This window comes from Artibeus jamaicensis, unplaced genomic scaffold (assembly GCF_021234435.1).
Source record: "Artibeus jamaicensis isolate MK-2021 breed Jamaican fruit bat unplaced genomic scaffold, CSHL_Jam_final scaffold_1689, whole genome shotgun sequence".
Classification (NCBI taxonomy): domain Eukaryota; kingdom Metazoa; phylum Chordata; class Mammalia; order Chiroptera; family Phyllostomidae; genus Artibeus; species Artibeus jamaicensis.
This window is the reverse complement of record NW_026522029.1, coordinates 2,298,200-2,586,557: the sequence shown is the minus strand read 5'-3', so window position 1 is coordinate 2,586,557 and position 288,358 is coordinate 2,298,200. Positions and strand designations below refer to the sequence as shown.

Sequence of the window (288,358 nt, the reverse complement as noted above, 5' to 3'; positions counted from 1 at the left end):
TAATATACGTTTAGAAATTAGCTCTTAACTATTATATATAAGTAGTATCTAGCTTCAGAGACATGATCTTATAATGTGTATAAAGCTCAAATATCTTGCAGCTCAGTTTTTGACAATGTCACGGTCAAAGGAATATCAATCCGACTCCCGGCCAAGATGGAGGCATAATTAGATGCACTGTGCCTCCTCACACAAGCAAAAGAAGGACAACAACAAAAACAACCAGAAATACCAGAAAATCAAACTGTATGGAAGTCCAACAACCAAAGAGTTAAAGAAGAAATATTCATCCAGACTGATAGGAGGTGTGGAGATGGGCAGCCAGGCCAGGATGGAGAGGATGCACTGCATGGCAGCAGCTGGACGAGCAGCTGGAGGACCAGACGGTCCCACATTTTCACACAGATAAACCAGGAGGAACAACTGGGGAGCAAGACTGACCATGAAACTGACCAAGACTGACCAGGGTTCGAGCATGGAAAACTAAAGCCTCAAAATTTCTGGCTATGAAAACCTGTGGGAGTTGCAGCAGTGAGAGAAACGTCTAGTCTCACAGAAGAGTCTGTTAATGGGACCCATGGGGTCCTAGAATGTATACAAACCCACCCACCTGGGAATCAGCACCAGAAGGGCCCAATTCGCTTGTGGTAGTGGGGGAAGTGACTAAAAGTGGGGTGAGAGCCAAGTGGCATTGTTTCCTCTTGGACTCCTCTCCCACATACAGTGCCACAGCAACAACATGGGTTGCCCTGCCCTGGAGAATACCTAAGGCTCCACCCCTTACAATGTAACAGGCACACTGAGACAAAGAAATATGGCCCAAATGAAAGAACAGATGAAAACTCAAGAAAAACAACTAAGTGATGAAGAGATAGCCAACCTATCAGATGCAGAGTTTAAACCACTGGTAATTAGGATGCTCACAGAAATGATTGTGTATGGTTTCAGAATAGAGGGAAAACTAAAGGCTATGTAAAGTGAAATAAAGAAAAATATACAGGGAACCAACAGTGAAGGGAAGGAAACCAGGACTCAAATCAACAATTTGGAACAGAGGAAGAAATAAACATTCAACCAGAACAGAATGAAGAAACAAGAATTCAAAACAATCAGGAGAGGCTTAGGAACCTCCAGGACAACTTTAAACATTTCAACAGCCGAATCATAGGGATGCCAGAAGGAGAAGAGGAAGAGCAAGACATTGAAGACTTATTTGAAAAAATAATGGAAAACTTCCCCAACCTGGCAAAGGAAATAGATTTCCAGGAAGTCCAGGAAGTTCGGAGAGTCCCAAGGAAGTTGGACCCAAGGAAGCACATACCAAGGAACATTATAATTACATTACCCATGGTTAAAGATAAGGAGAGAATCTTAAAAACTACAAAAGGAGACAATTACCTACAAAGGAGTTTCCATAAGACTATCTATCAGCTGATTTCTCAAAAGAAACCTTGCAAGAAAGAAGGGCCTGGAAAGAAGTATTCAAAGTCATGAAAAGCAAGGACCTACATCTGAGATTACTTTATCCAGCAAAGCTATCATGCAGAATGGAAAGGCAGATAAAGTACTTCCCAGATAAGGTAAAGTTAAATATGTTCCTCATCAGCAAGCCCTTATTATATTAAATGTTAAAGGGACTTAACTAAGAAAAATATGATCAAAACTGTGAGTAGTAAAATGACAACAAACTCACGATGAACAATAACTGAACAAAACCAAACCAAAACAAAGCCCCAAACAAAAATGAACTAAGCAAACAACTAGAACAGGAACAGAATCACAGAAATGGAGATCACATGGAGGGTTATCAGCAGGGAGGAGGATGGGGGAGAATGGGGTTAAAGATATATGGAATAAGAAGCATAAATTGTAGGTACAGAATAGACAGGGAGAGGTTAAGAATGGCATAGAAAATGGAGAAGCCAAAGAACTTATATGTACGACCCATGGACATGAACTAAGGAGGGGTGGGGAATGCAGGTGGGAGGGGGGTGCAAGGTGGAGAGAAAAAAGAGGAGAAAAAAATGGGGCAACTGTAATAGCATAATCAATAAAATATACTTTAAAAACAGAAATGTCAATCCAACAGAAAATTTTAAGTAAAACCAATGGATATCTAGGAAAACTTCACAACTTTTAAAAAAACTCTTTCCCAACTTCTCTACTTCTTATTAACTCCCCAAACTTTCTCCTTCTTGCAATTTCCTCAAAATTCTCTCAGAAACCCACTCGCTAGTCTCTTCTCCCTCACACCCAGAAATCTACTGTCAAAACCAACTGCCCTCTCTTCTTTCTCTTACACCCCTCCAGTCGCATTTGCATGGTTTACTCCGCTGAATTCGTAATTGTGAATTGGAGGGTGGAGAGACTTAGCAGAAACCACGAAGATTTTCCCTATGAGTTTGGTGGAGAAAGAAGACGATGTGAATGTCTCACTGCTTTTCCCTGTCACTCCAGAAAAGGGAGGCTTGGCTAAAGGCAGCTTTAGAAGTAGGAGGAAAACTGGCTTCTGTTTTACCACCTCTGGACTTTCTCCACCCCACATTTACCCTCACCTTTAGCTTTAGTAAGTGAAACTCTGTAAATAAGAACTTTATTCCTTTGATTTTGTTCCTGATTAAAATATATAGTATAATATTTTATGTTGTTAGTCATTGATACTCGGTATAAATGAGCGTGTTAGTTACTTTACTGAGGGTGTTGAACAGTAAATTAATAAGGAGGCTAAGACATTAGAAAACCTCGAAAATGGGAAAAAGTGGGAGGGTTAGACATAAAATATGTTGCCCCCCCCCCCAAATCTTGGCAGGAGCTGGTGCTGGTCCTGGAAAAAGGCTTACAGAGACACGGTTACTTCGGGAGTTTAGACGGCTGGGAGGGGAGTGAGGCGGTGCAGCCTTAGGGTGCGGAGGGGAAACTGGCCCCAGGTGGTGCTCAGCGTGCCACACTGGGAGTGTGTGTTTTCTTAGCTGTCTCCCCTTCTACTCCACACTCTCAGTGATTGTAGGCCCAGTAACTTGTGTGTGACTGTAACCCTAAGATCTGTGGTGTCGGGCACACAGTAGGTGCTTGATAAATATTTGCTAAATGAATAATAACTTGCAGAAGTATAATGGCACATGGGAGGAACCCAGCACCAGGGACCACAGTTTTGCTGTTAAGGGACTGGTGAGGTGATCCCATGAGAAAGCCAACCCCAGAACTGACGTAAGATGTTGGCTGAGAGATCCACAACGTCAGCCTACATCATGATATATGAGACTCTGGGAGCTGAACCCAAAGGAAATGAACAATGGGCATGTAAGACCATGATTTTCAATACTTCTATTTTAAGGTCCAGGGTGTGTGGGGCTTGGTGCATGTTTAAAGCTACCTTACTCCCGTAGGCAAGGCAGCTGCTCCGTGTGAGATGCAGACGTGTCAGCTAATGCACGAGAGCTCTGTTGCCATCGATGTCCCCGGCCTGCTCACCTTTTGCAACTTGCCAGTCACCTTGGTCCTCAAGGCAGTGCTGGGAGGTCCCTTTATTGTCCTTGCTTAATGTGACTGGCATGGGGTTGCATACAGGTGTGGAGAGGAAAGTCAAGGGTATCATGCTGCTGTAAAGAAGTAGCAGCCAGTGTCCAAGTCCCTTCCCTCTCCACTGCTCTCAGGGTGGGCAAAAGCAGAGTTGTGGGTGTGCGAAACAGAGTTAACAAAGCTACTGTAATAATCACAACCTGCAGTCTCTTACCACACAGACAACTGTAAACCTATGTCTGCCCACCCCTGTATTTCTAAGACAAATATTTGACTTTTATGGATAGAGGACAAATCGCATGTTTGTAGTGATGCATCTGAGAGGTCAAGGGTGTCTTTTGTCAGCATGCTCACTCTGAGCAGTGCCTTCTGCCACAAGGCACAAAACTTCCAGGGTCCCACTTGGTGTCGTTTAAACTCCACCCAGTTTTAATGAACAACTTTGATTAAGTCAACTCTGTGCTCTCGTGGGAAGCAACATTCTACCTTTCAACTCCTATCTTCCACTTCCCCAGAGTGTTGGATAATTCCCCAGAGTATTGGATAATTCCTGCCTACACCTGAGACCTGCTAGAATGATGGGAGGTGCGGAGTGATGTTGAAATGCCTGTCACTCCACAGAGAGTCAGTTACACTGATGGCCATTAAGTAGCACGTGAATGACAGATGACTCTGTGCAGGGCTCTGGCATGGGAAGGATTCCGGAGAGTGGAGGGCAGTGTGTGCGTGGTGGGGCAGGGTTGAGGAGGGGAGGCACCGAGGATTCAGTCCTGGTCCAGACACTGTCTCGCTGTACTCTACCCGAATCCACCCTGTCTAACAGTTCCAGTTTCACTCTTGGACATTCGGCTCTAGTGCCTGGAGAACAACAAATCCGAATCTGGCTCTATGTCCATGTTCCTCATGGAGCGTGAGACACTCCCTTAGGCCCCGGCAGCCAGGGCGAGTCTCCTCCCCGCACCCAGATTCGCTTAACTCACCTCTCAGTTGCAAGCAAGTTAGATTAACACCTATAACTAAAATGACAATATTACCCTGAAAAGATGAACTAATTAATAATTATAATAATGAAAGGGCAGGTGTAATAATACCCGTTATTTAGTACCTGTCATTTGAGGAATATGGGGTGAACTGTTGATGTCACCTCGTGAAACCTCGCGACACTTTTCTAAGAGAGGGAAGGGCTGAGGTCAGTTACAAAAAAGCCTGTTCGGAGGCAGGTTGATCAGGGAGGAATTACTGCGGAAGGGGAAGCTCTGAAACATACGCCTTTGGGTATCAAAGGTGAGTGGGCAGTGCCGGGAAGGAAAGGACCACCCGCCTTTTCTCTCCTGGGCCTTCGCTCAGCCCCAGATACTGCTCTGGGCTCCCACATGAATGCGCTTTTCTTCTGTTCACAACTTCTTTTGTAATTACGCCAGCCCCTAGTTTTTAAAAGGATGTCCTGACATATATTAATAAGTATTTTTTAAAGGAGTACATTTTCATAACACTGGGGCAATCACCATCAAATAGATCTCTTTAACTTTAAGACTTTACTCTGCTTGTTGCATAGTGAATGTCCCATAGGAGTATAGACTAGATCAAACCATGTGAAATAATCATTTTTGTAGGTTAAAGTCAACTGAATGTTGGAAGTTTCATATGGTCCAGTGTAGTACTGTTCAGGACTGCCAGCCTTGCTTGAGTACTGAACTCTGCTGGAGAAAATTCTGCTGCGGTGGCAGTGTCTGCCAAACTGCCCATCTTATATGCTTAAACACAAACCGTTAGGTGCTTGAATCATGCATGTCGGTTGGAGCCCATGATGTTTAGAGAAACAGGATCATGGGAGGCAGGCAGAGGAGGAACTCTGCCAGGCCATGGGGCTTATGTTCCAGGCAGCATGGCCCAATATGGAGTAAAAGTACAGAGATACATGCTATAGTATAAACCGTATTGCAGTATTAAGACACGAAGATTTTTCTTTTAGCTGTAAAATTCAAACTTTTAGTTTAGTACACCTAAGTTCAATGGCAAAAGCAAAATGTAGAAGGATATATACTCTATCAGTAACTACATAAAAATTATTTGCAGTTGGCTTTGAAAAGGGCAAAAAGAAAAAGAAAACAGTCATTTGCTTATTTGGAAATTTCCTTAGATGTTCTTATACTGTCTCACAGTAAAAAAAAACAAACCAAAAAAACCCAAAACCTGTTTCTCCTTAAGCTTTGAGTCCACACCAGAATATCCTCTGGGAAAATCCAGTGTAAGCCTCCTCATTCTCTGCAGGTGGGATAATAGTGTCAAGGAGCAGATGGGCTCCCAGCCAGGACTTTGGTAAATTATGTTGCCCTGGCCACCGTGTTGAGCTGGGTGGGGTCAAATACCTAAGAGGTGGGCAGAGCATTACCTCCTGAATGGTCCCTCCACCTGCCCTTCCAGATGAAGGACCAGCCGCCCACTTAGATCCCCAAATCTATAGGCATTTCCAGCCCCCGGTGAATATTTTCTAAAGTCTGCATTTAAGTTGGTTATGTAAACGTTAGTTGGTTATGTGAACAGGATCCTGCAGCGGTGCTATTTATAAATGATGACTTGATTTCCAGCAAGGCCTCAAAAACCTGTTCATCCCCAATGTTGGAGAAATAGCATACATTTATGATGGGAAAGGAAAGCAGCAGAAAACACTGCTATTATAAGCATGCCATAACAGCGGAGAATGAACTACATAGACTTTTGTGGGCTAACCTGGGAATCTAGCTCTCACTTATAAAGCTATGTCCATGGGAAAGTGTCTCCCTCATCTTGCTGAAGATGCCACCCCTATGGTCCTTCGGCAGCTGGAGGTTGAGGGTCAGGCTGTCATTTGCGGGGGATTCTTGAGGTAGAACCTGGCCAGCAGGTTTGTGGAGCTGCTACTGCTCCCCCCAGGGCTTGGTGGGGCACCCCTCTGAAGTCCTGCTTCTTCTTCACCAAGGAGCAGGGAGGGGAAAATCAGGACGGCGTTGTGTCAGGGAAACCAAGAGAAGACAGTGTTTTAAGAAGGAGGGAGTGGGGCATCTGTGTTGAATGCTGTTTCGAAAATAAGAACAGAGAAGTCAGCATCAGATTTGACACTGACAGGAGTGATATCCCAGTATGGTGGGGACAAGATCCAACTCGAGTAAATGGAGGAGAGAATCACGGCAGAAGAATACAGGGCTTACAATGAGTGTCTGATAAAGTCCCTTATATGTATTAACCCACATAATTCTTCTACTCTTATGATGGAAATGCTGAGATCGTTCCCATTGTACAGATGAGAAACACGGGACAGAAAGTGGCAGAGCTGAGCCTGCACCCTGGCAGTGGGGCCCCAGTCTGAGCTGGGAACCCCTCACCTTCCCTCTTCCATGCTCCGTAAGGTCCGAACTCCAGACAACTGTCAACAGGTTTGCTGAGAAAGGAGAAGAGTGATGGGGAGGGGGCTGGGGAGCTTGTGAGGCCAAGAGAGGGTTTTTCTTTGAAGATGGAAAACATTGACATATGGGCTGCGTGCTGACCAGCATCACAGGGCAGCAGAGAGAGACTGAGGACACTGGCTGCTGGGAAGGTGAGCTGGGATGGACCCAGGGTGCAGAGGGCTTGCCCTTGGATAGGAGCGAGGCTCATCCTCTGGCGCCAACGAGGGAGGCAGAGAAAAAGGGCACTGATGACAGTGGCAGGTAGTTTTGGGAAAAGATGGAGGAGCCCCTGTCTGCAGGTCTCTATGTTCTCAGTGAAGGATAAAGCAAGACAATCATCTGAGACTGAAGAGAAGAGAGGTGTGAAACAGCCCATAGGAGCGAAAAGAGACAATTCAAGTCCCCTGAATTTTATGGATGCTGTCTCTGTTTCTGAAATATTTCATGGTTTTTATTCTCCGAAATTTTTCACTCTAAATCTGCAGAAAAAGAAAGAGGAAAAGGGCTTGCCGTTTCTCCTGTGCTGGGAGCAGGAGGAAGGCGTTTGGAAGTGATGTGCGAGTAAATCTGACACATTCCAGGGATCGGGGAAAGCTAATACAAAGAGAAATACAACCTGGATTTCTTACCTGCAGGAACTTCATGTTTTTTCCTTTGTTTCCACCAAGGCCCATCAGTTCCCTCTTTAGCACATTTCTTGAGAAATGCGGAATGATAAATGATCCCAGGAGAGACTTTTCTCTGTATGAATGAAATCCTTATGATTCCCCTGAGGAGTCAAGGAGCCCAGAGAGATCACTAATGCAGCTGACCCCGCGCCCCCAGTTTCCGGTTCAGTGGGTCTGGAGGACAGGCCTGGGAATTGGCATTTCTACCAGGCTCAGGTGATGCTCCTGCAGCCGGTCAGGAGACAGTACTTTGAGCTTGTTTGTTTGTTTGTTTTTCCTCTTTCAACTCACTTTGGTTTGCAGGAACACAAAGCACTTGGAGTTTTGAGTGAGTGTTGCCACCTCAGTCAGCCAAGGATTTTCCCATCTCCACAGAACAAGGACTAGAAAAGTCCACTGAAATCCCTGAATTCGGACACAGGGGTCCCCTAAACCCAGCCACTCCTGTTGGACTTCTCATTGCTCTCCCTCCTGCCAAGTCGCTTTGTTATTCTGTCAACACAGTGGAAGGGAACAACTGAATAACCCAGAAAGGCAAATGATGTATGTACGCAGTACTGCTCTGAACTCGTTACATGTGTTACCTCGTTTAGCTGTCACGACAACTCTGTGAGGTGGGCACTATCACCAACCACAATTTACTGTGGAGGAAATGAAGACACAGAGGTTAAGTGGCTTCCTCGAGGTTGGGCAGCTGGGAAGTGAGAGCTGGGATATGAACACAGGTCACTCTAACTCCAGTGTCCACATTATTCCCACTTCTTCCTATGTCAGAAGTAAATGGGGATGAAGCTTCAGTCTCTCAGAGTTAGGAATCCTTCATGTTTGGGTAATTCATGGTCAGCTGGGGCCCAACAGTTTTTTGCTAGGATCATGGGCAATGTAAGATCATTGAAAGGGCTCTGTTCTACCTATTTTTAATGGATGGCCCTTGAGCAAGTTGCACGACTTATTTTATATTATCCCAGTGATGAGTTGGTGTACTGACTTCCTGAATTTTTAAGCTCTGAAAACATAGTTTCACTGAGTGTCAGTTACTTCTTACTCCTACACTCACTCGTCTGGAGCAGCTACCTGAAGCAGCAGATGGGCTGGTAACTCAGGGGCTCAGCCCCTGCTTGGCCCTGGCAGTCACTGGTCCCGGAGGAAGGGAGTTTTGCCAGTGATGAGATGGGTCCTGCTTTGAGTGGCAGGCTGTGAAGGAGAGCTGATTGGAAAGATAATTTTCTCATACAAGTCAGTTCAAGACCTAGGTAGGAACTTGTTGGTTCCTGCTTTGGGCTGGCTGGGAGACACTGAGCAGCAAAAACATTTGCATCTATGAAATGGGGATAATTAGGAGCATGAGGCAGTTTAGCTAATTAACTGTTATCCAGTGCTTGGTCATAGCTGCATAGCTCCTACTGCCCCTTAACACTGGCTCTTGATGTCAGGAAGGCCCCATCAGGAAGATGTGGACACTGAGCTCATATACGCAAGGACCTGGCAGGCTCACTCGCCAGCCTTAATGCACCACGCCAGCAGAGCCAGACCTTTATTCTGACCCCAGTCACTGGCAGGTTTAGAGAAAGAGTGTCTGAGATGCATACAGAACAAAAGGTGGGGTGGGCTTGATTTAGTTTCAAAACATGAATCTGGAGAGCTCTGGGAATATTCTCCAGGGAGTTGCTAAGGGTTAACTCCCTTGAAGGGGCCCCAGTGGCACTTTATCCAGAGCATGTTCTTACTAAAACATCTATTTCAGGGGCAGCACAGTTTATGGAGTCATGGAGTTGACGTTAACAAATTGCTATGGAGAACCAGGCCTTGTCAAGGGAGTTGCAAATAAAGACTCTAGCAATAGCTCTGAGTCTTTAGAGCATATAATCGCCAAGCACGTAATTGCCATAGCTCATCACAAGACCCTGGGATCAGGTTCTGTTATCAGACTCATCTTGTTGGCAGGGAAATTGAGGCTCATGGAGGTTGAGTGTTCACAGTGACATGAGGATCTGAACCTCTGATGCAGTCTGGTTCCAGGTCCCAGATACACAGCCCTGGTGCTACACCGTCTCCCTACAATAAGGAACATGATGAAGGCCAGACCCTCCTAACCCCCCTGAGGGAAAAGGCACAGGGCACAGATAGATAGTCATCAACCTGGCCAGCTGCAAACACAAAAGGAGCAATTAATGGCAACTAGAAAGATCCAGGAAGACTTCCAAGTGGAAATGGCATTTGGGCGAACGGTGAAAGAAATGGGTAGTGTCACTACAGGTGAAGACAGGAAAAGAGACCCATGCTCAGAAGATAGTGTACTCCTGATGGGACAGGAACACAGTGCCACCTGTTTAAGTGTTGCTTCCAATGTGCAATTGATCTCATTGTCCATCTTTCTGTCCTATTCATGGGAATGGGCTCCAAAGGTCCTGAAGCCTCAGATTTTATAGGTTTAAAGAGTCTGAAAGCTGGGCCCGTCTTCTATCTCAGTGTGGTTCCAAGTGTCAACATGGCCTGTGCTGAGATCTCCCTTTGGAGATAAGATTTTCTCACCAGGTCAACTTTTATTGGGTTGCCAAGCACCCTTGTCTCTGGCCACCAAGGTCTGGTCCAGGTACCAGCTTAAAAGCTCAAGGCAATGGGAAACCAAGATTCCCAAGTGAGCAAAGCTCCTTGAGCCTCCCTTGTTCTAGCCTTCCTCATTCTCTTTCATCCACCTTTCTCTGGTAGAAGGATTCCTCATTCTCCACCCTTCCTTTGACATGTTTTCATCAATCCCATTGTCATGGGTCGTTTCCCCCAATTTTAAATGCTCCAAAGACCTCTCTTCAGACAGAAGAGCCAGAGTGGGACAGATGAAGAATCCAGGGAAAAGGAAGGGAGGAAGGAAATAAGGCAGGGGAAGATGGGAGGAAGGAAGGATGGCAGAGTAGCAATTTGAAATCCATGCCGACTGGGCCTCACTTCTGCTTGAACTTGTAGCTCTGCTTTCTGGAAGCAGAGCTACGAGTTGTTACAGCTACCTGGTATTCTTTGCAACTGTGTGTGCTCAATGTAACCATGAGCCCTCCTTCAGCCTACACTTAGAGGATCTTTGTTCCTTCTTGGCCTCATTTGGGTGCAGGGACTACTTGGTAGCATGTCTTTCTCACATTGTGGGCAAAGCCACATGAGTTCTGTTTAAATGCTGCATAGGCCGTGGTTGTGTCTGGACTGGATCTCCCCATCAGTGCCAGGATGGACTGGGCCTATATTACACTCCCACCAGCTCTGTGAGCCCCATGAAACTCTGCTCTATTGAGGTCCATGAGACTTTTCCTGATCTCTTCTTACCTTCCCACCATTTACTCCCAACTCTTTCTTTGTCCCTGCGTCATCTGCCTGCCATTAAATGTTAGTGTTCTTTAGTTTCCCATCCCAGGCCCTTCTCCTTTCCTTAGAAAACACCCCAGATCATCGACCCCCAGATTGGTATCTCCAGGCCTGCCCTCTCCTTGTCTCATCCTCAAACCTTCCCATGCCCGCTGAGCATCTCCACCGGGAAGTCCCAGGGGAACCTCAGAGTCAGCATGTGCCAAAGTTAACTCTCATCTCTCTTCTTCTTCCCCAACTCACTCTGCCCGATCTGGAAACACGGGGGTCTTCCAGGTTCCACCCTATGCCTCATTCTCTGCTGCCTGCCACTCCATTCATTCATCAAATATCACCAATATCACCTCCATTCATTTTATCAAATACCAACATTTATCCTCAATGTTTCTTAAATAGGTTGTCTCCCTCTGGGTCCCTGCTGTCACTCTCAGCTTCAGGTCCTTCTCATTCCTTCTATTTGTGGCTGCAGCTGTTTTCCTGCTGTTCTCCTTGCTTCATGGCTCCCACATAGCCATCCTCCATGCTGCCTCTGGGGTAACCCACCGAAGAGGAAAACCAGAAGGATTCCCCTGCTTGACAGCCCTCAAGCGTTCCTGACCCGTAAGTCTGGTCGGTAGGGACCAGCACCACCTGGCTCGGCTTCTTCAGCCTCATTTCAGCTCCCCCCTTCCTGAGACTTCATGCTCTGATGATGACAGAGTAGCTCATAGCTTACCAGCCCGGGTGGTAGTTCATGAGTTTTGTTCTGTTATCCCGGCCTATGCTAGTCTACCCAGTTCTATCCTATTCTATCCAATTTCTTTGCCTAGAGTGTCCTTCCCACTCTTCTTTACCTGGATCATGCCAACTCAATCTTCAAGACTTAGCACTGTCACCAACCCCCTAAAAAACTAAGTCCAGCCATCACCTGGCTCAGGAAACCTTCCCCTGGGCCTCCAGTTAGGGAAGCGCACCCTGCCCTGATTGTCTCATGGTTTATGAACGACTATGGAATTATTGTTCCATAACCCACTATTTAGTAGCCTCTCTCCCTGTTGGCCTACAATCTGTCAGTGTCTGAGTCATCTTTGCCATAGTACAATGGTGCAATGCCCAGCACATAGTAAGTGCCCAGTTAATGTTGTTGACCAGAACATGATTGTTGCAGAGCAGGGATCCTGACGTTTCCATCCTTAGACTCTTAGCAAACACTCAGCAAATGTTCCATGGGTGAGGGCTGTGCCCACTGACTGCCATGATGGGAAAGGGGAGTGGAGTTTTGACCACACAGCTCGTAAATGTCCCAGAAAGGCTAGGCACAGTGGAACCTGCACTCCAGCCTTCTCTCCCTTTGGGGCATGCATTTGAGCATGAGATTTGAAGGTTGTAAGCTCCCTGGTAATTATTTAGGAGACTAATCCCCTGGGTCCACAGAGCACGGCAGGCCCTCCCACGAGCTCCCCTACTCCACTGATGGCCACGATCACTTCACTACAGTGTTGTTATGAATGAAGGAATTATGGCGAAGACAGGGTTGTTTAGGGCCAAGTGTGGACACCAGGTTCCCCCAGGTGGGCTCCCCCTGCTTCCCTGGGACGCGCTCTCCAGCCCCTGCTTCCCAACAAGCCTGCCCATTAACCCTCTTCCTGGTGGCCCCTTTGTACAAAGGATCTGCTGCCCCTGTGGATTATCACTGCGTTGGCAACTGTAGAGCGTGAAATGCTAATCTAGGGCCAAGAACAGGAGCCTCTGTGAACTCCAACGGGTCTCTGAAGCGCAGGGGACCCACATTTTGAACACCCACCTCCTGCTAATCCTCCTGCAAAACCAGTGAGGCTGGTTGTAATGTATCATTAGAAACCCACATATTGGGGACAACAGAACCATTTGTTGCATGGGGACTTTCACATCTATGGGACCAAGGTATGGAAGAGGGGGCTGGAGGAGCTGGGATGGCCAGGGAGCGGGTCGAGCAAAGTGCCAGAGGGAGAGCTTGGGTTTCAGAGGCAGGTGGAGGGGATGTGAATGCTGCCCTGCTTCTTACAGGCTGTGTGGCCTTGAGCACTTGACCTAAGTTCTCTGAGGTGACAATGAACCCTCACAGGCTGCTGCGAGGATTAAAGGAGGCCACTGTACAGCATAGCCTAGCCCAGGGCAGGGAGATGGAAGGCACTGGCAAAGCACCAGTTCCACTGACGTAGGTGTTTGGGGGACATTCTTGCAGGGTGGAGGAGTCCAGACGAAAGCCTCCCCCACCCACTCCCCCTCACCCCCACACACCTGCTGCCTTTCCAGTGGCAGAGTGCCCTTGTGGGGCACGGGCAGCGGAGCACTGCCAGACAGCCCTGAGCGTCACACAGCGACGTCCCCACCCCCACGCCACCCCAGCTCCTGCTGCAGGCCGGGCCATTGCAGGTGGACACAGGGAGGGAGCTGACATTGTGTTTTAGGAAGAGAATTTTCTAGGCTGTTGCTGGGAAGTAATGTTCTCTCAGTCTCTTCACAGACTTTTCTGTTAAGCTGAGGTTTTCTCTCCTCTCTCTTTCTTCCTCTCACTGGAAGAGACACAAACCACTCAGTCTTCCTACACCCTGTCAGGAGTTGTGACAACATCCAATCAACAACCATTTCAGGAGAACCCTTCCTTCACTTTCCACCTCTTTCCTTCCAGAGAGGTAAGCGGTGTCCTGAGGGAAAGAAGCAACCAGAGGAAGCTCAGTGAGAGGAGCAGTAGGCGGGGTGGGACTCGGGGGGGTTCTGCTGGTCCCAGCGCCCCTCCTGTCAGCGGGGCTCTCCACCTCTCAGCTCTGCTCATCCGCCTGCTCAACAGCACTTCACACAGCCCACTCCGGTTGTTTCTTTGTCTGTCTCTCCCTAACTCCCCCACCAGCCCCCAGGTGGGCTGCCTCTGGCCTCCTGCAAAGGCCCATTTTCTCAGCTGCAGCAGCAGCAGGAGTCTCCTCTCCAAGGAGCCCCAAGAAGACGAGAGACCCCACCCTGGGGCTGGGGGGTGGGACGGGGTGTTAGAGTGAATTACCCAGCAGTACAGAGACATGGCCCCCACGGAGAAGTGTCAAAGCCTACACAGCCCCCTCCTTCCTCCTGGGGCTATTTAGAATGTTCCCCTGCATCCTACCCATCCTCAGTCACCGATTCCCTTCCCCCCTACCAAGCATCCATGCCACCCTGCTCGGTGCCCCCACAAGAGCCTTGTGTCTAAGTGCAGCCCCCCAGTCGGGCACCCTCACTCCTTGGTCCAGAGCTGTCCCAGCAGGTGTCAGCCCTCCACAACAGAAAGCCAACCTAACCCTGAACAGGTGCCCCAAGTGGCTGGGGTGTCAGTTAGGTTCTTGTCTGGCCAGGCTCCTGCCAGCCCAATGCTGGATCAAATAAGAATCCAGGTAGGGAGCTATGGGCCAGCCCAGCAGTCTCAACACCCCCAAGACCCACCCCCGTGCCCTTCACCTGCAAGGAGAGAGAAGTGTGCATTACCTCCAGAAGATGATCTGCCCCAGGGATGCCATGGCGAGGGGAGGGGTCCCTTCCCACGTGCTCGGGGAGCCGGGTGAGCTGCGCTGCCTCTGCCCTGCTGGTGCTGTGACTCACGGCCAGCTCCTCTGGTGTGCTGGTCTTAAATAATGAGCCCCGGCCGGGAGTGGTGCGTGCGCTGTGGACGGCTCAGGTATGAGGAAACGCATGGCTGTGCAGACGCCCCTGCAGGCACAGGGGAGGCCTGCTCCCAGCCGGCCAGGGACCAGGCACGCAGAGCCGCCTTTCCAAGCCCTGACCTGGTGAGACAGTGACACAGAGAAGCTTCCCAGGCCCCTGCTTCAGGGCTGGTATTCAGTGCACGTCTGGCCCTCCTGACTCTGTGGAAGGGGCACCAGGGATGGAGATCCCATCTCCAAATAAGAAGGGCCTGGGACAGCTCAAAGTGTCAGGGCCATGCCCAGAAGCGGGAGGCTGCGAGTCCCCTTGCCTGCTGGCTGCTGACGCTCAGGCTGGCTGAGCACTAGTGGTGTCTCTCGTGCAGGACAGTCATGCTGAGGGGCCTCAGAAAGGCTGAGGGAGTCTCGGACACTGGAGGAGAGTGCCAAGTTTGTCCCTCAAGACCGCCCTCGCCGCAGGCGCCGAGACTGCCCAGCTGGGTGGACACAGCTCTTCTGTTTCATTTCAGTGACAGGGGGGACGGCCTGCCTGGCCACCTCGCAATTATTTGAGACTCTAAAAAAAACCACCGAATGTGCATTCCATAGGCTATTGCTGTCGGGTGAGTGGGTTTGAGAGAAAAGCTCATCTGCAACATTTCACCCCGGGCTCAGGTTCCCAACAGGACAGGATATTCTTAAGGCATAAAGCTCACTCTCTTCGCAGTGTTTCTGGCATTCCCCCCATAGCCTGGAGGAGGAGGACCCTGGATAGTAACCCCCACTAATGGGCTGACTGGTTCACAGGGTGCCGGCCGAATGACAGCTTATTTCTGGATAAAGGACTGAGGCAGGATGATTCCAGGGTTGATGCATGCGCTGCTGGAGTCAGCATGGCGCACTCCATGCGGGGAAAGGACGGGACGGGAGGACTAGGTGCTTGGAGCAGACAGCAGAGGAGAAGGTCATGCAGCAGCAGCAGGATCTTTAGTCAGCCAGAGCCAGGCCCAAGGCCTGGGTCCTTCATTCCTCATGTGACTCTGGGGAACGTACCTTTCTTTGTGGCGCCTCTCCCTGAGTTGGACGGGAGCAGATGACAGGGGTCCACGTGCCTTCCCTTTCCCCAGAGTAAGTAAAAGGGTGGCGCCTGGAACCTACAAAGCGCCCGTGCTAACTGGATTCTCCCCAGTCTGGGCGGCTGGGGAAGGGAGAGCAGTGATTTCAGTAACTTCTGTACAGGGCCCCCTCCCTACAGACACAGGGTTTCCGCCCAGCTCCTCAACGTGCCCTAAACAGAGCAGCCTCTCCTCACACACCCCAGAGCAGGGTCACTGAGCCTCCTCCATTTACCCATCGTCATCAGGGGCGGGCTAAGGGGAGCCCTGGGGGATAAACAAGACAACCCACCAAGATGCCCCTGAGTGAGTGGTAAAGTGACCGACCGGGGGTCGCTTCTGTCAGGAGGAGCTTACCCACCAGGAGGGACATCGCTCTGGATCTGACCCTGAAAGCAGAAGATCAGTGAACATAAAATAATGGGACAATTCATTGCAAAGGAACAACCGACACTGCAAAATGGCATAGTAACATAAACGTGTGTGTGAGTGTGTGTGTGTGTGTGAGTGTGAGAGAGTGTATGTGAGAGGGAGAAGAGAGACTTTGAAACATGATCTCTCCAGGTTTTGAGAACCTCTATTTTCGTTCTTTTCTTTTTATTGTTTATTTCTCCCCTTCCCCACCTCCACCCAGCCCCACCCTCTCCCCTCCCTAAATCAGTCCCTGAATCTGTCTCGGTCCAGGGGTTGTGCATAAAGGTTCTTTAGTTAATCCCTTCACCGTCTTTCATCCCGTCCCCTTCCTCCCCCAAGAGCCTGTCCTGACACTTTCTTCTCTGAAAAATGCCTAATGCTTCCCACTGTGCCGGGCTGTTCTTTCACCTCTCCCGCCAGTGATGGGGTTCTCAGGGGCTCAGCCCTCTGCCTCCTCACAGTGCCGATGTCCCCAGTGGCCTTGCCCACTCCTCTGCTTCAACTGCCCTTACGTCTGAAGATCTCCATGTCCCCGGGCCATACCTCCTGACTGAGCCCCACCCCACACGTCCAGCTGCTTGGGCGTCTCCGCCTGTGGCCCTACACGGACCCAGAACTGAACATGTCTGAGCTGCAGCACACCATCTCTCATTTGTGACCCCCGGCTCTCCCTGGGCCAACCCTCCTGGAACACGGCTGCACCCCGTGCCAGATCGCCCAAGTCAGAGACCTGAACGTCACCCTCTGCTCTCTCTTCCCCATGGTCCCCAAGCCTCCCGATTCGTCCTCCTCGTGTTAGTTTGCTCTGGTTCCCATAACAGTGCCACAGACCCCGTGTCTTAAATGACAGAAACGTATTTCCTCACAATTCTGGAGGCTGGAAGTCCAAGATCACAGCATCAGCAGGGTCAGTTTCTTTTTTTTTTTTTGGATTGTATACTTTGTTATTTTTTTCTTTTCTTTTCTTTTCATTATTGATTGGTTGATTATGCCATTACAGTTGTTCTATTCCCCCCTTCATTCCCCTCCACCCTACCCCCCGTCCCCACCATTACCCCCCTTTAGTTTATGACCATGTGTCTCAAGTTCTTTAGATTCTATATTTCCCATCCTATTCTTGCCCCCCCATCTATTTTCTATCTACTGTCTATGCTACTTATTTTCTGTACCTTTGCCCCCCTTCTCCTCCTCCCACTCCCCTGTTGCTAACCCTCCTTGAGATCTTCATTTCTATGTTTCCACTCCTGATCTAGCTGTCCTTTTAGTTTGCTTTTGTTTTAGGTGTGGTTGTTAATAACTGTGAGTTTGCTGTCCTTTCACTGTTCATGTTTTTTTAACTTCTTTTTCTTAGGTAAGTCCCTTTAACATTTCATATAATAAGGGCTCGGTGATGATGAACTCCTTGAATTTGATCTTATCTGAGAAGCACTTTATCAGTCCTTCCATTCTAAATGAAAACTTTGCTGGATAGAGCAATCTTGGTTGTAGGTCTTTGGATTTCATGACTTGGAATTCCTCTTTCCAGCCCCTTCTTGCCCGTAAGGTCTGAGGCCTCTCTCATTGGCTGGTCCATGGTCATCTTCTCCCAGCGTTGTCACCTGGTCTTCCTGCTGTATGCCTCTGTGTCCAAGTCTTACAAGCAAAGCAGTCCTCTGGGATCAGAGGTTACCCTGCGGACCTTGACCGTAATCACCTCTGTAAAGACTCTGTCTCCAAACACAGCCCCATTCTGAGGTACAGGGGTTAGGACTGTACCTCCAAACGTTATCGACATAACGTTTTTTTCAGAGGAAGACACAATTCACTCCTTTATGCCTTCCAAGGCCACCTCCTCTCTATCCCCGATAATATCACCTGAATTCGATCCCTCATTATTTCCCATTTGAAGAGAACTGTCAAACAGTCTCCAGGTTCATTGTCTTGCTCCCAGGGTGCCCCTATATGTGCCAATCCACCCACTGCTGCTGGAATGATCTTTCTGGAATGCAGGTCCGATCAGACCGCTTCCCAGGTTGGAGTGACCCTGGTTCTCCAGCGCCTGCATCCTGGCCTCTGCCTGCCGCTCCAGGCTGTGCTTTCACTTGTCCCCTCACTGGTGCACCAGGCGTGCTGAGCTGCTTTGGGTTTCTCGAAGGCATCACGCTTCCCAAGCCACTGTGCCTTTCTGCATGTTTCCCCTTCTGCCTGAAACCATCGCTCAGCCTTCTCGTGTTTTATACACATTCTGTAGGAAACTTTCCTCCACCGCTCAGTCTAACAGGAACCATACTCTCGGCCCCCATGGGAACCTCGTGCCGACTTCTATGTCCTAAATTGTGATTGCTGACCTATCCACCTCCTTCTCTAGAGACTCCTTAAAAATAGAAAGACATTTTGTTGTCCTGGCCGGGTGGCTCAGTTGGTTGGAGCACCATCTCATACACCACCAAAAGGTTGCTGGTTTAATTCTCAGTCAGGGCACGCACCAAGGTTGTGGGTTTGATCCCCACTCAGGGCACGTATAAGAAGCAGGTGACTGGTGTTTCCCTGTCACACTGATCTCTTTCTCTCTCTCTCTCTCCCTTCTACTCTGTCTAAAAACTAGTAAACATATCCTTGGATGAGGATTAATTTAAAAAAATACAAAGACATTTTATTCATTTCTGTATTGTACCAGCATAAGACATGCACAGGGTAAGGGATTATTAACGTGTTTGTTGAATAGATGCACGGTTTTTTTCACAGCGCCCACTAATAGCACCATTTCCTGTTTATGCATCTGTCTCGTCACTAGCCTGTGAGTTCCTAGAGGAGGAAAGCTCCGCCTCATTCACCTTCCTGTCGCCAGGCCCTTGCACCACGCCAGATACATAAAAATGACTTGGTAACATTGGATGGATGGGGGAGCTGGGATCAACCCGGAGTGTAATCCATTAAATACTCATCAGCCGAGATGTCTTAAAGTGGTTGAGGCTATTAGGAGCAAGAGAGGACAGGTTGCATACGAGATAGAGAAACCATTTAGGGTTAGAACAGAAGGTAAAGCAGATACACAATCTGTTTTCTCCTTGCTGGTCTTGGGGAGAGAGACAAACAGAGACCAAGGCTAACTTCAAATTATCTGGAACCAGAAGATCATCTCGTGAAGTTTTTAAAAAACGCTTTAAACAGCACTAGCTGGGTCGGTCAGCTGGGTGGCTCAGCTGGTTGCAGCGTTGTCCCAAACACCAACAAGGTTGCCGGTTCAGTCTCCCTTCAGGGCACTACCCTGGGGGTGGGTTCGATCCCTGGTCGGGGCACGTACAGGGGGCAAGTGACCAATCTTTCTCTCTGATGTCGATGTTTCTCTCTCTCTCCCTTTCTTTCTCTCAAAAATCAATAAAAATATATCCTTCTGTGAGGATTTTTAAAATAATAAATAAACAAATAAATACATGAATTTCTGCATTAAAAAAAGAGTTAAACAGCCCACTCATCCCGAACTCTTATTTTCCCGTTGACTGAACATTTTCCTGGGCGCCGGTATAAAGTTTCCCCGTGGCTTCTCCTGGCTGACGGAGGAGCGTCTGTTTATATGTGTGCAACTTTGGGCTTTTCACAAAAGGCCGGGGGAGCTCACGTGATCCTCACCATAACCCCCCGGGAAACTGAGTCTCAGAGTTCAAGGTTACTGATGTGAGTTTCCTCAGGCCTCCTTGGCTGCGTGTGCAGGTGGGATCAAGTAATGAAAGTACCGAAGACTTCACCTCGCTCTTGAACCTGCCTCCAAAGGAAGCACTTCAGCTGTTCACCAGTTTCACCTGTGAGAGTCTCAGAACAGGTCACAGAGGTTCTCAGAAAGGCAAACTGTGGGGTATTCTTACACTGAAGGCACCCAAAGAATCCTGCCTTTGTGTATCTAAGCCTTTGTGCAGTCCACTCCCACACTGACTCTGGGCTTAGCCTTGGGACATTAGCAAGGGGCATGTAAACAGAGGCCTGAGAAGAGCTTGTGCATTTTTGGGCTAGCCCTGCCGGCTGCTGAGGACTCTCCCACCCCCTCCTGATAAAGCCTGTGGGACAGAGATGGGTCAGCCCAGCTGAGGTCCCCTGTATCAGCCAGGCTCTTGGCCACCTGATAGCTATCTGCAGCCACCTGAATGACCTCAGGTGGATGGAAGAATCACCCCGCTGAGCCCAGGCCAAATTACGGACCCACATAATCATGATCAAATGAAATCATTGTTGTTTTGAGCCACTACTTTTGGGATGTTGGTTGCACAGACAATAGATACACTGTCTTCATTTCACTCTGCTCTGAGTTTCCTGCTGAAGGTCACTGCCTCTGAAGTCACTTCAGATGGCATCTCACCATTACTACTACTGCAGGGAGCCTGCTAAGCTAACCCTAATGCCTACAGCAGTGGTGCTATCCTGCTTCCCAATTGGAATGGTGTTCTATGGAGCACCCGGCATGCTAAAACCTTTACACAAACATATATACACACCTGTATGCATGCGCACACACTAGAGTTTATAATGAAAAAGTTTGTTGTTGAATCTGCCAGCAGGAAGGAAATAAAGAGAGGCCCTCACCTGCCAAAAGCAACTACCACACCCACAACTCCGCACCTTTTCGTCAATATTTCAGCCTTTGTCTTATACACTAACACATTCTGAGACCTGCTCTGGAAAATGCCTCGTAGTTAGCAAGGTTTTGGAATCATGATACTCTGCTAGAGGTGAAGAAATCTCATGATACTCAGCAGAGCTGGAAAGAGCAGACCTGTGGTCTTAACACAACAAACTTCAAAAAGGCTAATTGAAAGGGAAGTTGACATCTAGTAAAATATTAAGGAGCTGTCATTTCATTCGAGACTTGGACATTCCTTTAGCAATTGCTAGTGCTCTGTTCTTAGGGAGGGGCTGGCTGCTTTATCACCAGCTCTCCGTTCTGCCCTCTGTCCTTGCTGTCCATTTCCCTTCCTGCACCCTTCAACGAGGCCCTCAGGCGTGGACTCCTGGCAGCCCCAACCATCAGTTCGCCGGTTCACAAGTTTGCGCGACCCCTGCTGCCATCATGAAGTCACAATGTGCTGGAGCCTGGGTGCATGATCTGGTTGGTTGACTCTAAATTTAATGCTGTTCTGCACCCCCCATTCATGGACAACCTTACCAGTTGATCGTGGGTCTCTTTCCTGCTAGCCTGGTATGGATCTAGAAACCCTGTCAAAAGAGCATCCAGACAGTCCCTAGTAAGCAACTGGAGATGTTCACTGTGTTAGTTTGCTACATAAGCACAGCCATAACAAAGTACCACAGACTGGGTGGCTTAGGCAACAGGCATTTACTGTCTCACAGCTCTGGAGGCTGGTCGTCAGCCATCGAAGTGTTGACAGGGTTAGTTCCTTTGAGGGCTGTGAGGGAAGGGTCTGTCTCACGCCTCCCTCGTTGACTTACAGATGGCCATCTTTCCCTGTGTCTTCTTATCATCTTCCCCTTTTTACAAGAATACCAGTCATATTGGATCAGAACTCATTCTAATGACCTCATTTTAACTTAATTACCTCTGCGAAGACCCTGTCTCCAAGCCAGGAAACATTCTGAAGTACTGGGGGCTACAATATGTCTTTTTGGGAAGACACGATTCAACCTATAAGAGTCTGCAGATAAGGCCCACTCTTCCTTCCTTTCTACACTCTGCTGTTCCAAACTACACACATGCCTTCTGCTCTGAGCAGAATACCTGCAAGGTTTGGGGAGAAAGGCTGGGGGTGGGGCTGCCCGGCTCCAGGGATGATGTTCCAGGCCCACCTGGTGAGGTGAGTCCCCAGCCTGCTTCAGGCTCCACGTGTGTCCTTTCCCAAAGCTGCACCTGAACAGGAAGGACAATGATGGAGGATTGAAATGTTGGTGCTGAATATTCGTTGTTCCTCCTCAGAGGAGGGTTATACTTCTCTGTCCCTCTGGAGGTTGGTAGAACCTCCACTGAGAGCCAGTCAACCACTAGGCCTATGAGCGAGGCCACCAACCACCAGCCGACTTTAACGTTTATTGTCAGAGTTTTGGGCCTTCCTCTCTTATTTCCTCTACATGCTTTTAAGTGTATTAAGGCCTGTGATCAGACTTTGTACAGTTTCACACATGGGCTTGTTGTCTCTTCCTAATCACATCATTTCCCATCAAGTTTCTGACTGCAGCAGGTCAAACAGAGCTGTGACCAGTGTCGGTGCCCAGTCCCATCTTTGTCCCCGGTCTGGTCACAAGATATCCCACACATTCCAACCTAAAGACTGAGATTGCCATGGAACAAAGGGATCTAGTTACATAAGAAATAGTGGATCCATTTATAGTATTAGGAGGGGAAGGGAAGACTGTTTTAGAAGCATATGAGGAAGTTGCTATTCAGGTTGTGATTAGACTATGCAAACAGAAATTGGTCAGCTGTCGGGAAAACACAAGGCCAAGTTGGAGTCTCAAGCTGAAACCATGGTTTCAAGTGACTGTTTTTGGTCTCTGAAATCACAACCTTGTTTTCTGCACTTGGTCAGAGCCAGGGCCAGTGATCCCTGCCACAACCTTGTGAATCATGTCCTTACCCAGCAGTACAACCCACAGTCTGTTTCTCAGCTCGAGTTTGTGAACTACGGGAACACAGATTCCAGGCTAACTCAGCCGATGTCTGTCATTCTTCTTTGCAGTGGTCACAGTTAGGTGAGAACTGCCACTTGACTAAGCAAATGGGTTGGCCGGTGGCTCCTACTGCTATTAACAAGGGGGGAAGCAGGCATTGTGTGAGGGGCCCTGGCCAAAGATCTCGGTGGTCATATAAGGAGCCGGGGACTGTGAGTTCACTGTTGGGCTTTACCTCTGACACTGGTCTGTCGTGTGACCTTGGGGAGGGCCCTTCATCTTTCTGTGCTCAGTTTTCTCATCCATAAGGTTATACTAGTGAAGGTCTTTACACCTATTTATTTGATCCTAAACTTTTTGAAACCAGGGCCTGAGCTACCCGCCCCACCAGTTTCTCGTCAGAAGGGTATGGTTTTTTTTTATATAGTCCACTCTGTTTCTCAAACACAATGGGCTGTGTAGTGGTTCAGATGATTGGCTGGTTACAGTTCTAAAAATAGAACCAGTCACTTAGAACCTCTGCTAATTGCCCCCCTGAGGGGACACCTTCTCCTCTTTTAGATTTAACTGGAAATGCACATATTGTGTGGCATCTGAGGGATTCATGAGCAACAAAGCTGGAGGATTTAGAGGAGAGAGGACTGTCGACCATGTGGCCCAAGGTTTCTTACAGAGGAGCCCTTGGTCTAGTCCTATTAGCTTGCCAGCTGCCTCCACCTGCTCGGCTCAGCAAAACCTTGTTGCTCTTCCAAGGCTTCTGAAGCATCTCCCACATGGCCTTCCTCAGTCCTTCTCATTCTCCTGGAGAAGGGGTCCCCTTCCTCTTCTCTCTCTGTAAGCATCACTTTGTTGTGACATGCTGCTTTGCCCCATGGATGTCTGTGCCTGTGCTCAGTTACATGGTCTGAACATCACATCCCATAGAGCACCCACATACAGCCGGTAAATGGAGGATTCACTCAGCTGGGTCTCATTTCCTTCTTCTGTTGCATGTCATGAGTCCTCACCCCATCTGTTCTGTTCTCCAGTCTCAGTAAGTACATTTCTCAACCATTTTCTTAAGTGCTATGGAGGGCACTGTGAGGGGCCTCCCTGATCTCCATGCAGAAATGGAGGAATTGTTTCTCCAGCTCCTGGGAGTGCAGTGAGGGCTCAGCCATCAGTGCACCGCACAACTGCCTAGCTACAGGGAACCCCTCCTTGAAGGTCATGCTCCTGTCCTACAGCAAACCCCGTGAGTGACTGAACTATAGGAGTTTACATGGGCTTCCCACCCCAATTTGATATAACTGCAAAAGGCCCTTAGAGATTCCTGTGAGATCAGTTGAGGCCTTCATTAAGACTGTATCACCACCCAAGTTCTCTGTCTGCTCTTCCCTGTTATCGCTATTGATCCCAAGAGCACCCCTAATAGAAGTCATGCGCACCAACTCCAACTCAGAGCCTGCTTCCCAAGTACCTACTGCGCACCAGACACTATTCCAGGTTGTGGGGTTAGAGTGGTGAACGAGAGCAGGTCCCTGCCCCGATAGAACATTATTCTCTTGGGAGGAGACGGACAATAAACAAATGCACATATCAGACAAATAAGGGAGTGAGAAAGTGACTCAGGAAGTAGAAGAGAAAGGATATATATATATATATATATATATATATATATCATATCTTGTCATGTATAATGTGGTTTATTTTTGCCCACATTTTTGAGGGTAAAGTAAGGATACATGGTATGTATACATGGATATAATGATTACATACCATGGGTATAATAATGAGCATAATAATTCCATGTATAATGTACACAAAAATGCACACATATACATGGGAAAATACAGTATATATTTTTTAACACCAGCCAATTTGTGCTTTGTTGACTGTGTACTTCTGCAGTGGGTATAGCTGCTCCTTCCACTGCTGCTTCTTGGTCTTCAGGTTCTGATACAGGGTGCAGCCAAGGGGCGGGGGCCCCAAAATTTGGAATGGTGTCCAGAATTCAAAGTGTATAGGAATATTGGAGAGACATATAAGATGTCCTCACACCTCCCCCCAGGGGGAAGAAACGAATGGAGCAGGGCCATTGAGAACTGTTTTGCATAGCAATAGTTTTGCAGCTAACCTCTGGAATGATTATTTAACATATCTATAACCTTTAACTGGTTTCATAGATATGTTAAATAGCTGTGGCCAAGTTTGGAGCCAGGGAGAAGGGAGTAAGCTGGGACTCAGGATGTAACCAGGGGCTGCGCTCCTGAGGGAAGGGCCTGTGTGAAAGCTTGGAAAAAATGGGCTCCAGGACATGAGGCCATAACTGCCCAGGTGAAAGGGAAAACCACGCAGTTTTGCCAGAATGGAGATCCCTGCAGCCAGGTGAAGAAGAAAGCCACATGCTTTTGGTGGAGTGCAGACCCCTGCAGCTTTGGTAGAAGAGGCCCACACGGCTTTGGGGTGCCCCCTTGGGCTGCGTGGCCTGGAAAGCAAGAGAGACTTTGACTGGAACTGGGTACAAAGAACTCTTGCCAGTGGACCATGAGAAGGTGCCACATGACTGGATTAACTCAAGAGATCCTGCATACACGGTGATACAGCTGATGGTGCCAGCGGCCTGAAACACAGACGTGTGTTCCTTTCCTGATTTACGGTACCCGGAGTTGGGACAGTGGGAGAAGGGAGCTGTGTGGGTGTAGGTGTATACCCTAAAGGACTTTGATATTTTAGTGGCGGCATTAAGCCTGAATAGCATTAAATAAAGATTTTGTTTCCTTTTTACAAATCTCTGGCATTGAGAGATGTCTTTTCAATTGGCGGCGGACAGAAGAACCCAGTAGATACTAGTATTCTGTCCTTGGGAGGGGCCCCTGTTGTATAGCAGTTTTCGGCCTCCCTAGGTGAGCCGAATATTGTATTACCCCTCCCTCGGACCTCTTGTTCGATAACAGTTCCTCTTTGTGCTTGTTGAGCCAGTGGCACCCGGCTCGTGTTTTCTTGGGCCTCATATCCAGGGGCACGTGCTTCTTGCCTTTGTAGAATTTCCTGAGGTTCTCTTTCTGAGTCTGGTTAATGATGTTGAGAACATGGGCAGTGAAGGTGCAAACCACTTGGATCTTGGAGAGCTGGGAGACACCGCCTGTCACTGGTGATGCACAGCTGGGACAGCTTCGCTTTCAGGTCATCCAGCTGCTGCAGCAGCCACTTGGTGCCAGGAAGGTCTCCAGCCTTATTGAGTGTTAGTCAATTGCTTGAGGGCAATGCTGAATGGTCAGTGTAGGGAAAGAAAAACTTTTCCTCTATCCTTTTAGATTTAGTTCCAGGAGACAAAAGACAGATTAACAGGAGCAAGTTTTATTTGCATACATATGAGGGCTTCACTGAAAAGAAGTGAAAACACACAGAGGGGGTTAGACCCAGGGGGTTAGGTACCACTTCAACAAAGGGTGGTAAAATCATAGAGAAGCGACTGGACAACGGAAATACTGGGATGGTTTGGGCTTTTAGGGCCATTCATTTGTGGGAAGGTGACCAGGAAATGTGTGGTAAAGAAAGGTTGCTCACTAAGGTTTGTTATGCAGACGCCAGTTAATGACGTCTTCAGGGGTAAGAGTCACCTCCCTTGATTAAAAGCGGTCTCTGCTTTTGGTGCTGGAGAGGTGTTGGGAACCACCCTGCCTGGTTTCAGGAACTGTAACTGCCTCCCATGGCTAAGGGAGCGACCTCCGGGATGCGGGCCCCAGGAGACAAAGCTTGTCTCTGGCAGCAAGTGCGATTTTGCTTCTTCCCTGCCCCCAAAGCTTGGTCGATGTCCATGGTGGGTACGACCCCTCAGAGAGGGGCAACCTAGGCCAGACACGATCATTGGAAGGACTCAGGGGGCTGTGACAAAGAGGGAGCGATGGACCCTCATCTCCCTGGCTATTGTGACAGAGCCTGAGTCCCCATTTCTGTCTGGCAGAAGTGCTGCCTGGCTCTAATCCACTTAAGCCTAAAAACCTATGATGGGGAACGTGGTGCAGCCCTGTGCTGGAAAGGGTGGGTATCTGGGTACATCAGGCATAACAAAGAATATGTAAAAATTCTGTGAAACCAGCTTTGTTTAGAATGCTTTCAGGTAAATGATAAGGGTCCAAGCAAGAAGCTTGTTCCTCAAAGTTTTATGGCTTGTTAGCTATCTGACCGTGACTGAGAATAAGCCCTCATAGTTCTTTGAATGCTATCTATGTTTGATCCTTACCTGTATTCTTGGGCAAACGAACCCAATAAAAGTCCCTTGAACAGGGAGCTCTGGGCCCTTTTCCTTTGAGGGATCAGCCACCTTTCCTCCCCAAGCAGATCATGTCTTGGTAGTGTTTACTTTCATCCGTGGTGGACCGGGGAGACTTTTGGGGCAAAAATGCCTCCACAGAGAGGGAGATGCCTTTACAAGGGAAATGTGTGCCCTGCTTTTAGGTGGTAAGAGGGAGGACAGACAGTTGCTCCCATGCATATTTCCTAACTGCCTTCACCTCAAAGTAATGCTTAAATCCAAGCGGCATATTTTGGAGTAGCCTATCCTGACCCCCTCTGTCAGCTAAGGAGGTCCTGATCTCCAACACAGCAGTGTCTAGAAAATATGAAGTAGAAATAGTAAATCAAACAGAAAAACCAGCACGTTATAGTGCCTGTCTAAAACTAGAGAAAACCCAACTTTATTTGTAAATCCACCTCCTACCCCGCCCTTTATATACCCTGCTGACACTGCTCTAGTTCAGGCTCTCAGTTCTCAGCTGGACTTCCCAGGAGCCTCCGAACTAGTTCTCTCTTCCATTATTTTTCTCTGGAAGCCTGTCTATAGACCCGGTTAGATTACGTATTCGTAACTGTCAGTGTGTCACTGGCCCACTCAGAATCCCAGTTTTTCAGTCCCTGCGAGATAAAGTCTAAACTAATTTTTATTTTCAACACTTTTCAGTCTGGCCCCCAGTTTACCCATGGCACTCGTGTATCCCCATCTTCCCTTACCGGAACATCCTGCTCCACTGAGACTCATTCACTCGACCGTCCTTAACCTCCGCATGCTCTTGAACCGCATCCTGCTCCGTACTTAGAACACTGCAGCCTCTCTTCCTGTCTGAGGTACTTCACATGGACTGCTCAGGCAGCACCTCTTCTTACCCCTTCTCCATCCCCAATACCACCCATCGTTTATATTACTCCTTTAGCTCTTACATATCTCTAAACTGATAATTATCTTTTATGCGTCTATTTCTTGCCTCCCTAGCTAGATTTTAAGCTTTTAGCAAGGAAAAGTTATGCCTTTTACTTCTTTGTCTGACCCTCAGCAGTTTTGCGCTTGGAAAGTCAACCCTTTTTCAGCAGTTAATGTTGTGTGCTGACTTAGAGACAAAAAACATTCCGCCAGGGAGCCCTCATGCGACACTGATTGGTGGTTCCAATTACAGGAAGCGCACAGGGGAAGCCACCTCCCATTTGTTTTCACTCCATTAGGAAATTCTTTGTGTTAATTCAACATTTTGTCCTATGACCCATTAAGTAAAGCTTCTTTGAAAGCAATTCAATTAAAACCCCGTGACTTTTGCAAGATTGCCAACAATTCTAAACTCTCTAGGCAAAACTAGGGCGCATAAAACGCGAGTTTTCAGACATCACCGTGGCAGTGGAGGGGCGCTGCAGCTCAGGCTTATGTGGGGTGAAGTTCTGACAAGTTCCTCCCACACGGCTGAGGTCACTTGGCTGGTAAATAGATTTCCTGGATGTAGCTTACTGTCCAAAAGCTGCAGCGACAGCCAGTGGGAGTGGGGAGCGGTTGGGGGTAGAAGGATTGAGTGAAAAACAAAAGGGACTCATGGAGAACAGTGTGGTGATTGCTGGGGGGAAGTGGGGCATGAGGGGACTAAAAGGTAATGTAAAAATGCAACAATGATTTCCAAAAAAGCTGCAGCACAGGTCCTGGCCAGGTAGCCCGGTTGGTTAGAGTGTCCCCCTGATACATTGAGGTCATGGGTTTGATCCCCGGTCAGGGCACGAAGAAGGACAATGAGTACAGTGAGTACATGAGGACAGTTACGTGCAATGAGCACTTAAGTACGTGGAGCAACAAATCACTCTCTCTCTCTTTCTCCTGTCTTTGCGCTCTCTCAAATCATTTCTTTAAAGCTGCGGGATAAGAAATGCAGACTGCTCCAGTTCAGTGTGAACCCCAAACATGTACATACACACTCTTCTTTTGCCTAAGTAAGTATACTAGCAACCTGGGTGTGTCGACACAGCCCCAGCCACCAAAGTTAAAAACCACAGTCACCACTTTATAGTATCTCAAGTTCTTCATTCCCCAAGTGAAAGGTCACCTTCTCTGAAGCTGTCTTTTCTGCACTGAGAATTGCCATGTTCCCAGCAAAGATTTATTGATAGTTTACAATCCACCAAATTGCAATAAACAATACAAAGAAAAATAATGGCTGAGTTCTTTCCTCGAGTTAACAATCTACTAATAGGTGGCAGATAATATAAGGTTATTAAGTTCAAGTTCAGGTGCCAGGAGAGATGTATACATTGGAAGGGGTGGTAATACATAGAAGGTGGGATACCTTGGGTGGAAGGGAAAGGACAGGTCAAAAAAGACTTCAGAGAGGATGTCTTAAAAGATGCTCACTTGGTTGGCAGTTCCTCAATAAGCTAAACATGAAACAAACATATGACTCAGTAATTCCACTCCTGGGTGTGTATCCCCCAAATGGAAACAGGTACAAATAAGAACTTTGTCCACAAACATTCACAGCAGCACTATTTAGGAAAGCAAAAAAGTTGAAACAACCCAAATGTTTATGAATGGATGAATGGATAAGCAAAATAAAGTATATCCATATAATGGAATATTATTTATCCATAATGCACCAGTTAAATGCTGTGCTAATGTGCTACAACATGAATGAACCTTGAAAACATTATGCTAAGTGAACGAAGCCAGACACAAAGGCCACAGATTGCTTGATTCTGTCTATATAAAATGTCTAGAATAAACAAATCCATAAGACAGCAGATTAGTCATTGCCAGAAGATTTGGGGAGGTGGTGGACATGGGGAGTAAGTGCTTAATAGTTATAGGGTTTCCTTTTGGGACGTTGAAAATGTTCTGGAATGAGGTATGTTGAGAGTGAAGACAGCACCAGGTGTCAGACCAGAGGAGTCAGACTGGACCTTGTTGGATCAGCAACCTCGGGACTTGAGTTCTGGCTAAGAAAGAACTCAGAGCCAAGTGCAAACTGTAAGAGAAAGTTTATTTAGAAAGTCACAGTGATTTGCTTTGAGCTGTAGGAGAAGTGGACTCAGGAAATAAGGTACAGAGGCCAAAGAACAGTGCTTGGAACTGAGAAGACAGAGAGAAGTAAGGAGAAGGTACCTTGGGGAAGGGGGTGGGGAAAGGCTCTGGCAAACTCTGTAGGGAGAGCCACCACGCTGGGTCCCTTATCTTGAAGTCTCAGAGGAGTATTCCAATAGAATATTCATCAGCTTTCCAAGTGTGTCCTGTCAGAGTTGTGGTCCCTGCTGATTGGTCGGGGCCAGAGCAGGGGGTCATTAGTCAGTGCAGCTGGTATCAGCCATTAGTGAGGTCAGCCATGGCGTCTCTTGTCTGGGGGGCTGCTTTTCTGGGCCTGGAGCTGAAACATTCCTGAGGTCTGGATGTATTTGATGTGGGTCAGAACCTCATTGTCCTGGGGGCTCAACAATGCTCAGGGCTCTTCAGCCCTCTTGCCCTTTCTCTATCTGAGAGGTCTAATCACATGACCAGCAATGACCATGACTATGGAGGAAAGGTCAGGGGAGGGTCTGAGCTGCATGACCAGGATATGAAAGGCCCGGGGGTCTAAACTGTGTGCCCAGTGATACACTAGGGGAGGCAAGGTCACCCTGGGTCCAGGTCACCCAGTTTTGCCCCTTGCTAGGTACTCACGGCTTTCTGCCCCGGTGACCTTCTGTACCTGCTCCATCATCCTTGCTCTGCTCGTGCCTGTCTAACTGCTCACCATAGGTAGTGATAGCGTTGCTCAGTGAGTGAATGTACTACATGTCACTGAATTGCCAAACTGTACCTTTAAACAAGTTAAATGGTAAATTTTACATTATGTGTATATAATAATAACAACAACTATAATAAACACACACACAATTGACACAGGGGGACGGAATATTATGGGAAGAGGGAACGAATCCATGTGGACCGGAAACTACCCGGTGGGTGGCTTTAAGAGATTTGATGTGACCGGTGCCCATAGCATCTTCTAATCACTGTGGCAACCCCATGCCTTCCCAAACACCCCCAAGGGGTAGTGTCCCTAGCTGAGAACTGCTTACTTAGACATCAGGTGGTTTCCAAATTAAATGAAAACATGCCCTTTGTGATTACCAGCGTATTTAAATTAGAACTCATTTCCAAGAGAGGATCTCAGCTCATTGATTCAAGGTCATCGACACAGGAGAGGCACTACTCTGGCATGGTGTTATTGTGATGTTGTAAATCTTCACAGAATAGGCAGATCCTTTGATTAATTAAAACTTATTGCTCCATTAGGTATGACATGTACTGAAATTCAGGAAATTGTATTAAAATATGGGCAGGAAGATAGTTTTGTGTCAAGACAAAAAGTCTTTATGATATTTTATTTAAAGGTGATTTCATGGCAACACAGACTTGGAACATGGCCTTGCTTTATGAGACACTTAAAAATAATGTGGTGGGCCACTCTGAAAAGATTAAGTGTTATCGGTATTGAACTGCTTCTTTAGGACTCTGTCCATTAAGTGATACTGGATGCTATTGACCGGGTGGGGGTAAGCCTTTTGAGGCCACATTTTCTGACCGAAATAGTTTAAAAGGGACACAAACAGAAGGGAAACCCAAGTTTACTTTTGCTTCGAAACACCCTTCCAGGAAAGGCAGTCTGCTAGCACATCCATTAAAAAGCAAACTCATCACTAGGTCAGCTTGCAAATGACACCCACCTCCATTTGTCTCTGGGCCTTGGTCAGGTATGGCTTTGGTCAGAATTCCTTTGTTCCCTCTCTGATTGCTAGGACATCTAAATGAGAACCTTGTTACAAGGGAGAATCTTAGCCTATTGAGTCGAGGTCTTTAAAAATGGGTGGCAAAGAATGGAATGGAGGGAAGGGGAGAAGGAAGAAGACAAAAAGCTTAAGTGACTACAATTCACCTGCACAAATATATACCCCAGTAGATACAAACAGCATTTCTTTTTAACAAACATTCCTGTCATGGACCTAAACCCCCACAAATGTGTAAGTGCAAACACTTATCTACACATATAGATGCACACACACATCCCTGTAAGAGATTGAAAAAGAATAATTTAGCACATAATTATGGTGCTTCTTTTAGGTATCAGACCTTATTCAATTGTCTTAGTGCCACCCTGGACACCAGCTCGTCCCTTCTGTCACCTGCACCAGTGCAACCACACCAAAGTCCATTCTCCTGACCTTCCCCATTGCCTCTGCACCCTGTTACCTTCTGGCATAAAAACACAACTTCCTTTAGGTCCCTGACCTGGGTGTTAACACCACCCTCCACCTCACCTCCCAGCAATCTCTTAATTGTACCATCAAATGGCTTTTCCCACTCCTCGACTTCTTAGATGTTTTGCAGCACTGAGTCTTTCAATAATTCACCTGAGAAATGTTTGTTGTGAGCTTCCTGTGCACCATTGTGGTTCCAGGCATTAGGAATACAGATAAGACGGATAAGATCCCAAAACCCTCTTTTCCTTAGTCTCCAGTGTGCAGAGGGAAGAGTTTCCCTTCTTTCCCCTCTTAGTGCTTCTGCATGGCCTCGGAGTTCAACTGACATGAGACAGCTTAACAGGAGAAAATAGGCAACCTTATTACGTGTGCACGTAATGGGGGTCCTTTAAGGATGTGGGACCCTGGGGACAAATTGGGCAGTTGATGCATATATGTTATTGGAGAGAGGGGTGGTGGTTTGAACTTCAAAGAGGAGGAAGGCGATTCACAGGTAGCTGAAAAAGAGCAAACGTGTAGTGAGCAAATTCTTGCTGGGCTGCCAGAAACAGTGGGACCCAGAGGGGAGTCTACCAAACAGGCTTTGCTAGATATTAATTCATGTAGCCAAGGTGATTAGGCTGAGATGAATTGCTAAGAAGAATAGTTCCTTTTCTTAAGTAGGTTTTTCTCTCTGAATTCCTTCAGGAAGGGAAGAGGGGGGCAAAGGTTCTGGTCTTTTGTTTCTTAAAAATAAGCAGCTTAAAATAATTAATATCCCAAAAGGCATATTTTGGTGTAGAAAAACTTTGATCCCCCTCATGGTTCACGACAGTCTCCTATGGTTCAAGCACCTCAATTTCATTTGAATCAATACAATTGTTATTGAGCTAGTATCTGTCTGCTGTCTAAATCACGCAGCTAACTCCTGTCACTTTTCCTAAAGTCATTGTTACTAGACTAAAGGTGTTCATTTGCCTGAATGCAGCAAAGCTCAGTCAAACTCGAACAGGCGTTTGCAGCCAAGAATGTAAGGTTTTACTATTTCAGGAGATGATGCTAAGCTTGGCATTGCAGGTAAGGTAGTGTGCTTCAAGACCTGGCTCCCTGCTGGCTTCTAGGGGATGGGTTTTGTAGGGGACAAGGGTGTTAGGGTCATGGTGAGGATTGTGGCCCCATTGAAGACTGGTCAGCGCGAGGGTAGGGGATGGTTTGTCTCTGCAGCCGGCCCTGATGTTGGCCATGGCATCACCTCACCCGGTTTTTCAAGGTTGTGGGCAGTGGGGTCATCCTGGAGCTGAAACACAACTGAGGCCTAGATGTTATTCTAGTTTGACTGAAACTCCGCCTCTGTGGTGAACAGACCCAAGCCTTTGCTCCTAAGATCATTTGACACCATCCAGAACCTCATGGTCCCCAGGGCTTAATGACTAACGGAGTGGACAGGAAAGGGAAGGGGAGCCAGGTAAGTCAGGGTGCTCTGGACAAGGCCAGCTCGAATCCAAAGGAAAGCTGGAGAAAAGGTCATATTAAAGAAACGAAGTTTCTGCTTGGTTACACCACCAGTGGTTTTCCACTCCCTTCTATCACTGTCGGTCTGCCTCTCGAACAGGGATCAGTGTGAGCACAAACTGCTCAGGAAACTTCTCCTGTCTCTTCCTCTTTTGTTGCCCAAGGAACTCTCATCTCTTTCAGCACTTACTCACCTTACCGTTGGTAGAGTTATTTATTTGTATGTTTTATTTCATGTAATTCATGACTTCCATGAGTGCAGGAAATTTTTATTCATCTTTGTGTACTTCATAGGACTATTCAGCTGAGTAGTTGGTACTCAATAAATGTTTGTTGAGTGAATGATTGATCTCCTGTTTGGTTCAAAATACACTTCATCATTCTGCGTTTCTTTTTTCTCTCCCAGTAGTTCAAAACAAAACCCACAAGACATTAATTCAAAAAATGTGGATCATTTATTTCTCCGAAAAGGGAAAATATAACCAAGTACTGACATCTACTTGTGATAATGATCAATTTAGAAATTATATTGAAATTTGAAAACAAATTAATTATAATCAAGAAACATAAAACCATTCACTAATTATAGCAAAGAGTGAAATAACCTTGGAGTCCTCAATCATGGTCAAAAAACAGGATTCTAAATTAATTCAAAGGTAGGCAGTCCTTTGTGAATAGTTTGATTTATAGAATAACTTAAACAAGAATGGGAAAGTTGACATTCAGAACTCCACTCTTCAAGGCAACTTTTCCTTGCTCCCCAGCTGGGAGCAGTTTTGCCTTCTCTTGGGCAGATACACAGCTTGTGTGAGTAGCAGATAGCTGGGAACCTCTGTCACAACTGTCCCCAGTTTGGGACAACTGTCCCCAGTCTGATAGACACAGGCTGCAGGTCTGTGGGGACAGTGGGCTGAGGGAGATATGTTCGCAGCATTGCAGCAGGAAACACGAAGTAGATTTTTTATCCAAAAAAGAGATGCTACAAATTAGGCTAAATATATCAAAATAAAGCTCTTAATGATCCTCTTATATTATATTTTGAGCTAAATGGGTCTTGGAATCAGGCCTGGTAACCTAACCATGAAACCTTAATGGTTTCGGCAATTGCGTCTTGAATTTCTACCAGCAAACCAGCTTCTGAAACCCCCTCTTCCAGTACATTGTTTTAGCAGCTGGGAAAGCTCTCTCTTGTTCTTCCATAGTCCTACTGACCTTGTAACAGGACTTGAGGTTTCGTGGCCTCTGTCTGGGGTCTGGAAGGTTTCAGATGTAGACATACCATTTGCTGAATCACAGTTGAAACCCCATGCCAGTGGCATCTCTTAGAAAGTAAGAAAAATAACACAAAAATGAAACTGTACAAGAAATGAGGCATTGAGGATGATTCTTGAAATGTTCTTTCTGAAATTTATTGCCATTAGATTTTATTCATTTGTGCAGAGAACAATTTATTTTCTCATATAATTTACCTGAAACCTGTGATATGTTCTCATCTGCTCTGAAATCATAAACTCACAAGGTTGGAGGGGCCCTTGGAGATCATTTGGTCCAGTGCCCTCATTTTTCCTGCAAATACAGTGAAATTGCTTCAGTTTTATCTTCATCATAAATTCTACATGCCACAAGTTAGTGTGAATACTTCCTCCGGGTTCCCAGTGTAGCCAACTAGGTTTTATATTTATAAAACTGTGGGGAGAATTAATACAAGATGGAAGAAAACAATATCAGAATCGAGTCTATAAAGTGAAACTCTGGAAAATGATCACAGATTCAAACTTTTAAATGAAAACTCTGCACACAGGAAGAAGACCAGAAAGAAGCCAACAGCAGTGGCTTACATAACTCCCTGACTCCTCGGCACCTTGGTGATGCACTTATTCTTTCATCTAACTTTTTGGAAACTGGCTTGGTAATTTGAGCAAACAGCTGGAGGCCCCTTTATAAAAACTGTCTTCCTGGGCAGGGATGTCTTTGTCCAAAAACTTTTTTCTGTCTCAGTCGAGTCTTTCTTAGGACACAGGAAAGCTGTGAGCAGGAATGCCTGGTAAAACAGGGGAGTTGTCTTTTTGGGTCTTTTGTGATCCAGGAGGGTCTTGCATACTTGTAGAGAGAGAGAGTGGAGTCCTTATCGGGTGGTGAAGAAGACCAGGAAACGGAGGAAGGTGGCATAAGGGCACATCTTTTAAACCCAGGTGCAGGTAGAAAGAAAACTGTTGCAAACCAGAATAAAATAGCCTGTGGATCAAACCCTTTTTACTCTTCAGCTGGATTGGTTCCACCTGCATCTGCATTACATCCTGAGATTTCTTGTGACATTTTCTTTTATTAAGGGGTGTTCAAAAAAGACTTAACAACTATTGATCGATTTTGATTCCCCTCAATTTAAATCAATGAAAAGACATTAATTAAGCGTCTGCTACATTTTATGAGTTATAGTGTTTCTGGATTTATGAAATTGAATTAAGACATATTTCCTGCTATTCAGAAGTTTATCATCTTATAGGAAAGACAGACTCATCTATCACCACAACGGAGATGATAAGAGCTATGGCAACACGGATGAAGAAGCAATTAATTCAGCCCGAGACAGCCAAATAAAGCTATAAAAAGGTAATGTGTGAGTTAGATTTAAATGTGTTAGAAGAATGTCAGGCGGACAAATAGGACGGGTTTACTCAGGAGCAAGCATGCCTGGCGTGGTTGGAGTTAGGTGGCCCCCAGGGTAGTGGGGAATGTGGGAGGGCTCTGCAGAGGGGTGCCGGGGCCAGGCTGTGAGGTGCAGTGAGGGACGTGGGGAGTGGCCACTGGTCATTGATATTATTGTTTTCAGAAGGGGGATGAAAGGATCAGACCTATACTTTCAGTAGGTGACCTTGGAAACAATGTGGAGGGTGCAAGAGGGAGGGGAACCCAGGTGGGAGGCCTGAAAAGAGTCTAATCCGAGGAGGATGAGCAGCGGGAGTCCAGCAGGTCTGGATAGGGGAGAAACATGCACGAAATGTCTGCAGGTGGAATTGGTTGTATTTGCTGATAAACTGCATGTGAGAGGCATGGAAGAAAAGGAGCCAAATGGAACCTTGGAGCTATATCTTGGGAAGGGGGTGGATATGGTCGTATCATTATCTCCAAAAGATAGACTCTCAGCTTGGGCAAAGTGGTAAATATATCATCCTGAGAATCTAAGTTTGGGTTAAGAAAGCGAACTGGAGATGCAGCTGAACATCTAGACACGGTCTAAAATTATTCTTTTTCTAGGTAGTGTCTAGAACAAGAGATCAAGACACTGTGTAAAATCATTCTTTTTCTTGTTTTCCCCCTCTCCTAAACATCCACTTCTAGTTTCAGCTTCTTCCCATATTAATTTTCCCCCCTCACATTTGCTTTTTAAAAAAACAGCTGCGTTGAGGTATCGATGACATAAAATGAACTTTATATATTTAAAGTATACATTTTGTTAAGTTTTGCAATAGAACTATCATTGCAATCAGGATAGTGGACGTATCCATCACACCCAGATTTTCCCTGTGCCTGTTCGCAATTCCTCTCTCCAGCCCTGCTCTGCCTCTCCTCCCGATCCTTCTCTTCCCAGCATTACCCATTTGCTTCCTGTCCCTGCTGAGCAGTTTGTGTTTTCAAGAGTGCTGTGTAAATGGAATCACGTAATAAGTATGTGTTTTTGTCTAGATTCTTTCACTCAGATTGATTCATGTCGTTGTGTGTATGTCATTCATTCCTGTTGATTGCTGAGTAGTTCCATCACTCTACCTTTTTCTGTGTTAGTTTCCTTCTTTCATGGCTGCCTGGCTATTTCCTGTGAAGGGAAGTCTGGCCCGTGGATGTCCCAAGATTTAGTATTTATGGCTGCCTTTACCAAGAACGGGTTCTCAATCTGATCCTAAGTTCGAAAATTCCTGAGACGGGATCTACTGACCTGCTGTGGGTCAGACACCCATGCTGGGGCCACAGGACTGTGGACACGAGAGCACAGCAGAACCATGAGAATCTTACAATGCCAGCCGTCAGCCTACACAGGAACGTCCCTCTGACCTTGACCTGCTCTTCAGATTCATGCTGAAATGGTGAAGTGTTATCGTTCTGGGATGCATTCCAAACGTATCACATATTAAATGTAAAAAATAAATCCTAAAAGGCTAGTTTCTCTGTAAGTTCAGAGTATAGAAGACCTTTCTAACTATGATACAAAATCTAGAAGTCATAAAGTAAAAGATTTAAAATTAAGTTCCATGAAAATAAAAATCCTTGCTTGCCAAAAAAGCTCCTTGAGCAAAGTGAAAAGACAAATGGCAAATTCGGAGCAAGTTGTTGGTAACTCATTTCACACACGAAGTTTAATGTCCTTAATATTTTAAGAGCTCCTAGAGGTCAATAAGAAAAAGTTCCATTACCCAGAAGAAAATTGGGTAAAAATGTGAAGAGACAGTTGACAGAAAAAAAAAAATACAAACAGCTCTTAAACATATGAAGAGGCAACCTCCCTTATATCAAGGGAACACAAATTCAAACTACAATGAGATACCATTTTCCCTTCAAATCAGTAAAAACCTACGTGCATTAACGCACGGTGCTGGTAAGGAAGGGAGAAATGGGCGTTCTGCCACACCGCTGTTAGAAGTGTCAACTGGTGCCCCCTTAGGAGAAAAATGTAAAAACAACCATGAGAATTGGTTATTCCTTGCAGCAGTGTTCGCTGTGACAAGACACCAGCAACAGCTCACACGTCCACCACCACAGAACTGTTACACGCTATCTGGTGCATCCATGCCACAGAACCCTGGAAGCTGTAAAAAGAGAACGAGGGCACTTCAATGAATCGGTGTGGGAGAGTTCCAAGATGGAGTAGGAAGTGAAGATAAAAGCAAGAGGCAGAACGGCATGCAAAGCATGCTCTCATTTCTGTAGAGAGGGAGAGACTGCATTTTAAATGTGTATCTGCTGCTCTGTGTGTTTAAAGTCTGTGGAATGATTCACAGGAAATGTTAACACGGTTACCAGTTTGGGAACAGCGAAGTGAAAAGTGAGCACAGTGGAGCACGGGTAGAAAACGGACCTTCATGTCTGTTTAATTAATTAATTAATTAATTATTTTTTCAATCATGTATCTGCTTAAAAATCAAATGACTTTTAAAAATTTATATTGCTGGTCTTAGATTGAACCAAGCCATTTTCTTCTGAATATTGATTCAGATTTTCAGGTTTGCTTTTGCCAAGCCAGCATGCTTCCTCTCAGTTTGGTGTCATGATTTGGCTCCAGCATCTGACGCCTATGAATCTAGATCACACAATACACACACTCACACGCACACCGGGGAAAACACACAGACGCGTGCGAACACTCACCTAAGTCAGCACGAGCTCTACATGGAGGACTAGGTGCGCACACGACTCAGAAATAGAGTTGAGTGTGCATCCCTAAAGAGCAAGAATGCTGGGGGTGAGGAAGTGTGATTTGGAGCCACGACTGGAGGGGAAAAGAGAAAGTGAATGAGGGGAATGGAGGTGGGATCAACAGGAAGAGGAAGTTCTTCTGCTGCAGTTCCTAGGGGTCCCCGCAAGGAGATAACCAGCTCTGACTCAGCAGATCTCAGTGCTGAGCCACCTTATCCTACAGCACCGTGTGGGCTGATCCAAGAAATAATTTTGGGACTGTATAACTGTGTAACTGCTCCTTTACCGTTAAGGAGTTGAAATTACATTCGACCCTGTGAAGGCAACTGTGAGGCTCATGTGGCCCTCAGTGAAAATAAGTTTGACACCCCTGCTCTAGAGGGAAGGTTTGCTGGCTTGAAGGCCTTACAGGATAGAATTCTGTTTCCTGGCTCAGGTACAGGGTGTATCTCCTTGACCAGCTCATGTTCTGAAACAGCTCCCTGATGTCACCGCTGGGAAGTGTTCTCAGCCGGCTGCTCCGCTTGCCCTGGAGTGTGATCTGCAAAGCCTGACATGAAAGACTCCAATGGGCAGGCCTTTGAGTCAGTCTTCTGTCCCTCATAACAGAGCTCTTAGGTGAAGTAGGGTATTAATCATTGCGAACATTTATCCAGCACTTAGTGTTTGCTAAAAAACTTACATACATTATTTGATTGATTTTTCACAACTACCTCATACACTTGACTGTTATCATCCCATTTTACAGGTGAAGAAACTGAGCTTTGAGGTTAACTGCCTTCTCATGTTTGCAAAGTTGGTGAGAAGCAAGCCAGTATTTGAACTAAGATTTGAATGAGCCTAGAGGTTTGACTCTTAAGGACAGGTCTTCCCCCCAGAACGTGCTTGTAAAAACCCTTTGTGAAGTGAGGTTCTGCACATCACTTGTTGTTACTATGGAACATGGTAATAGCTAGCAGTTACTGAGCACTTATGATGTGCCATGGATGGCATGTATATCATCTCATTTTATCTTAACAATAACCCTTCGAATGTGTTACTGTCCACGAAAGAGTCCTTGTCCAGGGCAGCACAGCTGATGAATTTGGAACGCTGGCACTCTGACACCAATGCTCCCCCCACACTATGCTGTCTTCCCAAGACTCAGAGGTTCCTGAAAGATTTCAGTGAGGTGTTAGTGTTTCTGATTGCAACTGAGAATTCCAATATCTCTGGTATATGGCAGCGTGGAAGTTCAGTTCCTGCGCAGATCCACTTAGAGAAAAACAGAAAAGTGTGAGTGGTCCAATCCGTCCAAGAGCCTTTCTAACTCCACCACAGTTTTATGTCTCTGTTACTTAGTGCTCCATGCCCTTTCTATTGAGATCATTAAGGAGCAAGTAGCCAGCACGGTTTTTAATTTAAGCTCTCCTCTCCTTTCTCCCTGTTCCACATAGATCATTTGTCTTATCAAATAGGCTATATATCTTTTTCTTGTGGGGTTTTCTTCTGATTTCCCATGAAAGAGTGCTTATCTGCAAACCTACCCTTAACTCTGCACAGATAAACCAAACCCCTCTCTGCTAGGAAACCACACTTAGTTGTCCCAGGGGAGTGATTCTGTTTGTTTGCTAAAATTCAGTTTAGGCATGCATGTATGAGGTCTGTCCAGAAAGTATCCAGCCACGTACAATGAAAAATAGAGGCATTTATTAAAGGAGATACAAGATACAATGTACATAGGACACTGACACCTCAGCCCCCTTCCAAGTAGGCACCTTGGGACCACACACAGTTCTCCCAATCGCCATCAGCTGTCACATCACATTTTCCAGAATCTCATCAATCGCCCGAAATTTCTTTCCTTTCAAAGGTGATTTTAGCTTTGGGAAAAGCCAGAAGTCACAGGGCACCAAATCTGCACTGTAGCAGGGCTGAGTCACCTGGGCGGTTTGATGTTTCACCAAAAAACTCTGCACAAGACATGATGCATGAGTGGGTGTGTTGTGATGAAGCTGCCAATCACCAGTTGCCCATAGCTGCAACTATTTTAATTGTATTGCATCTCTCAACCAACAAAGAACATTGAGGTGGTATTCTTATTAATTGTTTGGCTTGGAGGGGCGTACTCATGTTGCACAACACCTTCCCAATCAAAGAAACACAGTTAACATGGTCTTGATCTTGCTGTGACTTCTTTGGGTGTGGAGAACCAAGCGACTTCCATTGGCATGACTGGGCCTTTGTTTCCAGATCATGGCTGTAGACCCACAATTCATCCCTGGTCACAGTCTTCTTGGGGAAATCTGGTTCATTGGTAGCAGTTTGAATCAAGTCATTAGCAACTGCAGCACAATATTCCTTCTGTTCTGATAGCACAGGCCACTGAACAAATTTTGCAATGACACATTTCATGCCAAGATCCTGCATCAAAATCTCTGACACAGTAGTTTTTGAAATCCCCAGATCAGCTTCTAGTTCTCACACTATGAGTTGCTGATCTTTGTTGATCGCAGCTGTACAAGTTGCACATTCTGAGGTGCCCTGCTGGTTGCAGGCCTTTCCAGAGCGTGGATCACTGTCAGCAGATTCTCCACCATCTTCGAAGCCTTCATACCACACTTTTGTTTGCACTGCACTCATTGTGTCGTCCCTGAAAGCCTTCTGAATCATCCAAACAGTTCCCGTGGAGGAGTGTTCAAGCTTAATGCAAAGTTTGATGAGCTCTACTTGCTCAGTCATTTTGAATGGGACAGCCACACAGGGCACATGCTCACTCAGTGGCGTCTACCACCCCTACTGACTAGTACAGTGAAGTCATCGTTGTTCACACATGTGCGTTCCAGTCCACTCTCCTTGGTTTCCTGTTACATTAATGTCAGGCAAACCATTCTCATTACATTAAAGATGGCTGGACTTTTTTTGGACAGACCTTGTACATTTCATAAACCCCCAAAATCCCTCCTAAGCAATCTTTAAGATTACAGAACAGAGAGAGAGAAAGAGAGGCTGCTTTTTCTTGACTTCAAATTTATAAAATTTTTTTCCTCCTTCTAAAGGCACGGTGCCAACATAGTGTGTATGTGCCTCGGATTCTACTGTAAGCTTCTTGAAGACTGGGACTATTTTGTATTCACCTGTATCTCTCATAGTGCCTTGTGCATAGAATGTGCTTAGTATCTATTTGCTGAGTGTTATTCGTAGATTTAAAAAGCACTGTTTCAATCAAGGAGTCTTTATTATTATTACTATTTATTGTTGTTCTTAGCCTCTTTACCATCACGATTTCTATTGATCTGACAGTGCTGATGGACAGTTCTATGTAAAGCTCCTACTGTGTGCCAGGCAATCTGCCAGATCCTGAGGATACAAATAGGATGAAATCTACTTTCTCCGCTTCAGGAACTCATGTCTACACTTTAGCCTTTTTCCCTGAGGGGAGAGTGCCATCAGTCTTTTAAAGAATAGAGATGTTTCAAGAATACAGAAATTTTCCTACAGCCCCAGATGTGAGCGCAAGCTGCAAAACGAGGCAGCTTGGAAAGGAAAAGACAGCCCGTCACGCTTGTGCTCACGGCGCTCTTGTTATTGTTCCAGGTGGAAGGCAGAAGACAGAGGAGCAGAGAAATGGCAGATGAAGCCTTTTAATTTGCTGGCAATTAATTCTTTCACTTATTTTAAATTAAAATGTTCAGCCCTTTCCCCATCACTCATCGACAACTGTTAACATCAGTGTCTTTTCAGCATTTGGAAGGCTCTGAGTATAAACAGCCCATTACCTGGCAATGAAAGACACATTGTGGAATCTTGATTAAGCAGAATCCTCCGGGAACTAGCTTCATCGGCCCATTGATTCTTCTACTTATTGGAGATTTAGCAAGAAAAGTTTATTAGCATTTGTTCGTCCCATTAATTAATCAACACAACGTGGTACGGTGGTTAGGAGCGGTCTCCGGAGCCAGGCTGCCTGGATTCAATCACAGCTCCATCACTTTGTTACCCTGGGCAGCTTGCTTGCCTCTCTGGGCCTCTGTCTCCTCTTCCGTGAAATGGAGCTGACAATGGTCTTTATTTCATAGGATATTTGTGAAAAATTATACAGATGAACATATATAAAGTCCAAAGGCCAGTCCTAGAATGCGGTAGGTGCTATATAACTTACTGTTATTATTGTTTCTCCCTCTTATTATCTATCCATGAAAAGACAATGAGCAGGATAAGCATGATCTCTCCTCCCAGTGAATTCCTGCTGTTATAAAAACACTTGAACAACACAGAATCATATAGAGTAAAATAAAAAGATATACTCCATCTCTCCTAGTTCTACTCCTAGGAGGTAACAATTATTAATAATTCTATGTGTAGTCTTCCAAACTATTTCTCTAGGCATATGAAAATATATACATAGATATCAGTTGTTCACTTTTACAGTAAATATAATGTTGCTAAAATATGTCAGTACATTTTTACAGGTCATTCCATACACATCTACCTCCTTTGATGTGGCTGCCTTTGCCTTCTATGAGAAGCCAAATTTTTAAATTCAATCTTCTTAATTAAAAAAAAAACCTCACCCAGAGATATGTATTTTGATTTGGGAGAGAGAGAGAGAGTGGGAGAGACATCTATGCTCCCCCTGTAGGCACCCCAACCAGGGGTTGAACCTGCAGTCTGTTAGTGTACGGCACAGTGCTCCAGGTAACTGAGCCACTTGGCCAAGGCTAATCTTCCTTTTGATGTGTGTTAGTTGGTTTCAGATTTTTAAATAGTGCAAACAATGCCAAAATGAACATCCTGTACAGTTAGCTTTACACATTTGTAGACTCCTTTTTAGCAGAGGTTCCCTAAAATGGACACTGTTTTTCACAATGGACTGTCCATAGCATTTTAGCATTGTCTCTTACAGTGGACATTCTGTTTATATGTTTATATGAACATGTTCGGTTGACAAAGCAGGACTGAGACAGGATTGGAAAGACAGCCTCACGGCCATTATGACAACCCCCATCCCATCACACCTGGCTGTGGAGAGGAGTCAACTGGGCTGAAACAGCTTGTTTTGTTGCAGTTTTCTTCCTTTGAAAGATGTGGTAGAAACATTCTCATTACGAGCTGTGATTAACCGAGTTCCAGGTAATTAAGGCTTTCATCTTCGCCTCAGAATCTCATTCACCTCCCCTTTCTCTTCTAGTCCACTCTCCCCAGGACATCGTGACCTGGCACAAAAAACAAAAACACATGAATCCATGACTTCCGTTCTTCTCCAAATATTTAAAGCATCTGGACAGTGAAAGAAGGAGCAAGTGAGCAGAGAAAGAGGTAAAAGAAATGACAGCCAGGTGGGGACCATGATATGTTTATACTGGAAAATTGCTCAAGAGCATCCTCATGCTGTAACTACACACGAGTTATGACAAATCGGGTAAAGCATCTGTGGTCCTGAACTAAGCCAAAGACAGGCCAAAAGGTGGATCCTGGATGCAGGAGTTAGGGTACAGGCTTGACAGTACTGCAAAGAGGCCAGAGGGTTCAGTGGCCCCAGACAAAAGCTCAGTTCTCCCTCTTGGAGGGCAGGCTGCAGGTCCAGAGCAGACGTGCAGGCTGCTCCTTAAGGTCGTCTGAGAGACAGGCACCAGGGCGGCTCTTCCTCCCTCAGCAGTGGCTCCCGCCTGGGTCTAAGGTGGCTGCTGCAGTCGCTGCCATTTCCACACAGCAGGAAACAGAAGAGGGAGCCCAAGCCCCTTCCTCTGTCAACAACGTGGTACTGATGTTCACATCGCTTCTGCTCACATTCCGATGGTGGGAATGTAGCCACACGTCCCTCCCAGTTACCATAACAAAGTACCACAAACTGAGCAGCTTAAAATAACAAAAATTTATTGACACATAGTTCTGGAGGCCAGAAGTTCAAAATCAAGGTGTTGGCAAGTGCTGTGCTCCTTGCAAACCATGTAGAAAACAATCCTGCTTTGCCTCTTATGGCTTTCATTTTTTTTCTGGCCACCTTGGCATTTCTTGGCTTATCCATGCATCCAATCTCTGCCACCATCATCACATGCCATCTTCTCCCTGTGTATCTCCTTGTCTTCACATGGTCATCATTGATAAGGACTTTTGTCATATTGGACTAGGGCCCACCCTAATGACTTCATCTTAACTTGATTAAATCCACAAACACTATTTCCAAATAAGGTCACATTCACGAGTATGGGAGATTAGGACTTCAGTGTATCTTTTGGGGAGGGACACAATTCAACCAATAACGACGTATGTTAACTATGGCTTTCAAACTCTAGCATGTAGCAGAATCATCTAGATTTGTTAGAACACAGATTGCTGGGCCACATTTCCAGACTTTGTGATTCAGTAGGTCTGGGGCGAGGCCTAAGATTTGCATTTCTCTTCTTTCTTTTTCTTTTTAAAAAATCCTTGCCCAAAGATATGATTATTGATTTTAGAGAGAGAGGAATGGAGAAAGAGAGAGAGAGAGAGGCATCAATATGAGAGAAAAACATTGATCAATTGCCTCACCTATGCATCCCAACTGGGGATTGAACCTGCAACCTAGCTATGTTTTCTGACTAAGGGTTGAACCTGCAGCCTTTGGTTCAACCCTTAGGAGTACAGGACAATGCTCCAACCAACTAAGCCACCCAGCCGGGGCAGATTTGCATTTCTGATAAGTCCCCAGGTGATGCTGTAGCTGCTGTTATTGATGGAATACTTTAAGAACCACTAGCGTAGGGCCTTGCAACTCAAAGTGCAATCCCTGGACCAGCGGCACGGACATCATCATCCCTGTTAGAAACACAGACTGTCTTTCGGCCCATACCCCAAACCTACTGAACCAAATCCTCACTTAGCAGGTGATGTGTATGTGTATTAAAGTTTGAGAAGCCTGTTCTAGGAGACCCACTGTTCCAGCACAAGCTGGAAAGTCAGCAATCTCCAGATACAGATGCAAGGTTTTATTAGATCAACCCAGTAGGCTCAGTCCAGGCCATATTGGCCTCCTCACAGAGGCCTCTAAGAGCCTTGGGTGGTGTCTGGCTCTCAGAAGAAGCCACATCTCTCCCAGAGGTCCCCACACCCACCTTCACACCTGCCCACGCTTGGGGGGGGGATCCTGGGAAATCACACCTGAAATCAGTTTTCAGACAAGTCACTGAACCTCATTGTGCAAACACCACATTTGCCAAAGAGAAAAAAGGGCTACTCTAAGAAGCCGGTGAAGCTTACAGTCACCGATGGTGCTAGGCCACAGGGAAGTGGGAGACCCACAGATGGACGAAAGAGTATATAAGGAAAATGGTTATGGGGTTTTTTCATGGACCTGTGCTTGCTCTCTTGACTCATCTTGATTTCTTTTAGTGCAGTCTTGGGGATAACTATTTATTTTTGTGGCTACCCTAGTTTGAGAAGCAGGTTCCCTTTTCTCTGACACGGTTTGTGCTCTAAAGGGAGAGCGGGAAACAGCACAGTCCCTGTGTGTTCCTCTGAAGGCACTGGGAGTTGTGCAACTCTCTCTGATGTAGTTCCCAGCGATATTGTTTGCGGTGAGATGTTTGCTCTGGCAAGAAACGTTTTCAGTGGTCATTGTTACGGTTTTCTAAATAAGGAGCCTGGCCAGACCTGACCTTGCACTAAAGCAAAGAAAAGCTTTGGCATCTGAGACTTGCTGCAGTGACTCAGGCCACGCCTCTGCTTGCCGGGCTGGGTCTATGGCCTCTCCGCTGCTCTGAACTTGAGACAGCCAAAGTCGTTTGCTCCTTGCCTGTTCGTTTGTACCCACTGAAGGCAATTTACAGACTTTCCCACCTCTGGAAAATATGCTTCCAAAGGGGGTCCCCCCATGTAAAAACCTGACTCAGAAACAGTAGCATGGAAGTGTTTGAGCTGACATCTGCCTCAATCTCTTCACCAACTTCAACCTCTCCCTTCTGTATGTGCAGAGAGGAAAAGTGACTCAACGTGGCTCACACGACTAGCCCAAGGCAGAACCTGGAGTGAATTCCCAGTGCTTACCATGTTGCCCCTTCACCATGCTATTCCCCTGGGAGGTGAACTGACTTTGGTGTCAACCATAAACTAATTACCTGCCATGTTGCTCCAAACCATCCCCAGTTTACACTTGCATTCTCTGTTCCTAACCAACTAGATACATGAGTGTTAGCCCAGAATTCTGTTTCCAGGGCAGTGCAGGTCAGGGATATACCTACCACCCCAAAGTCATGGAATGGTAGTCTGTATAGTAGGGCAAGGCCATTCGGGAGCACATGGGAGTCACACAGGTGGTGAACAGAACCAGCCTGCTCTGCTAGAATCTATGGAAACCGGGCATGACACACCCCATCTAATGAGGTGTCTGATACCCACCTCCAGTAAACGGAAGTCTTTGAGATTGGAGATCAGGTGATGGCAGACCTATCCGTTTTTTAAGAGACACTAGAATTTTGTATGTGTTTATAAGGGAAATCTCTTGCATTTTAAATATTGGCTCACATGTTTAAATGTCTTTTAAAACACTGGCAGGCCAAGCACAATCCAGCCCATGGGCTGCCAATACAGCCTCTGCAGCACAGCACTGGGTCTAGAAAAAAAGGGGATGCCAGGCACTGCATAAATATTGAACCCTTCTTCACCTGTTGTCTTCCATGTCCATGAAAAGAACTGGAAATAGACCAAGAAACATTTCTCAATATTCAGATATATGCCTGGAATTTACAAAATATTCAGGATAGTGGGGTCCACAGAAAATAGGCCTTATCTATTGCTCAAAAGGGAGGGATCTGTTTGTAATTTCAATAACCTCTTTGGTTTATACAGACAGTGTTAGGCAAAAAAAATTTGAGTGTATTGTTTTTTTTTTAAACCTCTTAAAAAAGAGGTAATTCTCTCAAGGCCATTTTCGATGTTTTAGTCCCTTCTGCGCAGCCCCACTCACTTCCTCAGCTGTTCAGTCTGCTGAAGAAATCCACTCTGACCCTTCAGTAAGGGAAGCAAATTTGCCTGCATTTCAACAAGAGCGCAAGGGCCCCTTACCCCATGGGTAAGCACCGTGGTCAAGTTAGCACCTTTCATTCTCAATTCCTTTCCATCCTTGCTGGGAATTCAACACCCAACGCCCCAGTTGGGCAGCATTCCAAAGAGTTTTCAACCTCATGTTAACACTCACGTCCCCCTACCAGGCACTGCAGGCCAGATCCCAATCTCAGCCTCTCATTCATCTGTGCCTGACTTAGCTAAGACAGAACAGAGCAAAACTCTTGGGTCATGGGCCACATTCTTCTATCAGACCATCCGAGCTGTTGCTGGAAGGGCGTTCATCCCCTAGACCAAATACCTCGTGATAAAAGCCATGCCTTCCTCTGTGTGTGCTCACGGCCCCCTATCAGGCCCCGGCACCTCCAAAACTCTCTGGCGTGGTTTGCACAGCCTGCTGTGTTTGCTCTCTTTGTCTGTCCAGCCCCATAGAGACAGACCATGGGGAATGACCTGCCAGGGTGCTGTGCTAACACCGAATACTCAGCAGGGACTGCGGGCCACGGGACAATTTTGCAGAAGTTGGCAGCGAGGACTGATGAGAGCTGGCTCTGCTTTAGAGAGCTTCCTGGGGGGGGCTCTAGGACCTTCAGGTCTTCATGATGCGGTGTTGTAATCACAGCAGTGCTAACTTTTATTGGGTATCGATTATGTGCCTGGCAGCGTTCTAAATGCTTCACCTGCATTATGTCACTTAATCTTCCCAAGAATGCTCTGAGAAGACCAATATTATCTTCATTTTGTGGATGGGGAAACTGAAGGTTAGAGAGTTTCCTTGTTCAAGGTCACAGAGAGGGGCTCGGCCAGGATTCACACCAGTCTGTCTGGGTTAGCACCCACCCATTTTTTGGGAAAATCCAAGTCTCTTCTCGGTGTTCACGTGAGTCAGCTGTTTACAGGAAGCACAGGGAAGCAGCCTCAGCATGGTTTTAAGAGGTGGCAGTGTGGTGTTGTTCATGTGTTGGGGTCAGAACTGAATTTCAGACTTGACCCCACCACTTCCTAGATGTGAACTTGGGCAAATTACTTAACCTTCCTAACCTTCGTTTCCCACAGCTATAGAGTGAAACTAAATTAGTATCTCTCTACCTCAGAAGATAATTCTCTGAAACAAATGAGCTAATGGATATAAAGCGCTTACCAGGATCTGACACATATTAAGTGCTAAATTGATTGTAGCTGTTATTAAAATTTCCCTTCAATTTTAGCTCTTTAAGAAATGCATATTTTCAAAAACGGTGGTTCCTTTAAGTGAGGTCTCTGTATTACTAAGAGGTTCCTAAGATGGAGAACAAACGTTGAAGAAATACCTGATCCCCTCTGTGCTCCCAGTTCGTGGTGCTAGTGGGCGCCCCCAGGGCAGTCTGGGCGGTCTCAGCAAAGGCCCCAGAAGGCTCCTCCATGAGTTCTGGGCCTAGCTGACCTTCAGGGTATCCTGCATTGGAACAGAATGACAAGGCCTTAATACCTTCTACTGATCAGTCACGGGGTGTGAGCCACCCTGAGACTGAGGCCAGCCCGGGCTAGAAGGCTGCCTGCGGCTGAGGGTCATCAGCCCACAGCTCTCTGCAGCTGGGACAGCCAACCCTTGACTGAAAGGGAAGGGGCATCTCATGGCAGATCACAGTTTTCAGTTGTACTGTTTTGTCTTTTTTTTATTTTTAACTACCTTTTTCTTCCTAACAGCTCCCAACACTTCACAAGGGAGCCCATTTTTCTCATTCACTTGCAAAAGGTTTTTAGGCAGCGAAGCGCTCCCCTGCCTGCTCATGCCTATTTTTCACACAATGAAAAGTGATATATGGCAAGTCAGTGACAGTGACAGGGAATCACACCAGGTCTTCTGCCATCCAGGCCAGGTTCTGCCTCTACAATATTGCTTACTTCTTACTTCGCCACCATCTCCAGGTTCTGTGCAGCCAGACCTGAACACTGCATTTGGTTTTGTTTCATGGAGAACGCTGGCTTCTCAGGGCCCTGCCCCACCACGAGAGCATCATGAGCTTTCTCCATCGTATTCCACTCCCACGTCTCAGTACCGGGGCCGGGACTGGGTGGGAGTGGCCCAGGATGTCCCAAACCACCGCTGACCACACCAAGCAGAGGAGCCTGGAGAAAAAGAACCCTTGTCCAGCACGCAGGCCTTCGTGTTCCTTATGCCTCATCCTGGCTCCCTTCCTAAGCTTAGGAAGCTGTACGGCTGTCTCGAATCACAGTCAGTGCCAGGGACTTCTTCAAAAAAGGGCAGTTACATAGTCCAGGGTGAATCCCAATTATGGCCACTTTGGTGACAGTCTTGATGGGCATTGTAGGATATTTCGAAACTTGTTGACAGGTATGCAGTTCCTGGTCCAGTAAAGTTGTAATTTCAGCACTCCTGAAGGTTTCACCTATAGATCCTCTTTTATTTCCTGTAAGAGAGGCATTTGAAATATACAGTGTATTAAATCCCCCTTTGAATTCACCTGGCCCTCTGGGTGTTGTTTTAACTGTTTGCTGTACATGAGGACAGGGGCTCCTGGACCCATCACAGCTCCAGGCCAGAGGTCCCCAGAGTCTCTCTTCAGGCGAACACACATGCACACTCATGCCGAAGAGCTGGGGGGTGGCTTATTTCAGACACACAGAATTCATGTAAGGAAGCTTAAATGGGTCAAAGAAAAACATTTTATACAGAACAAAGGCATAATCCACAATACAGTCGTAACAGCTGGAACTTTCTGTGGCAACAACAGCTGTGTTAGAAATGTAAGAAAAAGAATGCTTGAAATACAATATTTGTGAAACACGCATCTCAAACTTTGACAGCTGAAATAAACAAAAATTGTCAAAAACACAGAAAATCTGAATCATAAATAAAATTCTTTTACAAAGAGAAAAATATCATCTTTTTCAGCTTGGTGGAACATTTACAAAAGGTGATCTTATGATAAGCTACAAAGATGAACTCTAAGTTTTTTTAAAAAATATTTTATTTATTTATGTTTCAAGAGAGGGGCAGAGAAGGAAAAAGAGTGGGAGAGAAATATCAATGTATGGTTGCCTCTTATGCGTCCCCTGCTGGGAACTGGCCTGCAACCCAGGCATGTGCCCTGACTGGGAATCAAACCGTGATACTCTGGTTCACAGGCCCGCGCTCAATCCACTGAGCTACGCCAGCCAGGGCTGAACTCTAAGTTTTAAAACATAAAATTTATATGAGCCATTTTATCATATCACAAGGTAATAGAACTGGAAATTAAACAAACAAATAGACCGTCCACTTGAGGTGAAGGCAAACTTCCAGGTAGTTATTATGACAAAATGAAATAAAAATTATATAGTTTGTTTTTATTTCATCCTCACCCAAAGACATCTATTTTCCTTGCTTTTAGAGAGAGAGGAAGGGAGAGAAAGAAATATCGATGCTGGAGAGAAGCATCGATTGGTTGCCTTCCATAGGTACCCGGACCAGGGGATCATATGGACCGGACCAGGGATTCAACCCTCAACCTTTCAATTATGGGAGGCTGCTCCAAGCAACTGAGCCACACCAGCCAGGACAGGCTATTTTTAAAACAGTGAAATTGAGAACACTTTTCATGTATTTGTGTAATGATCACTTATTGATCACTGCTAGACGATAGCCATTGTTCTAAAAACATGATATACAACACTGAAAAGATAAAGTTCGTCTTTCTGAGCTTATGTTCCTACTAGACTGGGAGAAAATAGCTAGTAAAGAAGGACATGAATAAAACAAGAAAATATCAGGAGTGATACTCGCTTTAATAAAAATAAAACAGGCCCTGACTGGCGTAACTTCACTGGCTGGGCATAGTCCCACAAACCAAAAGATAGTTGGTCCGATACCTGGTCAGGGCACATGCCTGGGTTGTGGGCCAGGCCCCCGGTTGGGGGCACATGAGAGACAACCCATTGATGTTTCTCTCCCCTCTTTCTCCCTCCCTTCCCCTCTGTGTAAAAATAAATAAATAAAATCTTTAACAAAATAAAGTAAAACACAATGATGTGACTGAGAATTCCTGGCATGGGGGTGGTACTACTCTTGTCTGGGAAGGTCTCTCCAAGGGCACATACACTGAGCTCTGGACAGAAGGAAGCATTTGTGGGCTGAGGACCTGGGAACGCGCACTGTGGCAGAGAGGACTTGCAGCGTGTGTCCGAGTCAGAGGCCGGCACGGCACGTGAACAACTTAAGGACTCCGAGTGTCCTCATTACTGAAGAAAGAATGAAAATAACTGAAGTGTTCATTTAATTCAAGAACTTAGAATAAGGATTAAAAAGTCTTTAAAAAGAAGAAACAGTAAACAACCAAAATAAATTAATACAAAAACAAAAAGAGAACAGGATTTGAAAATTCAGGTCTAGTTGTTTGGGAGGAAAGGTATAAAAAACAAGCATTTAATCAAACATTTAAAAAACACATACAAAAATAAATGTAGAAGGCAACCAAAATTTTTAAACAGAACTCAGATAATTCCAGCACCAAATCTGACAAACACATACAAAGAGAGAGAGAGAGAGAGAGAGAGAGAGAGAGAGAGAGAGAGAGAAAAGCATGTCAAACTTTAAATCAATCTTATTTATGCCTCTGGACTCATAAACTTACTAAATTGAGTTCATAGTATATGAAATAACTCGTGGGTCACACCCAAGAAAGTTTCATTCCAGAAATGCCAGGATAACTTAAAATTCAAGAAAAAAATAACATGATTTTTTCCTCAGTAAGACCTATTTTATAATCACAATGGATGAATACAGGCTTTTGATAAAATTCAACCCTTTTTTTGGTTCAGAGTTACTCTGGCAACTTGGAAGATTAAGCTAACTTGGACCCCTTGCTTCATGCAACACAGAGAAATGGTAGGTGACATATGATGTACACAATTTAAATAATAGCTGGGCTCCTAAGAAAGAAAGAAAGAAACTAGTTACATAAACAGTGAAGGAATCTAAAGCCAGAATTAAAAGCTGATGTAAAGATAACTCAGGGAATGCGGGGGGGGGGTATCAAACCCCAATACTGGCTCTAATAACCAACAATCAGCTTGATTTTCTGGGGGTCCATTAAGGTATAAGATCAATGGTTTGGGGTCTGCATAAAGTGGGAAGCTGTTACTAAGATTATTTTATAAAATTGGGATGCCGAGAAGTGAACTGGGAGCAAGAAACATGCCATTCCCTGGAACAGAAAAGAGACAAGGAAACTTGAATCTTAGCGTTTTCTCTAATTAGAGAAACACCTCTTCCTGCAGAAACCAAAACCTCGAGCTTGTGCTTTGCGTGAGCGTGAAGCCAAATGTCCACTCCCAGGTGGTGGAGGCATCTCCAAGTAAAACAGATGAAAGTAGAACTGGTTTGGCACTAGCAAGTCCCTAGGACCCGCTCCCATGGTCTATTTTTGCACAACCTGTGTTGAGAACGGTTTTTTCATTTTCAAAGGGTGGTAGGAGAGGCAGAGGAGAATATGAAGAAGAGATAGAGGCTGGATGACTGGGTGCGGCCTGGAAAGATTGAGATATTTACCTCCTGGCTTTGCTGAGAAAGAGAAGCTTGCGGACACTGATTAAGAGCAAGGACAGCCCGAAGGACAAAGATATCACCCATTAAAGAGACCTTATAAGCAAAAATCACTACATGACAAAATAATCCACTGGTTAGGATTCACGATCTGCAGAAACTGTAAAAATAAGTATTTTTAAATGATTATATGATAAAAGGAGGTAGATGGTAAAAATACTGAAATTAAAATTGAAAGGGAAAATTAAATAGCAGATTTAAACACCATATAAGAAGGTATATCTGAGAAAACTAGAATATAACAACAGTGTAAAAGGGGAGAGAGCATGACAAAGAAACCAAGAGTCAGAAAGATAGACTGAGAAGGAGCAAGTAGTTTTAGTTCCAAAAGAAAAGGTGAAAGGAAATAACATAAAATATTTTAAAGTTATTATGATGTTTTCAGAATTGATAAAACCATAAATCCTTAGGTTCAAGAAACACACTAAGTCTTCAGCAGGATCAAAAATTAACTCTACAACTAGATATATTTGTTAAGTTAAAACACACACAGAGAAAAGAGAGAAAATTAAAAGTAAGTAGAGAGAAACTACAAATTCCATTGTTGCAAAGGTTGCTATATGTCCACCCAATATAGTCTAAATCTTCTGAAAAAATTCAGTTTTAATTGGGCATATGGATGCTAATGATAGAATTCTATAAATAAAGCATGACTTCCAGATTTGACTTTAGAATCCTGTAATATTTTACATAATTATGAAAAAATTAAAAATTTAAAAAGCAACTCCTACAAGTAAAAAGTGGAAGAAAACAACCAGAACTGGTATTTAAATGGTGGATAACCACATGGAAAGAAACTAGTCAAAGTGACGAACACACAGTAATTTAACTATATATCTCTGGTAGCATATACTCTGAAGGACAAAATTAATTACAGAATTTTAAAAAACTATTCATAGTAATCATAGTCTTAGTGGGTAGCAGTGGTATTACTGTGTGTGCATTTGGGACAAAGCAAACGAGTAACTATGACACAGAGATAGTCCACTGGGGCTGCCATGACAAACTATCACAGACCAGGTGGCTGAACAACAGAAATTTTCTCACAGTTCCAAGGCTACAAAGTCCAAGATCAAGGTGCCATGAGGGTTGGTTTCTGGTGAGGCACCTATTCCTGCCTCACAGACAGCGGCTGGGCCCTCCATGGCCTTTCCTCTGAGTGTCTCACACACACAGATTTCTCAAGTCTCTTACTCTTAAGGACACTAGTCCTGTCAGATTAGGGTGCCACTCTTATGACCTCTTTTAACCATAATTACCTCCCTAAAGGTCCTATCTTCCAGTACAGTCCCACTGGGTGAGAGCTTATCTTATATAAATTTGGGCAGACACGTTTCAGTGAGAATTGTCAGGTGTCGGCTCAGCTGTCGATTGTCATCTGCTGTTGCCCCTTGCCTTGCACAGAACTCCCTTGGGAAACTAAGGGCAAGAAGGGGCACGTGGCAGGGCAGAGCTCAGGTATTCCTGGGTTCCCTGGGTGGAGGGAGAAGAGAGGACACACCATCTAGTAACACTCAAACCCCTCAATCTGACAGGACCACCAAGAGATAGCAGGCGGAAAGTACAAGAGAACACATGTGGGGACTGAGGTTTCAACACAGTGACCCTCAAGCTTATTACCAGGGGCTCTGACAGGTGAGAATAGGATAGAAAGGAGAGGAGGAGGCAGGTGGGAGGGGAAAGATGGAGGAGGAAGAAAATGTCCTCCTCTATGATCCTCACTACATTTTCCTGACCTCACCCTGCTCTTTAGTCCCCACCTACACATCTAAGGCAGAGAGAGATAAAAAGGGTAATGAGGATGAGTCAAGTTCCAAGATATTTTATTGGCCACAGCATTCTCCTGGATGTACATGTCTGGGGAATGTCTTTTTCGTACCTCTGGCGTGCTAAGCAGGGCTGCAGTCAGTGGCTTATGCCATCTCTATTCTGGATAAACTCATTTTTCTTTTCTTTCCTTAGCATGCTTGGATCATCTTTTCTTGCCATCAGAAAGTTAAAATATAGAAGCCCAAGAAAGAGGTATGACTTATGGGAGAAGGTGTCAAGGAGGTTACTTGTTCTACATATAATGTTGAGTTTTGCCTTCAAATGTAAGGAAAAAAGTCCTTCGTTGCTTACTATAGCCTCTCAGTGACCTAGAGTAGTGTCTGGGGCCAAAGTACCATAATAAAATGGATGCATCTGTTTGTCCCTGTCCCCTGAGTGTGGTGTCTCTCTTGTGGACTTCATGGGCAAAGGCATAACTCTGGCAAGGAGGGCTCTGGTGCCCAGAACCCGGGGCCCAAGCCCAACATTACCCCAAAAGGATACCATCTCACCCCAAATGAGCAACATAGATGGTCAGATCTGCCATGTTAAGACCTCTGCGGCTAATGCCTTGGCAGGGGACCCCTCTGCTCTGAGCCCAACTGAGCTGTGGGCTCACAGGGATCAGAGGGACCAAATGCGCAACTGTGAGGAAGACCCAGTTCTTGAGAAATGGTTGCTGTGCCTTCCACGTCTGCTCCTTTGCTGGCTGTGTCTCACGGTTTTCTGCTGTCTGTCTCCCTTGGGCTCTTCCTGAAGGATCTCACGGTGCTCCCCAACCATACAGAAACCCATGAAGCTCTCGGAAATATGTAATGGTGTGAGGTGATGGTCTCCAGCAATGGGGCCTCACTTTGTGCAGTTGACGTGGTTGACCTGTGAATGGCTCACTCTAAGTGGGAGGTGAACCGCAGTCAAGGCAAGCTCCAAGACTGCTGCTACCTTATCTTAGGTTTGTTCCCAAGTCGCAACCGGGGCCTCAGTTGCCATCCCAGATCCTCTGCTTCCCTCTTCTGGTCAGTGAGGAGAATCTTCATAACCACTAGAGCTCAGGGGAAGGAGTAATACGATGCTACCTGGTAATAAAACAAAATCCTAATCTCCACACGATCACCATTCAGTCCACACACAGCTACATCCAGGAAGCTGGACAATTAAAGATAATATCATCACATTTCAGATGCACTCACATGAAGGCCGTCATGGCATCTACTCTACTGGAGACCCAGTGGGAAGAGGGTAAACCAGCAGTTCCAGTGTAGGCTGTCGACACATGTTTTTGCAAAGAGAGAGAGAGTTCCGTGACCAAATAAGTTTGGAAAATCTTAGGGTGACGTAAGTTACACAGGTTTCTCTACAAACATTTCTCATAGCCTTTATATTGTCAGTATGCATTGCGAGTCCCTGAGGGGGTTAGAACATACAGTTTTTGATCAATGATTCCTTTATTGAGGAGCATTCCAAGGGCTAGTGTTTCATCCTGCAGAACACCAAAGGGCATGGGGGAGTGGGTGGGAGCAGTGAGACAGTAGACATTGAAGAGGTGAAAGAGAGATCTATCTCCACACTATGAAATGACAGGTGTTGTCTCCTGCAAGCTAGCACAAAGACCAATGAAGCAAATGACCACCAGTATCTCTTGAGTTAATATTAAACTAAATTTTAGTGACCAACTCAGAGTTGGAGAGGATACTAAAGGTCTAAACATCCCTTTCAATTTTTAGAGAAGACTGAGACTCAGAGAGCTATAAAGAATAGTCTTGAAACCCAGTGCAGAAATATAACCACAGTATCTATTGGTGGGAGTCCAGGACTCATGACCATTTTGCCCAGAGGAGCTACGCAGAGTCCTCATTTTGACATATTGGGTCAGCAGGTAGAAAAATAAAAACCTTAGTATAGGAGAGTATATATCAGGCCACCCCCTTCACTGGGAAGAGGTGCAGCATCTGACCAAACAAGATCAGACTTACTATTGATTTATAAACCCACAGTGGGCACTTTCATAAACTCATCATCTTCATTCATACACCAAATGGAAAGTCAGGAAATACAGTTTGTGTTAAACTCCAGAGAGCTTTGATGCTTTGGGAGAGCACCACAGCCTTCTGCATTTGCTAAGACTATTCTGGTTGCTAGCGACTAGAACCCTGATTGAACTAGCTTAGGCAGAATGCAAAGGAGGGCAGGGAGCCATGTATTGGAAAGTTCTTATAACAAAAGGAAGAAGAGAGAGAGAGAGTGACAAAGACACCAGGATTCTTCCCCTTTCTGCCTTGTGTGCTTTTCTCTCTGCCAGCCAGGTTCACTCTCTTCCACTGCAGATTCCATCTGCCACCCCATGGGTTATGGCCCTGTGGGGCTCATAACCTTACAATGTCTCCTAGCAGAAAGGAATAGTCTCAAGTTCAAAAGTTCGAGAGAAGAGCTCTAACTGGCCTTGCTTATTGAGCTTTTTTTCTGAGACAAGGGATAGAGGGTCTTAGGAGAGGCAGACAGCATGATGGATAAGAGGTTCAAGCACTGACTCCCCTGCCTGCTAGCTCTATGACCTTGGGCAAGCCACACTCTGTTAACACAGTTTCCTTATCTGTAAAATGGGGATTCTAATGGTATCTGCTTTATAGGTTTTATATGATGGTTAAATGAGATAAAACACATAAAGAATTTTATGTGGTACCTAAAACAAGGTAAGCAACCAAAAATCACTAGCTATTATCATTACTGGTTCAGCTGGGAGCCTTGAACATCTTGTAAGGTGGTTTCAAGGAATAAATGATATGATAAATGTCAAGCATTTAGCATCTTGTCTGCCACACAGCAGGTATGCAACAGAAGTTATCATTGTTATTATCATTAAGGCTGTGTAGGTGGGCTGTGGGAAAAATGATAGCTCTGATGTGAAGGAGGATTTCATTCATTCATTCATGCAACAAGTATGTGCTGAGTGGGCTGTGCTGGGCACTGTGTGCTGGGCACTGGGCCAAATGTGAAGAACACAGAGCAACGAACAAGACCAACAAGGCGCTGACCTCACAAAGCAAACTTCTAGTAAGGCTTTTAGAGGGGGGCCTCTTGTTCTGTCCCGGAAACACAGTAGGTGCCCACTGTGCCTACCAAATGTCAGACCCCTGCCTTCCCTGTCACTAACCAGTCCTGCAGATTTTCTGTCTTCTGCTTTTTCTTAAAACACTGTCACTGTCACCACTATATTCTTCTATCTCCTTGTAAAAGGATATCTTTTTCTAGTCTTTTAAAAAGATTTTGTGTATTTATTTTTAGAGCGTGGGGAAGGGAAGGAGAGAGGGGGAGAAACATCATTGTGCGGTTGCCCCTCGAGCGCCCCCTACTGGGGACCGGGCCTGCATCCAGGCTTGTGCCCTGACTAGGAATTGAACTGGCAATCCTTTGGTTCCCAGGCTGGTGCTCAATCCACTGAGCCACACCAGCCAGGGCCCTTTTTCTGTTCTTGATAAATGATAATCATTGTCATTTTTTCTACGTATGTATGTATTACATGTACAAGTATATTATATGTATAAATTCTTTTGGCATTTTATATATTTTTAAGATGGTAAATTTTGTGTTATGTAAATTTTGTCATAATTAAAAATTAAAATGAAGAATCTCAGGCCTCACCGAGACACACTGCACTTCAGCATCAGCACTTTAACAAGATGCCAGGCGATTTGTTTAAATTTTGAGAAACCCTGTATGTTGACATATACTCTTAAGATAAAAATTCCCATCATTTATCACCATTCCTAATTGAGACATATATTTTATTTTCTCCCTCTTTACCTTTTTTCTCTTGGAATCCTTCATTTGTAGGAAGAAGGGAGAAATCACCGTGGCAGCTGGCAGGCTCCAAGGACAGTATGATGCCATGGCAACTGCTTCCATCAGTAACTTAATTTCATCTCTGCTTTTACATCTTTCTCTCCTTAATCCGGAAGTTGGGAATTTCTAAAAGATTATATTTTATTGATTACACTATTGCAGTTGCCCTGGTTTTTCCCCCATACCCCCTCCACCGAGCACCCCCACTCCCTCAGGCAATCCACCCACAACTGTTCACGTCCATGGGTCCTTTCTGTCAGTTCTTTGGCTCCTCCCTTTCTTATACTGGACTTTATGTCCCCATGGCTATTTGTAACTACCTTTTTGTAGTTCTTAATCTCCTCACATCTATACTCATCCCTCCACATCTGCTCCCACCTGGCAACCACCAAAATGCTCTCTGTATCCATGAGCCTGTCTCTGTTCTTCTTAGTGTTTTTATTTTTAGATTCGATAGTTGATATATTTGTATTTTTTCCATTTTATTGTTCATAGTTTTAATTTTCTTTTTCTTAAATAAGTCCCTTTAACATTTTGTATAAAAATAATTTGGTGATGATAATAAGCTCCTTGAGTTTTTTTTCTTGTCTGGGAAGCTCTTTATGTGACCTTCGATTTTTAAATGATAGCTTCACTAGGTAGAGTAATCTTGGCTGTAGATCCCCGCTTTTCATGATTTTGAATATTTCCTGTTAATCTTGTCTAGCCTGCAAAGTTTCTTTTGAGAAATCAGCTGACAGTCTTATGGGAACTCCTTTGTAGGTAACTAACTTCCTTTCTCTTGCTGGTTTTAAGATTCTCTCTTTATCTTTAACCTTTGGCATTTTAATTATTGTGTGTCTTGAAGTGGGCCTTTTTGCATCCATCTTGTTTGGGTTTCTCTGTGCTTCCTGGATTTGCATGTCTATTTCCTTCACCAAGTTAAAAAAGTTTTCTTTCATTATTTTTTTCAAGTAGATTTCCAATTTCTTGTTCTTTCTCTTCTTCTGGCAACCCTATTATGTGAACGTTAGGTCTCTTGAAATTGTCCCACAGGCTGTTCAGACTATCCTCATTTTTTTGGATTCTATTTTCTTCTTGTTGTTCTGATTGGTTGTTTTTTTTTTTTTGCTTCCTTATGTTACATATTATTCATTTGATTCTCAGCTTCATTCACTCTACTATTGTTTCCCTGTAAATTGTTCTTTATTTCAATTAGTGTATCCTTAGTTTCTGACTGGGTCCTTTTGATGCTGTTGAGGTCCTCACTGAGTTCCTTGAGCATCCTTGTAATCAGTGCTTTGAACTCTGCATCTGGTAGATTGCTTATCTCCATTTTGTTTAACTCTCTTTCTGGAGTTTTGGTCTGTTCTTTCATTTGGGCCATTTTCTTTGCTTGTTTTGGTGGCCTCTCAGTGTTTGTTTCTGTGTATTAGGTAGAGCTGCTTTGACTCTGTGTCTTGGTCATGTGGCCTAATGTAGTAGGTGCCCTGTGGGGTTTAGAGGCACAGCCTCCCCTATCACCCAAGCTGGGTACTCAAGGCATCCTTTGTGTGGGATGAGTACACCCTTCTGTTATAGTTGAGCCTTGGTTGCTGTTGGCAGATCAATGGTAGAGATTACCCAGGCCAGTCAGCTGCAGGGATTGGCTGTGACCACTTACCACCAACCTCTGCCCTCTGTAGAGAATCAGCTGTGCAGGAGGATGATGGTGGTGTTCCAGCGTGGTCTGTAGCTATCTACTGGGTGCGCTGACCCTAGGGTTTCCCAGTGGTGCAGGCCAAGGTCAGCCCTCACCTGTGTTCTGCCTGGGGCCACCCTGTATGAGCTATAAAGCAATCTGAGATGGCTGCTACTTGTGCTGGGCTTGGGGGTGGGGGGTGGAGGGGGTGGAGGGGGGGTCACTGAGGCCAGCTGTTGCTTGTTTCATAGGATTTAGGAAGTTGTGAAGCAGAAGCCAGGACCAGCCATTCATACGGAAAAGCAGCTTGGGTGGGTCTGTAAGTTGAGTGGGATGAAGTCTCTGGAGATCTCCAAGGCGGGTCAAACAGTGTTAGCCACATTGGTGGAGTCTCAGGTATGGCACCAGTTTATCAGCACTGTGGGGGGAAGATTTAGCAAAGGACAATGGCCTCCGCTCGCCTTGATGCTGGACACTTCAGTTTCTCCCTATATACTACTGGTGCCTTTCCTGCTGCTACCCCGATGCTGGAGTTCAGAGGGAGTGAGTCTGAGTGAGTTCGTGTGTGGGTTCTTTAAGAGGAACAGTTCAGGGTTCCAGAAGTTTCTTCTCTCAACTCAATCCTCGCTGGTTTTTGCAGCCAGAAATTATGGGGCCTTATCTTCCTGGCAATAGAGCCCTGGGCTTGGGAGCCTGGTGTGGGGCAGGAATTCCTTGCTCCCAAGATATCCCTCCTGAATTTTTATCTTCCCCATATGAGTGAGAGACCAACCTGTTCTGTGTCTGCACTTCTCCTACCAGTCTGGATGAATGTGATTTCTTTAATTCTATAGTTAGACTTCCATTCAACTCGATTTCTGACAGTTCTGAGTGATGGTTGTTCTATATTTTAGTTGTAATTTTGATGTGGTTGTGTGAAGAGGCAAGCCACGTCTGCCTACGCTGACATCTTGACTGGCAGTCTCTCTTGGTATTTTAACGAACTATAGAAATGATCCCTGAAAGTACAGTCTTTCTTTTGAACACCTAGTAGATCACTGCTTCGTCTGGGTATTTTTTAGACTTGCCACCTTGATTAATTTCAAATCTAGGGCATATAGAATGAAAGATGCAAAAGCTCAACTTCATCAAAAATAGAAGAATCCTTTAAAAATTAATCAATAAAATCTTACAGTGCACTATGTACGGAAATCATTTCCAGGTGGTCAAATGGGAAAAGCAAGTCAATAAAGCTTCTAACAGACAATGTAGGAGACTAGCTTTATGAATTCTGGATCAGGAAAGATTTCTCAAACAAGCACTTGCCATTAAAAAAAATTTGAAAAAGGTGACTCTGTCCAAATTTGGGACCTATTTTCATTAAAGTTTACCCTGAAAAGAGAGAAAAGACAAGATTCAGAGTGGGAACAACATTTCACAAAGAGTCTGAACAACAAGGGGAATGTATCAGGACTACCCAAAGAAGTCCCAGAAACCATAAATCAAAAAGAAAACAAAAACAAACAGCATAATAAAAAATGGACAGCAAATTTGGATAGGTGTCTCATGAAAAGGAAACCCAAGCAGACAATAAGAAAGGTGCTCAGCCTCAGTAGTTAGCAGGGAAATGTACACTAAAATCACACTGATAAACACTTGCCAGAGAGCCAACACCAAGATCTCTGATACTCAATGGGCGCGAGTGTAAATTGGCACAATTACTATGGAAAGCAGATCGACATCATCCAGTAAACTACACGAAGTACATAATTTACAACCCAGCAATTCCCCTTCAAGGCATATGTCCCCATAAAACATATGCTTATGGGCAGCAAGATACATATTTAAGAATGTTCCTAGCAGTATTGAATAGCAGCTGCAAACCAGAAACAGCCTAAATGTTTGTCAAGAGTGGTGTAAGTAACAAATGATGGCATTTGCAGACTATGAAGTGATGTACCGTGAGAAATAGGAGGGGAAAAGTACAGCTCTGTGACATGGAGAAGATGAATCTTAAAGACATAATATTGAGTGAAAAGAGCCAATAGAACAGTGTACATTACTATATGATATAATTTACACTAAAATTTTTTAAAGGCAAAATTAAACAATTTTTAGGACTTAAACTGTAAAGAAAAGTAAGGAAGTCAATACTATAAAAATCAAGAGAGTATTAACCTATAGGGGAGGGAAGGCTTATAAATCAGAAAAGGTTTTCAGGGTGTTAGTAAAGTTCTGTGTCTTTACACAGGTAGGTTACACATGGGGTTGTTTTACAAATTGTTAAGTCATATCTTTATTTTTAAAATCTTTCAGTACGTTTGTTATATTATATACACAGCACTGATTATACTGCGCATGCCTACTGGATAGAGATAGAAATTAATACAGTGGGATAAGGAATAGCATTCAAGTTCAAAGTCACAGCTCTCTAAGAGGGTGCTGAAGGTCACCAGTTTAAGGATGATCACCAGAGCAAGCACTGATGCAATTTGCTGCTAAATGGGTCAAGTGGTGCCTTGCCCAGCCACGTTGTACATTCCATTAGAATAACTTATAGGACGAGATTGTTGTAGAGAAAACATATGGTAAACATTAAATCCATAGTTTACAACTCATCAGGGCTAAATGTCTCTCAGAACCCCTATCTCTGAGTGAATGTGTAGCTCCACAGATTTACACTTGGTAGAGCAGAAACTCACGGGATGGATGGAGAGTGCCAGCTGTCAGAGCCTGTGCCACTGGGACACCCTCTATTCCTAGCATGCCCCCAATTTACTGGTCCCTGAGCTCCTGACTAGTTGCTCAGCTGCAACAGATGCACCAGCAGGAGCTGTAACCGTTTCTGTGCTGCACCAGCACATTCCACACCCTGTGATGCTGCCATTGTGCAACTATCTGGCAACTGTCTCACTGAGATTCTTGTTACCTTCTAAAGCCAAAGAAGATTTTCTCTGTTGGGAAAGACTAAGGTGTGTTCTACTGACTTAGGAACATATCAACTACACAGCTGCTTCTCCAGAAGCTGTCCTAGACTCACAGGAGAGTGGAGAGGACACCTGACTGGCCAGGGCCTGATTCCAGACTTGCACTGTGTGCCCATGACCATCACAGAGGTCCTGTGTCCATGGGACTCATCCCTTCACGTGACTGGGACTTGAGAGGTGGCTGTACAGAAAAGATGTGCATCAGTGTTCTAGTTCTGGCTTCGATTTCGTCCTCCACCTTCTGAGCCAAAAAGAACCACAAACCACCTTCCCACTTCCTCTTTTACTTGGTTACCTCAATCTCTTTTCCATTCATTCTTTTGGGGATCGCTCCAGTAGGTGGCACCAGTTAAAGTGATAATTCAGTGAGTCCAAGCCTGGGGAAGCCTGGGAAAGTTTCTAACTTGCAACATATGTAAGTTTTCCTTCTCCCGGAGTGGAACATCTGGTATGAGGTTTGTCTGAGTTCGCACAGGCTTATCTTTTGGATTTCTGGGGTTCACATCAATAGAGGTTTGATTCGATTAAAGATGCATTTATAAAGCTCCCGTTGTGCGTACACAACAACATGGGACACATAAAAAGAAGCATGTGTACAAGGCTGAATAATGTCCCCCAAGGACAGCAGGTCCTCCCCCCTAGAACCTGTACTATTGCCTTATTTGGAAAAAGCATCTTTGCAGCTGTGGGTACGTAGAGGACCTGGAAAGGAAGAGAGCATCTTGGGTTCGCTGGGCAGGCCCTAAATGCAACCTCATGTATCCTTTTACATGGACATCCCCATACAGGCAGGATGAGGAGACTTAGACATACCCAGAGGAGAAGGCGTTGTGAAGGCAGCACGGAGAGACCTGAAGGTGCTGGCCGTGAAAACGGAAAAGATGCAGCCACAAGCCAGGGAATGCTGGAAGCCACCAAAAGCTGGAGGAGGTAAGGAACAGATTCTTCCCTAGAGCCTCAGAAGAGAGTGTAGCTCTGCTCATTCCTTGATTTTGGCCCAGTGGCCTGATTTCAGACTTCTGGCTGCAGAACTGTAGGGGAATAAACTGCTGTTGCTTTAAGTGAACAAATTTGTAGTAACTTGTTACAGTAGCTCCAGAAAACTAACACGGTCTGTAACAGTTTGGAAACAGCCCCAATCTCCGGTAAGGGGGCGAGGACAGGGTTGTGCTTACTTACACACACACACAAGTAAAGCAAACAACACAGGGCGACGGGGTGACATTGGCATTGACGTGCATGCCGTCCAGCAGCAGCACCACGCAGTGTGAATGGCCTAGTTCATGTAGAGTCACTGGTGCTCATTTGACGCCTCGCACGCAGCACTTGCTGACGGGCTCACCTCACACACACCACCCCTCATGGTGACCAGGCCTGGCACGAGGACCAAGCAGAACCTTAAGCTCAACAAAGACAAGAGCTGTGTTGGAGCGCTGGGAAGGAAGCCACGCTCGGAAAGACTGTTGGGGTTGGAGACCTTGCTGGGAGTGAGTAGAAAAGGAATGGAGCCGACTTCTCATTTGAAAACCCCGCTGGACAATGTGCAGATCCAGAGTCCAGGGTCTCATTGCCAGGCTGTCCTTGGAAGGAGCCGGAGCTTGCCCAGCAGTGGAGAGGCAAGTGGGCTCCCCAGGACCGCCCTGGGGACAGAGGAGCCCTGGGGAATGCCGACAGGTTGTAGACTCCGGGACAGTTACCAGCAGAGCCCCGAGGAGAGAGATGATTTAGTTCACCTCTAAGTGGTCAGTGTTATTTGACCTCAGAAAGGAAAGACCTCATTTAATTTTGCTGACGCCATCAATAAGTGCGTGAGAACTGCTACGCTAGGTTGTGAGAACGGATGAGCCCTCTCAGCATCACAGACTGCGGTGGCCGGTGGAGGAATGGGTAGGCTCCGCGGGTGGGCCCTCTCCAAAGGCTACAAATGCCTATGCGCCCCCAAACACCTCTGGCCCCCCTCAAGTGGAATCCATTAACACCATCATAGCCATCAGTCTCGTGGTCCTCTGGTTTGAGGAGTGAGGGCAAGGACCCCGGCCATTGTACTTTCTGCTCAGACGTTGGAAAAGGCAAGACTTGGATTCATAATCGAGAATGGGCAGTGGTGCCTTCAGGAGGCCCTTACCGAGTGGCCCGGGTCAAGGTTCCTGTCGGCACAAGCTTTCCCCAGGCGACGACAGCTCATCCCTCGTCGCCTCCGCTGCCGTGAACAGTGTGCGCTCGCCCAGTGACCAGCATGTCCCGTGCCGCCGCCGACTGTAGCAGTGCCGCCGCCGACTGTAGCAGTGCAGCCTGAATTCGCCTCCCTGTGGTTTAGAAGCTGGCAGGCCTGAGTTTCATCACAGATACGATTTCCACGCTCCTCTGCTCCGCTGGGTGCAGGGATTCACTTGGAGGGCCGTTGTCATTACTATGCAGATTGCTTCCCTGTCATTTGATTGAACACCTAGGAAGAAGAGGTTATTAATGTACCTTCTCCCTCAATTGCTCAGTGTGGGAAATCTGGCCACAGAGCCAGGTGCCATTCGACCCCCAGAGCCACTCTCTGCAGAGAGTGTCACAGGTTCTGAGACGGATGGTAGCCACAGAGTCAGAGGAGTTCTCAGAATAAGCTCGCCGAGTGCGGCCGGGTCCACCGCTGCTCCCCGAGGTCTGCCTTCCTCACCCGCTGCTCTGGCGGCGTTGCCTGCTCTGGCGTCTGTCCAGTGGTGTAGGGGGGGGCTGTCTCCCTCCCATGGCTGGGGTGAGGCTGGGCACCGCGGGGGAGCTCAGGAGTCACCCTGTGGGTCTCTTTAGAAAAGGACCTGCCTGCTTTGGGAGGCAGACTCACGAGAAACAAGATGCGCGCTTTTCCCCCAACACACTACCCCTTAGTCTGCCCTCATAGCCCACCCACCAGCGTCAGCCACTATCCGTAAGTCAAGTTTGTGGAAGGCAGGGTTTGTCGGGCCGGCTTCCCCACCGTGGCTTTTGGGCCACAGTGCCCTGAAGTGGACATAGCACCGTGATTTCATTTCATTCTCTTTACCCAATCAATACACCAAGAGAGAGAATGGACATTTTCTGGAGTACCAAAACAGTAAGAGATCAGAATCCAAGTACCCAGTAACAAAAGGCTGCTTAAAAAAAAAAAACCGGAGTGAATCTATGTAATGGGATACCCTGTAGCCAGTAAAACAGAAAAGAGTTGGTTAACATACATATGAAATTAGTTTAAAATATATTAAGTGAAAAAAAGGTGCAGAACATGTATATAACAGGACACTTTGTGTAAATTCAAAATATGTGAATATGTGTATATCTTTTAGTACATTTATAAAATTTTTTAGAATGTTCAAGAAAGTATTAAAAGTGGTTGCTTTGGGGGTAGAGGTGGTTATTTTCTTTCTTTCTATATATTTTTAATGCTACATGTATATTGCCCTTAATTTTATTTTTATAACATTTTCCCACAGTTTCCAAGGCCACTGCTCAGAGGGTCTTTCCAAGGCCTTCCTCTTGTCTCCAGAGCAACCTTCTTGGGCTGTGCAGGCTGTGCCCTGAACAAAGGGCTCAGCTCGGGGCACAGGCGCGGCTGAAATCCAGGCTGTGGTGTGTGAGCCCAGCCGTGCACCGGGCACAGGTTGCAAACACTCAGAAGCACATCTTTTTCTAAGTCCCAACATGCTGTGTGCACCACCCTTCATTTTACCTGTCACTGCTGGCAGCCCTTTATTTCCGGCACGGTTGGATGGGGTTCTCTCTCCTTAGCTTTCCCCCACCCCCACCAACCTACCTCTCAGACCGTCTTTCCCACCCTGGCCCCCACCTCTAGTCTAGGGCTCAGTCAAACTCCAGACCCACCCGCCACCACAACCAGCCCAGGTCTGCACTCCCTTGACCCGCCTGCCTGACCAGAAGTGAAGTCAGGTGGACTTTTATGCGTCCCCAGCTTGTCTGCCTGTGTGTGCGCCAATGTTTATCAGGCGCAGTTTGTGGACAGTCAGCTCTCAGTCACACAGATGGCAGTGCATTTCGGCACGTGTCATTTAAAGTCGCAGATGATCACAATGGAGGGCTTTGGATGGTTGTTCTGGGAATGTAATTGGTGATTTTTTAAACCAGACATTTTCCACCATAGATTTGCTTGAATTGAAGTAACCTGTGCTCTTCATCTACTCAAAGTAGGAGACTGAAGGAAGGCAGAGCAAATCCACCGAGACTGAATCAGCCAGAGATTAAAGATTTGCTCTGGACAGTCTGCACAGAGGGGCCAAGTTCACTGGGTTCATTGGACAGTCTGCACAGAGGGCCTGAGTTCACTGGGTTCATTGGACGTCTGCACATGCCCTTTAGAAAGGCTTACTGTGTTGTCATCGCTACAAACATAATGGTATCTCACAGTTTGACTACTCATTTTCATGATTAGGGCACCAGGAGAGTGGTGTGTATGTGCATTTATTCACCTTCTGTGTTGGTTGGACCTGACCTAGACCGTCGGCAGTTTTATCAGAGGAACATATAAGCACAGAGCAACACTGCTCCTCACGTGACGGAATCAGGCTCACAGATCGGGAATGGAACCATCCATATGACCCTCTAAGGTACGAAGCAGATCGATCGCTAACGGAAGCAACTCGGATCAGTGAGAAGCGGCGGGTCTTGTTTCTGCCTCCTTTTCTCCCCACGGCCCCACAGCCTGCATACAAGTGACCCCGGAGACCGGATCTGAGAAAGGGGCAGGAAGAATTGCCCTGGCTCACCAGACGAGTTTGTCAGGGTAGAAATGTCAATTTGAGAGGATGTGTTTTCTGTTTTAATAAAACAATTTAGACAGACAATGGTTGTCCTAGTGCAGGAGTGTCAGTGAGAGTTTTGAACTCAGCAGGGAATGAACCAGGAGGTACACACACAGGCAAGGAATGAGAAAGGCATTTTGTAATTTTGCAAGAAACTGATGCCGCCCCTCATCCTCTATCGTGAAGATTTTGAAAAAGCACTCACAGTAGCTAGAGGTGCTGACAGCGATGCCAGACAGAGGCCAGCAGAGCGGTTCTGTGATTAGCGGATCCCGGCAGACCACCGGCTTACTGCCTCACATTCGAGGGCAAGAGAGGCCCAGGCCGGTTCAGTGGGGTTTGGCGCCAGCCTCTGCCTCTTCCCAAGGTCACTGTGTGACCTTGGACAAGAAGCCCACTTCCTTCCCTGTGAAATGGGGCTGGTGACAGTGCCTCTAACAAGGTAACCAAGGGGATTATGACCAGTGATACCTGCAAAGGGCTTGGCGCAGCGCCTGGCACGGAGTAAGTGCTCAATAAAAATGTCCTTATCGTTATGCTCATGTATTTGAAAACAGTATATCCCTCTTAAGGAGGCTAATAATCCACCTGGACTATTTTTCAACAAATGCTTTCTTCATAGACTATATGCAGCAAGTAGGCTCCAATCACGCCGAGGTGAAATGATCATGAATTCCAAATTGATGGTGGCTTACATAAATGCCCTGTCGCTGTTTCCGTGGCCCGTGTTAATACTCCCCTCCATTTGTACAGAAAACTAAGAGCTGAAGGAAGTCAAAATAAAATGTGAGAGCTGTAATGCCCAAGTGGAACTTATTTAAGGAGTGATTATGGCTAGAAAATGGTCCATAAAAATAGCTCTCATCCTTACATCACCTCACTTGTTCCCAGCGGTGCTTTCAAGACTTCCTGAAAACAGGCCTGCCCCCTGCGGACCCAGGATTCTGTTCTGCCTCACACATCCCCAGCACACTGCCAGCTGAGTTCTAATTGCAGTAGCTTCATTACCAGGGATGATTGAAACTATAAAAAGAGCCCAGCTGAATTTTTCACATCCTGCTGGGTGAGCACAAGGACCGGCTCCTGTTCCCGTCCCCTCCACCCCTTAGCAATTATACGAAAAATTATACCTGCATGGTCCGGCTTCTGCAGGAAGCTCTGAGCAATTGATAGATGTTACCCCCCTCCTCGCCCATGAGGGACAGGACTGGTCTTCCTTGACAGCTGCAGGGAAGAAAGCTTCATTTCTTAACCTCCCCAACTAAGTATCTGCCTAAAGTCACCTAGAAATGTGTGACAGGAGAGAGGTAACTGACGTTTCTTCTGGCCCTTAGGCCTTTGTGACAACCTGTTGGTAACTGTATCTGCAAAGGGGCCTGTCTTGGTCACACCCATTGTATTTTGCCATCCACAGCACCTGCTAAGGGCTCGGCACTACGTTAATTGCAGTGGGGGGAGATACCCAGAAGGGAGAGGCCGCCAAGGAATTTAAACTTGAATTGGAAGACAAACTAGAGAGGACTGCTCCCGCTTTGATAGCTAATAACTTTCAGGATCAAGGGAGTGATTTATGCAAATTTTATATAAAATCAAGCAAAACATTTTTGCCTTTTTCTGTGAGAGAGAGAGAGCGAGCGAGAGAGGGAACATGTATTTGTATATCTAAAAAGAGAGAGAAATGTCTGGAAGCATGTTCACCAAAAAAGTTGACGGTTGCCATCTCTCAGACCCATGTAGCCAAATGATGGAGAGTGTAGTCCGAAGACACAGCATAGACTTAAACCCCAATTCTGCCACTGTGTTACCTCGTCTTTGTTATGTTTAGCCTCTCCAAGTTTCGGTTTTCTTAAAATGGGATAGTAATTGTAGGATCTCATAGGGTTCTTGGCAGGTTCCCCTAGGATACTATACGTAGAACATTTTGCTGGGCCTGGCAGTTAAATATAAGTGGTCAACAAATGTAATTGTTCACAGAGATGAGATGTGGAAAGCAGAGAGAATAGGAAGGGAAGTCTTGGAAAAGGCAGGACTTGAACTGGTCCCTGGAGAATGGTGAAGATTTGGAAAGCTAGAGGGGAGGGCTGGGATGGGCTAGGGAAAGATTCTCGGCAGAGATGGAAGCAGGAAGGAGCCCCATCTTTTCTCCAAGATAGAGAAGGTTGTATGTGAAGTGAGAAACGAGGCTGCATCAGCAGGGGCCCCAAATTGGTGGTGGGGGGGTCTCAGGGATTTTGGTTGAATCTCATCAGCTGAGCTGATGAGATTACAGAAAATTGCTGTGTCGATAAGGTGTTTTTTTTTTTTTTAATGGAGCTAGAAGGAGAATGGAGGCAAGGTGGTGGTTACAACTGTGTGGTTTTTAGTGTCCCTGATGCCCCCAACAAAAATAGAGACAACAACTCGCACAGCAAAATCAGCCGACGAGAAGAAAGCCACCAGACTAAAAGGCTACAGAGGGAGGACCGAGGACATACGACAGTGCTGACAGCCAGAGAACTCAACTACCAACAAGTATTTCCCTCAAAAGGAGGGCGTCTCACAGACGTGTGGAGGCTGAGCACGTGAGGGGTCTTCTCAGGCTCTGGATGGTTTATGGCAGCATCTGGCCTTCTCCCCCTCAGAGGGAGAGTCAAAGGTGAAGGAAACTTTTTAAAAGATTTAGAAAGAAAAGTGCTCTGGATGGGTCGCTGCCCGCCCCAACAGTGTTGAGAGACAGGGAGGCAGACCCCAGGCCAGCAGGGTTGCTGTGTTAGTGCTGTGTGAGTCTACATGCCTGTGAGCGGGGCTAAACCGAAAGCTGCAAAAGCAGACATCAGAGTGTCTCTTCTCACCGATTCTTGTCAAGGAAGTAAAGCCCCTAAAAATTTTTTAAAAGAAAATGGTGCTGAAGACCAAAGCTGGAATGCCTAGGCTTCTGTCTCCACGAGGGCTTTCATCCTCAAGAAGCTGGACTAGGTTTCCTCACGTGGTCACAGAAGTTTGCCCAAGTGCTTAAGTCTCTGCTCAGTTCAAATTCAGTTACTGATGTAACCTGAGTCAAAGTGAGTCACGTGATCATAAGTGTACAGGAACGGACTCCATCTCTGATGTGCCATTGGTCAAAGTAAGGCACGTGATCCAGCCCAGTGCCTGACTCCTCCTCCTGAGGGGCGCCCTGCTGGGGTGGGGGGGGGCACAGCTGTTGTGGCCCACATTGTCCTTCTGGGATGCTTGTGTGTGGATGTTGACGTTCCTATGCCTGGCTTTCATTGCTTTTACCATTTCAAGTACATTTTTCTTTTTTTATTTCTTCCTGATGCCTTGTGAGATAGTCCTCAACCTAATCTTTTGTTCACTAATTCAAATTTGTATGTATCTATTCTGTGATCTCTTCAACTGAGTTCCTTAATTAAACTATTCTATTTTTCCTAGCTGGTATTTTTACTTGATGTTTTTTTAAAAATTGCGATATTTTATTCACTTCAGTTAACAATATCCCCTGGTAGTATTACACTTATTTCAAGTTTTTTATCTGTCTATCTTATGTAGGGTGAATAATTGAGTTTATTACCATTCTGTTATTTTCAGTGGCATTCCTCAGCTTTCTGGGTACTTTCATCTCTGATTTTTTTTTCTTTTTGCCTTATAGTTGTCCACTATTTGTTTATGTGCCTTTACTGGGGAGAAGTCAAATCTCAGCCTCTCATCTGTGTCATTACTGCTGCTTCAGAGGGACATGGGGGGGGTCACCCCAGGGAAGGGAATCAACAGCTCAGAGTCTGGTGTGGCCATCTCTGGTTGCTGCCTTCTCATAAGACGACCTTGTCCCTATAGCCCAAGCAATTCGAAATGTAGGTCTGGAACTTCAGAGAGAGGATAGGGTGAGGATGGAGACTCACCAGAGTTTGGGGAAGTGATTGAAGCCATGGATATGCAGATTATTCCACAGAAAATGAGTATAGAAGGTAATGTCAGGCAGTCAAGTTCCACAGGAGTCTGCGGTCCAAAGGGAGAATCCAGTTCCGCCTTTGAGAGGTGCAGGGAATGCTGGGAAAAATGAGAGCTATGTTTTGGTACCTGTCAGACCACATCTGTTTTCTGTGCTGTGGTTTCTCCCTTGACTGACAATCAAAATGCATAAATAAGTATGACACTTCAAACAGACAAATCCGCTCTGTGCAGATCTGCCTAAATATTTAGACATAACCACGCAGTGACAGAAATGATGGAGAAGTTGGAATTCCAGTCACTAAAGGTGACCCGTCAGAGAGAACAGGTCTCATCATTGCACCCTGGCTGTCATCATCATCGTCAGCCTGGGCGGATTGTATCTTCTGGAATGGGGTTAGGGCAGCTCAGCAAATGTGGAGGGTGCCCTCTCTAGTTAACTGCCCACATCCCTGACTCCTGAATTGTCCTTTGGGGAATTTTCTTCTCATGGCTTCCAATGCGAGAGGACAGACTGGGGACATGAGCGAAGGTCAGGGTTTACACAGAGTTAAAAGAACATTCTGTCTAGCATCAGAAAATCAAGTTCAAGTCCCAGCCCCACTGGTCACAGCCTGTGTGACACAGCCTCCCTGAACCTGCTCTTATCTGTAAAGTGAGGCTGTAGATCCCTGACCCCCCTGCCTCCTGGAGCACGTGAGAGTCAGAGCTCAAGGATGTCAGCGGTTTTCTAATTGTGTTCCTTGGGCTCCAGATGCTCACAGCAGTTGCTCAGGAGCCGCAGCTACAGGGGGAAGGAGGGTAGGAGCACCCGGGGGCTCTGCTCCCCCCACACTGCACCAGGGAAGCTCTTTTATCTGCTTTATGTACTGAGGTTCCAAACGACGTTTTGTTTGAAACCACGTGTCTGCTGTTGCAAACCACTGGTGTGTATGAAAGGGCCGTGCAGACACCTTACCAAGGTGCAATGGACATATTTAGCATTTTACCAGTTTCAGGGGTGCAGCACGATGATTTGACATTTGCATACACTGTGAAAGAGTCACCACCATAGGTCTAGTTACCACCCGTCACCACGCAGAGTTACCAAAATTTTTTGTTCATGTGATAACAAGCAATAATTAGTATTATCACCAGAGAATAAGTTCATTGCCCTGGGTAAATGTTGGATGAAAAAGAATATACATCTGAAATGAGCTTTTTGGATTATCTGTGCTCTGCTATTTCTGGTGTCCTCTCTTGAACTTCGTTATCAGCTAATTAAGAATTCATTGTATGGGAATTTCTATAATGATAATTATAACTCGGCTCCAAGTATTGCACCAAATTATAATCTCCTCCTGTGAGTCCACAGACTTACTTGGGTGCACCCATGGACTGGGGGCTGAGCAGCCCCGACCAGTCCGCTTTTTAAGCATGATTTCCCACCCTGGGCCCAGGGGAGCAGTTTGGCAGGGATGGGGCCCAAGTGGTCCCCGCTGCAGAGACTCCATCAGGGGAGTGAAGAGCCCCTTAGCCCCGAGAGCCCATGGGAGAATTCACCTTCCTTCCCAGCTTCCACACATGGTTTCACCATTAGACAAGGCCCTGTCACTAAGGAGCATCCTGGGGCTGAGAGGTAGGACTCAGAATTCTGATGGCAGGTCAGTAATGACCTGGCTCTGGTCATAGCAGGATTCCTAGGAGCTTGGGATTTGAATGGTCTGTAGTGCTAGTCTTGCAAGCAAAGGGAGATGGGTGAACAAAGGAAGCATTTCAGACCTGCTCCGGTTGGGATAAATCCTATCAGGTGTAGTAACCATCGGAGCTGGAGGTAGTTAATTTTCATTCATGTAGAAGAATATCATGTGTTAGCCATAAGTTCCTCCTTTTCAGCAACAGCACCCAGGAAATGCCAGTCAGAAATAAAGCAAACATTTAATTGAACAAAGCTCTCAAATTCTTCATTGTCTTTGCCTCTCACAACTGCAGGCCCTTCCATCAGCGTCTTTCCAGGAAGCAGCTTCTGGAGGCAACTTGCTTTTTCTGAAGTCTGCTTCCTCCTTCTCTGTGACACACAGCAGCCTGTCTCTCTTCAAACATTGTTCTCTCTAATGCCACCCGGCCACCCACTCGGGACACTGGGAGGAAACATGGCTGATTTTTTTCATTTCATCTCGATCAGGGAAAAGGGAGGATTGGACTGGTGTTTCTTAAAGTCATGGTCAAGGCCCAGGTGACCTCTGTCATGGTAGGAAAATGAGAAAATTGGGGGGGTCTCTAAATGGAAAGCAGCAAGATCTTATGTAGGGACTGAAGGAAAATTCCAGAATCCTTCATTTGTCCCAAGCAGAAGGAGCCCAGCCCTTCTGGCTCCAAGGAGAGCCGTGGGCTCCAGGCTCCCATCAGCTTACATCACAGAGCTTCGGACGGAGGACTGTCACACTGAAGGGCAGGCCCAAAGAACATGGTTCGTATCGGTGGCCCTCATTTTAGAAATTTTCAGAACCTCACGAGAAGCTCCTAGTTGCTTCCGCAGAGAGTTTAAGAACATAAGAATTGCCCTGTGACCCCCAAATGTGATCTGCCCAGCCCAGAAGTTGCTTTATCATGAAAACTCTGGAGATGTCTTATGGGAGGGCATGCTGCCCCTCAAACCCAAATGTTCTTAGCATCCAGTATCTTTAACAGTGAAGTCTCCATAATTCAGAATAGCACGTGAGCGGTATGGCCGCTTTTATTACTCTCCTGCTTAGAAGCTTTTCATGACTCTGACACTCACAGGACAAAGACCGAACTCCTCTGTGCGACTGAAGCCCTCCTTGGCCTGGTTCCGCCAGCCTCTCTGGTCTCTTCATTGGCCACATCGATTCTAATATGCATGCTATGCTCTCTGGCAACTCTCCAACCTGCCATGCTGTTTCATGCCTTGGTACAGAGGGTTTCCTGGACGGTGATGCCCCTACTGCGCACTCTGGATTGTCCTGGTGAGGACGTCACTCTCCTTTATGTCCCAACTCAGAACAGCACCTTCTCTGCAGAGCTTGCTCTGAGACTTGCAGGCTTGGAAGCTCCGCGCCCAAGGCAATGCCCTGTGAACAGGTCCTGTAGAGCGTGGTCCCAACCTTTTTGCTACCACTAACCTGTTCCGTGGAAGAGGGGTTGGAGGTGGTAGGTGGGGAAGTAACAGGAGGCGGAGCTCAGGCGATCTTTGCTTGCAGCCTAGGTCCTAATGGGCTGCGGACCACCACCAGTCTGGGCCCGCGAGCCGGGGGACCCTGCTTTTGAGCAGTGAGGACTTTACATCAGAGTTGGCTCTTTAAGGGTGTATGTGTAGCCTCACCAGACTCAGCTTTCTCTGGACAGGGATCGTGTCTCTTTTACCCCTTTACTCCTGAGGTGTAGGATACTGTGTGGCCCACAGTAGGGGCTCAGTAAGAATTTGTTGAATAAAATCAGTGAATTAATTGAGTGAAATTTTTAAAAACTCATTGAATGAAAGAAATGAATAAGTGAAATTTTAAAAAAAGGTATCTGACTCAAGCTACACTAATAAAAGAATCTTGAATCATTGCTAGAATGTTAAAATTTCTGTTGTAAACGTAAAAGGAACAAGAAAAGTAATTATAGAATAAACTTGATATGTAAAATTTGAATTTAAAACAGAAGTAATGTTACTCATTTCAGTTTTCGGAAAGTACACACGGAACTGAGATAAATTATATTTACACAGTGTTTCATAGTTTCCAAAGCATACTTATGTACTCCATTTCATTTGAACTTCGCAGCAGCCCAGCGGGGTAAGGTAGAGGAGATATTTGTTATTCCCATTTTTCAGGTGAGGCAGCTAAGGATTGCAGAGGTTAGAGAGCCACCCTGGAAGTCACACAGAGGCAGAGGCGGACCCCCAGCATTCTGAGGGGAAGTTCAGCATTCTTTCCACTCCACCAGGTGACCTCTGGTAGGAGTTTCAATCATCCCACTGACAGTGGGAAGCTACTCCACACTGCGACGTCCCAGTTTAACACTCTGCACGGGCTTCTCAGCTGCCTTTCTGACAATACACAGCCGGGTCCCAGGCAGCTCCAGGCATCTCATCAGGGCCCCAGGCTGCTTAAGACCTAAGGCAGGTAAACTTCGGAGTCATACCTCCACTCCCTCAGTCTTCCTACCCACAGCTGACACTCCGATGGACGTGGCTGCTCCACTGTCTCATGCTTCAGACTTATTTCTCTGAAGACTGCAGCCAGGGAGGGAAGGTAGGGTAAGGGCAAAGGCAAGGGCAAGGGCAAGGGCAAGGGCAAGGGCAAGGGCAAGGGCAAGGGCAAGGGCAAGGGCAAGGCAAGGGTGGGAACAGAGAGGCAATGGAGGGGAGCAGGAAGCAGCAGACAAACCTAGGGTCAAATCTAGTCCTGCCTGCTTACTTTCCCATCTAGATAGCCAGTTGCTCCAGTACCATTTGTGGGAAACACTTTTCTTTCCCCATTGAATTATTTTAGTGCCTTTGTGGAAAATCGGTTGCCTGCATGTGTTAATGGTCTATTCTTGGGCACTCTATTCTGTTTCACTGACTCACTTACTTGTCTCTCCTAACACCACGCTGTCTTGGTTAGCAGAACTTCATAGGAAGCCTTGAAGCCAATTTAAATCCTCCCACCCTGGTCTTTTTCAGCATTTCTTTGTGCAATCTAAGTTCTTTGCGTATGAATGTGAGATTCACCTTGAGAATTTCTGCGAAAACCCTGGTGGGATTATGATTAGAATTGCTTTGAATCTCTAGGTCAATGTGAGGAGAATTTACTTAGGAATATTGAGTCTTCCCACTTATAAACAAGGTTTATCTATCCATTTATTTAGGTCTTTTCAATTTTCTCTTAGGAATGTTTCCCAGTGGTGAGGTCTTGCACATATTCTGTTAAATTTACTCCCGAGTATCACATGTTTTGCTGTTGTTGAAAATGGAGTTAAAATGTTGAAGATTAATGTTCTTTTCCGATTCTATCTACTAACAGTAACTGGAGTTAGTAGGCCTACATTTCAGAGTCCTCCTTTGCAAAGAGCCTTTGCAAGACCTTTGGAGGTACCCTGGCAGTTTTAGCTATCCTAGTTTTAGATAGTTTTTCTTAAACTGGTTTCCCTGAATTGTAAAAAATTCAGACCACACAAAATTGACATCCATCCATCTGATAACAATGTTCTTGATCTGTCTTAGAGCCTCGGTCTTTTTCTTTGTAAAGTTGGGATACCTACCTCTTGGGATTATATTTTTATTGTGATAAAATACACATGACAAAGTTTACCATTGTAATCATTTGAAAGCCCATGATTCAGTGTGCTGTGGGCGCACAATATTGTACCACCATCACCTCCATGTAGTTCCAGGACTTTGTTGCTCCAAAAGGAAACCCTGTGCCCATTAGGCAATTGCTCCTTATTCTCCCCTCCCCCAGCTGCTGACAACCACGAATCGGCTTTCTGTCTCGGCGGATTTGCCTATCTATTCTGGGTATTTTATATAAATAGAATCCTGTATCTCTGGCCTTTCGAGACTGAGTCCTTTCACTCAGCGCAGCGATTTCAAGATTTACCCCTGTTGTGTCTGTGCCAGTACCTCTCTTCCTTCCTCAGGCTGTGAAATGACATTGTAATGCACCACATTTTATTTACCTGTTCATTGGTCGGGGTGCATTTGGGTTGTTCCCATCATTTAGCTGTTGTAAACAGTGTTGCTATGAACGTCAATGTACAAGTTTTTGTTTCAACACGTGTTTGCAGGTCTTTTGGGCATATTCCTGGGAGTGGGATGGCTGGGTCAGATGGTAATTCCAAGTTCAACATAATGAGGAAATGCCTAACTGTTTTCCCTCTTCGGGTTATTTCAGGATCAAAGGAGCTAACACGGGTAAAGCTTTTAATATAGTGCCTGGCACAAAGGACTTAAATCATTGCTAAACGATAACATTTAAATTACTTACAAAGTACTGGCAATAGATAACACCTATTGTAAAATATGTCATATACTGAAGGGAACAATTAGTCTCCACTCCCCATTGTTTGGTGTGGAGGGAGCACCCTTAGAATAACATTCCGAGACCCTTTCCCTCCCACTTCCGGGAAAAGAGGAGCGACTTTCTGCCTGAAAGACCCAACAGGGTGTGCTTGGGTCAGCCCCCTTCACTCTTCCCTAAGACCTCCATGCCTGCAGGGGGCACACGCTCAGTCTCCTCTACCCTGCCCGGAGCAGGCCTGAGCCTGCTCAGCTCTGACTCAGGCTGCAGAGCAGGATGGCGGGTAAGGGGAATCTGGGCCAGGCTGCGAGCAAGCACAATCGCCCACAGATCTGAGCCACCTTCTCCGAACACCTTCCTCATGAGCAATAAAGACTGTATTTTTGCTTTACATCTGCCTGACCTCTGTGTGCCTCACGTGGCTGGTTCTGTCTGTGGGAAGGACAAGAATATGATATACTGCCTACCCCCCATTCTCTGCCCCCTACAAAACCCTGAGCAGATCCAGAAAATTTAAGAAGCCTGCTTTTAATTCCCAAGTTCTTCTACATCAACTATAGGTACTTTACGTTGAAATCAAATATCATGAGTGACTATTTGTGCTTTTCAGAGAGTTTTTTTATTCTTTGATCTTGGAAAAGTTGGAATTCAAACAAAAAGCTTTGGACTATTCTATGGTATTGTTATAGCAAACCCTGATACAGAGAACGCTTTGTAAACAATTCTCCACCGTGGAGAGAATTCGTTCCGGTGTTCCCACGTTCTTTCTTGTTGTTGTCATTGACACTGTTACAGATGTCCCAATAGTCTCAAATTGCCAACCTAGAGATGGCATTTGTTTCTATTTTTGCACTTTTAGAGCGTGGCATCGCACTCCTGCTTTCCTCTCCTGGGGTGAGGGTAGAATTGATGAGCAGTGTGTGTTTCTTTTTAGTTTAATTCAATAAGCATTTAGCGAGTATTTCCTATGTGCCGGGCACTGTGCCTGGCATTTTGCAGGAGACTGAGATGAATAACCTTCAGTTTCCTATAAAGGAATCTTTAGTTCGGTGGCAAATGAAGGAAGATATTACATAAGCAAGTACACAGCAAAATTTAGCTGATCTGGCTTCAAATAGGTTTCAGCCATTTGGTTTAGATAATTAAAATCTAATACATCTCACGAAAGGAAATTGCATTCAGAATTTTTATTTCATTACTATTCCCACGTTGGTTATCCTCCCTTCTGTCAAACTAAATTCCTCTTTCCCTTTGGAAAACAACATGTTTTCCAACATATCATGGCCCGTTCAATAAACAGTTTATTTTATCATTATGGACCAATCCTTTAAGTAACTTCTTCATTTAGGGTTTTTTTTCCCCTGCTACTTCTTAACCATGTAACAGGAAACATCAGGCTAAAGAATGAATGAACTGATGAATAAATAGAGTCCTAGACTGAGACTCAGAAAACCAGAATTTTAATTTTATCAATCATTAGGGATGTCCAACCTTTTGGCCTCTCAGGGAAGAAGCATTGTCTTGGGCCACACATTAAATACACAAACACTAACAAAAACTGATGAGCAAAAAAGAGACTTTAAGTAAGTTTACAATTTTGTGTTGGGCCACTTTCATAGCCATCCTGGGCCACATGTGGCCCACAGGCCACAGGTTGGACAACCCCAAAGCCACTTCCCAGGGTCCCAGCTCACACTCTTTTATATGACATGTAGATTCAAAGGATTAAAAAACGACAACATCCAGGGCATCTTTGTCCACGCAAACCTAGGTATGAATGTATCGTGAAGGACACATATGGGTACATTCAAGGCCCAAATGACAGGCAGCTGTTACTAAATAATTCAGGATGGGACTTTGAGTCACTGCTCACTTCTTTCCCCTATTAGCTGTGTGACCTTGAGCAAGTCACTTAACCTCTCTGGGCCTTAGTTTCAAACGTTCCATGGGGATACTAATAGTTCCAACCTAGTTGGTACTGTGAGGTCAGGGAGTATGTGTTTTAATCAAGGGGTTTCAGGATATCAGTTTGCATGTTAAAGCATTTTATAAACTTCAAAAGAACTCACCCCCATACATATTAGGGATTATTATATGGCATGCCAAGTTTATTTAGTATTTTTCATTTAGAGAGTGATATGGCCTAAACACTTTCTTTTCCTCTTCATCCAAATGGCTTTAAAACTAATTGAGAATCTCGGTCAGTGGAGAGATTTCATAGCTTCTCTGCCTCCTCTCTGTGGGCTGACTTCCTAGCTAATTCTCTCCCTCTGGATAGCTGTAAAAGCAAGAATTACTGCCAGGACAGCTCTTATCAAAATATTTTAGCACTTCTGCATCTGGTTCTGGCCATAAAATAGACGTGAAGAAACACTTACGTAAAGCTTTCGGAGCTGTGAAGGAAAAAGAGAGCTCTTATTTTATTGGCTCCCATTCATATATCACCAGGACAAGAAGGGGGGGGAAAAATCACTAAAAGATTTGAACCAAAAAGGCATTCAGTGAAAGAAACTTCAAGATATGACATGAGTCACAGCAACTAAGGCAAACAAGAGAGCAAAAAAAAAAAAATGAATGTTGTAGAGTGAGTTATCCTTCCCCTGGGCTCTGTTTAGCTCTGTGTACCAAGTACACTAATGAGCTGAGCCAGTGGGAGAACTCAATGATCCATATGCTAACAGATCAGCTTTCCACGCAGTCCTTCCCACCCTTGCCCAACTGCTGTGCTGATGGCCCACATCCTTACCAGCTGGTCTCCCCAGCTCCAAACCCCTTCCTACCATTTTTTTCTGTGGCCCAGTTCTTTCTGTCCCAGCCCTCCTCATGGTTAAATACAAACTGGGTAAGAAAGACGGCATTCACCAGGTTACGAGGACTAAGCTAGGATCTGGGCAGGAGGATAAGACAAAAGCCCAGCCCTGGAGGAGTGTTGGGAAAGCTGTGCTGCAGAGCTCACTTGGGGGATGCCCTGGGACCACCGATGAGGGTGTGTCACTCTCTCTGAGGACCACGGAAAGACAAAAGCTTTAACTTGGCATTTCTTATATCCTTTATATCCATTGCCTCATATTGACTCATGGTATCCCTTAGGAGGGAGGCATTATTTTTATCACTCTATAGATTGGGAAACCAGGGCTCAACGTAATTGCATAAATAACTCAAGGTCGCAAGTGACCAAATCTAACTGACTGCAGAGCCTCTATTTTTTCCAGTGACCTTGTGTTGTTGGCATTGGACAGGAAGATAAGGCTGGTGAGAGTCAGAGGAAAGGAGAAAGGGTCATGGGTTGGAAAGCCGAGGTGGATTGTGGGTGCTACGTGGCAGAGAGACAGACCTCAAGTGGCAGTGAGAGAAATGGGAGGAGTGAGGAGAGAGATTCTGTGGAGAAACAGAGGGAAGCAACGGTGTGCTAAAAACTGCCCTTACTACCCCCAGATTTGGGGATTTTCTACCTGGTTGTCACACTGTTGGTAGCAAAACCTGCCATGGTGAAAGAATTTATAGAACAGAAATTGCTAAATGTTGCAGATCAGCACCCCACCCCTCTGGGAAAAAAAAAAAGCCAGGTCACCAGGGAGAGTATGGATGGCCAGCAAAGCATTTACAAATAATAAATTCCTTTGTGGTGGTTGTTGGGGGTGGGGGTCTGAAGTCCCAGCAATACACACCCCATCCATTTCCATGCCTCTGTATCTCGTGGTAAAGGGGAGTTCTGCGCGTGTCAGCATTAACTGACTTTTCTTTCCCTTTTTCACATGCTGTCACAGTCAGACTTCTTTGGATTTCGGATTGCGAGTGACAGAAACCAAACTCAAACTCCCTTGAGCAAAAAGGGGCATTGTTTGATCAGGCGCTCTAAGCAGGAAGTTGTAGGAAGGAGTTGGCCTCAGGGATCCCTGAGAGTCAGGAAGGGCTGTCAGCTGCCAGCTCCGGATCTCGTCTCCCTCTTTGTTTTTCCACTTGTTTCTAGGTGTTTGCCTATTCTTTCCAGTTTCACAGAGGGTTTCTATGCAGAGCAGGTGGAAGTAGGTGAACCTATAGTGGGAAAGGGAGGAAAAGGCCACAGAGATTGTCAAGCCGTATCTTTGCAGTGCCCCCGGAAGAGACGGCTTCTCCTTTCGGGTATCCAACTCTTGTTCCATGAAACAACTGTGACAGTTCTGGCTTTAGTCATATGCCCATGTGTTGGCCAATTGCTGTGGCCAGAACAATGGGATGTTCTGCCTTCCTAAACCTAGGCCACGTGCATACCCCTGAGGCCAGGGAGAGCAAGGTTCTGTTTGGCTGATATATGTGGTTTGGAGTAGGATAAGTGGGTACCAGAAGAAATGGGAAAGGTAAGTTAAGTGAACCAAACCAAAAGGTGCCCCCTGTATCTGCAAATCTTATTTTCAGAAGCATTAACATCCTGGATCTTTAGATTATTTAAATAAGGCACTTAAGCTACCTGGGACAAGGACACAGTCATTTGAATTCAGGATTATTTCCCTACCAAGTTGATTTTTCACTGGACTTAGAATAAAATTTAAAATCCTTGTAAGGCTCTATGAGATCTGGCCCCCTGCTTACATTCAATTCTCTAATTTCTTTCTCTGTCACTCCCTGGCTACCTAGTTTTCCCTTCATTCATTCCACTCTAGTCACACTGGCTTCCTTTCTGTGTCTAGAGGAGGTCAAGTTCATTCCCATCTTCTGGCTCTCCAACTGCTGTTCTCTCTGCCACAAATGCTCAGCCCTGGGTTCTCCCATGGCTGACTCCTTCTCATAACTCACCTCAAATATCCCCCTTCAGAAGGACCTCCCTTAGCTACGACAAAGTAGCTTTTCTCCCAACTCTAAACAACTTCTATCTCATCAGTGGCACGTTTCACTTGCATCTACCATCATCTCATATTTGTTTTTTCCTTGATGATTTTTAACAATTGTTATTATCCTGGCTGACCCTACAGTGGAAACATGGATTAATTTCTCTTCTTCTCCTTTGCAGAAAGAAATGCACTCAAGTATCAATGCCCCTCCACACAGGGCATTTTAATTTGGAAGTTTAAAAACATGTTTAAGGACTTAACACAGTGCCATGCATGTTGTAAGTGCTCGATAATGTGTCGTAAATGAATGGGTGAATTTCTGAAAATCCTCTCAAGTCTTCTCAGCTCATTTTTAACCTCTGTCCACATGATGACACAGCTCTCTTCCCCAACAGACACTGACCTCCTCGGGGCAAAGGATGTTCACTCACATTCACCTTTTTATTCATTATTTTTGTATTCCTATCCCCCTCCACCCCTGATTTTTGACAAACCATCAGCTTGTTCTCCATATCTGTAGGTCTGCTTCCTTTTTGTTTGTTTATTCATTTTTTTTGTATCTGTAGATTCTGAATATAAGTGAAATAATACAGTATTTGTCTTTCTCTTTCTGATTTATCTCACTTAGCATGATGCTCTTTAGGTCCATGCATGTGTTTGCAGCTGGCAAGATTTTGTTCTTTTTTATTGCTCAATAATATCGCAACATCAATAATATGATATCACGTCTTTTTTATCCATTCATCTGTTCAAGGACATCTAGGTCGCTTCTATATCTTGGCTGTTACTAGTAATGCTGCAATAAACATAGGGTGCATATATCTTTTTGAAGTAGTGCTTTTGTTTTGTTTGAATAAACAGCCAGAAGTGGACTTGCTGGATTGTAGAGCAGCTCTACCTTTAGTTTTTTGAGGAATCTACATACTATTTTTCACAATGGCTGTGCTAATTCACAATACCATCAATAGTGTATGATGGGATTCATACACTATTCATACTCTCTGTATTCATTTCTCCTAGGTTGTTGAATTTGTTGGTATATATTTGTCACAGTATTCTTTAATGATTCCTTGTATTTCTGTGGTGTTTCATTATACCTTCTCTTTCATTTATGATTTTATTTGGGGGGGGCTTGCTTTTATCTTTCTTGATGAATTTGGCTAATGTTTTAGCAATTTTGTTTCTTTTCAGAGAACCAGCTCTTAGTTTTATTAATCTTTCCTATTGTTTTTTAAATTTGTATTTTGTTTTTCTTCTTTTTTTTAACATTTTTTATTGATTATGCCATTACAGTTGTTCTATTCTCCCCCTCCGTTCCCCTCCACCCTGCATACCCCTCCCCCACCATTCCCCCCCTTTAGTTCATGAACATGTGTCTCAAGTTCTTTAGATTCTGTATTTCCCATACTATTCTTACCCTCCCCCCTATCTATTTTCTATCTACTGTCTATGCTACTTATTTTCTGTACCTTTTCCCCCCTTCTCCTTCTCCCACTCCCCTGTTGCTAATCCTCCACATGATCTTCATTTCTATGGTTCACTCCTGATCTAGCTGTCCTCTTGGTTGGCTTTTGTTTTAGGTGTGGTTGTTGATAACTGTGGGTTTGCTGTCCTTTCACTGTTCATCTTTTTTATCATCTTTTTCTTAGGTAAGTCCCTTTAACATTTCATATAATAAGGGCTTGGTGATGATGAACTCCTTGAATTTGATCTTATCTGAGAAGCACTTTATCTGTCCTTCAATACTAAATGAAAACTTTGCCGGATAGAGCAATCTTGGTTGTAGGTCTTTGGTTTTCATGACTTGGAATTCCTCTTTCCAGCCCCTTCTTGCCTGTAAGGTCTCTTTTGAGAAATCCGCTGATAGTCTGATGGGAACTCCTTTGTAGGTGACAGTCCCCTTATCTCTTGCTGCTTCTAGGATTCTCTCCTTCATTTTAATCTTGGCTAATGTAATGATGATGTGCCTTGGTGTGTTCCTTCTTGGGTCCAACTTCTTTGGGACTCTCTGAGCTTCCTGGATTTCCTGGAAGTCTATTTCCTTTGCCAGTATGGGGAAGTTCTCTTTTATTATTTGTTCAAATAAGGTTTCCACTCGTGACTGTTCCTCTTCCCCTTCTGGTACCCCTATAATTCAGATGTTGGAACATTTAAAGATGTCCTGGAGGTTCCTAAGCCTCTCCTCATTTTTCTGAATTCTTGTTTCTTCATTCTTTTCTGTTTGGTCATTTTTTCCTTCCTTCTAGTCTACTCCCTTGATTTGAGTCCCAGTCTCCTTTCCATTACTATTGGTTTCCTGTGATTACCATTCATTTCAATTAGTTTAGCTTTATTATGTTTCTCTAGTTTGTGACTAAAATCAACCAGTTCTGTGAGGATCCTGATCACCAGTGTTTTGAACTGTGCATCTGAAAGTTTGGCTATTTCTTAGATGCTTAGATTTATGGGCTCTGGGGCTCTGAGTTGTTCTTGAGCCATTTTTAGTCTGTTCGCGCTGTTAAGTATGAGGAGCAGAGCCTTAGTTATTTACCAGGGTGGGGCCACCCAGGTCGCTGATTTGTGACACTGTATGTGGGGGCAGGGTCAGAGAGGGAGCAATGGCGGTCCAGTCCTCTCCGCTGGCCCAGTCCGTCCCACCACTCGCCCCCACCTGTTTTTCTGAGTGGAAATGTGCGAGCCTGCCGCCCTGCGCTGCGCAGTCTCAATGCTCGCCTCTTCACTGGTTTATCTGCATGCAAATGCTCGACTGACTGAAGACAGCCAGCCGTGCCTCTTCCCTGTGTCTGCCTGTAGCTAGCCCGCACCTGGGATCCGGGCCCTTGGCTGCCTGCACACCATCCCAGTCGGGGATCTTTTCGGCCAACCCGCTCCACTACTGGCTTCACCCCTCTCACCGGTTTAGCTGAGCATTTCGTTGTTTTCAGACTCCGTATTGTCGATTTTCTGTGTGGTTTGGTTGCGTTTATTGTTGTTAAAACTTTGTTGTTTTTAGATTTGGTTGTGCGAGGACGCAAGATGTTTCCACCTATGCCTCCTTCTTGGCGGAAGTCTGTTTTTCTTCTTTAATCTTACCTATTTCCTTCCTTCGGTTTACTTTGGGTTTTGTTTGTTCTTCTTTTTCTAGTTCCTTAAGGTGTAGAGTTAGATGGTTTATTTGGGGTTTTTCTTATTTCTTTAAGTAAGCCTGTAAAGCTACCAACTTTCCTTCTTGGAATTGCTATTGCTGCATCCCACACATTTAAAAAAATGTATTTTCATATTTATTTGTTTTAAGATAGCTTTTGATTTCTTGTTTGTTTTCCTCTTTGATCCATTGGTTGTTTAGTAATGGTTGTTTAGTTTCCATGTGTTTGGATTTTTTTTTCAGTTTTCTTCCTGTACGTTTCAGGTTTTATGCCACTGTGGTTGGAAAAGATGCTGTATGTGATTTCAATCTTCTTGACTTTACTGAGACTTGTTTTGTGGCCTAATATGTGGTCTATCCCAGAGAATATTCCATGTGCACTTGAAAAAAATGTGTGTTTTGCAGTTTGGGGATGAAATGTCCTATAAATGTCTAGTAAGTAGATCTGGTCTAATGTGATATTTAAGGCCAGTATTTCCTTATTAATTTTTTGCTGGATGATCTATCCATTCATATGAGTGGGATATTATCTCCCCTACTGTTACTGTATTACTGTGGATTTCTCCCTTTGTTGGGTGTATAGATATTTGTAATTGTTATATCCTCATCTTAAACTGAACTCTTTGTAATTATGTAATGTCCTTCTTTGTCTTTTTTTTTACATTTTTTTGTTTTAAAGTCTGTTTTGTCTGATGTAAGAATTGCTTCCCCACCTTTTTTTTTTCTAGCTGCACGGAATATGTCTTTTCATCCATTTACTTTCAATCTGTATGTGTCTCCCAATTTGAAGTGAGTCTCTCATAAGCAGTGTATAGATGGATCATGTTTTTAGGTCTATTCTGCCACTCTGTACGTTTTGATTGGAACATTTAGTCCATTTACATGAAAAGAAATTATGGAAAAGTTTGTACTTATTGCCATTTTTGTTCATTGATTCTTGGTGATTTTTATAGTTCTCTGTTCATTTCTTCTTGTCTTGATCTCTTTACTTGTGGTTTGCTCTATTTATTTAGTGTTTTGTTTAAGTTCCTTTCTCTTTGTTTTTTGTATCTTGTGTAGGTTTTTGGTTTGTGACTACTGTGAGGTTCATAGATCTCATTCTACATCTATAGCAGTCTATTTTAAGCTAATCGGTCTTTAAGATTAAATATATTCTATAGGGACTATATTTTTACTCTCCCCTCAATGCTTTATGTTATTGATGTCATATTTTAGATCTTTTTGTGTTGTACTTCTCCTAAGTACTTATTGTAGTTCAAGTTGAGTTTGATACTTTTTTCTTTTGGCTTTCATAGTAGCTCTTTAAGTGTCTGATTAGCTGTATTTATTAGATATTTGCCTTTACCTATGAGAGTTTTTCTTTCCCATATTTTCTTATTTCTGGTTATGGGATTTCCTTTTCTGCTTAAAAAGAAAAAGATGTGAACATTTCTTGTAAAGCTAGTTTAATAGAGATGAATTCCTTTAGTTTTTGTTTGTCCAGAAAAATTTTTCTCCTGCAATTCTGAATAGTAAACTTGCTGGATAAATTATTCTAGGTTATAGATTCCTTCCTTTCAGCTTTTTAAAGTTGTCCTGCCATTGCCTCTGGCCCATAAAGTAGCTGATAGGCTTATGGAATTTTTTGGTATGCAATTCATTGTTTTCCTCTTGCTTTCTTCAAAATGGTCTCTTTAACTTCTGTTGCTTTAATTACAATATGTCTTGGTGTGGGTCTCTTTGGCTTCATCTTGTCTGAAACTCTCTGTGCTTCTGGGGTCCAGACATCTATTTCCTTTCCCAGGTTAGGAAAGTTTTCAGCCATTATTTCTTTGAATGAAGTTTCTGTCCCTTTCTCTCTTTCTTCTCCTTCTGGGATCTCTATAATGTGAATGTTTGAGTACTTGCTGTTATTCCACGAGTACCTTAAGCTATCCTCATTTTTAAAAATTCTTTTTTCCTTTTGCTGTTCTGGTTGGTTCATTTCTACTAGTCTGTCTTCAGGTCACTGACTCATTCTCTTGTCTTAGCTAATCTGTTGTTGATTTCTTCTAATTGTTTCCATTTCAGTTCATGTATTTTTTAGGTCCGCTTGGTTCTTTATTATACTTTCTCTTTGTTAAAGTTCTCCTTAAGTTCCTCTGTTACTCTCACAAGTTTGATGAGCATTCTTATGACCATTCTTTGAATTCTTTTTTTTTTAAATATTTTATTTATTTATTTTTCGAGAGAGGGGAAGGGAAGGAGAAAGAGTGGGAGAGAAAGATCAATGTATGGTTGCCTCTCATGCGTCCTCTGCTGGGAACTGGCCTGCAACCCAGGCATGTGCCCTGACTGGGAATCGAACCGCGGTACTCTGGTTCGCAGGCCCGCGCTCAATCTACTGAGCTATGCCAGCCAGGGCCCATTCTTTGAATTCTTTATAAGGCAAATTATAGATCTCTATTTCCTTAGAATTTTTTTGTGGGGATTTTTCTTGTTCTTTTATTTGGGAGATATTTTTCTGTCTTTTTATTTTCTTTGACTTTCTATGTTTGTTTACATGAACTAGGCAAAACAGCTCTCTCTCCTAGTCTTGGAAAAGCAACCTTATGTAGAAGAATCTCTGTGAAGCCTGTGTGCTGGGTGGTGTTGGCCAGCCAGTAGGAGTTGAGCAGTTGCCCAAGATACCCAGTGCACTGGCCTCCCCACTTGGAATTGCTCCAGGTAGGGAGGCCAGTTGTGTGTCCTGCTGAACCTGTTTGCTCTCCTTGTTTAGAGCCAGGCTCAGGTGATGTATCTGGGAAGGTACTGCAAAGACCTTACAGGTAAGCTGGAGTGTCTGGCCTGAGCTCCCACATGGAGGTGGAGGGGGATGTAAACAGTGTTGCTCACTGGCCCCATAGACCCCTGCCACTTCCACTGCTGCGTCCACTGTTGGATCCCTCTCTCTGTGGCAAGGTCCTGAGAGAGGGTGTAAGACTTTAAGGAAGCATTTTCCAACCTGGTGGACGCGGCATGGAAGGCCCTGCAATACCTATTGTGATTGTGCTTGCTTTGGGGATCATGACCTTTTCTGCTTTAATCATTATGAATACCCTTGCAGTGATTCAGATAGTGCGCTTAGACCTTTCCCGGCTCAATGAACAGAATAGTGATATCATACTAGAAACGTCAGGGAATGTAGGTACAAAGAAACAACCAGAACATTCTGAGAATTTAAGCTTAATCAGTAACAGATCATTGGAAAAACACCCAAGATAAGTTAGAAAACTCTAGGAAATCAGGAGATGATCTCACTGCTTTCTTAGAGGGAATCAAAGTACGAAACATGTCTATAGAAGAACTCCTAGAGAAACTTAAAAGAAGTACCCTTGAAAGCCCCCTGCAACGTAGGAATAGCCCCTCCTTTACCTTGAATAAGGATATGTATCAACTAGACAGGCAAAGAAATAACAAAAGCTGGCTTGTTATTACAGACTAAACAGTTACTTAAGAGTCAGAATTTATAGTACACAGAGAAACATTTTAGACAGAAAAAGATAGATAGCTAAGTTAGACATCACAAGGGCCTTATAATAAATTTCCTATTATTTCTACTCAATCTAGCATATCCTTTTGCCCTATGACAAATTCTGAGAAACTTTAATATACAACAAGATACTTCTAATTGTCTGATTAATAGCTCTCCTGGTCAAAATAATCTTTGTTTATTATAACTAAATCTATGGGAACTTTCGTACTTTTACTGATTACCTTTGTATTAATTTTTTCTACTTAAATGATCATGTTATACTGCAAATGTTAATCACTACCTGAAATGAAAATATAAAAACCTGCTTGTACTTGCAATAAACGGAACAGAGCTTCACTGTCCTTTGAGGCATGTTGTCGTCTGTTACCCAGCGCCGACGCCTACCCTCACCTGTGGGACCCCTTGACCCGCTGCGGCCGGACCGCGGCAGACCCCCAAGAATTCCCACTGCCCCCTGAGAGCTCCTATCGCTCCCAGATTTCTCTGTACAGTCTTTCTCTTGTTTGTTGTATAAAAAGTGATCTTCCATGGAAGCAACCTCTTAGTTGGCTTTATGTGCCAGGTAGTTTGGGGAAGCTAGCTGGAGCCAGGCAGGTGCTTGTGGCACCTGGGGCACTGGGCTTGGCTGGAGTGACTCTGGCAGGGCCGTCAGGTGCAGGTGGTAACAGCCTGTTGTTCCTGCTCCCTTTGTTCAGAGACAAAAGGCCCAGGCAATGTGACTGTGAATGCACTGCTGCGATCTTGCACGTAGGCCAAAGCACCTGAATAGAGCTCCCACTGCCCTGTTGAAATGGAGGGGGACGTAAACAATGGCAATTGCTGGCTTCTCTGGCCCAGAGTATTCCCACAGCTCCCAAAGGGCTCCCTGGCTTCCCAGCCTTCTCTACTTAGTCTCTTTTTCTTGTTTATTGTTCAGAAACCATTCGTTCAGCCCTCAGTAGTCTGGCAGGAGTAACTGCTCTCTATATATGTGTATGTTTGAGTTTGCTCAAAGAGAGGATAGGTTCAGCATCCTCCTGTGCACCGCCATCTCGGACCTCCCAATGATTTGTTTTCTTATTAGCTGGCTGTATCTTTCTTCTAGAGTATAGCGTGATCAGAGCTGGAACCATGTCTCTCACTCACTGCTATGTTCCCCTGCCCTGGCACAGTGCTCATAATAAATAGTGCTGAATAAATACCTGTGGAACTAGAAAATGCACACAATTAAATTTAGTGTTCTACTCTAATCAGCAGAATAAACTTGGGGCAAAAGAGGAGGTTCAGGCTTTCTGTGATGTTAACTTAATTTCATTGGTGCAATCCATCTGTCTTCTGTCCTCATTTCTGCTCCACTTAAACTGCTCAGAAGTAAATGATGTTCCCTTTCTGGCCAAATCTAATAACGTCTCCTTGATTCACTCTATCTTGACCTTCCTGCTGCCTGTGGCTCTATCACCCCACCACTCACTTGATTTTTCTCTTTCTGATTTCAAGTTCCACAGCTCTGTTACCTTTCTCCCCCTTCCGACCTCTTCTTCCCTTCTTCATCTCTTCTTTGCCAGCTCCAAGTTTACCCATTAATCCCGGTGTCCATCAAATCTCAGTGTGTTTTGTTTGCATATTTATGATCATGTGAACATAGCCAAAAAGAAACTTCTAGAAGCCATAAGATTTATGGAAACCAAAGCTAATTAACCAACCGAGAGTAGAAGTCAGAATTCACTAGTGTTATTGGCATAGCCTATAAAGATTTTTTCCAGGAATTTTAGCATCTAAATAATTTATATACTGACTAGAAGAGAGGTTGGAGTATTTCTAAGGAAGTCTCAATCTATTCACAAAATCTTATGTCAGACATATTAACACAAAGAAAAAGTCAGAGACCAGGGCAAGTACTTGTGTCTAAAGTTCTTTATCAGGGTTTTATTCAAAGTAAGAAAGTACTTGTGAGAAAGCCAGTGTTCAATAAAAGAAGAAAAAATAAATATACCTTTAAAAATTATGATTTTTGCTTTGGCCAGTGTGAGTCAGTTGGTTGGAGTGTTGTCCTGTAAACCAAAAGGTTGCACGTTCAATTCCCAGTCTAGGCACATGCCTAAGCTGTGGGTTTGGTCCCCAGTCAGGGTGCATAGAGAGACTGATGTTTCTCCCTCACATTGATGTTTCTCCAATCCTCTCTCTCCCTCTCTTCCCATCTCTCTAAAATCAATAACCATGTCCTTGCTGAGGATAAAAAAATAAAAATAACATAAAAATAAAAATCATTATTCTATAAAATAATTCTGCTATATTATTGAGTGAATAATGAAGGACAAAAAATGTAAATATATACATGCATATATATATTATATATATGTATACACAAAGAGAGAGAACAACCAAGGATAGTTTTATTTATGAATGATCGTCCATTATGGTATCAGATGTTTTCATACTTTTAAAATATTTTCTAAACTATCTACTGTGAGTATGATTTTATGATACCATTAATTTTAAAAAGAACATATGACTTTGCTTTACTATAAGTACCTTAGATACATTTTTGCCTATATGATGTATTTCACACTGTCATTCTTTGAAAACATGACTCTGGATTATTTGCAAAGACAGCATTTTTGTAGCTTTTAAAAAGATAAAGTACACATATCGTTCTGCGTAAAGGAGGTCGGGGGGTTGTCAGTCCCAATACAGACAGAGTGGAATAACTAGGCTTGCACTGCAGTGTGTCACCCACCCAGGGTGTAAGAGGCGGTGGCAGCGTGAATCAGCTTTTTCAGTTTCTGCCAGTAAAGTATGGCCTTGATTAATTAAAGAAGGACACTGTTCGTCGATAGTGGTTCCCTGAGTTTTACAGGCAAGCCTCCCAATGAAAAAGCAACTGAAATTGGACATGAAGGGGTGAATGCTTAGTGGACAAGAAGGGCCAGTATGTCAAAAATGGAATGCCAATTTATAAGTTGAAATACATAATTTAATTGATTAGCGGTAATCAGGAAATCTTTATATACACTAATGGAACAAAATACAAATTACATAGCCAGCACAATTCAGAGCCTACCAGCTATAAGGATAATGTAAAACAATAAAGAACACCGGCTAATGGACCATTCCCAGTTTTATTAATTGGAGAACTATATGGTAATCACTTAAATTAGAAAGAACCATATTTTATGGATGATACATTGAACCAGACCAGATATCTTTTTGGGTAACATATACTTTCATCCTGTTGCTATATTATTTTTATTATTGAGACTGTTAATATTAAAAGCCCAAACAGCACGCAACCCTTCTGGGCCTTCATTTCCTCATCTGTATAATATGGGTGTTGGAATGCTGGTTCTCATACTCATTATACAGCAGTGGAGTTGCAGGGTTTCACAAACGTTCTATCCTGTGTCGTGGAAGTAGATATGGATGTAGGAGTGCAATTACCATCCATATCCTCGGAGTTCAAGGTGTCTTAATCAAACAGCCTTAATCATCATGTCAAGTTTTATAGCATGCAAATATTATACATTTGATCTTATAAAATAAGTTTACTCTGATGTTTTGCTCATTGGGTAGAGCTCCATTTAAGATTTTGTTGGAATGGGGGTGGACACGATTTTACTGCTAAAACAATGACAACAATAAAGAGTTTGAGGACTGATGAGCTGAAGGCGCTTCGAGGTTGTGCCCAGTCTCTGACTCTGAGATGGCGAACCACTGGTATTTCCAAGCCTCTCAGTCCCGGAACGATTAGACCCGGGCCTTCCCCTAACCTAGCTCATCACCTTGAACTATACCCTCCAAGGACCAAGATCCATTCCCCACACTACTTTTCACTCTTGAAAAATCACTTAAAGGATCTAATGGTTTCTTTGCACTTTTCAAACTGTCACACAAGGGAAGAAGTTCATGCTATAGTAATAAATTTTTTAAAAAAAGGCTACAAAGAAATATCAGTACTTCCTCCCACTGTATATGTATAGCTGGGTCTAGATAAATGCTAGATAGATATAGGTAATATTACTCTTATAGATCTTACTATGCACCATTACTAGTTGACAGAATTTGTGTATATTAACTTATATTTTGCCCCAATCACTCTATGAGGTAGATGTTATTATGTATTACCTTCATTTTACAGATGAGGAAGATGATACACAACAATTAATTTCATAACTTACCTGAGGTTATACAAATGTACAAAAAAAAATTTCTGGCAGTATCTGCTTCAAAAGTTTTTGTTCTAAAAGACTATGGAATGATGTTTGTTCTTTTGCCATGTGTAATTTCTTTAAAAAAAAAAGATTTTTAAAAACTTAGGTAACACAATGAAAGGAGAGGCTTGTCAGAGTCTCCACGCTCATTTTTCCTGAGAAGGGTCTTATTTGGAGTCCGAGAGGCCTCCAGGATCAGAGACCCTGCTCCATTTTGGAATAGGGCAATGATTGACTAGGATTCAGCGACAATTTTGTCGTATGATGTGGGACAGTAGCAATTTGGCTGGAGGGAAGAAATGGTTATGATAAAATGTTCTTGCAAAGAACCCTTGCCCTTACAGGGTGCCTCCCTTTTACTAAAGGTGAATCTTCAACCTGTCCTACTAGGCTATCCGCACCCTGCCCCAGATAAGCCAAGATTGCAAAAATTTCACTTGGCTCTACCAGAGTCAAAGATCTGGCACCAGATCATGCCAGTATTTATGAACTGGTTACTTTCAATTTGTGTTACTTCTCTGCTTCAAGTCTCTCTGTTTAATTATCCCAGTGAGACTGTAAACTCCTGGATGGTACTGACACTCTGGGAAGTACTCTCTTTCATTTCCCAGCATGCATTGGGCACAGAAAGTGTTTGAGGACTGGTAGCTGAATAGAATGGAATCAAGTCTGTATGTAATGGTAGATTTCGGCGATTTGGACTATGTATTTTCTGTTTTGGACCGATGTGCAGCACACGGATAATTAAATCCATCGTGTCAAGGTAGTGTCCCATTGAAAAAAGATCACTTAGATCTATGTTCTAAGAAAACGACATCCAATGGCCCAGTTGCACTGCCTGGGTTATGCTAGGTTATACTGCAGTGACAACCCACACTACAAAGCTGGACCCCACTGATGCACGCGAAACAAACCAAGAACAGAGGGGTCTTCTCCTTCTGTTCCCTTCCCTTCCTCTTTCCTTCTGCTTTCTGAACAGTTCAGCCCTAAGGCCATTATACGGGTCAGAGCAAGGTGCACCTCTCCTCAGAGAGGCAGGCTGGCATTCGGCCTCAGAGCCCAAGCAGGATGAGGGTGGCGACGCTCTGTTCAGGGAAGGGGGCCGTGGCAATGCTAGGAAACGGGCTGCACACAGGGGACTCGGTCGAATAAATAAATGTATTAAAAATAATGAGATCCGAATTTCTCACTGTTGTATAAGAGAGTTAGAAATAAGGCAAGGGGGGAATGAGAATGAACACGGTGGTGTTAAATTGATATTGGAGGTACCAGTGTAAGCTTACAGGTACGTGTGTGTGTGTATATATATAAATTTAGATGTAAATATGTTCATGTATATCTCTGTCTACATATATATCTACATATATGCATGTGTGTGTACTTACATACATGCATATGCTTTCCCTAAATATTTCTCTTTCTAGTATTTGCAGTTTCACATTTACCTCATCTGGCATGTGCTTTTGTGTTCAGCATGAGAAGAGACACCACGTATTTTTTTTTTTACCAAATAGTCAGCCAATTACCCCAACACTGTTTATCGAATAATTTATCTCTTCCCATTGATCTGAGGTGCTGCCATTTCCATATATTATGTTGACTGCAAACATCTTAGAAAAGCAGCCTTGATTGTCTGATTGTCTCATTAATGATGGGGAAATGTTGACGTATCTCTGCTGCTTCTCCTCTGACATCTTGCTGGGCATCAGCAGCCTGTCTCCAACTGTACCCCTAAAGCATCCTTAAGCTCAACTCTCCCCAAATGGACCTGACCCTGTGTGTCCCCGTGTACTCCCGACCTCAGGGAACATCAGCAGCAACCTAACAGCCCAGCAGCGGGTCCCGCCGCGCCTGCCCCTGCACTTCACTCTCACTGTGAAGTCTCTCCCTGCTCTTCCGTTCGCTCCTCCTCGGCTCTTCAGTTCAGGCGGTCACGGCTTTCCCCCTGCGCTGTTGCAACAGCTTTTTAATGCTCGCTCCTTCTCATTCATCCTTCATACTGATCTCTGAATAATGCATATAACTAATAAATAAATAACACATGATATCAATAATAATCTGAGCCTGGCCCTTTGACTGCGGTTCAAAAACTCTCCAGTTTGTGCAATGTCTTAAACAGCATAGCAGAACACTCAAGGTCACTGTAATTGACCTTGCAGCTGCTCTTCTTATGCCTTTCCTCTCCCTCACTCTCAGCTCCAGACCTGGAATATGCCAAATGCTCCCCGATTTTATTCTTTTTTTTTTTTTTTTGGTCCAGCCTGGAAAGTCTGTTCTTTATTTTAAGAACATCTATTCTTTCGAGGTCCAGCTTTAACACAGCTCCCTTCTGTGAAATGTTTCCCTAATCCTCCAGTTAGAACGTATGTATTGCTTCCCACTTGTCCCCAAAGTGCTTTGTGTCTTACACTACACCACAGGTGGCAAACACAAGGCCTGTGGGCCAAATCTGGCTCTCTACCCTGTTTTATTCAGGGTAGAGCCAAGATCCTTGGCCCTAGTTAAGGAGTAGTTACATTTATACAGTCCTAAAATTACATTTGGCTTTTTGTAATTGGCAACTGTGAGGCTGATGTGGCCCCCAGTGAAAATGAATTCCACACCCCTGTTCTACACATTTCATTGTGCCTGTGTGTACGTGCTATACACCTGAGCTTTCAGGTCTGGATTCTGACCCCTGAAGGCAGGACCACGTCTTGGTTATGGCTGACCTCTGGCTGTGGCTCACAGCTCACTAATGTCCTTCCTTCCTTCCTTCCTTCCTTCCTTCCTTCCTTCCTTCCTTCCTTCCTTCCTTCCTTCCTTCCTTCCTTCCTTCCTTCCTTCCTTCCACACTGATCTACTGTACGGCAACTGTATACCAGGCACTATTCTAACACTGAGGACATTGTGATGAGCAAGACAAGTCTCTTGTCCTCATGGAACTTGTGTTCTTTGAGGAGTCTTGTTTCATCTCAGTAAGACTTTATGACATAGAAGCTGTTCCCCTCTCTCTTTAAGCTATCCCTTAAGAAGGGTCATATATTGGATAAGTGGTGGCCCTGGAATTCAGATTTGCATGATACTGGCAACACTGTGCCTTGAAGAAATATTTGTGAAACTGAAAAGGAGAGAGAAAAACAATTGCATGTCACTATTTAAGAAGCCACGCCCACTTTGCTATGCTCAGAGTCTCACACCCAAGTTGGATCTTTCCTCTGGGCCCACGTTGCTTTATGACAGAAAATTGAGCAGAAAGAACCTTGCATTTATCAAGGTAGACATATCTACACACTTTGCCTTTTCAGATCTTCACAAGACCACTGAAAACAAAACATACAATAAAAAGAATAATAAATAATAAAACATGCAAAGAAAAAAGAACACTGGGCGGTAGATACTGTTGACTCCGTCTCTATAGGTGGAGAAACAGACTCGGAAAAAGGTTTGTTCAAACACTGTCCCCGATCACATGGCCATCTGTCCCATCATCTTCTAAATAGAACTTTTATCAGCACATGTATAGAACTTACCTACATTAAATTATATTTAAAATGTACATGGGGAAGTTGCTATTGAATGGACTCCTATAAAAGGTAGATTATTTATAAACAGTAATTGGATTTACTGATTTGCTATTTTGGATGAAAAAGACAAGTAAACTGGATTCAGATATCACTTCTGATGCCAAAATAAGTTCCAGGTGCATCGAAGATTTACATATAAAACATGACATCACAGATGTCCTTGAAGAACATATGGATGTATATATTTATCATCTTAGAATGGGCAAGACTTTGAAAAATATTTTTACCAGATGGGGACTGAGCCCACAGCAGGTCTGCCTCGGGCCGGCCTGTAGTGTGTGGGTTCTATTTATTTTTAAAGATTTTATTTAGTTTTGGAGAGAGTGAAAGGGAAGGAGAAAGAGAGGGAGAGAAACTTTGATATGGAAGAGAAACATTGATCAGTTGCCTCTCACATGCCCCCAAATGGGGACCTGGCCCAGAACCCAGGTACATGCCCTAACTTGGAATTGAACCAGCAACCTTTTGGTTCACAGGCCAGCACTCAATCCATTGAGCCATACCACTCAGGAAAGTGCATGGGTTCTTGATTTTGTTCAGGAACGATTTCACAACAGGAGTCCAGGGTATTTTAAGAATATGTTTATTAAATCTGAGGACAGCAAAACAAAGGAAGGGCTTAAGGTAAAAGAAGTACCTGGAGAGAGGCTCACTGAGAAACAAAAGTCACAGTGACGAAGGGAGCCAAGGCGGGGCTGCTCAGTTCACTGGGAAGTCAGAGACCAAGGGTGTCTTGGGGCCCTGGCTGGTGTAGCTCAGTCGGCTGGAGTGTCGTTCTGCAGGTGGGAGCATCATGGGATTGATTCCTGGTCAATGAAACTTCCTGGGTTGCAGGTTTGGCTTCAGTGGGGGGGGGGGGCATGTGCCAGAGAAACCCGTCAATGTTTCTCTCTCACATCTATGCTTCTCTCCCTCTATCTCTCCCTCCCTTCCCCTTTCTCTAAAATCAATGAGCATGTTCTTGGGTGGGGAAAGAATAAAAAATAAAAAGGGGGCCTTGGAGACAGATTCAAGGAGGCTGAGCTGCCACTGCCCTCTGGTCCTGTGGTTGCCAGTCTCCTGGTGACCCTTGGAGTTTAGGAGGAAGAGAGCCGAGACACAAGGTGAGAGCTCACCATGGGTCCTTTGTCTTGAGGCTTTTTATCTTTCTTTGGCTGCTGAGGGTCCTAGGGGAGGTCTCAGGGAAGAGCCTTAACAGAATATTCATTAGCTCCCCAGGTGTGTCCTTTGATATGTTGACTCATCAAACTGTGTGTATAGAGGGCTCAGCGTTCTTTTCTGGTTAGTTTTATTTTTAAGGAACATTCTTGAAGAGGGACCAGGACCTAGGCTAGTCTCTCCCACAGTATCCTGGAATGTGTAAACCATTTGCCCCTAAGTGTCCTTGGTTAGTGAAAATAAAGCCCTGTGATTCATTAGCTGGCTATAAATTGCTTGAATTGTTTGCCGTTGTTTAATTATTTTCTTTCAGCTTCCCTTATTCCACCTGTCAAGGAATTTCCCTAGCTTCTTGCTATCTTGCTTCAATATAACACAAAATCCAGAAGTCATAAAGAAAAAGATTGATAAATTTGATCACATAAAATTTAGAGTTTTATAAGGCAAACTTCAATCTTTTAAAACTAAAAGATAGTCCTGGCTGGTGTGGCTCAGCACAGTCAGGACCATCCGTTGGGTTGTAGAAGGGGTGGGCTGAGCACAGGCCTGTGAACTGAAAGGTCACCGGTTCAATTCCCAGTCAGGGCACATGCCTGGGTTACGGGCTCACCCCAGTCCAGGTGCATGCAACCCCGGGTCCGGTCCAGACGTGTACGATCTTGGTCCCAGCGTGGATGCCTGGTCTGGGTGCAGACAAGTGCAACCAATCAATGTTTCTCCCTCTCTCTCCCTCCTCTCTCTCTCTCTCTGAAACAAACAAACAAATGAAAATGTCCTCAGGTGAGGATAGAAAAAAAAGAGAGAGAGAAAAGAAATTTAGTTAAAGGGAAGCCCTGATTGAATTTATGTGAATTCTCTTAGAAAAATTATGTCATGTACTAGTTTAGAAAACATTAGGAGCTGGGTTTGTGTTACATTTAAATTTTCTAAGTGCATATCTTCCATGAAGCTATTTGTTAGACATGACAAACCTGAGCTTATTGGGGATGACTAATAGACCTTTTTTTTTTTCTGTAGAGCTGTGTTTTTATTTTCCACAGTCATTTCACTTATTTTCTAATGACTTTGAAAAATGCTGAAGCTTTACAATAGGCAGATAGGCATTGAAGAAGGTGACTGACTCTCCCAGGCTAGTCATTCTGCTTTGTAAATGGAACCCCAGTGTCTGGGGGGTGGTGTTTGTACAACAATTGAAGGAGCAGCACAATGAAAGAGCTGTAGCACTTCCGGGCCCAGACAGTTTTGTCACGACCCTGGAAATGTGGCTGAGGAAATCTCCTTTCTGGTTCAGAAAAGATTACTGAGCTGTCCCAGAGCCTCACAGAGTCTTAAGAATGAGACAGGAGACAAGGAGGTGACATGGAGATCAAGGTGGGGAGAGAGAGTCCCAAGGTGGGCAGTTCCAGAGAGCCAGCTTCATTAGCAAGCTGGAGAGCTTGTGTGCAAATATTCACAGACATTCGTGGCATCGGTTAAAGAGAGACCCAGGGAAGACTGGACTCCATAGCATGTCAATCAGGAGGGAAGGAGGGGGCGAGGGCAGGGGGGGGCACTCGGAGACACTGCAATCTGGGTATAAATGCCCAGGAGGCCTCGCAGGCTAGTGAAGTCTGAATAGTGTTACATTTTAGAGTTCCTTCCAGGATTTTTGTGAATCCTGGTCATATAGACATGCTCGTATGTAGCCAGGACTACTATTCCGAGAGTTAGAGTCAATGGAATTTGGAAATGGCAGTGACATTATAGGAGGCCTAAAGCATTTACGAATGGGTGTGGATCCTGGTTGGTTGGTGAGTGCCAGTGAACAGTGAGGAACCTGAAGTTGGAAACTCCCGATTGGCTTCTTTAAAGACCTGGAGAAGGATAATGTGCTTGGCAAGTTTTTCTGAAAGGAAGACAAAGCAAATGTCGCCTTACTGAAACTTAATTACTTTGCATCCCCTGGTGAAATAAATATTGGGAAAGGAGTTTTTCATCCCTGCCCCACCCCCTCAAACACTGAACTTCTGTAGGGACTGAAGCCTCTTCCCAGATCAAGACAGGCAGTGAATGCCCCACGGGACAGCATCCCTGCGTCAGTGACCAGTGGGTTCACGCCTCTGCAAGCTGCTCGCTGTGTGCGTGAGAGTTCACGTTCTGGGACAGAGCAGTGGAAACCATGGGGGCTGGGGGCAAAAGCTGGTGTGTTCATGAGAACATGACCATCACACTGAGGAAAACACACTGGAACTCTGGCTGGGGAAAACCATTTCAACGCTGCAAAAATAGCAGGTACCAGAAGTAAAGTAATAACAGTACTGCACACAGCAATGACAGCAGTTCACATTTACTGATTGCTTGCTCGGAGTCGGGCATTGTGCAAAGCACCTTACAAACATCATCTCATTTGGGAAGCTGAAGGAGGTGAAGGGAGAGCCTTAGAGGCTTGCCATTTGAGGTCATCCGTGCCCTATGTCATGGGGGACTCAGCGAGAGCGGCCAACTGAGGACTCTTGAGCAGATATTTCGGAGTGTTATCAACTGTAGCACATACAGGCAAAATTGCTGAATCATCGGCGGGCTGAAAAATAAATCAGGAAGCTTACTTATTAAAACTGCAGACCCTAGGATGGTGGAGAGGAAAATATAGGTCAGGCTCGCTGACAGCAGGCTGCCTTGGGCAGAACACTTCAATTAAAACTCCAGCTGCCAGTCTAAGAACAGGCTCCTAATTCCTTCCAGCTGCTTCCATGAGGGCCGGGAAGCTGGAGTCACTCAAACCACAGGGACAGCCATTACTGACCTGCTAGGAAGGCGAGGGCCTCACCTCAGATCCAGGGCTTCTGAGAAGACCCACAGGTGTCCTCTTTCCAGTCCCAAGGCTGTCTTCCAAGAAAGAGTGTGCAGAGCAGTGCCCAGAAAACTGTGAGACAAAACTGCCCTTTAATGGGTTATCAAGGCTGCATGCAAAAGGACAGTGATGAGGAAGAAAACGCTTGCTTAGTATTCCCAAGGCACAACACAGAGAGTCAGGCATGGCCAAGTGGCCCAAGACATAAATTGGCTCTGTCTCTCACAATAGCAGTCACGAGGCATGTGGAGATTTGAGGACATCGGAGTGGCGCAGGCCAGCGGGTCACATGCAATTACTACTTCCAATCTCTACGTGACCTACCGCAACCCACCACCTCCCTTTACAAGGGTGGAGAGGATTATGTGGTTTTGGCATAAAGGCTTTACCCCTCCCCACGGTGGAACCGTGAGTGCCAGGCTGGAGTTTTTCTGAAGGAAAGGAAGAGGTGGTTGTGGCTGGTGGTGGCTGTGCACCTGAGCCAGACAGGCAGGAACGAAGAGACGCTGCGTGGGGAAGAACCTGCTCTCGTTTATTCGAAATGCTTGGTTCATACTGTGGGCTGCAGGCTGGGACAGAGATCTAGAACTTTCCTGCAGCCTCACCTTGTGCAGACTGAAGCCTAGAAGATAGATGTGGGAAGGAGCCAAAGACTTCTTACTCCTGAGGATGTTCCACCTGGATCCCCAAGAAGAAACTTAACAACCTTAGAGGGTTCCAGGTAAAGAGAGGCTGCAGAGCACGTCACTCCCTGGGACCGAGTTCCCCCTTTCCCTGTGCATGGGCCTGAGTAGTCTTTGGGAAAACAGCAGGGGAGAGAGCTGCAAACCCCTTTCCCTTTAGGGGGAAGTTTGCAAAGATTGTCTTGCTTGGGATTCATGAGATGATCTTGAAGAAAGCCTAATTAATAAATGTCAAAGTCTTGGGGGTCCCCATGGCTTGTATGCTTCCTCATGGCAGAGGCAGGGAAAACGGGTTTCATAAAAGGTGTAGATTTTAGCTCCCTGAATAGACTAATTACACCAGAACACTGTTTACAACACCTGCTCCACCAGCCTGCTGGAACATTCAGGACTTGCTGAATCTGTCTGAGGTTCTGAGGAGAGCATTGGCCAAACACTGTGACTGAAACGAAGGGAGTGAGACCATGAAATGATCTGTGAAATTTCGGAGAAGAATGACTTGTGTCTGGATGACTTGTGTCTAGGCTTAGATGATATTAACAAGTATACTTTCAAAACTGACATATGATGTTATAAAGCAATAAGAGAATAACCAAGGGAATGGCTGCACAGAGCCTTGGAAGACCCTCCCCTCCTGCTCCAAGCCTGCCTGCACACTGGGCACCCTTTCCCAAGTTCAGGTGTCTCATGGGCCCACTGCAAACTCTCCTCGCGGCCCAGGTGCCAGAGCAGGGTACAAGCTGCTCCCACCAGAATCGTGGTGGGACAGGCATTTAGAAAGTTTTTCCCTCTCTTTGACTAAGTGTCAGTTCAAAGGAGTGATGAGAAACTGTAACCAAAGGAGGCATTATGCTTCCAGAAAAATCTCAAGGAGAAGTATTGCAAGCAAGAGCATAGCTGTTGGATCTGGCTCCAAAGGAAAGGGTAGAAAGATTCAACCCACTGGCGTGAAAGTTGGAGATCAAGTTTTTGTTCCAGAATAGGGAGACACCAAAGTGGTTCTAGATGACAGGGATTCTTTCTTATTTAGAGATGGGGACATTCTTGGAAAGTATGTAGACTGAAGTAAATCTCTATTGAAATAGCATCACATGAGACTGCCCGTTCCACTGAAGTTCTGAAATCTTTCATCATGTAAATAATTTCCATGTCTTTTTTTATGACAAACAAATGATATTTTTAAAAAGAGAAAGAAAAGAAAAGAGAAACAAGAAAAAGAAAATAACAAAGTTTGACGCTGTGTATCCAGGCTGACATTTTCTTAACTTCCATCATTCCCATGCCATCACCTTCAACATTTGGACCCTTTCTTTGCACTTAATGTTTTTCTTCAAGCCGATATGCTCTTTGTGCTTACACACACCCTTTTAAAGAAGAAACCTTTATATCACAGCTCTAAAAATAAAAACCATATTACTTGGCATTAATAGGAGGTAACAATAAAAACAAGTATTTGTGTAAGGAAACCCAAAATAATTTGGTAAAACATTAGCTAGATACTATTACATGCCAAAGTGTAAAAGGGGGTTAGCAAGGGGTAGACCTGAGAAGGAACTGGAAAGGGGACGGCTCCCTCACTGTGGGACCTAGTGCTGTGTAAAGTCAGGGTCTCGGCACCCGTGACAATAGCCATCTTCAGTTCCACTGATGCTCCAGTCGTGCTTTGTATGCTGTACATTTTGGGGGAGCACAGCTTCTGACCCTCCTAAGGTGATGTCAACCTCACCCACCCTGAATGGAGTAGAAATAAGGTGGGGGAAGGAAACATTCAAAAACATGTAAAAAAGCAGATTGGAAAGATTATGAGGCAGAAACAAAGTGGGAGCAAAACATGAAAGGAGCTGAGAGGATGAGCCATGTCTGAATGCGAACAAAGAGCACTGATAAAAGGAAAAAGCAAAGCTCTTTAGAGACTGAGGTGGCTACGGAGTGATGTCACGGCCAGTGAGGATCGGCAGGAGCAGAAATGTGCAAAGTTGTCCAGATAAGCATGTGGGCGAACTGCAGGCCATGGCCACTGTGATGGCCACTGTGATGTACAGAAGGGGAAATGGAGGAGAGAGGTGGCCGGCAGACCCCTCTGGTGGCCGCAGACCCCTCTGGTGGCCCACCGCTGGCTCGTCATGTGATAGGCCCAGTTGGCTGAAGTAGCAGGATCTGCTGCTGAGTCAGGTATTTCAGCTACTTGAACACAGACACACTCTTCCTCCCTCTCCCTCTTCCCCACCCACCCACCCACCCAGGAAAAAAATGGGAATTTGTCTAGCTGAGTTTTGCTTCTCAGACAGCTGTTTTGCATGTAGGATGTAAATTGCCCATCACTTAATTTGTTTTTCTAGAAGGAAATAAAAAAGGTGATTTATGTAGGTTCAGTGGCCAGTGAGTGATAAAATTCCCAACCCAAAGCATTGGTATTCAGTGACTTCAGCCGTTCTGCTATCTCATCTAGTTTACAGCGAAGCAAAGAGGGGTCGCTTGGAGCTCCTGCCGTTACCATTTATACCTCCAAAAATAATTTCTAATGATGGGGGCGGGGGAGACACCTGGCTCCAGGTAAAAGCTACATGTGGATCATGTCAGAAGCTACACATTTGTTAACAAACAAAACTGTGTTTAGTTGCTTTAAAAGTTCCACCATGTGGGTTACCACAGTGACTCAACACGGTGAACATAAACATACAATGGTATCCTTCATTTATACACAATATACCAATATGTACATATATACTGTGTCCGGCAGAAGTAAGGCCTGCTTGAGTGTGGTTGGTAGGGTGATAATATGGGTGTAACGATTTACAGTTCTAATGTGAACATTTCACCTAAAATGCCACGTGGTGTGCCTGAGTGTGATACTGTTGTTGTGTCACAGAATTAGATGCTTATGATTTTATAATAAGAAATTTCATTTTTATGCCAGACCCTGTATATTTAAGCATCAAAATGGTATTTCTCAAGTACTGTTTCAAATGTGATTTTTCTGAATTTTCAAAAACCCCTCCAATTTTGGGGTCTTCACATTGACAGAATGAAGCAGAATGATAAACTTCCCGGATTTTAATGTAAGGTTTTAAAAAAGAATAGATAACATTTACATAGTGCATTGCAGTCTGTGGAAAGGAGGCGGTTTACTCATGAAGAGATTAATCAACCTGCCGAGAGTCACATGAGTGTGGGAGGCAGCCTTCAAACCCAGGTCTCTGCTTTCAAGGCTCTTGGAACTTCTGGGAGGAAATGAGTAGCGATTATATGGGACGATGCTGATGGGGAGGAGGAAGAGGCGGGAGAGGACTGGAGACTGAGAAACCGAGGAAGGAAAAGGTGAGGGGGAGGGAGAGGGGGAACTGGAGAAGTGGGACTAAGAAGGAAGAGAGAGAGGGAGGGGATCGATCTGGAAAGAAAGGGATAAGGCAGGGGAAGAGACGGAGAGGAGCGGGGTAGGTAGGATGTAGCCTCTAAGAAACAAATCTCCCCACTTCCTAGGGCTCTTCGCAGAAACTCAAATGTGAGCAAATGGCAGGGTGGGGTGGGGGCAACACTGCCCTGCCCAGTCTGCGCTGCCCTGGGGGGCAAGGCTATTTAACCTTCTAAGGGCAGAGGTGGGGGGGAGACCCAGGCAGGCATTGTAGCCCAGCTCGTGCCTGCGTGCTGACCTCCTTGCCACTTTCCAGGGGCTAATCTGCCATGTGGGGATTTGCACAGCAACCTGTTACAGGAAGCGGGTTCTAACCGGTGCCACTGTGAAGTGATTGCCCTGAGTCACTAGACCACTGACTTGGGGTTCTGGCCCCGCTGGTTCTTCTCAACTTCAACATATCAGTTAAACTCTCTGAGCCTCAACTTCCCCATTTGTAAAATGGAACTAAAACTACTGGCTCTACTTTTCTTAAAATAGCTAATATTTCTGAAGCATTTACCAGGTGCCTGCACTAAGCACAGTGCTCTCTCTATAGGCACCATGGTTTTTCTTTTTAATTTTTATTTACTTATATATTTTTAGAGAGAGGGGAAGGGAGGTAGAAAGAGAAGGAGAGAAACATCGATGTGCAAGAGATGCATTGATCAGTTGCCCCCAACTGGGGACCTGGCCCTCAACCCAGGCGTGTGCCCTGACTGGGAATCAAACCAGCGACCTTCCCATTTAAAGGCCAGCACTCAATCTACTGAGCCACATCAGTGAGGGTGACACCATTGTTTTTAATACTTATAACAATCTTGTGATTCATAAAATAAATTATGATTACACTTATTTTATAAATGATTACAATGAGGCCCAAAAAGACTAAGCATCTTGCCCAAGGTGGTCTTAGGATACTTTTGTTATAAAAAATCTCAAAGATTTAAAAAGTTTAAAAAAATCCCTTTTTAAAAAAAGTTTTTGACTCCAGGTGTAACTTTTTTTTTTTTTAAATCCTAGTCCTGGGACCAGCGGAAGCTCCTGAGGAGGAAAGCATCTGTTTGATCTCATTTCCAAGCAGCGCCTCCCCAGAGGGTGTCCTCACACTGGAGCCGGAAGTCCGTTGCTCTGAATTAGAGCAGCAAAGGAGGGCGAATGGGGACAACTTCCCCATGTAGGTCGGGGCTGCGAGCTGGAGAGGAGCGGACCTGTGCAGGGATGGAAAGCACCATGAAGGGCCGGGATGGAAAGCCCCTGGACCGGCAGCGTCAGTGAATGTATTTACATCAGGAGAGTGCTTCACACGGCTCTGAAGGCACTTCAGGGCTTTCCCAAGACACGTCAGGGCTTTTCCCAGGTCAGACCTTTCCCACCAAAGGTCACGCTCTCTAGAGGTGCCTTGCCCGGTGGAGACGGCTGCCAGACAGGCAGTGATGCAGGTCTTGCATTGGAAGTTTTCAAAAACCTCCAAATTCTTTTTTTAAGAGTGACGTAAATACCTCGTTACTGATGTAGAATTTGATGAGCAGTAATAGGGGCCCCTAATCCCCTCTCCTTCTCTAATTTTATAGCTTCCACGTGATTTTTTAGAGGGTTAAAGGTATCATCTCTTTAGGACCCTGTAGATTTTAATTACCAAAGCAGCTACATCAGTTATCACCAAACGCAGAGAGACCTTATTTTATCATTGATACAAAACTGGAAGCTTGGGCCCAGCAGCAGGCAGTTAATAGGTCATTCCATAAAGATTTATGTATACTTTGGGGACAGATGAGAATTTCAAATAGGGTGAGTCGCACTATGACCTCACTTATCTTTAATCACTTTAGGCAAGTTAGGATTTACTTCCGGTGTAGGCTGCATCCTCATGAAATGGGGTTGGTTTTCATGAAGGTTCCAGAAAGCACTGCCCTTAAACAACTCTGAGAATAGTAAATTCAGCAACTCATTTTAATCTACCTGCAGGGCAAACAAACACATCCACCAGGTTTTCTTTTGTTTCCAAGCGAAGGTAGCTCCCCGGTGGGACCCGAGAAGCAGTCAGCGTTTCATAATTGCCTTTATGCACCTGACATATGGAAATACTACACCAAAAATGAAAGCAAAAATCTGGGACAGAAATAGCTGCGTGTTGGAAGGAGGGGGGATGTGTGCGGGAGAGGGTGTGGGTCCCGCTTCTTTTGCCTCTTAGATTTAGTGACAGTAGCAACCCAGCTTCTAGCCCACTTTGCTGCTGTGAAATGCTTGAGAAAAAAAATCTGCAATTAAAATTCCCAATCTCTACATCCCTAGTCCACACCCACTGCCCTCTTCCCTCAAAAACATCTGTTGCCAGTGCCTTTGTCATGATCCTTTCTTATGGGGGGGTTTCTTTCCAGAATCACAGCAACATCAGGAAAATGTCGTGACCGCAGCTCACTGCTTCCGGGACCATCGCGAGGCCGGCTGGGGCCCGCAGGCTCAGACCCCGGCCGAGGGCCGCGGAGGCGACTGCTCAGAGAAGCCGCTTCTCCGGCCACCATTAACTTCATGCAGAAACCTGGAAACGGGAAATGCAGTGATATTTTATTCCATTTGCTGCTCCTCATTCTAGAAAATAGAACCAAGGCAACATATGATTAGAACAAAACAAGGTTATTCTTAGCAAATAAACATTCCACATACAGAATCAGTACAAAATGTGGTTTGGAGAGTATTCCGAAGAAAGCATTCGGTGGCCATTCTTCATCTTCCTATCAGTGAGGGGGGCTGGGGTTGGGGCGCAGGGGTGGAAACTGATTGCCGTTTAGAGAATAGACCTCATTATTCTTGTTTTTGAAAGTAGCCTTCACATGTACGTAAGCTTTACAAATAAGCTTGTCGTCACAGAGAGAAGTGTCCTTTCAGCATGGGTGAGGTGGAGGCAGATGTGGTTGTGAGGAGGCGCGGGGACATCTAAGTCAAGGCCACTAGAGTTTTCTGCAAATAGGATGTCCTCCGCCTGCAGTCCGAAGCCCTGAGCACCTTCGCTCTTGGGGAGGGAGATCAGGAGGGGCCAGGCCTCAAAGTGAGGAAGACACCAGGCACAATGGAATAGAAGCGACAAGCAGATGTGACTCGTATATCTTGGCCCTGACACAGTAAATACATGTCTGCAATCACCTGCCTTATTCCCGGCTCTCTTTCCCCTCAAAGCCCTGCTCTCCGTTAATGGTCTCTTGCATCTGTCTAGTGGCTGAGTCCCCTCAGTGGGGGAGCTCACTGGGGCTGGCTTGCCTAGAGGAGCAGAGAGGAGTACCCTGGTGTGCTCCTGCCATTAAGTCAGATGGTTCTCTTCACTGTGCGAGAGGCGAGGGCCAGGCTCCCTACAGTTCAGATGTCACGTGAACGAGCACTATCACCCAGCTTCGTCACACTAAGACAGATGCTGCTTAGCTCAGGGACTGGAAGAGCTCAGCCTCAGAGGACCAGACTTCAGCACGAGACGGGAGTCAGGATGGGGAGCAGGCCTGCCCGGCCACTCGGCGGGAGGCCGGCATCTGAGGGGGCAGCTCAGTGCCATGGGTGCGAGTCCAGGCTGTGGGGTCAGGCAGTCTGGCTCCTACTAACCAATCAGGCACATTTCTAAATCGACAGTTTCAAAGGCAGCATTGAGTTTCAAAAGTGGAAAAACTCTGTTCTGATAATTGCAAGAGATAATGTGCAAATTGCCTGGCATGTAGCAAGCGCTCAACAAATGTTAGATTTTTATCACCAAAAACAGAACAGATTCACAATATCTGTAAGTCACACCATTATGCAGTATATCTTAAGCTGATATAGCAATGTGTATCAATTTATCTCAATAAAACTGGAAACATTGAATAAAGCAAATATAAAAATAATAACAATATAGTAATTATTTTAAAAAGAGTAAACAGACACAGATTTTTCCAGTGGTATCTGATGTGTGACTGATGGTTCTTTTGTCCCTGAGCCTGGGTTCTCCGATGGGCAAGCGGAGGGGCACGTGCGGCCGGGCTTTAAATTGGCCCTTTCACTCCAGTCCCACCGATATTGATCTTGTGTGGGACTGATTTCTGTCCCACAGAGGAGCTGGCGTGAACGCAGGCTGAGCTCTCTCAGTTGTCCATTTTCCCTTTCTGCTCTACCTGGTCTCTACAAGCCGTCTAATGAATATTAATGAAGCAGTATTAATGAATGTCTACCTGAGAGAATTGCAGCGTGGTAACACCCTCTGACCTTTCATCCTGTCTCCCCTGTTTGCTGGGGTTTCGAGAGTGACAATTATGCTGGTAACATCAATTTTTATTAAATAAGGGAAGAGATGAAATTATGAAAATGAAAGGCTTGGGTGCAGTTGGCTGTGGTGCTTTTTAAAAAATGTGCATTAACTATTAACATTAACTTTGTTCCGGGCACCGCGCCAGCCACTTTCCTTGTGCTCTGCCCTTCAGTCATTGGAAGCCCCACGTGGAAGTCATCACAACTCGGCTTTCCTGAGGATCAGAGAAGTCAAGTGACCTGCTCTGGGTTACACGGCTGCAGTGGCGGAGTCCTAACCCATCGGTAGCTGCATGTAACTACTCATTTGCTTGTTAAATATTGTTGGAGTGCCTCCTACATGTTACTCACTGTTCTAGGTGTGGGGGACATAATGGGGAGCCAGATAGGCCTGGTCTTGGTCCTCATGGCCTCCTGAGGACAGTAGACAAATAAAGAGGCGATTGTAATTTGTTACAACACAGAGTGTGGGGTAGTAAAGGCACTCCAGGCAGGACAAACAGCCTCTGCCAAGGCCCAGGGGCCAAACGAACAAGGCTCTTTCGGGGAAGTGCAAGGAATCCACTGAGTTATTTGGTGTCATATAAATGATGGCACAGGCTGTGGGCTCTCAGGGAAGGGGCTGCCGTCTCTGCTCAAGGAGAGGCCGGCTGGCTTTGAGTTTATCTGACACATTGTGCCATCTGACTCCGTGATGTTTTCCAAAGCAGTAATAGGGTCTCTGAGGGTGACTAGTTCTCCGACCACCACCGCCTGAAAGATCGGGACCGGAGGTTTCTCCAGGGTCGTTCCATGCTCCTGTACCTCCATGGGGGAGAGGGGCAGCTCTGACCGGGCACAGCCCCTCAGATTCACCAGGAAGTCACCAGAACAAGACACAGCATGTGCACACAGGCCCCGTGCAAGGTCCCCCTGTCCCAGCGGGGCAAACATCGTTCCGCATAGCATCACTTGACCTTGACCACCTAAGGTCACGGTGTGCCAGGCTGTGTTCTCGTGCTGCACAGACACCCACTCAGTAAGTCTTCATCACAACCTTCTGAGGCGGAGCAATTACTCCTAATGCTTCAGATGGGGAAACTGAGGCCCAGAGAACTTAAGTAAGACACTGATGCTTTCGCACAAATGGGTGCCAGAACCAGTACTTAAGCCCAGGGCAGGAGGATGTCAGAAGCATATTCAAACTGCTAAAGGTTCATGAAATCATCTATGTAAATGGCGAGGCATGAGCCAGAGTCCCACTCTCTGGCAGTACAGGCATGAAACCATCCATGGGCGATCTCGTGGATAAATCCACCACCTCCCACGCTCGCCCCCGTGCTTGACTCACCGCCACTCCTTCGCCAAACAACCAGATGTTGCCTCATTGCTTTCAGTGGAGCAGCGAGCAATGGCATCACGTGTAGACTCGGCTCCACGAGGTGGAGGCACAGCCTGTAGGTGGGTGTTTTTTTCTGAATTCTGGCTCCTCCTCAGATTGTTCCAGAAAAGCTCTGCCTAAGGTAGGTGGCAGTGACATGGTGGCAGTCTTTTGTTCCTAGAGAAGCACCTCAGGGTTCGTGACATGATCGCGTCCCACTCCAGGAGAGTCTGATTTAGTGGCTCAGGGGGCGGGCTGGGGTATGCAGATTAAAAAAAATAAACTCCATGGGTAATTATGATATAATGATGAAGCTAACTGAGAACCATTGGAACTGGTCAATCAGAGGGGGTCATTAATAGGTCCGGTTAAGAATGGCTGACACCCATGATGTTGATGATGAGGATGATGATGACTGAATTAATGAAGTAATGTTTCCATGAAACCTTGGGATTCTAATGCTCCCAGACTGTTTGGCTATTTCATTAGAAATAAACAGAGCTCCCTGGCTTTGCTGTGCCACAGTCTTGTCAAGAGACCCATCTCTTTTACGGAAAGCTACAAGAGATGACCTCCTTTCTCATCATCAGCGTGCAGCTCCGTGCCTCTTGGTCCATCTTCCCTCCAGGTTTTATTCAGGTTGCTCCCCGGGGTTCCTTCTCCTGTGTTCATGCAGCGGTTAGTTTGCATGCTCGCCTTGAGGTCTGTGGTCACTCCCCGGCTCTGCTTTTATCTGTGTAGGAATTTCTGCTTCTCTTGTTACATTAGCCTGTGAGGACCTGATGCTCAGGAGATGCTGTGACTACCCTTTTGCTCGAGGCCTATCAGAATCACTGGTGGAAGAGGAAGGAAGTGCAGGAGATGCAGAGACCAGCTCTGTTCATTTTCCCCAAAGTCATAAAAATAATATAGCCAGCGTCTCATGGGGACACTTAATTCTGAGAAATAAAACACAGCACTAAAGACTTCTCCAGGTTCCTTGTTATTACATTATCATAATGATTAACACTGTTACTGTGGAAATGATACAATTAACTTTCTTCCTGATGGGTGCTGATTCTATCTCCCCAAATTGAGATGAATCTGTGCAGTGCGAATAAATCTTGAGCATTGTTCACATCTGCTGGTATATCGGTTCCTTCTTTCCTTCCTTCCTTCCTTCCTTCCTTCCTTCCTTCCTTCCTTCCTTCCTTCCTTCCTTCCTTCCTTCCATGCATATATATTTTCTGAAAGCACAAAGACTCGAAGAAAAAAGCTACCCCCAAACACAGAAAATCTTCAAGTTTAAGATATATGTGGTTCAGCTGGAACTAGAAGGAACTATAAGGAACTATAATTTTATTGCCATGGCCTAATTTTGTTCATGCTGTTTAAAACTAACAAATTATAATTTTGAAAAATATCAGGAAAGCAAAGTGCATCGGTTCTCTCATCTTACTTTGGAGGGAAGACACACCTCAAGCAGCAGCAGGCCTGTGACTTGAGCATCTATCTCTCCACTGACGGAGCCCTGTCTGCAGAGTGCGGCGGCACCTAGATCACGCGTTAGGTTGAGTGACATAGCAGCTGGCCTGAAAGGAGAAGCCCACTCGCTATTTCGCTTGCACTGCCTGAATGCAGAGGGCTGCAGTCGAAGAAGCAAGATGGTCTGAAGTGAAATTATACAACAATGGCTTGTAATAAACAACGGCCTCCATGTGTGAAATTTAATGCAATATTAACTCTCAAATAAGTGTTAACTTTAAAAAATCAGACAGAAAAAAATGACTTTGTCTTTTCAAAACACATCCTTGCCATTATTTAAGAAGCAATGCTAGAGTCACACATTTCACTGAGATTCTTTTCCTGCCAGGAAACTTCCAGCTTGCAGACGCCCAGTCAGATGCCCTCCAAGGTTCCCAGGGGTTTCTTGGCCACCAGGGCTGTTCTGGGTTCCAGGCTCGAACTCTAGCAGGTGCGACAGAATATTCGGCTGAAATTGCGTGGTCTGCCCGGACTTTAGAACTAAATCTCGTCTGCGTTTTGGAATAGCTATAAAATAAATACGAAAACTGAAAATTCATAATTGGAAATCTGTAATCCCTTTCTACCCTCTTCATGCTTGAAGCTACTAAATAAAGTGCTCTTGGAAAAATAGCTCCTTAATTTTCAGCACTTACAAGTGACCTCAGTTTGGCTGTAAAATACATACCCTGTTGGCAACTTCAGTCAATGCAAAAATCATTGTGGAAAGATAAACACACATTGGAAATTTAAACAGTAGTTGAAGGTGATTAATAACAAGCAGGGAAAGAAAAGAAGTTACATGCTATAAAGTCTATGACTGTGTAAGAATTCACAGGTCACCACATGGGATCTACATGTTCTTAATATGAGCTGTGCCCTCAGAAAAGCCATGAGCACTGCATGACTTCGGTAGTTAGGCATGTCGGTGTGTTCGAAAATGCGTTCTGTATAGAAAAGTATAAAAATATGCCATAAAATAGAAATAATCTGAAAGGACTATTGTTATTAAGTGGAAATGATTATTTAAAATAGATAGACATTTGGGGGGTATTTTTAAAGTATAATATTCCCTCAGATTACTGAAACATCCACTAAGCACTAAAAGTTTAAAATAGAATTTTTAAAAAAGATTTTATTTATTTCTTTTTAGAGAAAGAGGGAAGGAGGGAGAAAGAGAGGGAGAGAAGCATGATGTGTGAGGAACAGCAATCGGTTGCCTGTCTCATACCCCCAGATGGGGACCTGGCCTGCGAACCAGGCATGTGCCCCGACTGGGAATCGAACCGGCGAACTTTCAGTCTGCAGGCCAGTGTTCAGTCCACTGAGCCACACCAGCCAGGGCTAAAATAGAATTTTTGAGTGTTCGTTTTGTTGAACTTTGGGGAGACATCTTTTTAAATTGATTTGCATTGTGTATTGAATATAATTTAACTTTTTAATGAACCAGCTTGAATGTCAAAATGGAGGGGCTAAGAGAGAAGTAAAATCAGAAACAAGGAAACAATATCCTCTTCCCCCCCCACCCCCCCGAAGGCCTGCTCTTCCCGTTCGATGCCATGCATCAGGTTTTCTAGGGCAGAAATACTGGTACTGTCTTCGATCCTGTCCCCTGTCATCCAATCAACTGTTCTAGCTAAATGGCTCTTGAAATGCCTACTCTTCTCCACCAACGATACAGTTCCTGGGATTCGTATCTCTTGGCTAGATGGTAGAGAGGTTTTCAAACTGGCGTCCGGCGTCTATGTAGTCTGACCTCCTTGAAGTCCATTCTCCATTTTATAGCCAGAGCGATCCTTCTAAAAATGCACGTCTGATCGAATCATTCCTCTGCTTAAAACCCTTTAATGGCTTCCGGTTGCTCTTGGAATAAAACTCGACTCCTTAATGTGGCCTCCTTAGAGGGCCCTTCATGATCCAATCTCTATTAGCTCTGCTTTTTGTCCGCTTGAGCTAGCTGTGTCTGATAGATTGTTAAATCCTCCCACTCGGAGGGTGGGCTTGTCAGTTTCTCTCTGTAATTTTGGTGGGTTTGCTTTCTGTAAATTGGAAGCAATGTTATTAGGAACATTTCATTTCTTGGTAATAACCCTGTTTATTTCTATTAGCAAATTTGTTTGAAGAGATTTTTTTGTCTGATAACAATGCTTCATCAATTTCCTTTCTGGTGATATTTTGATAACGTTTTATCCCTTTATGTCCAGTACTTCTGTGGTTCAGCTTTGTGTGTCTCGTGTTAGCGTTATATACCTGAGTATTATTTCACACTAACCTGATAATCTGTCTTTTATAAATAAGTACTTTAAATTTGTTCAGTTTTGTGCTTGCTGGTATATTTGGACTTAATTCTGCTATTCTCTTGTGTGTGTATTGTGTTTGACATGCTTTTCTTTTTTCTCTTCTCCTTTTCCGCCTTCTACTGAATCATCAGTTTTTTTAAATATCAAATCTTCCTAACCGTTGGCCACATTTTTCTCGCTTCACTTGGAAGCTCTAGATCAGCTTTTTATTAACATAAATTTTTGTGTAAAGTATTTAGACAAAGTCATTATTTTGCTTTCACTACCCGTTATGTATTTTCTTCCTTCTTGTTATTTTTTAACACTAGAGTAGTTGTTTTTAATTCTACCATCATATTTTATTAATTTCTCTCCTCATCAGTATCTCTTGTACCCTATGCCTTCCCTCTGAAGGTGTATTTTCAAGATTTCCATTAGTTCTTTTTCATATTTACCTGCTCTCAGTTCAGCCTGTATCTGTTTCTTTATTTCTTGTCCTTTTAAAATGAGTGCTCATTTTTTTTAGGGGAAGTACGTTCTTCAGTAGTTCCTTTGGTGTAGGGCTGTGAGTGTTAAACTCTCTTAGTCTTTTGTGATTGAAGTGTCTTTGTTTCGCCCTCTCCCTTAAATGACCGGTTTATCTGGAAATCAAATTCTCGGTTGAGAGTGCTCTGTTCAATACTTCTAAGACATTGTCTTGTTTCTGTTGTTGCTTTTCAGCACTGTAGTCATAGTCCTTTTGTAGATAATCAATGTTTTCCCTTTTGGTAACCTGAGATTTTATCTTTTTCCTTATTGCTCTGTGGTTCCGCTATAATGTGACAAAAGCATCAGTTTACTTTTATTTATCTTGCTCATTACACATGGTGTTCTGATACTTTGATTAGAAAACCTTCGTCATTTCTTCCTGTTTTAAAAGTATCGCTTCTCTGCTCTTCCCTTCAGTTTTCGGTTTTTCTGTCTGGAACGCCTGTGAGACGTATGTCGGTCGGTGCCCCTCAACAGAACCCCGTGAATCTGAACCTTTTCCACATTTTAAAATCTCTGTTGTTCTCTGCTGTGTCCTGAGTGAATTCTTCAGTGTATCTGTCTCTTTCATTTGTCACTTTTTCTCTTCAACTTTGGCTGGCTCCCTAGTTAACTCCAGCTATTGACTTTTTCATTCCAATGATCACATTCTTATTTTTAAGATTTCTATTAGTTCTTTTTCACATTTACCTGCTCGCAGTTCAGCTTGTATCTGTCTCTCCATTTCTTGTCCTTTTAAAATGAGTGCTATGCCTTCATCTGTGACTTTGAAAATGTAAAAATATCGATTTAAAAAATCTCTGTTAGCCCTGACTGGTGCGGCTCAGTTGGTTGGGTGTTGAGCCTCAGAGCAAAAGGTTGCTAGTTCAATTCCCTGTCAGGGCACATACCTGGGTTGCAGGCCCCATCCCCTGATTTGAATAAGTTGCCTATCCATGTTTCTCTCGCTTTTTTTCTCCCTCCCTTCCCCGATCTCTCAAAATAAATAAATAACATCTTTTAAAAAAGATCTTTGTCAAAGATTCCACAGAGTTCATTTTATCTGGTGTAAATTCATGTTCTGGTTGTTCATTCTGTTGGCCCTCTCTCTGAACATCAGATATTTCCATGTGTTTGGAACTTGCTGGTCACACTCATATTGAATGGAAAGTTTTTATTTGCTTTTTTCTGCTTTGGTTGGTTTAGCGTTGTTCTTTTCCTCTCGCCCTCTCTGTGCTCACCCTTCAATGTTCAGAGATTTTTGACCCGAGGTCCCGCCTCCCCGGACCTCTGTTCTAGAATAGGATGTAATGTTGGCATTTTGATGCTCCGACCCCAGAGCGATGTAACGATGTTGCAGAACCCATCACATGGCCGGCTGCTTGGCTTGGCTCCTGACTCTGAGGCTGCGTCTCTGTCCCTCCACTTCCCCAGGCAGTGGGTTGGCAACTGTTCATTTGCAGCCTCTTTTCATGAGTCCTGACTTCAAGACCTAAGTGTGGCTCCTGTCCTCCAACTCTTCGGAGAGCACCTTTAGTTCCCATCCCGCTGCAGGAGACAAAAATACTGGCTTTCAAAACAGGCGCACTGGAGTCCTGTGGCTTCAGACTTGCCAAGTGCTGCTTTGGTTCCATTTCTGATCTATAAAAAGGTTTGTTTTTGAGCCTGGCTATGTCTTTTTGGTTTTCTCTTTCTACATTTTAGCTATCCTTATTATTTGTGTGCCGTAAAGGGAGCAGATCAAAACATGATCTTACTGCACCAACTGGAGCAGAAATCTTTTGGTGTTTACCTCTCTGGCTTTATCTCTCACCACCCCTTAGTCTACAATCTATGTTCTAACTATAGTTAATTTCTTTAGAAGACCAGTAAGTTCCATGTCCTTCCCCCTCCTCCTGCAAAAAGTTTGGATGAAGTAAGACAAAGAGGATAGTCAAGATCTTTTAAATGTCAGCTTTATTATAGATAAATGAATAAAGAACAAAGTTCTAGATGCGTCATCCAATAGAGCTTGCTAACACTCTGCACCTCTCGGCCATCGCAGAATGTAGCTTCAGAAGAAACGACCAAAGAGGGAGGTCGCATCTGCAGAGTAGACGTGCTTCCCCAAGATTGTTACCTGCCCCTGTCTGGGGAAGAAAGAGAACAAGAAACTCATCCCCAGTAATTGTGGGGCTTTTTATTTTTACTACTATTTTAATTTTTATGTGCCTCAATGGCTAAAAAAGTTGGCAATGGCGACAGTTTGGAGGTTCTTTTTAATAGGTTAGTTCCACCCAGTCAAACACTATGAGCCAGTTGGTGTAATGATACTTACCAATCAAGTAACTCTCTTCTGAATGTGAGGCATCTATTTACATAGTCATATGGTATGGGGGCCAGAAGTTATATCCTTTCTAATGGAATACCCTTCCAACACCCCCCCCCCCTTTCCCCGTGGGAAAATTGGGACAGGGGAAAGGAAGTTCCTGCAGACATGCCATACTTTCTCCTTCATCCGAGTCTCTCTACAGGTCCTTCCCACCTCTTCTCTGCCAAGTCCTTACTCACCCTGATGGCGGTCATAAAGGTAATGGTTACTACTTACTGACTCTCGGCTGTGGGGAAGCGCTATCACATACGTTACCTCACTGAAGTCTCAGAGCAGCCCTCTGAGGTATGGGTTTTCGTTCTAATCTCAGGGGTGGAGGCACCAAGTGTAAGGAAGGTCTCCAGTGTTTCCACCATCACACAGGTAAATGGCAGAGGCAGGAGTAGGCCCGGGGTTCTCTAGTTTCAGAGCTTATATTCTCTTCAGTGTATCCAGCTGCCTCCCATATTTTATACATCTTTGGACAAGCTCAATAATCTTTAATGAATGAATATGTACATCACTGAAACATATTCTCCAGGTCACTGCCTTGAGTGGATTAAAAATAACTTCCATGTGAGGATTTATGAAGAATGCTGACCCTCCTTCGGCACCAGATTGCTCTTTGTAAAGGTGGACACGCGCGTCCGGTTTCGACGTTATGGGTCAGGGCTGCCTCCGCTGTCGCCTCTGTCCAGCCCTTTCAGTTTTAGGTCTCCTCCTCTGGGCTGCCCAGGAGGACAGTTGCTCTCTCTTTGTTCTCCCCCACTCTGGTCCCTGGCCCAAGCCTGCTGGCCACCTTAAAGTGTGGGTTCCTCTACTCTCTGGTCCTTTCCACTTGTAGGACCACTGGTGATTCACAGTCACGTCCCACTGGCAGTCACGGCACCTGTGTGCAAAGACACGCTGTGGGTTAGCCGGGCCTCTTCGAGAAGCAAACCACAGAAACTAATTTACCAAAAAGGGAATTTATAGGTTTGTGCAAATGAGACGTTCACAGGATGAAGTAGCCTTAAATATGGCTGGATTCAGAGTAGAAATGGATTTACCATGAGCCCAGTGGAGCCACCTTCCTCATTGCTTGGTTGCTTTAAGCATCAGGAGAGGCCCTAGCAATACAGTGACAAAGTCCACACCGTCGTATGTTTTTCTAAAAGTTGTAAATTTCACTTCCCTAATCCAAGAGTGTTGGGGGATTAGAGCCAGGAAAGCTACTTACAGGAAGAGTAAAGCCCAGGAGGGTTCTGAATAAGTGGCAGGAAAAAGCACCCATGGGTGCCCATGGCTGTTCTGCTCCCTAGGCTGGAACACGACCTTTCTCTCCTCCTGATGAATGAATGACTCAGCTCAGGTGGCACTTGATCTAGGAACCTTCCCTGACGCACTCCCAACCCTCCTCCCCTCACTCTGGTGCTCTTGCAGTGTTCCCAGCAGCCTCTGGGGCTCTCCTCTAACAGCAAATGCTGTTCTCCCTGTCTTGTAATTGTCAGTGCTCATCTGTGTCCCCACACCTGACCATGAGCTCATTGAAACAGGAAATCTGACTTGGTTCTCCAGTCTCTAGCATCTAGTAGAGGGTTTGTCACACAATAGCCCTTCAACAAAGAACTTTTATAAGCAAATGAGCCTCACTTTGGCTCAGAGAGAGAGCTGAAGCTTTTTTGGGCCTTGCTAACTTTCATGGAGCTAAACTGAGGGTTTAATAACATTGAACTTCAGCTTACTCCTGACCTCTGAGGGAAATAGCTTCACAGAACAGCAATTTTCAAACTTTTTTTTTAATCTCACAGTACACATGAACTAATTACTAAAATTCTGCAGCACACCAATATATGTATTTTTTGTCTGACAAAAAATAGGTATGTTTTTGATTCATTCGCACTGGGCGGCTATTGTTGTGTTGCCTATTGTCATTTTTTAAATTTGACAATGTAAGGGGAAAAAGATCAGCTCTCTGGACTAAGCAGTCGGGGATGGCATGCTTTAAAAATTCTTGCAGCGCACTGGTCGAACATTGCTGCCTAGAAGAACGCAAGAGCAGAAGAGCAGGGTGAATGCCTGGTCGTTTCTGTCCCTCTGTATTTGTTATCCTCCTACATTTTTCTACACACGGTCATGTCAGGTAATTTCTTCTCTAACATCTTTCTTGGATACTTTAGAAACTAGTTTAAAGGAAAAAGGAACAGGTTATATAAGTAAATAAAAAGCCTATTTTTGCATACCAATTGTATTTTTCCCACCTCTAGCATATGACTCCCGTTTTATTAACAGAGCTAGAAGTGTGTGTGTGTGTGTGTGTGTGTGTGTGTGTAATGGGTGTAAAAATTGTTTCAATAATGGAAAAGTAAACATATGGTTGAACAAACACAAGTAACTTTTATGTTGCAATACGTACATGGATCTCAGGAATGGTCCTACAAATCTGAAGTAGGTAAGAGTCAATTTCGTTGTCAGGAACTTAATAATTTTAATTTCCTAAAATGCTGTTTCATTGATATAGATTTATAAAAGGGAAATCACCACTTTGTGGCCACTTTGGAATCTTGTCTACACCTTTGATCAAAGCATAACTACTCTTGGAAGATGACATATTCTCTTTAGACCGTCCAGAATGAGATCTTTCCCTGTTGAATATACAGGGTCAAGCACAAATAATGTTCCTTTTCATCACAAAATATAAGCATGTAATTCTGTGACATAACAATATCACATTCAAGCACACTATGTGACATTTTAGGTGAAATGTTCAAATTGAAACTATAAATTATTTCACCTGTATTATCACCCTACCAACCACAGTCAAGCAGGCCTTCCTTCTGCGGGACCCTAAGGTTGATTTATTTCATGTAAACTCTGCTTTCTGTTGACGACCCTTGGGTAGGACCCATTCATGTGTCCAGCTTGATAAAACTGAGCCCACCTATTTGAAATCTGACCCCAACTTTCTCAAGTACTAGTTTCTTTAAAATTATTCATTTAATTATAAAAATAACGAACAGAACCCATGGGGAAAATCATATGCAACTTTAACATAATAGTTATAATATTTTTTCAAATGTCCCTTTTGATCTTTTTACATGCACATTTTTATATCCTTGTAAATCATAATTTATAAGTTTGCAATTCCCTTTAAAGAAAGTACTGATTCTTCTAAAACACTTAACTCAGACTGAGTCTCTAGAAGACAACAGTCCCCCCATACTTTTTGATGCTGGTGTAGGACTATAATACAGTAACTAAGAGCATCATCAATGGCCTTATACTGTAGACTGCATTTGGACATCTTGCAGTCACCCCAAATTTAAATAATAATGTTTTTTACTCTCCTGAAGGGAAAATGAATTTTGCAAAACAGGCAAGGATGAGGAAATGGAAGGGGCCCATACAAACCCTCTCCACCGGCTAAAAGGCTGAGCCTGTGTAAGTCACACTTAACTAGGTGATGGCAGCTTTCACGTATCCTTGTGGTTCGGTGTTAACCTAGAAAATATTGACTTTTCAAGAGTCATATAACTTGCTATATCATTCAGAGGTCAATATTTATTTTCCAAAATGTTTTCCTTTCAGAGAGGCTCAGCATTAGACACCTACTGATATAACTGACAATTTATTAAAGACACATTGAGAAGGCAGTGAGTTACTACACGCGCTCTTCACAAGCACCAACAGAAGTCTCACTTTGGATTGGGCAGTCTACCGCAGGCCGAGTGGGTGAACTTGAGTGCTGGCGCTTAACATTTGTATGTCTTTGATTTGATAAAGCGGGGTCCATGACAATGACTTCTTTTGTCACATGGTAGGTAGTCAGATATGCAGAGCTTCTGGAAGTAGTGTAGATTGGAATGTACTTTGCATTGTGCCAATCAACATGAGGATATTTTGCTTGTTTTTAACCTATGGCTGACCAGCCTCCCCTCCCCCTCCTCCCTGCCACTTAAGGGCCCCCTCTCCAATTCCCAATCATCAGTAAGGATATGAAGAGGGGATGATAATTTATCATATCAAAACAAAACACAATCTCGAAGAAAAAATATATGTATAGCAGAAAATTTTTTCCACTTATTTACAACGTGGTTCTTCTCAATACTATAGGTAACAAAATCCACCCAGACTGCTTTTGAGCCTTATTTCAAACAATACTGTTGTGTTTTCGGGTTTCAGCTGCTCCTCATGAATACTTAATATCTCTTTCATGGGAGGGGTGGTGGTGAGGAGTGTGAAGATGACATCTTCCAGACACAGCACCAGGAGAAGGCTGCTGTCAGCTGCCCGAAAGGAAATCCAATGAAAAGGGCAAGGTTGCCATTTAATTTTTATTTATTTTAAACATTGTTATTTAGTCATTGATTTTAGAGAGAGAGGAAAGAGGGAGGGAGCGGGGGAGAGAGATCAGATTTGTTGTTCCACTTATTTATGTATTCATTAGTTGCATGCACCCTGACAGGAGATGAAATCCGCAACCTTGGCGGGACCACGCTCCAACCCACTGAGCAACCCGGCCGCGGCACCATTTTATTTTTTAACAGAGCCTGGCTCGTGGTTGGGGCTCAATATTGATGGCTTGAGAGCTTCTGGTGCCCAACTATGTGCAGATGGCCTGCGAGGAAGAAGTTTGAGACCATGTCGTTGGGCCCTAAGGAACACTGGTCTATAATTAAAACAAGACTTCCACCCAGCAAGATTAAAGGTAAACCTTAGCTGTCAGACCCCTTAATTCCAGTTACCCTTAATTGCAGGGGAAGCTCCGCCACCCGAGCCTCCACCCTCTAGCCCAAACGCCGGGTCCATCCCCCAAGCTGGCGATAGCAGGGCGCTTGGCACCGGTGAAGTTACCAGCGTAGCGCAGATGGGCCACCGTCTCTCCCCGGGCGCGCCCAGACGGCGGAGGCCAGGCGCTTCCGGGGGCGCGCGGGCGCTGGAGCTCGCAGCCGCGCGAGGCCCGAGCGCGGCCCGGCGGGGCGGGGGAGGGGCGGCGGCGGGGCCGGGAGCGTGCGCGCGCACATCACACTCCACCGCCCGGGGACGCCCACTCGCGAGTCCCGGCCGTCAGGCCAGCCCGCGCCCTGCCGCCCCCTCCCCCCGCCCCCAGGCTCCCTCTCCGGCTAGTGCCTAACGGGTGTCGGTCCCCGGGTGGGCGGCGCTCTGCGGGCCTTAGGCGGCAGGGGCGAGGACTAGGTCGTAGCCAGGTACCGCGCGGACGCGCCGCCTCTCCCGCAGCTGCCGTCAAAGCGATCCGCTGCAAGGGACCGGAGGCTGCACGGGGCGGGCCGGACGGCGGTCCGCGGCCTGGCCGACCACTGCCCGCCGAGGCGCGGCTGCTCCCGCGCGCCCGGAGCCACCTCCTCCCCAGAGCTGAGCGAGGAATGAGCAAGCGCCGGCCCCGGGCTCTTGGACCGAGGGGCCGCGGCTCGGCTTCTCCCCACGCCGCGGAGCCGCGGGGGCTCGGTCACCGCGACCGGGCGCGGCGCGGGCAGCGGCGGCCTCGCTCCGGGGGCAGGCGCCGGGGTTAACTTCACTGGCCGCGAGGAAGAGGAGGAGGAGGAGCCGGCGGGGCGGCCCCGCGCTCCCTCCCCCTCACACGCCGGGGCTTCTCAGTGGCCGCCGGAGGAGGAAGTTCCGCTCCCAGACTGAGCCGTGCGGTAGCAACAGCGGCCGCGGCGGCGGCGGCCGGGAGGGCGCTGGTACTTGGGACGCGGATGCCCTTCGCGCCAGCCGTCCATTGGGCAGCGCGGGAGCTCTGGCCGGAGCCGGGAGCCAGGGGGCAGCGTCGGGAGGCGCGAGCGTCCGGGACCTTCCGCCACTTCGCCCAGCGCCGCCGCTGGGTCTTACTGAGGAGGTGGGAGACCGCCCTCCCTGTTGGCCGGCTTCCGAGGAGCCCCTGATTTTTCCATCACTGCGGTTGAGCGGTTCTGGAATCGAAGCAGAAGAGGAGGTGAAAGGAACCTTGTACAACTCCTCGGATCTGGCCAGTCCCCCTTCGGGGGCGGGAGGCCACGCTGGAGCATCCACTGGGGTGCAGGAATGGAAGAACCCACCTTGCATCTTTTCTGCGGTGTTGCCTGATCCACCCTTAGGAATGAGAAGGACACTTTCAAGAACCTCGATGGAGTCCTGAAAGCCAAATGGCAAAGAAGATACCACAGGACAGAAACTAGTGATCGTCTGGGGGGCCACACACGTTTCTGAGTGTAATTGGACAAGCATGGAAGACGTGCCCTGTTAAAAAGCACAGCAGTCCTTTACGAGGAGAAAAATTGAATTTCCCCATTCTTGCCAAGGTTTTGAAGACTGTTCAATGTATTGTACATTTGATGTAAGATGACAACTTTATAAAATATTCTGTCCAAGAGCGTAAACGATGACTACCCCAGCCCTGCTGCCCCTGTCTGGACGAAGGATACCACCCCTGAACTTGGGGCCGCCTTCGTTCCCACATCACAGGGCTACCCTGAGACTTTCCGAGAAGTTTATCCTCCTTCTGATTCTAAGTGCCTTCATCACCCTGTGTTTTGGGGCATTCTTCTTCCTTCCAGACTCTTCAAAACACAAACGCTTTGATCTGGGTTTGGAAGATGTGTTAATTCCTCACGTAGATGCCAACAAAGGGGCTAAAAACCCTGGAGCCTTCCTGATTCATGGACCCGATGAACATAGACACAGGTTTGTTTATTTCAGAAGTTCTGGTATTAACATTTGGCAGAGCAAGGTATGGTTCATTGCATCAGATATCTCTTTTGCCCCCACCCCCACCCCCCACCCCCTGCAGTAAAATGTAATTTTCCGAGCCCTGAGACATTTCAAAACTGGCTTAGTAGAACCATAGACTGAAAGGGTCCCTAGAGCCCGATCTAAAGTCCAGTTCCTTCGTTTTATATGGGAGAAACATTTGTGTCCGGAGGTGACCTAAAGAAAGAGTGCCATATTGCCGTGCCTTCATTTATTAGGAAGGCGTTGCGTTCAGTCGTTGTGCCACCAGTGAAATAGGTATATTGAATCCTGACAGCTCCTGTGGGGTTGTCAAGTAAGTATTAGAAGATCGTCTGTTAAAGGGTTCACATTCTTTCAAATCACCAAATCTGAAGTGCGCTAGTTCTAGGGAGAGTTTGGCCAGATTAGGATAAACTGGGAGCTCTGGTCACAATATTTTGAAGTCATCTATGTAATTAGTATCAAAAGAAGAGTTTGGGAAAGTAGTTTACTTTTCTTAAACCTGCACCTTTTTTAATCTGCTAAATCTTTCCCTTCTTTTCTCTGTTTCTTAAAATAATTTCGAGTATGTGATAAAAGTCATGTACTTGAATTGTTTTCAGTTGACATTAGTTTTAATTTATTATCAAGCAGGAGGTTTTGGAGAAAGCTTAGGTTCAAATGTGAGCCCAAGTTAAATACTTGGGAAAATGCACTGTTGTAGTGAGAACTGTTTTTTTCTTTTTTCCTCAGTCTTGTTAATTTATTATTTCCTTGCCGGTTCTTTTACTTTTGGCTAAACCTTATGGAATAGTTCTAACATTGTTTCATGCCATTCTTTTGTAACTAAATTATTTTGGAATTTTTGGAATTATTTTGGAAGCCATCATTTTCAACTTCTATACTCTTTTGTATTTGTTTTTTTATTTTGCCCTTTGCTCTTTGTGACTTCAAGAAAAATCTAATGTGGTCTGTGAAATATGTTGCTGAAAATTAACACTGAAAGAACTTGTTTTCCTTGAAAATCTTATTTCCCATGGCATTTATATAAGCTATGATAAGTAGTTGAAAAAATTTTTTTGAGGTCTTTGATGTATGTGCATTAACATTATTTAATGTTAAGCAGTTAACATTAAATAATGCTAAGCAGTTTCCCCTATATTTTAAGTGTGGTCTAAAAGTTGAAAATATATAGGTTTATATATATTTAACCTTCTAGTTTAAAAACCGTCACATAGAAGTATTCTCAGTTAAGTGGAATTAAGATTTAAAATTCGAATGAAAATACAGATATTTTTAAAGTATCACGTTTTTAAAATGCAGGTTTTTAAAAGCCTACTCAAATCTCTTAAATAAGAGTTCTGAAATTTATATAGCCTGTGAGCACCTGTGCTTGTGTATTGCTGTCCAGAACTATTGGGTTCCTGAGTTTGCAGTGAGAGATTGATTATTGAATTCGGATAGCAAGGGGTAATAAGCGAGCCAAATCCTTAGTTTTAGGTAGTGAGGGTCTGAGTAGCAAGTGATATAAATGAGAATTTATTGAAATCTGTCTGGTTCCTGAGTTCTGAAAAGCAATAATTCAAATAGAGTTCAGGTATTGAGGAATCTCTGAGCATAAATTTCTGGGTCTTACCAGTTGTTTTTATATTTGCTTAGTATGTTATCAGTTGTTTCTTAGCCATATCTGAAAACATAGGCTGTAGTGATAAGAATTCTTGTAATTTGAGCAATGAAGTACACTTCAAATTATAGATCATTCAAACAGTAAGTTCAAACATAAGGCATAAAACATCAAATCCAGTTAACATTAACTTATTTAAAAATAATTCAGAAAATAGCATTTTAACAGAAATAGTTGGTTCTAAGATCATACCTAATTTGGGGGTGGGTCAAAAAAACTTTCTTAATTTGGAAAATATAAATTGATAATTTAATTTTGTATGTATGGAGAAAAGTGCAGGATAGAGGGATGAGGGTAAGTTAAATCATGGCCATTATCTTAAAAGTATTTTATGTATTTATTTTAAGGGAGAAAAGGAGAGAGAAACATTAATTGATTGCCTCTCACACGCCCTCAACCAAGGAGCTGGCCCACAACTCAGGCATGTGCCAGGACTGGGTATCGAACCTGGGACCCTTTGGTTCACAGGCCAGCATTCAGTCCACTGAGTCTACAAGCCAGGACCCATTATTTCTTATTCATAGTATTTAAGGGATACTTTTTGAATTGGCTTTTCTTTATTAATGAATTAGTTTATTGTATTAGTTAAGTGCTTAAGCTCTGTTTATTATGTTAGTTAAGTGCTTAAGCTCTGGAGTTAGGCTATCTGGATTCATACACTACTTTGTTACTGATTAGAATTATGCTCTTGAGCAAATTTTTTAACTTTATACCTAAGTTGCTTCCTCTGGATGACAGTGGCATCCATTGATACTTTACAGATTGTTATACTGACTGAGATCATTCATGCAAAGTTCTTTACATAGTTGCTAGCATTTAGTAAATGCTCAATAAAAGCAATTATTATTATCAATGATTATAGTTTTAATTGAGTATTTTAATTCTGAGTCTTCTTACCTTTAAATGTTTCTGAATGTACAGTCTTCTTACCTGTACATGTTTCTGAAAAGTTGGGTACAGATTAATATTTTAAAAGCATGTCAGAATCTTACTGTCCAAAGGAACATTGTATAACCAAACTAGGTAGCAACAAGTGTGTACTGTGTGTCTACTGTGGTCAGACCCTGCTTTGATGGACCATCTAGGGGGATGATGTGCATTAAATGAGTAAATTTATTTTTGAGGTGTGATGAGCCTTAAGAAGTTGTTCTCGGTGCTGTCAGAGCACACGTGGTGTAATTTAGCCTGTGGAGGCCCCTGTGTGGAGGTGGGGGATTTGGTGGCATCGGAACAGGGAAGACCTCCTTGAGGAAGCGATGGCTCCGACACTGAGAACAAGTAGGAGATCTCTGAGTGAAGTAGAGGTGTGGGGAAAGGACACCAATGTGTGTGAGCCTTTAGGTTAAAAAAACACTTGGCATCATGAAGGACTTGAGAAATGTTCAGTATGGCTGATGTACAGATTGGAGTGGGGTCCTAGGTGAAGAGATTAGAAGGGAGATCAGATTTGGCCTCCTTATTGTTTAAAAAGTTTGAGGTAGCTGCCTGCATTCACATATCAGGGGATTTCATGTAAAAGTCAGGAATTCTGATTTCTCCTGAAAAATTAGAGGTTATGGTGACACCCAGGTTTGATTTTTCAGAGGGTGGCTCTTGGTTGAATCTGGGTAGCAGCTGCTGTCTCTGGAGGGACATGTGCTCCTCACTTTATGCCACTCAATTAAGTTGCCAGAGAAGTAAATGTAATGAATCAATATATTTTTAAAAGATTTTTATTTATTTGTTTATTAGGGAGAGGGAAAGGGAAGGAGAAAGAGAGTGAGAGAAACTTGGATCAGTTGCCTCTCGCTGATGCCCCTGACCCTTGGCCCAACCAGCAACCCAGGCATGTGCCCTGACCAGAAATCCATGGGCAACCTTTCACTTTGCGGGATCGATGCCCAACCAACCAAGCCACACTGGTCAGGGCTAATGAATCAGTATTTACCCTGGGCATTGTTGAGTTCGCAATCTCTAGGCGGTATCCTGGAGAGTTTGTACTAAAGTGTTTCTATGGGAAGTCATTGAAGAGTTTTCATTAAAGCAAGGGAATGACTTAATTATTGAGAAATTTTAAAAAATGAATTGCTTGGGTTGCAGTGTAAACACTGGATTGGAGAGGAGCAGGAGATGCAGCGAAATCAGTTAAGAGGTTCTAGGTCACAGGATATTATTGACTTATACCACAGTGGTGATAGTAAAGGAAAAAAAAATTAGTGGAAGGAAGTGGTTGTTGATTCAAGAGCTGTTCAACTATTGTTTCACAGACTTGGTGCTTGATTGAATATGGGGGCTATTGTACAAGGAGTCCAGGATAACTAGTTTCTGGGTGTCATGGCTGTGGGTTACTAAGAAATATATGATATTTAATTCTATTTAGATATATGTACTTGTGATTGCTGGGGGAAGGGAGCATAAGGGGACTAAATGCTAATGGAAAAACACACTAAAGATTAGATTTATGTAATTGATGTTACATGAATTTAAGATAAAATATTTTCATCAGAAAACCTGTATGTTCTCTTCTGTTTAGTGGTTTATAAATAATTTAGTTCATACCTTCCAGATGATAATCATGAAGTGTGCAGTTTGGTGTTGATGATAGTCATTTTTAGCAACTGTGATTTTAAAGTAATCAAAACATGTTATAATACACATGAATGTTGTTAAAAATACATATTGATACACATGAATTATTCTGTTCATAGTTTCTCTATATAATAGACCTAATTAAAATTTTACTTATTGATTTCTTTCATTTTTAAAAAATTAACACTCGTTTTATGTAATGGTATTAATATAAATGGGCTTTGTAGTTTTGTTTTGTTTTTTAAATACTTATGTGAATTGTCAGCAAGTTTCATCCATTAGTCAGGATTTTGTTAGGGTGAATTGAATACTTGAGGGTTAGGCGTATGTTAATTTCTGATTATTTACTCAAACAGAAAGAACATAGGCTTAGGAGCTAGAAGGGCCTAACGTTGCCCCTTGCTTCTACTAAGTATCTGTGTGACATTGAACTGGACATAATCACTCTGAACCTGTGTTGGCCAGTATGGTAGTTATTAGTGAAATGTGACTATTAAAATTGAAATGTGGCTAGTTCAAATTGCAGCATATTTAGTGAGAGCTGCTCGAGTTTTTCATGTCACGATTTGTATTTTTTGCTTGATTCAGTTTTGCTGTTTCTTGTAAAATTAGAGATATAAAATCTCACTGTTGTGATTTAAAGTTTCTTTTCTTATCCTTCTTCCATTCTTTTTTCCCCTACCTGTTCTTATACTTAGTGCTTTCTGCTCCTGTTTTGGGGAGGTTACATCATTTTATCCTGTAAGTCTGCTGAACTTGGCCTTGTAGTATATTTCTCCTCATTGGCTATTTTTCCTAGTTCTCTTTACTCAGATGTGACTAAGGTAGGTCTGTGATATAGATGCCTTTATTGCTTCTTTTTGTCTACTTATATATTGAGCGAATACCTTTTTCAGCTGTGGATTTGGTCAGTTGATTTGCACAGCTCTCAGTCTGTGTTTTCTATTTCACTATGATGGTACAGTCTTTCGTCCTCTCAGTTGTTTTGGTGATGGAGTAGGTTTCATGTCATTCCCAAATTCAGAGTACAATTAATTGGCAGCATGGGCAGCTACTGAGATTTTTTTGTCTCGTCCCTTACCACCTGGAATGCAATTTTTCATTCCCATGCACTTTATTTCCCCTGTGCTCCAGGAGCTGCTTTCACAAGAGCCTGGTTGGTTAGATAGTAAGTCAAGAACTGGGAAGAGACTGCAGGGAAAGGCAGGTTGAATTTTGCTGTGACTGCAGGGAGCCTCTTGTCTCATTTTCTCATTGCAAGAGACCCTTGCTTGGTCTCTGAGATAAATTACAATTGGGATAAGGTAGTAATTTGGGGGCATTTTTTGTTTGGTGAGGTAAGGCTTGGTGTTCTGTGTATTCTAGGTATGCTTATAAGTTAGTAAACAGTTCTTTCAGACTGACATGATGTCTCTTCTTTGATAGGCTGAATTTTTATTATTTTCATCATCTTTCCAGAGTATTAATAGTTATTTGGAAGAAGCTGTATTTTGGGGCTGCTCACCAGATGACATTGTGTATATTCTTTAAAACCTAATTTTGATCCTAAGCGAAGTGACAGTGGTTTTGCTTCTGTTTTTAGTTCAGCATTATAAAATCACTGATCATCAGAATGTTTTTCAGTCTTCTCAGAAATGAATAAAGCATTAGTATGGTATGGTCAAAATGCAGAATGCCAAGGTAAAAGTCCTGATTTTTCTGTTGATCAGTAAGTGTTGGAAGTTCTAGGAAATGACATATGGTAAAATGCCTCACAAGTTGAATGTTAATAGATGAACAGTATTTATTGGATGAAGTTAAATGTTTTAAGGAAATAAAATTTATTCAAGCATTAATTTACTTGCTTTAAAAACTCTATTAGCCTTTTCAGAATTTCTCTGGGGCCTTATAAGAAGTGTTCTAGGGCTATGAAATGTTTATTTACTCTTATTTATTAATACTTCTTTTGGACTTTTCTTATTAAAGGATCAAACACACAGTCTCAGAATATTCCTTCCAAATTATTAACATAGACTTATTTTAATTATGTAAGCCCCTATAGCATGCAGTTTAAAATTAGATGTTATTTTTATAATTATTTGTTATAAAACCATGCTCGAAATTACTTTGAGCAATATACATTTAATCTTATTTCCTAATAGTGTTCTCTGATCTACATGGTTCTTGTTAATATTAATTTATCCATTAACAGCTGGGATTGCCCAAATTCGCATATAGATTTATTCTTCTACCTCTCCTGCCTCTAGGTAGCCTTTTTCCTATGTACTTTTATCTTTCTCGTGTATTATCTCTGATTACAGATTTATGGTTATTTTTGCACACTTACCTGTTTCTTCCAATAGAACACGATGAGCTCCTTGAGGACAAATGACTGTCTTTCTTATATCGCCAGTGCTTGAAATGTCCTTAGTAAAAGTGAACACCTATCGAGTAAATGATGTCCATGGCAAGGTGACAATTTCCATAAGAGAAGGTATTAGCAGAGCGCAAGGAAGAACTGAGAGAAGAACGCTGGAGTAGGAGGAATGGCGTCTGACAGTGAGAAGGACACAGTTTCAATAAAGGCCGTTTATAACAAACAGTTTTAAAAGTTAGAGAATAATTTGGTTTGACCCTATCTACAGCATACTTGTTCCTGTGAATGTATCTAAGATATTTTGCATACCCTTACATTGAATTTCTCCTTGTTTAGGAAAAAAGAAAGAAAACAAAGAGCATGTGATGAGTGTTTTTCACATGTTTAACCATTAGTCTTCACATCAGATCTGAAACTTTGGTATTACTAATCTCATTTTTACAATATGGGTACCTAAAATGTAGACCATACAAAAGATGGAAAGTGGTACCACAGAAGCCAAACATCTTTTTCAGTAGTGCATGGTAAACATTAATGTAATTGATCAATTGGGCAAAGGTTATGTTTACTATCGTCTGAAAATTATAAAAATCTTTGGACTGACTCTACATATTTATTGGCTAGGGCAATCATTTTGCTACTTTGATTTTCCATAATTGTCATCATTCAGTCATAAAAGTGTATCTCGATTGCCATCTATTTTTTTACTGGAATTTTTTTCTTTTAGAACACAGCTATCATGAAGAACGTACTAGAGATTTATTTGAACATTGGGTTTTAGAATTTGTGATAAAGAAAAATCTTCAAAGGGCCTTCATTCCAGTGATCAACCTTGGAATTTTATGTAGTCCAGAAGGAAAGCACCATTGTATATTTAAAAGTACATTGTGCTCAATGTCGAGAATAGAGGCTCTAGTTTCAGCATTGTCTTTACTTGTTGGAGTCCATTTAGATAAGCTATTAACCTCCCTGTGCCTTATTTATAAAATGAAGAAATTGAATGCATCTTTAAAGATTCCTTCCAGCTCATACATATGAACTGCGAGTAATTTTATGAAATAGGAATCCAGAGAATGCACAGTAATTTAGTTCAAGACATCACAAGTACTAGGAAAATAAAATGTATTCTAAATAGAATTAGCAGTGCCTTAAAAAAAATCCCCATGCAAGTATATGTTAATTGATTTTAAAGAGAAAGGGAGAAGAGGAGGGAAACGGGAGGAAAGGGAGGGAGGGGCCAGAGAGAGAAAGAGAAACACTGGTCAGTTGGCTGCCTCCCAATAGGGCCCCCCCCCCCACCCCGCACTGGGATCAAACCCGGAACCTAGTGTGTGTCCTGAATGGGTATTGAACCTGCAGCTTTTTGGTTACAGGCTGACACACCAGCTGAGCGGCCCAGCCAGGGTTACTTTTATATATAAAAATTGAGATTTAAAAAAAATTAATAAATGACTATAATTCATTTATATATATTACAGTAAACCCTTTCCCCACTTGTCCATGGTTTTGCCATTTGTGGTTTCAGTTACCTGTGGACAACCATAGTCAAAAAATATTAAATGGGAAATTTCAGAAATAAACAGTTCATAAGTTTTAAATTGTTCACCATTCCGAGTAGTGTGGTGAAATCCCATTCCGTCTCAGTCTGTATCTTCTGGGAAGTGAATCATCCCTTTGTCCCATGTGTCCACGCTTTATACACACTACCTGTGTGTTAGTCACTTAGTAGCTCCTCCAGTTATCAAATGGTCCTGGTATTGTGATGTTTATGTTCAAGTCACCCTTATTTTACATGATGCCCCAAAGCAAAAGAGTAGTGATGCTGACAATTCAGTTATGCCAAATTGAAGCCACTGCATGCTTTCTTTAAGTGAAAAGGTATGCGTGTATAGGAAAAATCATAATATTTGTAGAGTTTGGTACTCTCTGCAGTCTCAGGCATCCACTAGGGTTTTGGAATATATCTCCTGTGGATAAGGGGAGACTACCATATGTGGTTATTTATATAATGAAATCTGTACCAACTTAAAAAGTAAATGAATGAAATGCTGTCTTGTACATTTTTGTTTTTCATAAGTTTAAAAGTAAAATTTGTTGAATATTTTATATACCAGACTGAAGGTAATAGGTGTATTTTCAAAAGTATTTCCAAGTGTCATTTTTGTGCCTCATTAACAATTACATCTCTTCACTTATATAAGACTTTAGGGTAGAATTTGTGGAAAACAAAAGTCCTTTAGTAATTCAGGCCTCAGATCTTGTGAAATTTTATTTCACTTAAGACTGTAATTTCCTAACATTAATATTGAAAAATGCCTTTGAAAATGTCTCTTCTTTTGTTTTCCATATCATAACAAGCACTTTAGGGATAAGTTATATAGTTAAAAAAAGGATATAAAGTAATCTGAAGACTATAAAGACCAATATGTATTGTTTTCTTTTTATATTTTTGACATTTACCTAGTTATAAAATCGACCTCTGTTACTTATGCAGATATCTTGACAGCTCCTTAGTGATACTGCTGTTACCATTAAAAAAATACTGGTCACCTCTATTCAGCAAATGTTTTTTGAGTAGTTATTATATACTGAGCATTATAGTAGTATTAGGAGCTATTGTAGAATAGTATAGATAATTAATTTGGACTCAGACACTACTGAAAATTTAAATCTTAGATTCAAATCTTACCGTTTTAAAGCATATATTATCGTCTTTGGAGTCAGATTCTAGGGGTTCGTAAAGATATTTTTTCACCTGGGTGAGGCTCTGCTGCATTCATTTAGGTTATTGGCATTTTTTGAGAGTTCAGGTAAATTATTACTTTTACTTCATCCTTTTTGTTTTTTTCTGTATAGGCATGTATGTCATTAACTTAGGCATTTCTGGCAAATGGACTAGGTTATCTGGATGTAAAGTGCAGTGTTCCTGCAGCTTTTTTCAATAAAGAACTAGGCCCTAGCATCTGAAAAAAATGTGCTAATTGTTGTGCCAAATTGAGATCTGGCATGATTGTATATATTTATATATCTAAAACTATTTATATATAGCTATATTGTTATATTTGGTTAGTTTATAAGGTTATATGTGCATACATGACTCTTTCAATTGCATGGCAGTAAGGTGGCATCTGATATGAACTTTATGTCTCTTTGGTGTATATTTGTTATGCGTATAATTATAAATGTGCATTTTTTTTTGTCAATTTGTGATATCATTATAAAACATTTCTTTTTTTCATGACCTATATTTTTTCCCCCATACTTAAAAAGATTGGTAATACTGAGGGTGTGGAGAACATTGAACATCTGGTTTATCTTATGCTTATACTGTCCATGAGAGTCTAAATTAATAGAGTTTTTTGAAGAACAATTTAGTAATATCAGCTAATTGAAAGTACATACTCTTCGATCCAGCAGTTCTTCTAAAAAACTTATTCTTGGTAAATATTCACATCAGTTCCCAAAGTAATGTTCAAGAATGTCCCCTGAAGCCAAAACATGACATACTGTAAATGATCCAAATGTCTCTCAACAGGGGATTAGTTAAACAAATGACAGCATATCACTCACTGTATGTATTCTTTTTTAACCACTCTACAGATTTGTCTGGTTGTTCTCAAAACCACCATAATATTTTAGTTTCATAGTTATGAAACTATAAGTAGTATGTTTTGATATCTGGTATATATTCTCTGTATCATTCTTGTTTTTTAAGAAGTTATGAGCATATATAAAAGTCTTAACAGATAATATTAATGTCACTGTACCCATATTTCAAATCTTAACATTCTAGCTGAGTATTATCCTTGTTGAGGTAAACCTCTGAGCTTGGCATTCTCTTTCTCAGTACATAGTTTTATACTTCCACAACATATACGTTGATATAATGATATATTAATAAACATAAATATATTTTTACATGTTCTTATACATATATACATATCATTCTGCAAGTTTTTCTTTTTGCTCAACATTTTTTTAATGATTTACTTGTGTTGATAAATTGAGCTTTGGTTCAGTTATTTTATCCACTTAGATATGATTAAACCTCAAATTGTTTACGCATTCTCTTGCTGATAGATTTTTTGGTTAATTCCATGTTTTTGCTGCAAAAACATTCTTGTACATGTGTTCTTGGCCACCTGTGTTTTTTCTCCAAGGTAAAAGCTTAGTAATAGAACTGTTAAGTTGTAAAGTATGTGTGTTATGGACTCCAAGTTTTGTTGCTTAATTAGCCTCTACAGTGGTTGTATCAATTTACACTCACACCTGCATGTTTGGGAAGCATGGTATTGTGCATTTAAAAAATCTTTACCAGTGTGATGCCAGTTTTAGTTTTTATTCCTCTCATTACTAGTGAGGTGGAATGTTTTTAAAAACATTTATTGGTTGGTTGGGTTTCCTGGTCTTTGAGTTACTCACTTTTTTTTTGCCAATTTTTCTTATGGAGTGTTCTCCTTTTTCTTATTCATTTGTTGCAATTATTTATACATCCTGATGAATTCTTAGGTAGATGCATTATATTTATCTTCTTGTAATGGATGTTTTATTTTTATACTTTGTTTATGATATATTTAGTTTTACAGAAGTATTAAATTTTAATATAATTGAAATTGTCAATATTTTCTTTTATGGTATTAGTTTTTGGATTTTGCTTTTCTACCCTGGAGTTATAGTCTCCTTGTTTTCAATTTTGGTAGTTTAGAAGTTTTGTTTTTCACATCTAGGGATTTAATCAGCTTGGTTTTGAGTTTCGTCCATGATGAGGTTAGGATCGAATTTATATTTTTCCATATGGGTGTCCAGTTGTTCCCATGCTACTCATTGAAGAGTCTGTCTTTTCCCATTACTTTGTAATGCTGTTTTTGCCATATAACAATTTTTCTTGTTTTCATAGGTTTGGTCATGGCTTCTTTGTGTCCTTTTGTATGTTGCTGTTAGGCTTAGCATAGCATGCTGTTTTAATAAGTGTAGTAGTGATAAGTACAGCTTTAGGTAATGCTGTGGACTGAATGTTTATGTCCTCCCAAGTGTGTGGAAATACTGGTCCCCAAATATTACCTTTGGGAGGTAATATTTCCATAATTAGGAATGGGATTATTGCCCTTATAAAAAGACATGAGAGACTTTGCTTTCTCTCTGCTCTTTCCTCCACGTGAGAAGTTGACAGCCTGCAACCCAGGAGAGGGTTCTCACCAGAACCTAACCATACTGGCATCCTGATCTCAGATATCCAGCCTCCAGGTCTGTGGGAACTAAATCTTTATTGTTTATAAGCCTCTCAGTCTGTGTGGTACTTTATTATAGTAGTACAAAGTGACTAAGACAGGTAGAAGGGATTCTTCCACTTTGTTTTTAGAATTGTGTTTGTCCTTCTTGATTCTCAGCTCTTCCAGAAGTATTTTTTTAAATTGAGGTAAACTTTGTCTAACATAAAATTAACCACTTTAAAGTGAACAATTTAATGGCATTTAATATAATATGATGTTGTGTAACCACCATGTCTGTCAGGTAGTTAGTTCCATGACATTTTCATATCCCAAAGGAAACTCCATACCCACTAAGCAGTACCACCCCCTCTTCCCTGTCAGCCCCTAGCAAACCACCAGTCTGTTTTTGGTCTCTTAAGGATTTGCATTTTCTGGTAAATATTACCTGCGTGGTAAATATTCACATAAAGGGAATCTTGCTATTTAAGACCTTTTGTCTCTGGCTCTTTCACTTAGCATAAGTTTTTTGAGACTCATGTACATTATTCTTTTTTTATGGCTGAATAATACTGTTTGTATATGTACAGTTTGTTCATACATTCATCTGGTGTTGGACATTTGGATTGTTTCCATTTCTTGGCTATTATTAATAATGTAGCTTGAGCATGTATGTGAATGTATTTGTTTGAATACCTGTTATCAGTTCTCTTAGATTGCTGAATCATTTTATATTTTCATCAGCAGTGTCTAAAGGTTCCACTTTCTCTATGTCCTTGTCAACAGTATAAAAAAATTATATACACTGTTCTAGGGTATGTGGGGTGTAGTATCTTATGATTTTGATTTGCATTTCTCTAATGACTAATGATGTTGAAAATCTTTTTGTGTATTTATTGGCCATTTGTGTATCTGTTTTGGATAAATGGCCATCCACGTTCTTTGTCCAATTTTAAAATTGGGTGGTTGTATTTTTGTTGTTGAGTTGTAGGAGTTCTTTATATCTTCTGAATACTAGATCCTTATCAGATACGTGGTTTACAAATATTTTCTCCTTTTCTGTAGGTTATCTTTCACTTTTTTGATAATGTGCTTTGATACAAAAAGTTTTTAATTTTGATGAAGCCCAATTTATTTTCTTTTGTTGCTGATCCTTTTGATGTTATATTTAGGAATCCATCGCCAAACCAAGGTCATGAAGATTTACTCCTGTTTTTTAAAGAGTTCTATGATTTTAACTTTATATTTATGTTGTAGAGCCATTTTGAGTTTTTGTGTATGAGGAAGGAGTCTAACTCTATTATTCTGTGTGTGGCTCTCTTGCTGTTCCAGCACCATCTGTTGAAGAGACTGTTTTCCCCATTGAATAATATTGACATCTTTGTTGACAGTTTATTGACTGTACATGTATGATTTTACTTCTGGATTCTTAGTTCTGTTTCATTCATTTATATATGTTTATCTTTATGTCAATACACATTGTTTTGATTATTGTAGCTTTGTAGCAAGTTTAGAAATTGGGAAGTGTGAGTGCTCCAACACTGTTGTTCCTTTTAGGTACCGTTTGGACTGTATGAGGCCACTTGCTATTTCTTAGGAATTTGAGGATCAGCTTTTCAATTTCTGCAGAAACAGCTGTTTGAGTTTTGATATGGATTGCATTGAACCTGTAAATTACTTTGGGTAGTATTGTCATCTTAACAATAAGAAGTCTTACAATCCATAACCACATGATCTTTTCATTATTTAAGCCTTCTGTAATTTATTTCAACAGGGTTTGTAGTTTTTACGGTACAAGTGTTTCACCTCCTTAAAGTTATCCTAGGAATTGTTTCTTAATTTTCTTTCTTTTACTTTTCATTTTTCATTTATAGAAACACATGATTTTTGCATGTTGATCTTGTGACCTCAACTATACTGAATTCATTTATTAGTTATAGTAGTCATTTTTGTGGATTGTTTGGGATTTTCTGTATATTTAGAATGTCATCTGTAAATAGAGATACTTTTACTTTTCAATTTGAATGCCTTTTACTTCCTTTTCATGCCTAATTGTGCTGGCTAGAAGTCAACAGTGCAGTGTTGAACAGCAGTGCTAAAAGTGTCATCTTTGCCTTAGTCTTTGTTTTTAATATTCACCTGAGGATATGTGTACTGATTTTGGAGAGAAGAGGGGGGAGAGAGAGACAGACAGACAGACACCAATGCGTGGCAGAGACACTGATTGGTTGCCTCCTGAATGTGCCCTGACTGGGAATCTAATCCTCAGTCTAGGTATGTGCCCTGACCGGAAATTGAACTCGCACCTTCTGGTACACAGGATGATGCTCCAACCAACTGAGCTACCAATCCAGGGCTGCCTTATTTTTGACCGTAGGAGGAAAACTCAGTCTTTCACCTTTGAGTATGATGTTAGCTCTGGGTTTTTCATAAATGCTCTTTATCGTATTGAGGAAATTCCTTTCTATTCATAGTTTGCTGAGTATGTTTATCATGAAAGGGTGTGGGATTGTGTCAAATGCTTTTTCTGCATTGGGTGAAATGTTATATATTTTATTCCCTTTGTTTTTTTTAATGTGGTGTACTACATTGATTGATTTTCTTATGTTGAACCACCTTGTGTATAGTGTATAATCATTTTAATAATGCTATTAGAATCAGTTTGCTAGTATTTGTTGAGGATTTTTGCAGCTATATTTGTAAAGGATATTATACACTATAGTTTTATTTTCTTGTGATCTTTTAATCTGACTTTAATATGAGGGCAATACTGGCTTCTTAGAATGAGTTAAGAAGAGTTACCTCCTCTTCTATATTTTGGAAGCATTTGAGTAGGATTGGTGTTAATCCTTTAAATGTGGTAGAATTTACCTGGGAAGCCATCAGGTCCTGGGCTTTTCTTTGTTGGGAGGCTCTTCATTTCTTACTCAAGTTCCTCACCTGTTATAGGTCTTTTCAGATTTCTGTTTCTTCTTGATTCAGTTTTCATAGTTTGTTTCTAGGAATGTGTTGAATTTATCTAGGTTATCTAATGTGTTGTACAATTATTCACCGTATAGTATTCATTTTCAATCTTTTTATTTCTGTAATGTCACTGGTAATGTCCTCATTCTTATTTCCGTTTTAGTTATTTGCATCATCTCTGTTTTTCATCATTTATCTAAAGGTTTGTCAAATTTGTTGCTTTTTTTTCAAAGATCAAATTTTTGGTTTTGTTGATTTTTCTCTATTGTTTTTTGTTCTCAATTTTGTTTATCTCTAATCTACCACTAGCTTTGGGATTTTTTTTCTCTTCTTTTTCTAGTTTCTTAAGTTTTAAAGTTAAATTATTTTGAGATCCTTTTAAAATGTAGGCAATTGCTGCTATTAATTTTCCTCTGAGCCCTGCTTTTGTTGCGTCCCATAACTTTTGAAAGATTGTAGTTTTGTTCTTAATAGTCTTGTATTTTCTAATTTTCCATGTGATTTCTTTTTTTAAGTATGTTTTATGAATTATGCCATTACAGTTGTCCCAGTTTTTCCCCCCTTTGTCCCCCTCCACCAGGTACCTCATATTCCCTCTGGCAATCCCCCCACTTAGTTGATATCCATGGGTCATGCATATATCATGCATATAACTTCTTTGGCTACTCCATTTCCTATGCTCTTTTTAACTTCCCCCTGTCTATTCTGTACCTACCAATTTGTACTTCTTAATCCCTGCACCTTTTCCCCCGTTCTCTCCCTTCTCCCACCCAACTGATAACCCTCCAAATTATCTCCATGTCTGTGATCCTGTTTTGCTTGTTTGCTTAGTTTATTTTTTAGAATCAGTTGTTGATAGTTGTGAATTTATTGCCATTTTAATGTTCATAGTTTTGATCTTCTTTTTCTTAAATAAGTCCCTTTAACATTTCATATAATAATGGCTTGGTGATGGTGAACTCCTTTAGCTTTACTTTGTCTGGGAAGCACTTTATCTGCTCTTTAATTCTAAATGGTAGCTTTGTCGGGTAGAGTAATCTTAAATTATAAGTACTTGCTTTTCATCACTTTGAATATTTCTTGTCAGTCCCTTCTTGCCACTAAGGTTTCTTTTGAGAAATCAGCTGATAGTTTACGGGAACTCCTTTGTAGTTAACTATCTGCTTTTCTCTTGCTACTTTTAAGATTCTCTTTATCTTTAACCTTCGACATTTTAATTATTATGTGTCTTGGTGTGATTCTCTTTGAGTCCATCATGTTTGGGACTCTGCACTTCCTGATCATGTCTGTTTCCTTCACCAACTTTCATTATTTTTATTTTTTTAAGATTTTATTTATTTATCTTTAGATGGTAAGGGAAGGAGAGAGGGAGAGAAATATCAATGTATAGTTGCCTCTCATGTGTCCCCTGCTGGGAACTGGTCTGCAACCCAGGCATGTGCCCTGACTGGGAATCAAACCGCGATCCTCTGGTTCCCAGGCCTGTGCTCAATCCACTGAGCTACACCAGCCAGGGCTTCTTTCATTATTTTTTCAAGTAGGTTTTCAATTTCTTGCTCTTCCTCTTTCCCTTATGGCACCCCTATGATTCAAATGTTGGTATGTTTGAAGTTGTTTCAGAGGCTGCTTCACCTATTCTTTTTTTTATTCTTTTTTCTTCTTGCTGTTCTGATTGAATGCTTCTTTTCTTCCTTATGTTCCAAATCATTGATTTGATTCTCAGCTTCCTCCACTCTACTTCGTTTCTCTATAAAGTTTTCTTTACCTCACTTAGTGTAATCTGCTGCCTGGGTCTTTTTTATGCCGTTGAAGTACCCAGTGAGTTCCTTGAGCATCCTAATAACCAGTGTTTTGAACTGTGCATCTAATAGGTTACTTGTCTCCATTATGTTTAGTTCTTTTTTGGGGAGTTTTGTTCTGTTCTTTAATTTGGTCCATGTTTCTTTGTCTCCTTGTTTTGGCAGCCTCCCTGTGTTTGTTTCTATGTATTAGGTAGAACTGCTTTGTCTCCTGTCTTAGTCGCATGGCCTGTTGTAGATGAGTGCACTGGTAAGTTGGATGGGGCAAAGCCTTAACTAATCACCAGGGTGGGGCAACTCATGTGAATGAGGGCGATGAAGTCTTTGATGTGGTGTCACTGCTCTGTGGCTCTGTGGGGGGAAGGGCTCAGAAAGGGGACAGTGCTGCTGCCTGGCCTCTGAAGTTTTGTGTTAGAGAAAGCTGTTCCCCAGCACTTACCCTGATGCCAGACCCTTTATTTTCTCCACGCATGCCACTGGTGCCCTTCTAGCGGCTGCCCTGGTGCTGGAGCCCAGATACCGTGAGTCTGTGTTAAGTCCTAAGTCCATTGCAGGCCCTTTAAATGGAGACATGTGAGAATCCCACAGTTTCTTCTGCTGCCCCAACCTCCACTGGGTTTTACTGTCAGAAGTTGTGGGGATTTATCTTCCTGGCAGTGGAACTCTGGGCTGGGTGGTCTGGTATGGGGCTGGGATCCCTTGCTCTGTAGGTATCCCTCGCTCCAGAGGGGTCCCTCCTCATTTTTATCTACCACACATGGGTTTGGGACCACCTGTTCTGCATCTCTGTGTCTCTGCCCCTCCCACTTTTCCTGGTGAATGTGACTGCTTTAATTCCTTGGTTGTTGGACCTCCATATAGCTTGATTTTCTGATAATTCTGGGTGATAGTTGTTTTATAATTCAGTTGTAATTTTTGCTATGGTTGTGTGAGGGGGCGAGCTGTGTTTACCTACACCTCCATCTTGACCAGAAGTACACCATGTGATTTCTTTTTTGACTTGGTGCTGAAATGAATGTGTTGTTTAATATACACATATTTTTGAATTTTTATTTTTCTTTTGTTATTTTAAAATTTTTGTTTTATTTTTAGAGAGAGGATAAGGGAGGGAGAGAGGGAGAAAAACATCAGTGTGAGAGAGAAACATCAATTGGTTGTCTCCTGTACACACCCATATTGGCAACTTGCACCCCAGGCCAAGTGCCTTGACCTAGAATCTAAACAGCAACCTGTGGCTTTGCAGAATGGTGCCCTACCAGCTTAGCCACATTGGTCAGGGCTCAGTTATTGATTATTACCTTTATTTCATTGTGGTCAGTGAAGGTATTTTGTATGACTAATCTTTACACATTTATTGAGGATTATTTTGTGACCTAACATGCTTTCTATTTTAGAGCATTTTTTTTTAAATTTTATTTAGTTACTTTTCAAGTACATTTTTTTCCCCCCGTTCCTATTTTGAGCAATTCCATATGTGCTTGAGAAGAATGTGGGTTCTGTTGTCGGGTAGAATGTTCTGTATGTTTGTTAGATTTAGTGGGTTTATAGTGTTGTTCATATCTTTTCTTTCCATATTGGTCTTTTTTCTAGATATTCTAGCCATTATTGATGGTGGGGTATAGAAATCTCCAACTACCATTGTGAAATTATGTTTTGTCTTTCAGTCCTCTCTATGCTTGTTCATATATTTTGGGGTTTTTTGATGTATATATATTTATAATTGTTATTTCGTCTTGCTAAATTGACATTTCTGTTTTAGAATTATGTTATTAAGATCCCATCTTTCTGCTTTCTAGTCTTCTCTTAGTACTCCCTGTTGGTTGAACCTAATAGGAAACCAACTGGCAAAAAAACATGGGAGTAATTTGGAGAGTCCGAGCCCCAGCATCATGAAGTAGAGTGGATTTGAAGATGAGAATTTTGGTTTACTCACTGGCGCTGTACGGCTTTCTTGTTTTTAGTATATGAACTTTAATTAGGTCTGGATGAGCAGTGGGTGGAGCAGTCTCTGAGGGGCCTCTTTGTGGAATAGGAGTTGAATAGCTAACAGCTCACTTCAGGCAAAATGTGTGTCTGTTGGGATGGGCCTTTTCTCTGGAGAGCCTTTAAGTTGTAGGTAATGGCTTTGGACTGGGTGGGTAGATGATCAGGAGGATTTCTTCCCACAAGGGACTGAGACAGGCCCTCTCAGCAGTTCTCAGCTTAGGCATGTGAATAGCCTTACAGGAAAGCTGTCTGGATAGGTTAGTGCCTTGGAAGGTCCCAGGTCTCTTTCTAGATTTCTGAAACTACCTTCTTTAGGAATGAGTAGTAGTAAATAGTAATTATGGGCTGGTTGACTGCCTTCCTATATTCCATCTTGTTCTCATTTATGCCATAGTCTGAATAACTTGGAGTTTTAAGCATGTAGGTGAGACTGTTATTTTTCAGTAGTGTTAGTGGGTCAGAAATTTTCATTTTACATTAGCTGAACTGCCTTAGCAAGAATTGAGAGGGAGTGAGTCAGGGCAAGTGCTTAGGTCATAGTCCTAGAATACCTCTTGCATCTGCACTAAAAAGACTTAGAGAGGAATATTGGATACAAGTGTTAGAAACCAACTATAATGCATGAAAAATAGGTTTTTTTTTGGAAGGACATTGGTTGGCTTTCAAAGTTGACATTAGGTCTGTGGAATTAGGTTTAGAAGACTGGCATTTAAGAAAGACAGGTATGCAGAACCATGCTGAGGGTTAAGAAGTAAAGCACCATTGCCAGTGCTGCTGGTCACTAGGACTGGTTATAACTGCGCTACCTCTGGACAGTGGGTTCCCCTGCTTTCTCAGTAATTTCTAAAACTGAGTTTTTGTTTCCTTATGTCACTTATTCCAGATCTGTAGTTTCAGGCAGAGCATCAGATTGCCTAAGTGTAGGTCATATGGCCTTGCCTTGCTGTTTTACAATATAAAGATAAAGTATCTAGAACCATTTGGTTTCTATAGAAAGAGAAGGAGGGATTCTGCTGCCAATATGCTGGTGAATTTCTGAATTTAGGTGGAGGATTACATATTAACCTCTTAAGAAATATAAACTGTAATGAACCCTAAGTTTTATTATAGTGACATATTATAGTTAGGGATAAAGTTCATACTTGTTCTGTGGTATTTAGAAATGTAGATATAAACAGTCTTCCTAGACTCTGCCCTTCTAGAACTTTCTGTGCAGTAGTTTAAGATGGGCCAGTACTGTTCTCCTTGAACAGAGGTCTCAGAAACGTGGGAGCATTTTCTGTTTGTTACGGTGAAGAGAAGAGTGACACTATTGGCATTTAGTAGATGAGGGCCAGGAATGCTCACCGGTCCACCACAGTGCCCTGGTGTCCTGCACAACAGAATTGAATTGTCTTGCCTAAAATGCCCATAGTGTATTTGAGAAATGCTAGGTTATAAGGATCATTTAAATGAAGGGCTAGAAATTACTACTGGCCTCCATCTTTCACTGTCTGTACTGTATAGCTCGGGCATTATTTCTCACTTTCTTGTTTTGTTTCTGGTCCCTTTCCTTAGTTCAAGAGACTTGGTTCCTTTTCAGGCCCTCTGCTTCAATTTAAAGTCTGCCTCCAGGACCATTTATAAAATTTAACTCAAAATGAATCTTGCTTGGGCTGCCATAACAAACCACTATAGACTGATGGTTTAAATCTCACAGTTTCAGAGGCTGGAAAGTCCAAGATCAAGGTCTAGCAGGGCCCGTTTCTGGTGAAGGCTCTCTTCCTGGCTTGTTCTGGCTTGCAGGTAGCTAGCTGCCTTCTTGCTGCTTGGGGCTGTTCAGGAAGAGGGGGTGGGGTGGGGCGGGGTGAGAGGAGAGTTATATAAAGAGAAAGATATATTTCTGTTTCTCTTTGTCTTCCTTTCTTTTTAATAGTTTAGCTTTTGTTTATTTTTTTAATCCTCACCCGAGGACATGCTTTTTGATTTTAGAGAGGGGAAGGGAAAGAGAGAGAGAGGGAGAGAAACATCCATAGGGTGCCTCTTGCACATGCTGGAACTGGGACTGAACCCACAACCCAGGCACATGCCCCGATCGGGAATTGAGCCTGCCACCTTTTTGGTGTATGGGAGGTTGCTCTGACCAACTGAGCTACACTGGCAGGGGCTCTCTTGTCTTCTTATAAAACCACTAAGTCCATCATGAGGGCCTCACCCTTACGACCTAATTTAACACTAACTACTTTCCAAAAGCCTCATGTTCAAATACTATCATGTTTAGGGTTAAAGTTTCACCATAGAAATTTTTAGGGACACAAATATTCAGCCTAAGGAATGGTGTCTTAGGGAGAAACCAAACAAACCTGGCAGCCACAGAAACAAATTATCAGTGTTAGAAATTTTGATCCAGAGTACTTAGTAACCCGGTAAAGGCTGACCATATGTATTTTGTTGCAACAGTTGGATAATATTGAATAGGAAGAGTATGTAAAATAAGAACAGAAGTGAGGATGGAATACAATATATTTGGGGTACACTGATGATAGAGCCAATGATCAGGAACTTGTAAAGGCAGGCCAGAGGAGGGAGAGGGACTTTCAAAGGAAGGATAAACTCAGGTATCAGTTTTTAACTGTGGTGGATATAAGACTGGTGTGAGGTTGAGGAAAGTGGAAACAGCAAGTGGAGTACTCAAGGGAGGCAGGGAACCCCAGTGAGGTAGAGGTGGAGGCAGTTTTTAAGGAAGTTTGTATCTATTTATGTATTCTTTAATAAGTGGATGAGACTCTGTGTAGGTGAAGAGTAAAGGTCTACTAGACAAAGAGAGAGTGAATAGAAAAAGAAAATATTTGTATCTTTGCCTGAATCTTTGACAAATAAGATTTCAGTGTAATTTTTTACACTGATTATGTGATTCATAGGTAATCGAGGATTGTGTCTGTCCTTCACAATGTTTCTGAACATGATTTATTTAAATATACTAATTGGAGAAGGAAATCTATCACTTGGTTAATATATTTCTGGCAAATCAACCCTCAGATACTGATGAGAGCCCTAGGGAAAGAGACCATCTAGGAAGGAGTGTGGCTCATTTACAATTAGGTTATTTACCAGCTATAAAAATCACAAAATAACAGTGGCTTACGCAAGGTAGAAGTTCATTTCTGATCACATGAATTCCATGGGAGCAATTTCAGTAAGGTAGGCTGAGAAATAGATTTTTTATTTAGCAGGATCATGTGCTTATTGAAAAATTGAGGGCTCTAGGACTAAGAAGGGAGAAAAGATACTGAAAGACAGGTGTTAGTATTAATACAGTAAAAAACAAATTCTTAACATTTATTCCTTATGTGAAAGGCATAGTGTTTAAGAAGTCAAAATGCATGTGTTTGTAACTAGGTTCTCTACTTACTAGCTCTATGGCACTAAACAAATTACTTAATATTTCTTTTTGTGCCTTACTGTTTCATAATAAAGTGAGAACAGTGTTTAATAGAGGGTACTTCATAAATTGGTGTGAGAATTTAATAAGCTAATCTAAGTAATTTACTAAGCCAGTGCCTCATACCTCTAAGCCACAACAGTGATTCTTTTTGTTATTACTTGTCTAAATTTTTCGAGGACCACAAGGGGGTTTGCAAAGTGACTGTGGTGATGGTTGGGTTAGATGTTTACCCTTGGAGTAACCATCATTCTTGGCTGGTTTGGAAAGTAGTACCTACCACTACTCCATTCATTCACATGGATTGGGGTGGAGATCGAGAGAAGATTGAGCTCTTACAAAGTAGGCCTGGGTAGGAAACCCAGTGTCCACTGCAGTAGTGGTTTCCAGTGTGTGTGTATACCAGAATCATCAGGGGAGCTCTTAGCAATGTAGATTCATGGGTGTCTCACAGGCCTGCTGAATTGGAATGTGTGTTTGTGACAAGAGCTCAAGAGAATTTTAAGTAGTCATACCTGCATCACTCAGGAATGGCTGTGCTATAAGCTCTGTGGTATATCCAAAATGCAAAAGTTTTGGAAGAGCATGATGTACTATTATAATAATGAAAATTTTCCCATCCTCTTATTTTTCCACTTATCTCTTTCCTTGACACTATTTATATTTTCGTTCATCTTGATACTTAATTCTTAATTCTGTTTTTGATTTTCTCTCTCCCACCTAGTTTTTCACTGGTGTGTCTCCCTTCCTTCCTTTCTCTCTCCTCCCCTGCCTCCTTTTTTTTCCCCTTTTTGTTTTTAATGTGTCTACTGATAAGTTACAGATTGCTGTTTTCTCTGTTCTCATTGGCCCTGAAATTGTAACTTACTTTCTGGTTCCCTCTTCCTCCATTGTGTAAAGTGTTAGCATGTTAGTTGTCATATGGGGCTCATACCAAGTTATATTTATCGTCTTCTTTAGGCAAATAGACATGAGCCTCTCACCCCTCATTCCTTCCTTTTAACGGCAGAAGCAGGAAACAGCTATCAGAGTTCGGTGGAGGAAACTTTAAGTTTTACGTTTAAAGCTTGAAGTTCTTAAGGGTCATTCAAACCAGTCTTTTTTCCTCCTTTTCTTACAGGGAAGAAGAGGAACATTTGAGAAACAAAATTCGAGCTGATCATGAGAAGGCCCTGGAAGAAGCAAAAGAAAAATTAAAAAAGTCGAGAGAGGAAATCCGAGCAGAAATTCAGACAGAGAAAAATAAGGTAGTCCAAGAAATGAAGACAAAAGAGAAAAAGCCACTGCCACCAGTCCCTATACCAAACCTTTTAGGAATAAGTGGTGGAGACCCTGAAGATAATGACATAAAAAAGAAAAGGGAAAAAATTAAAGAGGTAATAATAAGCTGATGTTTAAGATACAGAGTGGTTGTGCATCTGTATTTGACTGGAGACACCACACACCATTTATGTTGTCGTACTTTGGCCTTGTTTGTTTTGGAGTCATAGTTGTAATTCAGTTTCTAAGTTGGTAGAAAGCACTAGAACTCTCTCTTTCTTAATATGGGTTATAATTATTGAACACTTGAAATTTTGACATATTGTTTGGATGGTTACATCATTCACCCTGTCTGTGTTCAGAGATCTTTTGATATTCAGCATTTTATAGATAATGTAGAATAGGTTTATAAATAATTTATCATTGAATAAGAAATTTCTTAAGTGTTAAGAAGTTATCAGGGACTCTGTTAGATGCTATGCATATCTCCTTAGAGACATGCTTCTGAAGAGTTAGCATTAAATCTTCCATCTTTTAAGGAACATGTCATGAAACCCCATAACTATACAGCAGATTAAGAACACATATTTTTTCCAAAGAATCAGCGTAAAACACAATGACCCCTGTGTAGGTTGCTGTTAAACCTATGGTACTGAATTAGCAAGCAGAGAAAGTTGAAACCTAAGCTTGCAGGGGAATGAGCTAACTAGAGGAAAGGTGATGTGAACTGCAGAATACCTGAAAGTGTCAGGAATTAGACACCATTTACTTAAGGCTGTATTTAAAAAATAGAGCTGGAAAAGGATTATTTGAAAGTTTTAAAAGGAGCTCTTAACCACCAGATCCCTAATTCTGTAGCCTGTGCATCCTAGCCACTGCCCTTCCTTTCCCAACAGAGACAAAAGTCAACCTTTTGGAAGGATAAATTAGAGAATATCTGGATTTTGGGAATACTGAGTGTGGCTGAGTGAAAGCGCAGAGATCATCCTAAAAAATTAAAAGAGTGGGGGGGGGCATACAGGGATTAGGTAAAAAATGCATTCTGAATGTTGAGATCACTTTCTCCTACCCACTTCTCAGAAATCTGGAAGCTGGGTTTATATTCAACACGGTAGAGAATGGAGGACTTCTCCCTGGGGAGACTGGTCCAAGAGAAAAGACCTACAGTGTTCCTCAAGCACCCCTGGGTTTCACCTGATCTCTCTAAGATGAGGCTCTGTCAGCTGCAATAGTTTGCTCATTCACTGACAGCCTTTGTCTTGTAAGTGCCTCACTCGTATATGGAGAGCAAACCAAAGGCCACCAGATATTTAAGGAAAGTTTCTCACAGCTCACAGGACAGAACAAAACAGATGGAACAAAGGAATTCAGAGGATACAGAAATAATACAGGGAGCAGAAAAAAAATTACAAAATTAACATCATTGTAGTGACAAGAAAAATGAATTCATGAAATGAGAATAGTAAGTTATAAAAAGGAACATTTATAAAGTAACAAAGAGCTTTTGGAAATTAAAAATATGATAGAATTTAAAAATTCAAAAGAAGAGTTTGAAGATAAAATTGAGCAAATCTCTCATGACAAAAAATGGAGAAAATAAAAAATTATAAGATCAATCTAGAACATCTGACAAGTGATTAGATAGCTATGGTTGGAAGAGAGCAGGGATAATGGAGGGGAAGAAATCAGACAATTCAAGAAAATTAGCCAGTCTAAAGCAAGTGAGTTGCCAGATGGAAAGGACCTGTCAGGCAACCATCACAATGAGAAAAAAAAACACAAAACCAAAAAATAGACTCTTGAAATTTTAGAAAAGTAGCATAAAAAAGATCCTAAAAGTTTATAGGGGGAAAAAAAGGTTCCACTCAAAAATTGGGATTTTACATAATGGCTCATCAGGTTCCTCAACAATAATATTGCAAACTAGAAAGCATTATGTCTAATCAAATTATGAATCAGATCTGACAGTAAAGATATTTTTAGGCATTTTCTCAGATTGCTACTGTAAAATATGCTTCAGCACAAAAATAAGAAGAGAAAGGATTTTGGAAGCAGGGTATCTTTATAGAGAATAAAGAAGGACATTCCTAGGATTGCGTCTAAGGGAATCAGAAGTCGATGGCCACGCTTCATGTGGCGAGAACAGAAGTCCAGAGTAGAGTAGGACCGAGAGCTTCAGGAAGGATGTGTTACAGAATAAAATAGAACTGATAGTTTGTCTGATTTGGAAGTAAATTCATAACTGTTATGTTAGAAAATAAGGAAACAAACAAAAACCCACTAAACCCTCGGACCAGTAGCTAATAGCAGGGAAAACAAAGGTTGAACAAAGTGATGTAATGATTATAAGAAAACATGTTAACTACATTGGGAGTATGTGGGTCAGGGAAATACATGTATGTGGGGAAGTATATGTAGAGGTGAGAGGATAGTGGTATTAGGGAGCTCAGTTATCTTAACTATAGGAGAACATAGTAAATATCTAAAACTTAAAAACAAGAAATGGCATTATAACCTATATTTAGAAATATAGTGGTAAATAGAAAAAAATAGGTGAAACTTTAAATAATTGTTTCAGGAGAGTGGAAATTACAAGTGGGAAAGCTATGATAGGTCATTAGATTTAAAATTTTTTAAAATTTATTGGAACAATATACATAGAACAAAATGTACCTGTTTTAAGAGTACTGCTTGATGGGTTTTGACGTCTGTGTGACAGCAATTACAGTCAAGCTTTGACTATGTCCATAATCTCAAAATGGGTTTCTTGTGCCTCCTCTCTGGTCAGTCCCCCTGGTTCCTTGGTCCTAGACAACCACAAATCTGCTTTTAGTATTTGTAGATTAGATTTGTCTTTTCTAGAGTTTCAGTCAAATGTAATAGAGTAATAAAGCGTGTGACAGTTTGTTGCTAGGCTTTTGCTCAGCATAATGTCTTTGAGATTTATTTGTGTAATGCATATAAAGTTAACTTTTTTCTTAGTAGTGTTCTATTTTGTGGCTATACCATGATTGGGTCTATTCATTTGCCTGTTGAACATTTGTTCCAGTTTTTGGCTGTTGGGAATAAAGTTGCTATATACATTTGTGTTCAAAGTCTTTGGACACACGTTTTAGTGTTAGTTTTGACATTGTAGTCTGTGGTCTATTGTGAGTCAGTTTTTTTAATTGTGAGAAGTAAAGGTCTTGTTTTATTTTTTTTTTACATAGGGCTTTCTAGCTGTTTATTTGTTGAAAGGATTATCTCTTCCTGACTGAATTATCTTGGCAATTTTGTACAGAATCAGTTGACAGAATCAGTAGGTGTTGAGTCTGTTTCTGGATTCACATCTATTCCGTTAATCTCCATAATTATCCCTAATGCCAGTATGACACTGCATTGATTACTTTAATTTACAGTGAGTTTTTTAATTCAGTAAGTCTTCCAGTTTTGTTTTTTGTGTAAATTGTTTTGGCCCTTCTGGGTCTTCTGCCTTTCCAGCATTAACCTTTCTACTAACCTTTATTTGTGAAAATGAATGGTTGGTGGATTTTGATTGAGATTTTACATGAATCTCTACATGAATTTGGAAAAATCTTAACAGTAGCCTTCCATTCCATGATCATGTTACATCCTTCCACTTTTTTAGGTTTCCTTTAATTTCTGTTAGTGGTGTTTGTAGTTCCCAATATATAGTTCTTACACATATTCTGTTATATTTTTTCTATGTATGTCATCTTTGTTGATGCTATTATAAATGAATTATTTTAAAATTTCCATTTCTTGTTATTACTAGATATAGAAATATATTTGATTTTAGTGTTAAACTTATATCCTGTGTTCTAGTGACTTTTTTTTTAGATTGCTTAGAATTTTTCTTGTACAGAATCATATTCTCTGTGATTAGAAATTTTTACCTTTTTCCTTTTTGATTTTTATGTCTTTAATTCTTTTTCTTCTCTTATTGCACTCTCTAGGACTTCTAGTACACTGTTGAAAAGAAGTGATGAGAATTGACATACTTAATTTGTTTTCAGTTGTAGGGGTTAAGCATTTATTCTTATACCATTAAATGTGTAGTTAGAAGTAGGTTTTGAAGAGACTCTATTAAGTTGAGGATGTTAATTTGTAGTTCACTGACAGTTTTTATCATGAGTGGGTGTTCAGTTTTTGTCAGATGCTTTGTCTATATCTATAAAGATTATTGGGTGATATTTTTTTCTTGTATTGTATTAACATGATGAATTATATTGATTGGTGTTTTGAATATTGGTCTTAAATTCCTGGGTTAAACTGCATTTGGTCATTGTGTCCTTCTTATTTATTGCTAATTTTTGTTCAGCAGTTTTGCATTTGTGTTTTTATTGGTTTTTAGTTTCCTTGTAATGTGTTTGCCTGGTTTTGGTATCTGAGTAAGGCTGGCTGCAAAAAAAAAAAAAACCAAATCGGAAAGTGTTTAATGTGTACTGTTAAATGAATAGATTTTTGCTATACTACAGTCTACTATTAAATAATTCAACTGATATATAATTAAATACTTTGCTATTGTGTTTCTTAGACTCCTTGGGTTATAAGAACCTCAGTACAAACCGATTGATAAAAAAGTGTTTATTAGTGTAATGGCTCTGAGGGCTTGAAGCTTGGCTGAATCCAAGTCTATAGATGGTATCATCAGTAATGTGAATCTGTCTCTTTCCCTTTCTTTTGTTATTTAGTTTCTTTAAATTGGGAGAGAGTCCCCATCAGTTCCAAGATTATATATTACTTAGACCTTGAGGTTGCAAAATGAGAGAGTCCCTCTCCTACTGTCCGTACTAATACGTGTAAAAGGACTTGATTGTCCCTATGTGAATCACATGTATAGAGTCACTTTGTCCAGGTCAGGGGAAGGCAAACCACAACCTGTGGGCCAAATTCTGACTTGTAAAAAAAATGATTACTTTTTTTAATCTTCATCTGAGGACATGTATATTGACTTTTTGGAGAGAGAGGAAGAGGGGGAGAGAGAAAAAGAGAGGAAGGGGAAGAGAGAAAGGAAGGAAGGAAAAGGGAATGGAAAGGGAAGGAAAAGGAAAGGAAAGAAAGAAAAAAAAACAAACATTGATGTGAGAGAAACATTGATTAGTTGAGTCCCTTATTGTGCCCCGACTGGGGATCAAACCCGCAACTTTTTGGTGTACGGGATGACACTCCAACCAACTGAGCCATCTGGCGAGGGCTCTGCCTTTATTTTTTCAAAATAAAGTTTAATTGGAACAGGCCTGCCCACTTGCTTATGTATTGTCTAGGGCTGCTTTTGTGCTATAGTAGCAGCATTAAGTATTTGGTATAGAACCTGTATCGACTGCAAAGCCTAAAATACTTAAAGAAGGAGTTTGCTGGTCATTGTTCTGAGGTTAAAAGGTTCTCTAGCCAGGCTGTGTTATTTGGTTGTGTAGTTAGGACGTCTTGATTGACAGTTCTGTCATAATCACAGTGGGGGAAGGGGACCAGTTACCCAAAAGATTGGCAGTTCCTGAAAGAAATGCATGCCAAACAGACACCTTTCTTCTTAATAGGAAGAACTTGTCTGTTACACTCAATTTGTGTAGACCCTGAGAATAAACATTATCTGTGTTTTGCACTGGTACAAATGTTAATAGTATAATATATTAATGTAGGATATATAGGAGAATATGTGAGGATTTAGTAACAGAATCTCTAAATTACACGAGATACAGAGATAACAGTGTGAATAATGTAACTGGATGGATTATAATTTCTCTTTTCTCAGATGATGAAGCATGCCTGGGATAATTACAGAATATATGGATGGGGACATAATGAACTCAGACCTATTGCGAAGAAAGGCCACTCCACTAATATATTTGGTAAGTTTACCTTTTCTAATTCTGTTTCCATTTTCTGCATCCATTTTAAAAACATGATCTAATTTTTAAGTACTTTCTGAAACCTGAATATTTTTATGGAATGGAATTATTTGAAGCAACAAGTATTTTTTTCTCAAATTTCAGTCAAGATTGGTTATGGTTGCCTTGGAATACACAGATAGGTGGTAGATTTTCAGTTTACATACAGATACTTTTAGTTATTTATCTGACTATTTTGAACCTTTTTCTGTGTTTTTAAAAACCTCGCTCAAGGATGTGTTTATTGATGCTAGAAGGAGAAGAAGGGAGAGACAGACAGACAGACTGACAGACTGGACATCAATTGGTTGCCTCCCACACACACTCCACCTGGAGATCAAACTTGCTACCTAGGTATGCACCTGGACAGGGAATCGACCTCACGACCTTTTGGTGTATGATGCTCCAACAAACTGAGCCACCTGGCCAGGGCTGGATTTTTTTTTTTTAATACTGAGAAATTAGTTACCTATTTGTGATTATTTTTCTTCAACACAGTACCAGTTCTAATACACAATCTAGAGCTCTGAAGGGAAAGAAAGGAAATTTCAGTTGTGCTGGGCACATGCATAACTTGAAGATACTGCAAGTTTGGCTCCAGACTGGCCATCACAATAAAGTGAATACTGCAGTAAGGCAAGACACGTGAGATTTTTGGTTTCCTAGTGCACGTAAAAGTGTACACTATACTATAGTCTTTTAAGTGTGCAATAGCATGTCTGAAAAATGATGTACTACCTTAATTAAAATATGCTTTATTGCTAAAATTACTAATCATCATCTGAGCCTTCAGCAAGCCTTAATCATTTTTTGGTGGAGGGTCTGGACTCCATGTTGATGGCCGCAGACTGATCAAGGTGGGGATTGCTGAAGGCTGGAGTACTTGTGGCAGTTTCTAAAATGAGACAACAGTGAAGTTTGCTTCATCAGTTGACCAGTGATTTTTCTGTAGAGTCCAATGCTGTCTGATAGAATTTACCCACAGGGCAACTTCTTTCAGAATTAGGGTTGGTCCTTTAAAGCCTGATGCTGCTTTCTTAAGTTTATGTAATATTCTGAGGTTGTTGTTGTCATTTCAATAGTCTTCACAGCATATTCATCAGGAATAGATTCCATCTCAGGAAACCACTTTTTTTGCTCTTTTAGAAAGAAGCAACTCCTTACCTCTTCAAGTTCTGTCATGAGATTGCAGCCATTCAGTCACATCTTCAGGCTCTGCCTCTAACCCTGGTTCTCTTGCTACTTCTGATGCATCTGTAGTTATTTCCTCCACCGAAATCTGAACACCTTAAAGCCGTCTGTGAGGGTTGGAGTCAACTTCTAAATTCCTGTCACTGTTGATATATTGACCGCTTCCTGTGAATCACGAATGTTCTTAAAGGCATCTAGAATGGTGAATCCTTTTTAGAAGTTTTCGATTTAATTTGTCCAGATTCATCAGAGGATTCATTATCTGTGGCAGCTATAGCTTTATGAAGTATATTTCTTAAACAGTAAGAATTGGATGTCTAAATTACTACTGCAGGTTTGATGTTGTATTAGCAGGCATGAAAACATTAATCTCATAGTACGTTTCCATTAAAGCTTTTGGGTGATCAGTTGCATATTCAACGAGCGATATTTTGAAAGGAATTTTTACCTGAGTAGTAGGTCTCAAATATTAAAATATTCAGTAATCCATGCTGTCAGCACATGTGCTATCTTTAAGCTTATTTTTCCACTGGCAGGGTACAGGCAGAGGAGAGTTAGTATAATTCTTAAGGGCCCTGGGATTTTGAGAATGAGAAGTGAGCATTGGCTTTAACTTGAAGTCACCAGCTACATTAGCCCCTTATAAGAGAGTCAGCCTGTCCTTTGAAGCTTTGGAGTCCAGGCTGACTTCTGCTCTCTAGCTGTGAAAGGCCTAGATGGCATTTTCCAGTATAAGGCTGTTCTGTATACATAGAAAATCTATTGTTTAGTGTAGCCACCTTCATTAATTATCTTAGCTAGATCTTCTGGAGGATAACTCGCTGCAGCCTCTTCATCAGCTGTTGCTGTGTCCCTGGCATTTCTATTTTATGGATATGGTTTCTTTCCTTAAACCTCATGAACCAACCTTTGTTAGCTTCAAACTTTTCTTCTTCAGCTTCCACACCCCTCAGTCTTCACAGAATTGAAGAGAGTTAGGGTCTTGCTCAGGATTAAGCTTTGGCTGAGGGAATGTTGTGGCTGGTTTGGTCTCCTATCTAGACCATGAAAGCTTTCTTCGTATCGGGAGTAAGGCTGTTTCCTAACCATTCATGTGTTCACTGGAGTAGCACTTTGAATTTCTTTCAGGAACTCTTTCTTTGCATTCACACCTTGACTAACTGGTGCAGAAGGCCTAGCTTTTGGCCTGCCTTGGCTTTTGACATGCCTTCTTCACCAAGCTTTATTATTTTTAGCTTTTGATTTAGAGTGAGATATGTGACTTGTCACTTGAATAGTTAGAGGCTGTTATAGGGTTAATTAGCCTCATTTTAATTTGTTGCATCTCAGGGAATAGGGAGGCCCAAGGAGAGGGAGAGAGACAGACGGGGGAACAACTGGTTGATGGAACAGTCAAAATATACACAACATTAATTTTTTCATCTTATGTGAGCACCCCCCTCAAATTACAATGGTAACATCTAAGATCACTGATCACAGATCACTATCACAATAATGAAAAAGTTTAAAATATTGTGAGAATTACCAGAATGTGACACAGACACATGAAGTAAGCAAGTGCTGTTGGAAAAATATTGGCACTGAGACTTGCTTGAAGTAAGGTGGCCACAAGCCTTCCACTTGAGAAGAGCACGGTACCTGTGAGCACAATGACATGAAGCGCAACAGAACCAAGTATGCCTGCGTATAAAAAGCTAACTTGCCCAAGGTGACTTACTGGGCAGATTGAGTGGGTTGTGGTATACATTTCACAGTCACAAAGGAAAAACTAACAATGGAGTGTGGATGGAGGTCTGGGGAAGGGCTGTGTTCTATTTGAGTTCTCTCTAACTTCTACCTCCGTCCGGAATTCAGTCCATTTGTTAAAATTCTGTTTAAAAAAGTTAACGTACTTAACTAACATCTTTTACGCAACCCATTGATAAGTTTTGATAATTGTCAAGTTGTATTTATAGTCTTCACTTCTTTCCACTATTTTAAATCCTTCTGATTGCAATGGTTATCTTTTAAGTATTAATAGTGGTAAATATTAATGGGATAACAAGACACATAAACTAGTCATATGTAGCGTAATTGTGTGTACTAATTGCAACTCATCAGCACAGTAATTCAAATAGCAGCATTTTTCTTTATGAAAACTGTGGAAGAATTTTTTAAATGCTATGTTTCTCTTTTAATTTGTTTTTGCTTGGGTTTTTTCTATAAAAAAGAAAATTACTGAAAAAAATTTTTTTCTGGGTTTGAAAGATGTTGGGATAGAAGAATAATGGGAAATTTTTTAAATTTAAAGTATTATTTTAAAAATTAAATTATAATGAGATGCCAGAGATCTCATTATGTGACATTTAATTTAGCAGAGATCACACTGAAATAAAATATATTTCTTCAGCAGAGGTCATAGATGGAGAAGTTCCATTGCTTTGTGAATACCACAGTATCAGACATTAGTACAGTAAAATCCATTATATTTAATGGTTAATTAAAATTAGATCCTTTCTTCAAGTAAGTATCTCTTTATATTAAACTCAGTGATAAACAGTGAGCCCTTGCAAATGATTGGAGAATAAAAATGTACTAAATATAAGAGTTGGATATTAATTTTCTACTTTTTAAAATTCATCAATTTTAGAGAGAGAGGAAGGGGGTGAGGAGACAGTGGAGAGGAGAGAGAGAGGAGAGAGAGGGAGGCATCGATTTGTTGTTCCTTTTATTTATGCATTCATTGGTTGCCTGACTGGGGATCGAACCCACAACCTTGGCATATTGGGATGACACTCTAACCAACTAAAGCTACCTGACCAAGGTTTCTACTTGTTTTTTTTAAACTTACTTCTCAGAATATTTAATGTATTAACATCTATCAAATAGATACTGGTCCTAGACAAGGTAATAGGTAAATAACATACATTATTTTTCACTATTCATTACAATGATTATTTAATTTAATCATTGTAATAACTAATAGGTAATAGGTAAATAACATACATTATTTTTCAGTAATCATTACAATGATTATTTAATTTAATCATTGTAATAACTGTGTAAGGAAAAATTATTTGCTAATTTAAATTCAGAAGATAAATGAGCTTTCATGTAACTTAAAAAGTACATTCTTTAGAGTTCAATACAAATCTTTTAGTGAGCAAAAGTGTTTCTTAACTGAATGTAATTTTGTTAAAATCCTAATGGAGAAGTTTTCCTTATGTTTTTTCTTTTAAAAATAATGGAATTTTTTAAAAAATGAAGGGCAGTTTTAATTTTTGGTAGTCTTGTCAGACTTCTTCAACTGTAAGTTTTGCAGATCGCTTTTTGGTTAGGTTGGTGAACGATGAGTGGGGTCTGTCAGGTTCAGATTATTGTCAGGTGGATTCTTGCTAGTTGGTCATTAGGAGCACTTAGGTTGATTTACTGGGTACACGAAGAGTTATTTGTGAGATCATAAAAGTTAAAAAAGTTAGAGTTTGAAAGAGAGACTTTGCAAAATAAGCCCTTTTATTCTGGGTTAGCTGGGTATAGAAGCACAGTTTTCCCAGTGGTCCTTCATTTCAGAGGATGGTTATGTACATGAAGAGTAATTAAGTATATATTCCAATAAAAAGTTGTACCTTCTTTTACCAATCTGACATGAAGTCAGTTACTTGGTTGAGATTGTATAATTTGGTCTGTGACTAAGACAGTTCTTTCCTTCAGAGCAGTAGTCCCATACACATTAATAGTAAAAACATCAACAGTGTTTGTATAGTTCATACTGTTGTAGACTGTATTGTCTTTCACAAATTCACATGCTGAAGCTCTAACACCCAATGTGACTTTGAAGAGAGAGCCTTTAGGAAGTAAGGTTCAATGAGTCAGTAAGTGTGGGCCTCTTAAATATAGGAGACATTAGAGCTCTCTCTCTGGGCACATGCCACGAGAGGACACGGTGAGAAGGTGGACGGCTACAAGCTGAGAAGAAAGCCTTCACTGGAACCTGGAGCTTTGCTCTTAGTCTTCTAGTCTCCAGAGCTGTGAGGAGATAAATTTCCACTCCTACTCTATGATATTTTGTTACAGTAGCCTAATAAACATACTATATATAGTCCAAGGACTTATTTCAGAGATTTATTGTGAACTGAACTTAATTAGTATTAATAGCAATTTTATGAGACAGGTACTATTATTGTCCCCATTTTACAGATGAGAAAGCCAAAGCACAGTTAGGGTCAGCTAACTTTGTCAAGGTCACACAGTCAGGAAATAATGGAGCAGGATTTGGATCCACACATTCTAGTGCCAAGATCCATACCTGTAACCACTACTGCATACTGTTTCGGGAATCCTTCAAGATAGAAAAAGTTACTGTCAGCACACAGGAAAACCCCTTAGTGAGGAGAAAATTATAGTGAAGTGGTAGAAAAAGTGAAAAGGCAGTCTGCAGCATTTTCAGTAGTCAGTATTAGGTGCTTATATCTTTTATTATTATTATTTTTAAGTTGTGTGCAATTATTTTGAGATCTGCAATTAATTTATTAAAGGATTAATAAATGAAACTTAAGACTTATTTCTTATGTACTCTGTTCCTTTTCATCTCATATTCTTGCTAGTGAGTATGATTTGGGAGTTTTTAAATCTGTTCTTTCATCTTTGTTTAAATAGAAATCTGAGAGAGGGGTGGTAGTTCTGAGTGTCTCATATGACATTCTGTATTTAGTATGCCTTACAAAATTGGAATCATGGAGTCGGAAGGAACATTAAAAGTCTAAGCCTCTCTATTACTGTAGGAACGTACAGGCGAGTATTGAACCTTTGCTTGCTCTGTCCCAGATTATATGGAAAACAACTTAATCCATTTAATGAAGTCCTTCAGTAGATCGGATTACAACTAAACCTTTTATTTTTCTTTTCTCTGTTTTCTTTTTTCTTTGTATGTTGACATGTTTAGGCTGGCTTCTTAGCAGGATAGTTGCAGTAGCTCTAAGCTTCATATTTTCATGCTACCACAGCTGTAGAAAAGAGAACACTCTAGAGAAAAGAGCACTTGACATTTTTAGAAACTTCATTGAAAGACTCATTGTTTCTCGTTGATGCTAATTGAGTTTTGTGCCCATCCTTGAACCAAATGCCATACCCAGAAGGATGGGACGTATTTGTTTGGTTTTGCCCAGTTGGGGCTCACCCCTGAAGCCTGTGAGTGGGGAGAGGGAAACACTGCTGGACATAGGTCGGCACTGATACTAATTTTTCCAGCAGTGACTAGAGTCTGTATATGCTACCTGACCATCAGTCATTTACTAGCTATTTTGGTTATCAGACCAACTGTCGCAGTACTTGTATTCGAGTGACCTTTATTGTACTTAATAGTGACCCCAAAGCCATTCACATAACTTTTATTACAGCATATTATAGTTGTTCTGTTTCATTATTATTGTTAATCTCTTATGCTGCCTAATTTATAAATTAAACTTTATTATAGTTATGTATGTATAGGAAAAAACATACTACTGTATATATAGGGTTCAATACTATCCACGGTTTCAGGCATCCACTAAGGGTCTTGGACTGTATCGCCTGTGGATAAGGGGGAACTACTGTACTCAGTACTGTAATGTCAGTTCTCTCAAAATTCAGATTCAGATTTAAAGCAATCCCAATAAAAATGATTTTAGTGTATAAATGATAGACTGACTCTAGAAGAAAGCATGTGAAATGGCACATTTTATAAAAAAACAAAATTGAAAGACTTCCATGACCTGATTTTAAGGTTTACTGTAAAGCTACAGTAACGAGGACAGTACGATGTTAGCATAAGGACAGACATAGCGATCAGTGGAAGTGAATAGAAATAGTACTGCGCATACATGGTTGATTGATTTTCAACAGTCGAGGTGAGGTAATTCAGTGGGGAAAGGCTAGTCTTTCCAATAGGTTGTGCTGGATTCACTACACAATTGTGTAGAAAAAATAATGAACCTTGGCTCTTCAACATTGTGCACAAAAATTAACTTGAGCCCTGGCTGGTGTAGCTCAGTGGATTGAGTGCCGGCCTGTAAACCAAAAGGTTACCATTTGATTCCCAGTCAGGGCATATGCCTGGGTTGTGGACCAGGTTCCCAGCTGGGAGTGTGTGAGAGGCAACCAGTCAATGTCTCTCTTACACATTGATGTTTCTTTCTCATTCTTTCTCCTTCCCTGCCCCCTCTCTAAATATAAATAAAATCTTTTAAAAATGCTTTAAAAATGAACTTTTAATGGATCATAGATCTAAATATAAAAACTAAAAGTACAGAAGTATCAATATCAGTGGAAAGCGTTTGAGAAAAATCTTTGTGACTTTGAAGTAAGCAAAGAGTTTTTAGAATACAAAAGCATAAATCATAAAAGAAAAAATTGATAAATTAGACTTTATGAAAATTAAACATTTCTGCTTTCTAAAAGGCAAAGAAAATGGCCGTGGCTGGTGTGGCTCAGTAGATTGAGCGCTGGCCTGTGAACTGAAAGGGTGCCAGTTCTATTCCTAGTCAGGACACATGCCTGTGTTGCAGGCCAGGTCCCCAGTTGGTGGTGTTTGAGAGGCAACTGAATGGTTTGATGTTTCTCTCCCTCTCTTCCTCCCTCCTTTCCCCTCTCTCTAAAAATAGATAAAATCTTTAAAAAAAGACAAAATGAAAAAGCAAGCCATAAGACTTGGAGATATATGTGATATATGTATATATGGATGTATTCAGAATATGTAAATAATTCATACAGTCAGTAAAGCGAAAGCAAATTAGGCATCAGGGAAATTAAAATTCAGGCTACAGTTCAACATCCTACACACCCATCAAAATGACTAAAATTAAAAGACAGACAATGTCAAATGTTGACAAGGATGCTAGAGCAACTAGAACTCATACATAAGCTGCCAGAATTGTGAGGTGGTATACTCTGGAGATCGGGTAGTAGTTTAATTTTTCTTACTATGTTAGATTGTTGCATCAGTAATATGCAGAATTCATAAATTAAATTTTTAGTTCTTAATGTCCTACAAAAGCTTTTGTAGGAGTTATATTTAAAATTAAAGTAGAATTTATGTTATGAAACTTAACAGTGGTAGCCCTTTGAGAACTGAATTTTATCTCTTTTCTTGGTCTGTTTGTTAGGAATTTCTGTTTTTTTCTTTCATAAGTCAAAATATTATACATATTCATTTATTAGAAAGTAGTCAGTTCTACTCATTTTTAAAAAATTTATTTGGCCAATATGACTATAGTTGGCTTTTTATAGTTTTCTTAATTTCCTCTGTATCTGTTTGTGGATGCACTGTCATTTCTTATTTTGTATTTTTTATATTCCTATGAGTACTTTAAAAAAATTGGTTAGTGGTAGATTCTAGGCCTTTTCATAGAATTAATCTTCAATTTATTATTTGGACAGTTTTCTTCATTTCTAATTCATTAATTTCTGCCTTTAGCTTTTCCGGTTCATCTGCTTTGTTGTTCAAGTTTATCATTCTTTTTCTTTCTTCTTAGTAGAGTGTTGTGAATTCAGTTATTTTCATTTGTTCTTGTTAGGTAGTATAAAATTTTCAAATTATGAGTTTTTCTCAGAATTGCTCTAATTGATTTCTTTGTTCTCACAATAAATTTTATCAGTGTCTTATGTATTCTGCAGTGTCATATTTTATTTATTCTTTGACCCAAGGGTAGTTTAAGCCCTTCTAATTTTTCCACTTGAAATCTTGGGTTGTCTAGGTGAATAATCCTAGTGATAGCCAGTATGTCAGCGTTGTCTGTCTCTACCTTGGGCTTTTAGCTGATGGCACAAACCTATAACTGTCAGTAAACTTTGCAATAAGAACAAAAGATGGTACTCTTAAGGATTTATAATAAGCATAAATATTTTGGACAAAATACTAAAATAGAAAACTGTATATTTAGGTGATTTTGCAAGTGATTATGCAAGGTATATGGGTGATTAAATGGTTTGATAAAGTTTTTGTTGTCTGACTAAAAGCTGAGGACAAGGAAAGTAGAAGGAGAACATGTCTGTGATAACCCAGAACAGACGTTCTAGTTAACATCAACGTGAAGAGAGCGGAGGTGGGGGCAGACCAAGGAATTTAGCAGAGTGTGGTAGAGTATTTGTCTGGTTAGTGGGAAGATATACTTCTTGATAAGTTGAAGACATTGTTAGGAGCGCACAGACAAGAAAATGTGATGTAAGTGAAGACAACTATTATAAGAACAAATTTGTATAGCTTTATTTGTTTTACTAGATCAAACAATATTTTTTTCAAATGCAAGCCTATTACATGTTTGAGATATTCAGATATACTTTATTAAATTTTTTTGTTCTATTACACTTGTATAGCTTTAAAACTTTAAATGAGAAAACACTATTTACCTGGTAGGGAAAAGAATGGAAGGAGAAAGGAAAGAATAATAACTTAAGTACTGTCAAATGCTGACTCCTAAAATATCACCAAGAGAACTTGTTGATAAGACAAAACTGTGTCTTTGTTTAATGCTTACTTTGGGAAGGTAGATCACTACCTCACCAGAGCAGTAACCCGTCAGATGAAGAAGGAAAAAGTTGAGGTATTTATTGAGATTTAAAATTGGTTTAAGATGGGCCTTTTAATTGGAGGATGCTTGCTTATAATTAGTTAAGGCTTGTGACACAATAACTTAGCATTCGTAAACAGAATATTTAGAGGCTGAGGTCAGAGTTTTGGGATGTAAGCCATCATTTGATACTTTCTTTTGATGCATTCATGAGTCTTTCAGGAAGCTTCTGGAATGAACAGTAAAATTATTTTGCAGCTTTTATCATTCTGAGCAAGAGACTCCTGGAGCAGTAGACTCTTAAGATAGTATAATAATAAAGTCATTTTAATGTAGATAGTAAGCTGCGTGACCAGTTTTCATTTTCAGAAGATAGAAATAATAATTCCATTCCCGAGGTTGGGGAGGACCCATCTGCTCTCCATTGTTTACCTTTTTACTATGCTACTAGGTTTGTTTGCTAATATTTTATTCAGAAGTTGTGCACTTACATTCATTGGTAAAATAGGCCTATTTTCTTGTCGTGTGTTACAGTATCTAGTTTTGGTATTAGTTAGCTTTTTTTAAAAATACTCACCTGAGGGCATTTTTCCCCCACTGCTTTTAGAGAGGGAGGAGGAGGGAGAAAGAGAAACATGGATGTGAGAGAGAAACATCAATTGCTTGCCTCTCATTCCCCCAGCCAGGGGTCGAACCTGCAACCTGGTTCCGTGCCCTAACTGGGAATCAAACCTGTGACTTTTCTGTCTACAGAAAGGTGCTCCAACCAACTCAACCACACTGGCAGGGCAGCTAGCTTTTTTTGAATTAGTTCCTCCCTTGTGGAAACACTTTTTTTAAGATCAGGATTATCTCTTTCTTGAAGGTGGGTAGATCTAATTATTTTGATTTTCTCTACTCACATTTTATTTTATGGTTTCCTTTTTCACTATGATCAACCTGCTTTTTGATTACCAAGGATTATTTTTGTTCCACGGTTATCTAGCCATGTCGTACTTGTGTTGTTATTTTTAAGTATGTATTTTGCCTTTTCTACAAATATGAACCAGAAGAGCATCCTTGTCTTATGTCTTAGCTTATCATCTTGAATTCTCCTCCCCATTTCTTGAACTAATCTTCCTCTTTTTAAAAAAATCTCACTTAATTAAGTAGATAGATCTTACATTATGACCAGAAAGAAAAGGACAATTATAATTGTAGTTTTACTTTATCCTATTAGTTGTCAGTGTGCCATTTTTAAGGAAATACATTAAACAATGTATATTATCTGTTTTTATGGAAAAATGAACCATGTGGATATTCTTTTTGCTCCTTATATTCCTGTTATGATTTGCCTTTTATATGTAAAATATTATAATAGATCTTATGTGAAGGGTAGCATTTTAATGACAGTTTTTCCCCTCTAAATATAGGAAGTTCACAAATGGGTGCTACCATAGTAGATGCTTTGGATACCCTTTATATCATGGGACTCCATGATGAATTCCGAGACGGGCAAAAGTGGATTGAAGACAACCTTGATTTCAGTGTGGTGAGTATACATTTGATAATTTCTCTGATTGACCATGAAAGGACACAGTGTCCAACCATAAGAATTTTGAGCATTATGCTAGCAGTTCGAGGATATTCTAAGTCCCCCTTTTTCTTTTGGGATTATCAGTTATTTAATTTTTGTATAAAGTACACACTCTCACCATCTTTCTTCTACTTTTCTTGCCCTTCTTTGAGGCAGTGTGTTAGGGCAGTAGTTAGGGGAGAACACAGTGGACTAGAAACGTGAGGAAAGCATAAGCTGTGAATAATAAATGTTTTGTTATTATTTTTAAAGATTTAATTATTCAGTAAAGCTTTGATGAACCTTCCTGATTAGCCCTAGGCCTAGCTTAGTATTTCGGCACAGGTGTTAAGTGCTGTTGCTTAGGTTTGTAGCCCAGCACAGCTACATTCCAGCTGTGTGACTTTGAAAGTTTCTCATTCTTTCTAAACCTATCATAAAATTTTACTATCTTTGTGCAAAATTGTGAGGATTATTTGAGATAATCTGACATGTAAAGTGTACATTAAATGGTAGCAATTATTTTCATTATTACCAGTCTTCATCTAAAGATGTGCGGACTGTTTCATGTCTTCATTACCACCTCTCACGATACTTGTGCTTGCTGATCGTCCGACTGCAGTCAGAAGTCTCTCCTTTTCTGTGTGTGTTTCTCTCTGGCAGATTCTGCATTGTTTCAGTTGTGATTTAAATCCATAATTATTTCTTCTCTGATGTTTTTCCTGGTGCTAACTAGATAAAACTGATTGCTTTCTTTTATATTGTTCAAGCATTTTGGATATATCTCAATTAGAACAATTTTTATTTTCAGATAGGTATAGGTTTGGCTGTGAGTGGCAGAAGTCCCAATATAAAATAGCTTAAACAAGATAGATGTTTACTTCACTTTCATTCAAATTAAGCACAGAGATAAACTGTTTGGGGCTGATTTGGGTCACCAAGGGCCTAGGTCTTGCTGCTCTGTCGACTTCATCGAACCGCTCCAAACTCCTGGGTCAAGGTGATTCCTCCAATAAGGTGGGTAAGCCTTCCAGTTGCAGAAGAGAGGAAGGGATAGAGAAATCTATGGGATTGTTCTTTAAGAACACTTCGGGAAAGTTGATCATGTACTTTTAGTTGTATACTGTTGAGTAGCTCTTACTTATATGGCCCAGCCTTGCTGTAAAGAGAGGCTGAGAAATGTAGTCTTTTTTTTTCCTGTTTGGCTATGTAGTTTTTATTAGGTTGTACTCTTTATATATTATTTAAGAAAGCCCTACTCCAGGGTCATGAAGATATATTTGCTTTTGCATTTAGGTATTTAATTTATGTGGATTTGATTTTTTATGTAAGGCAAGATAGGCCTTACATAATTGATCCTAGTACCATTTATTTCCCCAGTATTTATACGTGCCACATTAGTCATATTAATCTGTTATTCTCTTTTGACTTTTTTCTTTATCCCTACATCATTATTAAACTGTCTTAACTACAATATTTTTGTGAGAAGGTTAATATCTATATTTGAATCTTGATGTCTGGTTTTGTTTCTCTGGGAAATTATCTTAATTCTCAGTTCTTTGTTATTTTGAGCTCTTGAATACTGTTGAAATTTTGATGAGGATTGCCTTCAATTTATAGATTAATTTGGAGAAAATTGCCATTTGTGCAATTTCAAATACTCCTGTTCATTAATGTGGTAGATTTATTTTGCCTAATAATGTGCTGGTTTATCATTTTTATCAATTGGCTCTATCAGAAACTAGTATTATACCATTTATTTTAATTAGAGGATTTATTGTTTGAAATTGTTAACCAAATAATGGGGAACTGAGAAAGCAGAAAGAGGACATTGTGGTATCACAAGAAGTACTAACTACAGTAAACAACTACCACCCCTAGGACTTTGAGAACAATGTGAAGGGATTGGGATATTAAAATTTAGTAGCTAGGGATCTGTTTCCAGGTCCCTAGGAGTTCTTAGAAGGGCACTTTTAGGGCTGGGTCTCTGACTCCTGAGGAGGGGTTGTCCTAGTGCTCTGTATCACCAAGGGCTGCAGTGAAGCTGCTTTGGAGATTGCGTGCATGTGCCAGGGAACCTGGAACCAACTGTCCTTCCCAGGGTGAGACACTGTCAGAAACTAGAGGTAAATTGGACAGAAGTCCCTTCTCCTTCTTCCATCTAGCCTTGCGTGGTCTTAGTAAACCTCCTGTTGGCACAGCCTATAAGACATCCAGCTGGCAAATGAGAGCTGTATTTGCAGAGTTCCAGTTCCAGTATTAAGAAAGTAGAGTACAGGTAATAGATTTGAACCGAGAAAAGATAGCTTAATAGTCAGCATCGTCAGTCATTCACCATCCCTTTACTCTTAACCTTGGTATCATACGTTCAGCTGTACATTATACATATAGCAGTATTGTGATTGTTACTTTTATCCAGTCTTGAAGGCTTTTAACTGTTAAATTTGAAATAATTGTATTTATTATGTCAAATTTGGAGTTGGAGCTTCCATCTTTGTTTGGCTACCTATATTATTATACTTTAGATTTGCTTTTATTTTCTGTCTTTATTTTGGATTAAATTATTTCATGTTTCTTTTCCCCTCTACTAGTTTGACATTTATACTTTTCACTTTCATTAATGAAAATGGGGGTTGCTCTAAAATTTTATATGTATTCTTATCAAAGTTTAAAGATGTTTTTTTAATTTATTGATTTTAGAGAGAGGACAGAAGAGAGAGAGAAACATCAGTTTGTTTTTCCACTTATTTATACATTCATTGGTTGCTTCTTGTATGTGCCCTGACCAGAGATCTAACCCACAACCTTATTAGCACATCAGGACAGTGCTCTCCAGCTGAACTTCCTGGCTAGGGCCTCAAAGTTTAAAATTAGTCAGGCTCTCTGTTCTCTTTCTGAAGAACATAAGGATCTTAGATTGCTTTAACTTAGCTCACCTCCCTCTTGTTTTATGTGTAATTCTTATCTAGTTGGTCCCAGTTTGTATTTGAAACTTCCAAATAAAGTAATGAATAAATACATATATTTATTGAATGCTTCCTTTGTAAAAGGAATTGTTCTAGACTTTGTGAAAAAAGTAGTGAACAAAACAGAGTCTTGCCTTGACTGGTGTGGTTCAATGGGTTGAGTGCCAGCCTGTGAACCCAGAGGTCGCCAGTTTGATTCCAGTCAGGTCACATGCCTGGGCTGTGGGCCAGGCCCCTGGTTGGGGCGTGCAAGAAGCAGCTGGTCATTGTTTCTTTCTTACAATTGATGTTTCTGCCCCCCTCTCTCTGCCTCCCCCTTCTCTCTAAAAATAAATAAGGTCTTAAAAAAACAGTTTTATCTCTTTCTTTAAGTTGTTAACCTAAAAATAAAAAGCTAAAGTGAGAGGCAACAAGCATTTATTTGGGAGCAAAAAGAATTGCTATCTAGGGGCATAGATTTAGGCAGAAACCTAAGTTATATTCCAATTAGGAGGGAAGGCAAGGGGTTTTTATGAGAAAGGAAAGAATAATTACGTGATTAGAAGGAAGGAGCTTCTATCGGTGCTAGTAAACTGAGTTATTCTCTAGCTGTACACATTGTAGTGCTAGTTCTAAAGAATGTTGTTAATTTTCAGTCTGTGTAGTCAGGATTTCTGCTTTTCTGTTAGCTTAAAAACAGCTGTTTGGAATATAATTTTGGTTTTTCCCAGTTCATAAGTTATTTTTGTTCAGTTTAAATGTGAGTAAGGCATGGCAGGTAGTGTCTCTAGGATGGTGGCTCTGTCCATTTTGAAATGGCTGTTTATAACATTTCTCACACAGTAAACAAAGATTCCAAGTTATTTGCGTGTGTATATACACACACACACACACACATATAGTACATCAGTTGGTGATAAGTGCTGTGGAGAACAATAAAGAGTAAGTAGCGCTGGGGATTGCCGTTTTACAGGGGATGTCATTGAAGGACCTGCTATGGTGACATTTCTGAGAGGAGACCCCAGGAAACCATGTGCATATAAGGTTCTCTCCTAGTAGATATTATAGCTGGGTATGCAATTAGAGGTTTATCATTATTTTCTCTTAAACTTTTAAAGATATATTTCCACTGTCTTTCAGTTTCTGTTAAGCTGTTGAAAAGTATCTAATTTTTTAAAGACAATGTCTTTTTCCCACTGTTTTAATGTGTATATATATATTTGCTCTGGTGTAGTGTGATTCCATTGCTGTGTGTCTATTATTTTTTAAAAGATTCATAGTGCTTTGATAGGCTGAGGATTCATGTTTTCATCAACCTTAGAAGATCCTCAGTCATTACTCCTTTAAATAATGCCCTTCTCCCGTTCTCTCCTTACTCTCCATCTGGAACTTACCTTCCGTCTCTCTAGTTAGGGAAGGTATGAATTTTACAAATAAAGAATTATACAGTGATCAGACAGTAACTGTTAATTAGGGAAGTAATGCAGCGTCAAGGATATTTGTGATGAGGGATTATTTTACTATTTTATATTGTCAGAAAGATCTTCAGTGTAAAGATTGGCACAGGAGTTTGGCAATTCTGGAACAGCAAGTAGACTCATTTGGTAATAAAAAATTGAGTCAAAGGAATATTGGTGGGAGATAATATCAGAGATGCTGTGGGGAATCTGAGTGTAGCTGGAAGTCATTGTAAGGACTTGCACAGAGTAGTAGTAACCTAATCTGAGTTAAGAGTTAAAAGGCTCGCTCAGCTCTAGGATGCTGTATAAATAGAGTGTAAGCAGAAGGGAAAGGATGAAATCAGGGAAACTGTCTAGAAGGTTGTTAAGGTGATAGAGGCCCTCCCTCCCTCTTTCCCTTGCTCTCTGTAGTTGTGAATGTCTGCTGCTGTGGGCCGTGTATTGGGAATAGATGGAGTAATACAAAGCACTTGACTTTTGAGGATGTGGTGTCATGACAGTTATATTATTAAAATTACATTGTGTTATGAACATGCTATGCTGGAGAAATATATTCGTGTTATCAAATGATGTGTTCTGTCCATGAATGTTGGAAGAACTTCAAGGTAATATATATTTCCTTGTAATTTTTATTAAAAAATAATGATAAATGTTATCTTTATATTGGTCAATTGTGTATATGCCGTGAATTCTTTGGTCATGTTCTTTGCCACTTGTACTTTTCTTTCTGTGTATGAGAATTTTTCTCAGCATTGTCTATTTCATATCTAAATACAAACTCTATATAGTAAGGTTATTGACACTGCTATATTTATACCAGATTTCCCGTTTGCTTTTGAATTTTATTCAAAATTTTTTTCTCACAGGTAATTTGCATTTGGGAAAATTCAAGTCTTTCTATCATCATTTGTTATCACTGCTGTTGACTTTATGCTTACAAAAAACCTTCTTTCTCAAGGAAGTTAACATATTGTCACATCATCCAAATTAATTTCTTTAAAAAAAAAGATTTTGTTTATTTATTTTTACTGAGAGGGAAAGGGAGAGAGAAAGAGTGGGAGAGAAACATCAATGTGTGGTTGCCCCTTGTGTGCACTTTACCAGGGACCTGGCCATGTGCCCAGACTGGGAATCAAACCAGTGACCCTTTGCTTCACAGTCTGGCACTCAGTCCACTGAGCCACACCAGCCAGGGCTCTTTTTTATGTGAAGATTTTATTTATTTATTTTTCAGAGAGAATGAAAGAGAGAGAGATAGAGAGGGAGGGAAACATCAATGCGCAACAGATATATATATTCAATCAGTTGCCTTTCGCACGCCCCCCAACTGAGGGCCTGGCCTGCAACCCAGGCATGTGCCCTGAGCAGGAATTGAACCACTGACCTTTAGGTTTGCAGGTTGGTGCTCAATCCACTGAGCCAGACCAGCCAGGACCAAATTAATTTCTTACCTAGGAAATATTTTCTCAACATTATTAATTGAACAGTGCATCATCCTACCATTATTTTTGTCATGCCTCTTTTAACATTTATTGTTATTATATATTAGGAAAAATATTTATAGTCCATGAGGAGAGATAGAAGTGAAAGTGGATGTTATGCTGCAGTGATTAGAACAAGGAGAGGACTAGTAGAGAGTGCTAATTCTAGAATTCCGGAAGTAGACACTTTCGTGAAGAGAGAAAGTAGTCAACAGCATCAAAGATCTTTTTTTTTAAACTGACTTTTTTTCACTTTTTCTATTGTTCAGGTACAGTTGTATCAAATACCTCGATAGTTTTACAATAATATGTAAGGGACATGAAAGTGGCCCATCATTTTTTGGCAGTTAGGAAGCAGCAGGGGCAGCAAGGGAGGAGTGTGATGCGTTAACAAATGGGAGGGGAGATTTTGGTCAGTTGCATGAGAAATGAAGATGTAAAGAGGGATGTTTGCAGGAAACATATGAAGTATTGAAAACATTCCGAAAACTAAAGTTTTAAATATATGCGAATATTTTCAATATGTTTTCACAGAATTCAGAAGTGTCTGTGTTTGAAGTCAACATTCGATTTATCGGAGGCCTACTCGCAGCGTACTACCTTTCAGGAGAGGAGGTGAGCAAAATCACGCAACATGTTGTTTGTTTGGGGGAAGGGGTTGTGAGTGGAATTTAATAAAATGAAAGATTAGCTTTCTTAATTGTGGAATATTGAACTAATGCTAAGGTTTGCTGAAAGAAACTGGAGGCCATCGGTGGGACTGTTCCTTGGGAATAGTGAGCTTCTCATTTTGAGAATCTCAGTAATACATAAATCCACCACAGGTCTTAGTTTCCCATACACCGTGTCTCCTCTGCAGGCGCGATCCTTTTCCAGGATGTTGCCACTGCAATTAATTACATGGTTGGAACAAAGGGGGGAAATGAATAAGATTATAATTAAGGAATGAATCAGGAAGATTGAATACGGATCCTCCTAAGACCAAAAATTAATTATTAAAACTGTCTGGAAATTGAATATGGTTGTGTTTTTTATTGTTGTTGTTTTTGATGTATATTAAAAAAACAAAATACAGCTCTGAATTCTTCTTTCTGGAAGTTTTGGTGTAATACACACAGACAAGATATTTCTATTTCATTTTCTGAGAAACTGCTTTGCTCATGTATTTAATTGGTTTGTTGGTGTAAGTAATTATAAGAGCTCCTCCTAAATTGAAGGAAATTCCTCTTTTGTTATATGTGGTATAAAGATGGATTATCTTTAGTCTTTATTTTTTGCGGTTAACCTCAAGTTGTCTCTTTTAGGACTTTTTAAAAACATTTATGGCCTCTAGATTTTGTTTATTAGAAAGCCTTTCTCATGTCTGTTATTACAAAATAAAAATTCTCCTTTTCCTTCTGGATTTTTGTGATTTTATGTGCTTGTATTTAAATATTTTATCTATGTTGTGTTCTTGTGTAAAGAGAGAGAATCCAGCACTACAGTTTTTTTTGGAAGTAATATATTTGAAGATGCTGGTATTTAATATAAATATTATCTATCACATCTATTTCATTTGTAATTTTACTGTCAGACTTTACTATGTAACTTCATAATCCCTCCAACCTATCTTTCTGTAGCCAGAACACTTGAGTTCACATTTAATAAAATTCAAAAAGCGAGCTGTACTTTGGCCAACAGGTTTTTAATCTTCAGTGTGTCAGAATCACATAGGGTATTTTAAAAAACTGAATTCTAAGCCCTGCTCTCAGGACTGTGATTCAGGTCACTTAATGTGGAGACCATCATTTATGTCTTTTATCAAGGCTTCTTGTTAAGGGTGATTTTGGAAATGGTGCTTCTGTACTTTGGGAAACTTTGACCTTAGCTTATTCAAATAAGATCATTGTAAATTAAGTGATAGTATTTTTAAGATCAGGTTTATTGAGATATTACTTGTTACATAGAGTAAAATGCACCCATTTTAGTATGTTTTGATAGTGAATACAGTCTAATAACCTCCAGCACAATTAAGATGCAGGAGAATTCTTCCCAGAAAATTCCCTTTTCCTGTTCATAGTCACACCACCCCCTGCCGCCTGCGTACAAGTCACTTAGCTTCCTCAGTTATCATGATATCACATTGTTTGTGTCCAGGTAACCCTTGTTTCAATAATGGCCCTGAAGCACAAGAGCAGGGATGCTGGCAATTGTGATTTGCTGAAGAGAGTCTGTAAAGTGCTGCCTTTAAGTGGTTGTGAATTCTCTCAGTTTCTGTTAATCCCAAAGTCTATAAATTCTTTCCTTCGGAAAGATACTTCCTCTGTACTTAATATGATATCCCCTCACCTCCACCCCCTTCCCTGCTTTGGCTCCCTTTAAGATTATCTGTTCATATTTTGTTTTGTATGAAGAGTTTGAGTGGTTTTACTTTTCTTATTTTTAAAGGGACAGGTAGGATTTATTTATCTTAGTTGAGGTTCTCTGAACTTCTTAGATGTATGGTTTGATGTTTTTTTGGAAAAATTCTCAGTCATTATTTTTAAAAATATTTTCCTCTGCCTCCTTTCAATCCTGGTATTTCACTTACACAAAATTATTTTGTTTGAAATTGTCTCATAGTGTTGGTCCAAAGGTTGTGGGTTATTGTTAAGTTGAAATTGTCTCATAGCTCTTGAATTTGCCGTTCTTTTTAATCCCACATACTGCTTTCTTATTCCGTGTGTTTCAGTTTGACTAATTTTTCTAGCCCTTCCTCTAAGTTCACCGACCATTATTCTCAGCTCTGCTCAATCTACTTTTGAGCCTGTTGAAGGCATTTGGCATCTATGTTACTTTGATTTTTAAAAAATTAGTTGTAATATTTCATTTGACTTTTACAGTTTCAGTTTCTCTATTATAATTTCTAATTGTCTTCATTTATGTTTTCCACCTTATCCACTGTCTTTTAACATACATCATAGTCATTTTAAATTCTCTTTCAACCTCAGAGGTAGGTTGCTTGCTTTGTTTCTATAAAGTGGATTTTTTTTCTTGCTTTCTTAGGTGTTTCATAGTTTTTTATTGAATGCCATATACTGTGTGTTGGGGCAGTAAATAAAGACTGCGGCTAATGATGTTTATGCCTGGATCAACATGCCTGTGCTGTCTGGAGTTGAACCAGGCGTGGGTTTCTTATTGCTAAGATTACCTGCAGTATACCACTAGGTTTAAAGTCCTCCATCAGTGCCTTGTAATTAGAGTGGGTCTGTTTTGCAGACAGGTTTTTCTAAATGTTCTTGCTCCACCACAGGTATGCCTGTGCCTCAGAGGGGGGTCTCTTTCACTGCGTACCTTGCCTCTCCCCCAGCTGTCACTCCATGGGGACTGTCCTCTGTGTCTCTACTCTTTTCTGTCTTACCTATATCTATGTCTGTATCTCTATCTGTATCTGTATCTCTATCTCTATTTCTATCTCTATCTCTATCTACATCAATATATTTGTATCTGTCTGTCTAGCCAAGAGTTCACACCAAACACAATAAAGTTCATTCTCATTTTCTGCCTTTTTATATTTCTGCTTTTCTAATATTAAGAAACCTGCCTTCTCACATCCCTTGTTTATTTATGTGTCGGGTTAGTCTTGCTGTATGAAACCACTTTTCCGACCTTGCCAGGCTGCTGCTTTGGTAGTGCACCTTCTTCACGCAGTGCACTACGTGAAGGGGCTTGACTCCCTTTGGCCCCAGTGCCTCCCCAGGATGTTGCTGCCCACTCCAGTCGTACCTTCTGGGCTCACACCCTTGACCCCCCCCAGTGCCTCCCCAGGATGTTGCTGCCCACTCCAGTTGTACCTTCTGGGCTCACACCCTTGACCCCCCCCCAGTGCCTCCCCAGGATGTTGCTGCCCACTCCAGTCGTACCTTCTGGGCTCAGACCCTTGACCTCAGCAGATTCTGGAGTGACTATTAAGCAGTGAAGGGAGGAAGAAAATGGAATTATTTTGATGCCTTCAATTTTAGATTTTTGCAGATGTCCTTGGGAAAGGAGAGCATTTTTCTTTTTACTTTCATGCTTATCTAATTATGAAGAAGCACTAAATATTCTGTATGTAATTGGCTACCTGATTAATTTTTCTACCAAAAGGCATATGATTCCAAATTAATCATGAGCAGCAGCTCATGAAAGAGAAGTGTCAGCTGTGGCTCTCTCACACGGGGCTCCCTACCTGAAGGTTGGAGCAAAACGTGGAAGTTTTGGTTGCTTTTGTCATAGGAAAACACAAAGTGCTGAAAAATGCATGATGTTACCAGTATGCTATTTTTGCCATTTTTATGCTTCTGACTTTAAGAAGAAACATTTTGAGGAAAGTATTGATATGCATGCTTTGGAGTTAGATGTTTGAGTTCCTTTGCCTCTCTTTCATACTGGTATTTGGTAAGGCGTTTGCCTTCTACAACGTGAATTCGTCTATGAAAATGTGCAAGCATTCACTTGAGAGTTGGGAGGTTAAGTCATGTGTTGGTGCCTTACATAACACCCGACTCAGTGTTACTTTATTGTTCTTCCTCCTCCCACTTTTTCCTATGTGGTGACTATTCTTTGTTTCTAATGGGGGGGATCCTTTAATTTATTTAAAATAGATACATTAATTTGTTAGGATAGCATCTACTCAAAAATAAAGAGAACATGTTTTACTTTTGTGACTTTCTTATACAATAGAATATTACTGACTATTTTACTTTTCTCCTTGATCATTTTACATTGAAAGCTCAAATCTATATGTTCTAGGAAACCAACAATGAGTCCCTGAGATCTGCTAAAAAGAATTAAAACATAGAAAAATACATTGAATATGACATTATTGTAATACTGACAGATAATAAATTCCTATGTCTCACATAAGCCAGAAAATTACCTATAATTTATAACATGGCAAAGAGCCTCTGTTACAGAATATTATACATGTGTTCTGTGTTCTGGTGTAGGGAACCTAATGAGGGTTATATGTCATCCTAATGAAGTGTTCCTCCTCTTCTGTTGCTTTATTAATATCATAAATGTGAAACTTTATCATTGTATTTTCTTAGAACAAGGCTATTTATATTAAATATTCACAACTTTAAAAATCTTGATGATTTATTATGTTTACTTGCTGCTAGCCTCAGACATACGGCACATCTTTTACAGGATTGGCTCATCTCATTTTTTAATGGTTATCAAAGTGGCATCCCTTCCTGAGTAAGATAATAATAGTTTATGTGGATAACTTCATCTGAAATTTGTCAGAAAGAGTAGAGAAATGGTTACATGGAGTTTAATACATATTTCACAGATAATAAAAACAAAATAAAAGAAACAATACCATCAAAATCTTTCTGTACCAAACATAAATGGTACTGTATTGCCTACAGGATAAGATCATTTCTGAATAAGTTCATGGATATTTTTTAAGACAAATAGACTATCCCTTTTCACCTAAAGTCCTTTAAGAAAAGTTCTGAAGTTAAAGAAAGGAATGTAAAATATTAATTTTTTTGGTTTAAATGTTAGCCATTATTATCCTACAGCACTAATTCTTACTTTTGGAAAAAAACTGATTTTGCTCCAAAAATTACTATTTTTTTTCTTTTTAAAAGATTTTTATTTATGTATGTATGTATTTTTAGAAAGGGGAAGGGAGGGAGAAAGAGAGGGAGAGAAATATCAATGTGTGGTTGCCTCTTGCATGCCCCTAACTGGGGACATGGCCTGTATCCCAGGCATGTGCCCCAGACTGGGAATCAAACTGGTGACTCTTTGCTTCGTAGGTTGGCACTCAGTAGTACACTGAGCCACATCAACCAAGGTCAAAAATTGCTACAATTTGCATTGAAAATTTGACCTCTTCATTTTCTGCAGAAGTGCTGGTAATCGGACAAAACATTCCACCATTCTTTGCCCACAACTCAGATAACATTTTAAAATAGCCTCTCCAACATTTGCCTCTTAAAAGTGAGAGTTCATCTGTGTGTTTGTATGCATTCATACATGTTCCAAGTCACAGTACTAATAACAGTTCATAGTTACGATTATGGATATGATTACTGGTTTGACAAATCAGAGGACAGAGTCTGGAGTCACCTGCCACAGGAGCTAGAAATTGTAGGGGTGCAATACGGAAGGAGTGAACCAGACAGGAGAAGCCCCACATGTTGCATGTAAGTGACTATGTATTTAGACCACATCGTTCCCTTTATTTTTATACCATAATTTTCTGCCTGAAATAAACTCTTACCCTTCTACTTTCTGCCTGATAAAGAACTTCAAGGCCCAAGTTATTCTATTTATTTTAAACAACTTCATTGAGGTTAACTTGCATGCAATAAAATACACCCACATTAAATGTATGGTATGTAATTAAATGTGTAGGTTGAATTGTAACAAATGTATGATAGGTTGTTGGAGGGAATACAAATGGTAACAGTTTTTGGAAAGTAATTTGGCAGTGTCATGTAAACATTTAAAATTTAAAATTCTCTTTGACCCAGTAATCCACTTTTAGGAATATATTCTCTAGAAGTAACAGTGTGGATACGTAAACTGTACTTAGAAGGTTAGAAGGATATTTCATTGCAGTAGTGTTGTAGTAGCCAGTATTTGAAAAGACCTGAATATTCATCTAGGGGGAGATGGTGGAATAAATTTAATACATCTCTTACTACAGAAGGCTATACAACTACGAACATACTGCAAGTTTAATAAATGACAAGGTCTGTCTGGGAAAAGTCCACATATTGTTAATATAACAAGAACAGTTTGCACGACATTGCTATAACCTGGCAGCCAAGGAGCATGGACTGGAATGCACATGCATGAACAAGGATGACTTGACTGTACTAGTCAGTGGGGATAGTAGATGCCATTGAGTGAGCATGTGTACTGTGTAGTCGTAGTATTCAAAATGACTGAGCAAGTAGAGCAACAAAGCTGTAGCATACTTTGTGTTAAGCTTGAACATTCCTCTGCAGAAACCATTCGGGTGATTCAGAAGGCCACAGCTATGGGCAACTGGTGGTAGGCAGCTTTGTCATGACAGCACACTTGCTCATGCATCATGTCTCATGCAGAGTTTTTTTGGCAAAACATCAAATCACCCAAGTGGCTTAGCCCCACCTATGATTTAGCCCCACCTACAGCCCAGATTGGACTGTAGACTTCTACAGAAGTCCTGCAACTTCTGGCTTTTCCCAAAATTAAAAACACCTTTGAAAGGGAAGAGATTTCAGACTGTCGATGAAATTCAAGAAAATATGTTGGGACAGCTGATGGTGATTGGGAAATTGTGAGGTCCCAAGGTGCCTACTTTGAAGGGGACTGAGGCATCATTGTCCTATGTACAGTGTTACTTTTATCTTCTCCAATAATGTCTCTGTTTTTCATGTTACATGGCTGGATACCTTCTGGACAGACCTCACATCTTAACTAGGAAAAATAGGCTTGTGCTGCACGTGTGTGTGTTTTCTGTTCACTAGTTCACCATTGCAGTATTTTGAGTGAGACCTGTGGCAGCTTGGGCTAAGATGGTTTGTAGAGATGAGAGACATAAATGATTTCAAGGGATTTGGGAGATACATTAAAAAGGATTGGTGGTATTTTGGAGGGAGAATGAAGCAGAAAAAATAGTTTGTTCTGTGTCCGGATTTCTGGGTTTTGGTACTAGACTGATGGCCTGAAATTTATTAGATATTGAATGCTTTAAGAGTATTAGATTGGGAGAGGAAGATCATCAGTTCATTTTATGTATTTTGAGTTTGAGGGGGTTTTGTGACATTTAAATAGAAACAAGTAGTAGACAGATGCAGTAGATCTGTTGCTTTTTGGAGAAGTCTTGACTCAAGATATAAATTTGGGAGTCAGTTGCTGTGTAGATAATAATTGAAAACAAGCACATGTGAAATTGCTCATGCAGGCAATTTAGGGGATAGGGAGAGAAACAACATGAAAGGTCGGCTATGAGGAGGATGAATCAGTGAGGGAGTCAGGGAGATTGTAGGATTACTGAACACAATGGAAGAAAGTATTTTAAGGAGGAACAGCTCACTATTTTCTGAAAATGCTTTTTGCTCAAATGTGTGGCTAATTCATTGCAAAATCCATTTCAATGAAATGATGGGGCAGAAGCCGTGTTGAGATAGGTTGAGGAATGAATGGGAGAAGAGGAAATGGATACAGAAAAGTATACAATTTTGTAAAGGTTGGAAAGGTACTACTTGTGTTATTACATTAGCAGGAAAAGATTGAATAAAAATCCCAACTACTGAATTGTATGTATGTATAGAAAAAAGAGGATGTAAATATATCAAAATATTAGTTGTATTTGGTTCAGAATGAAGGAACTGTGATGTAAACATTTTTTCTTTGTACATTTTTTATTTTCCTGTTTTTAAAAATAAGCATATATTTAATAATAGATAATAACAAAAATATGGGTTACTTACTTATCATTCAGGGTCCAGTTAGAAGACAAAAACCATGACAGTTATTTGAACAGATTTTAAAACAATTATTTACTAGATGTAAAATTAACTCTGTAATTGCTAGATTAAAAAGAATACCTAGAGGGTTTTATGCCAAGTGAAATAAGTCAGAGAAAGACAAATACCATGTGATGGTAACTAGACTTCTCACAGTGATTACATTGTAAAGTATATAAAATGTAGAATCACTGTATTGTACACCTGAAACAAATGTAATATTGTATGTCAACTATATTTTAATTTCAAAAAAGAGTAATGTCTAGCCCTGGCCGGTGTGGCTCAGCTGGTTGGAGTATCATCCTATAACTGAGGACTTGAGGGTTTGATTCCTGGTCAAGGTGCATACGGGAGGCAACTGCTCGATGTTTCTCTCTCACATGGATGTTTCTCTCCCTTCCTCCCTCTCTGAAAGCAATGGAAAAATGTCCTTGGGTGAGGATTAAAAAAAGAGGAAGAATAAGGTATCATGGAGGTGGCTCGAACGGGAAGCAACCAAGGCGGAGGGACTGTGGATAAAGGGTTTCATCACTGAATCTTAGCAACTTTAAGAGGACGGGCTGAGACACACCTGTAATGACAGTGCTAGCAGGTCGGTGCTCCTGCTGCTGTCCTGGGAGTGAGGTTGGGATTGATGAAGCTGGTTCTGCAAGTGTTGGAAAAACTGCAGAGTGGATTCAGCTGCTGCCACAGAAAAGAAGTGTTGCAACTGCTGATGTGAAGGGTTAGGAAAGCTGTCAACCACAGTGCTTGAGTGTTCTTGCACACTTTTGCTGGGAATAACAAGAATACAAGGCCCTGAGTGCTCCTCACCCAGGTCATCAGGGTTATGCTTGCAAGGATGAGTTAATGCTAAGTAGGCTTGCTTCAGTTATAAAGGAGATTCTCCAAGCTCAGCATCCTTCTCCTATAACCCACTGTGTGTGCAGGAACCCATAATGGGCCCTTTGTATAATCTTGGTGGGATTTAGGTGGTGGGGTGAGGGTGGACATTTACAAGCAATGTAAATGAACTTGAAACTCTACTGCTACTTTGCCATGGATATTATAGGGGTTTTTTTTTGTTTTTTTGTTTTTTATTTTTAGTCTCTGACCCAGTGGTCTTCTGTCTTCTGCCAACATTCATGAAACTGTGGGTAGGCTAACCTGTTAGCTTGCAAGTTGAATAAAAGTTCTAGATCAAGTTTTTAAATATTGCTTGCAGGCTAACTTTGAATGGGAGGTGTGTTTGAATGTGTTCCTACCTCTGTGTTAACCTGTTTGTAGTAATCTTTATTTTGAGCCTAAGAACAGCTGTATAGCCTTTAAGGATACTTCTATTTATGGTGTTAATAAAAATTCATCCAAAATACAGTATAGAGAGTCAAAGAGAGAAATTAAAAAAGAATTAAGAGATTAAAACAGAGTTCAAAGGATGTTTAGTGGGAGTCTCAGATGAGTTTAATTTAATAGATGATAGAAAGGTAGAGAATAGTCCTATTTGACAAGATATCAAGAATAAGGAAGAAATATTAAAAGCTGCCAGAATGGGTTGATTACTTAAAAAAGAATGACACCTAACAGCAGAGTTCTTGGTAGCAATAGATGCTAGAAGACATTGGAATATGATCTTTAACCAGCTGAGATAAAATAACTGCCTTGTCATTCAGGAGGGAGGAAATAAGCCCTGACTGGTGTAGCTCAGTGGGTTGAGTGTTATCCTACAAGCCAGAAGGTTGCAGGTTTGATTCCTGGTCAGAGCCACATGCCTGGTTTATGGGCTAGGTCCCTGGTTGTGGACATGTGGGAGACAACCAATCAGTGTTTCTCACATTGATATTTCTCTCCTTCTCCTTCCTCCCTCATTTCTCGTCTCCCTAAAAAGGAGACTTTTTAAAAGTCTTTTTAAAAAGAGAGGGAGAATATAAAGATAGAGGACAATGTGGTATGCAATAAATTAGTAAACTATTTTGAGGAATTTAGTTATTAACTATAAAAATTAAGATTAAATAACGCAAGGTATAGGAATCCATCTATGCCTGTTTGTCTATGTCTAGACATAAATATATCCCTACACCTTTCATTATTTATTCTTCACATGTCTATGTCTGCCCAAGGGGTGTTTACCTGTTATAGGCGTTTGGTGATTGTGACACCGTGGACTCAAGCGTAGGTAGTTTGGACCCACACAAGAATACAAGGCCCTGACTGCTCCTTGCCCAGGTCATCAGGGTTATGCCTACAAAGATGAGTTAATGTTAAATAGGCTCACTTTAATTATAAACCACTGCTGCATTTTCTTTTCTTATTCTCTTATTTTTTTAATCTTTGGTTTTACTGTGAAAACCCTGTGATGAGACAGTCCAAGATGAAATATGAGATAGTGCCAAAAGTTGAGACTCCCACATCAGAAAGCACTCAAACAATTGTACTGGGAAAGAGCAGAAGCTAGTCTAGTTGCTAATGATGCAACTGGGCCAAAGCTGAAGGGTGTCTAGTGGCTGCTGTGCACAAAGGTAAAAAGAAAGTATGATGCTTGCCCAACATACACAATCAGAACACAGAACATAAGTATGAACCAAGGTAAACTGCAAACTGTGATGCGAGAAAGGGGAAATCTAAACATTGCTGTACTTGGTATGAGTGAACTAAAATGGGCTGGAAGGGGACAGTCCAGTCAGGCAACTATAAAGTGCCTCATTCTGGAATGACAAACACAAAGAAGAAATAGAGTGGCTTTGATACTGAGGGAAAGGGTAGCACAGGTCAGTCAGACTAGGAAAACCTATTTGCATAGCATCATTCAAGTCTGTGCTGCAACTACAGAGGCTGAAGAAGAGGAAGTGGGAAGCTTTTATAAAGTATCCAAGAAAATATTGATCACACACCCAAACAAGACATGCTGTTAATTTTTGGAGACTGGAATACAAAAGTAGGAAATATAGCAAACTCAGATGTTATTGGAAAATTTGGGCTAGGGGTCAGAAATGAAGAAGGAGATTGACTCATGGATTTCTGTGAAGCCAACACCTTGTTTACTGCAGACACATGCTTCAGATAGTCATATAACTGTGTACATGAATATCAGTAGATGGCCAATGCAGAAATCAAATAGACTATGTAATTGGAAGCAGAAGATGGAGAAGCTGTATTTTCTCTGCCAAAACAAGACAAGGAACAGATTGTGGTACTAACTATGAACTGTTAACATCAAACATTAGAGTAAAACTGAAGATCATTAAAAGAATCATAGCCAAAATACAGTGTAAATAACATTCCTGATGGATTTAAAGCCCACATAAAAAATATATTGGCACTGTTAAACTTGATTGAGAACAAGAACAACTGTGGACTAAAACTAGAAATATTATTAGGAAAGTATGAGAAAAGACAATGCTGGATGACAGAAGAAACACTAAAAATTGTTAGAGACTGGCAAGAGGCAAAAGCTAAAGGGGTCAAAAGCAGCGTTTAGAATCCTGAATGCAGTTTTTCAGTGACTGTCAGGTAGAGATAAAGAGAACTATTACAAATTGTCAGTGTAAGAAGATAGAAAACAACAAAACCAAAAAAGGAAAACAAGAGCTCTCTACCACAAGATTAAAGAAATAAAAGGGGAATTGAAAACTAGATTAGTAATTAATCTGACCAGGATACAATAAAGGGAAGGTGGAAACAGTATAGTGAAAATCTATTTAGAGAGACAAAAGAATGACAGGTACTTTTGAAGAAGATTTCTATGAGGAAGAGTGAAGTAAAAGCTGCCCTGAAACTATTGGTAGGAAATAAATCACCACAGGTAGATGAGGTAACCACAGAATTATTTCAAGCCACAGAGACAAAGTCTGTCAAAACTCTGAAAAGAATATGTCAACTATTATGAGAAAACAATGGCCTACAGACTGGAAACACTCAGCATATGTTCCAGTCTTCAAAAGAGGAGATGCCAAGAAGTGCAGGAACTATACAACCACTGCTCTAATTTCTAAGGAAAGGGGTGCTTGTGGTGGCACACTGCCTTATGGCATCTACCTTATCTACCTTATGTGGAACAAGAAATGCTGAATGTTCGAGCTGGGTTCAGAAAAAGAAGTGGCACTTGAGATCTAATGCAAGCATTTGTTGGATACTGGAGCACCCCAAAGAATTTCAGAAGAAGGTTAGTCAGTGTTTTATCGACTACAGTAAAGCCTTTGCCTAAGTCGATCATGAAAAGCAGTGGGTTGCTCTGAAAGAAATGGGCGTGGCTCAGCACTTAATTGTTCCGTGGGCAGGAGGCCACTCTCAGGACAGAATATGGAAAGACAGAATGGTTTCCTAAAGGCATAGATGTCAAAAAAGTGCATTTTATTTCCCTATTTAATCTGTACACAGAAAGTATCATATGAAAAGCTGGGATAGACTTAGAGGAATGGAAGGCTAAAAACTGATGGAAGAAATATCAGTAACTTAAGATACGTTGATGCCACCATTTTATTGCCAGAAAGTAGGAATGATTTGAAATGACTTTGGATAAAAGTGAAGGAAGAAAGTGCCAAAGTAGGATTGCATTTGAACAACAAAAAGACAAAAAGTTATGATTATTACAGAAGAGATGCATAACTTTAACTTACATGATGAAGACATTGAAATTGTAGTTTGGCTTTCCTTGGTTCAGTCGTCAATTCAGATGGCTATTATAGTCAGTCCATCAAGAGAAGGCTGAGACTTAAAAAAGGTAGCAGTGGAAGAATTAGGAAAGGTTACCAAGAGCTAAGATATGTCATTAGAGACCATTGTAAAGATCATCCACACCCTTGTATTCCTGACTACTATGTATGGATAGAAAAGTTGGACAGTGAAGAAGGCTGATTGAGAACAAGTTAATTCTCAGTCAAACCTTGGTTCTCGAATGTCTCCCATCTCAAATAGTTCAATCCTTAACCAAGTCATTCATGGAAAAAATGTCTTGGTTGTTGAACAAAACTTTGGTTCTTGACCCAGCAACCCTTTCATGCTGATGCATTATTTCTAATGAGAAAAGATGATTTCATTTTCAAACAAATCACTACTAGAACAGCTTTCCAGAATAAATGAAGCTCGAGAACTGAAGTTCAATTGCATTTGAAATACGGTGTTGGAGGAGAGCTCTGCAGATACCCTGGATCACCAGAAGGAGGAACGAGTAGGCTCTAGGCAAGCCTGAAACATCACTGGAGGCAAAAATGACAAATGAAAGCTTTCTTTGGGCACATCATGAGAAGGCAGGGTACTTTGGAAAAGATAGTAATGCTGGGGAAAACAGAAGGCAGCAGGAACAGAGGAAGATCAAATATGAAATGAATAGAGTCTGTCAAAGATGCCGTGGACCTGAATCTACAGGAGCTGAGCAGGGCTGCTGAGGACAGGACACCATGGATGTCCCTCATTCATAGAGTTGTCAGGAGTTAGAGCCTAGTCAATGTCATGTAATACACCAAATTGATGTCTGTATCTAGATACTGATATTAATGTCTGTGTATATAATATACTTCACTCTTGAACAACATGAGTGTAAACTTTGTGGGTCTACCATATAAGTGTGGTTAGCTGTATAGTGAAATATGGAACACGGACTCTATAGCTGGACTACCTGGGTTAAAATTAGGCTTACCGCTTACTATTGGTATGACCTTGGACAAGTCCCCTTATCTGTTTTATACCTCAGTTTGCTATTATGTGAAATGGGAGTAACAGTCATACATCTCACTGGGTCGTTGTGAGGATTAAATGAGTTAATATATCTGTTTGACATTATTGTCATAGTCATCATCCCAACACTTTTGTAGTATATCTTAAAAGTGCTTAAAACCTTTGTATATGAACACGGATATCTCAGGGAGGTAGGGGTTGGTAGAGAAGAGACAAGATGACTTACACAACAGTGAATAAAACAAAAAGATTTCTGCCCATCTACTGTAGGGGTAACAGGCAATAAACTAGATAGAAACATGGCAGAGTGTGTGTTTACACAGCTATATGTACACATACATACACTGAAAATGGTAAGTGCTAAGGAGAAAGATAAAGCATGGAAGAGGATAAACAGATTTTAACTTTAAATACAGTGTTCAGAGGAGTGTGTGCAAAGGTAAAATTTATGTGAAGATCTAAAGGAGATGAGAGAGCCATGTGGATGTCTTTCTGTAAGAGCCTTTAGTTAAAAGGAACAGCAAATGAAAACAGTGAAGCAGAAGCATAACTGGCATCATCAGCGATCAACAGAAGAGATCAGTTAGTGGGGCAGAAGTAGGTTGCTGGAGGGGGAGCTGAGGAAAGGAAGTGGGGCTGTAGAAGTCCATTACTTACAAAGATTTATATCCTTTTAAAGGACTGTGGTTTTTACTCTGAATGAGATGGGTGTCATTTCAGCATTCTAAACTTGACTTCTTTTTAACATTCTCACTCTGACTGCTAGGTTGAAAACACGTGTAAGAATATTACCTTAGTACAGTAATTTAAATAATCCAATAAAGAAAACAAAAGCACAGCATGAATTCTAATATTACTTTCCTTTTCTAGAATCTGCCATGGTTCTTGTTATCTACTGTCTTGCTCTGTTTTATTGTTTATGTTTTCAAGCTCTTTGTCATCTTGCCACATCATTTCTGTTTAGTCCCATTTCTTCCAGTTCTTTCAGACCTAGGAATAATTCTTCTTGTCCTAGTTCTTCTGCTCCTAGGACAAATTTGAGCGTGATTCCATTACCTATAATTTGTTCTAGTAAAAATAACTGGAAGGTTTTACATAATGGACATTGAACACACAAAAGGTTTTGTTCTATAAATAAATGAAATGTTTTAGAATTCTTCATTTAAATACTATTGAGGCTCTTAAACATGCAAATAATTGGTTTATTTTCATCATCCTTTCGGTCAAGTGTTCTAGTTGCGGAAAACAGAATCTGTTCTACCTAGTGACTTACGAAAGGGTAATGACTAGGTAACAGAATCTTTGGGAGTGACATGAAGTTAGATATTTTTGTTACATAGCTTGGAACCAGGCAGCCAGGAAAAATATCCAAGCATGCCATATAGCTGATCAAGCAGCATCTCCATTGCCTTCATTGCCCACAAGGTACCTATGAAGGGCCAGTTTCTAGAACTTTTTTATTAGAGCTACCGCAGAAGAAACAGACACCTTCACCACTGTACTTGTAAGACCACTGCTCAGATCATTCACTTCTTTCCTCCAAATACTGCATACTTACGTATACTTGGCTCATTGTCTAAAACCTTAGCTGGTGTGGAGTCTGGAAACTGTTGTGTGTACTGTTCTGTCCTCTGCGGTATATGAAGGTATGCCTGAAAGGTCTGAAAGATTTTACTATTTTTGAATATCTACCATTATAATAAAAGAAATGAAATAAAAATGACAATGGGATATCCTTTTTCATATTAGTTTGGCAATATACATTTCATAACTTTCATGTTAAAAATAACAGGGAAATAGCCACTCAAATTCTGGTAGGAATATAAATTAGTAAAACATGTGGTGGACAAATTGGCATGAACTGTCCAGATTGCAAATGAGTACACCCATTGATTGAACAGTTTGGGAATTTATCTTACATAGTCACATAGTTTGGAAAAAAAAGTCTGTTAATAGAGGACTGACTAAATACATTACAGTGAGTCCACAAAAGGGGAAATTCTACAGGCACTGAAGAGAAGGAGATGGTGTACCTTTGTGGGCTGATTTGGAAAGATCTCCAGGGTATAGTAAGTGAAAGAAGCAATTTCAGAATGGAGTATACATGTGTGATATTATGTGTGTAAGAGAGAAAGAGAGACAAAGGTTCTGTGTGTATATAAACTGTAAGAGAATTTGTTTCTGGGAGATCCAGAAAATGAGAAATTGATGTGACACACTGGGACTCATGCATACCATGTAACTGATTTAACTTTATCTGCCCTTCCATTCTAAACAATAGCTTTGCTGGATAGAGTCATCTTGGATGTAGGTCCTTGCCTTTCATGACTTTGAATACTCCATTCTAGCCTCTTCTCGCCTGTAATGTTTCTTTTGAGAAATCAGCTGATAGTCTTATGAGAACTCCTTTGTAGGTAACTCTTTCCTTTCCTCTTGCTGCTTTTAAGATTCTCTCCTCATCTTTAATCTTGGGTAATTTAATTATTGTGTCTTGGTGTGTTCCTCCTTGGGTCCAACTTCTTTGGGACTCTTAGCTTCCTGGACTTCCTAGAAATCTATTTCCTTTGCCAGATGGGGGAAGTTCTCCTTCATTATTTTTTCAAATAAGTTTTCCATTTCTTGCTCTTCCTCTTCTCCTTCTGGCACCCCTGTGATTTGGATGTTGGAATGTTTAAAGTTGTCCCAGAGGTTCTAATCCTCTCCTCATTTTTTTGAATTCTTATTCCTTTATTCTGTTCCAGTTGAATGTTTATTTCTTCCTTCTGTTCCAAATCATTGATTTGAGTTCCAGTATCCTTCCCATCACTGTTGGTTCCCTGTATATTTTTCTTTATTTCACTTTGTATAACCTTCACTTCTTCCTCTATTTTACATCAGTACCCAATAGTTTCTGTGAGCATCATGACTACCAGTATTTTGAACTCTACATCTGATAGGTTGGCTCTCCTCATCATCAGTTAATTCTTTTTCTGGAGTTTTCATGTGTTCTTTCATTTAGGCCATACTCCTTTGTCTTGGCACACCTGTTCGTTGTAAGGAGCAGAGCCTTAGGTATTTACCAGGGCAAGGCAACCCTCTTCACTGCATTGTGGTGTGTCTTTTGGGGAGGGGTCAGAGAGGGAACAGTGCCACTTGCTCTGCTCCCACCCCACTTTCCGTCACTTCCCCTGCTACCCACTAGCGAATTGCATATTTCTGGTGCTGGTTCCCCAGGTGGGTGGGTTTGTGTATATTCTAGGACCCCATCAGTCCCTCCAGTGGACTTTCCTATGAGAGTAGGAGATTGTCTCACCACCACAGCCCCCACAAGTTTTTACTGCCTGGGGTTTGAGGCTTTATTTCTCTGCACTGGAACCCTGGGTTGCATGGCCTGTCTTGCTCCCCAGTTGTTTCTCCTGGTTTATTTCCAAGCAAATGCAGGACTGCCCTGTCTGCCAGACACTGCCTTGCTGCGTGTCCTCTCTGCCCCAGCTGCTGGTCCCTGCGCCTCCTATAGTCAGGACAAACGTTTCTTCTTTAATTCCTTGGTTGTCGGACTTCAAACAGTTTGATTTTCTGGCAGTTCTGGCTGTTGTTTTTTGGTTTTGGTTTTGGTTTTAAGTTGGTGATTGTCCTCCTTTTGGTTTTGCAAGGAGGCAAAATATATCTACCTATGCCTTCATCTTGGCCAGAAGTCTTAAAAACTGTTTTGAGCAGTGGAAAAAATGTCAATAGGTATATTGCATTAAATGGAGAGAACTTTGAAGGTGACTGAAGTTTAAATGTGTAAGAATAAATACACAAATTTTAAAAGTAAATTGTGGGTTTTTTGGTCCTACCTGGTATTCATGAGTAGATTAAGATAAACACGCTATATAAGGAAATTTTTCTTAATGATACTAGGGTGTTGCTTTTTGGTGGGCTCTATGCTATAACTGATATTAATGACACGGGTAGTTGGAAAATAGAAAATATGTCATTGATGACTTCTGGAAGTGAAATGGGTTATGTTTTGTAAGACATTTTACCATTTTAAACATTAGTTTTATATGTGAAAAAGATGATACAAAAATGTGATTAACAGATGCATGACATTCATATTAGTTCTTAAATAAGAACTTAGTCCCTTTTCCTTCATGGTAAAAAGAAGCAATAGTGTTTTTAATATAGTGTAATGTGTCTTTACTAACATATAAATGTTAATGCAAAGAGAACAATTTATATTCACTTTTGTGAATTAGTACGGCAAATATGAGAAAATTACTAAAACCTTTACCTTAAAGTGTTGTATATTTCATTGGGATTTTTGTGTTAAAGTAGGTATTCAAGAAAATGGTTAATTGTTGATACAGGAAAGTATATAATTAAATGTTCCGATAATATGTTTTGTCTTATTTAAGGAGACTTGCAGTGCATCTCAACATAATATTTCTTTGACTACTTGCACATATTTATTTCTCCCTCATGCTTTCTACCCCGATAATATTGGTGTGCTTTCTTTAATATAATCTTGGTTTAGAATTTTGATCTGTTCTAGACCCTCAACTACTTCCTTATCTGAAGAGTCCAATAATATTTTATGAAAAACAATGAAAAGATGGAACCTTGAATAACCGACCAGTTTGAAGTCAGTTTGAGAGGGGATAGGCTTAAGGCAAAAAGGAGAACCTGCCACTGTCCTAGTAAGATGTTATGGTCCAGTCTCAGTTTTGAGCCTGTAAGTCAGTAGTCTCCAGAGGAGGGTACACAAACCTGTGTATTTTGAAATGCTAAGAATATTAGAAAATTTACAATGTGTATCTTGGTAATAGTACATGATTTTAAGTTTGGAAATACTGACATTTAGGTATTTGATTGTTTCAGGTCCAACCCCCCAAAAAAGTATCGGTTGGAACCAAAGGATGAAACATTTATAATTCTGAAATTAAACTTGGAATGTGAACACCAATGTTTTATTTTCCTTTAATAATTTGGATAAACCTTGATGGAAAATGTTGAGGCATAAACGTGCTTATAGTACTGCAAGGACATTTGTCCAAATTGGGTTGCATCTTTTTTGTCTTAATGTTTGTACCAAGCTTGTATACCATGGATGAACATTTTATAGCCTAATGTTTTCTCTTAGATCTTTTGCCATCTGAAAATACAGATACTATCAACACCAAAACTATGTCCTTCACTTTCAGTTAATTGTAATTTCAGCCCATTATACATTGGGTAGCTTTCCTCAGTATCCAGTTTACATTTTGTAATTGTTGTATGCCACACAGTACCAAGAGATACCATTTTTCACCTTATTCACCTTATTTTTCTTCTTCCGTGTATCCAGTACATTGCGGTAGGCATCATATGAGAGACCAGCAAATGGTGATGGCTATAATTTATGAATTTATGACTAATTTATGAATATTCATGTTTTCATCTCAGATATTCAAGATTAAAGCAGTCCAGTTGGCTGAGAAACTCCTTCCTGCCTTTAATACACCTACTGGGATTCCATGGGCAATGGTGAATCTGAAAAGGTAAATTCTGTTTTTATGTGGTATTCCTATTTTAGAATTCTATCTTAACTTATCTATTAGGGTTTTTATTTAACTTATTCATTAGCTAGTTTTTAGTGGTTGCTATAGGAATCACACTATACAGAATTGATTTTTCAGGTAACAGAGTCAATATTTTAACTCTTCATGTAACAGATAGAAACATTTCAACCATACCTATTCATTTACACTATCGTTCGCATCCGTATTGTGTTAAGTTGTGAGGTGAATTACATCTTAACACACTATTAATCTCAGAATACATTATTAAAATATTAAACAAACCTATTTATTTTATAGAATTGAGGGGAATAATAGTCTAATATTTACCCACATGTTTACTGAATAATAGTCTAATACTTATGAGGCAGTATATTCAGTATTCTTCTTTTCTCTTTGAAGATCTGAGTTTTAATGTGGTATTATGTCACTTCAGTCTGAAGAATTTTATTTAGCATTTTTGTAGTGCTAATCTGTAGGGATGAATTCCTGTTGTGTTTTTTTTGTTTGTTTGAAAAAGTCTTTGCTTTCATTCTTAAAGGATATTTTCAGTGTGTGTAAAATGTTTGATTAATGGTTTTTCTTACTCTAAAGATGTTGTTTCTCTCTCATCTGGTTTTCATTGTTTCTTATAAGTTAGAACTTGAATGATCATTATCCTGTTTTATTCTTTCTGTATCCTGCTTAGCCTTTGCTGATGAGCTTGTTGAATCTGAGTATGTCTTTCACTAAGTACAATAGTAAAATTTTGGTTATTATTTCTTCAGATGTCTTTTCATCCTCATTTTTTTACTTCCTTTTGCAATTCCAATTCTTTGTATTTTACATGTTTATTACTGTCCCATAGGACCCCAAAGGTCTTGTTTTTTTTCCTCTCTCTCTCTCTTGTCTTTTCTCCGTGTTCAGTAATTGAAGGATTTCCTTTGATCGTGTTCACTGACTCTTTCCTGGGTTGCTCTAATCTGCTCGTAAGCCTACTTATGAATTTTTTTTAGAGTTTTGATTTGCTGCTCTTTCATTCTCATTTTCTGCTGAGATTTTCTAGAACATATTTCCCTATACTTCATCAAGCATAGTTAGAACAGCTCTTCTAAAATCTTCACATTGCTAACGTCTAGGTCATCTTGGAGTTTGTTTCAGTGGATTATCTTTTACTGAGTTTGGGTAACACTTTGAATGTGTCCTAGACATTCTGAAAGTTTTGTTGTGGAGACTCTGGAATCTCATATTTTTCTAAGGGGTGTGTGCATGCGTGTGTGTTGTCTGTGTGCTGTTAACTAGTTAGTTAATTTAGGTGGATTCAAAGTGTAAACTCTCTAGGATTGTTCCTCCCTGTTTTTTCAGCAGCTCCAATTTCTACAGATCACTGGCTTCCAATTCTTCAAGACAGAAAGACTGCATGTTTTCCATCAGATGTTAGTTCTTTTGTCTAGATTGGACTTTGTCTTTGGGCTAAAAGCTATTAAAAAATGGAAAACATGTCCCTCGCTCACCTGTTTTTCAAAGTTCCCATTATTTTCAGGATTGCCTGCCTTTGTTCATTCTTCAGTGACTTTAGTTCATTGCCATTTTGTTCTTTATCCAGAATTTATTGTTTTATTCCCCACATGGAGAAACTAGTTCAGTCACTAGAAGATATCAGCATCATAGTGTAAGCATAAATTAGAAAAATTTTGTTAGATTTATTTGCAGTGTCTTGATTTTTAAAAATGTTCTGATAAATGGTATTTAAAATTTTTAATTTTCTACTTCTGGAACATAGAACACAGTTGTTTTTGTAAACTTAGTTGGAGTTCAATCTTGCTGAATTTGCATTTCCTTGGTAATATCAATAATTTATCTGAAAGTCCCCCCCACCCCCTACTGTACTGGCTATGATATTGAATAGAAATGGTGATCACAGACATTCTTGTCTTAGCAGAAAGTGAGTTTTTTACCAGTAAGTATGATGTTAGCCATAGATTGTTTTGTAGATAATTGTTATTAGTTTAAGGCAGTTCTATTTATTCTAATATTTTAAAGGGTTTAATATTATGGATTTTTTGAAACTTTTTCAAGTAATTTGTCTATAGTTTATTTCTAAGTCTTTTTATTACAGTCATTTACATTGATTTATTTTCCAATGGGAAACCATTATTGCATTCAAGGAATAAATCCAATTTGATCATGATATAATATTCTTTTTATATATTGCTGGATTTTTGCTAATATTTTGTTTAGGGTCTTTGCATTTTTTTTGTGTGTGTGTGATATTGATCTGTACTTTTTCTCTTGATATTCTTGTCTAGTTTTCATATCAAGGTTGTGCTTCTCTTATAAAGCATGTTAGGTAGTGTTCTTCTCTTCTCTGGAAGAGTTTGTATCAGAATTATTTTTTTATCCTTATGCTTGATAGAAGCTTCCAGTAAAGCCATTTGGGTCTGGAATTTTGAGAAAGTTTTAATACTGCTGATTTTATGTCTTTTATCACTTAAACAAATTACATTAGATAACTTGTTTTCTGTTTACTTTAAATAAATTTTAGTAAGTTAAACTTTCTTAGGACTTTGGTCATCTAGCATAATATAGTAATTACATCCTTGTATTTATTTACTGTCTATATTACATGTTACATTTTTTCATTTTTATACTAATATATAGTCAATAAAGAATGACATTCAGTTTTTTCTGCATACCCCTAACCAAGATACTGTAGATATTTTCAGTGAATAATACACACTTTTCACTTTCAAAGGACCAACCAGAACTGCATGAAATTCAGTCAAGTGACACATGGCAGATACCCAACTAATTTGTTACAGAGGACATCAGTTTGCAATTAACACGATACGAGATCATCAGAGAAAAGGAAGTTAACTTTTATTTAAGAAGATTAGGGAGTTTCCAGGAGCATTTTAATTTGTTTTTGTGAGGGAGTGAGAGATATTAACAGGTGACAGATGGTGTAGGGCTTCTTGAGTGGAGGAAATAATTTAACCAAAAAGAGATGTGGAAATGGGAAGATACAGGTAAGAAACTGACTTTTAGAGAAATGGCTGGTGATGAAATATGGGGGACCAGTATATATGAACCTCCAAATGCCTCAGCTAGTCCTCTGAGTAAGGAGATTTATGAAAGGGCAAATTGCCATTTTTGTGGAGAGCCTTAACCTTTATGCCCACCTTGGAGTTACTGAGATATATTTCAGTACCAGGAGATTAAAGGAAGAACTGAAGAGGGCATTTGAAATTCTTTTCTCTGAAAAAGTAACAAGGCATGTATAGGGCATAAATGAAGAGGGTCCTGCTCATTACTGATGCTCCCTGGTTTGGCAAGTTAACTCATGCAACAAACTTGGAGCACTTTTCTGGAAGTCCTTTGCCCTTCTGAAGGCAGCAACATTCTCAACAGCAGTGATGTGTGACACTTCACTGGATTCAGTCCTCTTGCTTTGTATATCCATCCAGCAGAACCATGCTTGTTTTGTTGACCACTGTATTCTAAACACTTAACGTGCACATGCAAGTAACTTACCCCAGATAACAGTCTGAGAAGTAGTGATTCTGACATAGTTGGCAAAGCACAAGGAATGAAGCTTAACTAAATATGTAGAATAGAGGCTGAATGGACTAGGAAACCATATATGAAAAGCTTTATTAAAAACAGCAGAAGAAACCACACCAAGATGACGTTACCCAGCCAACAGCATTGGCATCCTCCACATAACCCTTTAACTGCTACATCACTGAACTTCTCCAGCTTGACCACTGAAGGAAGTTCTGTTATTCAGGGTTCAGTGAAGGATTCTGAGAGGAAATTGTCTGCTACAATTTTGAATAAGTACTTAGTTTGGATTGATCTCTTCAAGAAGGTGTAAGTAGATAAAAATTAAGACCTTAAAAGGATTTTACACCTTAAAATTTGGAAAACTCAATCAAAGAAGCATAGAAAGCAGGCATTTGATGAACTTTTATTTTAGGAAATATTTAAATTTTAAACATAAGCTTGCCTGTCTTGAAGTTTTCAATTATGTTGAACTTAAAGATATTATGAGCCAAATAAAATCTAAGGGGAATAACAAACTAGGAAAAATGTTAGTAGCAGTAATGATATTGATGGCATGTGAGTATCTTCTTAATATATAAATAGCTTTTACAGACTGCTATGAAAAATGCCCATGAATTATTTATAAAGCTGCCAATTACATGACTGGGTGATTCAAAAAAGAAATACTATTAAAAATAAACAAAATCTTTAGCCACTTTAGTCATCAATTTTTTTTTACTTAGAAAATTGACAAAAAGAGAATGATATTATTTAGGATTGGCAGAGTGAAGAAATGAAAATCACATGTAATTGTTGGAATTGGAAATCTGAGTAACTTGGAAGGTATATTGGCAGTTCCAGAAGCCTTGAAATATCCCTGCCCTTTGACCTTTCACTTCTGAAAATTTATATTGGTGAAGTGAAAGTATGCAAAAAATATTTAGTTGTAAGAGGTTTATGGCAGTGATATTTATATTAATGAAAGTAGAATCATTACACGCAAAGGGGTGGCATGTCCTTGCCATGGAACATAACAGCCATTTGAAATGATGTTCTGGAAGTGGATTTTTGGAGAAGGATGATACTTGTGGTGTATTAAGTGAAAAAGCAACATATATAAGAATATGACCCTATTTTTAATTAAATAAAATATACTCTATTGTGCTGGCTACCTGCTTCTAAGTAGGAAACAGAATTTACTTTCCTACTGTATCTTCCTTCTCCTTAGGCTCCTCCCTTCTCCTTCCCTCTTCTCTCTCTTCCTTTCTCCCTTACTTTCTTTTCTTTTTTTACATAACTAGATATTTAATTGGGAAAAAGAACTACATGTTTTGGATGAATATACATGTATTGAAATGGCATATACTCACTATAAAGTAAGCTTTTGGTTCCCAACCCCTAGTCTTTCAGACTACCACTGTTAAAAATTCCTTGACAGTTCTATTGATATGTGCATAAATGCCCTTGTGTGTATGTATTGTTTATTTGTCATTTTCATTTAACAGCAGAGCCTTATTAAACAAAAGATTTAATGAAATGTTAGAGTCAGCACATTAAAATCAAGAACAAGACAATATTTAACATTTTTCTCTAGGTTTTAATAAGTGAAACCAAATAGGAAAAGGAATAAAATAAAGATAGTGAACTGGAAACAAAATTATGAATAATTACAGATCATATGATTGCTTGCTTGGTGAATAAAAAGATGGTCAACTAAAAAACTTGAAAATAATAAAGGAGTTGGACAAATTGGACAGTTAAATATTAAACATCCTTTTGAATATACTTGGTAGTATATTGGATCGAACCTACAGGAAGCTCATATTTTAGTAAAGGCAGTTATAGAGCTATCTTAGCAAAGCCTAAAAGCAGTCCTTGAAAGAACCTGGCTACCAGCAAGTTATTTAACTGTTAAAAGGAAATTGATTCAAATATTCAGTACTATTTTCATACTGTACAAAAGCCAATAAAAATTACTATTTATGCAAAGAGGCAGGAGAATATAACCCATAATTAAGAGAAAAAAAACAAACTGTCGATAGAAGCATGCACAGAAATAACTGAGATGATGAAGATAGCAAGAAAGGACTTTAAAATATTTGTTATAAGTGCTCTGCGATTTAAAGGGAAATGTGAACATAATGAGAAGAGAGATTTTTAAAAGGATCAAATGGAACTTCTAATGCTGAGAAATGCCTGAAATGAATTCACTTGGCTAGCTTACCAGCAGATTTGACACTGCATCAGAAAAGATCAGTGAGCTTGAGGACATGGCAATAGAAACCATCCAAACTGAAGCACAGAGAGAAAAATGAAATTAGTGTAGCCGGTGACCTGTGGGACAATGTCAGATGTCTGACAAACATATAATGGAGTGGTTTGGGGGGCGGCAGGAGTGGCGGAAAAACTATTCGAAGAAGTGATGTCCGAAAATTTCCCAAATTTGACAAACAGCTATAAACCCCACAGATCCCAGACACTGGATGTAACCCAAACAAGATAAACATAGAGAAACATAATGGAGGGCTGAAAGTCAATGAAAAAGGAAACTGTGTCTTAAAACTGCCTGAATAACACAGGCATCATGCACAGGGAACAGGTTAGCACCACCGCTTGCTCTGTGCCTGCAGCAGTGCAGGCCGGGAGACAGTGGAGTGCGTCTCGAAAGTGCTGAAAGCAAAATATCACTCTCAGATTCTATAACCACTGCAACTGTTTTTCAAAACTGAAGGTGAAATTGGCGTTTTTAGACAGAGGGCTTAGAGAATTTATTGTGAGCATGCCTCTATTACCAGAAATATTAAACATTTTAATAACACTAATGGAAAGGTGGATTTACATAAAGAAGTGAAGAGCAGCTGAAAGAGTAAATATGTGAGTGAGTATAAAAGGTAAAGTTGAAAATCAGCATTTACATGAAATTATGATCTGATTGGTTTTGAGCAGCTTGTCACCTTTTTTATATTTGGAGCTTTTCTGTTCTCATCAGCATTGTATTTTGTTTTTAGGGATTTTTTTTTGAGTTGTTAGACTTTATATAGATTATAATTTAACATTTTAGATTATTCCTGTGAAACTGTGTATAAGATATGTGAAAAGCTTTGTTTAAAGTTTAGTATTCTGAGAAGTGTTTAAATGCACTGTGCATGAAACTCCATTTGTGACTTTTGGCCAGAGAGAGTGTTTATAGGGAAGAGGGAGCTATTGGACTTCCTGGGGACTTTGAGCTTATGTACTTGACCACACCATCATCCATTCGCCGTGCTGCTGCCAAGGTAGTCTTTCTAAATGGTGTGCTTCATTCCTTAAATCTTATGTTGCATTTTGCAAAATCCTTCATGACTTTTTATCACACTTAGAATAAGAATTTCGCTGTAACCTTCCAGAATTCTTACATAATTTGGATTACACTAACGTTCATTTTCCCTTCCTGAGCTCTAGCCACCCCAGCCACCTTCTTTTTCCTCAGGGCCCTCACATTTGCAGTTTCTCTGCTGGGAACGCTTTCCTTCCAGATCTAGGCCTCACTTGCTCCTTCTCACATGGTTCTGGTCTCAGTTCAAATTGTGTCTTTTCAGAAACACTTTATGTGAACATTATGCATAAAGAGCCTGTCTTCTAACTTACCTTCACTAGTAGCCACTATTCTACTCCTCTGTTTAATTTTCTTTATAACAATTATCACGATTTAAAATACTCCTATTTATTATGGGAGCAGGAATGCTATTTGTCAGGTTTACTACTGTATCTACCGGAGCATAGTAGGCACTTACTGTTTGGAAATGAATGACTGTCCTATATGGTTACTTACTAATACATATCCATTTTTCATCCCTGATTCTCACTTCTAGCTTCAAAAAAAAAATCTGCTAGTGGTGTCATGTTTTTAAAAACAGTGTAAAAGCTGCACCAAATGATTTAAAAACTTTAAGTGAGTTAGGGATACCTTGATATCTGTTTTAATGTTTTCACAACACATAAATAAAATGACATACGGAATTGGCAGTGTACAGGTGTATATAAAATGAGAAAAAGACTTAATATTTGTACTTTGTCCTCAAAGTAAAAAAGACCTTGGAGAATGGTTTAGAGTTCTAGTAGGAATAATACTTGAATAGTTAATTAATCTAGACTTCCAGTTCCAATCATGGAATAGCTTCTATCAGGCTGGCCCTACCACCCAAGCAATCATAAAGGTTTGGGGCCACTGGAGAGCAGCTAACTCAGGTCGGATTTCCTTAAGAGAAGGTTAACTCCATATAAACATTGACTTTTTTTTTGCCTCAGGGCATTTTCCAAGTCATGCTACAGAGTGGTAGGGGCCAAGCCTCACCTGGTGGACTAGGGCCAGGAGGCTGTGGTCATGTCTTGGAGCTGCCAGAATGACTGAGACATGAGACACAAAATCTCAAGATGGGGCGGTTGTAGAGGAAAAGCCCACAATTTTACGCACAGAATTTTGCTAAGTTGTTGGTTGATTCTGTGATTGAAGGCTCAAGGAAATCCACCAGAAAACAGCATTTGGGGGCTAAAGGGCAAAGGAGAAAAGTTAGGTCACATGGTTCTAGGGAGACAGAGGTTAGTGTTCAAGGCTGCCAAAGGGGCGGTCCTTTGGTAAGCACCCCAGGCTTTCAGCTGAGTGTCAGGGAGCCACTCTAAACGTAGAGGTAAAACTGAGATAGATACCCCTAAAAAAAGCCTAAAACCACGGTAATCTGCCTGTACTCACCCTGTGTTTCAGAAAAAAACATAACCTTCCTAGAAAGAAGATAATTTCCAAAGCCTTGACACTTTTTCATTGATATTGTCTGGCTTTCAATAACAAATTAAAAGCAGGCTAAAAAAAGGGGGCAGGAAGGTATAGCAATATCTATAATCAAAACGGAAGGGAAGGTATAGATACAGCAATGCATCTGCACAAAAGAAATGTATGTGAGATTATCCACTGGAAAAGTTTTCATAATAGCAAAATATTAGAAATATGCTAACAGACCACCAGTAGGGGTTGGTTAAATTATATCTATCTCTATAATGTAGTAGTTTTCATACTGGCACTATTTGCATTTGGGGCTGGACAGTTCTCTACTGTATGATATCCTGACCATGACAGGACATGTGACATCTTTGGCCCCAGCACAATAAATGCAGATTGTACCTTCAAGGTTTGAGACAACTCAGGATGCTCTCACACCTTTCCATAAGCCTCTTGGATGGGACATTCCAACTGAAAATCATTATTATCATGTGCAGCTGTAAAAAAAAAAAGAGAGAGAAAGTTGTTTATAAACTAATTTGGAAAAACCACTGGGATACATCGTAAGAGTAAAATACAAGGTAGAGAGCAGTAAGTGTGCTTTGCTATATTTTGTTTAAGATAGGAGGAAAATAAGAATATATATTTGGATTGCTTGCATATGCATAAAAATTCTGTACTAACACATAAGTTAATGTGATTATCTGTGAGGCTTGGTGGTATGAAGAGAGATGAGATTTCTAGGGTGATATATATTTACTATGTACTTTCTTAAGCTGTTTTAATTTTTTAAATATTGTGAGTGTAGTACCTATTCAAACATTTAAATAATAAAATTTTAGATATAAACAGCTACTATGTTAGATATAATAATTCCTAAGAAATTTATTTGAAGCTTATGTGTTCATTTAGAAAATGTTCTGGTCTTTTTCCAATTCTGCCTTTTTTTCCCTTTGTTTTCACTCAGTGGAGTCGGGCGGAACTGGGGCTGGGCATCTGCAGGTAGCAGCATTCTCGCTGAATTTGGGACACTGCACATGGAGTTTGTCCACCTCAGTTACTTGACAGGGGACCCCGTTTACTACAAAAAGGTTAGTTTTCTTGCCTTCTTTGTTATTAAAGAATCATTTAAGCCCTGGCTGGTGTGGCTCAGTGGATTGAGCACCAGCCTGTGAACCAAAGGGTCGCCGGTTTGATTCCCAGTAAGGGCACATGCCTGGGTTGCAGGCCAGGCCCCCAGTAGGGGGCTCAAGAGAAGCAACCACACATTGATGATTCTCTCCCTCTTTCCCTCCTTTCCCCTCTCTCCAGAGATAAATAAATAAAATCTTTTTTAAAAAAAGAATCCTTTAAGATTTACCAAAAGACTTGACTAATGCTTAGAAAATGATGGCCTTGCCGTGACCCAGGTGGGCTCAGGCATCAGTCCACAAAGCACAGAGTTGCCAGTTGGATTTCTGGTCAGGGCACATGCCCGGGTTGCAGGTTTGGTCCCTAGTCGGGGCATGTACTAGAGGCAACCAATTGATATTTCTCTCTCAGATTGATGTTTCTCTCCTTTTTTCCCACCTTTCCCAAACTGGCTTTAAAAATAAAATCTTTTAAAAAAAGAAAACAATTGCTTTTCCAGAAATGTGTTTGTCAGAACTCTAGGCTGGTTTTTCTTTTTAAATTATCTAGAAAAAATGTCCTTTCTATTTATGACATATTTAAAATATTTGCTGTTCTTTGAGAAGTTTTAACCACTTAGAAGGCTTTAAAAAAATTGATTGCCACCTCTATTCAGCATTGTGGTGAAATTTCTAGCCAGCATGGTAAGGCAAGAAAAACAAAATGAACAAAAGTTCAAGAATTGAATTGACTTGAAAAGGAAGAAAGAGCCCTGGCTGGTATGGCTCAGTGGATTTATTGCTGGCCTGTGGACCAAAGGTTGCTGGTTCAATTCCCAGGCTAGGGCACATGCCTGCATTGCAGGCTTGGTCCCCAGTGGGGGACACGTGAGAGGCAACCACGCATTGATGTTTCTCTCCTTCTCTTTCTCTCTCCCTTACCCTCTCTAGAAATAAATAAATAAAATCTTTTTAAAAAAATATGAAGAAGACCTGGTGGATTGAGCATGGGCCTGCGAACCAGACAATCGTGGTTCGATTCCCAGTCAGGTCACATACCTGGGTTGCAGGCCGGTTCCCTGCAGGCCAATTCCCAGCAGGGGATGCACTAGAGGCAACCATACATTGATGTTTCTCTCCCTCTCTCCTTCCCTTCCCCTCTAAAGATAAATAAATAAAATCTTTTAAAAAAATATGAAGAAGAAAGTAATCACAAATTACATGATTACCTAAAATATTAAGACAATTTACATTTAAATCATTACAAATAAGAGCTTAATATATTTTTTAAGACTATAGATATTAAAAGTCAGTAGCATTTCTTTGCATCGGCTAACCAGGCAAGAAAGTATCACTTTACAAAAACATACATTATGTGATAGGAACAAAAATGTAAGTTTTCTACAGATAAATCTACCAAAAGATAAACAAACTCCAAAACTATTGAATGCTATTGAAGAAGACCTTAATGGAGAGATGTGTCATGTTCCTGTATCGTTAAACAAGATAAGAATTTCAGTTATCTCCAGACTGATTTTTAGGATCAGTTCATTGCCAATCAAAACTTTTTGCTTTATATTTCTATTGTTGCTTAGTTTTTAAATATCATATGTCATAAAAAATGAGACATTTTAAAAACAGAAGCTATTCTTGACCACCACACACACAAATAGCAGAGGAGGTAGTGACGGTTCTGAGTAAGGAAAAAACATAAAGTTAGTTTAATATAAGCACTGATGACATATAGTTTTGTTAATTGCATTATTTGTTTTGTTTAGGTCATGCACATTCGGAAACTACTTCAGAAAATGGAACGTCCAAATGGTCTTTATCCAAATTATTTGAACCCAAGAACAGGTCGCTGGGGTCAGTGTAAGTATTTCTAGTACAGTTGATGCTTTGTTAAAAGATTATTTGTGTGAAACTTTTGCTTGATGTAGTGAAAAGTACATTACCTGTAGCATGAGAAGCTCCCAGTTAGCGTCTAACCCTGTGTTTTACTAGTACAGTTATCTTTGGCAAGTTTCCAATGTCTTGTAGCTTTAGTTTTCTACTTGTAAAATGGACACATTAACAACCTATCTAATAAGAGTATTTTATTTCTTGTATATGTAAGCGCTTTGTTAAAATGTGGTAGAGCATTTGCCGAGAGTTGTACCTGAAGCCCCTGTTTATAAAGCATATCTTCATGTAAATAAGGGGTAGGTGTTTACTGAAGTGAGAAACTAGAGAGTATCGTGAATGACCAGGAACGGGCTGTGCCTCCTGAACAAGCTGTGTCCAGTCGTTCGTCTTAAAGGAGGGCGTCAGTGTCTGTTACTTACTGGGCTCTGCGCCAGGTTCCTGGATGAAACCGGAGATGGGGGAAATATGTAGGGCTTGGTCTGAACTCAGGGAGCTCCCAGGCCAGCGGGGTAGGCAGGCAGGTACACTTAGAAGTGGGTGGAATATGATGTGGTAAATGCTGTAGCTGCGGAGGCTACCAGCTGTTACGTGAGACTGTGGTGGAAGTGATTCCCTCTGTCTGCGGAGAAAGCCTTTTGTCTGGCGAGGGGGTGATTTTCTTATTACAGCTTCAGAATTGCTCTTTGAAGAAATTGGCTTTTTAAAAATAAGTATTTATATGGAACCTACAGAATTTTAATAAATTATGGGTTTATTAGTAGTAGTTTCTTAAAAGTCTGGAAAACTAAACTTAAGTTCAGTTTAGTTTTAGTTACATTGGAGGCAAAGTCACAAAGTTGTGACTTTGCCTCCAATGTAACATGTTTGGATTACTTTTGAGACTAATAATAAAACAAAGTAGTGCCCTGGCTGGTGTAGCTCAGTGGATTAAGCGCGGGCCTGCAAACCAAAGGATTGCGGTTTGATTCCCAGTCGGGGCACATACCTGGGTTGCAGGCCAGTTCCCAGCAGGGGACACACAAGAGGCAACCATACATTGATATTTCTCTCCCTCTCTCCTTCCCTTCCCCTCTAAAGATAAATAAATTTTTAAAAATTAAAAAAATAATAAAACGAAGTAGTGAAAAAGAGGTAGAAGTAACAATCACCTAATTTTATGTGTGGGGATCTCTGTCGAATCTCCCAGTGAGAAATTATGCAGGCATATGCTACCAAGAATAGGAAAATATTTGCCACGGAATTGTCTTTTGGGCTCCCCCAAGGAAATTGACATCTACTTTATGAAAGGAAAACAGATTGGTCAATGCAAGTATATCTTTCAAGGATCTGGGAATAAACTTCATTCTTTTGGCTGTTCATATGTACTTCTCTTTTCCTTTCCTGAAATTCTTTAAATAAATGTAATTTATTTTCTATGTCTAATTGAACTTAGACTAAATTCTATGAATTTACTAAATTCATAGAAATTACTAAATTCTATGAATACTATGTGTAAGTATCATTTAGACTGACTAAATGATACTTTACTTAAAAAAAACAAAAACCTGAGAGCAGCATTTCTAACATATAAAAATGTACTTTTCTTATTTTAGGTAAGGATGACTGGTTTGGGTACGTACTCAGTAATTAGGGTGAATTTTTTCCCCCTTAAGTATTTTTTTAAGATTTGGGAATATAATAACACTGGTGGGGGGAGGGATTCTGTGCATTTTCTTCCTGTGCCAGTATATGTTTTATATAGTGTAACTATTTAACTGTAAAAAAATGAACATAAAAGTACTAAAAAAATGGTTAGTTGTAATCAGGAAAGCCTTTCCTAAACATGGCACATAAAGCAGAGATCATAAAGAAGGGGTCAGAGTTCACTATATTTAAATGTTAATCTCCTGCAATTTGTAACAGCAGTCAAGTAATGAGCCAAGCAAATATATTTGAATATATTTGGAAAACAAAGTTTTCATATCCTCTCTATATCAAGAACTTTTGTAAGAACATAGGAAAAGATGATCAACACCAATAGAAAAATAGTTTGGCAACAGTTCACAAATGACCGGTGGACACATGCTCACATTTAACTTTGGAAGTGGTGTTACTGGTGTTAGTGGGACCTGGAGCCAACATAATATGGCAACATTCTCTGTGTCTACAGTGGAATTTATAAAGACTGCCGTCTTTGTACCACGTTTGTGCCATCTCCACGGACTGGAGACCTCTGTGGCTCTCTTTTCCCACTCCACCAGCTCCCTCATAAAATCAGAGCAGCTTTCAAACAGAACACCCTATTTTCTTCCCCTCAGTATCATTGGCAGTATTTTTAAATTTATTAATTTTAATTTTCAGTTACAGTTTATATTCAATATCACTTTGTATTGTTTTGTGTTTGTGTTATTTTATATTAGGTGTATAGTATAGTGGTTAGACAGTCACACACTTTACAAAGTGTTCCCCTCAATGTATCTAGTACCCACCTGGCACCATGCATAGTTTTACAATATTATTGACTATAATTCTCTATTCTGTACTTTACATCTCCATCACTACTCTTAAAACCAGCAATTTGTACTTCTTAATCCCTTTAGTTTTTTACTCAGTCCCCCAACACTCCTCCTCTCTGGTGACCTCCAGTGTGTTCTCTGTATTTACGTGTCTTTTAATTTTTGTTTGCTCATTTATTTTGTTCTTTAGATCCCACAAATAAGAGAAATCATATGGTATTTGTCTTTCACTGACTAATTTCACTGAGCATAATACCCTCTAGGTCCCTCCATGCTGTCGCCAATGGTAAGATTTCATTCTTTTTATGGCAGTGTAGTATTCCATTGTGTAAATATGCTGCAGCTTTTCTACCCACTCAGCTACCGATGGGCACTTGGGCTGTTTCCACATCTTGGCCATTGTAAATAACACTACAGTGGACTCAGTGGTGCACATATTCTTTTGAATTAGTGTTTCAGATTTTCGAAGACGCTGTTCTTTACATATTAAATTGTCAAAGGAAACGAACATGTCCCTGTATGCAGTGGTTCAAAAAGAGTGGAAATTTGTCTGCCCTTTGAGTCAGCAGCTCATTTCTAGGCATTTCCAAAGAAATTTGCAGAGCTACAAATATAAAAAGTTTATTTACCATACCTTTAGTGTTTTTTATAATAGGGATATTTTGGAAATATTTTAAAGCCAGGACTATTTAGTAGAACTTTTTTTTAAGAGAGAGGAGGGAGAGAAATACATGTGAGCGAGAAACATCAATCAGCTGCCTCTCATCTGCGCCTCTACCGGGGACTAAACCTGCATCCTAGGCATGTGCCCTGACTGGGAATAGGACTGTGACCTTTCAGTTCATGGGATGGTACTCCAACCAAGTGAGCCTCCCTGGCCAGGACGGTAGAACTTTTTATGACTAGAAAAACGTTCCGTATAGGTCCTAATACAGTAGTCAGCAGCTACGCATGGCTATTCAGCATGGAAATGTTGCTAGGAGAGTTGTGGAACTGATTTTAAATTTTATGTACTTTTAATTAATTTAAATTTACATAACTGCTGTGACTATTGCCTGTTGCACTGGACAGTGCAATTTTAAAACATCCTACTAAAGAGATTTGGTTAAATTAATTAGACTCTCTATAGATGTGATATATTGAGTTGGCCAAAAAGTTCATTTAGTTTTACCTGTAAAATAAAAAACATTTTTCATTTTCACTAATAATTTTACTGATTTGGATATTTTGAGTATGTTGGCTCATCTCCTGTGCAATATAATGTTGATTGTTCTCAGTTAATGTCTCAATTTGATCGCTAGCAACTTCAACTGGTCTATCAGACCATGGAGCATTGTCCAGCAAGAAATCTCAAGCACAAAACTTCACAAACCACTTTTGATCTGTTTGATCAGTCACAGCACCTTCTCTATACACTGCACAAATCCTTTTTTGAGTTTCGGTTGCATTTTTACCTTTCTTGAAATAATAAAGCACAATATACCAAAAATGTTGCTTATTTTCTTCCATCCTCAATATTAAAATGGCTGCACAAAAATTCACCAATTTTGATAAGTTTTTTTTAATGAATGCTGCTGTGATAGCTGTCACCATACAGTCTAACAAAATTGTTTCGAACTTAGAGACAGCTAAGCACTACTAGAGCCATTTTACAGGATAAAACAAACCTTTTGGCCAACCCAATACTGTGTAGTCTTTAAAGGTTACGTTGTACAATACTTAACATGGATTAATATGACATATCTGGAAAGATATTTAGAGAGAAAACCCATGCTACAAGACTGAAAACCAAAGTGTTGTCTGTGTTTCTTTCTGAATGTTTTTTTGTTTATCTTCGGTAACCTAAGTTTGATAATGAATATCTGTTACTTTTGAAATAATATAAAAAACATTTTTAAATAAAAAAGAGGATGCCATCTTCTACCCCTAAATCTTAGAATACTGAAAAACATGTCACTGTTTGAGAATTGTCAGCCTTTGAAATAGCCAGTGGGATAGCATTGATAGCATTTTATTTATAAGAATATAACACTTCTTCTTTAGCAAGTGGTGTTGTGGAAAATGGAGAGCCACATATGAAAGAGTGGACTTGGGCCCTTATACCATATGCAAAGATTAACTTAAAATGCATCAGAGACCCTAAGTTTAAGATCCAAAATTAAACCTTTTGAAAGAAAACGGACAAATCTTCAGGACCTTAGTTTTGTCAATGGTTTATTCAAAAGCAGAAGCACTAATAGAATTAGATTTAATGAAAATATAAGTACTTGTACATAAAGGACTCAGGACAATGAAAGTCAACCCACAGAATGAGAGAAAATATTTGCAAATCTAACAAGGGGCTTAATATCATTATCTATAAAGACCTTTTTACAACTCAACAACAGAAAGACAGGCACTCAATTTAAAAAATGGGCAAAGGACTTGAGACATTTTTTCAAAAGATACAAAAATGGAAAAACACATGAAAAAGATGCTCAACATCATTAGTCATTAGGTAAATGCAAATCAAAAGCACAAAAAGATGCCACTTCATGCCTACTAGGATGGCTGTGTTCAAAAAGACAGAAAATACATCTTGGCAGGGATGTGAAGAATTTGGAAACTTCTGCATTGCTGGTGGGAATATAAAATGGTGCCACAGTGAAAACAGTTTGATGCTTATATTGAACTCTAATTGACAGAGCAGTTCAGCTCCTAGGTGTGTACCCAAAAGATCTGAAAACAGGGACTCAGACAGATCCTTGTATGCAGATGTTCACAGCAACATTATTTACAATAGCCAAAAGGTAGAAAGACTCAAAGTGTCCAACAGACGTGTAGATAAACAAAAAGGGTACATCCGTATAATGGGACATTATTCAGCCATAAAAAGGAATGAAGTTCTAGTATGTGCTACAACATAGATGAGCTTTGAAAACATGATGATAATTGAAAAAAGCCAGTCACAGAAAGGACAAATAATGTATGATTCTACTTATGTGAAATACCTAGAGTAGTCAGATTCATGGAGACACTGCATTAAAGGGTTACATGGGACTTGGGTGAAGGGAATGGAGAGTCATTGCTATTTTAATAGGTACAGAGTTTCCATTTGAGTGAACAGTTTGGGAATAGTAGTGATGGTGGTACAACATTTGTGTAGTAATTCGCACCACTAAATGGTACGCTTAAAAAATGGTTAAAATGGCCTCTTAACATGTTATACAGTGTATACATATTGCATCACAATAGAGGATTGCAATCAAAATAACCCTTTCATTCTTCCTCGTTTTCCCCCACAAAATGAATTGAAATTACTTCTTCAAATACATTCACTGTCAGCAGTATTAACTTGAGAATGCCGTGCGGAAAGCTGCTCAGTGGCTGGGTGGGCCAGGGTCTTTCAGGTCCCAGGGGAGCCTCCCTGACGTCCTTTAGCAGCTGCAGCCCTGACTAAACTGTCCTGCGTGTTCTTTTTAATGTTTTTGTATATTTTATATCAGCTTCTGACAAGTATATCAAATTCCATTATCTTTGAGCGGTATACATCTGTCATATCCATAAATAGTCTGCAAAACAAACAGCGAATGGAACTGAAATCTGACAGTTCAGCTCTGGCTAGCTGTATTGTAATTAGAGTAATGGTAATGTTTGTGGCGTGCACATGGCAATCACAGAGTAATCACTGGTAATTATTTTCAGGAAAAGTTCTTGGCAACAGATATAAAAGAGTATAGTAAGAAACCTAGATTTAAAGGCACATCATTAGTATTTTTCTTCTTTTTTTTTTTTTTACTTAATTTTTTTTTTTACTTGTTTTCTAAGTACATTGCTTAGCTTGTGCCATTTAATGACTGAAGGGAGGAAAATATGGGGAATTGGTCATTAGTGATTTATTAAATTTTATACTACTAAATTAAAAAGTGTGGAAAAAACAAGAATAGGTATAATAATTGTGGCTTCCCCACTTAATAATTTAGATAAATTATTTAACTTCTCTATGCCTTTGTTTCTTCGTCTGTTCTAATTGTACTCATTTAATAGGATGATCATTTGGGTCATATTTTTGAGATAATATATTTGAAAATGTTTCATAAACTTTAACACATGATACAAATATTTTTATTCCAGAATTTTCTATAAAATATTTCAATACATAGATTCTGTTAGAAACCTGCCATCAACTTTGTGACATGCTGACATAGATTATATGACTCACTGATACTTAGTAGTACTTTGTCATGTGTTACCAGTTTCTGAATATCAAAAGGACGTTGGAGTGGCTTGGGTCATTGAATTTGACACCTGGCAGGCATGGTTTGTTCAGTGGTTACAGTAAGAAGTCAGACTACTGGGTGATAAATTCCATAGTTATCGTGGATATCAGACTTCTGCTGTGTATTCATTTATTAAGCATAGAATCTTCCACTGGAGCGACAGCCTAGAAAAGCTGAAGAGAACCTCTCAGCAGGTCTGTGACTGCCTCCTGTAACCTAAGTAACATACAACTAAATCTGTAAACTCTGGTAATAATTTACAGACCCAAAAAAGATTTCTCCTAAACCAGGATGCCCAAGACTTTGGCCTTTACCTGCTTTTCCCCCTATTTTACCTCCTTTAATTGTTATATTTTTTTATTTTGTTTTCTTTCCTGCTCATTTGTTCTTTCCTTAAACCTACAGCATATCAAGATATATATGTATGCGGCCAAAGTACAGAATTTTTAAAAGCTCTGTATGTTATTTCAATGACTGTTATGTAAGAGTGCTGTGCTCCAGAGTACCATTTGTGTCCTTTAATCGCTCCATGCATTCTCTCTAAGCTCCCGTGGCTCAGACCTGTTTTATGTACAGATAGCTCCCTGATGCACGCCCTCGGGTCTAGCTGTCTCTCCGGATTTCTCATATCCGATTGCCTGTTTATCATATTCATTTAGATATCCAGCTGGGACCCCAAATTTAATATGCCCACAATTCAAACTCCTTTGGGAGTCTGGTCTTCATTTCTTCTTCCCTTAGGTTAATTAGGCCTTCAGTTCTCTCCCACAGTTCAGTATCACCTCTTACTGATTCACCCTTCCCAATGCCCTTCACATGATGTCATCGTCTTACCCCGCTTTAAAATTTATCTGATGTGTTGGGACTGAGACATGACTATTAAATTATAGAACATCGTTTGGTTTGGCTTTGTGGTATGAGCTAAAGCCACAATGTAGGGGATTGAGGAGCAAGCAGATGATGAGAAGGAAGTAGCTGTAAGTTCAGACTCTTTTAAGAGAGAGGATCAAGTTCAAGGAGTTCATCATCACCAAGCCCTTATTATATGAAATGTTAAAGGGACTTACCTAAGAAAAAGAAGTTAAAAAAACATGAACAGTGAAAGGACAGCAAACTCATAGTTATTAACAACCACACCTAAAACAAAAGCAAACTAAAAGGACAGCTAGATCAGGAGTGGAAACATAGAAATGAAGATCTCAAGGAGGGTTAGCAACAGGGGAGTGGAAAGAGGAGAAGGGGGGAGAAGGTACAGAAAATAAGTAGCATAGACAGTAGATAGAAAATAGATGGGGGGGCAAGAATAGTATGAGAAATATAGAATCTAAAGAACTTGAGACACATGGTCATAAACTAAAGGGAGGGGCAATGGTGGGGACGGGAGGGTAGGGTGTAGGGTAATGAAGGGGGGAATAGAACAACTGTAATGGCATAATCAATAAAAAAATAAATTAAAAAACAAAGGAAAAAGAGAGAGGAGAAGAATGGAATTGGGTTTTCTTACAAAGCACATTTCTATGTAGTCACCTGAGTAGTCTGAAATACTTAATCTGGACAGTGAGCTATGAGATGGTTAAAAAGCTGTGGGTGCAAAGATGTGTTTACAAGATTATAAAACTCCAAAAGGAAAAGTTTACTATCAAGATTTTTTGTCCATTTTTCTGATAATCCACAGTATTGAGGTATTAAAAGTCTTTTTTTAAAACAACTGTCTTTTCAGTAGATAGTTCACATAAATATTTAATGTATTACAATTATGAGCATCTTAGTATAGGGGGAATTAGGAAAGTGTTTAAAATGTATACGTGGAAATTTTATTAAAACTTGAAATAGTGAGTACTTCAGATATTTAATGCATTTATCCTGCAGACATTTTTTTGTTGAACTTGTTTAGGTATTGTGCTTGGTATTACTACTTATATTTTTCCTAAACTGAGAGTGACTATGAAAATGGATTCATTTTTAAAAACATGGTTCAATTTATTAAAAAAAATATCTTAACAAGTTATTATAATTGTGAATAATTGAAAATGGAACTTCAGCCATTCACTTAATAATTGCTTATTGAGCACACGTTGCTGTGAATAAGAATCATGTAGGTCTATAAAAAGCATACAGCTGGGGTATTTCTTCCCTACTGTAATTTTTATTTCGTTTTCAAGTATGGCTATACCTTTTAAATAATTATTGCATCTTTTATCTTTGGTATGTGTTTCAGGGACGGAATAAGGTTTTTCATGAAGTTAAAAGATCATCTCGATAAGCTTAATTAATAAAACTATTAACAATAATTTTAAAAGGGTTTTCTGTGTACAACCAAAAATCATCTTGAATAACACAGTGGTTACAAGTGTGAAAGTTCAACACCAGAAAGAATGCCTGGTGTAAACCAAGATTCCCTAGGCTTCCACATGCTTGGTTTTTATTCATGATCATGTAATGGGAGCAGATTAGGAGACAGGGAATGAGAAATTAAACATATATAACAACTAATTACAGAGTTATTCGGGAAGAAGTGAACTTAAGAAAAGTTTATTAGGACTTCTGCCTCATGGTAGAAGATTGAACTACAACTTTACCCCTGTGGCCTACCTTCATCCTTCCTGAGACTGCAATGAAATGAAAGTACAGAAATGTAGAAAGGAATAAACCCATAATAGTAAAGAGATTTGGAGCCAAGTGGGAGATCATAATGGTCAAGATATTTCAACAGATTTTCAGAACATGTTGTGGCTGGGACCGGGTGAATAGATCTGAGAATGCCATAACCTAGAATACACCACCAGGGGACTGCAGAAAAGGTAACTGATGTAATTCTGGAGAGAGTCAGATTCACAAGCAGTAGGTATAAGTAATTGAATACACGAGTGAAATACATGAGAGCTTAGTTCAGGGTCATTATAGGGAACATAGGCTTTACTTGAAATTCTTTTCCACCACCTTATTTTTGGCATCTTCTGGTAGGCAGTGTTATGCAGCTCTTCTTTTAAAAAATTGATGGATTTCCTTGAAGAACAGTAATACTTTTTCATATGGATATTGGTGCCCCAGAATAATGCCTCCTTTCATTCTAAACTTCAAGCAGATCCACAGTCACAATACACATGTTGTTCCTGACTCTAAAGCAAAGCCTGCCAGTTAGCCCACCTCTCCTCAACTTAGCCTACCCAGAAAACATCTAGTCAGCATTCCCGCTCGAGAGAAAGACCAGTGGTAATTAGGACTACTCAGGGGGGAAACCCAGACTAGCTGCCCAGAACTTCAGTGATACTCAGCTGTGTGTGACAGCATGGTTGAACCTCACAGTGTTGAGGTATAAAAGCCAGACACAAGAGAATCAGTGATACCATTCATTAAATATACCAATAGGCAAAGCAACAGTAGTGCTTGGGAGAGTGTATTAGATGATAACCATATAAAAAAATCAAAGTGAGCCCTGGCTGGTGTAGCTCAGTGGATTGAGTGCAGGCCTGTGAACCAAAGGATCAAGGTTCAATTCCCAGTCAGGGCACATGCCTGGGTTGCAGGCCAGTTCCCAGCAGGGGATGGATGAGAGGCAACCATACATTGATAGTTCTCTCCCTTTCTCCTCTTCCCCTCTAAAGATAAATAAATAAATAAAATCTTCTAAAAAAAAGTAGAGTTTAAATGAAAATCAAAGTGATTACCCAAAAAGTCAAGATATTGGTTACCTTTAGGAGGTGGGAATTGTGATTGAGAAAGGGTACGTGAAAGGTTTTTAGGGTACTGGCATTATTCTGAGCAGAGAATATACAAATACTGTGTAATGAGCATAACACTTATATATTACACATTTTTCTGTATGAGTATTAAATATCACAACAAAAACATTTAAATTCAGAAAGGGGATCCCGGAGGAAATTGAGTCAGTTTTATAAATAAACATTTTTAATCCTCTCTTTCACTCTACGAACTTTAGAAAGATAATATGTTCCTAAAACAGGAATAGGATACTGTGAAAAAGAAGCAATTAGAGAACGAAAAGAGCCCAGAGATTAAAGTATGATTGCTGACATTAAAGCTTCAGTGAGAGGACTAAAAGGTAGAATCGATTTATTTAAAAAGCTCCAGAATATAGAGAAAGATGACTAAGAGGCTAAATTTGAGAGAAAAGAATAATACAGTCAGTCCAAGAGGTGCATTTTCCAACTAGTACGAGAGAACTAGTTTGAGTTTAGAAGGGAGAACCGAGTAAGTGCAGTGGAGAAAATAAAGCAGTGACGTAAGAGCATTTCCCCAGAGCTGAAGAATACCAATTTTAACTTCGAAAAGTGCTCAGCACAGTGAATGTAGAAAAAAACCTAACCAATCCCAAAATAAAGGTTTAACTCAGAAGGGCCAGTTGAGTGAGAGGAAGAGAGATTGGGAACACACTGAGCCTGTAAAATAACATCAGATTTCTCCCCGGTGGTGTACTCGGTGTTACGGTGTAGGAGAGCACCTTCAAGAAGCTCCGAGAGGGATGATTTCCAACCTTGAATATGATACCTATATAAAATAAAAGTGAGAGGGGAGCATAATAAAGACATTTTTGGATGGCATGGTTACAGTCCACATACTTTTTCTTGGGAAATTATATGAGAATAAGAATCAGTAAAACAGGTGTAAACCAAGACATAGGCTTGAGGAAGTGATGGGTCTAACTCAGGAAAGCAAGGAAAGTCTCAAGATGATAGCTTGTGCAGTGTGCTTAGGAAATAAGATTGGGAGGAAGGCCTCTAGGGGAATGAGGAGGTCAGGGGTGGCTCAGTGGAAGTCTAGGCAACATGACTGAGAGGCTAGGAAACAATAAGAATGATTAAAAAAAAAAAAAGGATGGGAGACAATAGGAAGGCAACTAAAAAATCCAGGGAAAAAACTGAAAGCTATACCAGAAAGTCAGGGTTAACATATGAAGACAACTAAAACACCCCAGGATTTTAAACAGTTGAAGTCTATGAAAAGACCAGGCAGCTGGTCAAATAGCGATAGCATCATTCCCTGACTGAGCCAGGCCATTTTGCCATAACCACAAAACCGAGGTAGCAGTATTGATGAGGGTATTTGGGCATAGTTGTTTTGATATAGCTGTTGGAAAATGGTTGCTCTCTAAATATAAAACCACTGCCCTTTTTTCATTACCAAGTAGTGTGCCCAGTAGGCACCCCTAATCCTTACTCTGTCCCAAATGCCTGTTAAGTATGAGGGACTTTCCTTGTCTAGTCCATACTGTTTTGTTTTATAAGTATGTTCTTTTTTTAATTTTTATAATTATAAAATGTTTAAGTCTGTCAGAATTAATTTAGCATCTAAATGTAATTTATCCTTTAAGCCCATCATCGTATATTACCATCATAAAATTCTTAAACATGAGTATGGTGAGTATTGAACACTATTAGAAATCTAATTGTGGGAGGTGTGTGTGTGCGCGCGCACGCGCACGCAGGTTGAGGGTTAGAATGAGGGATCACGTAACTCTGTCTTCTATTCCTCTGAGTGAACCCAGTCACTTAATGTTAGGAGATGCAGGATGTCAGAATAAGCAGAGGTACCTCCTTCTGAATAGGTAGATGGAAACCAGTGGAGAAGATTGTTAAAGCAACAAATCACAGTTGAGAGTAAATTGATCTTTTATGTGATGGCCATTTATGTAAGTTTATATATGAACTTGGCAAAACTAATCTATGGTGATGGCAGTCAGAAAAATGGTTATTTTGGGAGGTTAAGTATTGATCGCGAGGGCCAAATATGGAAAACTTTTGGGATGATGGAAATGCTATATATATTTTTATCTTGTTTTGGGCTATATACATATGTAAAGATCATCTAAATGTATATTTATGGTTAAAGAAAAAAGTTAAGAAATAAGAGCATTTGAGATGCAGGTTGTTTGAAGTACAAGTGAATTTTAGAGTATTGGCAGACATACTGCCTAAAGTGAGTGAGAGCACTGTTTCCCTAATTATTATTTTTATAACAAATGATGACCTAATTATATAAGTTACATGTATTATGATAAAAAGATAAGTATATACAATAAAAATGCAAGGGCTCCTTTCTTAGAAGTAATGACTGTTGACAGTTGTCTTTCAAACCATTTCTGTGTGTATAATCACGTTCTTTAAACATATAAATTTTGAATGGTATCAAACTGTGTTGGTCTGAAACTTGCTTTTTTCTACCCACTCAACAACATTTAATACATATCCTCCAATATCAGGTTACAGACCCACCTGATTCTCTTTAATGATTTCATGGTTGTCTAGAGTACATTTATACATAATTTATTTGGCCACTTCCTTAGATAGATGAGGTATCTTATTATTTTACTAATGCAAATAGTGCTGTGATGCCTTTAGATCTGTGTTTGTATATTTATGCAAGTATTATTATAGGATAATTGAAGAACTAGAAAACCTAGGTTAAATTTTGATAGTTACTATAAAATTGCACTCCAATTCCAGCAACTGTGAACCATAACCTTACCAACATTGTTGCCAATCTTTTTTCTTTAGGGACTTAAAAATAAAGTTAACGTGTTTATTTTATTTTTTTAAAGGCATGGAAATATGTGATTTTTTTATTTAAATGTTTTTTATTTTTTAATTATAGTTGATGTATTAGTTTCAGGTGTACACCTCAGTGATTAGATATTATATAACCTACTAAGTGATCATCTGATATTATCAGTCTTTTAAAATGTTTGCCAATTAGCCCTGGCCAGTGTGGCTCAGTTGGTTGGGTGTTGTTGGTTGGCTTTGATTCTCAGCAGGACACGTGCCTTAGTTGTGAGTTTGGTCCCTGGTCATGGCGTGCGTGAAAGGCAACTAATCAATGCTTCCCTCTCTCTGTCCCATTTCTCTCTCTAAAAGCAATGGGGAAAAAAGTGTCCTTGGGTGAAGATTAAAAAATAGCTTGTCCACTGTATAGACAGAAATGGAATATCATTGTTTTGGTTTGCTGTTTTCAGATCATTAGTGTAGTTGAGCTTCCTTTCTTAGGTTAATTATAAATTTTTATTTCTTTTTTTGTTAATTGTATGTGCCCTGTGTCAGTTTTTCTTAGTTTTCAGAGTTCTTTGTTGTAGGACATGAACCCTTATTTCTATAAATGTTGCAGGTCTTTTTCTTGTCTTACAGATTCATTTATGGCAGCTTGTGTCTACCATATGACACAATAAATCTTTTTCTTTATGGAGTCTTCATTTTGTATTTTAAGAAGTTCATCTGCTTAGGAAGAACAGATGTTTTCTTACATTTTCTTCTGGTATACTTAAGTGTTTTTTTTTTTTAAGATTTTATTTATTTGTTTTTAGGGAGGGAGAAAGAGAGGGAGAGAAATATCAATGTGTGGTTGCCTCATGCACGCCCCCTACTGGGGACCTGGCCTGCAACCCAGGCATGTGCCCTGACTGGGAATCAAACCAGTGACCCTTTGGCTCACAGGCCAGCACTCAGTCCACTGAGCCACACCAAGCCAGGGCTTGTATACTTAAGTTTTGTGTTTACTTTTGAACCATTAATCTACCACAAATTAATTTTTGTAAGCTACAGATATAAATATTAATAGGTATTTTCCCTAGAACAGATACACTGTTGTTCCCATAAACCACTGAGTAGTCCATTCCTCCCTCACTAATTTGTAAGACCAGTGATTGAAGGGTTATCAGAGATGTGATATTTTTCTCTTCATTCGGGGATGATGTGAGTTCTGAAATAAAGTTCGAGGATGTAGGGCAGGGTTTATGGAAAGTCAAGGATAAAGTGTTGCCTTGGGAGTTAATGTTGTTAAATTGGATAATGTTAAAAGTGTAGATGGTATCCCATCTATAAGAATATACCTAGGACTAACAAGTATGTACTAAGAGCTGTATAAATAGGAGTCAAGAGTTTTAATTCAACAACTTACCATATTATGGCAGTGATAGTACAAAGAAATTCTCGAGCTTTTTATATTTGTAGATTTATTTTATAGCACTGAAATCACTATTCATCATTCTATAGAAAAATTAGCTCTTTTTGGTTAACATCAGATTTAAGTATATCTCATATTTAGTCTTAGCTTATATAGTTAAAGCCATCAATATATGAAAGGTAATTATTTTTGATTCTGGAAACATTTGGATGTGTGACAATATGCAAACTAGTGATGGAAGAAAAAGGCTACTAAATATGTGAAATACTGTCCCATATCCAGCCGGAAAAGATTTCTGGAAAATTGGGTACATGTGTAGAAGAGACTGGACTGAATTTGGAGTATGTCAGAACTAGAGCTGTCAGTGTGATTTTTCACTTTAACCTGCATTATTGTCATTATAATTGAAAAACATTGCTTACTTGTCTTCTGTCTTCTCTTTCCTCCACCTCCGTCCTTCTCTTTTTTGTTACAGATCATACATCAGTTGGCGGGCTGGGGGACAGTTTTTATGAATACTTACTGAAAGCATGGTTGATGTCAGATAAAACAGACCATGAGGCAAGAAAAATGTATGATGATGCTATTGAGGTAATACGATCAAGGACATTCACCCATTTAACATATCGAGTATCCAATGTATTTGATAGTGACAGATGAACACCTTATGTGCGTTTTATTATATGCATTTGTTGTAGAGTTTCTTAGTATTTTAATGTAAAAGTCAGGTTGTTTTCCTTTATTGTGGCATTTTAAAGAAATTGTTGAAGAAAGAATATAGTGTAGCATATTTATGTATAAACGTTTAATTAATTTTAGTTATTGTCTACAGAGACAGGAAAAACTTCTGACTTTACATGCATTTCCATTAACATTTTTTCTTTCAAATGACTCATTGAAGCTGCATGTTGAGAGCCTTTGGGTAAATAATAAGGGTAAAACACATATATAGTGCTTTCCAAGTGCCAGACGCTCTTCTCACCGCTTTAACATGGGTGAAGTAGTTTAATCCCCCCACCACTCTGCACGCGAGGACCTTGGGGCACCCCAACCTTACGGAGCTCACAGAGCTAGGAAGTGACGGAGCCTGGAGCCGAACACTCTTGACCGCACTGTACCATGTCTGTATGACCTCATGCCACAGTGTTCAGCACTCTAAAATTGGGACACGTTTCTTTCTTAGAAACACTTACACGTGGTATTTCCGAGCAAAAACTGTGAAAGAGAAAAGTATGTTAAACATTTGATAAGTTACTTGCTTTCTGATCTAGTAAAAATGTATCTTTTTAATGATTTTAATTACTTTTGTAAAGTCATATATTTTGTATATACTACAAAGTATATACCATTCTGACTACAGTATTGATCAGTATTCAGTTATACTGATCAATATGATGAGTATTGAGTTATAGTTATTGTTTGTCTTTAAATTAAACCAAGGATCTTATTACCCGTTTTATATCTTTACCTTTTAGGCAACCAATTTTCTATAGTTGTTTACAAAAACGCACAGGAATTGAACTAATATGTGGCATCTACTGCTTGGCCCATTGAGGCATTAGATAAATATTTCTTGAGGGACTCTGTTAACTAAGGGATTGAACTAAATTAATGTGTGTTAAGAAATCTCCATTTTGGTATGTGGCTTCCAAAATTCTTTATGAAGTCTTATACTTTGAAAGTTTTATTGTTATTAAACTTTTAAGCCTAGAAACTTTTACGATCTAAGGAAAGTCATTATCTAGGAAGAGCGTAATATTCTTAGAATCATAGTATTAAATATAGCCCTTAGTCATTTCCCGGTAGGCTATGGATGGGTTCCTTGAAGGCAGACTAATTGTTTATCAGTGTCTCAGCACCTTTTACAATACCTGAAACAATGGGTGATTCAGTAAGTATTTGATAAATGAACAAATATATTTAAAGTGTTAAATATATTCATTAATATTGTAAATATATTTAAAATATAGTTTTTAAATTATATCTGTATTTCATATTTAAATATAAATAATCATACTTTAATATTTTAAAAATAATATATTTAATATTCTACATCTTAGCTCCTTTTTACGATTATGCTTAGTTACAGGTTTTATATTCTGACCAAGTTTATATTTAGTCATTAATTTTAAAATAATTAAGATAAATATATATCTTTTTAAAGATTCCTTTGGATTAAGGAAGTGATATCAATATTTGTGAAGATTTATTGAGCACTTAATAGAAGGGAAATAATATTACTCTTAACTACAATTCAGCAGTTTGGCATTTTATATAAGTTGAACTCTCAGACATTTGCCATTTTTTAGAGAGAGGAGAAAGCCTTGCAAGAAATTTTCAGGGTCTGTAAGTGAATCGCTGGGCAAAAAGCCCTATCTTTACCTACTTTCTGCTTTAATCCTAGTAGATCCATGTGGCTACGTTTGATATCTTTCCATTGTAACACAGTAAGATTTATGTTGTAATGAACAAAAACAACAAAATGACAAGAATATACAGTGGTGTAGGATCCAGCTAGTCTCTCACTCTGTAGGCATTTATCGAGTGCTCCCCATGTGGAGAGCACACCAGCGCTAGAGGCTGTGAGGTCCACAGAGATCAGAGGCAGTGCCCCGCGTGCAGGACGCCCAGGCTTTCACGTGTGCTGCAGAGCTCTGTGGTCAAAAGAAAGTCACAGCAGTAAACGTTCACAGTCCAGTTGTTCCTTAGTTTGCTTATTAACCTCTCCTCATTTCCCCACCAGGTAAAATACAGTTATTTATCATTTACTTGTAAGATGGCATTAATGAAACATTTATCGAGTTCATATTACACTTACAGGCCCTGTGGCATATAAAATGATGACAGAGGCATAGTCCTTCTAGTTCTGTAAAACATTATCATAAAGAATATAGAATAAATTTGTCCAAGGCTGATTGTTACTGAGCTTGTCAGAGAACAACCCATCATAAAAATGTGGGTTAATTCTATTTCCTTTTTATTGTCAAAAAAGTATAATCTCTAATCATTTAATTTCCATCAAAGAGAACTGAATTCTTACAGTTTCTAAACTTTTCTGTAAAACCTGAACTATCTCTAGAGGTAGAGAATACATATACCCTGTCAACAAAGTGTGAGAACATAATCCGAAAAACAAAGCTCTTAAAAATCTCATTTTTAAAATTCATTGTAATTGTTGGATTCTACTTGGTGTAGTATTCAACTTAAAAACCTAATCAACAAAACAAACAAACAAGCAAAATATAACCAAAGACACTGAAGTTGAAAACAGGCTGACACTGACTAAAATGAAATACTTTTCTTGCCGTCCTCACATCTCTTGAGTAAAGCTGACATTGCAGGAGGGTGTACCTTTCGAATGGCCTGTCTGAAGCACAGCACAGCATCCAGAGGCTTCAGCTGTGAAATGAGGGGCTGAGGGGTTCAGTTTGACCTTCGGCTAGTTTCATAAGCTTTAATGACATACAAGGTGTCTTACCTAATGGTGCCCTTTTAAAGTACTTTGAGAGAAGGTATAGTTACATGAAAAAAGAAGAAGCCATTTGAACTAATCAAAATTAAAATTTTCTGATTAGCTTAGGTACTCTTTCTGTTTTTGATGTATGGAATAGAAAATAAATTGGCAGTCTTCAGGTTCCAACTTGTCATCATGATCTCAGTTGATAGATTATTATGAATTTTTTTAGCTCAAGAAGGAAAGCGATCTTTAAGCTAGTTTCCCCTTGTCCACCTTGTTTTGTTATCGTACTGATTTGTTCAAATTTATGCAACTTGATTAGTCATTCAAAACTTAGTTATTGCAAATTAAGCCTTCCAGTTTAGGAAAGTTACTGCTCTGTGGAATATCATATTACCAAGATTTTATCATCAGGAAGATGCAGTAAGTTTGAACACTAACATTTCACCTCTGAAATTTTGAATACCTACTCTTTCTTGTAGGCTATAGAAAAACATCTTATAAAAAAGTCCCGTGGAGGCCTTACCTTTATTGGAGAATGGAAGAATGGGCACCTGGAAAAGAAGATGGGGCATTTGGCCTGCTTTGCAGGGGGAATGTTTGCACTTGGAGCAGATGGTTCCAGGGACAAAGCTGGTCATTACTTAGAGCTAGGGGCGGAAATCGCACGCACATGTCATGAGTCATATGACAGAACTGGTAAGCATATTAATAATGCTAATCACTTAGCCCAAAATAACTTACTAATTAGAAATATGTTCAGGAATCAGAAGGAAAATATATAGGCATTTTTATTTCAAAATAGTTTCCTCTAATACAGTAAATTATTTTCTTAAGAACTTGAATTTTAATTCTGGACATGTGTTCCTGCATTATTTTCATTTTATTATTTCTGAATTCTGCTACTGTTTCGTTAATAAAGGTTTTGAAGAACTTAAGAACGAAGAGGCAGGACATTTGGGCATATATGGGAGAGCAGTCTTTATGTCAATGTAGTAAGAACCATTTAGCCATTTATTTCAGTTTTTATAAAACAGTTCCTTAAAAGGACACAAGATAGATTTAGGTTAATGCCTTGCCTATCCTCTTATTAAAGTAAGAAAATATTAGTAGTTATATTGAATATATAATTGGTGTCTAGGTGACTAGTAGTATCTAGATAACTACTAGTTACTGTAGTTTTCCATAGTCATTTCACCAATAATTTTTGAGTTGTTGGTGCCTTTATTTATTTTTTTAAGATTTTGTTTATTTAGGGGGGAAAGTAGGGGAAAGAGAGGAAGAGAAACATCAACGTATGAAAGAAACATCATCATTGCCTCTCGCACATGACCCATACAGGGGCTAGGCCCGTAATACAGGCATGTGCCCCAACCAGGAACTGAACCAGCTGCCTTTGGCTTCGTGGACAGTGCTCAGCCAACTTAGCCACGCCGGCCAGGGCTGCTGGTGCCTTTAACTGTGAAGATCCTGCGGCCTTGTACTGGGCAGATAGGTAATATTTCTTGGCTTCAGTGACCTTACTTGGAAAATGAGATGATTCTTAATGGTGACAATAATTGGTTCTTGGGGGTGAAAATACATTTTTATGTACAAAGCATAGATATATATACAGTTTATAGGTATGTATTATTAAAATCTTATGGAGAGAGAAGGCAATTAGGTTTTTAAAAAGCCTGAAAATAGGGTTGAGAAAAACTTGTCTAGACTGTCTTCAGGTTTTCTGTGGCTTTAAAAATATATGTTTCTATGTGAAATAATGGAGAATAAGTTGCCTGAAAGACTAAAAACTAGTGATTTCTCTTTGTGATTTCAGGAGTTGAATTATTGCATATATTAAATGACTAAACTTCCGTTTTAGGGTTAATTTATCATTAGGTACCATGACACAAATACGATTGGCATAAAATTTATTCTGGTTCAAAATCTGTCAAGTTCTTTTTATATAATAAGGAATTGAATTTGTGGTGAAATTGACCCTTTATTTCCCTCAGTAACTAAATCAGTGATTCCATTTCTTAACACAATATAACTAAGTCAGAAGGACATTGAAGCAGATCTTATTTTAGGGTAGCTTAAGTGCTGGTGTGTAATACATGTAAAATCAGTGATCTGAGTCACAAATACAAGCTAAATTATGTTATCATGTTAATGGTACAGAGTATTAAATATTTACTTAAAAACAGGTCAAATTAGTTAAGACATTGAGAACAGAATGGATATTTAGTGTTTGTGTTAAGACCCATAATAAGACTCGTTGCTATGCAGATTTTGATCACACATCAAATAACAGCTGTAAAATAGCAAGAGTGCATAATACAGCAGACATGTTAAAGATATGATATTCCATAGCTACTGTCATTAATCGTTCACTCCATTAAACATGGAGCACCTATTATATGGCAAGCATTATGCTGGACGCTGATGGGTTAATGTATGAACCAGATATATTTCTGCCTTTGAAAAATTCATAGAATGCCAGAGTTATGGAAGAATTCTCTGTATTTCTCATTTTCACATTTCAGGACATTGCTGAGGCTTATAGGAAACACTGTGAATATGGAAAGAACATGTGCACTGGGATTCAAAATTCCCTTGTTGCACTGTTTACTATCTGTGAGCCTTAGGCAAATCATTTGAACTTCCTAAGCCTCAGTTGCTCCATCTGCAAAAAAATTGGAATAATAGTACCTACCCTGACTTCTTCATAATGTGAATACAAATGACTTTTTAAAAACATGCTGTCTGTGATTGTTGCTGTCATGCCTGTTCTGATGGTCATCTTCACATTGCAAGGGTGCTGCAAAAGATTGCTGTCTGATTGTGTGCTGTATTTCACATCTTTTCACTGCTTTGTGCTTATCTTCAACCTCAACTGAGATGCTTTAATGAAAAAGTACGGTCCTAGTTTTGCTTATTTCCTACCAGCTCATTGTATCTTCTGCTGTGGGTTTTTTTTTTATGGCTGTGCTATAATTTTTGGCCACCTCATTTAAAAATATCCATCTACTTCTTACCAGTTGTTCCAGCTAAATTCATAGGACAATTGTTGCCCTTGAGTTTTGCTTTTGTTTGTTGTTGGTTAGAGTTAACATTAACTCAAAATTTGGTAATCTTCATATATTCTACCTTATCGATGAACATGGCCTACTGCTTAATGTTTAGCTGTGTTTGTAGAAAACATTGCTGAGTCTGTTCATGAAACTGAACAGTAACTTCATGTTAGTTTCATACTATCACAGTCCTAGAGGAAGCTAGATTGGTATGTTGTTTCAGTATATTCTGAGTTATAATGCAAAACTGGTACCAGGACTTCCGAAATATAGTACTTTCTTTTCCTAGGTTTCTGGATTAAAATTTCTAAGCATCACTAAAATAGTGAGTATTATATAATTTGATTTATTTCATATTGAAATTGGGCAAAGCCTTCTCTAGACCATGTGCTACCACATTTGGCGGTGGGGGAATGTAATCTGTTTAGTGGCATATAATATATCCAATGGACAGAAGATCCATTGAACATGGAATACTGAATGTATTTTAAGAGTTTCCAGCCCTGGTCAGGATGGCTTAGTTGGTGGGAGCTTTGTCCCATAGCTAGAAGGTTGTGAGTTCAATTTCTGGCCAGGGCATGTTAACCTAGATTGTGGGTTTGATCCCTGGTCCGGGTGCCTATGAGAGGAAACTAGTCGATGCTTCTCTCTGTCATCGATGTTTCTCTCTTTCCCACCCTCTCTCTGAAAAAAATGTCCTTGGGTGAGGATTAAAAAAAAAGTTACAGGAGTTCCCACAACTTGTTTGTTCCTTAGAGGGAAGGATATAGGAAAATAGTTTAAGTTCTTCCCCTCATATTAGCCCTTTCAAACTGTAGTCAGATTGCCTGTCCCACAATATCCCTTGTTCGTTTTTCTGTTGTTGAATTTCTTTTGTTGACTGGAGTATACTTCTTTTTCTCTGTATATGGGTCCTGCGTATCTTGGAGTTCTCATATGAATTGCATTCCCCATGACTTCATAAACTAATCTGTGCCTTCTTTAAACTTCTGTTATCTTACTACTGACCTTTAATCACATTTGATATTTTACTTAAATTTTTTTATTTGTTCATGTCTCTTTACCTATATCATATGATTTTTGTATCCTCTGGAGTTCTTTTTTTCCAGCCACTAAATTATTTATGGTTTTGCCTTAATTTTTACTTGTTGGATCAGTTATTTTACTTTTAGAAATAAAATACCAGATGTAAGTGGAAAATTTAAGACAGGAAATAGAAACTAAATGAAATTATTTTTACATTTCTTAAACAGAAGAGCACCTAAGAATCATGCCTTCAGAAACACGAGACCAATGATTTGGCCAAATTAATGGGTGTGATAGCGTATACAGTTTTTACTCACCAACCCCTCACAGGACACTTGTGTTCTCTTTTTTGTATGCTTTATTTGTTAAGTTTTGAGTGGCCAATACATAAAACACAATTTTTTAGTGAGAAGTTTAAAATATTAGTTCCATACTATCAGTTTCTGCTTCAGTTCAGATGCTATTATCATTGTAATTGCAGAAGTTATCTAATTTAAACTTAGTCTTAATAACACTTGAAAATTCCATGTGATCACTTCTTAGCACGCTTAGTCTAAAGAAAACATGTAGGAAATCCAGACAAAATAACTGACCTTTTTTTATTGGATTACCATCATATAGTACTTACAGTGTTTGACTTTTATCATCATTCTAAAAGCATTTATTAAATGCCAAATAATATTGATTGTCAGATCTTCAGTAGCTGGATAGAAGTTTTCTTAGGAGATATTGGTAATTTGTTGGTTATTCCTAATTTCAAATCTCATTGAGGAACTGGTTAGTGCTTTTTGTACACACATGAAGTTTGCATAAAATTTCAGAGGCTTCTTGGGCCCAAATCTATTTCTCTCTTCCAAAGCTTATAGAGTTTGTGACCCTCCAGTTAAAAACCCCTGCTTGAGTTCTGCTTTAGCTCTCTAAGACTTAGCAGAAGACAAACTGGTTATTAACTCTTCTGGATTGCGTGGTTTGCTTTTAATCGAACTGTCTGCCATCTCTACAATGTTTTTGTTTTATATTTGGTGGGGGTGGGGGATGGCAGGAAAGGCCTTATTTGCACCTCCTTTGTTGTGATTATTTGGAGCTTATGGCATCACCCCCGTAATGCTGAAATTTGTCCGCGGCAACACATGTCATGCCAACAACTTGGCCGTGATCTTGTTTATGGCCTACCAGCGTTACAGTTCTTCTACTGCCTTTTAATTTCTAAGAAAATATAAAAATGTACAATATTGTCATAAAAGAGGTGAGAAACCTTGAAACTATTTGCCACCAGTGCAGCCTAGTAAAAAGAAAGAAAGATGGCTTCTGGGAGTGGTAATGGTGTGCACCTTCAGCATCCCGATGCAACCTGGCTTTATCACCCAGTATCACCCAGGTTTAGGGTGCTGGTGTGATTAGAAAGGAGGTCTTAAAAAGCTTTTCCTGTAGTGCTATATTCCAGCCTGAATCGAATCATTTAAGGAGTAGTATGCAATGTGGAAGCATATATATATATATATATATATATATATATATATATATATATATATATATATATGGCTATGTTTTATTCAAACTGGAGAGAATTTTTCTAACAAAACATTGATAATTAGTTGGTTATTCCTAACTTCAGGAATAAATGGGCAAATTACTGGTGAAATTTCTTAATGATTGACAATTTCAGCTCTATATTGCTGCATATTTTGAGGCTGTAGGAGAGTGAGTTTATTTAAAAAAATGATTTGAGTTTTTAAATATTTTTTGCATTTTATATATACTATATACTATATAACATGCTTGAAAATACTATATACTATAGTATTTTTATGTACTATATAACATGCTTTTTAAAAAAGATATATATTCTACAACTAAATCTAATTCAAGGTCTAAGCTCTGAGCTCTAAAATGTTATCACAGGGAAAAAAAAACTTGAACTCTAAAATGTTTTCCTATGTGTATGTTATATTAAAAGGACTTTAAAATTGTCTTGACTTTTTAAAAAATAATTCTGCACAGGACAGCTATGTGTCTCATTTTATTTTGGACCAGAATGGAATATGCAATGTGCTTCTGTCTTGTCTTTGCATTTGTTTCCAGACAGTGAGGCTCTTGTCAGTACAGTTAGATTTAGCAGTATGTTGATGTACATTATTTATGAGAGAGATTTTATGTCAGAATAAGAGGAATATTTATGTCTACCATAAGAAAGCCAAATGTGGATTTTTAAAAATCACTGATTTTTGCAAAACAACAACAGTAAAAATAAACAACAAAAATAACTTTACTTCATCCCCATTCCTTCAGGGGAGAAAAAAGCTCTGACATACACACCCAGTGGTTGGTTGTGCTCATTTATTTCTTTTGTCCTGTTACAGCATTAAAGCTGGGTCCCGAATCCTTCAAGTTCGACGGCGCAGTAGAGGCAGTGGCAGTCCGGCAGGCTGAGAAGTATTACATCCTCCGTCCCGAAGTCATCGAGACCTATTGGTACCTGTGGCGATTCACCCATGATCCGAGATATAGGCAGTGGGGCTGGGAAGCAACTCTGGTAAATAAACCAGTTTTCCATTTCCTGGGCGAGAGTGCAACGTCAGGTCCTTCTCCAGTGGCGTGTCTCTCCTCTGTGTTACCAAGTCATGTTCAGTAACTCTGGGGCTATCTCTGTTTATCTGATGGAAGACTCTTAATCAATTTAAGTTTCTTAAGCAGCAAAAGTAAACCTTAGACTCCAGTTTAGTTCTCCATTAGAAGGATTTTCCTACTTCACTCATTCTTATTGAATAACTACAGTCATTTAAAAGGCAGTTTTTTCTGTGTCATTATAGACTTTCTATACTTCCCTATTAATGCCCAAACTCAAAAAAAAATTGTAAAATCGCCTAGATTCACAGCGTGGGTAGGTTACCTATTCATTTCAGCCTATGTTCCAAGTAAGTTCTTAGTAGATCACCATGAGAAGGATCAGTGAATTGTTACAAATATGTATATGTATATAATACATATATATATATATGTATGTGTGTGTGTGTGTGTATATACGCACACACTTCTAATGGTTAGAACTTCTAATGGTTAGTAAAGAGGAACTTCTAATGGTTAGTAAAGAAAACAAGTGGTTTACTCTTATCATACTTGGCTTTGCGAGAATGCATGGCTCTTAGTACCTGGGGAGAAAGAAAATCATTAATCTGCACAGATGAAAGTATAGCTTATTCCTGAGAGTGAGGGAGTTTTTTATTCACTGAGATATACTAATTATGATAAATAGTAGTAATAATGATGAATATTCATATTTAAGTTATTTAACTTAAGCCTATAGTACGGATAGAATGAGGTAATTCTAGGTGAGATAAGTGATGTCAGTAAATTGCTCAGACAAGAACATACGAGGTATGTTCTAGGTCAGTATGTAGACCAGTTTATGTAAAAGAGTTTCACAGCAGCAACCAGAGAGAGGAGTTTGAAGTCCTTGTGTTGGTGGTCTTATGTGCCAGACAAAGGGATGTGTACCTTACTCAGTGATTGAGGAATAGCACACACACAGACACACACTTCTCTCAGTTACTGTGTAGGTGTTTCTCATGGATACGGAAAGTCCTTGACCTGTGTAAAAGCCCATCAGCTCTTTCTCCTCACCACCTCCTCCTACCCACCAAACCTCTCCAACTTTAAGGATCCACTATAGGGCTACTAAAGATTTCTCAAAGCGGGAGGAACTACTAAAGGCTTTTTAGTTGGGGGTGGGGGTGGGTAACAAAACAAAAGGATCTGGTTGTAATCTGCAAATGGGTGGGTTTTGGAGACCCCTGCAGTAATCTGGGCATACTGTAATAAAGACTTGAACTAAGGTGAGGACACTTACAGGTCATTTGTCGTTCAGACCTGGACAGTCCTTATGGAGTTTAACAATAGTAAGAAAATGGTAGTGGAAGGTGGTTACATGAACAGGAGCTGAGGCAGCATGTGTACAGGCTGCTTTTCCACCTGGGTCTAGAATCAGCAACATAGCTGCGAGGGAAACTGTGTGCTGCCGTTGAGGACATAGCCCAGCTGTTGCCACAGTGGCTCGGGAGCAGGACACTTCTGGTGGTAGCAGTGGCTTACTGATGTTATTTCAGTGTTTTCTCTAGGGGCAATAGATAGGTAAAGTAATCCTGCAGTGAATCTACTTGACTATCCCCTAATATTTAATGATTCTTTTTTAAAGGAATAAGGGAGATAGATCTGAATTGGGGGTGAGGGGTGGTGGCAGAAACTTCTTCTCATTAAGAAATACTAGGATAATTTCTCCTGTTCCTAAGGTCCTTTTTTCCTGGTGCCCCTTCTTAATGTATGGCCCAACTCTTATCCATCAAAAAGAGGTTTGACAAAGTCAAACTTTAATCCACATCTGTCCAAATTTGAGTTAATAGGAGTTCAAATTTTGCTTTTAATAGCTCATATGGACACACACAAACTCACATGTGTAAAGAACAGGACTGAAATAGTTATGCTTTAAATTCAAGTTTCAAAAGTATGTGTGATAAGAAAGGGGGTAGAGGTGGAGACAGAGGAGGATTCATATCTTAACTAGAATTTGCTTGCTTGCCCAACCCCTGGCCTCACCTGTTGGGTGCAAAGAAAGAAAAGAGAAGATGGGCTGAGACGGAATAGTGGTATCTCAGGTCCTCTGTAGCTTTAGCTATTCCATGTACATACTTGAACTTCCAGACACCTGAGTATATTATGCATTAAAATCAGCCTTCAAGAAGTGACTCTAAGTGGCTTAAAGACTAGTCATGCCTCCCTGCTCCTGTTTCAGTATTCTTCAACTGTTCTGATAGTTCTGTGTGGGTAAAGACACATACTTGTTATGCAAAACATGGTATTTAAAAGCTCGAATATTTAAAATATGTTTACAATATTTAGATAGAGGAAAGTACCAAACCCTTTGGTTAAGAAGACTTGAAAATCCAGCTGTAATCAAAATGGAACTATATAAAAAAGAACAGTTGGATTAAGAAAACACTAGGATTGTTGATTAGCTTTTTGTTAGTAAGGAGAAAGACCAAAAGAGTAAGAATAGTAGCGAGAACAGTGACTGCACTTTCATTTTGCAGTATCTTGGGGTCGGGAAGAAAATGGAGTCCACTTGTGCTTTCAACTTTTCATGAAAGGCTTAATTTTGGAATGTATTATACCTGCACAAGCAGGATTTTTGGTTGCTTTGAATTAAAAAGGTTTGAATAGATTTCATTTGATTCAGTATGTTTTATTTAGACATGTTCAAAGATGCAAAAAGAGGTATAAATTAAGAATTTTTACTTTCAGTCAGTAGTTAATAATGTGGAGCAAATTACTTAAACTCAGTTTTCCATCCAAAAAGTAAAGCTAACACAACCTCAGAGGGTTATTGGAAATTAAATCGCAGTGCATTAAAGCTCTTAGAAGAGCCTTCAGCACGGTCAGTACTTCATAATTGTTAGCCCTTAATATTGTCATTATTGCAGTAGGTTTGTGGGTGGGTACTTCCTGCCAGTTGGTACCACCTATGATGCCTAACTCATAGAGTTATGATAATACAGTCTCTGACATACTGTATGTTTGCAGTAAATAGTATCTCATTGCTGTTACTATGCAGAACTCCCAAATAATGCTTTCTTTTAGCATGTTTGGATTATTGTTTATCCTTGGAAATTATAAAATTGCATTTAAAAATTTGAATTTAAATTGACTCCCTTGAATTGTCAGAATTAATGAGACTTTATTGTGCCATACAGGTCTTAAATCCAGTGTGAATAACCTAAATTTGACTCCTGAGTTAGAAAAATGTAAGATATCTTAAAAAGATTAAAGAGGGAGAAATTCCACAGGAAATAGAATACCTTATTCAATTTTTGCAGAGGGAACTATTTCCATTTGATAATACATTTTACTCTTAAACTGTCAAATTCTCGTAAGAGAGCTCTGTGAACTTTTGACTGTGGTTCCTTATCTTGCCCATAAAACCTGAAGTTTGTAGAACTGATTCTTTTGTCTGATCTCCTTCACAGGCTATTGAGAAGTACTGCCGAGTCAGCGGTGGGTTTTCCGGGGTGAAGGATGTTTATTCCTCCACCCCTGCGCATGACGATGTGCAGCAGAGCTTCTTTCTTGCTGAAACATTAAAGTAAGTAGAAGCCTTTTTAAAAGTGTTGTGTTGTAGGCTGGTTTTGCTGTGTGATTACTACATGATGAATTACTACTAATGTGTTACACTGGATTTTATTATAAATATCTTTTTATTTAATTGGGTCTTAGAGTTTTAGCTGCATCTCAAGAAGAATGGCTTAGACTTCGAGGTAGATACTTTGTCACCTAAGAGTTTAATACCTTTATTTTGTCCTTAGTTCTTTAGTCTGCATTAGAATCATTTGGAAGACTTTTTAAAACACAGATGACTGAGCCATCCCTGCAGTTTCCGATTCAGTAGCTCTAGGGTGGAACCTAGGAATTTGCATTTCTGACAGGCTCCAGGGCTCTGTGGATGATGCTGGTCCAGGAACCACACGTGAACTCCCTGCTCTAGCTAATGAAATCTGTTAGGAATAATCATGGTGTTTTGATGGTACTAGAGGATATGTGACCATAGCCACCCATCCTATCAGTGGAGCTTCGTGTAAGGATACACGTAAAGGGTATGATGGAAAAGAACAAAGACAACTGAATTATTGGGCTTATACTCAGACCTCTGGCACAGCTCCCTGTGTACTGACAGGAAGACGGCAGAGGCCTTGATTACGTCCACTTCCTGAAGACTACAAAGTAAATATCTCTTGATATTTTCTCTTAAGCTTCATATTTCTGTTTCCTGTCTATCTGTACCTGAATGCCTCATAAACTGTCAGTTTGTTGAGAAAAATGTTTATTTACTTGTCATCGTTCAGGTTACTTGAGGATAAATCAGGAGACAAAAATTACAAAAATTTCTACTTTCTTGAAGTTTACATGCTAGTGTACTTCTAGCTTACATTTTGGTAAATAACAATTGAAATTGTCTCAACTAAATTTCTTATCCTAATGGTCATTTTAATTCAGTTTTTTTTAATTATCCCTAGTACTCTTACTTTCCCATCTTTGCAATTTGTGCATTATAATTTACTTTTTCTCCTTCTACTATATCACTGTCTTTATGATTCTTGTTACGTTTCTTTCCGTACCTGCAGTTGGCCCTAAGCCACACTCTCATCTGCTGAGATGGTGTGGAACACCTGCCCGGCAGTCTGTTCCCGACCTCTGACAGGCATCGCTGCTGGGATCCATCCCAGTGGTTAGGCCGCGGTCATGTGATGGTTGAGATCGGGACTGGCAGGTGCAGCCACAGGAGCCGCAGTTGTGCCCTTGCTGCAGCCTCGCTAAACGAACACGTCAGGATGAAATGTCTTGGCTTTCAGTTATCACGTCTATAAACTGTAGAAGTTGACCCAAATTATCTAAAAGCTGTTCTATTTTTTTAAGACCAGGAAAATTGTAAGAATTAAATAAATGAGTATGTCTGTACCTTTCACCCAGATTTACCTATTGTTAATTTCTGCCACATTCCCCACCCCTGCATATTTGTATGTGTACACACACATACAGTCTTACTACTTATGTATTGGGAATATTTTTGCTCTATAATTTGAGTTATAAGATTTTTGATACTTATAAAGCATTTTCAAGAAAAGGGCATAATTCTATATAATCCCAGTACAGTTATCACACTTGGGAAACTTAACGTTCATGTAATACTGTTGTTTAATGTGCAGTCCACCTTCAGATTTCTCAGTTGTCCTAGTAATGTACTTTAAAACTACTTTTTTAACCTCCAGGGGATCTTTGGTGCATTTGTTTGCCGTGTCTCTGTTGTGTCCTTTAAAAACCTGGAACAAAGTTTCCGTGCTTTTGTGACATTGACATAGTATTTAGACTAGTTGCATTGAAGCATGTCCCTCAGTCATATATTTGTGAGTGTCTGTCTCCTTCTGATAAGGTTGGGTTTAAAGATTTTTGACACAAACACTACCTAAATGATGGATTCTCATTGCACTCTTTGAAGAGGCACATGATAACAGTTAAGCACCTAGTCGGTGATTTTAAGTTTGGTCATAAAGTTAGATTTGATTATAACATGTACAGAATCTTTTTTGTAATTAATACGTGATCTGTGGAGTGATAACTTTGAGACTCTGACTGTCCTCTTTCCAACAGTGTGTCCCCCAGTGTTGTTAGTGTCCTGCCTGAGCCAGGTCCTGCAATAGTGGTAAAGTGCTGTCGCACTTTTTAATGCCCCTTTTAGCCTTAAAAAGAAATTACTGTGATTTTCCAAATCTATGTACTGTTTTCTTCATATCACTTTCCTCCTGCTCAAAGCTACAATGATTCATTCCTTTCTAGCTTCATTTCTCATTTCTTTTACTTATGGGTTCTATCCTTAAACCAAGCTAATCTGTATTCAAATATTCATATATATAAACATCATGAAATTTGTTTTTCTGCATGTCATTGTCTGTTTCATATTTTATTGGTTCTGGCAGGAATACCTTTACCCTTTCTGTCAATTAATGCCTCTCTCATTTTAAACTTAGTTCAGATTTCACCTTTTGCAGATCGGCTTTCATAATTTAGTTTTAAATGCCTCATCAGTGCAGAACTGGAGCGCTCTGGCCCACGGAATAGGACTGCAAATGTGAGGCATTGCTGGCTTTCCCCTTCCAGTATGTACATGGAATGGCCCCAGTTGACCTCAGTGATTTTACCTGCTGAGTTCGGGAGGATCCTTCTCAACACAGTACTGTAAATAACCAGTTACATACATGTATATAAAATACTTTCAGAAAAACATATGTGAGTACATTTGGATTAATAAAAGTAGGAAAGGTCAAACAAGAGGAATCATGCAGATAATTATAATGAAACCTAAGCTAAGAAAATTGTAATAGCTGAGTGCTACATTCACCACTGAGCTTCCTGGCAGCTAAAGCAAAAAGGGAGCATCCTGCTCAGTGTCATTTTTATGTTTTTGAGTTGAGAGAACATGTTACTTTGACATACGAAACAAAAAATTTTCCCTACTGCTAATTCTCAGATGATTTAATTTGCTAGTTCGTTATTTTTAAAAACATTGAACTATTAGGTGAACCATATGAAATTGCTTTTTTGAAAGTCAAAACCAGCTGAATACTGACAATTTTGTATGGTTCAACCTAATACATAATGATAAATATCTTCAAACATTGATGTTACAGAAGATGCAAAAGCATTCCTAATGTACTTTATAAAAACTGATGACATAATATTAAAATGCAATTGAATCAAGACATTCTGTGATGACTAATGTAGTTGTGGGATTATATTTTTCTTATTATTAAGATAGAGCTTAAGCCCTGGTGGGCGGGATCAATATTTTCCCCTTTCTCCTTCCCTTCCCTTCTCTCATAGAGAAACTCTGCAGAGGAACAAAGATTAGGCTGACTACCGAATTTTCTCAAATATCAATTAATTCAAATAGGCTTTTGTCAGAAGCTGAGTAACTGTTAATTGAAGTTGTGTATTCTATCAAGTAGTCGAAATACATTGTGAATTCGTTAAAGAGCAACAATCCACGTGTTCTAGCTGCCCAAGAAGGGTGAGAGGACATCGTGCAGGATGCTTTCTTCTTGCTTTAGCTTACTATTAATTACACACAAAAAATGATATGTTGGTATGACAAGCTGAATTTAATAGTGTGGAACAGAAAAAACTAAAAGTAAATTTCTTGGTACCCCACATCCAGCCTCACTTCCCAAAGATAACTGTTATTAAACAGTTTTTGATACATCTTTTCAGAAATTTCTGGGTATATGCCAACATATAAAAACATATATTTATAAGGTGTATATCTTTTTAATAGCCTTTATTTCCCCACACACAGATATGTTGTTGTACACCTACTGTTCTGAAGTTGAATTTTTCCTCTTACTCCAGAAGCCATTTCCAGATGGACACGTGGGTCCACTGAGGAGTAACAAACCATAACATGATGAGTCAGTGCTGCCTGGTTGTCAGGTGTCCCAGCTGGTCTGGGTCTTTGCCGTTACGAGTGTTGCAGTGAACGCCCTTGTGCATGTGTCTCGCTTCCTGTGTGAATACAAATGTTGGTTCAGTTTCATAGAAGTAAAATGCCTGGGTCAAAGGGCATACACACTTGAATTTTGATAACTGTAATTAAACAGAATAAGGCTAGAGAGCCTAACTCTTCTCACAATTTCAGGGGGAAATATGTTTCATAAAGTTACCGTATTTGCTGTGTATTATACATTTCCATGTATAATGTGCACCCATGTTTTAGTGCTATCCATGTATAATGTGCATCCTTACTTTTCCCTAAAAAATTTGGGCAAAAAAAGTGCACATTATACACAGCAAAATATGGTAACCACTTACAGATGTTGGGATTGAGGGTATTGTGAGAAGTAAAGAGACATTTCAATAGTATTTGATAGCTAAAGGGAGGTTTGGATGAGCAGACTTTTTAAAAAGTCCATCTGAAATTATTTTTAATTTTAAGTGATTAAGAATAAACTCAAAGCCCTGGCTGGTGTAGCTCAGTGGATTGAGCACGGGCCTGTGAACCAAAAGATTACGGTTCAATTCCCTGTCAAGGCACATGCCTGAGTTGCAGGCCAGTTCCCAGCAGGGGCCAGTTCCCAGCAGGGGATGCACCAGAAGCAACCATACATTGATATTCCTCTCCTTTTCTCCTTTCCTTCCCTTCTAAAGATAAATAAATAAATAATTTAAAAAAAGAATAAACTCAGACAAGAGAATAAATCACTTAAAGATTTTTTGTATAGGTTAAGAACACTGTAAGTCAAACAATCAGAGGTTCTTAGGAAGTTAATGCGAATAAGAATTTCAGCATTTGCTCACCTTTTTAAACTATTATTTCCTGGGATCCTTAATTCCACCTCTTTGTTCTTTATATAGATTTGAGCCCTTTTTTAAAATCTACTAAGTAAATGGTGATTAAAATTCAGACATGATACAATGTAATATATGAGATAATTCATTAAATAAATACTTAAGTGCCTCATATACGCCATTGCTGCTTTAGGGATACATCCTGATATCAAGGAACTTACAAATCCCGTTCACACTCTTAACTCGTAACTGCTGTATTCTTCGTGTACCTGCCTGTGAAAATATGCCCTGTCTGTGTACATGTGTGTATCACCTGTAGTCCCCATTTTTCTTTCCCTTTGTCCTGCTTTATTTTTTATATCACTCTAACCACCTGACATGTATGTATGTTTGTTGTTCTCTGTCAGTGGAGTGTAAGCTTCAAAACTATATGGACTTTTCTTCTTCTCATGTCCCGGGCACCCAGCACACAGTGTAGGAGGGACTCAGTAAATATGTGTTGAATTCGTTGGATACCTCTTTAGTCTGTTAAGAAAAAAGTTGGCTCTTTGTATCTGTACTCTGATCACTCTTAAGTAGTAGGTTTTTTGTTTTTTATTTTTGGCTAGAAGTAAATGATAAAGATTTATTTAAAGCAAAGCAGAAACATGGCTAGGCAAAAACCCAGAAATGTTCTGAAGAAGAAAAGTTAAGAATTCTTATGATAGCAACTGAGTTCTCAGAAGCAGTTCGTCCCACATTCTTAGCCCTAGGATTGGTTCAGGATGGTTATCAGGAAAATGTCAGGTGGTCTGGGCAGGTGAACATTCTTTTCTTCGTCCTTCAGGGGGCAATCGGATGGTTATCTGGAGGTTTGATGTATATCTAGGTGTTGCTGCAGAACTGGAAAGTTCAAAAGTTTAAGTTCCTAGCCTTGTTAAAACAAGAATAGAACAGTTTCCTCATACCTCAACCTACTTGATTTTAGTAATTTAACAGTTTGACTATAGTGACTCCAATTTATATATTCACTCAATACCTCACATTATGTAAGTTTAAAGTGTACAATGTGCCGATATGAGAGATATTTATATATTGCCATGGTTACCCCTGGAGTGTTAACTAACATCACTTAATTATAATTTTATTTTTGTTGTGAGAACATTTAAGATCTACTCTTAGCCACTTTCAAGAATATAATACACATTCTTAACCGTAATCACAATGTTGTTCATTAGATCTCCTGAACTTAACTCCTTAAGTGGAGGTTGGTACCTCTGACCAACATCTTTCTAAACCCCTTACCCCACGCCCCAGCTCGTGGAAATCACCATTCTATTCTGTTTATATGTAAGTTCTGCTTTTTTAGATTCCACGTATAGTGTGCAGTGCTTGTCTGTCTGATTTATTTCACTTAATGCCCTTAAGGGCCATCCATGTTTTCCCAAATGGCAATATTTCTTTCTTTTTTTATGGCTGACTAATAATTCATTGTGAGTGTGCGTGTATTGTATTTTCTTTATCCATTCATCTGTTGATGGACACTTAGGTTGTTTCCATACTTTGGCTATTGTGAATACTGCTGCCCAAAACACGGGGGTGTAGATGTCCGATACCTTGTTTTCATTTCCTTTGGCTATAAACCCAGAAGTGGAATTGTTGGGTCAGATGAAATTCTATTTTAAATTTTTATTTATTTATTTTTAGAGAGAGGGGAAGGGAGGGAAAAAGAGGGAGAGAAACACCAATGTGTGGTTGCTTCTCATGCACCCCCTACTGGGACCTGGCCTGCAACCCAGGCATGTGCCCTGACTGGAAATCCAACCAGTGACTCTTTGGTTCGCAGGCCAGTGCTCAGTCCACTGAGCCACACCAGCCAGGGCTATTTTTAATTTTTTGAGGAACCTTCATACTGTTTTTATAGCAACTGTATCAGTTTATATTCCTACCAACAGTGCTCAAGGGTTCCCTTTTCTCCCCGTCTTGTGCAATACTTATCTCTTAGCTTTTTTATAATAGCCATTCTGATAGGTGTAAGGTGACATCTCATTGTGTTTTTGATTTGCATTTCCCTGAAGGTTAGTGATGTTGAGCATCTTTGCATGGACCTGTTGTCACCTGTATGTCTTCTTTGGAAACTTGTTTATTCAGTTCCTCTGATAATTTTTTAAATGAATTGTTTTTGTTGGTATTGAGTTTTATGAGTTCTTGATGTATTTTGGATATTAACCTCTTATCAGACAGGTGATTCACAAATATTTTCTTCTATAGGTGCCTTTTTGTTTTTCTTATTGTTTCTTTGACTGTACCCAAGCTTTTAATTTGATGTAGTCTCATTTATTTTTGCCTCATTGCTTGTATTTTGATGTTAAATCCAAAATATTGTTGTCAAGACACATGTTAAGGAGCTTTTCTGCCGTCTTCTCTTCTGTAAGTTTTACAGTTCTAGGTTTTTAAGTAACAGCTTTTAATTTCCCTTTTTAAAAAATTTCTTACTTGGGTTTTAAGGCATTCTGTAATCCTCTTATGTAACATTTCAAATCGCTCCCTTGTTCCTTATCATTCCACCTTTTTACTTTACCTTTTTGCCTACACCAATTTCCTAACATGCCACGTAACTTCCTTAGGTTTCCCCAGCTAGAATGTGAACTCCAGGAGGGCAGTGATTTGTATATGTTTTAATGGCTAGTGTTTCCCCAGCGTGTATGGTGAGGCCACACATTCATGTTTCTATATTAAATATTTGTTAAATAAAGGAGTGGATCATTTGATTCCAAGAAAGACAGCTGAAAAACTGATTTTATAAGATTTTTGTCAAAAATGGGAGAGGAGAAAAGAATAATAGATCTTCATTTCCTGGTTGGGGCTCAGGGCTTAAACTCAGAATTCAGTTAATGCTGGGAGATAACTAGTAATGCGTGGGTCAGTGAATTTATAAAGCAAGTGAAAAAGGCCCACAGCAAGATGGGGAAAGTCAGGGCAGGAGTGCAGTGGATCTGTTTTCAGTAGAGTCAGAGTTCAGATGCCCGTGCGAAGGGGAAAAGCAGAAATGGTACACACTGTGGTTGGAAGTTACCCAAAGTTGGCAAACCTAGCACAGTGGTTCTCAGACTGGAGCCTGCATCAGAATCACCTGGAAAGCTTCTTAAAACAGATTGCTGGGCTCCATCACCAAAGGTTCTGATTAGTAGGTCTAGACGGGGGCCTCAGAATTTGTATTTGAAACAAGTTCCCAGGTGATGCTGATGGTCTGGAGGGTCACGCTTTGAGAACCACTGATATTGGTGACTTAGTATTAAGCAATGAGAGATGAAGGAATTACTCACACTGTATGACAAAGAGCAGCTAGTACACTGTGAGGTCAGGTGAGCAAATCATTGTCCAGCTATTTCATGTGGTCCAGTCTCCTCAGATGGTACACTAGGACTGAAACCATGGTCTCCACATTTTTAAATCCCTCTTAGTACCTGTCACAGATCACAGTGCTGTCCAAAGAGCAGACCGTAGGGAACACACACAGTGGATTTCATGTGTATGACTTAATGTAAGTATTTTCTCCAATTTCAGGATTATGTACTTAGGAATATTTTTGCCAGGTTTTTCCTACAGTAGAGGCAGCTACAACCCAAATTATTCTTATGTAGCAATAACAACATTATTCTTCCCCATCCTTTACCATCAGCCTTCATTTTTCAACTTTAGAAGTCAACTTTATTGAATTATTGTAAGTGTACAGCTTATTGTGTTTTGGTAAATATATAAGCCTGGGTAACTACCACTCTAATTAATGTTTTCATTCTAGTCTTGCAGAGGATTTCACCCCACCTACAAACACATAGCTTTCTGTTACTATAGATTGCCTCTTCTAGAGTTTTTATAATTGGAATCATGCAGTATGCTGAAGTAATTGAATTTCTGTATGCATATACAAAAATCAAAATGGATCATAGATTTAAATTGAAAACCTAAAAAAACCCACAACAGCTTTTAGTAGAAAACAGAAGAAAACTGGGGGACCTTATGGTGGGAAAAGGTTTTTTCAGACATTGCACCAAAGGCATAATCCATAAAAGAATGAATTGATCAATTGGTCTAAAATTTAAAACCATCTGCTCTTTGAAAGATGTTTGTAAAAGAATGAAAGAAAATGAAATGAAGCGATGAAAAGTGGCTAGACTGTATGCAGACAAGAAGATAACATGCAACCCCAGTTAAAACCAGGAAAAAGAGTTGAGTGTCACACTAAAGATTGTGAGGATGACAGATGAGCCCAGCGTCATCAGCACAAATCAGAGCCGCAGTGAGCCGCCACCGCACCTGTTACAACGTCAGAGTGGGCCCCCCGCCTGAGGGGCGTTTGCTTTTACTTTCTGACTCTGGGCTTTTTGTGAAGATGGAAGGCGTGAGCATCTTATAATTTTGAGGAAAAAGTGAAGAATATTACCAAGATCCTGATTACTGGAGGAAAAAATTTTTAACATTTTTTGGTTTTTTAATTTCTTGACAGGGAGAATGGGGTGTTCTCTTCCTTGATGTTTATATCTCAAAGACAGAGCACCCTGGCCTATAAGGAAAATATTGCTGGCTTATAAAACTGACAAAAGGTTGATTTGGCTTTTTAAAAGATTTGTATACATATCAAAGGGATGATTACAAGTGTTCTCAAGACACCAGGAAAATTTTAGTATTCTTTTCACTAACCTTTGCAAACCTGGGAGCTCTGACCATGTTTTACTGCTGACTTAACCAACCTTTGTCACCATCTGCCTCTGGGCTGCTGTATGAGATAACCCAGTTGTGTGTATAGTTTAGCTGTCCTGTCTCCTGGAGGCAAAATCACTCAACTTCTTTGACCCCTAAAGGCAGAGCAGTATGAATCCCCCTCACGTCCGGGAGAAAGCCTGACCCGGCACAGCACACAGAAGTGTCTGCCGCCTTCAGTTTGTCTCTGAGAACTGCATGTGTATTTTCCCTTTGAATCCATGACGTGCCCGTGCTGCGTTCAATATTTCTCTTCCCCACTGCTTCAGCAAGTGTGAGATTTGACAGAAGATGTGGAGAAGGACACAGAGAGGACAGCCTTTTGGAGAGATTAATAATTGGATGTTTTAATGCATCATCTTTTAGAATATCATTTTCACTGATTATCTTTAACTTAATTTGATTTCTAAGCAGTCAGTTCCAAGGACATTATTTAAACAGTAGAAGTATAAATAAATGGAAGTTTTAAATTATTTTTCAAACAGTCTTTTGTTGTTTTTTTTTTTTAAATGAGGACCTTGTAGTCCATATGCAGGGCTTTTTGTAAGTTGTAACATCTGTCTACCCATAATACACCTGCCATTCATTGCCTTTGGTCGTTGAGAAAAAGAATAAATGAGTCATCAAGGCCCGTTGGACAGATGAGCGTAAAGGAGTAAGTAAGACTACATTCACTCGGTTACACATTCACCTCCGTCACCTTCGCCTGTTCTCTGGAGTCACTTCCATGTTTCTTCTCAGATCTGGTGGCTTCTTTCTGAAAAGTTCCCTATTTGGTTATTGTGCTGATGATTTCCGGCACCACCAACTCCTCTAACTGTGTTGTCTTCACATGAGAGGAGGAGAAAAGTGATGTTTGTGAACAGCATTTAAAAATAGCTCTAAAAGGTACCCAGGACATCCAGCGAAGCTGAAGTACTTAATAGCACCTTTTTATATACCGACAGGCTTCAGTCAGTCCTTTGTAATGCATTATCTCTAACCTTGAACTATAGTTTTAAAAAAATCTTTACTAGAAGTAAAAAATATCTAGGAGTCTGTTAGCTAATTTAAATCGTAGACTTTTCTCAACTTTCACAGCAAAGATAGTGCTTCTCTAATTATTCTATTTTTAAACTCCAGGTTTAAAAATAAATCAGTAATTGTATACCATGTCCTTGACATCCTCTTGTGAACTTATAATCCAAACTTAAGAAGAGCTGTGTAGCTGTATTTCTTTAATTTTAAACATTGACTTTGTGTAATACATTTTTAAGTGTACGCTGTATATCCGCTGTATATCGTTTAAGCCTCGGGGCAGCCCCTGCTCTCCAGCGTTGCTTGACGCTGCCAGAAGGGGTCAGTCTTGCTCCAAACCCCTGCGACCTAGCAGCAGTGCTTAAGGTCCAGAGGCACGGAGAGGTAGGGGTGGAAGCTGGATTGTTTTCCTGGGGCTGCTGAAGCAAGTTACCATGCGCTTGGTGGCTCCATAGAAAGTTACTCTCTCACAGTTCTGGAGGCCAGAGGTCTGAAATCAGTCTCCTCTAAAGGTGTCCCTTGGCTCGTGGCAGCATAACTTCAGTCTTTGCCTCTGTCTTCACCTGGCCGTCTTCCGTGTGTGTCTGGGTCCAGTTTCCCCTCCTTTCTCTTGTAAAGACACAAGTGTTTGGATTCAGGGCCCACCCTAAGTCCAGAATGATTTCACTTCAAGATCCTGAAGACCTTGTTTCCAAATAAGATCACATGTGGGGGCTCCAGGTGGAAATGAAGGTGGGGGTGCACTATTCAACCCTCTACAGTAGTATTTAATTAAGATCTTTTTAAAAATAGCATTTTTTGTTATCTAAAGTTGTCACATTCATCTTCCTGATTTTTTTAACACCCGTGTTTATATGAAGTACTTCCACAGAATCTCCCATGGAAAGGAGTCATTCTTCAGGAAACCCCTGTATTCCCTCTCTTTGTTCTTTCACACACTCTTCCACGAAGTGAAGGTCCAGTAGCCCACAGGTAACCGAGAGACAGGCAGAGACATGGACTTGTACAGAACACAGCTCCCCTGGACATGTTCGTGCCCAGAACACCGAGAGCTGGGGCTTCTGGTCTCCGTGTAGTAAGCAGACCCAACCAAGTCTGACTTTTCAGTTCTAACGTCTCTGCCTGCAACCAGGTGAATAACTCAGTCGAGCAGGGTCTCAGGTCTAAGGTCAAGGAGAGAGACCAAGAGCCCTGTCGCTCTCCTTCCAGTGCTGTCGCAGTTGATACGCAGTCTCAGCTTGCCACAGTGCTGAGTGCTTGTACTCTGTCATCCCGATCTATGACAGTGGTCAGAAAAGACAGTAAAGTACCTGTGTTTAAAACAAATAAGTTTTAGCTAAAATACTGTAGAGGAATTCTTCAGTGAGCCTAGTAAGGCCCAGCTAGTTGTTGCCAAGGTCAAGAGTTAGAACCCAGATTTTCTGACTCTGTGTAGCTAGTTTTTATGCCCACTGTCAGGACCTGCACCTCCAGAATTCAGATCGGGCTCTGCCCACCATGGCAGCTCACAGCCACTGTGTGAGTTAAGTCTCTCGCTTCTGATTTCTGTGTAACCACTCTGGCTTGCATTTCCCCTGCAGGGAGCGGGCAGTCAGGAATCCTTGCCTTTCTGTTACAAACAGTGCTATTCCAATGAAGAGAAATTAACCATTATTAAACCTCCTGTAAGTCCATGTTTCTGCAGCCTTTGTTTAATACTTTGCAGCACCTGCAAAACTGCTGTGTGGGGAGCCTGCAGAAGTTCCCGCTGTGTCAAATAATGTGCTTTACTTCATTCTCTCAGTGTTTGTTTACAAATATCAGTTAATTAATTTCTAATTAATTTCTAGATGACCAACAGATACCAGTTAATTTCTAGTTATACATAACAAAACATGTGACTGATGTGCTATTTTTAAAAGAATGTCTGGAAAATTGTGAAGCTGTTTGTCTTATGCCATTTTACAGCTTGTTCTGTGTGTGTCACATGGGGTGTGGAACGTGTTTCTACTCTCTCTTCTCGGGGGTCTCGGGCGGCTCGCCGGGCTTGCTTCGGCGCCGCTCTGGGTGGGGCACGTGGTTGCTGTGTTTTAGATCGTTTGGGTGACTGGGGTCTGTGCTCTGTGTTTTGTGGGGGCAACTTTTCCCGCAAGTCTCCTTGTCCGGCAGGGATGAAAGTAAACAAAACAAGACATGATCTGCTTGGGGAAGAGAAATGGCCGATCCCTCAAAAGGGAAGGGCCTTGAGCAGTGGCCAGTTTCTCAGGGGAAAAGGCCTCGAGCCCCTTCCTCTAAGGACTTTTACTGGGTTGTAATACACAAGAATACAGGGCAGCAAGGAAAACAACGGTAGATAACGTTTCAAAGAACTCTGAGGGTTTAGTCTGAGTCAGTGTCTGTCAGGAAGGGGGTTCTGCAGAAACTTTCAGGGTTTCCTGCTTGAACCCTTAACATATGAATGAAAGCACTCTTAGCAGAGCAGATTTCACAGGTTTTTCAGGAAGTCTTTGGATGCCAGATTTTTCCCAGGATCAGGTCTGGAAAGGCAAGGAGCTGCACCCCTCCCTATCAGGTATTCAGGCTTAAGAGGATTAGAGCCAGGAAGCGCTTCTCCCAGAGGACAGGGGGACTCAGGCTATGTCACATAGCTGGGGGACACGGGTTTATTGCTCACTCTTTGTTGCAGCCCCCTCCCCCCCACCAGTCCTTCCAGGATGGCCTCCCAAGTGATCATGTCTGGCTTAGGTTGCTCCCCGCTGTGAGGAGACTTACCGGTCAACAACATAGACCAAGCTTTGGGGGCAGGGAGAGGAAACTGAGGCAGTGTTTGCTACCAGAGACAAGCCTTGTCTCCTGTGGTTTGCATTCTGGAGGTCGCTCACTTATCTTTGGCCATGGGGAGTAGTTACAATTCCTGAAACCAGGCAGAGCGGTCCCCAACAGTGTTTTCCATCGGAGCTGCTCAGAGGGGTTGTTGGTGTCCTCTGCCACTATTCCTGGGTCACTTGGATCTTCGTGTTGAACTCTAACCAAAGCTCATTTTTCTTCCTTTTATTTTCAGGTATTTGTATCTGCTGTTCTCCGGTGATGACCTTCTACCTTTAGACCACTGGGTGTTTAATACAGAAGCTCACCCTCTGCCGGTGTTGCATTTAGCCAATACCACTCTTTCAGGAAACCCTGCTGTTCGATGAAAGCAGCCTCAGAAAGACCATTCACACCTGTGTTTTGTTTACATGGACCACTATAGAAGTTAATCCGAGAGGGGACTTCTGAAAACCCGAACCTCTTACGTCAGTGTGACAGGGTGAAGCACGACTCATTCCCCACAGACTTGTCAACCTGTAGATATCTCAACTTTGAAATGATTCCATTTTATACCTGACCAAAACATATTCCCCTGTGCGCGGGACAGTGACCTTGTGCTTCGATTCTTACGGAGGTGGCCGTGCGAGGAATGGTTCCTGTGAGGATGGGACTGCGTTCTAGTCCCAGGGTCTGGAGGCCGGACTCCCTGAGAATAAGCAGGAGTGTGGAGCGTCACAGCAGGAGTGAGAGATGGCTTTTGTCACCGGTTTATGGGTCTCTCCCAAAGGGGAGCAGCTTTCAAATCAAATATGTACACATTGTTTAGCCCTTTTTTCTCCATTTTTAATAATGGAGTGAACTAAAATAAACAAGAACAAAAGGACAGTGTAACTGGATCAGCAGCAAGAAGGCTCGGGAAAGAAACAGAAGTTCCCACCCCGTCTGAATTTGCAAGTTCCCGCTGGATGACCAGACTGGCAGCCATTTCAAATCCCAGTCTGTTCCACTGAAATGTCTTAGTTAAATCTAGTTTTCTCCGGGGGTGTCATCTGACAAGGGATGTCCTTCAAGTCTGTCTCCACATGGAGTCATCCAAACTAGTTGTCGTAGCCACTACCTAGGAGCCTCGCTTCGGGATTCTGTGCATGTCGTTCAGTCTTGTGTCGGGAGCATGACAGAAGGTGGGGAAATGGGCAGTTTTTGCCCTGAAACCTGTTCTAAGAGAAAGTGTTGATTTTGTTGGTAGGAGATTATTTTTCCAGACCAGCAAATCTACCAAGTAAATTTTAACCATTTTAACCTCATTATAACCTTAGTAGAACCCCTCAACTTACAACTTTATTTGTATGGCTTGGCAAAATCCGCTGTCAGCTCTGAATTTGCCGTGGAAAGCCACATTACTGTCACATCTTACTGAGTCAAAAACAAGACACATAGAGTGGAACTTCCTTAAATAGCATCATCTGAAATGGGGACATGGGTCCTTCACTATCTCGTCAGATGAGTGAGCTTTTCAAAAATATTTTTAAGTAAAAATAAGTTTAACTTTTATTTTTTTCCAAGAATATTTATAGAAATCCAAAGAGTTCATCAAAATAGCTGCAAAATAATTTTTAGTGATAAAGGTGCAGTGCAATTAGTCATATTACACTGCATTTGGGATATAATAGCTAAAGGATTTCCTTACACCATCAGATTTTGCAGTGATATTTCTTTTTGAATAAATTAATGTTTCTTTATATTTGGGGGGAGGAATTTAAAATTTATTAAGAACTATATTGTAAGATAAATAATGCTTATAAATTTTCTGTCCCTTGAATTTATGTCACAGTACAAGACACTTTCTCTTCTTTATATTTAATACAAACAACTTCCGTTGACAATGGAGGTTGGGAGTAGGATAACAAGTCCAATACTTATCTGAATCGGAAGGTGTCGTGAAACACTGTCTGCAAGAACCCACCCTGGCACTCTGCGGGCGTATGTCCTGAGTTTGGTGGCTCTTCTTTTTGACCTTTCATGGGCATGTGGATTAAATTGGAAAAAGATTTATAAATTAATAGAACTAAATATTTTCTAAGGGTGATCATCATACCCCATGACTAGTCAAAAAATCTTCAGAGTCAGCCAGTGATCGATGATGATCACGTTTTTTAGTGTGCACGGAAAACAAGGCTGTGGAGCCAGTCACATCACTTCAGTCTTAAAGAGAGCTCGGTTTTAGCTCATATTTGAAATTGTAATATCTTTTACTACTTGAAAACTGACACTTTAAATGAGAAGGGTAGGTGACTGTAACTTCAGAAGAGAAAGAGGGGGAAAAGTACTTGATTCTCAAAACAAAAAGTGGAAACTTGAGTTGGCAGGGACCCAGACGGCTGTGCAGGTGGCAGTGGACCCGCCCTCACTTCGTTTAGAGGAGTCCGAGTAAAGAGCCCTTCTGGGTTCCCCGGGAACTTCTCAAGGAATAAGACAGAACCCTCACTCTCAGTGCTCTGTTGTATTTCTCCAGTGACTGGAACTTAGCAGAAGGCAGCACGTGCACGAGCCTGGCTGGTGCAGGAACAGGCACACAATTTGCGAGGGGCCCTGGGAGGGTCTTCCTCACCGGCCCCTACCTTCCTTGTGAGGATGAGAAGACCAGAGCTTCAAATAATGCTTCCATTCTTTTCCTTCTTAATACCAAAGGTAATTAAAGTCAGCTACAAATGACTTGCCAGGGTCATGTTTTATTTTTGTTACGGATTTTTACAATGATTTCCTTCAAGATCAATCCTTATGCCATATTCTGCTTAGTTCCCAAGAGCATTCTTTACTCTGTCCTGTTCTTGACAGTCCTTTGCATTTTGTAGACCTATTACTCAGGCTAAATAACTTACTACACACATGAAACCTTCTGCAAAGGGCCTAGAAATGCTCCTTTCTAGGTGTCTCCTCAGAGTGGACACCTTACTTTGTGCCTTTGGCACAGATATGCAAAATAGATCAGTTGGTATGTAAAAGAAAAAAATAAAGATGGTTGAATACCCCTCTAACTTCTACATTTAGTTCTTTTACAATTTTAGAATCACACCTTTTTGTTCAAACCACTATGAAATTGTTAAGACCAAGAGAATGTGGCCCTAACCAAAAAGCAGTCTTGGTGCAGAAAAATAAGTCCCCCATCAGAGGGTGCTTGCTTTCCGGTGGTTATGTGCTGAGGCATGTCTCTCTGACGCCAGCTTGTCCCTGTCTTCGAGCAAATGTGTATGTATAACTGAGTATGGAAGGAATGTATTCCTTTTGTGGGATATTGACCGTGCTTTTCTATGGTGGCATCTAGGGCTTCACTGGGTAGATTTTAACCGTGCAGTGTGAAATTTCGATCATCTCATCTCCACTCTGCATTGCCAGAGTCTTTGTCAAAACTGCAGGTGTGTTGATAAGAGATTGTGCATGCCGTTCTCATTATGCAGTTTCTCCTGAAGCCTGGATTTCTCTGAACGAATGCGGGAGTGAGAGAGAGAACGAGTGAGCGGCACGTAGTGCCCACCCCGTGCCAGGCATCACGCCGGGCGTCTCGCTGGGCACTGGCGGGCATCAGGGTGTTCGCGATTCCACTGGCGTTTTCTGTATGAGAGTAGTTCATACCATTTTAAATGGTTCCCAGTACGAGTCATGTTTCAAAATTCTTAATTTTATAGTTCGTTGAAATTAAAGAGTAAAAGAAATTGTTTATAATATATTTTAAACAGTTTGTCACTGCATAATCCCAATAGCTATAATTGTAGTTAATAACTAAACTTGCAGAAAATGTCAAAAAATACTTGATTTCTGATGCGACTTGGGCTAAAATACTTAGAAATAAATGCAAACATTCTTATTTTGCTATATTTAATTACATAATTAAAAATGTTTTCTAGAAATGCTGGTTATTTTATATTAAAAAAAATTTGTCACATAATTCATGGGTAAAACTTGCAGTTGTATATTGGTTTTGCTCTGTGTCCTAATAGTGGTTCCATGATGTTAATATAAAGAAAAATATACTAAAACATTTCTCAGTTCCCAGTAGTAGTACTTTGAATAGTTATTTTTCTGTAGGTTTTCTTACCTGTAAACTGGCGCGCTCCTGTCCTATCCGTTCTTTACATAGATACATGCATAAAGACAGTTTTACACACAGAGGTTTTCCCATCACCGGTGTGTCTGCTGGGAAGGCTGGTTGGCTGTTTTGGGCTGCACAGCTTCGGAGCAGAATATTTGAGTAACCAGATAATGGTCTTGAGACATTTTAATGGACTTATTCTGGTTCAAGAACATTGGTGGTGGTGATTTTCTGTTACTTTAGCTCATTCAGATCATGGTGGAGGTGTTCTTTTTGTTCTTGCATGGCTCGGCAAGCTTTTCTCCAAAGGTACAGATGCTTTGTGAGCCACCCTCTCTCTGCTACTCGGCTGCTCAGTGCTGCCATGAGACATGAGAGCAGGTGCAGGCAGTGTGCAGACGAAGTGTTCCAGTGCAACTTCATTTACGAAAACACGGAGGGCTGGGTTCTGCCCGTGGGTCACAGATGTTAACCTTGATCCCAGAGTTTAGTTTGTGTAAGACTCTAATCTTTGATCTGCACCGTTTCTCTGTATTTGAGTTATGCAGTTCATTTAAAGCAAAATGACGTGTGTGTGTATGAGGGTGTGTATTTGTGTAACCCGCAGCTGTATATTTTTTGTCTTGAAAACATATACTCCTGGAGTCTGTCTAGCTTTCAGTATGGTGGAACTATCATGGAAGAGGCGTATTTTTGTTCTTGTGTACTATCAGCCAATACCCTTGCCTTGTCATTCAGTGCCACAATTCCAGAGTAGTCCCCACGTAAAACGAAGTGTTTCTGTGGTGTCAAAATCGTGATTCTGTCTAAGTTCTGCCTGCTTGTTGACCTTTGGACCAAGGCTCTGGGTTGCTGGGGCTGCAGAATTCCTCCACTCGAGTGCTCTTAGAACCCTCTGTTAGGAACATGATGGAATTTCTGAACCTTTGTGTGGCAGAAACCAACCTCTTGAAAAGTTTCAAGCAGCAGAAAATGGGTCATGTGCCATTTGGCAGCCACTGTTACTTTTGTAGGCTGCAGAAGGGCGCTGCCCCTGTAGCTCCAGGACTGCCTACGTCTGAGGAGTGCAGAGAAAGACCTGTGCACACGACAGTCCCCCCTCCTCTTCTTTGCATAACTCGCCCGAAACCCTTCACAAGTCATTAGCATTGTTTCACAATGTCAGTGTGCATCATATTGTCATTAAAATCTCTCTCAATCTCAACCTCAACTGTTTAACATGTAATCCGTTTTAAACTTGGTTCGAGCTCAGCAGAACTCATGAAGTGACTCCACCCCATATTACTAGTGTTGCAATGCACCGATCATCCTTAGAGATAATAGATGTTCTGCTGAAAGTTCATCAAGTATTTCACGATTTTTGGAAATTCTCGAGGAGGGGAGGCTGGTATTCCGAGTGACAGGGAGCACACATAATGGGCTGCCTTTCCAAGCCCAAAATGCTCTGCAGATTACTACAGCTCAGTGTGAAAGTGAGCGTACAAGCACACAAACCCACATGCATTTATCACGTAGAGGATTTAAACAATTGCAGGTGTCTTACAGCTATTCGAATGTTACAGAATTCACTGCAGATTGCGTACCAGAAACTCCTTGGAGATAAGCTTAGCTCTCTCGGGGAAAATTATTTTTTAGAAAACTTAGAAATTAGATTTTGTTGGATTAATGAAATAACTTATCCCCAGTTTTAGTGACTGGATTTGGAAGTTGAAATGCCATTGCTCAATCGAACTGGTCTCAAATTCACCAATACGATTTTCTTAAACCAGAAGTGGGGTAAGTGTAACCTCTTAAATCGGTACCCACTGGCCGCTCCTGAACTGGTTTCCAGTCATGTCCTCCATATGTAATTTTTATAAAGCAAAGGTAATATTGTATATTAAAGGTCAAATAAAGATGTTCTTTAAATGAGAAGTCTTCGTGTACCCTTCATCTGTACCCGCCCATGGCAACACAGTGCAAGCCTCGTTACAGAACAGGCTCGTCTGTTATAGTACCTGACCGTCTTCAGTCCCCCACGTTCAGGGAGCACGTTCTCCGGTTCAACGGGTTGGCATGTTCCTTGATGTTATGGAAAGATGAAGAGCGGGCTTAAGGGTAATTTTTATTTCATCTGATTTAAAGAAAACGACGGTGTTACTGTCCCTGTTTTCTCTAAGACCCCGTCTACTCCAACCTCAGAGGTTATCAAGCTTTAAAATACTGGAATCACTGGATCTCGTTCACATTCAAAACTGACTTGTGCTTTGAGTGATTTTTGGACAAAAATATAGGCCTAAGAGGCCTGTGAAATAGAAGCCCACCATGGTTTAATCTATTGATACTGCAAACGTAGAGGGTACTTTAACCCCTGTGTTCACGGGCATGAAGTTCGGCAATGAGGGGTAAAGCCTACAGTAACAGTCAGTTCATTCTTGAGGCCTCATCCTTCCTGGTACAGTGAACTTCAACTTTGTCAAAAGTTTAAACTAAGAAATTGACACTGTGGGTGTGTCAGAATTAATTGTGGACTTACCTTTTCAGAAGCAAAGGTAAAACAGGACCAGATAAAAGAATAAGGATCTCTGAGTGATGATAGTTTGGTAAAACCTGGGCCTCTCTCCACCAGGTACTGAAATGTTTATCTTTTTTTTCACTGAGTTACAGAAGATTGTCCTCAACATGCAGATGGCATTCGTATTAAGAATATGGGTTCCCCTAGGAGATGAGAGTGGGCTGGTGATTGCCGAGGGCTGAGGGGTGGGACCAATAGAGAGAGATTGCTCAAATGTAATGTAACGCAGGGGACAGTAGTTAACAATCTCTTGGTATTGAAAGTTTCGGAGAGTAGGTCAGTTCTTACCACACACACACACACACACACAAAAATAACTACCTGAGGTGACGGGTGTGTTAACTAAGCATTTGGTGGTAGTCTTCATTCACACAGTATGTACATAGGGCAAATCATACACACCTTAAATGTGTACCATATGTTGCCAGTTACATCTCAGCAAAACTTTTCTTAAAAGTGTGGGTTCAGATGGTGAAAGGCTGCATGCACCTTGTTGATTAACCTAGCACAGATGTCCTTTTAAAAATTGGTGTCATAAAATGTAACAAAACGCTATTTTCACCATTTTCAGTGTACAGTCAGTGGCATTAATAACATCAGCAATGTTGTGCGACCATTGCCACTATTTCCAAAACATTGTCAACACCCCAATCCCTGTAACCATGAAGCAATAACTTCACATTCTCTTACTCCCCCGAGAGAAATCTTCATTTTTTAACCCAAGAAAATTTTAATTTTTTTTTTGCCTTTAAAAAGGATTTGGGGGAGACTTAAATAAGAAAAATCCATGTACCCTGGCCTGAAATAAACTCACAATTTTAGTTACTATTTTACATTATTGTTAGCAGATTAGAGTAATCATCCCTTTAAGAATAGAAAATTTGAGAGGGACACGCAATCAGCAGGGAGGTCAAGAGCAAAGAAAACCATTCAGTTCTGCCTCATTTTATACATAAGGAGATTGAAACCAAAGGAGGTCAGTGGAGCTTAGATGATCTTAAAGATGGTTTTCCAATTTTATTCTTGATTCCATGAAATAAAACTCAGGCAGTTTTGTTTTTAAAAAAAGTTTAATGATGTGTAAATGTATTCATCTTAACCAAGCAGTTCAAAAACTAGATAGAAGTCACTTTTTGTTAAAACACATCCACAGCAAAAATATATGTGCTGAAAACTAGCAGTTTTCTCTGGTAAGGATATAAGAGAATATTTGCTTGTTTACCTTCATAAAAAAATTAACTTGTTATATTTTTTAGAAAGTTAAAAATATAACTATACAAAGTTATATGTTGTATATTTAACTTTTAACATAAAGTTAAAAATATAAAGTGACCACATTTACATAATGTATGACCACATTATTGAGGTACAATTCACAGACTGAGACCTTCCCACGGGGGGGGGGCGTTTTGTGATGTTAGGAGCTGCTGTGCCACCCCCCCACGAACACGCGGACCTGCAGTCCAAGGCCACCCCTGTCCCAGCCCCTGGCAACCACTAATCTGCTTTGGATCTTCACAGATTGGCCTTTTTTGGACATTTCATATAAATGGCATCGGATATATGTGGTCTTTTGCATCTGGCTTCAACCTAGCATAATGTTTTGAAGCTTTACGCTGTAGCAAGTATCAAGAGTTTGTTCCTTTTTGTTGGTAAAAGCATTTCATTGTCTGGATAGACCATATTTTGTCTCTCCATTCACCGGTGACAGATAATTGGCTCATCTCCACTTTGGGGCTATTCTTAATAGTGCTGTTAAGAATGTTTGCATACACGTCTTCGTGTAGACATGTGTGTATTTCTCTTGGGTAGGTACTTAGGAGTGGAATTGCTGGGTCATAGGATAAAAGTTATGTATGACTTTTTAAGAAATTACTATCCCGTTGTGGGCAGAGGCGAGAACAGCACCAGATGTTAGGCTGGTGGGGTCAGCAACCTCGGTACCTGGGATCTGGCTGGGGGAGAAGAGTTCAGAGCCAAGAGACAGACCGGAAGAGACTTGTTTATTTAGGAGTCACAGAGGTAGAGTGAGCTGTACAAGGAATAGGCTCGGGGAACAAGAGGCAGAGGCAAGAGAAGGGCCCTTGGAGCTTAGGAAAGAGGAGAGTAAGGGGGGGGAGGGGAGAGTCACGGGTGTGCTCCTGGGAGCAGGAGAGTGCTTGGTCCTATGAGCTTTTTTTTCTTTCAGATTTTATTTATTAACTTTAAGAGAGAGGTGAAGGGAGGGAGAGAAGCATCAATGTGTGGTTGCCTCTCACACACCCTCAACTGGGGACCTGGCCCACAACCCAGGCAGGTTCCCTGACTGGGAATCAAACCGACAAGCCCTTAGTTCACAGGCCGGCACTCAAGCCACTGAGCCACACCAGCCAGGGCCAAGAGCTTTTAAGGGTGAAGATATTAGGGGAGGATCCAGGCAAGGATCTCAACAGACTGTTCAGCTTTACAGTTGTGTCCGTTCAGGGGAGTGGCCTCTTCTGACTGGTCGGGGCCAGAGCAGAGGTTCGTTAGTCCTGCAGCTGGTCCTAGCATCACCTGCCATGTTTTGCGGCTTTTCTGGGCCTGGAGCTGAAACACAGCTGAGGCCTAGATGTTATCTCCAAGGAGGGCTTCCGAACCGCTGACCAGCCACACGATCAGCAACAAAGGTCACCCTGGGGGGCGTTCGTCCCTGGTGACCTTCTGTACCTGGCCTAACTTCCTTACTCTGCTCATGTCTAACTGCCCACTACACTGTAGGTGTTCACATTCCCACCAGCAGTATACAAAGGTGGAAGTACCGGTTTCTCCACGGCCTCGTCAGCACTGGCCTCGTCAGCACTCGTTGCTGTCTGCCCTCAGCCCAGCCATTCCAGGGGTGGGGAAGTCACTTGACCCCTGGCCCCCGGGGGTGCCTTCTGCCTGTGTCCAGGGCCTCACGTTCAGCCAGGCCTTCCCTGAATGTGGCCTCTGCCTTGCTCGTGCAGGCAGCCTTCCAAACCAGCAGGGCTCTGTGGCGGGGCCCGCTTCGTCTGACTCAGTCCAGGAGTCTGCCTCCCTGTTCAGTTTCCGGCTGCTCTGCCAGGCTGCTGCTTGTCCCCGCCGGAACGGCAGCATTAGGCTGGCTCCCACTAGTGACTCTTCCCATTCGTTTGCCACTGAGATTGCCTGTGTTCCTAACAAGCCCAGGGAGTGCACTGCGGAGGAGGCTGTCCTGCCTGGCTGGCCCGCTGGGGGGCTGGGGGGGGGGTGGCCCTAGAGCAACACATGGTTCTTACCCTCGGGGTCAGTGAATTTTCTTAAGTAAATGCCTCTTGATTTGTTGTGCGCCTTTGCTCAATTTCTAGGAATTTTGTCCACTTTATTCCTTTTGGGGGGAAGGATTTGCTCCTCTTTCTGTCGTTGGCCATTCCAGGAATAAATAGGAGATGGATGGATGGATGGATGGATGTTTTTGTTGATATTTTTTGTAAATGATTCTACAAATTTTAGCCTTCTGAAAGCTTTACTCTTTCCACCTGGAAGGTCTTTATCTGCTTCTGTTAACATCCTATTCATCTTTGTGTTCTCACACTGTGAAACTTTCTGTGACTTCCCTAGCTTTGAGTGATTTCCTCCACATTTGTACATCTTTCATTCCCGTCTGTACTCGCAATTTATCATGCTCTGCCACACAGACTTGCAGACACGCCTTTACTGTCTCTCCTGGATGGTCAGCCACGTGAGGATGTACACAGCACCCTGGTCATCTTTTCACTCCACTTAACGTTTTAAATATCCATTAAATAAGCACCCAGCTCTCAGACCCTGTGTTCTCCACTGACCAGGCTGCCCTGTTTAAGGGCAACTGTAGTCCATTTCTTTCTATTTGGAGTTCCCTGTTTAAAAAAAAAAACTTTATCAAAACCATAGACACTAAGAAAGGCTTAAACATTAGAAAAGTAACATAGCGTGTATTGTGTTTTTCTTTTGCAGCTGCGTGAACAGCGCTGTTGGCACACACAGTGTCAGGAGGGTCTAGTGGGAGGGGTGGGGGTCTCTGGAGAAGTGGGGTCTCTGAAGAAGCGGGGTCTCTGAAACTGCGGCCCTTAATCTCCCCCTGACTGATTCTGAGGCCTCAGGCAAGTTATTCAGGTTTTCTGGGCCTCAGTATATTTTCTTTTAAATATTTTATTTATTTATTTTTAGAGAGAGGGGAAGGGAGGGAGAAAGCGAGGGAGAGAAACATCAATGTGTGGTTGCCTCATGCACGCCCCCTACTGGAGACCTGGCCTGCAACCCAGGCATGTGCCCTGACTAGGAATCGAGCCAGTGACCCTCTGGTTCCCAGACTGGCACTCAATCCACTGAGCCAAACTAGCCAGGGCTGGACCTTACTATATTTTCTATAAAATGAGGCACCTTAACTAGAAAGTTTGAATTTGATTCATGAGAAAGTTAATTTAGTTACTACATTCCACACACATTTGTTGAACTTTTATCTACTGTTCCCCAAAGCTCTAACAAGCCTTAAGTATACGCAAATAAAAATAAAATCTCCCCCACAGACGAACGGGCCTGCTTAGTGTTGCGACACGGGGGTCTGATGGAGGAGTGCGTTTCATATGAGGGGGGGAGGGGCAGTGGGAGGGGCTTCTGATTAAGCTGAGGGTAGATTTGGAAGGGGAGGGGATCCAGAAAGGTTCCGACTGACCCTCGGGGAAAGGAACTGACATTTGGACTGAGTTTTAAGAGGAAGTAGTGTTTGAAGATAAAGGGAGAAAGAAGCTATCCAATAAGGCAAAGATACTTGAAGAAGTCGTGGGAATGAGATCCAAAGCACAGGTAGCAGGAGCAGCCTTGAACTTGAGAAGGGACATCCATTTCTCTGAGACCCACGGAACAGCCCTCTCCTACCGTCCTTTTCCGGCCCTGAGCCTGCCTTGTCCGGGCCCAGGGGCACCCCCAAGATACCCGCAGTGGCTCTCCCTTCTGCGAGTCCAGGGTCAGTCCAGGCATCCACCGATGCCAAAGAGCCCAGAAGACATGAAAAATGAAAGTGACTTTGGAAGAGGATAAAGGGACTCCCCTGGAAACATCTTTCAAAAATACTCATCTCAAAACTTCAGGTGACTGGCAGAAAGAATTAGCGTGGACACAGTGTTCGGGCACCAGAGGGCGCTAATCAATCAGTGAATCAATCTCTCTGCCCCTCGGTCTCTCATTTTAGAGACGCAGTGAAACCTCTGACATTGACCAACAGAGGGCGCCACCGTTCTGGCTGCCCAGGTGAGCCTATGACTAAGGACTTGCTGGGACCTGGAGTAGCCTCAGCTCAGGATGCCGCTGTGGGGGGCGTTGTTGCCTCACTGATATCAAGTCAGTGATGAAATGCTTGCCAAACAGAAGAAAAATATTGCCCCCAAAAGACCCTTTTCCCCCCAATATGACCTCCCTTCCTTTAAAAAGGGCTTTGAACTAATAGCTAAAAGTTATTATAAGATGAAAAGTATCTCAGGTCAGAAGCTAGGCCTAGAAGAATTCTTATATGAATTCAACAGATAATTTTAGCTGACATAGGCCAGCAGATATGTTGCAGCATAGTAGATTTAATGACATTTTATAAATCGAATTGCAATTAGTTTTTTTTTAATTATTTCTTTTTTAAATTGAGTGTATTGGGGTGACGCTGGTTTATAAAATGACATAGGTTTCAGGGGCACAGTTTTATAACACATCATCTGTGTGTTGTATCGTGTGCTCACCGCCCCCCGTCAAGCCCCCGTCCAGCACCTCTCAGGTTATTCTTATTTGTGCAACACTGCGTAAGCCCTTTTGGCATCATGTTTTCTTGAAACATTACTTGAACATGTATGTGGCAAGAGTCCTGGGGGACACAGAGACAACGATGATACTTAACCTGTGTGTGTCCTCTGGGCTGGAGGAGGGTAAACTGGCAAGCCAGGAATTCGGTTTCCAGTGCAGCTGTGTGCCGGATGCTACGGGGAGAGCAAGTGCTGGTGGGGGAAGGCGGGAGGGAGTGAGGGCACCGTGAGTACCGACCATGAGCCGCCATCCCCCTCCCCGTGAAGCCAGGACAAGGCGTGGGGGCGAATTGTACCTTTGGCAGCAGGTGGACTATGGTGGTGAAGGGCAAGTGCACAGGAAGCCAAACCGTCCCAGTTCAAGCTTTTGGAGAGGAAGCACTTGCCTGAATTTGAGGGAGGCGGCAGGAACCCAGCAGTGACAGACAAGGCGGGGACATTCTAGGAAAAGGAAACATCGTGTCTTAGATTCAGGAGGGATGCAGTTAGGAATTTGTTCTTCAACATATTTGCGATTCCTGTTAGACATCTAAGTGGACACGGAGCATAAACAGCTGGCCGAGCGAACCTGGGGCTCCGGAGCCTGGGCTGCAGATAGAAATTGGGCCAATCATCAGCATGAAGCCATTTACGCGTAGGTCACTTAGTGGAGAGTCGGGCTCTGCGGGATGAGCGCCCAGTGAGGTGCGGGAGAACCGAACTCAGCGAAGAGAGTGGTTTAACGAGGCCCAGTGAGGCCCTGTCCCTGGGGGTCCAGGGGAGTGAGTGCTGAGCACTGACCAGCGGAGACGCTCCGTGACCTCGGCAGAAACCGTTCTGTGGGATGGTGGGGACAAAGGCCAGCGCCGAGTGGTACAAGGAGCAACAGGAGGGGAAGAGGTGGGCACAGGGTCAGCAACTCTTTAAAGGGGTTTTGCTGTTTTGCTGCCAGGGCGTTGGGGTGTGGGGGGGGAGCATAAAATAGGGCCTCGGGAAAAGGTTTTGTTTTAGAGGAGATGCTGCAGCCTGCCCGCCCGCACTCTGCTGGGGTGACCCGGTAGAGAGGGAAGCTTGGCTGTCGGAGGAGGAAGGAGCGCTGCAGGAGCCCCGTGGGCGGGGGTCCAGGGCACGGGGAGGCCCTGGCTTCCCGTTCGCTCCACAGGAGGGAAGGCGGAGCGCAGGGGAGGGGCAGGTGAGAGGAGGGGAAGCAGGCGTGGGGCAGTGCCCTCTGCACGGCTTCGGGGTTTTCCGGGGAAATAAGGAGTGAGCTGTTCGAGAAGACGGGGAGTGGGGGAGGCGGCCTGGCGCACAGGACGGGGGAGGAGCCGGGAATCGGGACAAGGAACAGTTCCAGAGCCCGGCAGGAGCGCAGCCCTGGGGAGCCGCCCCGGGTTATCGCTGACCGCCGGAGCTACTCACCTTAACCGCAGCCTTTCTCTCCACCCTTGCATGGAGGACAATGTAAAAAGACAAATTAGATTTTAAAAAGAAAAGTAAAAAATCTTTTTTTTTTTGAGGCATCTAAGAACTGCCAGCTAGTGAAGAACTGATCAGACCCAAATCTGGGAGGAGCACCCACAGAAGTCGGCTTGGCCGGCCCTCAGCGCCGCCTTGCACCCGAGGGCACCGGTGACAAGGACGCAGACCTGGGACATTGAGGTCCTCGGCTGTGCCCAAGTGGAGCCTCAGATGGGCTGCCCACCTGGGTTCCTGGTCCCCTGATGTCCGAGCATTAATGGGACACTGCCGGGCACCCCGTGAGGCACCCTGGGGGGCGGGGGCTAGGAGTCGACCTCAGTCCTGCAACCCACAAGGCTCGGGGCAGGTCAAACCCAAGAGTCAAAGCACAGGCGACCTGGGGACCTGGAGGGGGACCCCTCGTCCCTCTCGCCCACCTCAGGAAGCTGAGGCCTCGGGTGGGCAGCGCACCTGGAGGCCTGTCGTCACGGGCGAGCCCTCCGTGCCCCTGCTCTGCTCGGTGGGCTGGCCTCTTCCCCCGCCACTCCCGGCCTCACGCCTCGCCCTCCACCAGCCCCACAGTGGGCAGCTCTGTGGGCTGCAGGAGACTGTGCCAGTGCGGCTGAGTGTGCAGGACGAGGGGTGCCCGGCAGCAGCTCTGCACGCGTGGCAGGCTGCACGGGCAGGTGCTTCTCTCTGTGACCGCTGAGAGATACCACGCACGGTGGGGTTGATGAGTGGGCTGGCCCCAACCCTCCCCGCTGGAGTGGTCCTCTGTCCCCCACCACAGCCAAGCTCAGCTGTTGGGGGCCAGCAGGAGGGCCCCCCTCTCCGGTGAGGCCGAGGGTAACCAATCAGCCCCCACTCTGCACGAAGGGCCCAGAGCAGACCCATCTGCCTTTCCTCGGCCTGGCAGGGTCACTGAGTAGCAGCCCGGTGCGGTTTCAGGCCAGTGCTCCTCAATGCAAGGAGCAGGAAGCAGCTCTGATTCCTTAAGCAAAAGGGACTTTTGAGAAGGACGGACAGGGCTCAGACTGTCTGCAGAGAGCCAGGGTGCAGGCCTGCAGAACAGGTAGGAACCAGGGCTTCAGGAAGCCTGGCCACAAAAACCTCTGGGCAGGCGGCCGCTGCCAGGCCCAGCCTCCACTGTGGGGCTGTCAGGCTTGGTCTCAGTGGGCTCTTGCTGGGCACATTTGCAGTTTGTGTTTTGGGGTGAGCAGTGAGGAGGGGCTCAGTGGCTCACGCTGGCCAGCAGGGTGAGGGAGCCGGTGCTCTGCGACACTCTGGCGTTGTAGTGATGGGTCCGAGTGATGGCAAGCAGCAGCAGTAGAAAGACAGACATCCCCGCAAATCCAGACACTCGGTGTGAATCCTGGGTCTGGTGCATAGTCACTGTGTGACGTGAGCCAGAGTCTCTGAGTCTCAACTTTCTCATCCGAGAAATGGGCTAATAGCACGCCTCTCCTGGGGTGGTTGTGAGGACTAACTGGCTCGCCCCACATGGCATCCCGAGGGCAGACCAGCTGAGGCCCAGACCATCCTTGCTTCCTGAGCCGTCCTGCAGGATGGCAGCCCAAATTGAGGGTCGGGGCTTCACTCACAGCCTGGCCACGGGACTGCAGCCTCGCTCACCCCCTCCCCGCCCACTGCGGCTCTTACAGGTGGTTGCTGTGCACCATGTGGAGACTGTAAATCCTCTGCAGCTCAGGTGCTTGTCTTTCAGCTTAGCAAGAACACCCTTGTACTTCCCTGCCCTTCTAGAACACCAGGCACGGCGCTCATCACACTACAGACAACCTCTCAGGTGACCCTCGTAGCAAAGTGCCAGGAAGGCACTATGATGGCTCTCAGCTGGGCTGCAGCCTACAGGGGCTGTGCTGTCCCTCCTGGTGCGTCCCCACCGTCCCTGGTGCATCCCCACAGCGCTGGGGATTGAGCAGAGGACTCGACCTCTGGAAGCCTCCCAGGCTCAAAAGGGCGCCAACGTGACACGGTTGTGGGCTGTTCCCTCTGGCAACTCAGGGCCCAGCACTCTTCAAGCCAAATGCCCGGAAGCGGCAGCCCTGTTTGTGGAGGAGAGAAGGAAGCAGCTCACTCAACACCTGGCTCAGGCAGGGACGGTGCATTTCATTTACCCCTTTGAGGAAACGTTTCCAAGAAACACAAGAAGAAGCATTCTGAGGACTGGGTATTTTTCCACTTGGCAAGCATCTTGATTTTATAGGGCACATGCTACTCCTCCACCCACGTTCTCTGTGCACCCAGCTCAGGCCCAGAGCCCGGGTCAGCTGTGCACACTCGGCTCATGGGCCTTTGTCCCTTGGTTGGGAGGACCGAGGTCTCCTGGAGAGGTGCCACCCAGCTGCCAGCTGGAGCCTGCAGCTTGTACTCAGGGGCCAGCAAAGTTTCTAGAAAGCAAGAGCAGGGAGGCAGGCCCTGCCTCCCTGGGTAGAATTCTCCTGGAGCCAGTGGATGTCTGAGGCCTCAGCGGACAGGCTTCCTGCAACGTCAGGAGACCAGAGAGTGCCCAGGGCAAAGCCGCGGGCACCTTAGTCACAGAATGGAACTTCCGTGGCTTTTAGCAGCTTGGGACGATAAACCACCAGCATCTTCTTAAAAGGAGCTAGAATCTTTTTTTGAATCTGGCCCGAAGGGGTCCTAGAGACTGTTCTTAGGGACAATTTGCAAATTAGGAAACAAAGAGAAAGAGGGAAAAGTTTTATTTTAATGTATTCATGCAACATTTGTTTATTTACAAAGCACACTCTATAATCCTTAGTGCTGGGTTAATGGAAGGTTTACAGAGATGGATTCTGTATCGTCCCCGCCCTCAGGGGCCCTTCAGGAAGATCCCCCCAGAAAGGGCTTCACCCCTTCCCGTCTTTCTGTCCATAATTTGAAACCCAGTGTGCGCTGGCGGAAGTGACTCAGCGAACAATTAGGCTAAAGACATGTTTTTTTGCATATATAATTATTCCATTTAGTCCTCATAACAAATTCATGAAATTGATGCTATTAATAGTCTCCATTTTACAGATGGGGAAAATGATTTTTAATTAGAGTTAGTGTAGCCAGGATGGGTTTAGTTCAACTCACCAAGCATTGAGTGAGCACCTGCAGTATGGCAGGTGCTGGGCTGGGCATCGGGGGGTCGAAGGTGACTGAAATCTAGTCTCTGTTCACAAGACCACAGTCTAAACGAACCCCAAACACAGGGGGAGACAAATGCCGAGCAAAGGCAGGACATGCTGTGGGCCGAGAGGGTAGATCACGTGGCTGGAAATCAGGACGCTTCCCGAAGAAGGTGGCAGCAGAGTTAAAACAGCCCTCCCCAACTCCGCACCCCCTTCTGTCCGTCCTACTACTGCTGTGTGGCTCTTCCAGCCACACCAGTTCACTCACACATTTAGTCGTCCGTTCAGATACGCACCAAGTACTTATTAAGTTCCAAGGTGTCCTAGGTCCTGTTCCAGGTACGGGGATGCGGGACGAGTAACCCAGATAAAGTCCCAAGGATCTGCTCACCTTCCGGGAGGGTGGGGACGGGTGGCAGATACCACCAAATGAATCAGTAAATATAACGTAGGTGATGGTGGAAATCAACATAACGCAGGGCAAAGGGGACGAATATTGACGTGGATGGGGCAGGCAGTGTGTTTCGTTCCCAACGCGCATAGTAGAAGCTCCCCAGAGGCGGAGACACCTGGGCAGTGGGTCCGAGCGCTTTGCGGGGGAGTTTCCCAGGCAGAGGGAACCGCAGACACCAAGGCGCTGCTGAGACAGAAGCCTGTTTGGCCAGAGGGCAGGAGCGCCGGGAAAGAGCAGAAGACTGGTGAGGACTGGGATGCAGAGATGGGCAGGCCAGGTCAGCAGGGCCAATGTGAGGAGTTCGGGTTGAAGTCTAGGGCTGGCAGAAGCCACTGGGTGATCCGAGAGGTATTTTTAGAGGTGACTGTGGCCGTGTGGTTGAGAACACACTTTAAAAGTTCGAGACAGGAAACAAGGACAACTTGTAAGATATTTTTAATTTGAGAAACGAGAGAATAGAGTTGACCTTTCTGAGGAAGGGAAATCACACAGGGGGTCGGGCTGTGGGCGGGGGACGGCAGGGGCTCGAGCTCAGACGCAAGTTCGGCATTCGGCACGCTCATCAGCCGTCTGATGGAGGCACTGAACAGGCAGCCGGAATTCTTGGGGAGGAGTCAAAGACACCCCCGCCACCGGAACGCAAGTGAGCTGAGGCCTTGCTAGCAGAGTCCTGTAAGGTTTGGAATGCAGGACATTGGCACGACTTCCTTTCCAGGAAAACCTCAGGAGAAGCACGAGGGCAAAAGCCGACCTGCGGGTGTGCAGACAATGGAAATAGACCATCCTTGTGATAGAGGCAGCATCTGGCTTTTTCCCTATCTATTTCTTCATTCTCTATTTCATTAATTTCCGCTCTTACGTACTTCTTCCCACTATCTTTGGGTTTCCTGTTCTTTTTTTTTAAACTTTTAGGGTGCAGTATTCCCTAATTAACTTTTAGCTTTTCTCCTTTTCTGATGGAAGTGTTTCAGGGTGTACAGTAGTTTCCAAACGCCCCATATGCTGCGTTGCACAAGTTGTGATACGTGGTGACTTCACCCTCATTTGGTTCTATTTTAAAATTTTCACCATGAATTGTTCCTTGACCCTGCCTGCTGCCTTCCTTGCAAACAAGGATGCAATTACAAAAATAAGTTTACTGCAGAAAACCAACAACAATGACAGATTCGAATAACAAACAAATGGAGATTCTGGGAATAAAAAGTGTGGCCACAGAAATGAGAACCACATTCAGTGGATAAAAGAGAAGATTAGACACTTCCGAAGAGAATCTCTTTAGAATGCAGCGAAGAAATATAAGAATGTGGACGAAATGGAAGGGTTGGACCTCCGAGAAAGAATGAGAAGGCCGTGTCTGTCTGATGGGAGTTCAGAGAAGAGAATGTAGGCAGAGTGGAGAGGAGGCGATACTAAGGGGATTCCAGAAACAAGGAAGAACGTAGGTGGCCCACAGGGTCCAGGAGGTGTAACCTGTCCAGAGGAGATAAAAACAAACTCACGCCTAGACACATGGTTATAAAATGGCAAGACACCAAGGACAGAGAGCAGCCAGAAAGAAAACACAGACGAGCTAAAAAGGACGGTTAGAATGACAGCTAACTTCTGGACGGACAGTGGATGCCAGAAGGTGGGCCTAAGGGGTTGAGCGAGAATAGCTGTCAGCGTAGATTTGTGTGCTCAGCAAAAGTGTGGTTTGTGACTAAGAGCGAAATATGTACAGGAAGCAAAGTTGAGAGCATGTACCACCAGGGGAAGTATTCTGAAGAATAAACCTCAAGGAAGAAAAGGATGCCAACAGTGTGGTATGATAGACAAGAGACGATGGTAAGCAAGTAAATGGTAACTAGACCAGTAAACGCAAAGCTGCCTTTTGCTGAGTGAAAACATATTCCGAACGGCCCTCCGAGTTCAGAGGGAGAGAAATGGAGCTGAGGTCTGGGAGAGGATGGAGGATGGAGGACGGACGTCTTCGCAACCTGAAGACTCCAGGTTAAGTGTGTGTGTGGCAGACTTGGAAGGTAACCACAAAAAGTGTGAAAACCGCCCGCAAACATTTCAAATGTGTGGGGAGGGAAAAAATGAGGCACAGAAAATATTTCAATCAATTGATTTGGAAGGCAGGGACGAGGAATGACAGAAGTGGCCAGGTTGAGAGCAGTGGCGTGCTACCTAGGCAAGGCAAGACTACCTGATAAGGACACAGGAAGGTCACACTGAAGAGTTGGAGGTGAGAGTGACTGGTCAGGCTCGTGCTACAGGCGACACTGCCCGTAACGTGGAGCGTGGACTGGGGACGGCCTGGCCGGGAGGCAGGGGCGGTGACCACAGTCTAGGGTCTGCACAGTGGCTGCAGCGGTGACCACAGGGACAGTCAGGGCGGGCCGGGGGATGAAAAAGACATCTCAGTTATCCTGTGATGAAGCCCCTAGAGGCCAGGCTTTTAAAGTCAACATGACAACCTCTGCCCTCAAACAGAGGCCGCTGATCTCTGGTTTTGATCCAAAACCAGGTCTGGATCCCGGCTCAGCCTCAAGGCCTCCCTGCCACGTCATCTGCTAGGTACTTCCCAGCCTTCTCTTCCTGCCCCGTGGGCTGTGCTTGCCGGTCTGTCATGAAAACCTCTCTGCCATTGTCATCTGAAGCTCCAGTCCTTGGGAAACTAGAAGAGCATGGGGTCAGGGAGAAAGAAACACAAGCGTTATCTTAAAACTGCCGAGTCTGGCGGCAGTGCCACGAATGGAAGCCGGTTGTCTGGTGTGGGACCAGCGTCTCTTCCTGCTGTCAGGTGTGAACTTGTTTTGGTTTAAGAGTGGAAGGGAAACCAGCTGACTCAAGCCTGTGTTTCCATCCACCCCCGCCCACCAGCCTTCCTTCTTCTTCATGTAAAGAGGTTTAGTTTTTTTCCCCAACAAATAAGGAACATCTTGAAATAAATGTAGAATCTTGCATTTGGATTTTAATGGTAGATTTCTCCAGCCCTAGGGTCAGCAGGCAGTTCTGGAGAGAAAGACCAACATTCTCACAGTAGTAGTTGCTGAAAGAGAAAACAAAGAAGGCCACCGTTTGAGGATTTCTTTAAGAGAATTTCCCCCAACTGAAAACACAGATGTATACATTGGAAGGACTCTGAGCAACGGTCACAGAAAATGAAAATAGATTTCATGTCTGGACCTATAACGTTTCTGAACGCTATGGGTACAGAAAACAATCCAAGCCCTGGCTGGTGTGGCTCAGTGGATTGAGTGCTGGCCTGCAAACCAGAGGGTCACCGAGGGTCACCGGTTTGACTCCCAGTCAGGGCACATGCCTGGGTGGCGGGCCAGGTCCCCAGTAGGGGGCATGTGAGAGGCAACCGCACATTGATGTTTCCCTCTTTCTCCCTCCTTTCCCCTTGCTCTCAAAATAAATAAATAAAATATTTTTTAAACATCTGAAAAGCTCCTAAAGAGAGTGGGGGTGGGGGGTGGTGCTAAAGGTCACATAAAAAGGAGCCGGAGTCACAATGGGTTTGGATTTCTCAGCAGTAACCTTGGAAGCTGAACACATGGACCGTTTCTTTCAGTATTCTGTGGGAAAATGATTTGCAGCCTAGAATTCTACATTTAGTCAAACCGCCAGGCACGGGGCTAAAATAAAGACATTTTCAGACAAGCACGGTCTTAAAAATGTGTCCCCTGACAAGAGGCCGACCTCCGTGTTTGGCGGAAGCCCCCAGTCACCAAATGACACATGACTAAGTCAGAAATTTTATTTTTCAAGTTTACTTCTGAATATATTTTTTATTATCAGAAGTTTTACAGGTTGATTTTCAAGTTCAGTGTTGGAGGGCAGCAGTGTCGGCCGGCACTCGAAGCTGCCCGGTCACCGTCGAGGTCACCGTTGCAGGCGCCGTGTTTGCCACACGGACGGAGGCTCACTCCCCGTGAGGTGTGGCGGGAGGGAGTATTTCCAGGGTCTCCTGGCCTGTCGGGGGACCCCGGTGGTGCTCCCGGGGAAGTGGGAGCTTTTCTCTGACATACCATAGGAATGCTTATTTCGTTTTCAGCTCCTACTTAGAGATGTGGTTGCTGATGAAGATGCTATTTCATTGAAGCCTTCCCACAAATTAAAGTTTTGCACTGTCAGAATATTTTCACTAGAAAACTCTAGACTTCTGTTCTCACACAAATGTGTACTTTTTGAAACCTTGGATGAACAGGTGTGGACGTAAAGTAACACAACGAGGTTTCAAAATAACAAAATCTGTCCATTTCCATCCAATTTCAGCATTTTCCCTGCAGGAGAAGGAAAGGAGGACCTTTCTGGCCGGCACAAGTCAAGGGGAGTCGCCCGGTCAAAGGTCAGCATTCCAGTCTCTTCCACAACAGGTTCTAGGCAGTGAATCAATCTCTCTGCAACCAACCTGTGGTGTTGTTAGCAAAACCTACATACACTGTCAACTCATTTTCTTTTTAAAAAAAGATCCCGTCACCTTATAAAATGTGGCAGCTGCTGTTTCATCCTGACTGACCCTCTCCCATACGTAAATGACAAAACCATCCAGAGCCCCGTGGCTTCTCTCGGCTGAAGAAGAATGAGAAAGGGAACAGCCCACTACCTTGCTCCGGCCTGTGGTTCTGTTCCAGTACACTGTTATGATTTCACTCTGAACATACAACTCAAGGATGAACACAAAAACGGTGGCCCGTGATCCCTAAATCACTCATTTTCCTCACTGTGGTTTTCCCATTGTCACCCTCGGGCTTGGGTTTCCCGTCTATGAATGTTTTCATCCGCTTCACCACCTATCGATGCGACTTTGGTATGGCGTCGTCTCCCCCACATACAACACCATAACTAAAAAACAAGAGGAAAAAAACCTTACAGTATCAACAGTCTCACAAATGATCCTGATACTGCAGTTGTTAGACCTGAATCTAAAAATAATTAAGGCCGTGGACTTGGGAACTGGAGCAGAATGGAGGTGGTGAATAAAAAGCTCTGTGATTAAAAATGACCTCTGGTAAAACTACATTGCAAAAAAAAATGGGAAAGAAACAGAATGGAAAGTGTAAAAAAATTGAAAAGGCAGAGCCTAAAGAATTCGTGGTGGGAAAAGTATTGGACAGACGTAGTGAGCGGGGAGGCAGAGAACCTCCCGCAGGGGAAGGGACTCAGATGCGGCCAGTACCTGGGCACCTGAAGAAAACTTAGATCCCCCAGAGTTAATTGAAGCATTTCTACATTTTCCAAAAGCCGGTAAAGAAAAAGATGGTCCAAAAAGGAAGTCTTCATTTGACAGTGAACCTGATGTTGGCAAATGAAAGAATGGACAAGACCCTGCTGGTGAACCAAGAGGCTTTGCCCGAGGTCTTGATCCTGAGTGGGTAACCAGCCCCACAGACAGCAGCGGGGAAGTGATGTTTCTCCCGAAAAGGAAAGATTCGGATGAGGCAGGTCTGCACTGATAGAAAAGGCAGATCTGCAGTATCCTCAAATTGTAATGGCTTTTTAGGAAGAGAGACTAAGTTGGCATTCTTGTCTGGAAGACGAAGCCCAGTAATTGTGTTGCTTTATACATACAATGGATGCAAACTTTTAAGAACAGATGACAAGATGGAGAATTTCATCAGAGAATTGAAACCTGTAAAGGAGTCAAAGGGGAACTACAGAGCGAAAAAACAAAATAACTGAAACTGAGCGTTACGGAGGCGGCTTGATCTGCATGGGGGCTGCACCCAGCGGAAGAAGAAACTCATGACTGGGAACATGGGTTCATAGAAAACACCTGTCCTAAAGAGGAGTGAGCAAGCGAGGGGGAGAGAGAGAGAAAGAGAAAGAGATGGGAGATGCGGGAAAGACACACGTGACACTGTCAGACAACAAACGGGTCTCATGGGACCGTAGCAGTGTCTCGGGGGCAGAAAAGAGAGAAAGGGACAGAACCAACGTTTTGGTGTTTTGTTTTTTTTAAAGATTTTATTTATTTACCTTTAGAAGGGAAGGGAAGGAGAGAGGGAGAGAAATTCAATGAATGGTTGCCTCTTGTGCGTCCCCTGCTGGGAACTGGCCTGCAACCCAGGCATGTGCCCCGACTGGGAATTGAACTGCTATCCTCTGGTTTGCAGGCCTGTGTTCAATCCACTGAGCTACGCCAGCCAGCGCAGAACCAACGTTTTAAGGTCTACTAGCCAAGGTGGAAGGAAACGTGTGTTTACCTCATGTTTCCCTAAATACTTTCTTTTTAATACATTGTTGACAGCTTTATTATGTCTGGATTGACGATGATTGATCGCAGATGATGCTGTACATGGTTGTGAAGTTCTTTCCTTCTTACGAAGTGTCAAGGGGACAAAGTGTATCCTGCAGGTCACAGCAGATCTTCCCGAAATATCTTGGGCCTCATGGAGTTAAACACATAACGTGAAACTTAGTTCTCAAAGTTTATTTTGTTAGTGTTTTGAATGTTAGTACATCAAACCATTCGACAACGATTCAAATTATGTTGTAATTTAACCTCTATTATTCTATTTTGTGGTATTTAGCTTTTCATTAGCATTTTTAGTTTTAAAAGTTCTTCATTTAATTATCTAACTAACCACTGTATCTCACCTTTCAGATCAACTGATAATTTTCTGTCTATTCAACTCTTCTGATGTTGTTTTCTTAATTGTTTTGTACATGAAATAACTCATTAATTATGGTAGCGCTTCAATTCTGGAGTATTAGACATTGATATTCAACTTATCCGTGGAATTAAAACATATAAAGTACACAAGGACATTCTCACTCCAAAATGCACCCAAAATGATTGCTTACACGTGAAGGTAAATATTCTAATATTATTAACAGTCCTCTGAATGGCACGATGTCCATATTACTGACTTTTCTGGCTAGTTATATATGGTGGTGAATCTCAAGGTCACATGACTACTGATGACCACACGCTCATGGATGCCAGAGACCACGCTGAAGTGCGCGTTTGGCTCTCGGGCTTCCTAAGGCTGAGGCTCAATACCAAGGCCAAAACGAGTACCCAGCCTGTGCCTACCTTGCCCCATTTGTTGGGCGGTCTTTACCAAAATGAAGGTGTAAACCGAGAAAGAAGAGAATGTGAGACTCAGGCAGCAGGAGTTGCAGCGCAGTGGGGGGAGGAGGAAAGTCTCCGACGGTGAAAGGGGATCCGGGGACAGAGCTGTGCAGCAGACACAGCTGGCAGTCTGTCCAGCAGGTCGAAAGGCCCCGAGACAGAGCTCCCAGAAGTTGAGATTGATAGGAAACCTGATGTGCCCGAAGGATGGAGGGGGGTTAGACGGGTAGGTGAGAGCTGAGGTTATGTCAGCGACAGTGTGTGCAGAACCGTACCCGACACAAACTCTGCGGGTCCCTTCCCTCTCTTCCTGCAGCAGGCCGGCCGGCCGGCCAGCAGGCCCCAGGGTGCGCGCCCTCTGCTACCCAGCATTGGGTCAAACACCGTGCCACAGAGCGCGGGGTCTGGTCTCCCACATGGGCAACCGAGGAGAGACCAGCACAACTTTGCAATCTGGAAATAAAGTTCCCTTTGCAAGGGAATAAATTCACGTGGAGCAAACGTCACCGAACGAGAGGCCAAAGACAGAAGGAGGCAGACAGATGAATTCTCTTTCCTTTTCCTCTTCCACGGAGGGCACCAAGACATGGCTTAACCTTGCAGCTCACCTGGGGAAACCGCGGGGGCAAATGAACAGTGACAGCCACCGGCCGTGGCTCTCAGTGGCTCGCACATCCCCGAGCACGGTGACACACTGCTTTCCCTAGCTTCCCGCCTTTTCTGGCCTCCCTTCTTCTTGCTGCATATTCCCAAACCTGGCTTCTCCCAAATGAAATTTAAGCAGTTTCATCTGTATTTCAGACTCTGCTTTTTGGAGGTGCCGGGCTAAGATTAGAACTAAACAGATAAGCAAGAAACTTAAAAACTAAAAGTAGGCAAGAAAAAAAAATAAGTGTAGTACACAGCATTCGGTAATAACCTCCCAAATACTAATAACCCCCCAAAAGTGAGACCTAGCTACGCTGGAAAGAGGGCAAGGGTGACCTTTCCAGTGTAGGTAGGAGAGGGAGAGGGGAAGAAGGGGTGGTGGAGAAAGAGACCTGAATTCCCGTCTTCTGTAGTGAAAAGTCCACTGGACTGAAAAACTAAAAATTAAACAAATGAAAAGAAACGACTAATAGAGTCGAAACCCGGTTGCCCTCCTGGGAAGGGAAAATAGTGAACTGAGGACAATCCTCGTTTGCAAGCCTGCCTGAATTAGTGGGCTCTTCCACCATTGCCAGTGATCCCTTCACTTTCAAAAGATACGTTTGACAATACATTTCAAGTGCTAGTTATGACAAAGGGCAAGAATGGGGTTTTGTTGTTATTCACGCTAAGGTCAAATCAGGGTAAATGTAGGTTTAACTTTTCAAGAAATGTCCAGGCTTCTGAAGTAATTGTACTGTTTTCTGTTTCCTTCAGCACATGAGACTTTTGCCCACGATGCCGCCACAAAGGAGGGGCCGTCTTGTCAGAACTTCACGCAGTCGCCGTGGGCGGAGGGGCCCAGGGGTCCTGTGCCCACCTGCAGCGGCGCTGGCGAGCCCCGGCTGGCCCTGTGTGAGTCGGACCCAGTCTGCACCTCTCCCTTCAAGGCCACTTGGAACGCCAGACAGGAGGCTGCCACCTGCCCCAGGGGGCAGACCCTGCAGGAACCGAGCTGCTTACCAGCTCTGGCGGCTACGTCACAGCAGAAGCCAAGGCAGGGGACAGAGTCCCTTGAAATCGCTCTGTACAGTGGGAGCTTCTCACGAGCAAAGAAGCCTCGAGTTTTCTCCAGGTGGTGCTGCCCACTCAGGTGCCCAGGAGGGTGGTCTCCAGTGCACAGATGTGGGGGGGAATGGCGTGAGACCCGCAGGAGGCCCCTACAGAACAAGAGAGTGAGCGCTTGTGAGGCACCACTGAGCACCAGCTGCCTGCCCTGCTGGGTATTGGATGAGCACCGTCGCTAAACCCCAAGGTGTGTGAGCCTTGTGCTGTCTCGGAGATGAGAACCTGATGCTCAGAGAGGGTAAGTAACGAGCTAAAAGGCGAGCAGCGCTGAGCAGGGAGCCAGGATCCATCGGCCTTCAGAGCTCTGTGTTTCCCGCAGCGAACCGCTGCTGCAGAGATTCCCACCGGAAAGGGCGGCAGAGTCTGCTCTCTCTCAGGTCACCGCCACGGCCACGGGGCCTCGGCCCAACAGCAGGCCCGGAAGGCTTCTGCTCGCGGCTTTTTCACCACCGCTGTTGCCGCCGCTGTAGGCACTGCAGTCGCGGTGGCCAGGCCGTGCAGCTCACCCGATCGCACCCTTGTGCATCCCTCTTCCACATGGACTTACGACACCCTGACAAATAGGTGTCGCGGTTCTGCCCATTTTTCAGATGCGCAAAATGAAACTCAGAGAAGTCCTTCCTTCCAGAAACTTCCTCCCGGGAGAGCGTCAGGGTAGCCCCTCTGAGCGGTGGGAGGGCAGGGCAGGCTCCCCACCTGGGCTGCGAGGGGCCCTGCCAGAGCTGTGCGTGTGAGTCCAGGTGAGGACGGAAGATGCCAGGCCCCGCGGATCGCCGGGCGTTTGAACTCAGCCTCAGAACAGCAAATATTGATTCAAGAAGCTGCCCAAAGGGGCTGACATTTTTATAGTCAACAAATCCAACCAAGCCCCTCCCAGCTCCCCTTAGTCAAAGGCCCTTTCTCTCCCCAGCTGCCAGGGCACAGTCTGTCACCTGTGCCTGGGAAGAGGAGGAAGAGCAGGTGGGAAGTGTCCACAGGGGGCATGGCCGATGTCACCACTTCTCCTTTAGAGAGAAGGGGGAGGCCCCCGCTGCAGGGGTAGGACCCCAGAGAACCAGCCCACCGCCCGAACCAGGCACGAACCCCACAGACAACAGACACGCCCCCACACCACTTCCTCCTGGGCGGCTCTTCGGCGGTGCCCCTCGGTTAAGGAAGGTGGCACCCGAGGCCCAGAGAGGAACGTGCTCTCCAAGGCAAACAGCAGGGCAACGGAGGTCCGCCCCATCTGCTTTTTGGAGCCAGAGCACAGGGGCGGCGCTCACCGTGCTGGCTGCGAGAGGTTATTGCCAGGCAGACAACTGTCCCTGAGCTCTTGGCTCTGCCAGCGTGACCCGAATCCGCCATCCACGTGCCTGCCTCATCCTTCGCCCAAGCAGCTCCCTTCCCTGGGGTTTCTGCCTCCCATAACGCTCCCGGAACGCTGCTCACCTTCCGGGCCTCGCTCACACTCACTTCTTCAGGAAACCGCCCGCTCCCTCTTGCCTGCCCCCAACGCGGGGCGGCAGCACTCACGCCCCTTGCTCAGAGCCCCTTGCTTCCTGCCTCGTGGCAGGGAGGCTGCTGTGCCCGGGGTAGGTCGTTCCGTGGTGCTTGTCTCCAGTTCTTCCAGACCCACGGCGCCAGCAAGGGCAGGAGCTGCGCCCCGGAGAGCCTGGAAACGGGCCGGTGTTCCGCAGACGTTCAGTCAGTGTCTGTGGAACTGAATTAGAACGATCCCAGACCTGACGCCCACGCGGCTGCATCAGGACCTGAGAGGAAGCTGCGCCAGCGCACCGCCCCAGGGAAGCTTATTCCCGGGTTGCCCACCCAGCCTCTCTTCATCCATCTACTCACCACCCAGGGGCTGAGCGTCCCTTGTGGCTCAGGCCCTGCCAGGTGCTGGGAGGGTGAAGGCAGGCAGCGTGCATTCTGTCTGCAGCTTCTGCAGCACGCCAGGGTCCAAGGCCCAGGGACCCCAGAGGCCTTGGGCTCCCGCGCTCGTCTGAGGGTGGGGCTGGGTGAACTGAGGCCCTGGGGCTTCATGGGGTGCAGGGCAGCCCTTCTCATGACTGGCCCCAGGCCACCCTGCGGGGGACACAGCAGTGTGCATCACTGCTGCGCCGCACCTGTGCACTGCCGCCTGGAGGATTCCTTCCCAGCCCAGTGGTGGGGGTGGCATGCAGCTAGCTCAGGGCGCAAGCTGGGTCCACAAGTGTGTGTTTCATCACCTACAAGAGACCCTCAAAGACTCTCATCCTGAGCGGGCGGCTCTGTGCCCCGAGGCCATCCAGGGACCGGGAGAGGACAGCTGTACCAGTGTCCATGGGAGGCCTTCAGACCTGGGTATGTCCGAGGCAGCTGTCCCCTCTGTCACCAGGTCTCCGACAGCAGGAAGGGAAGAGGGCCAGCAGACCAGCAGCTGGTCTTTAGGTAGATGACTTGGGGGCCTTTTTGCTCACATCTGTCAGAGTAAACTTTGTCACATGGGCACCCCTGCCACAAAGGCCTCTGGGAAATGTGGTTTCCAGTGGGGCAGCTGTGAGCACGGATACCGGGGACACTGAGTGCCCTTGGACTTATTCCTGCCCCACTCGAAAGAGTGCCTGGTTCTCCCCAACAGGCCCCGGACGCCCAGGGGCCATTGCACTGCCAGCTGGATCTGGGGATGTGACCTCCACCCCCTACCATCCACCTTCCAGCTCAGAGTGACCTTGGGCATTCTCTTCCTCATCTTCAGGAAGGGTTCAGACCCTGCATCACTAAGGTCCCTCTAGCCCTGACATTTGACATCTGTGGCTACGGGCAAGTCTTTTAACCTCTCCGGGTATCGATGTCCTCATCTAGAAGATAGAGGTTAAAACAGTTCTTACCTCAGAGGGCTGTTGTGACATCATGCGGGGCTCTGCCTGACATATGAGAACTAACAAGTGATTGCTCTAATCAGAGCCATCAGAGTTCTGTCAGTGCCTTAGAAAGAATCCGATGTGCTCTTTCATGCTAAGGTCTCATACAGGGTCAGTGCGTATTTGGCACAAGCCCCGAGGAACAGGTAGCAGGCATCACTAATCAATCGAGACACTCTCTGCTGGAGCCAGGAGACAGCCTCCGGCCTCAGCACAGCCCCAGCAATCCATCCAAGAGGGTACCCCCTCCTCCGGGAAGCCTCCCTGCTTCAACCCCAGGTTGCGTTCCCAAGTCACCTGCGCACACTCCTGTTTGGCTTTTGTTGTGCTTGCCTGTAATTCCCTTCCTACTTGTCCCTGCTCCAGCTGGCCCGAGTGCCTTCCGGCCACGGGTGACGGCTCAGTGCCTGCAGCATTGTGTATATTCGAAAAATGAATTCTAGACCCTGGGGCTGGCAAGTGGGGTGACGTTCAGGGATGGGCAGCGGGCTGTGGGACCTCCTCACAGACGACGGAGTTCCCTGCCTCTGGAAGCGGCTGCAGGAATTGTGGGCCGGGTCTCCCAGCCGGATTCCCCCTGTGGGACAGGTGGGCTGGACCCTTCCTGTGACCTGGGCCAGCTGGGCCACCTGTGGGCACCAAACCGGGCCAGCCAACACGGTGCCTCCAAGGGTGCTCCAAGGGAGCTGCCTTCCCAGGGCCCGAGGGTGTCGCCTGCACCGCAGGCCCCAGGCTGCAGGGCGACGTCCCACTGAGTCAGACACCTGCTTTCTCTTCCAGCAGACTGACCTCAGCATCACCTTGGCGACAGTAGAAAAGGGGAGGTGGCGGGGGAGCTGCCACCTGCCTGGTTACCCCAGAGAGGTGCTCACTGCAGGGGCTCAGGCGGGCGGGGGAGGGGCAGGGGCACCACTGGCCTTGAGCTGCGCAGAATGCTCACAGATAGGCGCCTGAGCCCGGCTTTTCAGTGCCTGGCCTCACGGCCACACAGCGTCATCTGAATTTTGCACTGGGTCCCGTTTGGACCCAGACATGGGTCCAACGGGGAAGCAGCAGGTGATTGGAGGGGACTGGGAAGGCCTGTGTGTGCCCTTGCCCACCCTCTGGCCCATCACAGACCCTCCGCCGCCAGGATGAGGAGGAAGCCGAGAGGACGGCCTCACTAAGAATACCTCTTGGCTGCCCAACCCGTGGCTGCAGCCATTTCCTAGATAAGGGCTCTGAGACTCAGAAAGGTTCAGTGACTTCTAAAGGTCGCATAGCTGGAAGCCAGGTGCAGAGCCTGCGTCTCTGTCCTCCCGGCCGCTGCCGTGCGGGCTGGTTCCCCTGAGCAGCTGACGTCATCATGCTGCAGCAGACCAGGATCCGACGGGCCCGGGTCACTGAGGACCGGGGACGAATAATTATGAAATATTTTAAACTTTCTTTAAACCCCAGCTCAGGTGCTGGGGTTGAAGACGGCAGTAAGCCATGGACCCTGATGCCTGGGACCCCAGTGCTGGCACCTGCGGTGCTTGGCGACTGGCTGTCGGTGGCCCGGTGGCGCCCCTGAGCAAGTACTGACGAGGATGACGGTGTCCACATACGTCTGCCGGATGGGAGAGAATGTGCTGGCCCACGAGTGCGGGCCCTCTCTCTGCCCGCGTCCTCCACGCCTGCCACCGCCCCTCGGGGTCAGCCAGGGCTGTGCGCAGCTTCTGGAAGGACCAGGACTGGGATGGCAGGACACAACAGAGGCAGAGTCGTTCCGCAGTTTGGTCTCCACCAGAGGCAGCGGCTGCGGAAGCCCATGCTGCCCATTTACGACGTGAAGGAGTATTAGGAGGGAGAACTGTGGTTGTTTTTACATCTAAACGGGCTCACACTCTTCAAGCATTTACTGAGAGCCTGTTTTGTGTCGCAGGTGCTGCTGTGGGAAGCGAGGCTGTTGTTTCTGTAAACACAGTGGGAGAGGAGGCCGATACAGGGCTGGTCAGCCTCTGGGGTGTTGTCTCACCTGGCCTGTGGGCTGGAGGTGGGGGGTAAAACTGGGATGGGTGTGAGGGAGGTTGAGGTGGAGTCCAGTGGGGCCTCCTGGACCAGGGTCCTCCGGGAAAAGGGGGTTGGGGGGCCCCGCCCAGCTCTGCCTGGGGCACTGTCCTGGAGTGGGTGCCCACCGCATCTGCAGCAGGACAGCCGCTGAGTCCGGGCCTGTCCACACTGCCCGACGGGGCTCAGGGCCTCCGGTCTGCGTGGCCAGGCCTCATCGTCCATGGCCCGAGCTGCTGCAGAAAACTGACCCCTCAGAGCCCCCATGTTCTCATCCTGTGACACAGGGTGAGGAGCCCACTTTGCCTGGAGCATCCCCTGCCCTCCTCCAGACTGAGATCCCCCAGGACACGTGACTGGGAGAGGAAGTCCCGGGTCCACGGGCAGCACTTGTAAGACTCACTGGCCTGTGTTGCCAAACGGTTTTCCAGCGAGGCTGGACCATGTGCCCCTCCCCCAGCAGCGGGCAGGAGCCCTGCCTCCCCTGCAGTTGTGTGGCCTCGGGCCTGCTCCTTGGCCTCAGTTTCTTCATCTGCAGCATGGGGGTGCATCATGGAAGTGTAACTCAGAGCATAATAAGGACTTAATAAATGTATCGTCTCCGTTTCTTTGGCTAATGGGGAACTGGACTTTCACATTTCTTGTCTTTCTTTTCCAACAAATAACATGTCTTTTGCCCACTCTTCTATGGACTACAGGACTTTTTCCAACTGATACTTTAATAACTCTTTTTCTGTCCATTATATTGACATTGAGTCCTCTAATACTAAATAATAGTCACATATTAGAATCGCCTGTAAGCTTTTAAAACTCAAAGCAATCACGTGGCTGAGGTCTGGGCTTGAGAATTCTTAGCGCTCCCATGACACAGCAGGGTTCACTTCTGGTGGTCTATTTTAACATCACCATTCGCTTGCTAGTTTTGTTTATATATAGCTGAGGTTCCGAAGGTTAAACACGCACAGCCGTGTCCACGCTTCTTTTTCTGTGCGAGGTCTCCAGCAGCCGTCCCGTTTAAGAAGTTCTCTGCCGTGCAGACGGGCGCGTGTTCCTTTTGGTTTCCTGCCATGGCTTCCCCTCTTACGTAACGTCCAGCCCCCGCACTGGGTTGGCCGGTTGCTGAACCCTCTGGGCTTCTGTTTCTTTAAAATGAGGAAGTTGGGCTACATCAAACTTTCCCAAAGTCTTCCAACATGTTTTGTGGGAAAATGGTTTCCTGGCCAAATAAGTGTGAAGCATGCACGTTATATCAAAAGCTCTGAGAGACTGTGCAGTGAAGCAAGCTGAGCCCGCAGCCGCGCCCCGCGGGCGTGTGCCCCAGAAAACGAAACACCTGCGTCTGTGCAGCACTTGTACGCGAGTGCTAATAGCACCTTCGGCCGTAAGAGTCTGGAGGTGGATGCAATCCAAACATCCGTGAGCTGACAGATGGATAAACAACGTATCCTCATGAGAGAATGCGGTTCAGTCATTATAGGGAACGGGCTGTTGCGTCACGCTCAGCTTAAACAAACCTTGTAAACAGTATTCGAAGTGAAAGAAGCCAGTCACAAAAGACCACGCAATATAATTCCATCGGTATGAACTGCCCGAATTAGGGGAGCCCCCAGAAGCAGAGGGAGGTGGGGACACTGGGGAGAGACTGTCGATGGGAACAGGGTTCCTTTCTGGGGTAATCAGAATGGTCTGCCGTGAGATTCACTGAGGGTGTTAACTCTGTGAGCAATGGCTGAACTGAGTTTATTAAAGGGGTGAATGTTATCGTTTGTGAATCAGATTTCATAATTCGGTTTTTATTTATTTTGTGTGAATTTTTAAAATTTAAGTATATTTTTATTGATTATGCTATTACAGTTGTCCGATTTTTTATTCCCCTTTATTCCCCTCTGCCCTACACGCCCCCTCCCACCCACACTCCCCCACCTTAGTTCATGTCCATGGGTCCCACATATAAGTTCCTCGGCTTCTCCAATTCCCATGCTATTCTTAACCTCCCCCAGTCTGTCTTGTGCCTACCAGTTATGCTTCTTACGCCCTGTATTTTTTCTCCCATTCCCCCTTCCACATTCCCACTGATAACCCTCCATGTGATCTCCATTTCTGTGATTCGGTTCCTGTTCTAGCTGCTTGCTTAGTTAGTTTGTGTTTTTTTAAGTTCATTTATTGATAGTTGTGAGTTGGTTGTCATTTTATTCATATTTTTTACCTTCTTTTTCTTAGATAAGTCCCTTTAACATTTCATATAGTAAGGGCTGGGTGATGATGAACTCCTTTAACTTGACCTTCTCTGGGAAGCACTTTATCTGCCCTTCCATTCTAAATAATGCTGTTCTTTAAAAAATGGTTGGGATTTTGGATGAACTTTCCAACTTTGTCTTTGCCTAACCCCATGACCTTGAGATTGTATATATTTAAATATCGTCAAGCCTCAGTTTCCTCACCTGAAAAACATGGCCCAGAGCACCAGTTTGTGCGGTGGAAGGGATACGTCCTCGTTTGCTCCTTGCAGCCTCTTCAGGAACAGGCTAAACAACAGAAATGAAATCTGAGCTCCTCGAAATCTGAGCTCCTACAAGGGCAACTTGGTTCACAGAGCCCCGCAGAAGCGGTATCTGGGTTTGAACCGTTTCTGTCAGGTTGGGCTCCGTCCACACTGTCCGCCTGGGGCCCTGGGCTGCTGAGAGGTCTGCAGCTAGAGCATAGGAGCGTGCACTCTGGGAGCTGGAGGGTGCTGTGCAGACATGGAGGGTCCTGCCAGGCAGTGACGACGGCAGAGCAGTGTCCTGGGGGAGTCACAGTGGTGCCTGCCTCCCTGAGGCTGGGGCAGCATTTTTGTTTCAGCCTGTGGCCCCTGACCAGCAACCTCACTGCTCTCAGCTCTGTGCTGATTCTCTTGTTAACATGGAAAGCTAAGCCTTATATCATGGGAGCTGGCGGTGTGAGTAGTCACAGCTGCCCCTTCACGGAGTGCAAATTAGGTGGCCTGCACCCCACCAGACTCAGCGCCTCCGTAAGGCTCGGGGGGTGCTAGGAGTTATGTGGGGTCACTCCCTTTCACAGCGAGCCCGGGGAGATACCCCAGCCAGCTGATTTATAGCCTGATTGTTTCCATTTGTTAATACAATAGCTCAGCGGTCACTGAAGAGATTATAGCGGCTGTATAATACTCCGTCACGGCCACGGACTATGGCCCTGGTGGTTGACATTGTTCCTACTCTACCTTAGAGCACAAACCACACAATGACCGACAGACCTACTCGTTTGCACATTTTGTTTCCTTGAGGTGGATTTCTGGAAGTGGAGCCACCAGGTGAGGGAGGGGTGCAAACTCATCTGCTGTTCTTCCTGTGCGTTGCCAGGTGGCTTCCAGAGAGGGCAGCTAGGGCCCTCCACACCCTGGACAGGGAGGGCGGGAGGGGAGCTGGGCCGGAACCAGCGTGGGCTCCGTCCTCCTCTCATGCACTTGGATGCTCCCCTGCAAACTGACCTGACTCGGCCTCACAGTTATTAACACTTAGGTTAATGAGTAACTGGAGATAATCAATCCCACAGGTCTGTGGAAGTCCCCGAGCTCCTTCCCACGGGACCCTAATTGTCAGGGTAGACCATCAATCAAGAGGGTGTGACGGGTGCTGCTGACTCTCTGGTGTCAGAAGCTTTGGTCTGTGGCCTCGGGTGTCATCTGCTCAGGGAATTGCCAGTCCTGGTGAGGAATCAGGCCTTGTCGTTATCAAACCGGCCATCATAATTCCTAACCTTTATACCAAGTATTTGCGCAATATGTTATGTGTATTGATTAATCCAATTCTGGTGTGAGGTAGGCTTTCTTACTGTACTCATCTTGGCAGTGGGATGAGGAAGCGAAGGCACAGAGAGGTTAGTAACTCGGCTAAGGTCACACAGTAAGTAGGCGGTGGATTCGGATTTGATTTGATTCTAGTCACTCCGACTCCACGGGCCACAGCCTTGCCCATGACAATGACGCTGTTCCATCTGGCAGGTGGGCAACAGGTGCTTCTTGTCACCCAGTCTGGGCTTGCTAGAAGGGTGCTGAGGTGCGAGAACCTGAGGACGGCTTTCAGGATGCCCTTGGGAGAACAGCGCTCAGCAGAAGATGCTGCCGCACTCCTGGCAATCTGATGGGTGCTGGTGTCCGTCAGGGCAGTCAAGGCAGAAAAAACAAGTGCTAAGTGGTTTGTATTCCTTTTGTGCTCCGTGAGGGTGACACTTCCTTGCACCTCTTCCCTGTGCCACCGAGAGTGACCAGGACTAAGAACCAGAGAGGCCACCCACATCCTTTGGGTCCTGCCCAGTGCCCATTCTGCTCCTCCTCTCCACAGCAGGGCTGTGCAGAGGGCGGCCTGTGGGTGCCCCCGCCCACGTGGGTCACTGTGCTGGCTTCCCATTTGCTGGCACAGCCCTGGGGCGGGGCCTGGGAGCTCAGGGAGACCCTGCAGCGAGGCAGTGCCTGAGGGTACACAGAGGGGGCTGTGGGCGGAGGCTCAGTGGAGGTCTTCACACCATTTCTTCCCCAAGTTCCTTCAGACTGCAGGCTCATGAAAGCTGGGCCCGTGGCTGTGTCCTGTGCTCTGTCCCCAGGGCTTCTGCTGCGTGACACGTGCTAGGGAGTTGACAAATGGTCGATGGAGGCAGGTGTGGTAAGGTGATCCAGCCTGGTCCAAGGATTCAGTTGTGTGCACTTAGGAAAAAGGCAGAGAGCCTGAGGGAGGGAAGGGCAGCCGTGGAGGGGAACGGCAGTGAGAGAAGGGAAATGCCGAGTGTGGGGACCTGGGTGCCAAAGGGAAGCCCAGGGCCCACCCACTCGGAGGACAGCCAGAGGACCCACAGGCCGAGGGGAGAGTGAAGAAGTGTAGGGTGTGGGCTGGTAATGGAGCGGAGATTGGAGAGGGGACAGGACCTGTGGTCAGTGCCCATTTCAGGGTGCGGCCGAGCCCCCGGAGGGGTTGTTAGAGCACAGACTGCTGGTCAGTTCTGCTGAGCTGCCTGCTTCGGGCTGTCCTGTCCCTTCATCCCAGGCAGAGCCGGGGCCAGGAGCATCAAAGCTAAGGGAGCGTCCCCCTGTCCCCAAGGAGGCTGCCTTGAGTCAGGGGGCCGCTGTGGCCTGAGGCTGCCCTGCGGCCTCCGGTGCATATGCCAGGTGCATCTTTGTTCCTCAGAAGCAGGGTCCCTGTGTAAGCGCAGTGGCCACATGGTGTCCGGGCCGCAGAGAGCAGGGCCTCGGAGGTGGGCCCCGCCAGGCTGGCTCGCTGGACACAGACGGGCTTCTCCTTTGCGTCCTCATGCTGCCTGCGGACCTCTGCACATGCAGCGGCTGGTCTGGGTTGGGGGAGCCGGGCTGGGAGGCACCAAGACAGGAGACTCCGTCCCCAAGCAAGTTCCCGAGAGAAGCTGGGCACACAGTCACCTGCTCTTCTGCGTGAACCAAGTAAACAAGGTCCTGAAAGGGAGCCCCAGGGCCACTGAGACACCAGTAGGCACCTCCCCCTCCCCCCAAAGTGTGAAGGCCTAGGGCACTGGGGGCTGAGGCTGTGGGCCTGTAGCTGGGTTCAAGTTCAGCCTCTGCAGTTGAGGAACGAGCGGACTCAGGCAAATTTCTGAACTCTGAAACTAGGACGCTGTATCTGTCAAACCGCGGCGCTCAAAGTTTCCAGTTGGGTACGGTGGGTGTGGGGATGAAGGAGGGTGCCCTTGGTGCCCCATGGGTCCTGTCTCAGGGCCAGGGAAGTCCCTGCATGTGTGGCTGTTCCCAGGCGGCAGATCTGTGCTGAGGCCACTGCTCTCGGAATGACCAGGACACGGGCGCACACCCAGCATGGGAGCAGCAGGAGGCCCGCCCGCTTTGATCTGTGCTATTTCCTTTCAGGGGACGGTTTGACTCATCTCTGCCCTGGGCTCTGGTTCCTCAGGGGCCCCGCGCCCTTGGGACTGGGGGGAAGGGTCAGGGATTCCATTAGGCCGGAGGCTCTCACCCTCCAGCCTGCGTCGGAATTCCTGCAGGACTTGTTAAAACCCACTGCTGGGCCCACCCCCGAGTTTCTGATTCAGTGGGTCTGGGGCCTGGGACTCTGCACTGCTCACCAGTCCCTGGTGATTCCCAGTTTGAGATCCATCGTATTAGGCTCCTCTCTGCCAGGCAGCTATCCCAGTCCCACCCCGCAGGGTGCTGAGGCCTGACCCAGGTCAAACCTGCTGTCCCCAGAAAGGGGCCCTGGTGGCCCTCGTGGGACACAGCGTGTGGGCCTCAGTCCCTGCTGCCCCATCGTGGTCTGTCCCACGGGCCCCTTCTCCTCCATTCCTGCCGAAACCACCTCAGCTTCCTTAGCCCTCTGCTCCAGAACAAGGCCCAAACCCGGACCGAGCTACCCAAGTTCCTTCCCTTTTGTTTAGGACACATCTCTGTCCCTTCTCGGGCCCCTGCGGAGCCTGCTTCCCACCACGTTCACCCCAGGATCACATCCCTCCTCTCAGGGCCTTTTTCCCAGGGGCCCCCGTTCCCACCCACACCTCCCTGTCCTGTGGCTTTATCCTGCTCCAGGCTGTGTTTGGCCACAGCCCATATCCAGACCTTTCCTCCAGTGCCACAAAGGGGGCTGTGGGGGCAGGGCTGAGGCTCGGGAATGTGTCGGTCCTGGTGGGAAAGGCTCCTCTCTTGTGGATCCAGCTGCAAAGTACCTATGAAGCAATTATTTACCAAAGGAAAAGGCAATAAAGGCGTTCAATAAATATTTGTTGAATGGGAACCTGCAAACTTTCCGTGGCGCACACTCGCGACCGCCTCTCACAGGAAAGAAAATCGCTTCGGCTCTGAGAGCCCTGCACGTGTGCAGGCGAAGGCCTGAGCCCCTGACCCAGCGAGAGAGACGGGAGCCCCAGGCAGGGAAGGGCTCTGGCCCAGTGATTTCCAGTGACTTCCGTGGCAGCTGGTGTCCCAGGCTGATTAGTGCTACAACCCCACAAAGGGACTTGGGAAGGCCTGGTACCTGTGCTAGGGGGACTTCTCTGCGCCCAGAGCAGGGACAGGGCTGCCTTCAGGCCCTGAGGACCGTGTCCCCAAGCTCATTGTCCTGGGACGAAGTGACACCTGCCTGGGAACCCGAGGGAGGGAGCAGGCGGGACAGGAATGAAGGCAGTTTCTATTCTATTGCAGAGCCCTCTCAGCCCTGACGTGCCAGCACTGGTGCCCAGCAAAACCAGAGAAAGCCACCCCCTCCCTTGACCCCCAAAAGGGAAGCTGGGGCCTTGGGGGTCATTGCTGAGGGTTGCAAACAGTCTGATGACCTAAGGTCAGAGATTTCCACAAACATACACACACTCAACACGCACACATGCACACGCACACTGGGGTTGTGTGGGTGGCACACCCTTCAGCCGGCCGTTCCTCCTGGGGACTCATGAGTCAGAGGAAGCCTCCGGTAGCAAGGTGGGCAAACAGGTGGGCTAGAGGTTGGAGAGACATCTCTCGACAAGGCTGGAAGGGCAGAGTCCCAGTGGCTGGACTCCAGGGTACTAGGTCGGAGGCCGTGGTGGCTGAGGCTGAGCCTGGGCAGTGGGTCAGAGAGGACTCAGGGTGCGGGTGGCCGGTTGTACTGGGTCCCGGAGGCCAGGGTGGCAGGCAGTGCCCTGGCAGATCGGAGCTGCTGCCCACCTGCTGGTGCTGCCCATGGCAGGAGGGGACAGAGGAGTCAGGCCTGGGGCTGGGGTCACCGGTGAGAGCCCTAGCTTGAGAGGGACATTATCGTGCCATGTTCCCCCTGGAGACCCACGGGATAGGGGTCATGCCCGGCTTAGGTCTTCCTGAGCTGCGTGCGTCTCTGGCTGCTCCCGGCCTGGGAGGACCAACCTCCCAGCTCGGGCCACGGTCTGTTTTTTCCTTCTTTGTGCTCCTGGTCTTTCAGGCCTTCACCTGTCCTGACGTCCTTCTCATCGCAGGAACCAGCGGGTGGCTTCTAAGCCTCTCTGGACGTTTCCCTCCAACTCAGCCTTCCCGATGGAGGGCACGTGCTGATGCCTTCCTGGGGCTGTGTGACGTCTGGGGCTTTGTCTTGATGTTTGTCCTTGGTGTCCAGCTCCACAGAGGGCTTCGGCTGGGACTTTGGATTTGCTTTGTCCGGGGCCCTGAAAGGTTAGTGAAAAGATATGGTCGGTCTCCATTTCATCAAATTTCAGCTGAGCCTCCTCCACTCAGTGCCAAGCTCTGGGACCTTGGGGATGGGACGTCGATAAGACACACTCATGCTCCCTGCCCTGTGCAGAGCCAGGAAAGATGACGTGTGAGCCAGTAAAACCACAACACGGAGAGAAACGGCTGCCATGGGCCAGCACCACACAAGGGCGTGTTTGACAAGGGAGGAGTGTTCAGGAAAAACCTACAGGAGGTGACATTCGAGCTGGGTTTTGAAGGATTCATAGGAGCCCGCTCATGGTACGTGGCAGGGGAAGCTGCCAGACATTCCAGCGGGAGGAATCGCTTCTGCAGGGCCTGGCGGGGCTGAAGGCGCGCGGTGGAAACAGAACTGTGATCATTACTAAGGTTCCGCTGAGGTGCTGGGGTGACCGAGAGTGACTCCGGGGAACAGAGCATGCGTCTTGGAGAACGCTGTGGGCAGTGCTTCGCTGACTGCTCTGTAGCCCCAGACTACGTGTGACGGGCACTTCCAGGCATTCTGCACCATGCCATCCTTCCCCCGCCACCTTCCCCTGTCTCCCCTCGCCCTCCCCTGCCTCTGAGTCCGCCCCTTCTCTGATGCTCTGGTCCTGGACACAAGGCACCGTGGGGCTCTCCCGGCCACACTGCAGGGGCTGGGACTGCTCCAGCGGCTCTTGGAGGACAGGGAGCCCAGCTCTGAAGGCAGGTGGTGCCCAGGGGACTGCTGGAGATCTGTCTGTGGGTGGCAAGAGCCCAGCTCTGAAATTAGGCATAGGGAGGGAAGGGCAATCACCCCCCGCCCCCATCACTGATCACCAAGTGGGGCTCAGAGGTGGGCTCCACCTCCGAGGGCGCCTGGGGTACCAGCAGGGCAGCTGGTGAGGACCAGGCATGAGAAGGGGCCGAGAAGATGGAGCCAAGCCCAGGGCTGGGGCCGAGGCTTCCGCAAGGGCTGCTGCCCTGGGGCAACGTCGTGGGGGCTTGGCGGGCGACCCTGTTGCCAGACGGGCTCCCTCTGGAGTAGCTGGCGGAGGCTTCCTGAGGCTGGAGCGACAGGTGGGAGGGAAGACCGGCTCAGTCCCCTGGGGAACGGGTGTTTCGCACTTTGGGTTGTTTTCCTCACACAGGGGCAGTCTTGGCCAGCCTCCTGTTTCACATTGACACCTCACGTTCGCCTGGGGCTCTCCCTCTGACAGGCACTGTGATGTGTTAGGAAACCGCCTCCTCTAACTCCATTCCCGTCTTGCAGGGGAGGCTGTCTGAGCATCCCTGCTCAGCGATGAGAAAACCACGCACAGGGCTGTTACACCCCCTGGCCGAGACCGCGAGCCTGCATCAGGAGCGGTGCCTGGGACTGCTACAGGGTGCCGCCTCGTCCCCTGAGGACAGAACCGAGGAAACAGCTGTGTCTGCCCTGCGGTCCCCTGCCCCCACCTGCACCCCAGCGATTGCTGCTGGGGAAGGGGTGGGCGCGGTCACTGTCTGGTGGGGGAACACTGCCCTGAGTGAACCAGTGCTGCTCCGCCCTCTCCCCTTGTGTGGCTAAGCAGAGGCTGGGGGGCTGTGCATCGGGTTGGCCCTCCGGGGGCTGAGGAGCCACTGGGGGCTGAGTCGGAGAGATTCCCTTGGGATTAAGGACCCTCTGAGGCCCACCGTACCTGGTTGTGGTGGAGGCAGTTGGCTCGTGCAGCCAGGCATTAACCCGAGTGCAATACTTGGTATTTCCAGTCATTCCGGCTGGAATTAAACTTAAATCAAGCCCCAAAAGGCACAGCCAGGAGAATGTGAGCAACTTGCCAAAAAAATCCAGGCAGCCAGCCCACTCAGATGCTGGCCCCGCTTCTCAGGAAACGTGGGCCATTCACGCCCCGTGCCCGGAAAGCAGGAGGGGGGACAGCTGAGTGCCCGCTGCACTGCGGGCATGCTCTCTGCCCCGGCCCCACCCGGCTGGCGTGTCCCTCACAAACCACCTGTGGTCAGATAACAGGCATCTCAGCCCGATGGCTGAGGGAGGCAGCCAGGGGTCAGGAGCCCTGGGGTTTAACCTGGCTTCCACCGCCATCACAAGTCCCTTCACCCAGGGTCACATGGATACAGTCAATGGCTTAGTGTCTAGGGACATGGGCGCTAGAGCCAGGGTGCCTGAACCTGACTCCATCACCCACTGTGAGCCTGCTGACCCATGACCCTCTGGACCTCAGCTTTCTCGTTCGGAAAAAAATGAGACGACAGCTGCCTTGGGTGATTGGAGTATTAAGCTGGTTAATAGGTGTGAAGAGCTCTGCCCAGTAAGCACCGTGTACTAGCTATTGCCATTCTCTTGGCCTCAGTTTCCTCCCTTGCAAGATGAGGTTGGGGGTGGCATTGGACCACCAAGGGTCTTCAAGCAATTTTCTCCAGCCATGGGCCAGGTCCTGCCCCCAGGAGAGCACATACTTCCAGGGAGGACCTGGCTGGACAGAGTGTGTGACACGCTGCACAGGCCATGCCTCACCCAGTGGCTGTGCGTGCAGGGAGTGAATGTGTGTATGTGCGTACAAGTATGTGCACACATGTGTGCATGTGCCTGTGTACATCTGTCAGCACATGTGTGCACATGCATCTTGTGTCTCAGTGTGAGTGTGTGTACTTGTGTGTGCATGCACACATGTATCCGTGTGTCCGTGTGCAAGCACATGTATGTGATGTGCATGTGTGCACACGTGTGTATATAATGATGTGTGTGGTGTGCTTGTGTGTGTGCACATGTACATATACACAACTATGTGTGTGAGTGTGTGCCCCTCGTGAACGGGTGTGCAGGAGGAGAGCACTGAGAGCCAGTCCGCTGGCTCTCAGCTGAAGTGCGGGTGGGAAAGCCCTACAGCGGTGGGAGGAACCCAAACCCCAGGAGAAGGGCTGAGCGGGGGGCTGGAAAAAGAAGCAACGGGACAGAAGTGGTCAGCGGAAGACATCCAGCGGGATCAAGGGTGTAGGAGCCAAGAACGGCAGCAGGGCCGGCTGCTCCACGGCGGACTCTACACTCCGGGCTCTCTGGGGCTTTCACGTCACCAACAAGGCAGGTGAGGCTCAGAGGAGCCTTCCTGGAGTCGTCGGTGGCCGAGCTAGGCCTGGAGAGTGTCCGTTTGCCACCGGGACTGGGCTTCTGTGCAGTCTGGGCTACCCTGGGGGAAAGGCAGACAGACCAGGACAGGCACAGGCACAGGAGGCTCCCTGCCCAGGTGCCGGGCGCTGTCAGGAGGGCACCAGCTCCAAGTGCTGGTTGACAGTGCCCGAGGCCTGGCAGAGGGGCAATCAGCTGAGTAGAAGAGAGTCTGAGACACCCAGAAACCAGGGCAGCCAGAGGCCCTGGGAGAGCAGCGAGGTGGTCGGAAAACGGCCTCTGCCCAGACCCCAGAGAGTTGATGTTTTTGTTCTGGGCACCAGTGAATCTCTGGACCACTCAGGTCCCCTTTCTGAGCCTCCGTTTGCTCATGTGCCACGTGGGGCTGCACCTCCAACCCTGGCCTCATGGGAAGAGGCAGTGTGGTGTGGGGGTTCAGAGTACAGTGTGGGGGTTCAGAGCACAGTGACTGGCATCTCAGGAGTGGACCTCAGCTTTGACCCTTAGCAGCTGAGTGACTCTGGGCAAGTCACCTAACCTCCTGGCCTCATTTCCTCCTGTGTGAAATGAGGGGAACAGTAGTCTCAGCTCTAGGGTCACTGTATTAACTCAGACAATCCCTATGAAACACTGAGCACAGCCCCGGGCTCTGAGAAAGGGGCCAGCAGAGATCGGTTACCGTTGCTATTCTTTTCCCTAAGGCTGTCAGGACAAGGGGCTCGCACAGAGGAGGCTGTGGAGCTGAGGGGAGATGTGTGGGAATGGACCAGGTTGTAGGACTGTTTGCCCTTACTCATGCCCTTCTTCCCTTTGGGAGTAACATACCTTTCACCCCACTGACTTTGGACTTGACGGTGTGACACTGAATGTGAAGAGGTGATGTTCTCCAGGTCTCGAAATGCATCAGGAGAGTTTCCAGCGCCACACTTGCCGCTTCCCTGTGTCAGACCCCCACGGGGCGGCAAGCCTGGGACAGAGTGAGAAGTCCAGGGGGCGGGGCCGCAGGGGCCAGCTGAGAGCCGCCTGCAAGTGATGTGATGAGAAAGAAGTATTTGTTGTTGGCAGCTACTGAGATTCGGAGTTGCCTGTTACCATACTCAAAATGACCCCCACAGGTAGTACTAAGAGGAAAGGTCTCCAAGGAGGTGCCCGTGACCTACTGGAGAGGAGAGGAGACAGGTCTTGGGAGCTGATGTGAAGGACTCGACTGAAGCAGACAAAACACATAAACACACATGTGCATGCGCACAGGCATGGAACCTGGGGGAACTCCCGCACGGCCTGCCCTTTGCTTCCAGGAGACTTGGGACTACTTAGCAGGCTGCTGGAGCTAGCTAGCGTTCCCACAGTGTCCCCTCACCACACCCTACCCCAGGGACTCCTCCCGTGCTCCTGGCCTTGACTCCGGGGCGTTCTCCCTGAGCACGCCCAGAGGCCCTTTGCATTGGCCTCCGTGTTGTTTGCTTGCACTTGTGCCATCCTGCTGCAGGCAAGACGGAAGCGTGCCAATGCCAGCCCCTGCCATAGACCACGGGGGACACTTCCTGGCTTCCCAGCTGGGATGTGGTTCTCTTCCCATGGGTCGTGCTTCAGAGGCCAGGTCTGTGCACTGGGCGGGGGCTGAGGGGGCGGGGCAAATGGTTTGTGGCTGCGCTCTAGCTGGCCCTGCAGAGGTGGGCACGCTGAGATCCCCACCATTTCGCCCGCCCTCCGGCAGGGCTCACCATGGGCACAGATGGTCTGGCAGACTCTGCCATCTTGATTTTGGGAAGAGGGGCCGCTTGAAGGGGCTGATCTCACTGGTCTGGGAGTGCTTTCCACTTGGAGTGCTTTCCATCCAGGAGGCAAAGCAAACATCTGGTCGCACAGTTCCCTTGGCCCCTGCCAGCCACCCAACTCGAGGATTCCAGGCAAATTCCATCACTGCTCCATTTCCTTTCCACCCCATCGAGCAGAGCATTGGCTGCCTGTATCCTCCCTTCTGTCCGGGGAGCCACACGCAGCCTCTCCCCCCTGTGTCTGCTGCTCCTGACCCTGATGGGAATTTTCCTGCAGCTTTCTGTGGCCTCCGGTCCTGCAATTTACCACCCAGACTCTCCCTGCACTGAAGACTCTCGGAGTGATTATCACAAAGGCCTTGGAGAAGCTGCCTCG

At 42.7% G+C, this 288,358-nt stretch overlaps 2 protein-coding genes and 3 pseudogenes across 4 annotated transcripts in view; 3 read left to right on the top strand and 2 right to left on the bottom strand.

Annotated features, from left to right (window-relative positions):
* VTCN1 (V-set domain containing T cell activation inhibitor 1) overlaps window positions 1-14,490 on the bottom strand; it is a 46,100-nt gene extending 31,610 nt beyond the window's left edge. Inside the window, exon 1 of the mRNA XM_037135098.2 lies at window positions 14,435-14,490. Within this exon, the coding sequence (XP_036990993.2) occupies window positions 14,435-14,466 (32 nt within the window). The 5' untranslated portion in view covers window positions 14,467-14,490. The remainder of the gene's footprint in view (window positions 1-14,434) is intronic.
* Window positions 14,491-24,554: 10,064 nt separating this feature from the next.
* Window positions 24,555-27,881, bottom strand: LOC128625976 (60S ribosomal protein L35-like; annotated as a pseudogene).
* A 2,616-nt stretch (window positions 27,882-30,497) lies between these two features.
* Window positions 30,498-103,616, top strand: LOC119041722 (10 kDa heat shock protein, mitochondrial-like; annotated as a pseudogene).
* A 19,997-nt stretch (window positions 103,617-123,613) lies between these two features.
* MAN1A2 (mannosidase alpha class 1A member 2) lies at window positions 123,614-247,784 on the top strand. 3 transcript variants are annotated; one of them, XM_037135143.2, is made up of 13 exons: window positions 123,614-124,868; window positions 148,001-148,127; window positions 153,893-153,989; window positions 165,154-165,272; window positions 171,717-171,797; window positions 190,712-190,806; window positions 200,070-200,193; window positions 201,990-202,083; window positions 217,260-217,375; window positions 220,724-220,940; window positions 226,681-226,853; window positions 230,338-230,453; window positions 244,002-247,784. In XM_037135143.2, exons 1-13 carry the CDS (start codon window positions 124,567-124,569, stop codon window positions 244,132-244,134), a joined length of 1,794 nt encoding a protein of 597 aa, XP_036991038.1. In that variant the 5' UTR covers window positions 123,614-124,566; the 3' UTR covers window positions 244,135-247,784. The 3 variants fall into 3 exon arrangements, with proteins under 3 accessions (XP_036991038.1, XP_036991037.1, XP_036991039.1); XM_037135142.2 differs by having other exon boundaries at window positions 123,621-124,868; window positions 148,001-148,256; XM_037135144.2 differs by having other exon boundaries at window positions 124,841-124,914; window positions 148,001-148,256.
* Window positions 247,785-266,189: 18,405 nt separating this feature from the next.
* LOC119041703 (chromobox protein homolog 3-like) lies at window positions 266,190-266,739 on the top strand (annotated as a pseudogene).
* The last annotated feature ends 21,619 nt before the right edge of the window (window positions 266,740-288,358 follow it).

Bases quoted from the DNA above. Each gene is read 5' to 3' on its own strand.
- MAN1A2 (XM_037135142.2), top strand. From the start codon at position 124,567: ATGACTACCCCAGCCCTGCTGCCCCTGTCTGGACGAAGGATACCACCC. The intron at 165,273-171,716 runs GTGAGTATACAT...ATGTTTTCACAG, and splicing joins ACAACCTTGATTTCAGTGTG to AATTCAGAAGTGTCTGTGTT. The intron at 200,194-201,989 runs GTTAGTTTTCTT...TGTTTTGTTTAG, and splicing joins ACCCCGTTTACTACAAAAAG to GTCATGCACATTCGGAAACT.